The sequence below is a fragment of the Orussus abietinus genome, unplaced genomic scaffold (genome assembly GCF_000612105.2).
Source record: "Orussus abietinus isolate OABI.00-Male unplaced genomic scaffold, Oabi_2.0 scaffold8, whole genome shotgun sequence".
Lineage (NCBI taxonomy): Eukaryota > Metazoa > Arthropoda > Insecta > Hymenoptera > Orussidae > Orussus > Orussus abietinus.
This window is the reverse complement of record NW_019395997.1, coordinates 1-264,396: the sequence shown is the minus strand read 5'-3', so window position 1 is coordinate 264,396 and position 264,396 is coordinate 1. Positions and strand designations below refer to the sequence as shown.

Sequence of the window (264,396 nt, the reverse complement as noted above, 5' to 3'; positions counted from 1 at the left end):
ATCGCGGTGGATAACTACGTTCACGTTTTCGTTCCTGATTTTAAAGTTACGCCTAGGTGCTGCTACGTTCTTTCTGATTTTGTCTCTCCGGGTTTTCGATCTCTCTGTAAATCCTACTTCTAGTCCACCACTTCGAGCAAATTGTCTGTGGTCTTCTTTTGTCGATTCTTTCAGTTTTCGTGACAAAGGGGCGACTTTATGGTTCACGTTGTTTCTTTTTATGTATATACTTTGGCGCCGTGGCTGCACTATTTCAGACTTTTCCTCATTTTCCAGGGAGTGAATTTTTCTTTCACTCGCGTTCAACTTTTTTGAAGGTTCTCCGTCATTTTTTACATTCTTTCTAGCTATCGTCAGCAACAAAGGATCTTTCTCTCTTCTTGCGTAGTTTGCTCTATGGGCGTGATTATGCCTCTTAGATGCTTCCTCGAAAGTTCCTAGTTTACTGTCCAATTTATTCTGGGTCCTTTTATGGGGTTCTCCTGTCGCCAGGTGCACCGATGCTTTACCATGTCTATGTACGCCATTGTGCTTTTTTTGGTAATGTTAAAAAAACCAGAAAACAAAAATAAATCACAGTTACTCCTTTAAATTTTGCTTAGAACGAGAAGTTGAAACTCTACTAAGCTCCTGCCATTGCTATTTTCTGAAAAACACTATTTTACTCAGAAATTGGCTCTAGAAATCAAATTTCAAAATAGAAATGGTATAAATAAAATTAATTTAATTTAATTTCTCGAAAATTGATTTTGAGTCCGATTTTACAGTAAATAGCAAATTGCAAATTGAGCGGAAGTACTTAGAACCATATGTACCTTTTCAGCTTCTTGAGCTTGGGAATATGGACCCGCAATTGCGAGTGATGACCACCAGAATACCTGTGGACATGTTGCAAAATAACAAAACATTTGTCAATAAAATATCACCCTAGTTTCGACTACAGTTACTCTAGTATGTCACAAAAATCCACAGTCCAGGCGTAACAGTTTTTCGAAACTGTCCATCTCGTCTTACCACAATCACGACTGGGAAAATTGATTTCCTTCCGACGAGCATGATGTTTCCCGTCCGGCCAAAAACTAGCGAGGTGCTCGATCGAGCGACAAATTTTCTGCGAACAACTTCTTCCCTTTTGGATCTTTACCCCTTCTCCGGTTCTTTGACGAGGTCGTATTTGCAGAGATCACAGTTTTCATATATAAATGACGAAGATTTGTGTGGGTCCACACGCATGACGGTCAAACATGTATTGTACCCCGAAGAGTGGTGGAAACGATCAACGCTCCTTCGATACGTCAAAATCCGATTATCGATTCGTGTGGGAGTACATTGGGCGGAGCTTGAAGATGTACAAACGTCTGTGCATAAATTCTGGATATACCTTAAAAAACAAATTCTTTTTCCCCTTCAAATTCATCCAAAGAAATGATTCCATAGAATGGAGGTAAGGAAGCTGCGGTACAAGATCAAAAAAATGCCGTCTAAATACTAAAATTCTTGTGCGTTTGCGTATCCGGCACTCTACAAACGCAATAAATGCGCGAATGAACACGCGAGTGAAAATGAGAAATCAGCTCCCTGAAATATTTTTCAACAACCTATCTATTAACCCTGACATTAAATACCATACGCATAAGAATACGATTCTCACACCTAAGCTAGACAGATAATTGAAAAATAGTCTACACCTTCTTTCGAACATTAACCTGGAGATAATTGTTTAAAGATAATAAGCGGAAGAAAAAAACTATTAAACATAAAAATTGAACCGCACATCGTAACAATTACATTCCTGCATAAAATGTATACCGCCGATCATAATCCATTCCGTAATTTCGCCGACATTCGTTCCTTCGTCCGCTTAATTTCCTCATTCTTTTGTTCGCACTGGCGTTCGATAAACTTTTCATTTGTCCATTTGGCCCTCGTTCAGCCATTCGCGAAGAATCTATCGGAAGCTGCGACACGTTTCTCTCACCTATCGGCAATTGTTCTCGTGACACGCTCGATCTGTTCCGCTTTATCGTCGTATCAGTGGTCGCGATTTCGCGCCAGGGCCGCCCGCTCAATTCGCCTAACGTCAAAATCGGCGTCGCCGGCAAAACCTCCGGCCGGTCCTGTAAATTCCCATGCACGCCAATTGCGAGCATGCTCTCCGTAAAACGACTTCGACTCTTCCAAGCGAATCAACGGGAGGGAATTAACTTGGCGAATTTAACTAGCTCGAGAACGAGCATTACTTCCCTCGCAAACAGCCGGCCGTTAATTCTCGCCCCGTGCGAATCTCTTATTGGGAGGCAACCTAACTTGCCAACAAGATTTCAGCGACGTCTAACGCAATTCCTACATAAAAGGAACTTTCCCTCCTGACATTTCAAATTGTCTTTTGTCTTTCGGAAAAATTTCCCCCATCATCCCTGATTTTCTATATATTCTACGAATGTCCCTCAATAATTGCGCGTCGTTTAGATGCGCGATTATTATCACTGCAAGCATTGGTAATAAGACGGAACTCGGTTTAAACCGAGAGAGTAATAAACTGTTGATTGAGTGAATTATTGCCCGATAGCAAAGTGCACACGGGAAAAGCTAATTCTCAAACTATCCGAGATTATTATCTACCTGTACAAATATACCAAAAATCCAATTCTCCTCTAATTCTCTTTTTCGCGTTCCCAACATCGTATTGTTCCTCCAACATTTATTGTTTAGCATTTCGTGCACTTGTGCAGAAGTCAGTTTGATTTCGGTGAAGCCGAAGGTAGCTTAAGACTTCTTCATTTCCGATCGGCGATTAAAATAGGGAGGCATTTATCAATTCGAAAAGTCAATTTCGGATGCATCGTTATATCATCAACGATAAGGCACCGATAAATTACGGGTTATGCATGGTGATACAGCGATATCGTATTATTCTCCAGCAATGTTCCTTCCGAAGAATACGACAAGGTAACAGCCTCTTTACGATCTGTTGCGAACGTCATTCCAGTTTTACAGCTCTCTTCGGCGATACATCGAGTTCTGCACGTTTTATACGATAATCGATCACTGGAATTGTCGTCCTATCAAGGCTGCCAATTATAACATAATATGGAGACAACAGTTTTCTTTTTTATCGGTCACTATAAAATTAGAATAATTACAAAATCTGTTTCACGGTCACGTTAAGAAACTAACGCTCCTTTTTCATACATATCATCGGTTCCTCAAAATAACTCATTATGTTTAGTTCTTTTATATTATATTATTTATAAATAAAATTAATTATATCAATTACAATTGTCGACACAGATAATTTTTAAATATTCTTAGGCTAAGAAAATGGCGGACGATGTATTTTCGGTGTTGAAAAGCCTTGAAACGGTTCATTCAATTTTCGAGGAATTGTTCTAAATGGGTGCTACAGCAAATTCTAGTTTTCTCATACATCCATACAATGGTAGTTTGCCAAGAAATGTCAGTGCAATAAATAAACTTACCTCCCCAATCCAAAGAGATTGTCTTGTTTCTCACCTTTGATGATCCCACAAGTGGTCCGTGATTAAAATCGGTGCCAAAATCATTCCCCCGCTTCTCATCTAATTATATACACTTTTTCTTTTCAACTGTCATTCCACATGTCAGTATACATGCACGAATTTCAACGAGTGCCAACTCCGTATTAAATTACGCCACGAATTGATGTACAGTGATAAAAGGCATAATTAGGTACAACATCATTAGGTCTTAAGTCATTAAAGTAAACACTAGGAAAAGTGCAATTGAATTTCCAATAAATAAAGGCATAAAGCGTTACATATTTTTCCACGTATGAAAGAGAAATAATAATATAAATGTCCGACTTGAGACGTACAAATTGTTCGATAAGTAACTTAACCCACATGGACATTTATTCCGTTTCTATACATTGATTATAATTCCAAATAAACTAAAAATACTGCGTCAGTAGTCGAACATTGAGCTTTTTTATACAATGCACAGGTACGGTGACAAAACACAGTTAAAGATTCGAAGCAACCACTTAAATGTCGCTATTCAAGCTTGGCTACTTAGTGAATTAATGCAGAGACTGGTGTATAATTAATATTACACTGTTAATAAGAAATAGCAAAGTGTAACATTAATTATGCACCGCCAGATTTATGCAGCAAAGTAAAGAATACACATAAATTCATAAACATTGAGTAACGTTTCACCGCAGCTTAGCGATTTATTTCTTCGCGGAAGAGCTTTAGCAAAAGAAAAAGAAAAAACTGAACACCGACTTGGGATAAATATTGAATATTAACGAGAATTCCTCGAGTGAATAATACTTAATGATAATAAATTAATAACGCTACCTAGAAACGCCGAAAGACTGCCCAGATTGTGCATCCTCCATTTCTTGACTTATCTTAAACTAATCTATCTTTATACAATTTCGCCAGCAGGGGAGCTACTAGCACCCATGCTCCAAACAATTGTTGGGAACAAGGGAAGGCACCGATAAGGTTTTTCTTCCACGAGGCAGTGAACTCATCCAAACGGGAATAATTGGAAGATTTGTTCTTTACTTCCATCCTCTGTCTTGTCAAATAAGATCGACGTCAATGTGGGCGCCCATTCGGCGCAATGCCAAAATCGTATTGACAGCTTTGACCCATCTCTTCTTGATAACGTATCTCTTCAGCCGAACTTTTGATATCGGGTTGTCCAGGGCCGCTTCAAGCCATCGATGTTCCAACAATTGATCCGCTCGTGGTCTTTGACTGAAGATGGATTCGACAGCAAGAAAAATGTATTGTATCGTTAAAAAATGTTTTATAGAAAACGAAACGACGGTTTTGTTCCCCCTTAGTCTCTTCAACTTGGAAAAGCACGATCGATTCCTTCAAAGATTCATTTTTGCAAAAAACAAAATTGAGACTTTTCGATATTAAAAAGACCTCCATATAATATGGAAAATTATGGACATAGCTGCGATGCGTTACAATGCATTAGTGATTTTTTTTTAGAGGCATCTAGCAACAATGCAGCAACGCGATTTATGGAAAACGCTTAACTGGACAGGTTCTTAAGGGGATGTGAAAGTGGTATCTGAGAGATTAATATCAAATGACTGTTTAATCTCTAATATTTGGATTCGATATAAAAACTTGAGACATCGTTAATCTTTTATTCTTTTTAATAAATTACTTAATATTAAGCATGGTCCAAGATCTTGAACTTTGATTTCAGCCGCCATTAGCTCAACTTTTACCCAGTTTCTCCTAAAAGCACACACGTAACCACTGTAAATATACTTTAGACCCTTTCCTCATCTCCAATGATTTGAACGACCCTGAACCCAATATGGACCCGTGTAACCACTTCCGTCTAGTGAACATCAAATAGACGTTCGGATCTTCTCCAAATATTCCATGGACTACTTTTCTACTAGACTAATTTGCATTCTCCCCTCGATCTTCTCATTTTATTTCTTTACAATTAAGGAGTATTTCTAGTCCCTGGACCGTTGAAGCTTCCTCCTTCGTTGTTCCGTGCAAAGTAACTCTTTCGAAAGCTTTCTTCGTATCCGAGTTAACCACGATGACTCCTTCCAATTGTTAATCTTTTCGGGGTATTTTTGTAAAATGCAAATGTAACATTCATGATGTTGTTCCACAATCTGGAGCACTTCTAAACGAATCAGCGATGTGCCAGAGGAGACGCAATCGACGTGACACTTTGGGCTGACTTTTGCTGTTCGGATTGAAAATATTCAGCCAAGGAATTCATGGACCTCCTAGCTACCGACTCTTCTCCACCCCAATCCACGCTAACGGATTTCCTGCCGACTCCACTAGGTCTGGTGATATCTCCCCACTCTTCTAAAAGTTGTAGCAACAAATTTTTCGTACTCGTAGGTTCATCCAGGTTCCGGTCCTGATGCAAGTCCCTAAGAGTGGAGATCCTGGGCACATCTCTGCAAGTTTCTCCGAACCGCCTTTTAACTCTTCCTTTCCTCCACGGAGGAGTCAGATCTTCCCAATCGGAAGTATCAAAATCTTCGAGTCTAAGGAAGGTATCAGCCTTCAAGTTGAACTTCTTATCAGCGTTCCGTGAATCAACCAAATCCGAAACCGAAGTGGAAGAGCCGCCACCCTCCACAACGACTTTAGGAGACTTTTTCACGGTATCTCCATCCAACTTGAAATTTTTCTCTGCACTTCCAGATCTGACCTTCCCAGCATCCACGTCAACATCGTTTTCAACAGTCCTGGACCTGTTAAACGTCGTTCCTTTCAGCTGCCGCTGCCTGGTGATCGTGGAAAGCTTCTCCGAGATCTCGTTAGCATGTTCCTCCGACTGTTCCACCAGCTTCGTTTTAGAAGAGGAGACTTGTACCGACTTCTCCCTCTTCCCCTCTTTCCTGTTCTCTTTCGCAGAGCCAGAAGACTCAACATCCATCTTATCATTTAATCGTCGCTCCTTTTTCCCAAGAGTCTTCGCCACGTTGCCAGAAACCTCGTCAACCTGGCGATCGTCCGTCTTCATTCCCGGTACCCTCAGTCGATTGGGCGATATCTGCTTAACTTTATCGCTTTTACCCTTATCAGCGTCCTTTTCGACGCTCGTGGATGGATTTACCTTATCCTGGTCGTTAAGTTTCTGTGGATTCTGGCTTCCAGGGCCAACTTTCGAAGCCGCAGCCAGAGAGCGCAGGTGTTCCGAAAGTCTGATGATCTCTTCTGCGAGAACTATCTGCGCCGATGCATCCCTGGAACATGTTCCATCCGAGGCTCTCCTCTCGAATGGAAATCCCCATGTTGGAGGCAGCAGGAATCTGGTGTTATCTGCCGGAGAATTGGCGATCTCTGACACCGAACTGCAGAGGCTTCCACAGGGCGAGGGACTTCCACAACGGAGCGAAGAGACTTCTATGGTGTTCTCTTGTTCTAAGTCGCTAACCAACCTTCTACCTTGAGGCGCCTCCACCTCGATCATGTAAGGACTGTCGGGATGTTCGCGCCATCGCTCCACGAACAGCCTCAGATTGTCCTTGGTCATGTCCAGCTCCTCCCTTCTGCCGAGATTTACGTCCGGTTGAGACACTTCCGGCTTGACGACCACCTTTGGCGTGGCCGACGTAGATGACGGAAGTTTCTTCTGAACGAGCCAACGATGCTCGCGACACCGCGACGCCGAGAGCCGCTTTCTGAAAGACAAGCCCTTCTTCAGGATCTTCCCGACCTCGGATAATCGTTTTCAGGTTTTTCATGGACAGACTTTTTTCACGGATACCGCAATGGCGACTGACAAACGCACTTAAAATGGACTTTACGTGGTGGTTTACTTCTACGTCGAGCAAGGACGCCACAATCGGGCACTACGGAGGTGGACGTACATGTTGAAAATTGTTATATAAAGTCGTGCGCAAAGGAATCGTTATAATATACCATATCAAATATATTCCTTTACACGGTGTTACGAAATTGTGCTCAAGACATCGACTGCTGGATTTTGAAGATGTTCACCCTGGGGGTTGATTATTTACGAGGATTAATCTGGACATCGTTGTGCAAACGGTTTTTCATTTTCCTTTGTTACGTCGAATGGTTTGAGGAGCTGGATTGTCTTTATCCGTGGCTTTGACTTTTTCGGAGACAAACGAGGCTGTTCGTGTTTAGATCGCTCGGTCAAGGAAAATTTTGATGGGAAAAGAGTTAAGGAGGAATCAAGCGTGCGAAGCTCGTCGAGAAGTGATCGACAGCGGTGGAATAATGTTATGAATATTATTTTTTAATACTTACTCTTTGTCTTTTATCAGGAGACTTCGGATGAAGTCTTTCGCATCTTCGGATATGTCGGTAAAAGCTTCATGGTCAAAGTCGTACTTGGCTATGGTCACGTTAGCCATTGTCTCCACATCGGTGTCTCCCATAAACGGTGACAGTCCTGATAAGCTGAAACATTTTTTAAATAATTTATCTCATCTTATAAGCGATATTCCCTTAAACCTGGGAAATACGCCCAATACGTGAATATGACAAGTCTTACGACATGTTTCACGTATCGGACGAATACATCCATGAATGACAAATAAACATGTGTTCGAGCTACTTATATCCGCTTTTTGACAGCTTTACTCAACTGCGGTTGAAACGAATGACTCAACACTTGGGTATACAGTACGGAGGAATGGTCTACACTCACAGGACATAACATATGACACCGATGCTCCACATGTCCGTGCCAAAACCAATTTGATCGAAGTTCACGACTTCTGGGGCAACGAATTCCGGCGTGCCGAAAAGAACCTGTAACTTCTTCGTGGGATCGTACTGTCTCGCCAATCCGAAATCTATGATTTTTATCCTGTTTCCCTCCTTCGTCAGGCACAATATATTCTCCGGCTACAAGAACAAAAGGAAACAAAGAGAAATATCAAAAGCTCGAATTATTGCACGAGTCGAAATTTCAGCGCTACGGACCCAGAAGTGCGTCCGACGTTTGGTCCAATTTTGCTTGCACGCCCTGATGAATAATTATTAATATTTGTTGTACCTTCATGTCTAGGTGCAGAATGTTCTGGGCGTGGACGAATTCTATTCCCTCGCAGATCTGTCTCATGAAAACCGCGCAGCTTCTTTCGGTCAAGACGAAGTCGTCGTCGATGACTCTTTCGAAAAGTTCTCCGCCCGTGATCCTGAAAGAAACGAAGTCAAGACCAAAGAAGCCAAGATTAGAGTCGCCGAAAGCAAAGGCCGCCGTCGACGGGTCCGAAAGGTCAGGCCACTGTTCGGAGAATCGACTTACAGCTCCAAGACGACATAAATTTGCTTCCCAGTGTCAATGGCATCGTATAGCTGTATAAGTCTTGGATGCTGAAGCTTCCTCATGATCCCAACTTCTCTTTCCACGGATCTTCTGTCTTCTTTCCTCGAAGTGTTCACCACCTTCGCGGCCAAATCCAAGCCGCTCGACTTTTCTTTACACCTGTACACCGTGCCGAACTTTCCTCTACGATAAATAAATGGAACGATCAATTGTCAAGTTATCGCTGTCAGGTGTTGCCTAATGATTTTTGCAATATCCGTAATCAAGGTGCATTTTCATATCACCTTAAGGGAGTCGTCAAATTAACAACGACGCACAATCCGGCGAAGGTGTCAAGTGGGGTTCATAATTTAGCAGCGGCGTCGCGTTACATGGCACGATTCGCCTCGGAAAAAGTGCCAAGCATTCCGAGTTGCATGGATAAATAGGAAGAGGAGGAAGAGGAGGCAGAGTCGTCGTCGCTTCCTCCTGCCGTTGGCAAGAGTTACAGGAGCGACTTGTAATCGAGCCAAACCAGTGATTCAGGGAGTTAGCGAGATCCGCTTTTACGCGCGCGCACGTGCGTCGCGGTCGCACACGCGACGCGGCCTCGCGTTCACACGCGAGACGCACACAGTGCCGCGCGTCAAGAGCGTCGCGGCGCCCGGCGTCGACTAGACCCCCGGACCCCGTTGCAACGTCACTCCTGGACGACGAATGTATTATTTATAGAGCCCAGGACCTTGATTCGATTACTCGCGTGTGTACACGCGTCGATACGCGCGTGTGTAGCCGCGGCCGATCGCGTGAACGGGCGTCGCGACGCCGGGCCCAAACTCGCGTCCTCGATCTTGCAATTCCTTCTTATTTTTAACTCGCATCTGGTTTTTTTTTTCTTTCCCTCCTTATCTGCAAAGACAATGATACGTCACCAGGTGGAACAATAAGTGCGAAAAAGTTGATCTTTTGTGGAATATTTTCGAGGATCGTTGGAATGCATTTCTGTCATTTTTGCATTCTTCTCACATTGAGAACGAACCGTCGAAAATGAAGAAATCTTAATTTCTTTAACTTGTCAAATTGAGACATTTCTAACAATTGTTCCACCGTGTTGCTTTAATTTCCCAACGGCACATCAAGGTTGTCTCGAATCGTAACCTGAATAACGACTGAACTTGGCACGATTTTATTAACCCGTTACAAATCTTTTCCTGCGTAGTCTTGAAATAACAATTGGATTTTAAAATGGTAATAATCGAGCCGTAATGAAAATCGAACCACCGAATCGAAGATAGAAATTCGAGATAAAAGGGGGCTTCGATATTTGTGTCTCAAGGTATTCTCGAAAGCTGTATTGTAGAAAAAAAAGAAAAAGAGTTGTCTCGAGATTGCTTTTGCAAAGTTGTTCCAAGGCACCCAGGCGTGCAATTCGATTCACATGGCGCGTGTTATGAAATTATTCACGCGTGCCAACGTGCAAGAGCACATTACCACCGGTCTCATCCAACTTTCTGCGTCTCGGTTGGATTTCATTCCCGAGTGCATGCCAACCTGATGCTTCCTTGATGTCAATTCGACTAAGATGGAATACCACCTGCAATTTCGGAGCTGGACTCGCCGGCAACGGTGACGTCAAAAACGCGTAGAACCGATAAGCGAGATAACAGTTGCCGGATAAGTTCCACGCGAAAGGACGAACGATACCAGGAGTTAATTAAGAGCAGCCGAATTTTCGCCGGAAGTGTCAGGTGTCAGGTTGGAGATCGGTGGATTGTTGTATGACTCGTTAGCGACTAATCTTGATTGTTAATGCATCCAATTGAAAAATAAATGCCACCCTTACCGTCCGATCTCTGATTGGATGTCATAATGCTCTTTAAAGTCGATTCCCCGGCGAGTGGTGACATCTCTGTATGGAAAGCTCGGTTCGATTTCTGAAAACGAATGAAGATTCGTGCTCAGCGTCCAGACATTTTACGTCACTCGAGAAAATAACGATGTTTACATCCGTTCCTGAATTCCTTCCTCCCCATAGACCCGAAGCTCGAAATTCCGAGCTGAATTACGCATCGATCCATTTATAAACCGTTAGGAAAAACGGGAAATAGTGAAATGCATCCGGTAAGATTTTCCCTCTTATTTCCGTCGAGGCGCGTGCCTAATTTCGAAAGCGTAAGTACTAATTTCATTCCCATCGTTCTTTCATTTTTAGAATGGATGTACTTGCACTATGTGAAACAAATCGTACAATTTGTCAATGACATCATTTGAGTATTTAATAAAACGAAAGTACTAACATATTTGGCAAAAATAGTTGATATTCATTTTTTATGAAAAGAAAACGGTTTGAATTATTTTTGCAATTCAAGAAACTAGAATGTATTTGGCGAAGTTTTTTTACATCTAAGGTATCCGTTTGGATTTCGGCCTCTATTAGGCGGGCCCAGTACCAATAATTTAGGGTGTTTCCGCGTCTTACCGCCCACGGGGTCGGTCTCGTCCACCCGAATCATCCCGACGGATCCCCACGGATCCCAACGGATCCCGAGGTCCCTGAAGGGTCTTCCTGCGCGGTTTTCGCGGCCCTACGCGAACGGCGGGTGCGGCGGCGAACCGGTCCCACTTCGGAGCGATTATTGACTATCGCGCGACTCGGCCCGAGCCGCCGAGCTGCCTCTTCTTCTCGGCTCGGACGGATTTAGATTTTCGGCGGACGGCGCGGATTCTGCCCCGAGTCACGTGGCCTCGCGACGCCCGACGTCGCTGGCTCCGGTGAGGCCGCAACCCAGCGCCGACCCGACTTCACATTTTTCCGTCAAACTTGTCGAGAAATCTGCAAAATGGACCCTGTTAAAGATATTCATTAAGTCGTTACACTCTTCGTACATACGATTGTGGTGAAATTATAAATTACCCTTAACCTGTTGAATCCATTAATTCCGAAGATTTCTTCTGCAATGCCTACAAATATTTTTCGTTGCACCTACAATTTTGTAATACTTTAAATGTACCTGTTTCATCCCTGTTAATATTAACGGACATTTTCAGCTATGGTTGCAGCTGACTTTTGCAGAAATGTTTTCGTTAACTGTACATGTAAGAAAGTTTTTAACCTTATCGTAAACATTAATTTCCTACCCGTACCTTCCTAAGAACTTTAGCTGCTGACTTTATAAAAATTACGTCAATAAAAGATAAATTGAACGTAACAATGCCAAACGTCTGAATACAAAGAAAAATAGTAGATTCCCTAATGAAAGCTAGAATTATAAAACAGCGTTTGTAGATATATTCAATTATCACAGTAAGGTATATCACTGTTGGTTAGTTATCCAGCAGGTCGATACCAGAGGTGGTAGCTTACCTACGCTTACCGACCCTGCTCGCTTTTGATGGTAAGGGAAGAACACTCGTGGAGCCCTCTTTAACTTTACCCTTCACTTACCTTATCTATTTTATCCTATGATCCTGTTAGAAACCGGAAATTTCAACCCCTAAAATTTTTCCCGGGAGTAACTCCGTGCCATCTCCTCGGTTATCCTATGTTCCTGTTAGAAATCGAAAATTTCAACCCCTAAAATTTTTGCTCGGGAGAAACACCGTGCCTGTTAGAAATCTTCAGAGATGTAACAGGATCATAGGACAACCGAGGAGGTGGCACGAGGTCCTCCCGGGCATAAATTTTAGGGGTTGAAATTTCCGATTTGTAACAGGAACATAGGACAACCGAGGAGGTGGCACGGAGGTTCTCCCGGGCAAAAATTTTAGGGGTTGAAAATTCCGATTTCTAACAGGATCATAGGATAACCGAGGAGGTGGCACGGAGTTTCTCCCGAGCAAAAATTTTAGGGGCTGAGATTCCCGATTTCTAACAGGATCACAGGACAACCGAGGAGGTGGCACGCAAAGTTTTCTCCGAACGCAAGGAAATTAATATTAACTTAGGTCTACGAGTGATTTTCAAGGATCAGGAATAGGCAATTAGAGGGTTCGCTAGACATGTTCGTCTGATTAAACATACTCATTGTTATTATTCAATAACTTGCTTTATTACACTTATTATTTCACAATTTATAATACAAGTAGCGCAAGTACATAAGTTCTCGAGCTCGTTTAACCCCTTGGCCTATGATTTAAGTTCCAACATCGTGGGTCCGAAACGTGTAGTACTTCGTCGTGCTGGAAATCATCAGTATGTCGGATCGTCATAGTATGAAGTACCTCTCGATGACTTCTGATCACACCCAGGAAGCGTCGAGAGTATCGAAAGTCCATATCGATATCGCATCCAAGCCATCATGGCCGCGGACCCGCCACAACGCGTCTGTAACTAAGTTCAGATTATTCGTTGGTATCCAGTTAGGCAGAATTTGTGCAGTTCGACGTTGTTTAATTGCATCGAATCCTGAGAATGTCGAAGAAAAGGAAGATACCGAACATCAATGAAAAATGTCGCGTCTGTTTAACGGACGAAGGTTGTATGAGTAACCTCTTCACCGAACTATTGGATCTGAAAATTAAAGACCTAACCAAATGCACTTCCATCGATGTACGTTTGTTTCTTTGCCGTTTTTACATTAACTCTTCGCCAAAGGTACCGTTTCGTGAATTCTTCCCTATTTCTAAACAGATTAAAGATGACTCCAACCTTCCAAGGAATCTTTGCCATGTCTGCCTTTATAAGCTAGACATGTGGAGCGAGTTCAAAGAGCAATTTGTTCGGTCCAATGAAATGCTGATGTCCCATTGGGAACTCTCCGAAGCTTCTGAACATGATGTAAGTTCTCTTTATTATAAAATAACAGTATTCCACCACAATGCACCTGGTAATAAATGAAGGTGAAATAAGTGAAGGTAAGAAATGAAGGAGTTTAAACTCAACTCTGAAATGTCAATAAGCATTTGAATGTCAATTCATAAGCTGGTAGTATTCAATAAATAAATTATGTCATAAACTTTTAACCTTGCACTACCTATTATTTCTGCAATGATGTATCACTAAACATCCAATTCTGCTTAGACATCATGTAATTTAACCTCCATCAAATAAATAATAACATTGTACATTATTAGGCACCAAAATCTAAGAGGAAGCCGGAAGATCATGAAGTCAATTTATACGATAGTCCGTTGGAAGGTATCAGCAAGGTAAATGAAAATGTTAATCTACAAATAGATTTGTTAGGCATAATTATATAAATTAAAATTGTATTTGTTTCAGAAGAAGTCAAAAATGGATATGCCCCCTTTGATACCTTTAGAATTTGCAAGCGTCGATTGTGTTACCGATCAAAATGCTCTTAAGGAAATGTACATTTCTGAAGAAGATGCAGCAGCGAATCAAGACGCAGAGGCAAGTAAACAAGATGACAAAGATATCCAAAAGAGAGAGGAAACCAGGCCACCTGTTAAGCCTACATTAGTACCGATGAAAGTTAAACACATTACTGGACGAAGAGGAAAAACTACAGAGAGACGCAAAGCTTCAACAAAACGCTGGGTGGCACGAAAGAAGGCTCTACAAGCAGCAAGTGGAGAAAATGCTTCGGACACGGATTCAATCGCTTCGGATGACACCCAGTTATCTCCGGTACAAAAAGCCAGAGCAAAAACAAATGCAGACAAAGAAGCCGAAAGACAAAAGCGACTAGTTAAAACCTTAAAAAGTTTAGAAGCTGATATGTCCGGAAAGTACGGGATTAGACATGATAGCGATAGCTTCATTTTTGCAGACACCGACTCTGATGCAAGAAGGACGAGATCTCAGAAAGCTGTAACAGAGGAAAAACTAAACGAACCAATTAAAAAATCGAAAAGTGACAATCAAAGTCTGTTAAAAGACTCCGTAGTAAACAGCATAAAATATGTAAACAACAAAAACACAAAGGAAGCATCTGACAAAATGGACTTATCCAATGCAACAAATACAGCCCCTGCGTCAAAGCAAGACAAATCTTTGGATCTGATAGAAAATTTTACACCACAGTGTGTGTGCTCAGAATTGGAAATTGGGGATGCAACTTATATTGTCACATCGACATTAGTACTTTCTGATGCACATTATTTGAATAGTCTGTCAAAGTCTACCGGCAGCATAAACACCGATGGCAGTCACGAACAGAATACAGATATCATCGATGCTGTACAACTGCGTAGGATAAATCCAAGCCAGGTAGATAATAATAAAGACAAGTATGTTGAGAGATGCCTAAATATAGAGGTTGAAGGTACAGAATTAAAAGCTTTGCAACGTGTTCAGGCGGAATTAGCAGCGTTTGTTGAAAAAGACATGAAAAAGAAATTACTAGGTACTAGTGAAGATGCTTCCGATAAACCTATTATCGATAACAAGCCAAAAGACTCTTTCCAAACCTTGGATCAACAGTTAAAAACCATCGTTGAGAAAGCCATAAAGAAGAACTGGGAGACTTCGAAGACTAGGAAGCCTCCGATGATTAAAGCTCCTTCTCTGCAACATCAGCGGATCAGACTCTCACCTGCAGATATTAAAGCTGCTCTAACTTCTAACGAGTTCCAACCAAAGGTTGTCCTCGTTCGACTGGATTTAGCCGAAGCCTCAAAGCGCTACCGGATTAACAATCTCCATATTCTGGAACGACCGAAACCAAAAAATAGGCTCTTGGGACCCCTCAGTGTTATAGGAAAGAGATTAAGTGTGCCACCGGCTCGCTTCAGTGATTTTACAACATCGGCAATTGACTCAGACGAAACTGATTCTAATCAGCAGATTGTGATGCAAGCTCCGAAGACTCAAAACCGACCACAGAATGTAAGAACATTTGGACCAGCCTCTGCAAAGAGACTAGCCCTTGAGAAGAAAAAAGAAGAGAAGTCGAATTGCGAGACAGCCGAATGTGACACAACGACAAAGTCACTGCCTGCCCCGAGCGCTGTGAAAAAAGTAATCACCATCCAAAAGCCAACCGAAACGTCAACTTTAAGCAGGCTGGAACAAACTCAAAAGAAGAGACATATTTGTGGAGTATGCGGAGCCGTTTTCACAGAACGAAAGGATGTGGAGGTTCATTTAATGTCTCATAAGTCAGAGTCCTCCACTATAACTAAACAGCCTAAGCATAGAATGATGCGCTGTAAGAGGTGTCATGAAATTGTTGAAGCCAGACTCGTCAAAGCCCATGTCTGCCAGCCACTGACAAAACTGCCACACAAATGCTACGTTTGTAATGCAACTTTCAGAACCGAGAAACTACTGGTTCAACATTTGGAAACTCACGACGAAGCAGAATTTAAAATAGAATCCGTCAAAGTTGATTCAGCTAATTTAAAGACGCCTTTCGTTAAACCAGAAACAACGGTAAAGACAGCTAACGTCACCAGTACGCAGGGTGACAATAGCATCAGTACAGGAACAATGACGAAGGAAAAAGATGTTCCAAGAACACAGGAGAAGCCTAAAGAAATATATACTTGTTTCGTTTGTGATAAAACATTCACCGACGAAGAAATTCTCAAAGATCATTTACAGAAACATTGTGACGACATGAGCGAAGATGAGCAGAGCAATGGAAAGGAGCAGTATCAGTGTGCTATTTGCAGCGAAACCTTGGAGTCGGAAGAGGCGTTGGAAAGCCATGTGGAGAAACATTTGTTTGACGATGAAGATGACAACCCTAATCTAATTTCTATAGAAGTCGACAAGGAGAAGCCTCAAGAAACATACAAATGCGAACAATGCTCCGAAGAATTTGAATCGGACATGCTCCTTGCTATGCATTTACAAGCTCATGAAGAAGAGATTGCCATAGCTGAATGGGAGAAACAGGAAATAAAAAGTCAGGACTATGAGTGTACTCTTTGTGATGAAGTGTTCGATACCGAAGAGGGACTCTCCGAACACCTTGATGTTCACAATGGCAACGCTCATGTCTGTTTACTGTGCGACAGACCATTTGCCACTTTGATAGAATTACAAAATCATGTTGCGACTCATTGATGTGAAATACGGCATGCTTGATATCAGAGATGACTAGGATTAGGTAATTGAAAATCATTTCATTACCTAGTGTCTATATACTGTGTAATTAGAAACAGATTTAAGTACTGGATATTGTTATACTAGGTAATTAGGAGGTCTGTCAAATATCTAGTGTTTTTGTACTGTATAATTAAGAGGGATTTAATTATCCAGCGGCTTATCGATGTGTAAATATGAACTTAATTGATTAGCACCTTTGTTGTGCAACTAAAAACCATTTTAATTGTTTAACATTTGTATCAACCATATGCATTAGAGCAATCCAATAATTTTGATTTGTAAATGAAAAAAATCACCGATTTGCTGTAACATAATTTTAATTTTATCAAGGATTGCAAATGAATTAATAATGATATATTGCCAAACTTTGAACTCAATTTTCAATTACACAACACGTATCCGTGAAGCGTTGAAAATTGTATCAACACCATTTAAAATGTTAAACTACAACGGTACCGCGGAAATGATTTATTCTTAATTATGCAGTACAGGAAGCATATACAGCTGATTTGTACTCGAAGTACAATCACGGCTCTTGATTGAATCTATATATTAAAAAAAAAAAGCTACAATTATCTTATAAAAAAGCTACATTGATACGAACTATACTTACCTTGTTAAAGATGGTACATACTTATTGCAACTACTGCAATAGATTTGCTTATAATCTACTGCAATGATCAATAAAAGCTACACGATATAATAATATAAACATCGGGGCCGGTTATTCTTACGTTGTGGAATATAATCTCATTTCTACTGCTACCGAAACTGCTGAGATGCAGAATTAAAAAAGTTTACAACTAGACAAATCTCTCTTAATAATTATTATTAAACTGTATTTCAACATTAATTCATTATTCTTTCAATTCCAATGATTAATTCAGTTCGGAGATATCTTCATGTAGGTCGTTTATTAGATGTACATGATAATAAATTTTGTACAGAAACTAGCTTCTATGTAGTAACGTTTCAAAATCGCGTAGATGTTCGAAACGTTAAACAAAAAAGAAAAACAAAAGACCAAGTATGGTAAAAGGAGACGTATATGATTAGAAAAATCAGTCACGGGTTGATTCTAAATCGTAAGCTCTCTCTATACTTTATACTTTATTTACATAAGTATTCTTGTGTACGAGGACGCGCAATTTGTTAACCATTTTATCCACAAGAAACGGGTCGGGGTTTTCTTTACTGAATCCTTTGCGTATATATATATATCTCTAATATTTGGTTACCATTTGTAACGATTTTATTTCCTTCTCTCCTTTTTTTCTTTTTTCTTCACAAAGGTGAAATGAATTCGTTGCGACGATTTTTAGGCCTTTCGAGGGAAATAAATAAACACGCGAGAGATACGAATTATTGGTCCGTCGCAAAAGTTGCAGATTGGTCGTTTTTAAGTAATCAACGGTGGAAAATAGAACCTAACCGGTCGTTTTGTTTTTTTTCTCTCGAACTCTCCTCTCCTTTTATCGCATCTAATACACACCACTATCTTCGAAGACTTGAAAATCTATCGCAACATTTTTTTTCCAAGGATCTACATCCTTCGCGTGTATACATATTCTCTTCAACAAAATAATGCTCTCCGACAAGTCATAACAAAACTGACGTCAACTTTTTTCATATCGAACAATTGGAATACCATCGGGAAAACTATATCCTAAACGATTTTCGAATGTTTCCTTCTGCAAAACTGATCCAACCTACTTCGACCGATGGGGATTATAATTTAAGTAATCGTTTAATTAAATAATTAGAGTTAAATTTCTTCGACTTTGTACAGTACTAGTCGTACTTTAAGCTCCCCTTTCGGAGGAGATATCGAAGACTCACCCTTTTTTCTCGAAATGACAAATCGAAACGAGCTATTTTTCTCCCTTCGACTCTCTCTATGCGCACTTCCAGCGTTCCTTTTAGCCTTGATGAAAGTGAAAACTATATACATAGGAAAGCTGTGGCACGCTATCGAAATGATATGACGGAGAAATATCTCAGGATTCGATGAACTATCGGGAAGAAAGGAAAGAAACAAAATGGCGCGCGCGATCGGTACATACTATACAAGTATACAGCACACGTGTGGACACTTTACAAGATTCCGGTATACTTCTCGATGAATTGCCGTAAATACGTGATGTATCCTCTTTCTCGTACTTCGATTACCGATAAACAATAGAAATATCTAGGGCTTGGATATCAGAGCTCTCAAAATCTGGCCTGACTTAACGCTACGTTTACGTCGTTATCTCGAGTGACCCTTTCCTGATAAACGCCCGGAAAATCCTCGTTCTTATCTCGTCCGACATGATTCCCCGTTCTTATGGTGTTTATTGAATGGAATCCCTAATCGAAATCGTTCCCTTGCACGCCATTTTGAGTATCTCTCCGGATTATACGTCGTTATCAACGAAGAACTTCGGTCGTCCCAAGAATACAGAGCCCTAACATGCTAGCCTTAGAAGGTGCACGCATTTCTGCGCTTTGTAGGCCCTGACACTTTATTTGTTTTCCCTTCGAATCGCAAGAGATGTGCTTTGACCGCCACTTTTAATAAGCGACGTCGGACGCATCGCGGATCCTGCCGATCCTGCCGATCGATGCACATGCATTTCTATTATCGTTTAACCATGAAGTAGTATAAGGAGAGATAACGCCAATAGTCGGTTCTGCAGAAAGTCAGAATCGGGACCCAGCATCTCAGATTTTCGCTGATCTAACGATGCGAGCGCTACTCACGGAACATAGGGGAACTCCGATCACGTCACCGAAACCTTTTCTACCGATGTAATGACCTAAAATGATTTTAATTTTGCAATTAAGGTATGCAAAGCGAAACGATAATCCGCGAATGATGCACAGAGAATGTGATGTTTTTAATGCGATAGACTATCGGGGGACAATTTCAATACGTGGCGTTGTATCTCATACTACTTCACGCATTGAACGATCATACGTCGAACGAACTTGCAGAGTCGCTCAACTTTTAACGACATATAGTACTATGTACAGTTACACCATTCAAGATATATATAATATATATATAATATATACGTTAGATTCTTTCTTTTCATTTTAATAGTACTTTTAATAACAATAAATTAAATAAATTCTCGTCGGTTCGGCCAAAGAGTGTTAACAATAGTCCGGAGTCACGAGGGCGGCGCGGCCTTCTTTCGAAACTCTACAATCGACGCACGGGTCCATCTTACTCTCTCCTAATACTACGGATGGACCTTTTACCTAATCTAGCCATCTAAAAAAATAATAACGGTCGGGTCGGAACAATCGAGGCAACGGAAATAACGAGTAAATTAATGGGATTTCGTTGATAAGGAGAGGTGTCACCGGACGCAATTCGTAGAATTTCGAAAAATGCCTAATCTCGCCCCTGGGTAGCACATCCAAATCGGATTGTAAATAGTCTCTCTCTCGTCCTTTCTTTATCTCTATCTTTTGACATCCATGCGCTCACTTTTTTTTCTTTTTTTACTCTCACGCACACTCACGCTGTCTCTCGGGTTTCCTTTTTTTTTTCTTTTTTTTCTTCTCTTATTTCTCCGTTCCCTTCTCTCGTAGAAAATAAACCTCCGTACTGTCACAGGGGATCTCGTGTATCTCTGTTCCAGGATATATCTCTTCGGAATATCCGAATCCTGGGTATTATTATTCCACACATAGGTATATATGTACCTCGGTACATACATAAATGTATACGAAAATAGTACCCCAGTCGGTGGTGGAACCGAAAGGGTTACACGAGAGGACAGCTTTTAAGTCGTTCTCGATAACGAACTACGGTTAACCGATTTCTTATTTTTTTTTTTCTTTCATCGACCATCGGCGACGATCGAGATTAGACATAATGCGTTTCTCCAACCTTTTGGCTTTTAGGTCCTTTTTATTACTGTGACACTAGGTCCACGTAATTTGCCGGATAGAGGCCGACCCTTCCGTCCTTCCTGCCCTTGCACCAACCCTGCTCGTCTTCGTCCTCTAGCTTCTCGAAGATGTCACCTGCGAATTAATTAATATGTTTTTATTGAATTTTGCGACGAGAGAATCTAGCAATGATAACCGCCGAGGACTAACGAAGCCATCTTGACGATGGGTCAATTTACCCTTCCAATAATTGAACGCGTTAAACACGGAGTTTATTTTGTTGTACTTCCCATTCATAATTATTTTTTTTCAAACGCAATTCTTGACGACACAGCTAGTTAATTATGCCATCAGAGAGGCAAAATCGGAAGATTCGGTTTTCGCGCAATTGCTTGGAGAGGATAGCTTGCACCCGGCAATTGTTATTAATTAAATACCTTGTTTGAAACTGAGCTCGTCAGCTTCGGCACCTTCGTAATCGTACAATGCTCTGACGGGAACTCCGGGTTCTCCGTCGTCTACCAAAGGTTCTCCACCATCCTCGTCCCATTCTTCCTCTTCGAAGGGATTCGATTCTTGTTTGGCACCAGTTCCATTCCTGAAATGACCAAAAACGCGTTATTACATGCTAGACGCAATTTTCGTTTCTTTTTTTTAATTACAAGAAAAACTTACGTGATCGTGGAAGTCCTGTTGACCGTACTGCTCTCGTGGCTATTCTTTTCGGAATTCTGTTTTCCGGATCCAACAATGGCGTCGGTTTTGTCGTCTCCGTGATCTGTCGATATCACCCGACCGGCGGGCTTTGCCTTTGACTTGTGATTCACAGGGGGGAATTCCTGTAGCGACATAAAACGCCGATAAGCAAAGATAATAACCGTAAAAATATATTACGCGACCGGAAGAATTACAATTCTCTTTTTCTAGATGGCTTTAGTTATCTACCTCTCCACGTGATATATATGCCACTTGCAAAGACGATGCTCACGTGAAAAAACTATTTAATATTCGATGGACGATGCGACAAATAAAGTCAACTTTAAAAATAAGCGTTAAGAGGCGGATCCTCTGAAATAATTATTGACTATCAAGCTGATATAATCGAGGAATGACGGAATATTAAACATGCAGAGTGAACGTGACTTCTAACATCGTTGTCTCTACTGATCCATCGAAAATAAACGGCAAGGTTTTATTAACCGATGAAACAACTAAAACTCTTTTGGGTAAATATGATAATTCAATAATTAAATAAAAAATGATAATAACTCGGAGGCGCGATTTCACTTGCGTTGCATAAAAAGCCTAAAGAATAAGCATCCACGGTCTCGTGTTTTGCATAGATAACTCGAAACGAAAGGAATCTCTTTCGCTGCTATCAAAGCCAGTCACAACAAAGAGTCAATTCTGCGCAACGCAAAAAATTCTTTTAATAATTTCAATAACAGCAAGCGCCACTTGTCTGCGAGATGATTCAAAAAGTCGAGTTACTCGTTTCGATTCACGATCAATTTTGCGGAATCGTTTCGTTCACAAAAATTAGTCACGAGTTATCGGTACATTCTCCATCCAAAAAGGAAAATTGTAAGTTGAAATTAATGATAATTGGAAGTTGAATTTATTCGAAGCTCCGTTTGCAGTGCAGTTGCAAGGAGCAAAATGCGTCACCGTGGGGGGAGGCAAAATGTCGGAAAAAAAGTGCGGAAGAAGGGGTTGTCGAGTAAAATGGAAACAGAAACTTTACATGCAGATCCTCGCCAACCGGTCGCTGGTTGATCAAAGTGATGGACCCAGCAGGCAACGCCTCCTTCGATTTGGAGCCCTTGGTGATGTCACGGAACTCCTCCGTGTAATCCTGCATAATATAGCAACGCTCACACAATCACATGCACGCATTCCGACGTGTATAGCTACGCTGAACAATGTAACGATGCATCTAGTCTCCATAGAAAATAAAATATATAGATGTGTATATATTATGTACGTATGTATAACGAAGCATGATGCATCGCGGATGTATACGAGACGTACAACGTACACGTTGGATCACTGTGTAAGAAGAAGGGGCAGAGAAATGAATCTCCATGTTTTGTACATCTCGTTTAAAATGGGGATATCGGTACCAATGGTGATTGTTAAATATACAAAAGGATCTGGAGTCACGTGGCAACTGATTTTGCCCTTTACACTTTTTCTTACACCGTGCTCGGTACGTCGTGAAGCGCACTGATAAAAATGTACGTAAATTTCCATCGATTTTTATCAGTGCAGCAATACATGGAGTAAGAAGGATTTCTGTATATCTTAATTATGTACTTTTGTCGTAACTCAATCGGTAGATTTTTCAGCAAAAAATAAGATAGCAATTCTCGGCTGTTCAACCAGTCATGAGAGGATTGTTAATGTCTAGCTTTGAGATCTTAGTTTTTTTATACCCTGGTTAAGGTATGCTAGTGCACATATGACAATTTTGTGTCGGTTATGCGATAGGCGAAAGCAAAACAATAAGGATGTTTTATGATTAAAAAAAAATGGAGTAGATAATGGGGCCTCCATCTTACACCATGTAAGGGGTCGGGTTTGAATTTCAAACTGCATCCGACAGCATGGTGCAACTGAAATTGTAGACATTAATGCTCAAATGGTTCACACCACTCTACGTTTGGCTATTTCTCCTCTCTACGACGAAGAAGGGTCCAATCATGAGCAGGGATGATCATGCGAACGACAAGACCTTCCAGTTCCTTCCGAATTACCTCGAATTGGGGCCAATTCATGGCCATATTGACGCCATGGTTGTTGGACCACCATTTCAGATCCTTATCATGGTCTGCATTATTGACCGTGTGGTAGAACTCTTCGTATATTTGTGGAAGCCTGGAAAATAAAATGTACGTAACTTTAAAACATTTAAGTAATGTACTTCAATGGAAAGACATTGAAGGTACGCTTCTTCGAATCGAGCACTCCTTGAATTATCTTATTAATGTACAAGAAATATATAATCAAGGACGAGAATATTGGGATTTTTTTTTCCAATGACCCTTTAATAATTATAGATGAATAAACTCTTACACGGTGTCTTGGGAGATATTCAGGCATTTATGAATCCCGAAGAGCACGTCCTTGAAGAATTGAAGTCTCTGAGCCTCCATTTGTTGGCACTTCTCGAAGACCTGCGTCATGTCCTCCATGTACTTAGGGTTGTACTGGTTGATCTCCTGCAAAGCGGCCTCGTACTTCTCCTTGGCCTTCTGCACCTCCTCCTTGGTCTTCTGCAACCTGTCCTGCATCTTCTTCACCTGTCAAACCCGAGAAGTGTCCTCTATCTTTTCTTCTTCGGGTCGAGGGGAGAGATTCGTTACCGACGATCGAGGGTAAAGGCATTTGGGGGAAATTAGTTAGAATATTCCAACGGAGGATTGTTACGGCGGAAAAAAAAAAAGTAAAATAGAAAATATGCAGAAGAAAGGGAAACCCTCTTTACCCTCGAAATCGTCCTCCACGACGAATCAGCGAGATCGATTCCGAAAGAGCCCAAGTGCGGTATACGATCCGGGTTTAATAATTTCGATCATTGCTGCAGAATTTTGGAAATCTATCTTACGGACATCCGGTCTCTTCAAGACTTTTCATTTCGATTATGTTTTATAATCGTGCCTTCTTTTACGTACCCGTTAATTGTAAATTAAGCAGCTGTTGTATTTCTTGGTACCATCGAGCAACGTAAAAAAAATTGACTTTTCTTCAATCTTTTATGTTAAATAATGTAAATTGAATACTTCGATCGCGTTAAAGGTATTCGGACGGATGTCATGAAAGATTTGTTGATCCGAATTAAAGTTGATACTTCCTGATCAATTAGATATCGCAATTTAAATAAAGCCAACCACCGTACTTGCGTCTTGTGGATAGTCGGGTAATCGATAATTCTTTACAACAAAAATTATTTATTATCTACATAGTTAGACGTTAGTACTGCTGTTCCCATAAAAAGAAATTCCATGTATTAATTTTCCGTGATTGCCCAAAATTCTTCACAATGTTAGTATTGAATACTTTATATATACAGTATTTGTTGCAACCGAAATTATACACAGCGTAGTATAAATTGCGCGAACAAAATATGTATGTACAATTTTAGAATTCGTTGCATGGTCCATGATTATTTTAAAAGCTGTCCCAAAATATTACATTGTACAGGATAGCACAAAATATTCTCCCCCGATGCAATTTATAGTAAGTTTATAACGGGACTAAAACTACAATGACATTGATGTTCATATTATTAATTCAATAGCAAAATTATTTCGGCTCTTTTTAAATGGATTTCTAGCAATGATCATAACTGATCCTAATTATTAAAACCGGTGATCGTCTTTAGCACCACATAGCAATTTTGGAAATATAATCCGTGCAATTCCACCAGAGCATTCAACTGAAGGAGACCGTTATCACTCAGTATCTACTACAGTGATTAGATGCAAAACCCGCTTAAAAAAAATGAGAAAAGTACCTTTAATAAATTTGAGAAACTTGACAAAAAGCGATCATAAAAATTGGGAACTGTCAATAATGTTCGATTTCACTGTTGATTCTTTTTACGACTGCGGACGAAAATGATGCACCTCTTAAACCGGACATAAATGATTTTCGATATTTTTTTGAAATTTCTTTTTAACACGATAGTAGATTTATAACAGTTCCCTCCATCCTAGAGGAAGGTCATGGTCGGCTTCAGCCTTCAGCTTAATGCATCCGGGTACGGTCTATACGTATGCAAGGATGCGTGCCTCATAAAAAAAGAAGCCGCCTTAACAGGTGCCACCAGGTGCAACGAGCACTACGAAATGCAGTCCCAGACCTACTGCTTCCCATCATAGACGTTAAAAAAAAAATTGTCGCAGACGATAAAAAAAGAAATACGTTATACTTGGGACACCTAGACGAGAGAACACAGAGATACGGAACAACCGAGGCGGACGCGAAAGCCATTCTACGGGATAGGCGATGCTGGGAGTGCAAACTCGAGAGACCTTGGGGGTAGGGAAGGATCTTTGGGATCTAGAAATCGCTTACCAGCAGTGCTTTCTGTAACGGAAAAAGAGAGAAAAGACACGTATTAAAAGATCATGCCGTACGCAAACGTTATATACATACAAGCTGAACGTCGCCTATCTTAGAATTCCTAAGGCACTTTTGTATTCTGAGGCCCCATGCACCACATCCGGCCTTCGACATCTACAAAAACGTCGTTAGGCTGCTTTTAGCCACCCTGAGACGACTTAAGGAAACATCCGGATCGACTTTACGCCGAAAATGCGATCCTGGATATCCACCGATTGCAAATCTTCAAAATGGAACGCGTCTAAACGTTGCCATGGTTACGTGAAAACGGCCGTACACACAGGTCCTGATATAAAGATCTTGAGCTCGAAACATTATCGAATTTACCGATTAACGATAGGCTTCCCTTCCCTATAGCAATTTAAATTACCCGTGTGTACAACCGTGAACAACTATATACGATGCTTGCACGACCAAACCAGAATGATTTTAGAACCTACCCTTATCTGCGTCATTTTCGACGATACTTTAATTATGCACACGACAATGTCACCTACCATTACGTGGTTATAACCACTCCTAACAATGAAAAAATGTATAATACACGTCGTGTCGGATAACGTAAAACCGAATCGAGTCGCAACATCCGAATGGTTTATCCAATTTTAGTTTATTACTCTTTCTCTCCCGCGGAAATTATTATTCAGCCTCGGCCGGGATAATTTTATTGCCAGAATTATAATTGAATAGCAGTAACGAATAAACACCTAACGGCTCGATAAATACGGAGTAGGATAAATAAGGGGTATTTCACGTTTACCACAAGCACATAAATGCACTATACAGCAGAATACACCGCCGTTCGTTTAATAGTCCCGCAGTAAACATAATAATATACTAAATTCTGTAAACACGGTATAATAACGGTATACATACGAATGCACGTTATGGTTATGTAACATTCTTCTGTATAAAACATCATCCGTTTATGGTGAACGTTTAATAGCCCTTTCTCTTCCCGTTCTTGGGTTTATTGGGTGCTGATGCATTTTGAGCCGCGATTCCAATAAAGTGTAAGTTATAATATTGCCATTAACACGAACGAAAAGGTGATAATTTTCATATCTCAATTTTCTTCTCGATTCGTCACTTTTCTACGCCGAGAAACAACAAAAACAATTTGGTCGATTTTATATCGGCGACGTAGTTTTAGTCTTTGAATTGACAACATATTTCTTAGATACTGTTCAAAGAAATATTTCTGCGGTTCATTAATTTTTTTTTTTTTTTCGGTGTAGTTTCAGGTTTTTGTAATTTACGAATTGGATAAAATTCGGTCACAACCATCCTGGCTAGGATCACGCCTACAAACATCCGTGAACATCTACGAACATCCATGAACGACGTGCAGTCACACGAGTAAATTCGCATCCAAAGAACACGGATAGACGACGGAATGAAATTCAAAATTGACATGCATAGTCGTCTAATACGAGACAACAGATTTTAACATACGTTTTCGGAGCCTCGGGCCATCTGCAAAGAATCCTTTTGCTAATAAACAACCGTTATCTACCGTGATCGGAGCATCGCGTGGGTGAACGTGACAATTATGCAAATTATGTTACACTTATAGTGAGCAGATATAAATGAGTATGGGCAACAATTACGCGTGCGTTTACGCAAATTCTTACAGTGTAGGATAAGCCGCAATTACTTCCGAATATTTTCTTCGCGACATCTACAGATAGTAGAAGAATTTTTAATACGGTCGAAAAATCGTACTCTGGATGTGTACGGTTTGTTAATGGGCAGTTAAGGCAATGGGGAAGTGGCGTCGAAGAGGATTCCACTTTCACATCCCCTTAAGGCGTCCCGGGAATGTAGAAAATAAATCCCGTAAATGTCGGGGCTTCCTTGAAAATATTTTTCGAAAGCAACGGCGACGACTAGATGCAATCGGGATTACTTCGGTGAAAGTGAACGATGGTCGGCGGGATGAGTCGGGGTGCCGCGATAAGGTATTCTTCATATTCAAATGACAGATGTCAAAAGTACATCGTAGTACCTGATCCGGTGACAGAGAACTGTCAGCTAACGCGTTCCGTTCCATATTAGCCGCGGTCCTTTCGGTTTTACAGCTGTTGTGGTACTCCATCTTGGCTTTCTCGACTTTTTGCAGAAGTTTCGCCCAGGGTTTTTGCGCCTTTTTGAAGGCATCCTCCATTTCCTTCCGTTCCTTCAGAGTCATCATGGACTAAGGGGAAAAAAAGACAGAAGTATGACCATTCACTCTCCTCTTACCAGCCGGATAGAAGCGCAGAGCTTAATCGGTATTTCGATCGATCTCTTTAGCAAGTTAAATGCCCATTTACAAAATTAACCAATTAAGATCACAGATATCCTATTCATCCCTACATTTTCAATGTTGCTCTCCAACGCGCTACATTTCGGTAATAAAATTTCTAATCCGACTAAAATGTAGGATCCGATTACCTTGTGGTACGTGTCTTTTTGCCACGTCTTGACTTGGTGTATAATGTCGTTGCAGAGATTCTCCTTTACCCTGAGATGCAAGTCGCATAATCTGTCGGCCTCCACCAGGACGCCTTTCCACGCAGCCTCCGTCGTCCCGTATTCCGGGCCCTTTTCGATTTTATCGTTCCAATTTTTGGACCATCCTTTCAGAGCTTTCGCGTAATTCTTTTCGATTTCTGCTCTTTCCTGCACGAGGGCGATTAGGCTGTCGCACAGCTTATGGCCGTCCTCGATCCTCTTTGTGGTGCGTTTATAGTTCCCCGGCTCCCAAAAGGAATCCGAGGTTGCTATAAGCATATTGTCGTCGCTGTGGTGTGACATCTTAACCTAGGACGTGAAATCTTCCTTGACTGCAACAAAAAATACGGATTTTACAAATTTTACAGATTTTACGGGATTTTAGTACTTTCTGCGAGAAGAAAACTATAAACTTCACAGATATTAATATATCAAGCGATATAAAAAGAACAGCGGTCCTAGCCTCTCAGAAGCGGGAAAATGAAATTACGGGGCTCGAAGTTAATTTAAGACCGCGGAGGATTTCAATGGACACCTTTTTTATCGGCGGTTCCGCACTTTTCATGAGAACGCAGGCATAAAAAGACGAAGATCGGCTAATAAATCAGTTTTAAACCGGTCTTATGATATCGCAATGCCACGCCCATTGTAAATCAAAGCGCGTGCCTCCCAAGAGGTGCTCCGTGATGAGGGAACTCAACGCAAGATGGCACCCGAGAGGGAATAGCAGCACTCCACCTGCCGACTTTGTACTCCTCGTGCTTGATAACTCGAAGTGCAAACCGAAAGGGAGAAATTTAAAAGTAATCCCGACGACGGAGCGAAGTTAATCCGAGTAGGTTTTGTCGAGTGTGCGAAACGCTTTCCGCGCACACGTACATTCGGTATGTCGGGCAGCGATCATCGATTGGCCCAATTTGCGAAGCCATTACAAATCCAATCGGCAAGCAGACACGAGTATTAGTACTTGTACATACGTAAATGACATTGTACAACCGCATTATACGTCACAAGACGCCTCGGCGCGACGGAAATAAATCTGCGGTGGAGAAGACGGTTACACCGATTTCGATACGGGGGTTACATCGAAGGTTATCAATCGATAGGAATCGCTCGTTGAAACTCGTAATGACAAGTGGGCTCGGTGGTAAATCAATAGAAGAGTGGGCAATGGGCGATTGATCCAAATTTATCATTGGCTACGAGGTGAGACACGGATGCAATCTCCGAGGAGCAACAAAGAGAGATCTGCAACGATTTCAGGTCGCGACCATCGTTTACCAGAAGTGGAATGGAATTACGCGTGTAAACGGAGTGCCATATGTCCCGAAGACAGGAGTACCGCTGCTTCTCTTCTCCAGCTAGAAGCAAATGTCGGTCCTGTGTACGAGAACGAGAATTACACGAGTTACGTGAAGCCTGCCAGGAAGGATTTGCGAGCAAGCATTTCAGCGAGAACCTCGGACGAGCGGAAAAAAAACCGCTTCCCCGAAACAACGACTATTTCAGTTTACTCGATGAAAATAATCATTCTTAGAACCAACAAAAATATTTCTTCCGGATGGATTTTCTCAACGTAGGGATATTAACCAGTTTTTTATTTTTTTTTTCCCCCGAAGGTGACAACAATTTCCTACTCCACCACGACATTACCCTATCCCGAATAACCCCTTGCTCGGATAACGTATCTTCTCCTGCGTGGGAGTGACGTGACGTCACTGAATATATACCGTCTCTATTTATATCGGCTCGCGTAATACTCGGATGGCGATAAACGTATTTATGAAATATACCGGAATCGCGTGCAAACGCGAGAGAGACGAGGATAGGTCGAGGAAAAAGGAGGAGGCTACGCCGAGGGGCATCGCTATTTTGAGAAAGCCCGTAACGTAATGAGGAGAGAGAGAGAGAAGACCGAGGGGGGGGGGGGGAGGAACGGAGCAGAGAGAGAGGGCAGGAGGCGCCATCAATGGGTGGGAGAGAGAGCGGGCAGGTGAAATAAGAAGAAATAAGGGGGAAGAAGAGAAGTCCCCGTTGGTGGAGGAATGCTGCCGGGCCAGATATAGGCACTTCGTGGCAAGAAGGAACGCCGGATCGAGGCTCCCACCGTCACCGATTTTCCCGGCGTTCGTGGAAACGATTTTTCCATTTCCCACGAGGGATGTGGGACCGAGACGCTGAGAATAAGATTCACTTGGAAATCACCGAAACATCGCAATAATTTGTCAGCCCGACCGTCACCTGTTATCGAATCGCATTGTTGTTAATCATATGACATCAATGGAATATTTCTTTGATTCAATGAAATTTTTCATAAAATGCGTGGAGACCCCGAGAAATCGCGATAATTCGTCCGGCGAATTTCTTCCTTCGAGCCGCCTCTTATCACGGATCTTTTTTCTCTTTCGGGTAAAAGTTGGTAAATTTCAGGAGAGACGGTAGAACGAAACTGGTACAGGACTGGGTACGGTCAGTTTGGATCGTGGAATGCCGTTCTTCCAGGTGGATCGGTGGAACGAACGATCCTGGAGCCGCCATGAAGTGTTCCGATTAAAGAGAGGAAGATCAGCCAGCGCCGCCTCGCGTTCGAGACGTCCAATGGCCTTCTGGAAGCCACTTTGCGAGCACGAAGGTTAAGTGCTCGCAAAACCTCCGTCTTTCGTAATCTTCGGATTCCTTCGACTTTCCCCCTCGAAGCGCCTCCACCGCGTCCTCCCTTAAGGTGACGTGAAAGTGGCGCCAAAGAGATCATTTATCCAAATTTTATCCAATTCTGGACCGAATCGTTTCAAACTTCGCAATGTAAATATGGAAGGTCCCGACGCCCATGAAATTTCAATGTTTCAAAAATTTCTTTATAAATGTAATTATTAAAAAAAAAAAAAAAAATTGAAATTTCACGAGGGTCAGGTCCTTCCTTACAGCCTCTATGTTCGCCCTGTAAAGCGTGAAACTAGGTTGAAATTATAGTTTGAACCCTTTGTTCTCGTGTCTACTCGAAAATTCGATAATCGTATACGTGCCTTCCAAAGCTCGGAAGAGCGTTCTTCGATCGGTCCCTACGTCGAGGTATGGTATTTCAAGACGACACCGTAGTCGATGATAAGACACCTGATCGAGATAGCTCGAAGGGAGAGCAGGAAAGTAGCCGATAAGATTATGGGGGTATCGGAAAGGAATCCGATGGGAGTAGCTCAATGGCGCGAAACTCCATCGAGTCGGCTGATAGTACCGAGAAAAGAGATCTTCAAGAAGATTCTCCCAACGTTTAACATAAATTTTACATAAACTTTACATATATCCTAACGTCGAACTTTAATCCACGCAATCTTCAGCGTTCCTCGTATATTAACATTGTCAAGATAGTACGTATCGTTTATTTATCTAATTGTGCCAACAGCTGATTTACTGGCCTTAACATTAATTAAAGAAATAGGTAGTATAGGTACTAAGCCCATCATCCCGTTTATCAGACATGTTACATAATGTATCACCGTTATATCCTTAAAAAAAAGATTGAAACTTAATCTCGGAGTGAGAGATAAGACCTGCACAATACATTGGGCATTTAGTCAAATTATTCGGTATACCCAGTTTGGAGAAAAGTTTTATTTTTAACAAAATCACGGATTCCGAAGAGTGGTTCAAAGACTCGTCAGCGAAGATGCACTCGGACCAGCTTCGTTCAAGACGGAGGATGCTATCAGGGTGCAGCAAAGACCGGATATTCCGGTGCATTGACAGTCCGGGACTGGTTCTCGGGTGGTCTGGTAGTGTCGGAAAGGAATACGGAAAGGTGGCTGGCAAAGAAAAGGAAGTACCCCGAGCCACCTGGAATCGGTCCAAACGAGTCGCGATTCAAGTTCAACGTTGTTCCGTCAGTAAGCTGTCTCCCCGCAAGACGCTACAACTTTTTTTTCTATTACGTTACTTCACATTCTGCCGATGGATATTCTCAATCGAGCCGACTAAACGTACTTGCCCGTCCATCACCTCCGTGTCTTCCGTTCATTCATTTTTCATGAATCTACAAATTCGTAATACCACCGTTAACGGGGAGTGAAAATGCGCCAGACGTCTCGTTTATGATGCTTTCCACCGAATCGAGTAAACCGAATCGTTTCGAACTTTACAACGCGAACGTGCAGGCTGTAAGGAAGGTTTTGACCCTAATAAAATTTCATTTTTTCTAAATATATTTAGAGATATTTACAAAGAAATTATTGAAAAATGAAATCTCATTGCACCCTATTTGGAGAAAAATTTGATAAACGTTTTAACATTTTGGTACGTATATATGACGCTTTCGTATCACCTTAAAGGCACAATTGAACAAGCCCCGTGCGCGATGGGGGGTGCACACCATGGCTCGGAAAGACCGGATATTCCGGTGCGTTAATGACAGTCTAGGACGGGTTCTGGAGTGGTCCGAGAGACGGACGGGATATAAGAAGCGGCCTCTCAAAAGGAAGAGGCCAGACAAGGAGGAATATAGACGAGGTGGACCGGGAGGAAGATGCAAGTAGAGCAAGCAAGCAAGCATTCACCTTCTACGAGCCTCCGCGAAACACCCGGGCGCTCAATGTCCGAGCCGGCATCACCCCCTTTACCCCTTTTTTGCTTTTTTCTTCCCCACTGGGGTAAAAACACGGCCGAGAAACTGCATCAAAAAGAGTGCAACGTTTTTCGTTCGGCCGAATCTTCGAAATTATTCCAAGTGGTGGATTAATGTCACCGCGTCGCATTTCTCGGGAAAATGAACGTCCGTGATTAACGGCACCCTTTGTGCTCGCTTCACCGAACGGTTAATTAATTGTGCGATTACCCTGAAAATTACCCAATAATATTATATCGCTATCAGCCGGCTCATGAATTCTGTCCTCGATTTGTCCCAGCGGAAGTACCGAAGAAAAATTGTCCTGTACAACGGCTAGTTTGTTGTAGCGATGAATAACCATTTCGAGGACGCGTCCAAACGAGGCCACCAGAGCGACGAGGGGATGCGACCCGATGAATCCGTGGAAAAAGGCGGAAAAAAAAGAGAAAAAAAAGGAGACTCGTCCGAGTCGCCTCATCCCCTGGAATTAGCGGGTCCCATTACGAGAAGAAGCGGAGAGTCGGTCGGCTTTCGAGGTTATGCCTCTGTCTATTATGAATCTCGAGCCTCTTAATTAGCGGTAATTGCACGTGCGCCATTGCAGGTGTCCGCGTACCGAGGCAAGTTCTTAGAGAAGGCCGCGTGTGGACTTATATGCGACTCGTTCATGAGTTAGGCGTTTTCAGTCCCGCCATGATGCCTCGAGTTACGACCGCGCGAGACGCTACCAGGAATGTTTATGAATAAATCATTTCCATCCATCTCCGGAGATAAATCACCCGACTTTTTAGTTTTCGCGGATTATCCTAATCCTATCCTGTTATATATTTTCTCTTGCTCGTATACTGAATGACTCATTTATCTAACGCTCTTTATTGCGTTTAATTAAAGTTTACACCAGGCCCAAAGGTACCAGATTGAGAAAGTGAATTCTTACCTTCACGAGTCATAACCCAGAAAATTCGAGGTCTCCTCCCCGCACTACTGTTGACACGGGTACTCACAATGCACATTATCCAACGTGAACTCACATGGTTACGGGGTCGAGAAATACGAAAAAGCGTGTAGAAAAATTTGGATGAATTTTGAAAAACGCGACCCGAGTATCAGTTCTCGCGAAGGGGACCCGACGGCGTCCAGCGAGTGACTGAGCGCTCCCGCCGACCGCCATTCCGATTGGCTCGCGCCACGGGAAGTAGGGAAGGCGCGTCATGCACCGGCGAACCTAACCTCTACCGGCGGGATTCTTACGAGCGATGAATTATGATCTTCGATCCTGTTTCCTCCTCGCTTCCTCGGATCGTTTCCTCGCACGGCCCGACGCCCATTCCCAGGACACTCCGCGTCGCGTCTGCACGTCGGTGCACTAAATCGCACCGCGGATTCTAACCTATAACGGTTCCGGCGACGCGCTCAATAGGGCGGAATCACGAATCGCTGGAGAGGCGCGTCGCTTTTGGAATTAGAGACGGCCGAAGGAGGGGAAAGAGCATTTAAATAATTCATTTATGCCGCATACATCGCGGCACGGTACGTAAAGCTTTACACTGCTTAAATGTGCAATTAACTTATCTCTTTAATGGCACCCGTATATTTCTGACGGCCATTTTGAATATATCCTGCAAGGTGTGTGGGCTATCATTTCTCGTTCGCAAGCCAGTTCCCCTTTTTCGAGGTTTTTATTATTTTAAGGTACCGTAAAATAACCAAATATACGTAGAAATACATTATTATGGACTGTAACGTTTGAATAAAATAAATTAAACAACGCTCTCAAGCTTGCTCGCGTTGGCTAGAATTAATGTAATTTAGCGATTCTGAGCTTTAGATATCTGTTTTGTGTATATAAGACGGCGAAGAGGGACATCGTTGAAGAATTTGTTTTTTATTTTCTCCATAGTGAAAAATGGTGATTTTAGGTACAGGATATAATCGTCGAGAAAAAGAAAGGTTACTCTCCCGTTAGGCTAGGTAATTAATATAGAGGAATTCTGCGCCGGTTCGATACTCGATCTACTATCGTGCATACCTTCGACAATATGCGTGCCACATCTATCCTGACCAGCCACGCATAATTCATCTACATAAAGAGGCGTCTGATATGAGGTTGATTTACCGAGCGTGCCATCTCCGTTGTACGTCATATTTCAAGGGTGCGTTTTAGCGTAACTAGTCTCGCAAATGGATTAAACAAATCGATTAACCACAAATTTGGGTTCAGCCTTCACGTTACAAAAAGGTCGACATAACGTAATCTCCTGTATGTGGGAACGCTTTCGAGTCCGCGGAAGTAACCTGACTGGATTTTCAAGGGAAACCTGGATTACAAGGATTTTAAGGCCCTCGCTCATTAAAGAGTGCGTAACCTGTTTATGACGTAACTTCACGTAGCGTTCCGTTTCATTTACGCTTAACGATATGACGCCGTCATGTGCACGCGTTATCAAGGAATATAAAGATGAAGGGAAACAAGAGATGAGAGGAAGAATAGAGGGTAACGAACTCGACCGATTAAGTGGACGCAGCCGTCATGCCACGGCCAACGGTAATACCGCCTAATTGAATTTTTATTAAAAATTTATGAGACGCGTCCACCCATTGCCGTGGTTTATCCGACAAGCCCAACAACTTCGACAAATGCAACATTGAAAGACGCAGGAATATTTACAGATCCGTTAATGTGTACAAAACGCCAGATTAGAGTTTATCTTTGCGTTTATTGACTCTTCTAAACGTGCGTGCCCGTAAGTAGTTTATAACGTGTACGCATTTGCAGTGGGAAATTTCAATTGCTCTTTTCATATATTTGCGGGGATTAGTACACCGGGGAAAAAATCCTTGATGCCAAAAAAAATGATTTGGATCATGTAACAGCGTTTTGATAGAAAGAACACGTAGGAGGATGAAATGGGACTGTCGTATGTAATTAATAAAAAGAAGCAAGGCCAATTGCGGCTCATACGCCGTAATCGCTTGACTCGTTAAACCTATGACCGATTTATTGATCATTCAATGGATCCTCCTTCCTATCCTGACCTAGATAGAGTGCTCTATTTTTCCACCGTCCTTGATTACCGTGGAAATCGATCGGATGGAGATCGATGATAAATTCGCACCCTGGGAGAAAAATGTCAGGGAGCCAGAGGATAATTATCTCACTAATTATTCTTTGAATTAACGAACTATTGCTTTGGCTCCATGCATTTTTTTTTTTTGCTTAGGGTAGATTTCTCTCGACACGTGTCATGACTGAAATTAAAATAAAAGGAAGGGTGAATACTTAAAGGAATTGCCAGGGAAATGGTGGCTGCGAAATACCTCGAATGTAACCCACGGCTTAAGTCACGATCCCAAACACCGGACTTCGCGATCCTGGAATGCGATTCTCGTACGGTGAGAAAGTAGTTTCATATCGTACACTGTATAGTCAAGACCTCTACCTCTACGTTCGACCCGAACCAAAATCTAGGACTCGACACCTATCCCTTAAACCTCTTCTATGTGAACCTGGAATCCAGTTTGAGGCACGAACAAAATTAACAGGCTTATTGGAATATTTCTGCGATGCAGACGTATGTGCCACTTTCTTTACAAAAACCAGAGCTGTTAAAATAATAAACAAATTTCGAAAATTACCATTTTAACGTTTTTAAGGACTTTAATTTTTTTCACTGCCAAAGACTACTCCTATCGGTTCCAAAAATTCTGAACGGAAGTACTTCGTACAAGCCACTGCGAGAAGCCTAAGCCATGGAAAAAAAAAAATCTTAAAAGTGGTCAAACAGCACGGAGGGCATAAAATCGAATTGCGTATCGGGCTTAACCGGACGTCCCGAGAACAGACCGTGTTGTCAGTTTATCCGAAGCCAGATAACTTCGTTACCATAAGCAGTTACGAGACGTGCACGCGTTCCTTTTCCACCGGCGTCTCCTCTCCGAGGGCGCAGGTTTTCTGTCTGCTGCCACGTGGGAAATTTCTCCCGAGCCTTTAGCCCACGGCTCGAGATAAATCTCCGACACTCAGGAATAATCACGACCGGACCACGAGATCTGACACCTCTATCGCCCCTGATTTGTTCTATATCTAAAAAACAGTCACATCCGTCCATCGGTTGGAAAAACGAGACGTAAGATTATCCGAAAGGGCTCCAGGGTGAGTCGGAAGGAAATCTGCGCTTGTCCCTATCGATTAAACGATTGGCTTAGAGGCCAAAGGGGTTGGCTTCCATGTCGGAAAGGGTTGATGGGTCGAGGGAGGCCTTAGTGGTGTCGAATCCTGTTATAAATCGATCGACGATCATTCGCCCACGCGGGTCGTATCGAATCCTTCATCGTAAGAAAATGTTAATGACGATAAAAATGTAGATTCCCTTTTATCCATCCCCTTAAGGCCACGGGAAAGTACCACCCAAGGGGTTGAAATCCTTTTCTGCAAACCTGTACCGAACCGTTTGATATTTTACTACATGAATATGGAAGCCCTAAGGAAGGTCCCGATACCCGTGAATTCTCCATTTTTATTCACATTCATTCATTCGTATCACCTTAAGATTACGACCGAGTTCGACGGAAGTTGGATATCTGGGCTCGGAGATCCGATTGGCTCTGCCGGTAGTTTCGGAAGCCCGATTGTCCGGCTTGGCTAATGGATATGGACAATACATGCGAGCAGAGTCTGATTGACTTAATGAGGATGTACCCGTCTGAATGGAGTGTGCAAATTACGTGTGCGTGGCTTCGGTCCATGTAAAGGCGAGGATTAATAATGCGTCCGCGCCATGGGTGCGTGCGTTTTATGGCGCATCCCATGCAGCACTTCCATACACCATGTAAATTACATACATCTCGTTCCTTGGCACGAATGCGACAAGGAAGTCACCATAAGGCTCGCACCGATCAAAATTCCCATATAAATTGAAATCCTCGATCATTGGTTATCTCGACGTCACAATGAATTAAAATAAAATCGTCTCCGTAATATCGCGTGGACTTCGTTGCGGTGGGAAAATGTCAAGGAAAGACATTTTTAAAAGAATTCAAATTTTCGGTCTCGATGGATCGTCATTGTTGGAGGCTGCGACAACAAAGCAGGCAAATCCGACTTTAATCTTTGTTCGGTTTGGCTTTCCCGACAGAGTTCCTCGACTCTTCGTCGACTCCTCCCTCCGTCCCTCGTGTTACACAATTAATTACGAGCAGCCTTGCGTTACTCGTTATTACGCTTCTTCGTGGTGGACGCGTACCCCTCGAACTCATCCACCCAGCGAACAACCACTTACAGGACAATGCGACGTTCCCCATGAAATTCTACACCGAGGAAAAGACTTCATTGACCAAAGAAATACCTTGTTAATTTAAGAAATAATTACATTGGCTCAAATGAATTGACGTAATTCAATATTCGACAATATTCTTATGGTAAAAATTCAACGTCTACGTAAAACACCGTGGACCTTTCGGGTTCTTATGTGACTCGTTTTAGAGGCAGATGTAGCTTGGCAGATTACCCTCATTATTAAGTGACCAATCGTTTTCCCACTGTACATGCGAGGCACGGAGACAAAGAATAATAAGAATACGCACGCATAATTCCTTTTCGCATACAATTGCCTTCTTTCTGTTTGCCGGTCGGTGGTCATTCTGGACCGGAAGTGGCCATTTTACCGCACGAAAAAATGTCCATGGAAGACCTCGCTCGCGATTTGTCACCAGAACGTGACTTTCGGTCTGCCCTCGTACACTACCTTGTAAACCCGGATTACATATGTAAACGATTACATACGTTGGGCGTAACGCGAGCAAAATCCAGGAATCGAAATCAGTAAAGACACTTTTTCCCGAATAAAGTGAGGAATCCTTCGGATAAAGTGGAGAGGGAATAAACGGTTTCGTGAAAGAGCGACATTTCCGTTGACTCTAAATCAATTATTCGAAGAACCGAAATCCCTGGGGAACGGAAGCGACCATTTCGCCTCGTCGGGAGACAAGGAAGCCTCGCTCGGGATTTGTCCCAAGTACGTGACTTTTGGCCAGTTCTCGCACATGACCTCGCAAGTACACGTACATCGGGCATGTGCACATGCCGTCCGTTAACGCGAGCTCGGCCCCGTGATGCGGAAATTAAACGGAGATTTAAACAGTCGAGAGCGCCGAGGATTGCATTACTGCGACGAATAGAGCTGCGAAATCGCACGGCTCGTTCCTTTATCTTGGGGAGAAATTCCAATTCTTCCAGAACTAATCCTTAGATACTTCTGTCAACGGACCGCGTCACTAGACATGATTTACTTAACATAACAAAGGAGGGCTCTTGCGTTTATTCGACCCCCAACAGGCCCAGAACCATTCCTCGTGCCGACTCGTCGAAATGGCCCGAAACGTTCATTTTATTGCTCTAAGCTAACGCGATGAAAAACTTGATATCTTATGAAAAATTAATGTACCCTACAACGAAAATTTTAAGACAAAAGTTATTTAATCATCGACGTTTACATCGTGGCCTCTCATCCGAACTTTCGAATGAAGCGCCAATCCAACCTGACATATGTACTTGGAATTTTTTCCCCGAGATTTCCGCGATATTCGTCGTGAGAAGCTAACACGTGGTGAAAACGTCGATTCCCTCGATGTAAATTTCCGGTTCGACCGATCGGAACGATTTCTCGGGCGTCCTGTTATCGGGCCCAAACCGATCGTTGGCGTGAATTACTGCAGGGAGAAAAATGGAGAAGGAGGGACAGGAGAGGAAAAGAGAGAGCCCCGTGAGAACCACGGACTCGGAATACTCCAGATGGGTTTACGAGTGGAACAGATCCGACCGGGAACCGGATTCCTGTAGGTGGTGCTCGTGTCCCTCGGGGACCGGAAGTCCGTCTGCGCCCTCATGCGAATCCCCGGGGAATATCCCCAAGAAGATCCCCAGACGAGATACGCGTCTAAGGTCCGACTAAATCGATGCCTTAATAAGATTTCTCGGAATTTCGTGCCTCCTAGCTACCGTCCCCCGTACGTAGAAAAATGAACGACCAAGCTCAACGAAAATCAATTTTTGAGTCGTTAGAAGTTAACGAAATGAAACGCATAGTTAGGATTTCTCCCTTTAGTATTTTGAGATATAAAATCAAGGCAATGCATCGGGGGTAAACATTCGGCATTTTTGTGGCGAAGACTACAATTTCTTAGATTGTCGGTCCATTTTTATAAAATCACCTTCTTACGAGAGAAGGAAAGGCATTGTCAAACTTCCTTTGTCGAAGGGCTTATGCGAGACAAAGGTGTAATGGTGTCTAGAGGGAAAAGGAGGTCTGACTAAATTGGATTAAATGGTGGCACATGATGGTCGCGTCGTCTGGCGTCTCGATTATGTTTTTTTTTTATGCTTTTTAATGCCATTATAAGCGCTCTCGGCAGAGCGGACGCGTTCATATTCAATGGCAAGGGTGGCTTAAGTCCGACTCCCACCTTTATGCATTTATCCTCTACTTCGGGTTAGGTTCCATGCATCCCTCGTGAATGGTCGGATTTTCGTTGTGAATTTGTGGATAAGCAAAACGACCGGATATTGCCTTTAAAAGGAATGGCCATTCTTTGAGGTTAAGTAGGTTAACTTCGAATAGGTCTCAGAGGGTTTGAAAAGTGTGCAAAGTCGAAAGGGTTCGAGTCATCGTTTCACGTGGACGGTAGACCTAACGTTAAATTCTGCACGAGGTTCACCCCAAGTAATACGAGTAAATCTTTCAATGTTTTCCCCTCTAAAATATACAATACATACTTTAGGCACTTTTATCGCCGAAAAGTACGTTTTTCCTCATGATTTTTCATTTTCCTTTCCTACAGTACTCGATTTATCCGAATGCGCCGTGTTTCGCGGTCAGTGACAAAGAAAATCGTAACATCATCGCGGACGTTTTCACGGTTGACTCCGTCCCAAGGACTTCATGCAATAATGCGCCGAGAAGCGGGTCATCGATTCGAGATATTGCGGAATGGAATCGGGGTCGCGACCGCACTCGAAATCGATCTTCGAGCGCCCACTTGCCGACTCGTTCGATATAGATCACCGCCATTCGGCGACTCGGTCGTATGTCTTACGAAACCATATAATACTGCAAGAGTTCGTCCCGAGAAAATGGCGGCGGAACCTAACGTGCCTAACCTCCTCTAAAAAAAATATTCCCAAATTCCCGAATTTTCTAGGGAGAATCATTCTTTGAATTGGCAAAATATTTCATTGGCACTATTAAGAAAAGATGCCGTTTAAAAAAAGCGCCTTTCTCGAACGGATCGATCCGAGGGAAGGTTTCGCTTCACCTTAACGCTAATTTTCCCGCACGGAAAACGTCGGCAACGGCATGCGGCGAACTCGACGCGGAAATGCCGCGGTATTCGATGCACGCGAACACCGCAAATGCAAAAGGCACGGAAACGGGGCCACGTCGGATCGCGTTATGTCGATCGATGTTATACCGACTTGTCTCTCTCGTTATGAAAGTAATCGACTCATGTCAGACCGGATTGAAACACCGGCCGAGTGGTCGATCGCACGAGTTCAAGTTACAGGACGTCTTCGTAATCGAATAATCGAGTTAATTCAGGTGATAAGAATTTTTTTGTCAGGGGTCAATTTTTAATCTCCGTAACGAAAATTCGCCCCACTTGTTGATCGCGCAATACGTGAGAATAAATTCCGCGGGAGGAAATTGGATGATCGGAAACAATCCCGAATACGAGCAATCCAATTCTGCGGAGTATCCGGAAGCTGGAGATACTTTGGAACTACGCGCGTGTATCATCTCCGTGTACAAAGGACGGTACTCGAGAAATACATGCCTATGTATACACGATATGTATCAAAACTCGCGCATACCCTCCGTGCTTTCGGAACTGCCCAACTCCGAGATTAAGCCCGAAATTTCCACGTACCGCATTCCCCGGCCGGTGACAGGAACGAAGAGAGGAGAAAAGAGAGGAAAGGAGGGAAAGCCATTCTCTTGAAATATATCGCCGAGCTCGATTTCTCAATGAAAGCCGTCCCTGCCTTATAAAGAAAGAGATGTGCCCGGCCAACGTACGATACGCTCGTTATTAATATTTCGTTATTAATGAAAGCTAAAGTGCTTCCACAAATCATAACCCGGCTGGAGAGACTCCAGATAGAATATTCTTTAATTTCATGTAATACAACCTTGAATATAAAAATAAGAACGTCGGTAAGTACAAGATTTTTTTTTTTCCGAGGTCGATTGAATCACTCGCCTTAATAATTCCTTCTTTCGGTAACGAGAGCGTAATAAAATTATCGCGTCCCTTTCCTCCCGCCTTTATGTCGCTCATCACCTAATATTCATATTTAATCCCGAAACGCTTTACATTCGCGTTTCTAAAAATGCGAAAAAGAAACTCCGGGATGAAGAAAAGGGGGAAGAAAAAGCCGGGCCGCGCGTTTCTCTTGGAATATATGTCGGCGGATCGATTTCTCGATGAAAGTCGAAAGAGCTCGGTAGTCCTCCGTTTAAGAGTGGTCGTACGAAGAGTGCCGAGTAAAGAAACCTAATCCAGAGACCGGGATGCTCCCGAGGAATACGAAAATCCCGTCGGACGCGTAGAGGGAGTGCATCCTCGTCGTTCGGGGTGAAAGTCAATTGTCGCGAGTGCTTTAAAAAGGAAAGATAAGCCGAGAAGCGTTTACTTGCCGGCCACGTCGACGCGCCGGGGCGTCGAGACTCGCTTCGGGAATTAGTCGCTTGTCTTGGGATAAACGCACGCACCCACGCACCCAGCCAAGTGTCGCGCATGCCAACGCCGAGATATGCGCAAACAAAAAAAAAAAAGGAGCGCCACGACTGACAACGCAGTCAATTAACCTGGTGGAAGCAAAGGTGAGAGATGGACTGGGATTATTATCCAGAAAACTGTCCAAGTTGCTTCTAATGCAAGCATCGGATCGCCTATCTCTGCCGCTAATGCTCGATTGCGCAGTCGGTACACGCGATTACGGAATTGTTTCCTTTGGTAGCCGAATGATCTAATGGTCTCCGAGGCTCGAAGAAGCCAGGAAGATATCTAAGCGCGCGTCACGCGTTTATTATCATGCAACAAAAGCCGGTATCTCCTGTTCGGTGCCAACGAGTCACCGTGTGACTCATTGTCGTGTATCGCCATTGCTTAAGGACGCGTCGATCATCGACTGGAAACAAACTTGACTTTCCACAATTTTTCCACTATATTTTCTCAATTTTTCATTTCGCCGAATGAAACTTTTCTCCAAGTTGGATGTATCGAGTCGTTTTAAATTTGACAACGTGACTGTGGAGGCTTCGAGAGGAAAGTCCCGACACCCGTGGAATTTAATTTTTTTTTTAATCTCTTCCACAAACAATTTTTATTTCTTTGGTATAATGTGCGTTACCGCGGTCGATGCTTGTATTCTCTATGCAAGTACCAAGGAATCTTTGTACGGCTCAGAGACGAATCTCTTGTTCTAGGGCAGGATTTTTTCGTAATTTCCGGTCACGTAGCCTGGCGCGGCCGAACTAGAGCGGAATGTGGGCGGACGTTTTGACGGAAAGAGGAAGAGAAACGGAACGATCGGGAGAAAAGGGACCCGTGGAAAGGAAAACGATATTTCGGTAAACCTATCGATCTCCGATGTCGAAAAATTCGTTATAAATTTCTAGCATGTGTAATACATTTCTAACGCGCGTTATAAATCACATTCTTTACCCGAGGCTGGCTACCGCAGCGCGTCATTCCCACAACCATTGTCCCTCCCGTAACCATTGTAGGAAATGAATTCATTTCCTCGAGACCAGTGGAACCCAGACGGAAAGGGAGGAGTGCCTCCGTCTCCCTAGACGTAAATTCACAGTGTGGCCAATCGAGGCGAGAACCGAGGTCAGAGGTTAGGAAGACCCGTTACCCTAAGTTCCGCGGCGAAATGTTGGTCGTCGGTCGACTTAGGCTCTAGAAGACTTTAACAAAGCCATGCCAGACACGGGGCCCATTCTTAAATGCATCTTTAGGTCCCTAACCTTCGTCAACAACAGGTGGATTTTCATATTCCGAGTCTTTCCGGGTTTTCTCACATCTTCCAGCGTTCTTAACCCCCGCCTCTCCTCCCGGAAGTGTCGTTAAGTACTCACAAAAATGAAAAAATAAAGGGACTCGCGAGATGAAAATATTCGTTACCGTGCCTTGATATGCGCAAAAATTCCCTCCTGTAACAAAAAGACTGACTCTGATAGAAACGACGATTCGATAATTGTCAGGCCATGTATCCGCGGAACAAAATTTTATTTACTCCACCGGGAACGCTCGGTTCTGAAACCAAAGCTCGGTTCTCCGCGGCACGAATATTCCTCATTATTTAATTATCTTAATTAGATAAACATTAGGGGCACCGTGGGTAGGCTGCGCGGAATACCACCGGGGTTTGCGAGGGCATTTCCCATTATAGAATCCTAATTTACCCAATTTATGACAGGTGCAGCGACACGGTGTTGGATTCTTCTCGGGGGTAATTCCACGTTCCTTCCATCGATACCTCATTTCATCCCAATATGCATTTAAAAAAATCATTTTCACGTATCTCGGGATGAACCGACCGTCCGAGGGAAACGTTAAGAAGCGTTAAACGTAAGATCGAAAATGGCACGACCGATTTCGCCAACAGATCGCCGACCCGTTCACCACGCTCCACATACCTACATAAACTCCCAAGGCGTTTTAACCTGCGCCAACGTTGACACAGGTGGGCGTCTCTCTTTCTCCTTCTCTCTCCCATCTCCGGTAACGTAGGTGTTACCTGCCGAGAGCGCCAAGAAGCACCGATCTCCGAAGGATCGGATGGAATTCGGATCGTGTCCCCCGCCAACGCGTCGCAAGATCGACAAGGCCGATCTCTTGCTACTCGACGATTCCTTCTGTCGATACGATATGAAATATGAATCTTTGCTCCGCTAATCTTCCTTCTCCACTTTTCTCTCACCAGAGAGAGCAGAAATTTTTTTTTTATTTACGAGCGACACTGGGGGGAAAAAAAAAGTGCATTTCCATGAGCACACGCGACGCTGCGCTTCCTTGAAGAGAAAGAGAGAGAGAGAAAGAAAGTGCGTCCAGAGTTAAGGGGCAACTTGGATCCCTGCCAAAATTCGTACCGCGTCCATCTTCCCACTCCTCGGACTTTGCTCCTACGGAGTTCCCTGACTTGTCGGGAATAATCCTGCTCCCTAGCGAAACGATAGATCTGGACTTTGAGACGACTTAAGGTGATATATTTCAATATTTTGACGTTCCGTATATATAGAATGACCCTTTACGTATCACCTTAGGACGCCTTTGGTAGGTCACTGGGATGGAATTCGATGATGCCCTAACCTATCCCATTTCGAAGGTGAATTCCGTCCGACAAACTAACAGGTCGCATTCTCGACCGGCCGTAAAATCCCAAACCCTTACCCCACTCGAGTGACCCTGAAGATAGCGGAAATATTACGTCCGCCCAAAGCTCGAGAGGATGCCTCTTGGTAAGCTGAGACCCAGATTCTCGGATTATCGATTTCCACTTCCAAGAGGACGTCCCTCGAGAGAGAGAGAGAGAGAGAAACGTGGAAGGCGGGATATCGTCGCCGATATACTTAGCGTTATCGCGACTATCAGCCCCGGATCGGTGCACTTTTTATCATTTATAACCCCTCGACCTCCAAAGCTCGGCAGGGTTGATAAAGATCATGATTTTTGAGAAATGAAAAATCGCTCGGTTAGCGATCAGCATTCGATTTTTGATAACTTAGAGAGGCCTCGGATTGCCGAGAGATCTCTACGTTTTACGAAATGACGAAAATCCCGGCAAGGGACGCCAAACCCTGGAGGCGCAATTCTTCGGGTCTCTCGAGCATTAACGTAAGGAACGTCATTTCCTCGCGAAATTGCTTCACGAGATACGAGGGTCCGCATTTATTGCGTACTAAATGAGTCTCCCGACGAAGAGTGGGGGGCAAGTGCAAGCGTAAAACGTCACGGAGGACGACTTCCACTATAGCACGTAGAAAACATTGCTCTGCCGGATTGCCCCCAAGGTACACCTTGACAAATTAACTTCCAGGGCAATTAACCCAAAAGTACCAATTCCCCCTATCGAATTTCAATTATCTTCGAATTCGATTCCGCAACGAATATAAGGCTATAAAAGTTCCCGATACATCTTCAAATTTCAATTTTTCTTAAATTCATTCATAAATAATTTTAATTTCATGGAGGTCAGGACCTTCCTTATAGCCTCCGGACTCGCGTAGTAAAGTTTGAAACTATTTAATACACCCAGTTCGGAGAAAAGTTTCATAAACGAGTCACCACTTTCACATCCCCTTAAAGACGAGTCTAACAGAAAATGAATTTTGCGGCGAAGTCTAAAAATAAATCGATAACGTATAACGTTCTATCGGAATATCGCGTTTACGCCGTGACGAAACATTCCTAAAGCTCTGGCTCATTTGTTTACTCTCTCCTAGACTGTGTCCTCGACATCTTTTTGTTTTGACGAATACCTGGATTCCGTTAGACTCGCCGAGCAGCTAAACGGGTCACGGATAAGATAATTCGCATTGCGTAAACGAATCGCAACTTATTATCGTTACTTGACATTCATGCGCATTTACCTGTAACATACTTTTTCGCGATTGGGGAATGTACTTCGGGTTAACGTAAAGATTCGACCAAACGGAATACAGATCGGATGGGTAAGCGATCTTAGATCGCGATATCGCATCGATTTCCCCCGCTCTTCGGGAGACTTTGACGAAGAAGTCGCGTAGATGCCCTGGTTTAAAAAATAAGAAAGAAGAAACGGAAATGGAACGCGAGGCGAACCGGAATTCCCGTTCCCGGTTCTCTGAGAAACCACGGCCGAGGTTCCGTGCCGTTCTCTGCGCTCGGCGAGCGTTGAGGTTATGTTACGCGAAGTTAGCTACCGAGGACCCTGCGTCGAACGCTACCGAGCTGCGTAAATCCAAAGGGTGTAAACGTTTTCTCGACTAACGCCTATAAGATGGATTTTCGACATCGAGTTCGTTGTTGCACCTCATTTAATCGTTCGTTTCAGTCCCATGAGCCCCCGCGACTCTAAGAAATGATGATACGCAAGTCTAAGAGGTTATGATGCGCGATCGACAGCCACCTGTCCCCAGATTTGTCTTCGTGGCTTGAACTCGATTCTCACCGCGAAATTGACAGTTTCGTAAACGACATTAAAATATTGACACCAATGGACGCGACTTTGCAAGGCGAGATTTTTCATGGGAAAAAAAAATTCCGTACGAGCTACGGAATAGAATCTCTGGTCGCGCATACCGTTCGCGGCGATCGTTCGAGGAAGAGACTCGCGGAGGCCTAAACCGTGTCGATTATTTCGACGTTTACGCCGAACTCGATTAACGCGTCGACGCAGGTCGAAGGATCGCTCGAGCGCCGCCGGTTTTCTCTCACTCACTTACCGAAAATTCCTGCGACGCGAGCGGTGCGACGGATGGTAAATCCTGTTCTCGAGGCGGCGAAGAAAAGGCCCCTCGAGCGGCCGCCAGGCCCGTGAATATCCACGTCACCTGAGAGCCGCAAAGCCGACCCGACACTCGCGACTCGCGCCACCCGGCTGACACTTTCGATGTTCCCCTTCGATGCTTTCTCGCAAATCGGTGCGAGACTTGGCCTAAAACGCGCTGCGAGCACTCATCGTGCTGCTCCACGGCCGATTGCTGACTTCCCTTCCCGGCAGCCGCCGATGGCGCCCATGGCGCCGATGGGCGTGCCCACGGAGAACGAGCGAACGCGGAGCCACCCGGAGGGGGCCGAAGGAAGACGAGCCAATGCGAAAGTAACCGACTGCAGCCGACTGAACTGTGCTCGCATTGCTGCTGTGTTTTGTTGACTCCTGTTTACTCCCATTGGACCGCCTACCCGAATACAGGAAAACATCTCCCATTAATTTATTGTTTAAATCTGCAACATACCTCCCCACTCCCAAATCTCCAGTACACTGGCGGTCATGAATGGCTTCCTCGTGTACATGGTGCAACCTGGTGGTGGAAACGTAAACGTAAGGTAAAAAACGAGCTCGAGGGCATATGTATGTACTTGCGGTACCTGATGTATAATAAACTGTAAAATAATTAATGTAATAAAGCAACTTATTGAACAATAACAATGAGTACGTTTAATTAGACGAGCATGTCTAGCAAACCCTCTAATCGCCTATTCCTGATCCTTGAAAATCATTCGTAGATGTAAGGCACGAAACTCGGTGCCACCTCCTCGGTTGTCCTATGATCCTGTTAAAAATCGGAAATTTCAACCCCTAAAATTATTGCCCGGGAGAAACTCCGTGCCACCTCCTCGGTTGTCCTGTGATCCTGTTAGAAATCGGAAATTTCAACCCCTAAAATTATTGCCCGGGAGAACCTCCGTGCCACCTCCTCGGTTGTCCTGTGATCCTGTTAGAAATCGAAATTTTCAACCCCTAAAATTATTGCCCGGGAGAAGCTCCGTGCCACCTCCTCGGTTGTCCTATGATCCTGCTAGGAATTGGAAATTTCGACCCCTACAATTTTTGTCCGGGAGAATTCCGTGCCACCTCCTCGGTTGTCCTGTGATCCTATTCCATCTCTGGCGATTTGTAACAGGAACATAGGACAACCGAGGAGGTGGCACGGAATTCTCCCGGGCGAAAATTTTAGGGGTTGAAAATTCCGATTTCTAACAGGATCATAGGATAACCGAGGAGGTGGCACGGAGGTTCTCCCGGGCAAAAATTTTAGGGGTTGAAAATTCCGATTTCTAACAGGATCACAGGACAACCGAGGAGATGGCACGCAGTTTTCTCCGAACGCAAGGAAATTAATATTAACTTAGGTCTACGAGTGATTTTGAGGAGGAATAGGCGATTAGAGGGTTTGCTAGACATGCTCGTCTAATTAAACGTACTCATTGTTATTGTTCAGTAAGTTTCTTTATTACATTAATTATTTTACAGTTTATTATACATCAGGTACTGCAAGTACATAAGTTCTCGAGCTCGCTTGTTATCTTGGTGCCATCTTGAATGCACATGCTTTCCGCATTCTCCACCGAGGGCTGCAATGAATTGAATAAATAAAATACCCTAGGTAATTTGCGTAATTTTGTACAGTAAATAACTAGGAATTTTACTTTACAAGTTTCTTCCGTGATGTAAATTCCATGAATATAAGACTTTATGTTTCTGCAGTTGTCACATAGAACGCAGCGGGTTATGAATGAAAAGCTCCGATTGCTTTTTCGAGTATGACACGTTGATGGACCGCACTAGGTGTGACATCGGTCTGCATGATCGTGGCTCAAGATTTTTAAAGCCGCCGAGTCTTCATTTTGTTTAATTTCAACACATTTCTAAAAATGTCAGGATTCATTGTATAAAGTTCATTGACTTGACACACTGACACGTGGCCCTGAAGATATGAACGATAAGTGGTTGATAATTCGTTATCAACCACTCCCATTAACGGCGGCTTTTAACTTTATTGTGATAGACTTTTTCGAAACTTCATTCCAGGAAGTAAAAAATGACGGCAAGCACCGAGACACTAAAGCAATTTCACAACTGTCAAATTCTGCGCCATGGAAAAATTGTTCTGGAAGATCTGTGGGTCAGGAACGGAAGGGTCGTGAATCCAGAGAAATTGTTTTACGACGAGAAGGTCATGTCTAACGTCGAAGTGGACTGCAAAGGAGCTTTGATTTCACCAGGGTACATAGATCTACAAATAAACGGTACATCTTAAGACACGTGATAATTTTAATGGGATCCGAGTATTACCTTTGTAATGCCCGGTTTAAATTATTTGTAAATAGTAATTCTAAACGATTTGTTTATTATTTAAAGGAGGATTCGGAATAGACTTTTCAAATAACGTCGATGACGTAGAGGGAGGAATTAATAAAGTTGCAAAGGGGCTTTTGGAGTACGGGGTGACAGCTTTTTGTCCCACTTTGGTAACTTCACCTACGGAAACGTACAGACAAGTCATACCAAAAATAAAGAAGAGAAACGGTGGCAGCCACGGAGCTACTATCCTGGGAGTGCACGTCGAAGGGCCATTTATAAGCCCTGATAAAAAAGGAGCACACCCAGAAAATTATATAAAACAATTGGATAAGGTACAGAGAGTGTGATTAATTGTTAACAGTAAATGATACAATGATAAATTAATAAATGTCCCACCTTCTTCAGGGCTTCATGTCGGTCACGGATATGTATGGCGATCTCCAGAACATAAGTTATATTACACTGGCACCAGAACTGCCGAACGCTATGTCTGTTATTACAGAATTAGAGACAAGGGGTATAAAAATTTCCCTAGGTAACTCATATTTTAATATCTACTACTAAATTAGTACTTCAGCACTTTTTATTCAACATATTTATTGCTTAGGGCATTCTGTAGCTAATTTACGAGAGGGAGAAGAGGCCGTTCAACATGGTGCTACATTTATTACTCATTTATTCAATGCGATGCTTCCGGTATGCTTATATAAATTTTGACATGGATATTAAATATATTTCGTTGTTTAATTTGCAATAGTTACTGAATTACAGTCGTAACAAAAGCATGGAAGTACATAATAGATACCCTTTTTGCAGTTTCATCATAGAGATCCGGGATTGGTGGGTCTTTTAACGTCAGATCAAATACCTCCCGAGAGAATAGTTCATTTCGGCATAATTGCTGACGGTGTCCACACTCATCCTGCTGCTCTGCGAATTGCTCACCGCACTCACTCTGAAGGTAGTATCGCTATTCCGTGCAGTCTGTAAAGTAAGCGTCAAAATCTCTTTCTTCTACTTTTAAATCAAATTAAATACATATAATTTGTCTGAACAAAGGACTAGTGCTTGTAACAGATGCAATATCTGCTCTCGGTCTTGAAGAAGGTTTACATCGACTGGGACAACTCGATATCGAAGTGAATGCTGGTCGTGCATACATTGCTGGTACTAATACATTGTGCGGCAGTACCGCAGACATGTCTAGAAGTGTTCGATTCTTCAAAGAAGCCACAGGTGTGCATACAATATCAATAAAAGAAATGAGTGAATATTAATAAATGTTATTAAATATCTGTAGGCTGTTCGACGGTTGAAGCTTTAGAAGCTGCCACGTTGCACCCAGCAAGAGCTCTGGGCATCGAGGCTGATAAAGGCAATTTAAATTTTGGAGCTGAAGCCGATTTCGTTTTACTGAATGAGAATCTAGAAGTAATTTCCACGTGGATCGCTGGACAATGCGTTTACACCTCCAAGAATACGAAACCTAGTGACAAGACTAACGAAAGTCACCACTGAATTTTTAGCACACTACAGAAGTAATCATGGCATCACTTGGAATCATCTCGATCCAACACTTAATGGCTGTGAATCTTCTAATATCCAAACTGCAAAAAAGTTTAACCAAAATATCAATATCGAATACGTGTATCTATATTTCTACCGTGATGAACTATTACGTTATGTATATACTATATATAAGCATGCATTTATCCGTGTGATTTTACACTCACTTTTATATGCAAAGTATTTTTGAAAAGAATCCTTAGCATTGAACAAACGTTTAACACCGTGGAATTAAAAAATCCTTTGACACTTTAAGACCGGTGATTCCTTTATTCTTGTAACTAAAAGGCATGTTTTATTATTTTTGATAAGAGTTAATAAATCATTATATTTTTATACACATAATTATCACAAACCTGAATGTCGAATTCCCTGCGATAAAACCATAGTAATGTCTCTACTGATGCAATTTTCATTTCAGCCTCGATTATGTTAATTAAGTAGACAAAATTAGAGAGTTAATAAACATTTGCAGACGTGATGAATTTAAACAAACACTCCAGTTATGCACCGCATGCTCTCGTTCGGAAGACTAAATAACTACTGGTAAATTAATGAGGCGCAATGTAGTTAATAAAATATTACTTTTATTCACAGGGCGAGAGAGCTTCATTGATATTTGCAAGTAGCGTACCTGATCCTACAAGTTTAATACGATGATTAAAGTTCACGAAAGTGTACACCAGAAATTCACGTATCCTACTTATAGGGTAACACCGTAGAAACCTTATCCTAACGTAACAAATTGTCACAACTTGCCGTCTTTCCACGTCAAAGAACTGTCTTCGTGAACTAAAAAGTGCGTCTTTAAAGGTGAACCTTGTTTCCTGCTAAATAGAGCGTTAGGATTCAGCAAAAGTCCTCAAAGCGTTTTTCCAGAGCGATTTCACCTATTCCCCACAAACGGTCTCTTCGCGTTCGTCTACACGTTCGATAGTTTAAAATGAAACGTAGGAGGTATAAGAAAAAAGAATTAACCCGAGATCCCTGGAATTTCCATGTTCCTAATAACCAGTTAAGGTCACGCAAAGGTGGATGATATATTCCGTCATGCGTCGCAGAACGTCTTTGTCTAGGATTTAAATCAATATACCGTGTCTTTTAAGTTGCAGGCGTAAGGGGAGTGCCTGATGCCGAAGGTGTGAGCTGGAGGGATGTCTAACTGGACCTGAAATTAAGAAAGAAAAATTAAATGACATCAAACAAAAAAAATCAAAAAGAGCATGATCGGGATATCTTCTCACAAATGTAAATGCAAAACCCGAAGAGAACGAGGATATACCTTTTCAGGGCAATGTGCCCCAGGTCCAGGGATCTTGGACTGATCACTGGGTAGCTGGAAACGAGCGCTGATGCTGTAAGCAGGACTCTTCGCCCTAACAGCATCCGGTTTCACAGCTTCGTAGGAACCAGGTCCAGGAACCAGAACGCGATCGTCGGTGAAGACCTTCTGTCTTCCGGAAATCGAGTATGCAGGCGCGGTCTTCTTGTCGCTCTCCTTGGTGCCTCCCAGGGCCGAGGGGATGGTGTAGACATTAGGAGCTACCATGAAGAAAGAAACCCCATTAGAGAGAAATCTTAGTACTAAACCACTTTCCATCTCTTCACTAAACAGAATCAGCCTTTGCGACCTTTGTAAGGGACGTGGCAAACTCTAATGACCGACCGGATTACCTGGGGCATCGTTATATCGGTCCATGGGGGGTCTAAACCCGAAAGTAAATTGGAAAGCTTTCTCGAGCAGCATCATGGCTTTCTCCGGGCTGTAATCTCCAGGTCCTTCAACGTGAAAGTATCGCATGAGTTCCCGTTTAGTCGAAATCACGTGTACGCGAGTTAATAAGGTCTCGAGTCGACCTGCCCTCAATATAGATTTTAAATATTTTTTTTATCCAATATACGTATCGCATACATCCCTGCAGTATTTTTTTCTACGATACCTGGGATATCGTTCGGCTTCTCCGCCGGTCCTTTTCCGCTTAAACTAAACTGCGGACCTCTATCTAAATTCACCTTTTCAGGGGAATAGGTGCCAGGAGCTACAACGAACAGCACGAGACGTGTCAATGTACATCAAGCGGAAGCTGTGCGCTCTGAATAAATTTTCTCTCCTTACCTGGGACACCGTTCGGTTTCTCACCAGCTGGTTTTATACCGAAGCTGTACTGAGGTGAATGGTCCAGATTCACCTTTTCCGGGGAATAAGTTCCAGGTGCTGCGGACCAAGGACATAAAAAACATTGTTACAGAGTCCCTTCGACTTTTACAAGAGCTACTTTTCCCAGAAGAACTTTATTTTCCATCTATTAACTTAAAAGTAGCCCTTGCCGACACAGCACGAGCAACACGAAAGTGAAGACACTCGAGGTATTACGTGACAATGGCTTAAAGGCGGTGTACAGTGAGGAATTAATTAAAAAATGGTGAGAGACGCACGAACTGCACTGAGAAAAAAAATAAGTTGGTTGACTCGAAGAAATATCCAAATTAATACTTTACGCGACTCATGACTCAGATAACGATATAGATATTTGTTTCGGCCAACTAATTTTTTCTTCTCAGGGTGGAGGCAAACGACACTTAAAAGATGTCCTAGCGACGTCGAGGCGATGTTATTAACTGTGCGAGAGAAATTGCAGGTGACGAGTGACTCTTTGAAGAGACACTTTCCACAGACACGAGACACGTTAACACGACACGAGATATTAGTCTACACTCTTTACCTGGGGTATCGCTAGCCTTATACAGTGGCGTCCTTTTACCAAAGCTGTAATAAGGTTTATGTCCCAGATCTACTTTCTCGGGATAGTATCGACCCGGGCCTACCGAGATTCGTTTAAGATTGATTACGATTAGGGTACTTCATGATTAATCCTAACAATTGCTCGATTTTCCTGTCGACCAAACTATTACAAACCTGGATTCTCGTTCGGTTTCGAGGCCATTCCTTTCCCGGATAAACTGTACTGAGGTCCTTTATCGGGGTTGAATTTCTCAGGACTGTACGCATCGGGTCCTAAGGAGAAAATAAGAGAAGTAACTTCCATTTGATTGACCGTTTTGCAACGCTTCTGCAAGGCCTACAGTTATTGACAACGATGCCTAATCCTAAAAAGTGATCGATTTTTTTGCCGATAAAATTATTACAAACCTGGATTCTCGTTTGGTTTTGAGACCATCCCTTTCCCGGATAAACTGTACTGAGGTCCTTTATCGGGGTTGAATTTCTCAGGACTGTACGCGTCGGGTCCTGAGGAGAAAATAAGAGGAGCAATTTCCATTAGATGAACCGCTTTGCAACGCTTCTGGAAGGCCTAAAGTTATCGACAACGATGCTTAATCATAAAAAGTGGTCGATTTTCCTACCCATAAAATTATTACAAACCTGGATTCTCGTTCGGTTTTGAGACCATCCCTTTCCCGGATAAACTGTACTGTGGTCCTTTATCGGGGTTGAATTTCTCAGGACTGTACGCATCGGGCCCTAAGGAGAAAATAAAAGGATCAATTTCCATTAGATTGACCGCTTTGCAGCACTTCTGGAAGGCCTGAAGTTATCGATAACGATGCTTAATCCTAAAAAGTGGTCGATTTTCCTGTCGATAAAATTATTACAAACCTGGATTCTCGTTCGGTTTTGAGGCCATCCCTTTCCCGGATAAACTGTACTGAGGTCCTTTATCGGGGTTGAATTTCTCAGGGCTGTACGTGCCTGGCGCTGGGAAGAAAATGAAAAAAAAAAAGGAAATCTTATGAACGATCGCTTCGCAACACTCCTGGAAAGTCTAGTCGTTGGATAGAGATTTCACCTGGGACGTCGTTACATTTTTCAGGATTTCCTTTTCCACTCAGGCTGAATTCTGGACCCTTGTTCAGGTTGAACTTCTCCGGGGCGTAATCGCCAGGAGCTGCAGGAAAGTCGACGCAAAAAGTGACGAATTTCGCATTGAAATCGCTATTTGCATTTGAATAATCAAACGATCCTTACCTGGGGTGTCGATAGGCTTATCGAGTGAAGCTTTCACCCCGAAACTGTACTGCGGCGTTTTGTTCAGATTCACCTTTTCCGGAGAATAGGTGCCTGGCGCTGTAATTATCCCCATGGATCAATTCCAACGAGGTTTAAAATCATCGGAGATAAAGAAGCGCTCGAAAGAAGGGGACGCGTTCATGAAAAAAGGAGGTCTGTCGTACCTGGCACATCGTTCGGTTTTTCTGGAGCTCCTTTACCGCTTAAACTGTACTGAGGACCCTTGTCAAGGTTCGTTTTTTCTGGACAATAGGTCCCAGGTGCTGCGACAACGAATCGAATCCTCAGAAATCACTTCAAGGAATTAAATAAAATAGAAAATGCAAGATAAAAAAAATTTACCTGGCGTCTCGTTGGGCTTGTCGATGGACGTTCTAAGGCCAAAACTAAATTGCGGTGCTTTGTCAAGGGTTACCTTCTCCGGACAGTACGTGCCAGGTGCTGTAAAACGTGGTTTCATATTGCAACGTTATTAGAAATGTCGAAATAAAAGTAAATAAATTAATCGATAAATAAAATGTATATAAAACGATATAGGGAATCTCTTACCGGGCGTGTCGTTCGGCTTTTCCGAAGGTCTTTTCACGCCAAATGAAAATTGCGGAGCCTTGTCCAGATTCACTTTCTCCGGACAGTAACTACCGGGTGCTGGGAATGACAATAGACGGTTAACGTGCTATCAAGCATTTTCACTCATAAAATACCACGCCAATAATTATCAAAGCCGATCAAGCACGAGGACACTCTCCTTGCCGATTCTCAGACCGCAACATCCCACTTGTCAGCTGAGATCGTTAAACGTTAAACAACACCTCGACAAAAGCAGTACTACAAAAAAGTCACATACACGAGAAGCACATTACATACAGATCGTATACGCAAGATGCACTCGACGATTAAATACAATAACGATTACGTACAATACGGTTACACACATGAGACATGCCACGATGATTACATACATGAGAAGCGCATGACGTTTACAGATATATATGCAGATTTAATATTTAATAACGATGGAATTTCTCTTGTCAGAGGAAGATATCATGCAACGAGAGTCGCAGAGGTCGCACGGTTATTGCAGAAATAAAACCGAATACCTAAACCATGATTAATGATGCTCGCCGTGATAACGCCCCATGATTCGACGATAGGCAGTGATATCTCGATGATCCGTGATAACGACGAGGTATGTGCAACTTCGACAGCCTTAGACAACGGGAAATAAGGTCTACGCCGAATAAAAGATCGTCCTTTTCCGCTGGCCTAAAAATCGTGAGATATTGGACCGAAAAGCCAAGAAAATGGCTGATTCGCCGAATTAAAAGTCAGTTGACTTATCATCCGGAAATTAGTACAAATAAGAGCGTGTCTGTGCACTCATTCCAGGAATAAATTACGCCTTGGGTACCTATCGTGATTTTCGGTCTTAAGTGGAGACAGGATAATCAGATATTCCTCGCAATTTCGTTACATTCGAGTTATTTCAACGAATTACCTCGCAAAGTCGCTCGATTTCGCGATTTCACGCAACCCTGGATAACTGATGATTTAAAGAAAAATAATAGATAAATAATGGAATGATAATGTTATTTACAGGTGATTTAGTTATCTAAGGTTACGTGTTATATTCCCTTGTAATTAGTGAATTACTCACTCGGCCCACGGGCATTGTTAACTAAGCCTGGCTGTTAATGGCTCGTTACTCGTAATCGGGAATAATTAATTAACCAGCAACTATATTTTCTGTATTTACCAGGGACTTCGCTCGGCTTATCCAACACCGATTTTATCCCAAAACTGTACTCGGGAGCTTTTCCCAGATTCACGCTTTCGGGGACATAATCTCCAGGAGCTACATGCCGGAACGTAAATTCATGTACAAAATGTCATATGTATATATACACACACGTGGTCTTTTTCTTTTACACCCGCACCAAATCCCCCTGGTACGTGAAACCGCGTATAAACATATCCAGATTGAGGCATCGGTTCGTTCGATTTTTTCATTCAAATTGTACAAAAAATAAAATAAGTCATGCTTTAGCCCGTACAAGTACAAGAGAAAAATATGTCGAACATATTCTCTAAATCGCAAGTGTCGATTTTGACCTACGTTCAATGATTACGTTGGAGAAAAATTGATTAGCGATTTTCCGTTCACATTCGTTAATAAAAAAAAAACCGCACAAATTTATGCCTCCAATCTGAAGGGAAAATTGATCAAAGGTAATTTCGAGGTCGCAAGTGCCGATTCTAACTCAGTGTCTGGAAAGATAATTTTTTTTCTCGTTTTATACTAAAACCCCGATCTACCCAAGTTTGTCTATCCCTGGATATTTCATTGATATATTAATTAGCCTCTTATCCTAACACCTTACCAGGTGTGGTGCTGGTCTTCTCGGTATGGGTCTTGATGCCGAAGGAGTATTTTGGCGAGCTGTCGGCGATGATCTTCACAGCTTTCTCAGGATTATAGTCACCAGGTGCAGGAGTGTACTCTTGTTTCGCGGATTTCGTCCTCCCGTGCAAGGAGGCGGCAGGTGCGACGTCCTTTCCTGAAATCGAGAAGAATATCATACTTTCCACCTTATCGATAATCTCACCATACTCTTTATTACTAGACAAAGGCATTGAATCGAGGCCGAGATACCCAGTTTACCTTCTCTTAGCTAACTCTAATCGCGCCCGACTCGGCAATTTCGTTAATGAACTCGATATTTTTTAACGACTAATTTTACGTTACAGTGCAAAGCGAGTCACGACATCGGTTTCGTGAATTCCCGGCCACGATCGTTGGTTAGATGGAGAAATGCGGAGGAATTTGTAGTCTAAGGCTGTTCCATTATGGGTTACATCAATTCCTGTGCACTGATACCTCCGACGAGTTTGGTCGATAATGCTACTGACCTCCAGACCAGAGCGAACCCGCCTGGCTTTTCACGAGGTACCGTTCATCTTACATATTTTTTTAATATTCCCGATCTTCCTCGAAGATCAACATTTCTTTATTGAAAATCAAAATCCAAAGAATACCAGGAGGATGAAAAGTCATCTGGAAAGGAACTCACCCTTTGCACTGAGACCTGAGACGTTGTACTGTCCAGGACCCGGACCAGGACTCTCGTTCTTGTTGCTGTGCCTAAAACGGGAATTCAGATCATCGAGCATAAATTAACGTTACAAGGGAGGCTTGAATTAAGTACGCCGAGTTGTCCCTGGGTCAAGTAACGATATTAATAATATTACCTGCTACCGAACGAAAACGCCGGCGCCCTGCCTCGCTTAGACTCCGACACGGGCTTGCCTGGGAAGGGGATAACGCGTTATTTAATTAATTGATAAAAATTCATTATAACGCGTTAAAAGGTATCTCGATAATAGGTACCAGTCATCGGTGGTAAAGTGACGCAAGCTGGCCCAGGACTGCCGAATTCGGCGGCGATGGGTCCTCTCCTCTTGGTCGGGGTCCACGGTCTCTGCGTCATGCCGCCCATTGTATCTTTGTGAAACCAGCTTCTTTTAGAACTCCTACCTGAAATCAAGACCGATAATTAGCGAAAACTTATCTTAGGGACTACTTCTACTTTTCGTAGGGAAATAAGTCGATCCTGGATCTCGGTCGCGGATTGCGCGATACGTGGCCTCGAATCTCAAAGACACGTACGAGTCATGGTTCCCATATAAGAGCATGCCCATGGCGGGCTTTCGCCCACGAGAACGAGGCGAATCGTATGCGGAGCAAAAATCGGTTCGGATGTTCTGCCTCGCCCACGTGATAACGCAGAATTTTCGACAATGTCACGCGAGGATGAAAATCTATACAAAGTCTCGTCGCGTGCGTTCGGCCGCACGGAATGCCTCCGAGACTTTAACAAATCGTTACAATGCTTAGTCAACGCGAAACTAATGTTATCGATAAATTCCTAAACTACAGTAAAATCCCGACCTTATCGAGACCATTGACAGTTACGATTCCCACGATTTGTTAATTTGCTTGCGTTTATCTGGCAAATCTCGCCTCTACCAGGAAACTTCCCTCGCCGCGCCTTTTATGACATCTTGCGATCGACCTGAGTCACGTTCCGATTTGCATTCCCCTGACTTTTGTGTCAGTGATCTTTAAAAAGATATTGATGTCATTGCGAAAGGGAATCTCTCTGAATTGGCGTTCGGGTCGTAATTTACGAGCGCCCGATACGGTGTACGGGCATTTGTAAATGCGATGATGTACTTCAAATACTCTAGATACTCTAGATACTCTACATACTTTACATACTCTGCATTCTCGTTTCAACCCCCAATCGATACCGACGAGGAAGTATTTATGCAGACAAAAGTAGTTAAATGAGGTGTGTCCCAGATGCTGTTACACCGAGATGCATAAATCAGTCGACGACCTTGTGGGCATGTAATCCGAAGTGGAAGCGACTCTTAATCTCCAGAAAATTCTTGCCAGAGGACTTCCAGAGTTCCTAATTGTTGCCTCACAAATAATAGGGGGATATGACATAAGCGAAGTTAAAAAGAGATTACGCCGATATTTCTCTTCTCTGCGAGTGAAGTCATCGAGAGCGTCATGCAGGTATCTATAGAAAACCTTTTCGCTAACCGTGATTTTTTTTTATACAGGTGCCAATTTTCGAGATCTTTGAAGAAAATAAATCGCTTCATCCCCCTGTTATGTATAAATACGTTACATGCAGCGCCGACTGACGAGTATATATAATAAGTTACAGTAAAACCGACCAATGCAATGTGATTATTTTTTTCTTCGTACAGACGCCGATCCTCGATTCCTCGAGGGAAAGAAATCGCAGGGAGACCGGCCATTTCCAGAAATGCGACCTCAAAGTGTACGTCACGTAACGCGTTCTACCAGTGCCTGGGGCATGATTTACAGAATCTTACCAGATAAGGTAAAGACAGCTTTATGTCGCAATCGCAGCGCCCCGTGCGAAATTTCTCATATCGGCGACCACTTATGGTGGTCGAAGAGCATATCGATAAACACCGGCAATTTATAGGGACCATTTTTTACCCCCAACATATTAAATCATCGTATATAATAATTTGTTACTTATTCTTTATTTATTTATGATTTTATAAAACCGAATAAGCTGGACACATATCACACCGCAAGAAAATGAAATAATCCTGAGGAATAATCGAGGATCGTGAAAGAGTATCGGCCAAATACGTTTTTGAACTGGAAATTTAACGGGTATTGCGGTACACTTATCCTGAGAAAGCACGTGCTCGCATGAGCCGACCATTCCGCGCTCCTTTTGCTCCATTTATTGGAACTAATCGAAGGATCCTGCGAAGCAGGAAGTAACCCGATCGTGTAATCCATACTCACTTTGGATAAGGCCAGTGGGGGGGCTCCTTGGAGAAACGTGAAACTTGTGGCCGGACGAGAACCGATCCTTCGAGATACAAATACACAACACACGTCCGTTCGCCGCGAAGTCGCTCGGCAGACTGAGCGCGCTCTTACACCTTCGCGCCGTACCAAGGCCCGCTCCTGCGCGCGCCGCTCTCAGAGTCCTCTAAAGGATGAATTCCCAAATTTGATTCTTTTTTTAATTCATTAATAATAATAATGGCATCTTCGAACTGCAGATAGGAACCTTTCTTTCTCTTCTTCGTCTCCCTTCCCTTTGCGGGATGTTTCTCTTTTCTTTCGTTCCCCTGAAAGTAAAAAAAAATTATTTTCCAGGTTTGTCAAGAGGGACGACGCTTCGAAGGATTCTGAGTGGAAGAGCTATTTAAATCTGCATGTAATCGAAAGTTGCACACTTGTGTCGCACACTGTACGTAAACGATCGGCGGATTATTCTTCTTATCCCAGGGAAAAGTCGCAAGGCCGAAATGCTCGAGGAAGGAGTCCAGAAACGAGGGATTCGCGTGGGTTGCGAAATCAAGCACGTCCAATAAAGGATACGAGATGTCGTAACGAACACACCCATTGGGGTCTGACAATGTTTGCGAGAATCCATTCCGAGATTTTTTCTCCTTTTTTCTCCTTTTTTCATCGACTTACACGGCCGAAGGGTACCGAACAATAAGGAGCGTTCGATTTCGAGGAGGAACGTAGGCAGAACTGTCCTCGCCAAATTTCTCTTGTCCTTTTATCGAAATTTCATGCAAAAATAATTCCCCCTATTACATTCGTCCGAATTTTGTTAAATAACGATTCTAAATTTGACATGAGATGCGTTAAATATAATGAGAAATATAATTGTACAGTGGTAAAATTGTCCAACTTTTTAAAGTCTCAAGTCGAGGTGCTTGAACCTTGAAGACGTGTATCGAAGTATCTCCTCCACCAACAAATCGGCAGAAATAGACGCTCGACTGGCTGAAGAGTTACAATTTTATGACTTAATTGACTCTATAAATTTCTGAGGATCTTCTCGAGTCATTATCTCGAGCACGAGTGCACTATATTCGACACGAGTACGTACTAAAAGAGGGAGTACTCGAATAAAATATCAGGAGTGTAGGATTAAATTTTCGATACACTGTAAATGTCTTTTACGGTGTATAGAGCATGTACACGGTACACGTACGTACGTACACGTACACAGGGTGCCTCCTTCCCTATCAATCAATCTCCGACAGCTTTACAATTAATCCGCTATACACCTCCACCAGATATTCTTCCATACACTATTCTAGGGCAAGTATTTCCTTTTTTTTTTTTAATCCCTCAGAAATTTTGAGAGTCGGAGACATTGCAGCCGCTTTAACCGAGTGCAGGTCTTAACCGCGGATTAAGATGTAGCCAGCTTGTACAATACGACGAAGACTTAATTTCAGCTCGCATATAGTCGGCAGCATAATCCCGACATGGTGTCAGAAGCATACACTATAGAAGCGAGAGTCATTCGATCAGCCTTCCCCTCTCTTCTTCAGCGCTTACTCTATGAAAACGTGCCCGACTGCAAAGTGGCTCAGTCTGGTCAGCGTGATAGCGACAGCCTGTGGAATGTCCTGTTTTTCTCCTTATTAAAAACCAAGTGGTGGGGTCGCAGGTGCATCTGCTTCTGCAGTAAGTTCCCCAGGAGTCCCTTCAAGGGTGCTGATAAGAGAAAACCTGGTATCAGGCCCTCTCCTCAATTTTTTCTCATCTCGAGAGGTGCTCTTCGCGAGAAGGGCCTGGAAGAGAAACCCACCTTCACCTCGGAAACAATCTCTGGTTTTAAATATTAAGTTTAAATTCAGGTTCGACCTAAAATCACTAGTGAAGTGGCGAATGCAGTGTCGGTGAAAACGAGCTGGAATAAAATCTCCGAATCCGCGGTTAAAAAGTTGATCAAAAAAATATATAAGTCCTCAAATCCAGATTTCCTGTTTTATAGAAATTCACGTTTCTCAAGGCGTGAGGGAAAAGTCCTACCCTAATTGGACGTCCGTTAAAAAATTAAGACATTAAAATCCAGGGAATTACGTCCTCATCTTCGAGCTCTCTTACAGCCCAAATTTACTCCAATTTACAATTTTCCAAAAATTACTCTTAATTTTCACGTCTCATCTTCTCGAGCGCTTTGCCTATTTTTTTTTTACACGTCCAGGATTAATTTCATAAATCGTCTTTTCCTATCCTCGTTGCTTGAAACGTTTCTCTGGGTGAGATAATTTAATACGTTGAAATATTAATTAATTGATATGAATGTCTGGTCGAGTCGAGGTGGAAAGTGCAGGTTTTTAGGATTTCTTTGGGCGTGTCTTTCGTCAGTTTCGGACAAGGGAAATAGGATTTACAATGTCTGGTTTTCAGGGCGTGAAATGAAAAAGCGTGGTCGATCGCTAGGCGAAGATTTGCGCGGAAGAGCGACCGGAAGTGTCCATCCGGAAAGGGAATTGTTGCCGTCCCCGATTTTCCGATAGTCATCGAGTCCGGCCATCGCGCCGGGCGTTCCTCGGTCCGCGGAAATGAGAATTTACGTGAATAGGCACATAAATTGTGTCCGCAAAGAGTCGAGGCTGTTTTGAAGCGCATAATCAGTAAAGGCAGCCGGCATCGGTTAAATGATACTTGTGCTCTGACGTGTCGAGGTGACGTCACGAGAGGAGCCTGCACGCCCACGCTCTGTCTTTTGTGCTAAAACTCTACGCTGGGACTCTGCTGCGAACAAAAAGTTCCTTCATCTAGTCGAAAGTCACTTCCTAAGATACCCTGCGGGCCGAAAATCGAGCCGTCGAGGAAGAAATACCGACAAAATCCGAGAAATCCGAAAAATATTGATAACGATCATGGTCTATCGTTATAAAAAAGGACTATTCTTTGAAATAATGGCAGGACTTGCGTTAGGCATTGTACAAATGAGGTTTATATCGCAGCGTATCGGTCATTTTTATGTCAATTTTACAATCGGCGACATAGTCAACCTTCTCAATAAAGAAACACAGAAGGGTCGTCTGTGTAATGAATTGTTAATAAACCTAGATCGATACGCCAGCACGATAAAAAAACATGACGTTTGTCAGCTCGCGTGTCTATCATCTTATAAAGATAGAGATCGCTTAATGTGCTATACTCGTGCAAGTACTATTACTTCGGCTTTCCAAGACGACTCGACCTTTTCCTGCACTTGTCACCATGGATGACACTTGACCCGACTTCCTCTTGCACCTCCTGAAATCAGATTCAATTTCAGACACAGCTACAAAAAGATCAGACCCCTGGTGCTGCTCCTTATCTGTACCTATCAAAAAATGAAAACCAGTGATTTACAGGAAATGTCGTTTTGAATAATTAAATCTCCTGGCATTTCTAGGGTCTCTCCGAAGGCACGATGGAGGCGGAAGAGGAGCTGTTCCAGATGCAGCTGATTCGAGAGGAAAACCCGAGTTTGTACAAGGTGCTCCTGGAAAACCTGCGAGCAAGGCGATTCGCGGTTTTCAAAAGCCTGGCCACCCGGGCTTTGAACAAATACCCGCCGAGTATCGACATCAACTACGTGTTCCCCGGGTTCGAGGGGAAAACCTTCCTCGACATCGCTTGTTGCGAGGGCTACGAGGAGTTCGTCAGACTTCTGTTGGAACTGGGAGCAGATCCGAACCGGGTGAACAAGGCGCACAATCGAGCACCTTTGCACTTCGCCACCGAAGCAGGATTCCCTGAAGTGGTGGGGGTTCTCCTGAAGGACCCGGGGATCAACCCAAACCTGGAGGTAGCTCGCAGGTAATACCATGCATTCATGTTGGTATAATATACATTCGTACGGTTATTCGAAAGAACTCTTACCTACAGGACGCCCCTTCACATAGCGGTAAGGAGGAACGACCTGAGATGCGCCGAGCTGCTGCTGGACCGCAACGCCAGCCCCAACATCCCCAACAGCAAAGGAGCCTCCGCCCTGCACCTTGCGGCGACCAGCGGCCACGAGGAAATGGTCCGACTAATTCTTTGCAAATCCAGGCTAGCCCCAGACCTGGACAGCTTCAAGGATGCGCGAAAGCAGACCACCAGGCACGTCCTGGAGAGACAGTTCCCTGACCTCGTGCTGCCTCCTCGACTCCAAGGCAAGGTCGATTCGAACCTCCTGCGGTACTTCCTCGACGCAAACGACCAGGCCAACTTTACGGAAAGCCTGGCAAAACTGGAGGAGGACGTAGCCATTGACACCGACGAATTGCTCAAGATCGCCGCCGAGCACGATCTCTGCGACGCCGTCCGGGAGTTGCTGAAGAGGGAAGACTCCTCCTCGAACCGCATCGACGCTGCCGTCTGCGCCGTCAAAAAGGGCCATTATAAAGTCCTGAAGGAGCTGCTGGACTTCGGAGTCGACCTCTCCAGCGGCAGGTTGGTCATCCTCGCATGCCAGGAACTCGCCATGCCCTGCAGGAGTGGTCCTGACCACAACTTCGACCGGATAAACTGCCTGAAGCTCATCCTCGCGCAGCCCGATGTCAGCGTCAGGTGCGAGGACGGTAGGTTCGGACTTTTGCGCGTAGAGAATTGTTATTTGAGAATTAGCAACGGGATGTCTAAAAGTGGACGGAATTTTTCACACGGTATTTGGATAGTTGACGAAGTCGCGACCATGAGACCCGCCATCGTATCTCGTTACTCGGATTAAAGTAGCCTTAATGACTTTAGTAAAATCGTGTCAACGAGGAGCTCATCCGCTTAGTCTCCAAGTGATGCAAATCCACCTCCTCGTAATCTCGAGAGCTCTGGGAAAGTTCGCCGCGTGTAAAATGAACCGCATTGTGCAATGAACAAAGAACAAGAAAGAAGTTTCCAAACATGCCTTGAAACATTTTAAGGCTTCTAGCCAATGAACCAAAAATCTCAATTAAACGTAAATCTAAAATAGTTCCTACGCTCAACCAAACTCGATCTCATTACATTACATTAACCAAAGAATTTCGTCACATCGGCGAATAAACCTAATCGATGACAATCAATTTCAGATAAGGGAAACAGTCCCCTTCACTACGCAGCAAGAGCGGAATCGAGCGAAGCAGTACGTCTCCTCTTAAAGGCTGGAAGCTACATCGGTCACGGGAACATCCTGGGAATTCCCCCACTGGCGCACCTGTCTCCAGAGATTTTATCCGAATACCTGGACGAGTGTCTTCAGGCTAGCAAAGAGCGGACCGACGACTACGAGGTGGGGTTCAATTACCAATGCTTGATGCCGCACACGGTTTCCTTAGAGGGCGAGAAGGACCTCCTCTTGACCCGGGAACCCGAAGTGACGGTGCCACGCACGACGGAGATGGACCCTCTGCGTTACATAGCCACCCACGGTGCCCTGAAACACCTGTTGAAGCACCCATTGCTCTCATCCTTCCTCTACCTGAAGTGGCACAGGATCCGCCACGCCTTGTACGCGAATTTCGTGATATACGTGATATTTTACCTCCTACTGAATACTTACATTCTTTGCTCCGCGTGCAGTGTATCAGAGTTTAACGCAACTCGAACAAACGACACGGTTCTCGTCGACGTCCGCCCGGGTGGCGGACTCTGGAGTCTGACGCTATCGGCGTTGATCATCCTATCGATCCGGGAAATTGTCCAAGTAATCTCTTCCCCGTGCCACTACGTCTACAGCCTAGAAAACTGGCTCGAGGTGACGCTCCTGGGTATCGGATTCGTGCTTCTGCGCATCTCCAGCGCACAGCTGGCAGCGGTCGCGATTTTGCTCTCCGCCTGGGAGCTGGTGATCCTGATGGGTCAGCACCCACGGATGTCCACCGGCATCGAGATGTTCAAGACGGTCTCGCTGAACTTTGCTCGTTTCCTCCTGCCCTACGCCTTTCTGATCCTGGCCTTTGCCCTGGCCTTCTTCACGCTCTTCAAGGACGCCGACGACCCCAACTTCCCCAATCTCGGGCGCTCGCTCTTCAAGACCGTCATCATGCTCACCGGCGAGTTCGAAGCCGGGGAAATCCCCTTCCCGGCGCACCCTGTACTCAGCCACCTCGTCTTCGTGCTCTTCGTCTTCCTCATTGCCATCGTCCTGTTTAACTTGCTGAACGGTCTGGCCGTCAGCGACACAGCTGAGATCCTGGGGAAGGCGGAGTTGGTCGGCCTCATCTGCAGGGCCAAGCTCATCGGCTACGCCGAGAGCGTTGCCGTAGGTTCCCCATTCTTTGGGGAACCTAAGTGTTGCTGCGCCTTCGTCAACGCCACCAGGTCCTTCAGGATGAACCCCTTGATCTTCCTCGCCAAGAGGATGCTCTTCTTCCCGAAGTACATACCCCTGGGAAAAATCACCGTCCTACCGTACCGAGGGAACGAGATCCGCATCCAGGGGAGGACCTTGAAGAGCCGCAAGTGCAACGTTCTCAGGATGGACCGCGACATCGTGACTCGTGCCAGAGAGGTCCTGGCTCGCAGGGGCCGCGTCTCCGAGAACGACAAGATCCTGGCTGAGCTGGACCTGGTGAAGGGGAGACTGGACAAGCTGGAGTCTCTCCTGGAGAGCATCAAGGCTGCCCTGGATAATAACAACGTCGGCAATAAGGAACAGGGCTGAGTCGCCTTGAAGATGCCTCTTGTGTTCAAACTTTCGCCTGCCTGGTCGCGGGTGCTCGACTTTTGCATCGCTTCAACCTCTTCGTGTCTCTCCGCAATATTGAGAAATAATGGAAATCCAGTCGGGAGACTCGGATATGGAGGTATTCGCTCTTGTGTGCTCGTTGTGTTGACAGTTGGCGTAAAGAAACTCGGTTGCGACCAAGCGACTGTGTCTGTATTTGCTGTGGAACGCAGCCGAGTTTCCCGCTCACCTGAGCGTGTCTCTTGAGACTTTCTGCTCGAGTATTACGAATTCTTGCGTTATCTCTTGCTAGCTCAAACTGTTATCCGATTCTGTAAAATGGTTTCTGTAAACGTTGTGCTGGGATTATTGGAAAATTCTGATCGACTTGCGCCTCCTCCATGTAACGTGCAATCCACCTGACACTGTGGATACAAAAGCACGTGTTAAAAGTCTATCTGAAAGTATTATATACAGCCTGGAACAATTATATTTATATACCTGTAATGTCATTTATGACGTCTGTGACATGGTTCCTTGTCAAGCCTGTCCATTGACTCAAAATGTCAACGTAAGCAATACTACACGACCGATGTTCGTATCTGCCATTTTATCGAAGATTACCCTGTTAACATATAAAGATATATTTCTTACAGTAATTACGATTATTCTCTAAGGTTTAACTTAGAAACGCACATGACTGCCAAACGAATCGCAAGTAAAATTTCTAAATCATTGCCTTACCCGTACCTTGACATTTCTAATGACTGTAAAAGTATTCATCGATTTGTTTTTTATACTTATACGCTAGATCCAAGCTTTGGACGTTTTTTTTTTACAAACCAATGTCGTTTAAGTATTTATATAACAATTAATTTAGTCGTTTGTACATCGAGTAACAGGGAGTCGTCACCTCCGGAGGTGGTGCATTGCTGTTGTATTTTTAATTAATAATTACAATTATTATGTTGTTGATGAAAGAGCTACATCGTTACTCTCCAAGCAGTAGTTAGAATACCTATGGGTGGTTTGTAAAGTCTGTATATGCGTCGAACGAATTTATTACTGTTTAATCGAGTTACTTCCCTATTCCATTGTTGCGTATAAATATATTACAATTAAGGTTTTATTGTACACTCGTACAAAAATTTCCCTATTTATATGAAGTGTTCCTCTGATTCTTTTAACTGCCTGATTTTATTAACGCGCAGGGCGCGTTTCTCGCAACACTCAACGCTACGAATTTCTCACTCAAAAATGTATTTGGCTCGAAACTCTACCAAATTTCTTGATTCGTTTCATAAACCTCTCGAATGAGTTGTCTTCGTGGATATAGGGGACCTGGCATAAAGTGGTATCAGTAGTCGTAAAACTATGTCCGAACGTGGCGCCAGATTTGTATAGGTTTTCCTACTTTTTACATTCAGACTAAAATGAAAAAGGAAGCCTAAGATCAAAATTCCACACAGAATACATCTTCGAATTATTTTGTGGGTCAAAATTAAAAATGTTTAATTTGTCATAACCTCTGATGATAAAGCAGAGTTTCATTACCGTTTGAAAACTCAACGGTCAAAATCTTATCGTTGGAATTTTCTTTTAACCGTTTCACTGACTATGATAATCATTACATTTGCTAGTATCTCAGCCATTTTTTAGACTTATCCCTGTTTGATATCAGTATAATTTAAAATTTTACTTTTTAGATAACAGCGCCACTCACAGTGAACTATTCTAGGGAATTCGGTTGTTTTATGAGGAGTTTCATTCCTGAATGGTGATTTCACTGCTACATCGCCTCCGCCTCTCGAATTTCGGAACAGCAGACCAATTTGACACGTACTTGATTCGTGCCGTTCGTGTTTCATGTGCCGAAACTGTTGAAAATAGTCTTATAGTATATTTCCCACATTTTTAATAGTCAGGTATGGAAACGTTAGTCAGTGCATCGGAAATTAGGAATTAGCGATTTAAGTGGGTTTCTGTGTGGTGTGAATATAATCTACCTTTAATGCCTGACATTCATATGCCAATGTAAACTGTCTATATAATTGCAACACGTTATTTTTTCCAGGTTCAATTTTGGTGATGCCACTCGAACACGCTTACCTGTAACATTAGACAGACCTCGAGGAACGAATTTTGAACAAATAAGAAAAATGAGTACCGTGGCCGAACAGCCGTGTTACACCATTATCAATATAGCATCGGATACCGAACCGTTGAATGAACTGCAATTGAAGCATGATCTAGAAAAAGGAGATGTTCAGACAAAAGTCGATGCACTGAAGAAGACGATACATATGATTCTCAGTGGTGAAAGGCTCCCCGGACTTCTAATGACTATTATCAGATTCGTCCTGCCTTTGCAGGATCATACGATTAAGAAACTTCTGCTGATATTTTGGGAAATTGTTCCTAAGACATCACCGGATGGCAAGCTGCTCCAAGAAATGATTTTGGTATGTGACGCTTATAGGAAAGATCTACAACATCCAAATGAGTTCGTTAGGGGATCTACTCTTAGGTATGCATAAACTTTTGCATGAAAAAGTTTCAATTTTTATAGCGAAAGATACTTTATTCGTTCACGTGACTAGTATACTCATTGAAAATAAGTATTTCCTTGTGACGAATGCATCCATTGAACGCCATTATGGGGTTAAAGATAGAAATGTCGTAAGTGAAACGAACCCGAACTGTTTTAATTTTTACGTAAGAAATTGTTTCCCAGGTTTTTGTGTAAGTTGAAAGAACCGGAGCTTCTCGAACCCCTAATGCCACCAATAACTACATGTCTTGAGCATCGACATTCGTATGTTCGCCGTAATGCAATCTTGGCCATTTTCACAATTTATCGGAATTTTGAGTTCTTGATACCCGATGCTCCAGAGCTGATCGCCAAATATCTAGAAGGAGAACAAGATATGTCCTGTAGGAGAAATGCATTTTTAATGTTACTGCATGCCGATCAAAGCAGAGCATTGGCTTACTTAGCTGCGTGTTTGGATCAAGTGCCCAGTTTTGGAGATATACTGCAACTGGTTATAGTCGAATTGATCTATAAGGTGAACTAATGAGACTAAATCAAACTACAAAAATATTATCTTTTAACGCATCAAGTACTGTATCGATTCTATGAGAATTGAATAGAATTATCCATAATCCGCGTTTAATGTATTAAGAACGGTGACAACGAAATAATATTATCCATTGAAAACTAGGAGAATGTTATTTTTTATTTCAACAGGTGTGTCTTGCCAATTCATCCGAAAGAGCAAGATTTATCCGTTGCATTTACAGTCTATTAAATTCACCCAGTGCAGCAGTTCGTTACGAAGCAGCTGGCACTTTAGTGACTTTATCCAGTGCTCCGACAGCGATAAAAGCTGCTGCATCGTGTTACATTGAGTTAGTTGTCAAGGAAAGTGACAACAATGTCAAATTGATAGTCCTTGATCGTCTCATAGCCATGAAGGATAGCCCTGCCCATGAAAGAGTCCTTCAGGACCTTGTCATGGATATCCTTCGAGTATTAGGTACGTTAACAGTTAAATAGAATAACATATATTTTATCTTCGCAAATGTGAACAGTGTACAAAATGTATTTTATCCTACAGGTTCTCCAGCTCTGGAAGTCAGGACGAAGGCGTTAGCTCTTGCGATGGATTTGGTAACAACGCGTACCATAGAAGAAATGGTACAGTTGTTGAAGAAAGAAGTATTGAGAACTGCCGGTGGCGAACACGAAGATGCTGGCAGATACAGACAACTCCTTGTGAGAACTCTTCATGCATGCTCTATCAAATTCCCTGATGTCGCAGCAACTGTCATTCCTGTCTTAACCGACTTCCTTTCTGAGAATAACGAGGCTGCTGCCACAGATGTATTAGTATTCGTTCGCGAAGCCATTCAACGATTCGAACCCCTAAGACCGCTAATCGTAGAAAAATTACTGGAGGTAAATAATCCATTGTTGATACATAAATATAAAATAAATCATACAATCTTCCAGTGACACTACAAAAAATTGTTTTAACTTCTAGGTGTTTCCTCAAATTCGCTCCGTCAAGGTCCACAGGGCGGCTCTGTGGATTCTAGGTGAATATGCAACTTCGAAGGACGACATCGAAGCAGTAATGAGTCGTATAAGAGCTGCTTTAGGAGAATTGCCACTTATCGATGCTGAAAATAAACGACAAGCTGGTGAAAAGCAGCCTGAAGATGGGACCGCCCAAATTGCACCGGCACAGCTAGTTACCTCCGATGGAACGTATGCGACTCAGAGTGCCTTCAGCACAGCAACTGCGGGTTTGTTCATTTTGTTTCGATTAATTTTATAGTAGTCCGTGCGTATATAATTGACCTGTGACGAGTGAAATAATTTGAAAAATTCAATTATTCAGGGAAGAAAGATGAGAAACGTCCTCTGTTGGTGCAGTACATGATGGATGGAGATTTCTTCATCGGCGCATCATTAGCCACTACTCTGGCGAAACTTGCTCTCCGTTACAAAACTCTTGAGAAGGATGCTAAGAAGAGCAACAGACTGCAAGCTGAAACTATGCTTGTCATGTCTAGCGTTCTTCAACTGGGTCGATCTGGACTGCCTTCAAAGGCAATGACTCATGATGATGCCGAAAGGGTATCTCTATGTTTGAGAGCTTTGGCATGTCCTACACCGCTTGTGCAAAGCGTCTTCACCGAAGGTTGTCGCGAGGCCCTTGGCAGGATGCTGACTGCGAAAGCTGAGGAAGATTCGCAGAAACAAAAGGTACCACGATTACGTGTCCTTTTTTTATTTCTGATTATAAACTCATGATTAAATTACTAGAAAACCACATTATCGAGAACTGTCGAAAGAACGTCTAATCAACGGCTACATTTAATTCCTAGGCTAAGGAAAAGCCTGGCAGTATCGTGCAAGTGGACGACGCGATACAATTTTTGCAACTGAACCGCAGTTCCGATTTAACCGGAGGTGCTGGAGACGTCTTCGAGCAAAGTCTCAGTGCTGCCGTGGTTGGCAGACCTGGAGCCGGAGGAGACGTTCCAGCTCCAAACGCTCTGAGCAAAGTTACCCAATTGACCGGATTCTCGGACCCTGTTTACGCCGAAGCCTTGGTTCACGTCAATCAGTACGACATTGTTCTTGACGTCTTGATTGTCAATCAAACGGAAGATACCTTGCAAAACTGCACCTTGGAACTCGCCACCATGGGTGATCTAAAACTGGTGGAAAGACCCCAGCCGATTGTTCTTGCTCCTAGGGACTTTGCTAGTATCAAGGCCAACGTGAAGGTTGCCTCCACCGAAAATGGCATTATTTTTGGGAATATTGGTAAGCGTCGATTGCACAACCGACGACCTGTACAAGAAACTGCAATACATGCTCATTGATCGTTCATCGGGTTATGTCGTTTCAGTGTACGACATTTCTGGAGCAGGCTCTGACAGAAGCGTTGTCGTTTTGAATGACATTCACATCGATATCATGGATTACATCGTACCGGCGACATGCACCGATGCTGAGTTTCGACAAATGTGGGCCGAGTTCGAGTGGGAGAACAAAGTGTCCGTTAATACCACGCTTTCGGATTTGAGAGAATATCTTGCCCACTTGTTGAAGTCTACCAACATGCGCTGTCTCACGCCAGAAAAAGTAAATATCCGCAAAGCGACGTTTTAGGAGAAGTCGGAATATCGTGCACAGACTACGTTGACGTTAATTATCATTTTCTACTCATCCATAGGCTCTGTCTGGACAATGCGGATTTATGGCGGCGAACATGTACGCGAAGTCCATTTTCGGCGAGGATGCTTTGGCCAACTTGTCTATAGAAAAACCGATGAACAAGTCGGACGCTCCCGTGGTCGGGCACATCAGAATCAGAGCCAAAAGCCAAGGAATGGCTCTGTCTCTCGGAGATAAAATCAACTCCACGCAAAAAGGGCCTCAGAGCAAAGTTGTTCAAGCTGCTTAATATACGTTCTTCGCTAACAAGGACCACCCTGTATTTTAGATCACTCGAGACTCGGATTGAGTCGACCGCGATTAGGGCGATAATTTTTTTATAAGTGTCGTCCGGAAACGATAACGAGACTCTTTGGTCTTCACGTCCATTCATGTTATTCACGAGAGAGTTGGATCAAGATCCAACACATTCTACCGCGTTAAGACGCGATATTTTTACGGACTCGTATGAGTATGTACACAACGGGCGCATATATGCGGAATGACCTATGTACCGCTAGATGAAGGAATAAAAATATATATGTACCATTCCTTCGACTAATTGTTTCACCGTGATTTCGTGCGCTAATTAAAACCTTAGCAAATACAAATTACGTCAATTTCTAGTTCTTATGTACGCCATAATTTTTTGAAGCAACTTTTGCCGATGGCGAGTAGGAACAGCCCTGAAGAGTCGCTTCGCGGTTCTTATACTAGACCTGCGTAAATTCAATTACGAAGCTTAACCGAGACCCGGTTTACTCGGCCGTGCATTTCCGAGCTGAGGATCCGCACATCGGCTAACTCGAGCTTGGCTGTGTGAACGCCGATACTAATTTGCTTACCGATATCTCGTTAGCCACTCGTGGTCCCGCCGTGTCACGCTCGTCCTTCTTTACCTTCAAGGCGGAACAACCACCTTTCCCAACCGCAGCAAGGACGAAGAAGGTTGAGATTGCAGGAAAGCGATTTATCGAACGTTCGGCTAGAATCGTGCGAATTCTTCTTGGGGATGAAAAGCAATATTTCCGAATCGGTAAAAAGACGTTGTTTGGTAGCTTTTTGCACCCTAGCCCGATATGGCCGACTGATATTTTCTTTGAAGGTACATCACAAGCTATTTTCAAGCATCATTTTAGGGTCTCTTAAAAACGCCTTTATTTCAAACAAACGGTCTTCCGAACTTTGAAAATAAAAGCAAGACTCCATTAAACGCAGTCTCTCGGATTCTTTTCAAGGACCGCTTTCTGTTAAAAAATACGTATGTCTCCCTCGCTTTCAAAGTGGATCGATCCTTAAATCTTAAACATTTACCCTAAATACGGTCTGTTTATGAAAATCAGATAAAAGCAAAAAACAGTGAATAAATTACGTACGTCCTTCGCCAATTTTAGCTTTAATGGAATATACAAGAATGTCGTCGTTTTAAAACGGGGTAAAGACGTGGAAAAAATCTTAAAAGGAGAACCAAAATCATATTAAATAAACATAAGATCGCGAATCTTCCTTGATATTATTAATGAATAACCCTATTAGTAATACTTTACAGGAAACGCCTAATTACCGCAGCAATCGATACCATTACAAGTAAATGGCGGTTGTATAGAAATTGTAAAAAAATCAAGACATCTGAATTTGAGTTTTGAATAAATTACTCTTATAAAAAATCCGTTTTAACGACAGTACGTAGCGAATGGAGGGAATCGATAGGCTCGAATCGTTCATCCCTCCCGAAATGTCTCGAATCCCAAGAGAGAAGACTCTTTAAAGGATTTCAACAGGACTTTCGAAACCTTATCACTTCTGGGTCAAACCATCTGGAGATGTTTAGAACGGCTTTCGTGGATATTTCCAAAAGAGTGGCAAGAGGACATTTTTTGTCTCGACAGCGTCGTGTCGTCCGTCCCGGAACGCAATACGTCCCGTCGACGCAGCTCCTCGTCTACGTCGACGGGGGATGTTTGCTGTGCGGCTTCGGCTCTGTGTCCGATGTTTGCTCGTAGCTTCCACCAGCTTCTCTCCTATTTCCTCCGCCATCCTCTACCTCCACTGACTTTTCCGCCTTTCCCGGGCTTTCCCGGGCCTTCCCACTTTCTCGCTCTTAGTCGTGGTGTTAGTTTTAATTAAATACGATTAATAAGATCTTATAAGTTTTTTAAGGTAACTGAGGTGATTAACGAATAGACGTTTATCGGTGATCCGAATGTTCACGGGAGGTCGATATTCCCACGCGAGATGTTCTTCTGGAGGTTCAAGACAAAAGGCAACTTTCAAAACTACTTTTTACCGGCAATCACCATATAACGTTAAGGCGCTCCGTTGAAAGGCCACTTTTAGTAACCCTCACTGGAACGTTTTTCAACCACCTGTTTTGTCTTTGCCGGGATATTATAATGGAAACAATCAAATCGTGCTCTCGATTTTCTCTTCTAACGATTGAATTTTCTCTCCATTATTAAGCGAAAGTCAGTCGCACTCGAGCGGGAAATTCGTTTCGCATTCGTGCCAGAATGGTCAATTATAACAATTTGATTCAGAGGCTCTTAGTGTTCTTTCCTAACTGTTTAAAATAAGATTCAGGATCTAAAATGTGAAGGACTCGGCTCATTAAAAATAAGCCCAATCTCTTAAAATCCCGAATAAATTCCGAATTAATCCCACGGCAACTTTGCAACAATTACAGCAACTTCGAGAATTATTTTCATAAACTCTGACGATGAACTCGTACATTTTGACAATTTTGAAATTGTTAGTGATTTTAATAGGAGTTTAGGATATCGTTGGGTATATTACCGTTTAATTGAATTACCAGTAAAATTGATCTAATCTAAGTATCGAATTGCTCGGAGCTCGGCTAATGACTTTTCGGATGAAGATGTACGTCGAGAGTGAAAGTTGCCAATTATTCCGTGAATTCCGCAATTAGAATCCTTTAGACATGAGTCGATAAGAACGGAAACGTCGGTCTTGTAAAAAATGCCGGCATGACGAATTTCCGATTATAACGGGACTATATCAGATCGAGATCGATCTCGGAAATCGCCAGTGAGGATTGATTTGTTCATCAGAGTCTGTCGATATTACCCTGGAGAAGGACAGGGGAGATTTCGAAGGTTGACGAAAATGGCTCCGAACCATATCAAATGGACCGTTTTGGTGATAACGGCGATCACCCTGATAGGAAGGAGTTTGGGGGTGACCAAAGTTACCAGAAAACCGATGGGCTTCCGATATGTCACCGATCAGGAAACTGCAGCTTCGGAAGACGATCGTAAAGGTTCGCTTTTTCAATTTCACCTTTATTCTACACCGTTGAAAACAATAATAAATTCATGAAACGTGTATTAGAGATTGTTGTCGGACATCTCTTGTATCGATAATACACTCCTAGCTACATTTAATGTGCAGGCTTTTGAATTTTGCAAGAATCGAAAAAAGGAGTGAAATTCGGAAGTATACGGTTATCAGGTGCAAATTACTTTAAAGTATCCGTTACGTTTAAGCGACTTTTAAACGCGACATTAATTTCTTAGTGAGAAAGAGAAATAGCTCGACTCAACAGGTTCATCTCGAAACGTGATCCGAAGCGCTAAAGTACTTCTCTAAGCCCTTTATCCCTCCATAATTGCCGCACTTGAAATCCTGAAAATTGTGAGGGAGGAAGTGAGCGAAATAATGACGGAGTAAAATCCCAAGTGACTATTTCTCATAAAGACGAAGTGGTTCTCGAGCAAACCGAGGGAAGGAAACGAGTTCGATTCGTGCAGCAAAATTGCCCTTTCGAACTGGTCCAAGTGGATAAGGGAAACGATTTTATCGCTATTAAATTCAAACTAAATGTCTCACCTTCCTCGTTGAAGAAAAAAATTACTGAGCCACTAAAAAGGTGTCTTCTCCCCACCTGAGCACTGACCACGGACAACGGTGCTTAATCTCGAAAATCGCTTCAACTCGTACACCCAACTAAAAGCTGTCCCAGATCGAAATTGAACGCTTCATTTGCATTTGATTCCATAGACGAGAGCAAGCATCACGAAACGGACACGAACGCGCAACACGAAGAGCACGATCACAAGGGCGAAGAGGAGGAGTCGAAAAAGGTGGGACGAGTGTCCTCCATTTTGGCTCCAAATTAATGTTTCGAGTGCAAAAAAGTCGTCATTTCTGGATACCATGAATTTCTTGATTACAGAGACTCGAACACGGACACAAGGAAGAAAAGGCAGGACAGGGCCACGAAGAGGACGAAAAGGACGAACACCACCATGATTCGAAGTCCGGCCACGAAAAGGACGAAGAAGACGAGTCGGATCATTACAGCGATCATCATCGTGGCAAAGATACGGAAAAATCTGGCAAATTCGACGACAAGGGCGATCATCATGAAGGACACAGTACGAAGGGAGAGCATAACATTTTCAAGAAGGTATAGAAACGGGAGATGCCGATGTTCCGTGCCAACAACATACAGGGTGATCGGGGTGACGACTACTAAAAAATTCAAATTTTCATGAAAAGGATTGCAAAAAATAGTGGTATGTAATTTATTTTCCAAAACTTGTGTAGGCGAACATGGATCACCCTGTATAGTGGAATGCACCTTATGCAAGGAGGGTATACTTTTACCGCACCCGTCCTTTCCATCAAATGAAAGAACCATTTTCCTGGTGTATATATCTACATCCGAAGCGATATTCGATCCCGTGTCAAAAATTTCATCTCTAGAAAAAGATATATAATATAATAATCCATATTTCCAGGACGAGTACGAAAAGAAGCACGACTTCTTTGACGAGTACCACGAGGACGACGACAACGAGGAACACGAAGACTATGAACACGGCCATAAGAAGGAACAAGGCGAACATCACGACGAAGGACATCACGAAAAAGATCATCACGAGGTGATGTTGCCCCTTCCAAGGATTATTAAAATTTTGAATGACGTTATATGACATTTTTTTTGTTTAGAAACATATTTCGTTATTAAGACCGGGCTTTATAGTTGTTTGGAAATATTTCCAGGGTCATCATGGCGAGGAGAAAGAGCACGAAGGCGGCCATCACGAGAAAAAGGAGAAAAGCCATAAAGGCGACGAAGGTCACGATCATCACCATCACGAGGGGGAAAAGCATGACGAGGAAGTCCATCACGAATCCGGGAAAAAATGGGCTCACAAGAAGGGCAAACGTTGAAGAAGGCCTCCTCGAGGTCTCGTCAGCCAACCGAGGATTCGACTTTGCAGTATTTGCAGTGTACTTGCACGACCTGAATACGAGCAGTGAAAGTAATCGGTGCATTTGCAATGCGATTTTTGCGATAACTTATTCCCTGGCGACGAGAAATTTGCGATTCAAGTCCTAAAAAAATTTGGCTACCCCAAGAAAAATTAAATACCCGAAAAAAAATCGTCAAAATGGCATCGTATTGTTTCTTGATACAATAAAAATATGTATTGGCTCAAATGGTATTGCATTCACTTCACGAGCGTATAGAAACCTTGTTGTGTTATATATCTATAAAATCCTGATTGAACAAGAATATTAGGTTACTTTGTATTAACCGATTACACATAATTCGATCATGAGTAGAAACGACATTTAATACGGTTTAGTTGTAAACGATATCAACGATCGTGTCATGTCGTTCAGGTCTATTCTCCGTAACCGAGAGAAAACAAGGAAAAGTGAAATTTGTCACACTTCGATACGCGTTCTCGGTGTCTTCGATTGGGAGCAATTGCTCGCAATCGAATTGCAGAGAGAGGTTAGTTTCCAATTTCCTCATCGATCGGATCGACCCGAAATCGAAGCCCAGGTGCATACATTCCGATGGAAAACATTAAATGCGAAAGTTTCGACGATTGCACCTAACAGAAGATTGATTGACGTAATAAAAATGTTTAATTAACTAAAGGTGCTGGATCTTCATCCTACTTAGAGTCAAAGTATGTCGTGAAACCTTAAGGGGTCCATAAAACCGCGGACATGCAGTTCGGGCTATAAATGAGCTCTCGAGAGACATTTAACAATGTACTTAAAAATGCGTTTCCACCTAGATTTTAACAATATACATAACTCGATCAAAATAAATGTATCCGTTCAGGTCATCATTTATTTAATAGCTATTCGATAAAGGCTTGAAATCTCGTTACAAATGCATTTAATTCGAATCTCTGTATAGGAACTCGACTGCGCTTCATGCCAAATGCATTTTGGAAACAAATTTTTTTATTCAATGTGGATAATTATAATCTACGTTTGAGTTTAATATTTCTCTTTTATTTATCCCATAAACATGTTTAAACAAATATTTGTGATCTACCTCCTCGTAACCCAGTTTCCGAAGAACTCGGCTACGAACGTAAAGAACAAAGTCAGCAAAGCAGATAACGATTTCTCGAGTGTATACGATCTATAAACCTGCGAAGACACTTTATTAACAGACCGTATTGTATCCAACGCTCCAGGAAAACAATTATCGTTTACAAGAATCGTTGATCAAACGATCTGAAAGTCGATAAACGGTTAATGGATAAAAAAAAGAGCTTTCGTTATAACGAAAAGAATAGCTATGGAAATATTTTTCAAACAGTTTCCCAGGTGAAGCAACAAAATGGCGGATTTGAAAGGGACCAAAAGAGGAAGCGCTTCTTCAGGGTGGGGAAAACTTTGTAGGCCTTCCTTCCGAGTTTTCTAGGGAAACGGAGTGGCATTACTTTAGGACTCTCCGGTCAGTTCGAATTTACGACTGGAATAAGAGGGGAAAAAGGGAGTTACCGATGGAAATGGCGATTCAATCTGTAACGAGTCTCATAGGCCAACACGAGGGGCAGTAAACCGCGCTAAAACGTCCGCACGAGATTACTCCACGACGGAGTAAAGACTTGTTTGCAAAGAGGAAAAATATAGTCGAGACCACTTCAAATCGAAAAGAAATGCGCGTGAAACCACGAAGACTCCTCCTAATCTATAGGATTAACGTGGATAATTTTGACGATATGAAAGTAACGTTTACAGGTCAATCATTTATGAACCGTTGCGCCACCTCATAAGTGTAGGTCAAACTATATAGTTTAAATCGGCGACGCAATCGATCGGCGGTGGTTCTCTCTTCCTGTTTCGGCGTCATTTAGCCGGTGGACGCGGTGAAAACTTGAAGAGCTCCTCTTTTTTCGGTCTACGCGTTTCTCGTTGTGCTCACGAAGCGCGCAATAATTCCGGATAGCTCTGCGGTTGTATAACGGCGTTCTCGTTGCGGTTGCAGCGAAACGCTCGGATTGAATTTTCTGTCAACGGAAATCGATCGAGGGTAGCGGATGCGTGTCCGCGAAGCTCGACGGATCGACAAACGCCGATCTAGACCGATTTCTGGATCAGCGTCGGTTCATAGACCGACACAGGTCTATGGATCGATGTCGGCTGCGATTCGAGTCGTGAAAATACTCGGTGCTAGGAGGTAATCGAAGGAATTTGGAAACCGAAAGAAACAATGCGACGATTAGATCCCCGAAAGACCCGGAATGTTGAGAAAGCGGATGGCGGAATTCTTCTGGTTTTGGCGCAATTAGCTCTGACGATCGATTTCAAAGAAGAAGAGATTCCTTAATTTCAATCAATTAGATTTAAACAACATGATTTAATTTGAATACATTATTAACGAATAATACGTATTATTAATGAAACACATATATTTCATTTAAGACATTACAAGTCATCGACTCAGATCCTTGATGAATGGAATCAAATGCTGAACAAGTAGAACTTGCAAACCAAAGCTGTACGAGTCGGTAACAATTCATTGCACCGTTTCCTTTTTTTCCGGTATAACCGATTCTTCGACCGGTTAAGGAAATATTTCCGAAAGTGGCGGTTGATTTCGATAAATTGCGCAAATCTCGTTCCGGTCTCATCCATCCTCCTTCGGATTGGTGAGTCCTCGGATCCAATCGTCCAACGCGATTTGCGCAATCGGCAGGGAAAGGAGGAAGCCGGGCGATTGATCGATCGATCGATCGATCGCCACTATAATTCTCGTGAAATCGTCATATCATCGGTCTCCGTGGTTTCTAATTGAACCGGGATGATATAATTGACTCCGCATCGGCCGATCGCGGCTCAGTCTTCGATCGGCGTCGATCATGGAAACGAGCCGAAGGTTGGCAGCTTTGCTGCTTTTGGTGAACCTGGTAATTATTTGCCAACTATAGTGACCATGGTTACCAACATGTCGACGGCCAATCTGGTTGCCAATCTTCGACCTCAGCCGTATATGTGAAGTTGTGATATCGCATCAAAAAGCAGACATTAAGTGCCAATCGAGTGAACTTTCGCGCCATTAGAGAGTTTCGATATCGAGAGATTCGTGTATCGATACTATCTCTAAGAGAAAATGCGGGAAAATTTAGACCGTACAGCTCGAGGGAAATTTGAAATTCCGTAAAAATACGGTGCCGTTTCACGTTCAATCGTTTCGCAGGATCATCGGTTTGTTAATTAACATCCAAACCGAAACTCAAACACAGACCTCTGCAGCTGTGTATGAGTTTAATTTTATATTAGACCTGTTTCAATTGATCCTGGTTAATTTGAATTAGTCCATTAACAACAATTAATTTTATTCACCCGTTTCTTCAAAAACTTCGTTAGATATACCTTACTGGGATAGAGAAAATGAAATAATTAAAAGGAGATGATTTCTTCTGAAAATAACGAGTGAGCGTTCGAACTTGAAAAAGAATATTTTTCTAGGTTATCGAGTCCAAATCGAAAGGGATTCAGTCAGCAACTTTGATCCTTTTAAAGGATCTAGACGTCCCCATAAACGAGGTAAAGGATAAGATCATTAATGCCGCGGAAAAGGAAGCTCTCCGAGCCCTGAGGACTTCGGGACAGGTGATCATGCTGCAAACTGGAGGAAACGCGCGCTCCAAGAAATCCCCTGTAATCTCGAAGGAGAACACCTTATCACGGCAAGATAAAAAAGCGAAATCTCTGTCGAATGTGCAAACCCGGAAGAAACGGGAAAGAGGATCGACGGCTGCCGAGCACGATCCAAAAGAGCATCCGGAAACGGTCCAAAATCAGGATCAGGACCAGAAGTTCGATCCATCCCAAGTTCAGCGAAGAACGATTCCTATGAAGCCGACGGAGGCTCCAAATGTTCCCCAAGAATTTGAGCCTAAAAAGACTAGAAGAAAAGTCCCTAGAAGGAATAGCGGTCGAGGCCAAGGAAGTAAGGATAATTATCATTTAAACGATAGGAACTCAAAGTTAGCCAGAATTCTGTTAAAAATGACTCGAATGCTATAAAAAGTGGAAGTTAAATCACTTACGAAATTATTCTCTAAACCATTGGGTTAATTTTTAATCGTAATTTTCAGCCACGGCGATAACAGCGACGAATGTGGAGTCAACGCCAGGTGTAATAAACTTGGAGACTTCGACAACGATTCCACAAAATAATAGTCGTAGGAGGAGAAGGAAGAAACCAAGAGGTGAGGCTATACCACCAACAAACGCCACATCCCCGGAAACGCAAAAGATATCGGCAACAAGAGCAAGCGAAACGATTCAACCATCCACAACGACTATAAATTCGGCATTCAGATGGAGACATTCCAAGATCAGGGATCCTAGAACCGAAGGAAATGTTCAACAAGACCCTACCACGTCTCCACAGCCTCGACAGATCTGGACCACTCAAACGTGGGCAGCCCCCCAGCGAACGTCCACCACGGAGGAGTCCATAAATTCGGAAAATTCGATACATCTCCAAGAAGAGACTCCAAAACCGTACGAGGAGATCTTAGAGAAGAAGAAAAGCAGAGAAGGCTTCGCCCCTTTCGATCCAACATCCTCGCCAGAGCCGTTCAGGCCGGCCAAGGGACCGGGAAGAACAAGACACCCCAAGAATTTGATACCCCAACAAGATAAGACCTCGAAACCCATCGAGGATGTCCTGGAGAAGAAGAAGAGCATAGAAGACTTCATGCCCTTCGGCTCCGCATCCTCCCCGGAGCCGTTCAGATCCTCCAAAGATCCAACAGGAACAAAAGAGGAGATGAGACCTGACGAGGAGGAGGAACCACATCAGCTGGACCACACCACACCTCGCGAGTTCCAAACAAAAAGGAAGAAATTACTGAAGCAAAAAATAAGCGACATACCATCGCCCATACACCCTGACTACGAAGTGCCAACCCAATCGATCGGTTATCCTACTTCTTCGAATCCACCTTCTAGATACAAGAAGGTGAAGATCCCCAGGAAGGTGCCCACAACAATCCCGGATTACGGTCCAGAAAACGAAGACTCGCCTACGGATGCAATCCCCGAACAAAGTGGAGAGTTCATCACCAGCAACGATCCACCACTGTCCATTAATCGACGCCATTTTGGAGACTCTTCATCCGAAGAAGAGGACGATGGCTTGAAGAAGTTTTCCCCGGTGTCACGTCCCAGACCGTTCAGGGTGACCGCTGATAACCCCAAGGATCCGCAGAGTCTAGACTCCAGGGAGGTCCAACAGGAAGAACAAGAGTCGCCTGCCAAGTTGGATGAGCAAAATTCGGACTTGGAGGTAAATTCGGGACCCCACGACGTGGCGACGTCTGCGACTGCTTTCCAGCACGTAGATAATGGGAGGCGCCGTGATAAGAACTCGAAGGGACCTGATGATTACGACCACGATGACGTGGTGGGAGCCCTGGAGACTGTGGAAAACGCGAAGGTTCAGGAAGTTGAAGCCGAAGCGCAGGGGACTGTCCAGGATCTCAAACACGAGGAGAGCAACAAGGAGGACAAGCATGACGATGATGAGGATCATCACCATGCCGTCGAAAAAGGAGTCGAACAGGAACACGATGAGGAGCATCACGAAGCTAGCGGAGAAAACGGAGACAAGGTGAAGATCTCTTCTTTTGGAGACCAGTTCTTGATTTTGTGAACGTTGACGTGGAGTGGTCTTACAATTTTTTGACAGGGCTACGAAACCTGGCACGAGCACGATAAGGCGGAAAAGGGGCATCACGATAAGGACGATCATGTTCGTCATTACTCGGAGGATCACGGGGAGGAGAAAAAGCACGATGACGAGGGTGGGTATCACGCGGAACATCACTTCGGGGAGGAGGCTGAAAAGGATGCCGAGTATGGCGAAAAGGGTGAACATCAGAAGGGCCACAGCACGAAAGGAAAACACACGATTCATAAGAAGGTAGTGGATTTAATTAAATAATTTAAGATAAACTATTAGAAATACGTAACGGTTTAATTTTTATCCGCTTCAGGATGAGTATGAGAAGAAGACGGAATTCTTTGACGAGTTCAACGAAGACGGAGGGATGGCAAAGGACGGGGAATTCCATCATGAACACGAAGAGCAGAAAGGAGGGCACAAGAAAACCGGTCACCACGACTCCGGACACCACGAAGAAGACCATGGCAAGGGGGAGAAACACGAAGAAGGCCACCATCGAGACGAACACGTGGGTCACAAAAAAGCCGTTGGACAACAAAAGCATCACAAACATGGGGAGAAACACGGAGAAAAGGGCGACCACCAGGAAGGCCACAAATGGGCCTACAAGAAGTCCGAAGGTGGAGATGACCAGAAGAAAGGAAAAGGACGCAAGTGAGATTCCCTGTCCAGAAATTAGTACCATAAACTCATGCCCGACTTCGCGTTCCGGGGGGACCAGAAAGGAAGTCTTCGACCCTGAAGAACATCCCGAGGGATTTCGGTTGTTGGACTTTCTCAACGACAAACGACGCTTCCGACATCAGGGATCGATTCTTTTCGATTTATTGGCCAATGCCTACCAGACCCGAAGAAACAAACGGAACGATCGGCAATTACTTCAGCGAGGAGAAACGATTAATCGGACGAAATTCGACGCTCAGGGAAGCTCTATACAAAAATGCGAATATTGATGTATACATTGGTTTTGTAATAAAACGATCGAAGTTAGATGGCGCGATGTTGGGAAGACGGTGGACGATTTGTGATTTTTTCGAGATTTCAGCCATTTTGGATGCCGGCTTTTTCTCGACTTGGCGCTTCGACGTTTCTTTATTAATTTCTTCGCTCGCAATTTTCTCCGCCATTCCGGGAAGCATAAATTTTCGGAAGAGAGCTTGGAGAGATAATCGAGTGGGAGATCTCGTTTCCGACAGAGTGACTTGAGAAATTTGAATTCCACGGAGCAATCGCGTCATAACGGAGACGCTTCGATTAATCGCTAGCGAGTTTGCCTCTCGCTCGGCCGACTATCGATCACGTCTCAACACGCGTCGGTGCCGTCGCGACGCCCCTTAAGCTGAATTTCCCATCCCGTTGAAGTCGAAACGATCGAGATGTATCGACTGTTCTTCTTTCGGGCTCCGAATTTGTCCATTTGTCATCATGGAAGGTTTATGCTAGTTAAATAATTAACTTGAGCGGAAAGGTTGAAATTTCTTTCCGTTCCTCCCCACGATTCAGAAAATCGACAACTATACCTGCTCGATTTAACGCGACTCCTCTTGCAGCGCCATCTTTGATTCTGCTCCGATTACTACAGGCGAACGTTTAAGCTCCGTGAGAGTTCGCCAAGCTGCCGATCAGCGGTTGATCGACTCATCATCACGTATTTCAGCCTAACCCGTTTTAACGCGTCACCGTTGGTAACACAGTGGTGCCAGGGAAAGGCCGGCCAATCTAGTGCGATGTCCCTACGCGATTCTCATCGCCGATTCACTAGGAGGTCACGTATCCGAAGCCCTGGATTACAAATGGCGCCACCATCGGCGGTATCCTGCACTTTCTGCTTAGTCTACTCAGATCGGATAGACTTGATCCGTCCACGAACGACAGGAAATACCTGCACCGAGATAGGCGATTGATCGTACTAAAAGCTTAAGACTGACAAATATTGGTATAACGAGCTAGTTTCGTTGTACTAACCGGGGTATACAGGTAAACATTAGGTTAAGGTGAAGCGGAGACCTTAGAACAATGTGGTCAACTTATATATTATTAATGCTTTGTTAAAAATACTCAGATTTGAACTGCCCATTTATCAGACTTGGTAGCAACAAACGTTGGTAGACGTTTATCAGAATAGTACCCAGATATTACACTCGTGATTTTTCCTTTTAATATTTCTCTTCGGTTTTATTTATTAACGAGGTAATTTTTATTAGCCGCGAGTGAGTTCACTCAATAAATACGCATCAGAGGGAGCTATAAAATCTCCATTGAATTCGAGCAATTCAACATTGTTCGCAATGGAGCGTAAATGTATGGCGTGATGAACTCGATGACCGAATAATTGAACCGTGTGTTAATCGATGATTACCTAATCGTTCAGAAGTTTTCCGGGCAGAGACACCCCTGCTTTTTATGGAGAATGTCCTGCTCTAACAATAAACACTCGTACAACAATGTGAAAAAAATAGTTTACCTGCACGTAATACCGAGTCGACAGGTGGAGCTCTATTGATAATGAAATTATTCTTTAATTAATGGGTCGATCGAAGATTCTCCGTCGGCGCGATTATCTCGCTTTGACGTAACTGAATTATTTTCTATGGATCGCTTTGAAAGATATACCTTATCGCGAACCGCCATTAACGGTGGAAGATATAAAAGAACAAATTGTTGCGACGTGTGCCGCATGTACATATTCTTATTACATTTTCCATGTTAAATGGAGGGCGATCTTATTTTGCTAGGAAAGTAATCGCCTCGACAGAAGAGACCGAGCGAGACCAATACGAGAAAATTGGGAAACGATAAACGGACACAAAAAACCGATCCACCAGCAAGCCCGACATTTTTATGTATTTTCCGTTTCTGGAGGTTCAATTTCGCGTTTCCTGTCCATATTTACCGATCCTTCCTTGCCCCGATCATCGGACATGTTCGAAGGCGACTTATTTCTCCGTTTCTCGCGTCGCCTTAGGTTAGCTCGATAAAATTCAAAAATGGCACCCCCTCGAGATAAGGGAAGAATAAGTGAGGATAAACGATTAAACGCATACCGTTGTCAAGAAATGCAAAAACATTTAACAGAGTACGATAAACGTAATAAAGAAATCAGTTTTTTTATTTTTAAAGTAATGGATGTGAAGAACCAGTTGTTCAATTTGCGTTCTTATGCTTCTAGATTCTTGGAAATACGAACACGTTGGAGATATCGCGGATGCCATCCTAGAGCACCGTTTCCCATGGTGATAAATCTAGGGCTTATCGTCGATATTAAAAACGCTGGGTAAATGCCACCTGACGGAACAAGGATCTTCTCCACGCTTTATCGATCATCTGTTAAATTGGAAAAAATTTATTATCGAGTATTACAAGTATTTGTTAAGTAGGACGACATGAAATTGCGGAATCTACCGTGTGCATAACGTGTGTGATCGACAATTGCATAATTAGTCCAGTCGAACTCCCCGTTACTGCTCCACGTGTACACGTGGACAGGAAGATTTTTTTCGTTCTCGCTCCCTCATTCGCGACCTGCTGAGGACACGCGACAATTTCAAGTCGCCTTTACGACGGAGAGGGAGGAAGATGGGAGGCCAGGTTCGACGTTTACGATCCTTTGCCGGGGGATGTAACACCAGTCTCGCGGAAAGCCCGTACTTCTGCAGACTCAGTCATCGTCGACCCCATAAACGCTTAGGCGTATTCCAGGCTTAAGGCGTCCTAACCTCGAACCCGGACCGCCATGGCCGCGATCCGAATCCGTGGCGAGGATTACCGGCTACCCGCAATCTCGTGCTAACCTCTTCTAATGGTGTCCCCGTCATCACGGGGTTAGGGTACTTGTCACAAGAGCAAGGGAGACGCTCCTTGCGGCTTTTCCGCACGTTTTTCGTCCGGTCACGATTTACGTTCCATTTGCTGCCCCTTTGCGAATCTTCGCAAGGAGAACGAAGATCGAGGGTGGAGGGTGGATTTATAAGAAACAAATTTGAAGGGAAGAAAAAAAAATGGCAGCACTATTTACTTTGCTAGATGTCAACGATAGATTTTGACTTCGGTGTAATTTTATTTCTTGGGTTGTTGCGTTAAGATTTCTAAGGTCAGCTTCTTTGGTATGGTCATTCGGGAAGATAAGTGACACTTTAAAATGTTATATCATAGTTTCCTATTGGAGGCACAGACAAGTGTTTGCACGCGTGAACTTTCGAGTCCAGAGAAAGTTCTTGGCCGCTTCAAAGGTTTATGACTTCCCTTTTAGTCCTCGAGTAGATGGTCCTTTTTATTGGCGTTACCCTTAGGCGACCAGTTCGAAAGCGATTTGATAAGAGAATACTGCCGTTCCAAACCATACGCGAGATCTTTTAATAAGGACGTTACATGGAACGATTCCACAGACTCGACCCCATAAACGACGATTCCGAGATGAATTCTCGGTCTTAAATTCCTATGCCAACTTCTGAAACCTCGTATGATTACGGCTGAACTTTAAGTTCAGAAAAATCACCAATCTATGTACATATATAAGGAAACTCGGTAGAGTTCAACGCCAATTTGGCGTGAAACGCTATCACCACGTGAAAACAAGATGAGAAATATGTAATACATTCAAACACAATCGATAGCCGAAAATTGTAAAACGTCAATCAAAGGATGGGGTATGTCCGACCTCAAAACGCAGAAAATGTGGAAAATGAAATATGTAATAAAAAAAATAAACTACGCATGAGCCATGTACTCTTGCGTTCTGTAAAATCTAGCGGAATAGAAAATGTTTAAAAATCGACGTTGATAAATTTCGAGGCATTACTTTTGTACACTTTCGCGTTTTGAAAATCTCTATCTGCTAGTCAAAATTCATTTCAGAACGCGAAATCTCGTTAATTAATCCGTCTCCTTGATTTCGTCTAATTAGGCTCACCGTCCAAAATTCAGTTCCATTCATTCCGCGCGGAATACCCGTAATTGCAACCCTAAAGGCCGTTTAAGCCCGAATTACACGTACGAAGGGCGCGTCGAATCCAGCAGACACAACCAAAGGTCTCTGAACAGCGACTTAATTCCCCAAATCTGACTTTCCATCCCCAAAAAGTACCTCGAAAAGGAGCTCGAATTTAATTAAGGTTCATAAGGTGCCGCCGAAATCACTTAAGAAGCCTACGCATAATTCTGCGCCCATTATGATGTACTTTTAATAGACCCCATTTATCATTATCCAAAAAATATATCGATTGTCAGTATTGTGCCGTAGAATCCGCAAAAAAATTCCGAATATAAAAATTCAGTAGACATCCGTTCCGCTTTCTCCACATTAATAACACCTTAGTGCCAAAAAGGTGAAAAAATATGAGAAAATTGTTAACATTGGACCGATAAAAAAATGCAATTTCGTGGATAAACAAAATTCTCCCCCCGAGTCAGTAATCCCATAAGAATTCCCCCTCCTTCTCTGTCCTACCCCCTCTCTTGAGTTTTCTATCAATCTTTCTCCGTCCTTCTCTCTTTCCCGCGTTGGCCTCCCATGCTACCCCTCTTTCTCCCTCTCACCCCAATCGCCCCTTTCTCGGCGGCGAACGCGGATTTCGCAATTGGTCCAGAGAACGCGCGAACGTCATGCGTCGCGGCGCCGGCGAATGCGGGGTTCAACTTGTTATATATAGGAGGGCGTCGCGACGCCCTCGCCGTCACTTCCACGCGGGCTGCAAACTCGCGCCGCCGAAGAGGATTCGAGCCCTTTCTCGCTCGCCCTCGAACCCGCCGACTATTCCTCGTCAGCTCTCAGCTCTCAGCTCTCAGCTCTCTCCAGCTCGCTCGAGCTCCTCGATAGTCACTCGCGCGAACCTCAGACCGACGTAAACCACTCATTCCGGAAGAGGATCTCCACTTCCGGGCAAACAGGTGCCCTTCCGCCATCCAGCAACAGGTGAGTCCCCGAAGACACCGCCGAGGGCTTCGCCACTTCTGGCTGGGAAAGGGTCCCTTTATTACGGACAATTTACAAATCCGGTATTTTTCCTCGAGGACAGGGATGAAATACCGGAAAGTTACCGCGGTTTCCTCGAGCCGTGATTCAACGTAATATTTTAAAGCGAGAATAATTTCCAAAAAGTAAAACCCCGCGGGAGAATTACATTTTTTGCTGTGAGACAAATCGATCCCATTTTTTCTGTGTCAATTTATCCTTTTACAGGGGGAGGGTTTGCGAACCCGCAATAATAGGAATCGTCAGCCCTTCCCAAACCGCTTTTACTTTTTTACCGAAAAAAGAACCCGCTTTCCCGCTGGATATCGAATTTCGGTCGGTCTTCCCTAAAAATCGAATCTTTGTCAAGAACTTACAAAAACACACCTCGATTTTTCCAATCTATTTGTTCATCTCTACTTCCTACGCGACAACGATCATCCGAGAAAGCCGAATACGCGAAAATCAGTTAAACAAAAGCAGTGAACTGGAAATTAATTTACTGTGTACTTATTACAGTAGAGAAATATTTAATCAACACTCCATATACCTAGAAGTCAATCTATTATAGCGAAGGACTTACACTTTAGGCAAACGGGGAAAAGCGATTGACATTTGATGATAAGGAACTTATCAACTAGAGGGGGATAAACAGACATATATTAACGACTTTAATTTTCATTTACTAAAAGTCCTGGGGATTCTACTGTCGACATTAATTCTCTCTAATGACGTTTCCTTCCAATTTTATTTATCACGTGGGAATCTAAAGGACTACCTTCAGTTATTTCGGCAAGCTTGAGAATCTAAAAAAAATTGTTAACGCGATTCGCGTAAATTAATTACAAAGCTAGAGTTAAGATTAAATAATAATCTGCCCGTGATTGAAAATCGCTGGAGGAGCAAAAATCGCCGAGATATTTCCTCCGCCTAGATTCCGTTAACAAGCGGCAATGTCTTAAAATAAAAATCTCGTTTATGGGGAAGCTTCCCCTGAGTGAAAGCTTCGTTTAAAGCTTGAAAGACCGTCTCAACGAGAAGCGCTCGCCGGATGTAGACGGACTTCTCTTGATTAATGAAACTCATTAACACCTTTCAACGTTGAATGTAAAGCCCCTTGATATACTCGATGCCGTATGTCGTTACTTAAACGCCGGCATATTCGAAGAGAATATACCGTACGACATCGTGGTGCGATTTTCCACCTCTTGAAGAGCCCATGAATTATTTATTGGGTATTATCGGCGCCATTTTAGATTTGATTGATGGGAACGGGGATAGCCGTGTTCGGGAGAAAAGTCTGATAAAGCTACAAAATGCGCAATATGAAAATCAAGCACTCATACATTCCCTGCAGAATATCTTTCGTCATTGTTACGTCCAAATTAAATGCACTTATCGACGATTAGTTTGTTATATTTTATATCTTCATTTCAAGATTACGGAGTACCTCAATTCGGAGATTTTGCAAATAGAAAGGAGGGAAATAGGATGTCGACCTTTTCGTATTTCCCGAAGGATGTAACCTTAACATGACAGAAATGTCGCGTGGGTTTGAGGCGTATCTCCTTTTTCTATATAGAAAACATTTTCTAATGAAAATTTTTGTCACCTTTTTTTTATTAAATTCTTATCCCGATCCAAGTCCGTCCTTCCCGATCTTTATCAGAACTTTTTGTCCTACGATATCATAAAAAAGCCTGACTAACGTTTTGCTATTTCTTGTAGACATTGAAAGAGGACAGACTTATCGCAATATCGCAATATCGCTTGGAGCAACAAGGACGAAGTTATTAGGGGAGCCTTATATTACGGATTTAACGTCAACTTACGAGCACTTAACTTTTAACGGGAACGACTTTACAGCATTGATTATCCCCATTCTTCCTCTAGGGAATCTTCTAGCACATTCCCTAGATGAATAGAAATTCCTCCAAAGCATCCCTCGAACTCGCCTGAAATTGTACCCTTTTTGAGGGCGGATATGGCATCAAAGTTGCTCGTAAAACGACGCCAAACGTGAAAACCGATAAGGACTTCGTTATTTCGAGTAGCCGCCTATCTTTCGAGTCGCCTTTTTGGCTCTTTTTCTTTCCATCGTTCTTCGTTTCCCACATTTTTCCCAACTTCGGTCTCCCCTTTCGGCTCCGTCTCGACCGGTGAATCTATTATTTATTCTTTAATTTTTCATGCAACCACTTGGGATCCCGCGAGCTCGATTTATTCCTCTTTAGAGAATTTCTCATTCCAAAGGATAATAAATTTTGCCCGTTCGTCCATTCTTTGTTTTCCTACCGGCTAAATGTGAAATTCATCAACCGACAGGGAATTTGTATCTAAAACGAAACATTTAATTCATTCGAAAAGCTGGAATTTGTTGATGGAACATTTTCTCTTCCCCTTTCTTCCCATTTCTTCATTTTATCGCTAAGTAATTTAATCTATACAGACAAATTAGAATCATATTAAGGAAAAGGATTAGCAGGTATTATAGAAATTCAGTGATTTTCGTAAAAGCATTTTTGCGATGGCATCGTAAAGAAAATTATCCTCTGAAATGTTAACATTGTCAGTTCTTTATTGATTAGCATCTGGAAGAGGCGACGTAAGAACGGAAGCCTTTGTTAATCTTTCATGGAAGCAGCTTCAATTTCTGAAAGAATGTCAGGAAAAATCGCGGAAAGGGCTCGGAAAATCTTCCGGAAAGTACAAACGTAAATCCAGGCGTCCCGATTCGCGACGGTTTTTATTTTTATTCCGCATAAAGGATTCTCTTTTGAAGGAATTTCTGCGGATAAGCCGGTGTGAATGTAGGCGTCCGCCATGACGGCGGAAAACGCCATTACAGCGCAATTCACGGCAAATATCACGCCACGCAATTTTTTCTGCATCTAGTTAAAATGATTTTTTAAATTTCCAGTACATACTCCAATTTTGGTACTTTAACTTTAGAATTTAACCACGGACTGTAAAAAATGATTTTCAAAACAGTTTATCTGTATTACCCTTAATTTCATTCTGTAAATTTAACTAATTTCTTGATTAAACGCTTTTCATGCTTTGACCATAAAATTCATAACATTACTCGTCTGCTAATTTAACAACTTTGGTACATGGAGAATTCATACCAAACAGCGTAGTTAATTAAAACAAAACGTTTGCGGGCTATTGTTTTAATTTCAGAGTGGTATTAATTTTATTCCCACGTACGTGGGCGCGTTTACGCGAGGTGTACTATAATTGTTAATTAGTGAATGGTGCAAGTGCAAAATGCAGAAAAGTGGTAGAGAGAGAGAAAATGTAAGGTACCGAGTTTGTGGATAATTACTAAATCCCGCAAGTGGGGAAATAACCGAGATACAAATTTGCGATGGAATGTTCGGACCGCGATTAATATGTGTTAAAATCAATTAGCATTAATTAATATGTATTACTACAGAGATACGCGAATTTCGGCACGGGGTGTATGCTCGATATAGAATGCTTCATGTACACTCGATATCACTCGTGCTAATCACTCGTAACGCGAGAGGGATTATTTTGAAAACTATTATCAGAATTAAGTCTCGCCGCAAAACGCGGACAATATGGATCGGTGAATTTGTTTTATAAAAAAAAAAATTCATAATTCTTCATCCGATGCCACACTGTCGGTACAATATTAATTAAACAAATCTCTAAGTAGTATGAGTCACCGCCCCTAAAATAAATTGTAAATACCGTTAAATCCAAATTTTTTGTCGGTTAAAATGTCACGGCAGTTATTTACAAAAAATGGAAAGAATCGTTGCTGCGCGACTTTTATCTGAATAGTGGGAGTGCTTAATTGTTCCCGAGATATGCAAATTAAATTGTTGAATCCTCGCATAAGTTAAAGTTAACTGCGGATGCGCGGGGCGAATTAAGGCTGTGTTCCCGAATCAGGAGTGAAAAGGTAACTAACCCCAATTTCATTTCGGAATTTCGTTTGAAAAGTTACGGCAGTAGTCTTCCTCGCTTTCAGCTTTTTCTCGGAGTTCGCGCTTCCAGTGACCCCAACAACTTCGGGCAGCTGCTTCCCCTTGGTATACGTGGTCAGATTTCACCCCGGAGTTCCGTGACGAGAGCATTGAATTTTTCTTAGGGGGCGTAAACGAAAGAAAGGTCGTGCCAAACATTCCGTCAGGAAATTTCGACGAGGAGGAGTCCCTTCGACACCAACAAGTTTCCCTTTCACCTCTTCTTTCACGTCTTCGTCGTATCGACGTCCCTCGGGATGATCTATCGAGAGACCCTCGAAGCTTTCATTCCTGGCTACGAATACCTTACTTGTCCTTTGCAACTTTATTTCATACACTTGTAAGCACTTGTCCCCAATAATAAATGTATTACCGAGCGGATATTAAATCTAGAACTTAAGGTGATATGAAAGTGACGTCCGAGGAGGCAATCATTTATAAAACCTTTCTTCAAACCGAATGTACTAAATTGCTTTGAATTTTACCACGTGAATAAGGAGGTTCATTAACCGCGCTCACTTCGTTCCGTAATTACGTCGAAGATACGGTTATTCTGAAATTTACAGAAACGGGGATGAATTTCACGGTAAATTGAAGAGCGACGCTTTTCTCTAAGAATAAAGAAGGGAGAAACGAGGGATTGAATTTCGCAGAAGGCGGGAGATATTTCTCGCCTGGAAAGATCGACAACGTGTTATCGGAATATCGAAGTGACGTTAATCTCATTTCCGGTGGCGAGCGATCTCGTTCGGATCGAATGTATCCAACTGGGAGAAGACAAGAGGTTCGCCGAGGACGTAATCGGCCGTGAACTTCCGCTTTTCTCTGCGTGACCATTGAGCCAAACATCGCATTTCCTCTTCTCTTCACCTATCGGGAAAAGAGAACTTCTCCATGGGATTGGTTGACCCGGTGGGACGCGACTAATTGGTTCTAATTTTCCCCGTTGTTTGCCTTTTTACGTGTACGCGTTTTAATCAACGAGATTCGAACGAACGAAGGGATCGGAGGTACCATTGATTCGAAACTTCTTCCTTTCGACTGCTTCCTTTGCCATTGTTTATTTCGACCTGGTCAAATCATACCGAATATACAAAAGAGAGTCCTTGGAGATATTTTCCATTTTCTATTCTACTCCCAATATTGCAACTGTATCGAACCCATGAAGTGGAAGGTGATCGTTTCATCGATTTCGTTGAAATTAATTTTTCCCTTCTGGATAGTCCCTTCCCAATATCGTATGGACCCGCGATCCCTCCCGCTGACGGAATTACTACCAACGCCTCCATCGAGGATCCCGAGAGGGTTTACACACATTTTTCTTCAATCCCTTCCAACCTCCCTTAATCTCGATTTCGGCATCGACATCTACGTAGGAACCGTGGCGTGAACATTATGGAGTCCCTGCTCGGTCTCTTCCACATCCTGCATCGAAACCCTCGCCAACAGGCTCTGGTTTTCTCTTTTATTGCCTTATCACGGACGCGTGCCATTGTGCTCGCAACGTCTTTTGTCGACAATCGTCCGACCTGCAGGTACGCCTTTGTGTTGGCGCCATGCGGTTCCTGGCGGTTCTTAGCGTTCCGTTGAGGTTACGTCGAGGCGCCACGTCGACTTCGCAAGGGTGGCCCACCGTCGCGGAATTATTAGCGTTTATACCGCCACCTCATACTAACATGTTCGTAACGTTCATAAATTTAGATAGTTATAAGTGGTAATTGGATACCGACCATTATACCGAGGAAGTAAAATCCCGATGATGCCGTGCGATATTGCAGAGTTTAATTGGAATATTTATTATGTAGGGATACTCTAGATTTCGTTTAATTGCGGGGTTTATTTTTAGTTAAGGGAGGTACCGATCATTATACTACCCAGAAAATGCGAGATATTTAACGCTAACGCTGTATTAGCGGTAAATTAAAATTAAATTAATGCAAAGGGGGGAGAAGGTTGATATGTCGTGGGAGGTAAAACATGGTATATTAAAGCACCTGTTAATCCGAATATTTATTTAAATATTCGGGAAGACTAACCGATACAAATTGTGTCACTACACAATGAAGGAATTAGTATTTTCATGTACAGAGTGCTTTGGTAATACACCAAGAACAATTTTTCAAAGCTTCTGCATATCTCCTAAGCAGTAAAGGCCTGGTAATTTTTACGATCTATTTCTTACCACGAAGCGCCCATTCTGAAAGTGCGCTTTTATAAAGGCACAACGAGATTCCATTAAAGCTCCGATCGCGGCGACACCTCAATGACGGATAACTTATGCCTAAGGAATATTAACGACAGGGATCCTTATTATTATTAATACCTTTCTGGGTCGTTTCTCATCGATTCTGGAATTAACAACTGAAAACCAGTATCCCTTATGAAGGCTCTTTGTTGAAATAAATTCTGTATAAAGTTACAGAATTCATCCATAAATGATGATTAGACTTCAGAAGCCTAATCGATACATATTGAACGTTACAAAAGCAAACGTTAGAATAAATGTGAAAAGTGCTTCCCAGCTGGATGGTACTCGATGACTACACGGGGGAATTAAATTGTGTCGAGTATGGCGATAATTGAAAGGGTTCTTTTGCTCATATGAGTATACCGCGTTTATGACACGTTTTACCATAAATATTACGCCGAGTGCCGTGGTGGCTGTACGAAGCAGAATACTCATGATTACGGACAAAGCCACGAGCTATACCAGATTTTACGATTTACAGGATGATTAAAAAGTAAGGTGATGAACGCATTCATTCTTTGTTACTCTACTTTCACAGTGATCCCTTTCAAAACCATAAAACGCGTAACCAATGTTGACCAATCTTATGCATGAAATTATTTTCGCGAAATCACGTCCACTCGATACCAACTTACCACGATTTGGAAGTCACGTACAATGAATACCTTTCCCCAGAAAGTTTGGGACCCTGAGCAAGGATCCAACGGAAACCCCCTGAAAGAGGAATTAAGCGCGCTCGATCTCGGTGACTGGCAGCTGAGGAGTTCCATCGGAAAGTGGAAATCTGGGCGGCCTCGACGAAAGGGTGGGTCGTGGCTCGTGAATGGGCTTAAGCCTCGCACTCTCGGCGGAGGAAATCCCGATGCTAGGCCGGAAGTATTGCCGGCGGGATTTCCCGCAAAGGAGAAGAGGGTCAAAAGGCTCGATCCGCGGTTTGGAAGGGATGGCCGAAGAATAAGACGTTCAATTATGCATGCGAGACCGCCAAGGCGATGCGGCGGCCGCTCGTTGTGAGGGCACCCTAATGTCCCGAGTCCACCCCCTCGGCCTCGTCTCCGGAAAACCGCGGATCAGCCCCGAACTACCGGATAACCTCGTAAAGGAGAGAAATCTCCGAGTCCGACCCCACATAACGAGACCGAAATGGAGCCGTATCCCGGCTCCGATTGCTCCCGAGACCGAAGGAGGTTTACTTTTGACAGGCAATCCTTTCCATTCGGAATGTCCTGCGGCCCCTCGGGCGTCAAAGTTTACCTACTCGAAGCGTATGCAAATCCGCGTGGCGGTGGCGCAACAAAGTTGCTGCGATTTCAGATTATGTGGCATTTTCAAACTTTATGCTCGGAGCATTTCAGACACGAAGGGAGGTATAAAAAGTTAGAAGTACGTTACCTTCAACACCGATGACCGTGAGAGTATCCCCAAAACTTGCGGGACATCCCAAAGGAACTCTAATAAAAAATAGCCGCCATGGTTGATAATAGATATTAATAGCCATTATCGCCCTTTGACAGCCGCCGTTAATTGTTTGCCCCTTGCGATCAAGGATAGCCACGAGGATATAAATATCTCCGATGCTCCACGAGGGGTCCAATTAGCGATAAATTCCCGTAACCTTCTGGAAAATTCCGACGCCATTATTGGCCATTTTCAACCTTGGCGTTAACCACTGACATTCGGTATCCTTGACTTTCCACTCGCCGTCGACAGTGGAAAACATTATACTCCACGTGGGGGTGGTTTTACTCGATTGGCTTCAAATAAACTGCAATGAGGTCGACCGGACCTGGTCTTAAAGCAAAGCTCTTTGCCCTTTCGGCAGAACCTAACCTTTCAACTAAGATTCAATCGTTCCCCTATGAATACCGTTCGCTTATAAACAAATTATAACGTTCCGACATGATAAATTAAATATCATACAATAAAAGATAAATCGAGGGCTCTTTTTACTAACCCTAACTCTTTGTACTATACGAACACGATGATCAAGGAATCTTGTGCGGAAAAATGTCAATAGCAGTAAATCCCAGATAAGGAATCAGCAAAGAAGGAGGGAGATAATCGGAGAATTCGAGACCTGTCCTGCGGGATGAGACCATGAGATCAGAAGACGTCGCGTTATCGGTGTTGGGTGTTGGATACTGCGAGATGGATACCGAGTGCTGAGTGCTGAGTGTTGGGTTGTGGGTGGTGGGTGTTGGATACTAAGTGTTTAATACCGAGCGTTGGGTGTCTGTAGGAATTACGGGCACTGCCTCGGTTAAGGAGGTGGATGGACGTAAGGAAAAAGGCGCAATCTTCCGGAATCAACTCCTGCCCCAGGGCGATAAGTTGAAACAGTAAAGACGAGATGTCTCAAGCAGCGTAGCGCAATTGCGGCTTTTGCGGATTGAGACCGGGCGAGGTCGTTTACGGGACGTCAACTGCATTTCAGCAGACGCGGTGATAAACTGATAAAAACGTAGACGATTCGAAGGCACCGTGGGATTGCTCGTAAAGGATGTTACTCGTAAAAAGTTGAAGCTGGGAAAAGCATTTATAATTGCTCATCCGACACTTCGGAGTTCTCCTTAAGGTGAAATTCGATATCTCGTCAATTATCCAAATCTAGAGGATCCTAACTCAGACCTTCATTCGAGAACTAAATCAAATCACATTGTTATCAATACGGAAACACAAAAAAAAATACAAACAATACTTAATTGTCTAAAATGCGTTTCACTTCCCAAAAGAGTCCTTTTCGTAACATGCGAATTTACATGTACCACCTATATAAAGTTTTACTTCAGAATTTGCTCCAACGGGAAATTTTGAGAAATTTCCCCTCTTTGGAAGCGAAGAATCCGCTGATACGATATCAAACTCCTTCGGGATTCGGTGGCATATGAGGGTGGATTCGAAACCGAGAGCCCGAGAGGGGCGAAAAGGGGATGAATGTCAAGAGGAGCACCTGTTGCAAGTCTCGAACAGATTTTCCCTTGTAACCGACTCATCGGAAAGTTGCCTCCCGTTTCGCAACCCTCTCTTAAAGTGGGTGGGTCGAGATGCCGTTTCCCTTTACTCCCTCGCCCCGAGCTGCATTTCTGGTAAATAAACTCTGCTCGCAATTACGGACTCGGTGACGAAAGCTGCACCGAGTCGCGGGGTTGTTATTAGTCTTTCTAATCAAATCTACATTTTGATCTTCATTCCCGGACGGCGCATTTCATTTGCGAGTCCAAATAGCCGCAACGGGTGAAATAAACATCGCGAGCCTACAACATACCTTAAAAAAAAAAAATAAGTTGAAAGGTAGACCGAACGAAGTTAAGACAAACCTCGACGGGAATATGAAAGATTGATATATTTTTCGAACATTGACCTGGGGGATGAGCAGATTCCAATATCTCCCGCAAATTTGCCAAGGGATCCCATAACCGCGTTGACATAAACGTAACTCCACGTCTTAATCGAGGTCAAGCGGCGCCTCGAGGGTGGCCATCCCTTTGCGGGTGCACTTTTTCCTCCCCGGGAACCTGACGAAACCTACAGGGGAGGGATCACATCCGACGTCATCTCGGAAAGATCTGGCCGGAATATTAAGGCTCACCCACACAGAAGAAGCGGTTCGGTGGTCCATTAATCTTCCTCGTTCCGCGACACCCACTCAAACCCCTTAACAGTCGTCTCTTAACCTAGGTCCTTCACCATTTACCGGGGTAGAAATTACCCTCGCCTGGTTAAATGGGCTGTCGCCGAAGCTTCATTACCTCGCCGGCTTCCATTAGGACACCCGGTACCTTGGAAGCGATGTTGCCCAAGTCCTGTCATCGTCCGCGTAACACAATTTATTTCCTCTCAAAATGTCATTGCTTAAAGAGCGATGTTAGCGATGTGAAAAAAATATATCGGAGGTCGGGATTTCAACACGGGCCGTGACAAGTACATATACTTGTAATTAAATCAACGAGATTAATTTCTCGATGTTGATCAACGCCATGGCGGAGGATGAAGCCCGACTGGCCTGATTTCCCATAGATTGTGTAACTTCGGTTTATTCCACGGTGAAAAAAAAAGAGAAATACAGAGATAAGGATGAAGGACCCTTCCTGGATATCGCTATAAATAGGAATAAAATTTTCATACAATTTCCCGACGACGAGTGGACTTCTAAATCGAGTTTTGGGCGCCCCAAAATGGCAGACGCTGGAAAAGCAGTGGATAGGCACCCTTCAAATACGAGCCGAAGGATAAACCCCCCTGTATATATGAAGATCTATGATTCCTCTTCCATAAATAATAAATGACTTCATATCGGATCTGAATTTCGGAAAGAAATCGGAAAATGTAAATCTTAAGAATGTTGCTGAAACTTTGGAGTCGGAGGTCGCAAGTGCGATACGAAAAATCGAAAATGACGGCTCATCTCCCGCTACACTCCTTACCTAGCGTTAACGGGGTTGAGTTATCTCGCCAAAGCGTGGATTGCGTATCCCAGAAGAGGGAGAGTCGTTCCGAAGGGGAAGAGGTGGTAAGAAAACGAGGGGGCGACTCGGCTAATTAAATTGCCGCGAAGGATTCAATTAACGAGCTGGATTCTCGGGGGGCACAAGATGGCGGCCGCGGCAGCCACCTGCTGCGTCCCGCAACGGCGGCCGTTGCGGGGCACGAGATCCCGGAATCCGGAATCTTAGAAACTCGGTTAGATTATTAAAAGCCAGGATATTTTACTTACTTTTGCCCGAGCATAACTCACTAAAAACTAATTCATACTATTTTGTAATTCCGTAGTTAGACGTATTACCAAGTTACTTAATCCGAACCTTTTCCCCTCCCAGCGCCTCCTTTCGACGAGCCGAGATCGTTAAGATGACGATCGCGAGGGCGACGGGCAAAAGCCTGGTGGCTTGCTGTGCCCTGGTGCTTCTTGGTGGCTCCTCATTAGCCAGCGAGAACGACCACGCCTCGACGCACCCTCTGCTGGACGGCGCGACACGCGGAGCCCCTGAGAAACGGGCCTACACCTACGTCTCCGAGTACAAAAGGCTGCCCGTTTACAACTTCGGGCTCGGCAAAAGGTGGGGCGCCCCCGCCACCGTCGACGGAACCGACGACAAGGTCAGCATTTGCATTTTCTCCCGAACTTCGGTTAAATAACAGTTAGACTAAGTTTGGAAGATTTCGGAGCGCGCGCCATCTTGCGGGAACTAACGATGCCTAATGGAGGGAGTCGTTGCGACCAGCCGGTTCCATTTTTTAGCAGAGACGAGTTGAGAAGATTAAGAATCGCGAATCGAATGCAATTTCAGTAATTCCAAGTAATTTCGACTTTTCCAGAGAATGAGGACATTTTCGTTCGGCCTAGGGAAACGAGCGCAGCCCTACAGCTTCGGCCTGGGAAAACGAGGCAACCTGGGGTACAACCCGATGCGGATGAACCTGGACTATCCTCTGGACTACGGCTACGAGAACTTCGTCGAAGACGAGGCTTTGGAAGACCTGCTGCCCGATAAACGCAGCGGTCGTTTGTACAGTTTCGGCCTAGGAAAGCGAGTTTCCGGTCTAGGTCCCAGGGAAGTCCTGGGCACGGGGAAGCAGTCCGGCAGCGATTTCGCTCAGAGATACTTGATGGGGTCAGGGAAAAGAATCGCCGAGGAGGAGGAAGTGGTCGCATAGGTTTTTCGCCCCGTCGCGAGCGTCCAGGTCGACCTCCGGATCCCGAAAGGGACGCTCCAGGATTGGGATGGGACTTCCCTTGGAAGTGGAACCTTAGTTCGATAGGATTGCTCGGTTATTTTGCAATTCGTATTAACCCTCCTCGACGAACCGTCATCTCCGTTTTCTCCAATCTGGACGTTCTCAACTGCACGTGCACTCGACGTCCTCTCGTAGATGATAGTGACGTCAGCGTAGTCTATTAAGGTCGAGACCGCGGAGCCCGCCATTTTGGAAAATTCTTTAAGAGGATATGAAAGTGACATCCGAGCTGTCCGAGTCACTAAATCTTTTGCAATGTAAAACAGATTGTTATTAGTTATTAAACTCGGAATTAATATATATTAGAAGCAGGATAAATAGCGCAGGTTTTGTCCAGGTCAGTCCGAATTGTCTAGTCGGCCGTGTTTGAAAATTCCTAGTCCGTATCGTCGATTTCTGATACTTGATTGATTGCTCTTAATGGCTAGTCGTCAAATTGTAACGTGCTATCCGAAGAATACCAATATTTCGTTCATGTCGCAAAAAGCCAATATTTACAGAACATGTGCGGACCGAAATCGCTATTTCCATTCGTTCATCCCGATGGTCGAAACGCGAAACGTAAAGCTGTCTAATTTTACGGTTCTTCCTGAAAAATCGTCCCATATATTTTCCGAAATTGCGTTATTAAAAATGAATTTGCGTGTCCAAATGACCGGCGACTTGGTCGTTCCCAGTGAAACGAGTCTCATCTTCTTCGTAGTTATGTAGGGACCGTTGCGTCCAGTATGGCGGATTCTGCGGCTTCGTCGCGGGACTCCCACCTCGTGAGTTCGTAGGGGCATTTGCGGTTGGCGAACTCGATTTTCGAAAATGAAGGAAGAAGCGCGACTGGTCGAGACGATCGATCCCAAAGCACCGCTTCAATTCGAGGTTGAGTGCATGTACATCTAATGTTATAGGTTAAAGTTTAGGTGTAGTTGAAGACTTCGCTCGTCGCAGAGTCCTCGAATATCCCGCACGGAACGCGCGTCGGTCGACCCGTCTCGTTCTGGCCGAGGATATCTTTTCTGGAATCCATAAACGTTCCAAAGACGTTCTAATCTCGTTTCAAATGCGTTAGAGGTCGACCGACGACATCTTGCAAGACATTGCATTTCCTTTCAAATATCTCCATTCGATCGTGTGTATCCTCTCTGTCGAAATAAAGAGGCTGTCTGTAACTCACCGTGCATGTTTTATTAAATGCACTCATCCATATTTTCAGAACCAAAAACGGAACCAATAAACTTATCACTGTTTCACTCTCAATACTAACTCGCAAAGATAAATATCAATAGCAGTAAATTGAAAAATTAAATTTATGCAAATTAAGTCAACACCGAAGCACGAAAATGAATGTTTGTAGGAATTAAAAGTAAAGAATAGTATTTCATTTCCCTCTATAGTAAATAAAAAATTTGAGATAACCCGAGTCTCGACAGCGACCTAACCAGAGATATACCTCGGGTCATAAATCAGAGCAAAGTATTCCCCAGGGAATCGTGTCGTACGTACGCCCCTTAAAGCATTCATTCCATTGTGGTTCCAACTGTCAGCTGCTGTTCGTTCGTTTCCACCGTTAATACTGCAAAAATCAATTTCCAAACTTAAACACTCGTTGAAAAATGTCGGAAAGGACCCACGGCTGCGGAATTTTCTTGTTCTCGCTGGCGGCCATTTTTTGGAAACTGGAACTCGCAGGTGCGATCGAAAAATTCTGGCTTCCGGACCTGGAATGGCAAACCCGGGAAAACTGGGAGAATGGTCTTCTACCGGAAGTGGACAGTCGAGTGGTATTTCCGGAGGAAATGAGGCTCGCTGTTGGCCTTCCGAAGTGGAGCTCCGTGAATTTTGCGGAGGTGGACTTGCCAAGAGATGGATCCTTGGCTCTGTCTATGAATGGCAAATTACAGGTAATGAATCCCCTAAAATGAGTATTGCTTATAAAACTAAAATTAAAGATATCAATTATTTTATCATGAATTGAGAAATTAAAAAATTATTGGAGAGGACAGTCAACGACAAAGTGCGTGAAATAGACTCTTCGTCGGATAATCACCAAAGTAATGGTACAAATGAAATTAATTCTTGTAAATTGGTCTTGTGGAGGAATATTACATCAAATCAGTGAACGAACCGTTTAGAACAAAATTCGTCGAAACGTTCCCTCTTAATAGTACCCGTAATACTTTAAAACGTTATTTTAGAGGAACCTTACAAGACAACGTAAACAAAATGCAAAAATCATTTCGGTTTCTGAGATTCTTCCCGTTCTATATTTCAGTAGGATCGAACCGTCGTCGACCATCTCTGATTGATTCAGCAATTCTTCGGTTTTAATCATTTATACGCTTGAATCATTAATTAAAGTAGCCGGTAAATGATTAATGAAACCGCCTTCGGGGTTTCTCCTCTTTCATAGATCAGCGGGTCGGAGGGATCCAAAAAGAGGGTCGCAAAATGGGCGAGGAAAGGTCCTTTATTCTGGGCAGATCCTGAAAACTGGAGCACCTCCTCCGAGGCGGTCCCCCATTTGGAGAGAATCCCGTGTGTCTCGGATGTCGCAGTTTTAGCGAATTCGACGGACAAGATTTTGAGCATTCGACAGCCCGACAACGTCATCAAAGTTCGGGCCGTCAAAATAGAAAATAGATCTCTTCTCTTATGGCAATGGACGGAGCTAAGGTCCAACAGAGAGTTCTCCACGGGTCCCTTCAAAGTCGAGTAGATATAAATTACGTATAATTAGGCGATTGATTATAACTTAATTTGTAACGTGTTTATATATATTTTTTTTTAGCTATAGTCTCCGTTTGGCCTGCGACAATTGTCCTTGTCAAGGTGATAATTTTGATGCGTACTTGGAGGAGGTTTGCAACATTCAACGACCAAGGTGCGGATCGACAATCTGCGCATATCCTTTAGAGGTAATATCCCATTTCGATATCATTAATATCATTTCTTTATACATTTTATCATAGTTGAATGCAAATCTGTCGTTTCTTTTGGCAGGGAAAAGGGAAACAATTAATTGAAACGGTGTTCCATTAAATCATCCCAATCTTATTAATTCTGTCGTTCGAAAATGTTTCATAATTCGAAATTGTTAATTCCGAATAATGGGATGGTATTTCTGTGATAAGTGAATATATTTGAAATATACAACGTTTTAGGTGGAAGGCCATTGTTGCGATTTCTGTGGAGGGCGCGTCAGGCTGTCAAGGACCACGCCATTATCGACAATTGAAAGCAAAGTGTCAGATATCTTAAAGACATACGACAACGTCTTGTCATGGCACATCCGGAACACCAAGGATGGCAACCCTGAAGTGTTGATAGCCGAGAAAGATGGCTACTCCGGAATGGCCAGCTACGAAGCCGTGGAGGCTCTGAAGAAGGCTCTCACAGGTGGGACTTCCAATTCCCAATGGGTCCTCTCGTCCTGATAGAAATCCGTCACGGAAACAATTTTTCCTCTCCCAAGAAAGTCAGTTCCATCCTTCAGGAATTCTTCCACCCTGAAGATTCCTCGTACCCAAAAATGGTCCACAAATGAATGCGCCCTTTCCACGATCCTCTTCGTTTAACTTGGGAGGAATTTCATCTTTTAAATATACCATTTTTTCAACATTTTGATAATGGCAAAATTTTAATAGCCGCCAAGATACACCTCTAAGACCTAAATCTCAATTTATCGGCTTTATTTTCCAAATATTGTGGATTAATATTCCCGATTGTTAATTCTTCCGATTTATTCCAACGGGAATTCGTTTCTCTCGAAACCGTGCCAACGGTTCGAGGGGTGGCGGGCGAACGATTCCACCCCCAGAGGTACCGAAATGGTTTATGGGGTCCTTACGTAATAGGCCGTTCTTTTCCCGTAATACGGTCATTTTTTCCGGGCATAACGGCATCTAATATCGGTAGTTACAGATGTAGACATCCGGGATGGTTCTCAATCCCCACCCGAAGGGGCGGCGAATTTATCCTCTCCCCTGTAATATTCGATCGCGGCCATAAAAGTCCTCGGTAGAAAGTTTTCCGAAAGTATGCCCCACGGGGAAAGAGAATCCCGATGAGACGGATGTCCGACCCTGCCCGATTTTCCCTGTTCTAGGGAATTACATCGAAGTGCTGAGCACGGAAACTGCAGGAGCGGCTCTGAATGACTCAAACGTTGGACTCGTCTTGGCCTCCGTTTTGGGAACACCTTTTCTCATTTTTCTGCTCTTCGTCGTAGTTCTTCCATATTTCGGATACAACCCCACGAGGTAAGTGTTTCGACAATATTTTTCCATATTTATTCAATCTCTCCTCAACCTACCGAAATATGGACAAATGATCTCGTAGTTATGTAATATTAATATAACACATTACATGGTACCGGCATGTTATGTGTTTGTTATAACTTGTACGAATATTAGTTACGGTATATCGTTGGTATGTAAATGCGATTGGTGGGTATATATATTCCACGTACGGAAATATATATATATATATGCAAGGCGAAACGGAGTCGTTTAGCCTTTGAAAACTTTTTTCATCTTTCCATATTTCTTCTCCCACCCTCCGGAATCGACTTTCGGAAGATAGAAAAAGTATCACGGACATTTTTCCTCGCACGTTTCCTTTCATGACTTCATATTTGGGCTTCCTGTTAAGAAAATTGCGATTGGCCCTCGAATATCAAGAGCACCATCTGTGTTATTAGCATAGTTTGACTTGAGAAAGCAATACTTGTTGAGATATCTCATGACGAGGCATTATAAACGTAATTTTTAAAAGTGGCTTTAAAAAGCTTTTATGCTTATAGAAAGATGATATGTAATCTGTATATATGCATTTTTTTTCACTACCTGTCTGGAAAATAAGTATTTTCAGCCTGCCAGTAGACATGAGGTTTTTTAACCGATATATTTTCAATAATAAAGTAAATGCCATTTCCATGTTCAACTATAGGAGTTAAACGATTATTCCGACGGGAAGTCATAAACCTTCCTTTACGATTTCGATGCTCATGCGCGGCAACGTATGACCGCCCTAAAGCATTTAAAACGTTTCCGAGGACTCTGGGGAAAGTAATTACACGGAATATGAAGCATGGCGCCCTCTCGCATACTTGCCCGATGTGCTGATGCTTTCATGACCATGCATTGCGTTATATTTCTCGAGGTACAGAGAAGCCATGAAATTAGTCCCAGGCCGAGAAGTACAGGGAGTAAAGAGAGGAAATACAAATAGTTAAATTTAAAATAAATATTAGGTACCCTGGCAGTCATGAATGACTTACAAATGTACATGGCGACATATTCCATCTCTGGCGATTTGTAACAGGAACATAGAACAACCGAGGAGGTGGCACGGAATTTTCCCGGGCAAAAATTTTAGGTGTTGAAAATTCCAATTTCTAACAGGAACATAGAACAACCGAGGAGGTGGCACGGAGGTTCTCCCGGGCAAAAATTGTAGGGGTTGAAAATTCCAATTTCTAACAGGAACATAGAACAACCGAGGAGGTGGCACGGAGGTTCTCCCGGGCAAAAATTTAAGGGGTTGAAAATTCCGATTTCTAACAGGATCACAGGATAACCGAGGAGGTGGCACGGAGGTTCTCCCGGGCAAAAATTTTAGGGGTTGAGATTCCCGATTTCTAACAGGATCACAAGACAACCGAGGAGGTGGCACGCAAACTTTTCTCCGAACGCAAGGATATTAATATTAACTTAGGTCTACGAGTGATTTTCAAGGATCAGGAATAGGCAATTAGAGGGTTCGCTAGACATGTTCGTCTAATTAAACATACTCATTGTGATTATTCAATAAGTTCCTTTATTACATTAATTATTTTACAGTTTATTATACATCAGGTACCGCAAGTACATAAGTTCTCGAGCTCGCTTTTTACCTTACGTTTACGTTACCACCACCAAGCTGCGCCATGTACACGAGAAAGCCATTCATGGCAGTGTACATTAAGTTTTCATAGTTCATATTTCTAAGTTAGTTTCCGGATTCTAACGTGAACTCGAAAATTGATGAAGTCTTCGGAAGGACGTAACCTCTCCTCGCTGTCGTAAAACTCGCAAAACGAAGGGCCATATCGAGTGGTCGAGAAAGAGGGCTTTTAATTATCGGAAGCAGCTTGCGCGGTCTCGTTTACCAATTAGCATTTACGGTCTCTTTCTCGCTAATTCCTTCCGGCCTAACCTGAACGACCGTCGTAGCCAGCCGGCGGTTGTAGCGTTTAATTAGTTCACTTCCCCAACGGCCAAAGTTTATTATTTCGGTCGAACGGCGCCGCCAGGGAGTAGGCGACATTTCCTGAAAACGTTGAAAAACTCCCTGAGAAACGAACCCGGGACCGTAAGAAACCAATTCAGTGCCAGTCTGACCATTGCCTCTTATTTCTACTTCGATTAATTTGAAATATTAACATAGAATGTTAAAATATATGCGTTTCAGTTTAACGGCTGACTTGAGAAGAGGATGGACCACTTTTCGAACAGGCGTTCGTCAAGAAAACGGGGGAACCAGGAGATATCTTGGATTTGCACGTTTCGAAAATGTTTCCGAAGCCACCGTGCAACTGGCAGAACCTGCCGAACCTCGAGAAACCCCGCCTGCAACTTATCCAGCATCCGGAAGTGGAGGAAGATTCGAAAATCCTTTGTACCGGTCGAAAAAACGCGGCCAAAATGAGGAAAACATTTTGGACATTGAAAAGCCGGTCCGTTTGACGACTTTAAAAAATGCAATCGGCGACGAAGACGTCGAAGAAGTCGATCTGGAGATCGAACAGTGAGAATGAATTTTTACGAAAAGAATGAAAAAATAATTCGCGAGACCGTTCCCATCTCACTTTCCGATCGCAAATTTTCATTATTTTTAAGAATGCATTCTAATTGCATCACGACTAAATTATGTTATCCCGACGTTCCGAATAGTCATTTGGTTCCGAGCTCCGTGTGAGGAAATTTCTCGACATCGGGAAACTCAGCTGGCGGGGGTCTCGAAGAGCTACGGGAAGTGCCAGATACGATCCGAACGTAATTAAGACCGACTCGTGGATGCGAGTGTTCCCTCGATTCGATTTAGCAGGATCCCTTTATCGGGTCCCTGGGACGCCGAGAAAATTTGATAAGGCTGCAGATATCTGCCTCCGAATCGGTATACAATTAGAAGTTGCAAACAGCAGACTTGGGGAAACGGCACGTGATTATTTGTGTTTACCAGGAAGCCCTTCCTGGTAAATACGCCGGTTAGAGAGTATCCATTGAAATGCTTGCATACAATTCAACATGGCGGCTGCCGTTCTCTTCCGCTTTATTATATAAATTAATAGAAGCGAGTATCGATGGAATAGTTTCAAGAATTGCTAAGAACGTTCTACGAATATTCACGTCGAATATTTCACTCTTATGGTTTTAATGTTTTACAATCTATTAGGTAATAATGTACGTGTTGACAAAAATACAGAAAAACACATCACAGGGAAAGGACGGACCAACAACGTTAACATTCTTATTTTTCAACCCGAATCAGTCATTACCAAGCAGATTTCCATCACCTACGATAAAAACGGAAATGATTTTTTATCAGACTAAACAACCGATTAAGGAAAAAGAGGAGGATTGGACGAAAGGAACGACCAAACTAGGTCACACATGTTTATTCGTTATTGTCAGACAACACCCATTCGAACAAGACTCGAATCGAATTAAATTTGCACGCGCTCGCGATCGAGCCCACGTGGCATTACACCGTATGTACCGCATATATCTTGCACCTAATGGGTTCAATGATCGCCATATATACCCAGCCACGTCCATGCACATATATACTTGGCCCATAGTTGCAAATTACTCGACAAGCGCAACGGCGCGATGCTATGTGCCAAGATGTCCACACGCCCCACCGCATGCGGCACATCACGGAATGTACCGTCTCAAATAAAATATATAATACACACGAGTGTCCGTAATCATTTATAAAAGTTCCTCACAGAATATATGTATCTATGTGTATATATATTAAATGTCTCTCTCGCGGATGTCGCGTGCAATGTTCGAGCGCAACGACAGAAAATGTACAAGACGGCGGCGTAACTCCTGAAAAATATCCGCACACGCGCGATTACTTATCAATGTATATCGTAGCGTTACTCTATGTGACGGTATACTCCTGTATATGCCTAGTCGGGATGTACTTTCTCAGCTTAGGACAGAGATATTTATCAAAAGATTTACAGAGCCCGCGGACGCTCCGTGAAAATATATTAATTAAACCGCGGTCGTAATTAACGTTACATGCAAGCACTTCACGCACACGCGTGCTTGTACTTTATGTAGTCTCCTTTTTTATGCCTTTTTTATTTATATTTCCGCGCAATTGACGCCGTTTCTTAAAATCTGAACGATTAGGACGTAGCTCGTTAGAAGATATTATTTCTAAGGGACGCTCTTGCGAGAAAGAACATGCTGAAAGCATATTTTTTTTTAATCTTGTGAATTATCGCGTCTGTAAACCGCAAATAACAAATGCGATAATTAACATGGAGAACGTCTTCTAGCGAGTTCCTTCGGCGTCGAGTTGGAAAAAGCGCGAAACTTAATTAAAATTGTAAATTAATGCTTAAATTTTACCGCGAGCCAGAACGATCTTTTGCAACGAATGACTATTGTACAATTAAAACGATTTTTCTTACTTCAAATTGAGCTGTGAATTCGATATCTCGGTGGTTTCACTGATTACACGCGTGCAATCGTATCCTATTACGGTTGATAATTTCAAGAATACATCGTTAAACAATTTGTATAATCCGCGAAATGTAAGAATTGAAAGATGATCATTTAAGTATTATTGTCTTGTTTGTAAAATAATCGTCTAATCATCAAAGATCAAATGATCGTACATTTAAAAATGTTACAATTGTTATCACATTGTTTCTCTGTGAAGAAATACGTTGTAGAAACGTTTGTATAATGTTGATTATTGGACCCTTCGAAAGCTCGATAATGATTGATAAGAGATGAAGAGCAAATGTATTTATATACTTTCGGTAAAGATAATTGCAGCCGGTATCCAGGCCCGCGCCAATACATATTTACAAATTATTTATAACAACTGCTGTCCACTTTCGGGACATCAAGACTTGTCTCTTTACTAAAAGAAAAAAGAATGCACACGGTCCCGTAGCCTTGAAGAAGCGCCACCATTTTGTGGCTCCTACATAGACGAAGATTTATAATTTGATATTTATATCGAATGATAGCGATAATCGAACGACCCTGACGTGTCCGTATTTTTGACTGGCATTCCCGACCTCGAAATTACCACGTAACCAACGAATCAATAACAAGGCTAAACATATAGTAATTATAATTAAATAATTAACTAACACCTTACGCGTGCACCTACAAAGCGACCAAAAATTCTCGGAATTATTCGTTTCTCCGTGATATAAAGATTCTGAAAATATTGAACATACAAAATACGATTAGCTTTAATACGTAGTTTATTATTTTAATTCCGAGAATTTCCTCGTCACCCTATAAATAAATCTAGTGGTTAAAAAATGTCCCCAAACTCGCGCATCCTTATACCAGGTAAAACCAGTGGAATGGGTCTTGTTTTGTGAAATATTCGTCGGAAATTAATGAAGTAATATTGGAATACAACACTTAACAATTCCCTCCAATTTTCTAGTGACGGGTGTAATATGGAAATAAATATATACTAGAATCACGCGATTAGAATGTATGGAAATTCATGTTTCTTTTTCTCTCTAGATCTAGTCGTTCGTGTGATAATACGGAAACGTTACGATAATAATTACTACACTTTATAAGAAATATGGCGAGCACTTGCGAATCCCGTAATGCCCAATAAAATATCTAGTAAAACCATATATTGAATTATTAAACGAAATTATCCGAACTTTCCATGAAACAACCTCGACACTAATAACTACTGTTTCGTCTCGTAATGTTTTATAAACACTTTCCGCGCTTCGTATAACGTATAGTAATTATTACGAAAATAAAATTCGCTCCGTGCAGAATGAAATAACAACTCTAATAAAAGTGAAAATACGAAAGCGAGCACTCTTCTCATCTCATGGCAAGGCACACTGCTCTAATTAATTCTTTGAGTCCAGAATTATGACCCCGATTGAAAAAACGGCTTTCTAGATCAATTGTAATCGAGTCAAACCAACCGGCATGATTTGTGCATACAATTCTGCTCCTCCGTTGAATTATTTATTCCTCTAAGCGAATAATATAGAGCTGATTTAAAGTTAACGACACTTAATACTCTCCAAAAAACACGTCATATAATTTTACAAACAGTAGTGTCGAATGAAGCACGATTGTGACAAGTCGAAAGCCGAAACATTTTTCAAAAATAAGATAAAAGAGTAAATTCGACGTCAGATACTTGTAAGTACCGCCAAGATTGAAAAAGTCAAAACTTCGCATGAATAAATTAAACCCCTTGGACTATCCTCGTCATGAGGCCGACATCTTTGTCTATCTTATATTCCTAGACGTATGAAGTAGTACAAGGAGAGTTAAAGCCATGGCGTTATATATCCTTATACTACTTCGTGCCTACCTACTTACGAACGAATAAATGTCCTTAATGGAACTAGGAAGACTGAATTTAACCTTGTAGTAGCGCTTGCAAACGTTGCAGCTCTTTCAGTAATTCTCTGTTGGTGCCCTCTAAAGCTGTCAGTCTGTCACGGTAAGAAGAATTCTCATTGGCTAATAATGTCACCCTCCTCTCCAATCCATCCATGTACTCTTTCTTCTTCCTCCGAGATTCCTGTGCTGATATCTAGAAATAATGAGACACCTTGTCAGCCGTAATCTTCGGATCCTACAAATATTTGTGACGATCATCGCGTGACACAAATCGTTTAATAATCTCGTACCTTATTTTTTATTTTCCTCCGAACTTTCTTCAAGGACTTCTCTTCCTGTTTCGTCAAGGGAAGTTTGGTGGGCACAGGATATCCCTCGGCGATCAGGGTCCTCTTCTCCTCTTCCGTCAACGTCAGGACTCCGGTGGAGCCCTTCTGCAAATATAAATTTTCTATAAACCATTGTGCTTCTACGGGTCCACAGTAATTAACACACGAATGGCCAGTTACACCGTAATCGATTAAATCATTGATTATCTACCGGTATATTAAAGAAAACGTACTAATCATAAATACTTTTTCAATTATTCCCTAAGAAATGAAAATTGTTAGAATATATTGCTTAGCATTTTAATTACAGTTCTCACCGGTTGGCAGGATATTAATGGCGTGTGAATAGGCTGCCTTGTGGCGTGTGTGTGTGTCCCATTCGTGACCCAAAGCCTGGGAGTCAAAAGTCCTCTCAAATTCTGCACGTGACCTTGCGAATCTCTTCGTTCCGGAGAACAGGAAGCCGAAACGGTTCCCTCGCTGTCGGAACTTGCAGAACTTGGGGGCGTCGGTGGCAAACCTCTTCCAGTGACGTCATTTCCGGGACTAACCGCGTTTTCTAGCTCCATGCCCTGAAATTTTTCAAATTCATCAGTTCCCGCACTTACCGAACACTCGAGAAATATACATAAAACCTTTCGCCGGTAATATTCTAAACGATTGAATCGTTAAACATGACTTAACGGTAAAAAGGTATGGTTTCGTAAAGTATCGCTTACCGGGTAATACTCGTCATCGTCTTCCTCGCTTTCGCTGGGGTGGGAGAGATGATTTCTGGTGAAATGGAGGCTGTTTGGTGCAACCATGGTTATGGTGGTTTTGTCGTCCACCAATGTACAGGAGGGGGAGGGCACTCTAGGGCTTCCAGGTTGACTTTCGGGTTCTCCTTTGATCTCCCGACAGGTGTCTTCGTATGATAAGGAGTCCCTCTGGGTCAAGGTCAACCCCCCAGAGGATGATGCTGGACACGGTGAAGGAGACGCTGCACCTCTTCCTGACGCTGTGTTCAGAGAAATTGCGGGAAAGCATTCCTCTTCCATGTCTGCAAGTTCAACGTTTCATTAATAAATAAATATAGTAAGCAATAAAAATTAATAACGATGACATATTAGCGGGAAATCATCGAGTTCGTCGACAAGTCGCAACTTCTGAGTAACGAGTCTGTCAATAAGGAAAACGTGAGAAATCATGAGAGAGGATTCACTTCGGGGTGTCCCCGTGTTCCTCGCACTCTCCGATTATGTAACATTAAATTATGCTCCAAAGTTCGCACTTTCGTATCTCATTCGTAAAGTGATTAATTCAAGAGACGAAGTTCCATATAAAATTTCTCAAGTTGCAAGAATCAAATCTGAATTCACTAATTTCTAGGTACACTCTCTTCTTCTTACACGGTAAACTATATTTTTGATTAAAATCTACGAGGTATTACCATCGATTCGACTCCGAAGGTCGAGTGTCCTGTGTTGGCTGATCCTATCTTCGATCGGCTCGGCACTTCCGGTGCAGGTGCCACCGGAAGTGGAATTTGGTGTGGGTGGGTTGGCGCCAGGAGTAGCCGGACTCGGTGGAGGACTGGATGTTAAAAGACTGTAACTGTGTTCGGATTTGATAGGCCTGGGACCTCCTAATGCGGCGTCGGTCATCAATCTATCCCTCAAAACAACGCCTAATGTCGTTTTGTCCCTCAGACACAGGACATTTCCCCATTCCTCCTCCCTCGTCGCCATCAGGACATCCTGCCCCAAGGCCTGGAACGAAATCGGATTTTAACAAAATTCCCATGTACGCGCTATAAGAAATTTATTATTCGACACGATGTACGAAAACTCGCGTTATATGAAAACAGTAGTTGTTATAGGAATTCGCGTTGCGAGAACTCGTGTTATACGGGAGTCCACTGTAATTTCTTTTACCTAATTCAATCAACAAGCGAACGTCAACGAAATCAGCCTAAAGTAAATCTGAAATTTCAATTTGAAATTCCCTCATCCACCAGTTTGAAGAGTTACTACGAATGTTGGAACCTCCTGTACGGTTACGAATCATCGACATCGAAAGGAGTCATCGGTACCAAACTCGGAGGGTACGATGAACCTGCGAAGCTCCCTGCTAAAATTACCCGTGCTCCGTAAACGTAGGTAGCGTTACCCCGGCTTTATACGGACGGTCCCCCTCCTCCGGTGGCCGTCCGGGGCCCATGGGGCCCATGGGGCCCACATGGGAGAACGGGGACTCGACTCGCTTCGCGCTCCAGCAATGCGGAACTCAATGCCAAGGTCGCGCCGCCTCTTCTTCGACACGCTTCGGGCCCGAAGGGCGAGCCATTCAACCGGCGGCCTCAGGAAGGACTCGCCATCGAATCGATTACGTCGATCAAATCTCGCGGAAATAAGACTCACTTCGAGACCACTCGAAATGGACGCCGTGGATACACAAAGTGAACGGAAGAAGCGAGCGAGTCCCAAATTGAAAATTTCAATTTTATTTTTTCTATCGTTACCATAAATGTGTACTATCGTGCGAGTCTTCCAGTTAATCAAATTGCTCCAGTAGGGCACTGTCGTGCCAAATACTATCCAAAAAGTCTGGAATTCGAATGTTCAGCCACCCAAGCAAATTTCAGAGTGGACTTCGAGACCGGTCCGAATTTTTTCGACCGCTCTCCACCGAAATCAACGGGCCAGGCGAGAGGTTTGCAAGCCAATTGCTCAGCGATTTCGCGGGGCAATTCAGCGAGGTCGGCACTTTCTGCGAGTCCTCGAGCTCGGTTACCGACCCTGCGAAACCGCATCGAGGTGATCCGAATCGGGTTGGCGACCCGATAAGGAAGGGGAATCAAAAATGCCCCCGAAAATCCGGCATCTCACGGTGCACTGGCTTGCACTTTCCGATAACGACCGTGTCGGAGTGGGGAAAGCGCAACGTCGAAAGTGCTCAAGAAATTTAATCATTCGGTTAATCGTTTTCTAGTAATCAATTTTCTGCGTCAACGTTGGCCGATATGATAAAATGCTTCGTATAAAAGTTGAAGGGACCGATACGCCGAATGGAGTCCGTAAATGTGATTTTCCTCTGCCTAGCATCGAAAGACCGGAAATATTCGATAAGGTACCGGAAGAAATACGGTAACGAATTTTCGTCCGGCATTTTTCACGCAACTCGCATCGTCTGGTTTCCTTTTTCTCGTTTCATTGACGTATAAAAAATCTAAGTCGACTTTGGGATTCGGATTGGGGATTATCACGGTATCGGGCAATCAAACGATTGGGACATGTAACGTGACACATGGAAACGCTTCGACCTTCCTCGAGAATCGATCGATCCTTCATTGTCCTACTAACGTACTCGCGTAATAACAACGCACGTGAGCTGCACGGTTATGCCTCGCATTCCACGTAATCTACCGATATGGAAAAAGTTAGAGAACAGCCAATTATAAACAATTAACCGTCTCCACTAACAAAAGACATTTCCAAACGTCGCATCAAGTCTTTCCCTACCGGAAGCCATTTATTTAATTTTTCTTTAAAGATGAACTCCACGTGAAAAAGATTTATGCAATTATTACAAACTCCGGGATGTTAAAAGACGAAGGCAAAACAGCCGTTAGATACTTCCAGGATCTTTTTCGTCCGAAGTCCTTTCTCTTTTCTCTTCTAGCCTTTGATCGCCATTCTCGAGGCTCGTCCAATACCTTGGAATGCTCTTCTTCTTGTTACATAATTTGACAATACCGTTCAATGCATGCAAGAAAATCTTCCTACTACCAATAAATATTAAGAACCCTTTGAATATTTCTGCCGAAAATTTGGTTAAAGTGGAAACGGCAAAGTCGAGGGAAATGGAAAACAAATGGAGAAAAATATTGCGTGCCGTGGAAAAAATGTAAAAAAAGGATCCACGGCACCATCGATCCGTGCCGGTTAGAGGCTCCGAGGATCCTTTCACCTTTCTCCCCTCGTAATCGATCATGGTCCTGAAGGCATCGGAGACTCGTCGAAAACCTCGGGGTGCTTTCTAGCCGAGTCGAGTCAAGGAGAGGAGAGGAGAGGAGAGGAGAGGAGAGGAGAAAAGAGGAGAGTGAATCCGGTACCCGGCGATGCTCAGGTGAGCTCAGGTGTGCTCAGGCGTGCACCTTGGTCTATGGCTCCGCGTCTAAAGAAGATGGAAGGTGGTCATGGGTACCGGTACCGGTCTCGCCGAAGTCACGAAAAAAGGTGAACGTCCTCGAGTTCCATCCGAACCCGTCCGATCCAAAGACCGGATTACGGCTCTGCCGATACCCGAGCTAACCGGCCGATACGAAACCACCGGATTCCCACTCTATTTACGGAAAAAAGAATGCGCAAGGACACCCTTTCCTCTCAATAATTTACCTGCTCGAGTATGATGCGCTTTGGTCGAATTCAATTTTTTAATCAAACTTGATCTCTCCCAATCGGTATATCTAAAGAAAGATAATTAATATTTCGATCGATTCGATGAATTTTTTCAAAAGTCGATGAAAATCAAAATAGTTTATGTTTCTTGCAACTACGAATGCTATATACGCTTCTCGGTCCCATTTTATTCCACCGATAGGGAAAAATATATGACGTCTCCACCAATGGCATCCTCTAAGTCGAAAGAATTGCACGGCAGATATCGGCGCGTAAAACGAAAAGCACCTTGGTTTTTATTTATTTCCATTTACGACGAGACAGGGGCACGAATGATAATGATCCAATTTATGTTTGATAAGGTCGGGTCTCGTTACACGAAATTTAATGGCAGGGAACGCTGCCGAGAAACCATTAAGTCGCCTACGCGAAAAAATCGGCGCGATAACGAAGCGCACTGGGAACGCACGTCCTTGGCCTGGCTAAGAATGATCGCCGATCGCGACTAATCGACCTGTATTGAATCCCAGATTCGATGGATCGATACCTGCGATTAGATCTAGACGTCCAAGGGATACGAGATTTTTCTTAAAGGCGTATTCAAATAATTACTCGATTAAAACTCTTTAAGAAAGACTGTACAAGTAGTAGGCGACCGGTTCGGGAATAAAATTCGGAGCCATGGAAGGTTGGTCCGAATCCTTCGTCGGGAACCCGATCGACGTTTCCAAAAAGAGTGCTTGACAAAATGTAGAAAATTGAAGAAAATAACGAAGGACCTCTTGCATTGAATCCTTGCAAGCGCGATATAAAAATTTCTGCGATTGAAAAATGCACCTAATAAATTTCCAGTTGGGTCATAAAGTCCGGAGGCATGGAAGGTTTCTTGATAAGGTTATCACCAGGGTAGTTACACGCGTATCTTCTGTTCCGGCAGTAGCGCGCAACAATGCTGGTAGAGTTAGCGGCAAAAACGTAGCTTCTTAACCGGCCTTGTATTCACTGCTGGGGTTTATATCATGAAACTCGTAGGGTCGAATGATGAGCGAAACGCGCCTTTATCATTTGCGGCATCGCGATTTGACCCTGCACGGGCAAGTGTGTGGGCAAATTGATAAGAATGTGTGGTAGAGTCGCCAACAAGAACGTAGCTTCTTAGCCGGCCTGGTATCCGCTGCCGGGGTTTATATATCATTTACGGTGTCACGATTTGACCCTGCACGAGCAAATGCGCGGGCAAATGCGCGGGCAAATGCGCGGGCAAATTGGCGACACGATCGCAAAATTAAGAAGCCAAGCTATCTCCGGCACGAAACGAGCCCGAAGTGTCGAGTCCACGAGTATCGATAGCAGAAAAACCGATACCGCGACAAGTACGACCGGTCCGTTCCGTTTTCTCTTTTCCCGGAGAATGTCCTGTTTCCTGCCCAGAGATGCGCGCGCACTCGTCGGGAACGACAGAAAGCATACAAATAGTTCATTACCTGAAATGGGATTCCATTGTTGAGGTTATCATGCTCAAAACGCTGCCTTCGCGCACGTATCCCCGATATCGAGGGTTTCGACGCACTGACAACTGACGAAAAACTCCGCTTCCTTAGATAACGATCCGACAAGTGATAAGCGGAAAACGGCGACCGAATGTGTTTGAGGCTCGTTGGAAGTTGGGGTTGTTTAAATTTCTTCAAGCGAGTTCATTGTAAACAATTTGAAGTTTTATCGACGAAGGAAATCTGAGATCCAAAAAGGGCACTTTAAAATCGATTAGGCAGAAATTAGGGTCCCTAACGTAGTTCGGGCATTTTTCGAGTTCCATTTCGCCAAATCCCGCAATTAGGCGGTGCAATTAGTCCGCTAATCTAGGTTAGGCGAAAGGCAGGAGAATTCGATGTTTTCGGTGAAGTTTGTCTCGAGTTACGCCGCAACGCGCGGACCAATTATAGCGCAAGTAGAGTATAGGTCATGATACTGTAGTACCGCGAACCATATTACTATTCCGGTACCTCGAACAATTAAATTTCTTTTTCCGTCCTTAATCGCGCGTTTCGGCCACGATTTCGATCTTGCCGAACAGGTATACAGAACAGAGAAATCATTTCGCAACGGTGGACATTTCGGTACACGCCTTTGCAATAACCAAGAACAAAAAAGTAAATCGTAACATTCCAATGTCTTCTACTTTCACATCAATCCATGTATTAAATATTCACTTAGATTGCAATCAAAGATTCAACGGAATTTATCAAGATTTAATTAGTAGCAACAGAGTCCGTAATGCATGTCGATTTATTACAATTCAAGGATGTGCACGGAATGCGGTGACTTAGAGATTCCTCGCGAGTTGTGCAATTTTTGTAAGTGATGAATAAGTTTGGAGTAATGAAACGTTCAAATTCATTTCGAAGTAAAATATTGAAAATTTTTGCTAAACGCAACGAAGTCGGAAAAATGCGTTCCCCTTCGTTGATAGCGCAGTAATGGGAGTGAACTCGCTCCATTTATCTCCTGGACGATAACTTAGTTCCTGATAACACTAAAGATTTCGGAACTGGGTTACATTATGGCTACGTGGGTGTTGGGTTAAAGCAATGCCGGACGGGAATTCGTCGTTTATTGCTGACCCGTCAGGAATATTAGCCAGATTGCAAATGAGGGCAGCTTCTAAGAATTTCTGATGAATTCCTAAGAAAGGATTTTCCCCCATTAGCACCCGCAATTAACTCGACGAGTAATTGCCGCAATTAGTCCAAAATGAAACCTCGATATAGCCCTGCGAAATTACTTAAATGGTTGTTTAAACGATCTCATGGCACGATTCTCAATTTCAAACGATTCCATATTAACGCTCATTTTTAACGATTCCGATATTATCCTCCTGGAACGGGACTTTTTCGCTTCCTCTCTTTCTTATCCTCCCTTCGACAGGGCTCTCTCGGTCTTTCCGAGGCCACTTCCGGCGTGCACCGATGTTCCGTCACTTCCGGTTTTGCGCCAGGAATCGCCCAACCGTGACAACGCCCCGACCTGTGTCGACCGTTCCTTATGCCGCTTCGACAACGAGCAACCAACGAATCGCTTTTTTTATCAATACATACCGTCGCGAGATTACAAATGAATGCAACCTTTGACGAGTCAAAGATTTGATGCTAAAAAAAGCAACGATAAGAGACGCCGATAACAAGAGCGGGCGGAAATGGACGCTGTTCCGAAAATCTTAAAAAATCACTTTTAAATTAGAGAATTGAAAAATAGAAAAATGTATCTACATCACCCCTGACTCAACGTTGTCTCATTAATCATAATAAATGTTGCACTTTTAAACCAAATGCGAGCATAAATGTTGGATTTTTCCGTTTATGCCGAGGCGATTGACGGGTCTTCGCCTCGGATTCCCAACTGGCACATTAATCAGGAAGAATCGATCGCGTCGCCGCCGGAGAAGTAGTTCGAGTAACCGCGTTATTAATAATATGCAGGCGGACGTCGTTACCACCTGCGCAAGCAGAGGATGTTACGTACTCTGTATTCAAGATAAGTCCCGGAAGGACATCGCCGATCGTCACGCAGATGCCCTCTTTTTTCCTCTTTTTTCCTCTTTTTTCCATACTTCGTGACAGCTCCCACGTCGTGACGAAGTGTCGACTTTTGAACGAGTCCAGGACAGGTTTTGAATTTACTCCACAAGTTTTGCGAATTATTTCTCAAATCTACATCCCTTTCGTTTACCACCGAGACAAGTTCTACAAGGTGTACATAATGATATGCTATATAACTTACCGCTCTTTCTTTAATAACTGATATCGCGTCATAAACTGAATTCCTTTTATCACTGATACGTGTCGATAACGCGTCACCTTCCAATCGAGGCGCTTAAGGGGGATAATTTCCAAATTTTCGAAAAATAAACCTCGATACTGGACATGTAAACGTGTCTGTAATTTTGCAGTCGCGCAATCTCAGCCGGACAATTTTGAAATTGTAAAAAGCTTATCTACACCGAAATTAAATATTTCTGTACGTGTCCTTTGACATGTTCCCTGTCGTGTCCCGTGTATACCCAGATAACACATTGTAACAGGACTTACGAGCGAATATATCGCGACAGTCACCATGTAAAGCTATAACAGCAATTTTACGTAATTCGACGCTCGTTATCTTCCCGCATTTTTTTTTTTTTTTTTTTCAACCGCGTTATCAGTCTGGTTTTCCTGACAGCTGGTATATATCCGTGACTGTCATCGTTACAAACGTCAACTATCGAGCACACAATCTGTACCGAATTGTTTATAAATAATTAAAAATTGATTCTGAAACGCACTAGAAAGACATACCCTGCAATTCATGGGAAGATGATTTAAAAAAATGTCGATTTAACAATAATTCTTGTTCACTTTCAGGTTATAATGCAACTAATCATTACGACCGTGATCACTAATGGGGAGAATTTTTGCCCTCGATAACTTAGAAAATCTACAAAGTTGGGGATATAAATGATTTAATACGTCGCTTAAACAACCCGACGAGAATTTAACTCGTGATTTAATATATTTTCGCATTTGTCCGTTTTCTTCTTGGATTTTACGACGAGTCGCATGTGGCAATGAGGCGTCCTGTTTAAAACTCGACGCCTGCAAAGAGTACTTTGCATAAGCAGTATGAATAATCAAGGTACAAAACAAAATAGAACCTTCCTTCGAGTATCTCAAAATACGCCATTCAATCGAGTTCCGAGGAAGATCTGCCGTCAAGTTTAATTTGAATCCGTCGTGCTTTATTTAGAGCGTTATTCAAGATGGACGGATTTAACGCAGTCTAAAAAAAAAAACACACGATTCGAAGCGAAAAGGAAGAACCGTCGCAAGCAATAAGCCCAAGTGCTTGCCGGCCAATAAACAACAATTAGTAATTACCGATTGGCTCGGTGATCGCAGTTCGTTTACGCAATTGGTAGTAACAGCCTCGAACATTACGTGTACAGTGGAACCGAATGAAAGTAATTACAAATGTACAATGCAAATCGAGCTTGAACAATTCATAATGATAGATTTAACGTTCTTCAAGGTATAGAATTTATATAAACGAAACATGCCGAAGGCCTTGAATAAATATCTGTATTCAAATTATATCCGACTCCGGATCCTAATTATATTTGTCTCTCCCTTTAATGTGCAAATATTCAAATTTATATGTATTTCATACCGAGTTATCAAGAATCGAATTAAAATTCTGGTACACCGCGATAACTAGGGGAAAAGGTGTCAATTTTCCAACAGGTATTAATAATTGGTGCCAACTTTGCAAAGAAATGATTCTACATAGAGCTGCTTGTTCAGTTGTATAAACAAAACGACATGCGAGTCCCCTTTCGTAGAATTATGTCACCGTGCACATACATTTCTTTACGTGTGAACTTTTTTCTTATTAAGAACACGGTAAGCGACTACCATGCATAACATGAAAAATTAGATCAAACATGCAACATGCCATCCCCTGTTCAAGAATCGAAACTCTTCAACTATTCGACGAACCTCCGAGTTCCCCGGAATGTAATGGAATAAATCTTATTACCGCCATCACCTCCCGTAATCTGTCCTCTTTTTCGCGTCCGAGGAGACGCTCCCTCTCTCGCCTTCGCTTTCTTCCGTTCCTTTTTCTTCTCGCATCCTGGATTCCGCAATTCTCAAAGACAAATAGATTCGCCCCGGCGAGTCGGGCTTCGAATGCGAGAGAGGCGGCATCCCGTTGGACCGGGACCAATCGATTCGCGGGATCCAATCGATCGATCCCGAATGCCATAGTACATCCTAGATCAAAAGGAAACTGGACTCACCGACTCGGTGAGGTAGGACTCCCAAAGTTCCCTAAGGTCTCCGCTGTTCGCGTCGTAGAACTCCATTTTTTTCCCCCTTTCCGAGCCGATTCTTCCCTACAAGAGACTCTTGTCCATCTCCCGATTTAACGGCACTCCAGGAAGCGGCTGAAAAGCAAACCATTTTTATCATAACGGCACTCCATAAAGCCACTGAAAGTCAACAAATAATATTGTTATAAATATAATTTTCAATGACACAGATAACGACGCGAAACTAAAAGACAATAAAAGGAGTGACTAAAATTCAAAAGACCGTCGGAGATCGTACCGAAATTTCGACTCTTGTCTCCTCGTCGGACTCGTTTGTGAGATTACTCATCTTTACCGTTAATTCTATGCGAACCTGGGAGGCGATTCACACGACCTCGACGAAATCAACCTTCCAAGTTTCTTCCGTCCTACCGAAGTGAAATTTGTCAAATTTATTGCAGGGAGCAGAAGAGATACTACAGGGCCTGTCACCGAAAATTCATTATCTAAAGGCAAAAAGGATATCCCTCGTTATCCCTTACGAAACTGCAAATCGCAACGAATCGGTCGGGAGATTTCCTCAAATTCCTGAAAACTATTCCAGCGGCGTAAAAAAACGTCGGCCATGCGGAAGCCGCTATAGGGGCTTCGTAATCAAAGGGTTAAAATCCATGATTTCCCGAGTGAATACCCCCTCGAAAGTTCGACATAACGGCGAGAATTCGCGCACTCGACATCGGTATGCGCGGTTGACAACCAACCTAGGCATACGAGGCGCAAGTGACAACGACCACTTAACGGGTCGACTCTTCTTCTTCTTCTTCCTCTTCTTTTTCGTCCTTTTCGACGCGCTAAGTATGGGCAGTTAAGGGCGCGCCGATGTGCAATTTATCGTTTGCGCAACCACGATTCACAGATTCGCTGCAAACTATGCGAGAATGAAATTTGCTTTCAAGGTTATCGTACTCCCTTAAATGAAACGTTGACGCGGTTAAGGGCATTCGAATACGCAACCATAAATTGACGAGGAAGCGAGAAGAAACATCGCGGCAACGACCTGCATTTCAAAGGAATGCCGGATTCCCACGTGCAGAAATACCTCCCCGAGATCGCTCGACTTCGTTCTCATGGAAAAGTTAAGAAAATCCGCAAACGAGTCTCGCATACTTACGGATACATTATTCAGAAATTCGATCACGATCTACGCGCTCAACATCTAACGAGTAATCTAGAAATGAATAATCTCCACGTAACGATCCTCCTTACGATTCGTCCTAACTAAACGATCCGTAAAAGTAAATTCACCGATCGTCGAGAACTTATTTGCCTAGCAAACAGCAGCAAACTGGCAAGAGCAATTGGGAGAAAAATGTATAAATTGCATATCGTCGAACGCGCCCTCTTTTCAAATGAAACGTAAAATGAGTGTTAAATTCGACCGGAGGTGTGTCGTGAAACATGGCGACCGGGCGTTCGCCGGTATAACGGAAACAACGGCCAGCACTTTACGGGATCATGTTTTTGTCTCTTTGGAGGAGGTTTGCCCAGTTAAGGGCATATCAGAATACAATGTACCCTTAGCGGGAGTATAAGTCACGGGCGCCATTACAGCGAAAGTGAGAAGAAACCGAGAAGAAACCAGGACGCTTTACCAGCATGTGGGAAATATCTCATGAGAGTGGCTACGAAGTGCCGGCATTTTCTCCTTTTCTTTTTATTTACACTAAATTGTTTGCCAACTCCCTTCGAATCATTCGCGGTAAACGTAACCTGAATCGGTGTCCGAGATAACCACCACAATAATCCCAGTGAGATAAACTTGAATGACTTTCGAGGTGACTTCATCGCACATTACCGAGACCATCGTTTCTCGGTATCGTCCCAAATTATTAAGTAAAGTTATCAAACACCGTAATGTATTACGCCCACGTGTATTAATCAGAGAGATTTGTGTCGAGATTTTATGAAAAGTTACATCATTTAATCAAAGTACGAGATATCGAAACAATTTAAACGCACGTCATTTCACGCGTCACGTTATCTTCGTATCGCTGGCACGAAGGATAACACATTTTTTGTAAGAATTTGATGAAATAATTATAAATCGAAGCAAAGATAAATTCACCTCGAGAGGCACTTTCGGATATCCTTAAATGGAATTATTATCGACACCTCTTGGCACTCATGGATACAAGGATGTGAGGTTCCTACTTGAGAATCACTGCGTCTAGACATCGCTCGAATACGTGAACTAACATTGACCACGAGACGTTCCCGGCGAGTAAAAGTCCGTTCTTCGAATCGAAGGGTCGATAGACATTTTACTCGATATCTTGATCGATACTAACCTCCGGAACGTTGATCCGATAACTCGCAGCAGATCCTGGCGATCTCGGTCGTTCACTGATCTCCAACTCTTTTTATCCTTTTATCTTATTGAATCTCTTATTACGACCACCGAAGTCGTCTCAAGGACGTTAACGCTCAATTCGTAAAAATTATCTTCTTATCTTTTCCGCGTTTTCCAATTTCGTCCCTCCAGTTTTCCTTTCGGACAACAACGGTCATTTCGGAGACATATCGACGTAGATCTCGCAATTCTTGTTTTTCCTTCGGCTTGAAACGGTCCTCTCCTGGATCCGGCTTCCCTGACTCGAGTGTTTGTCTATACACCTCGGCCAAAGAAACCAAGATCCACTAATTGCCGTTAATTCCTGTTATTCTTCTCTTCTCATCCAAACCTCCCTCGGCAACGGCATTCATCAAAATGCAATCCGCAATCCCGGATCTTCCGATACCGCAACGATTCTGCCTCGTAACCGGTCTTCCCGATGTTCCGTTTCCCCTAAAGTGACGATCTTTCCTTCTCCTCTCCCCTCGTTAAGTCTTCGCTCATCGGCATCGCGTCGATCCTGCCCCTCCGAACCTATCTCTCGACATTTCCGACTCCCGTTCGGTCGGATCGCACCTCCCGGCAAACTTTTTTAACGAGAACCGTCGATCCGCATTCTTCTCGTTTTCATCGAGGCAATCGTTGATTCGCGCCAGCCGCCTGCCGGATAGCTCGAAGCACTTTGCGAGCACTCTGCCGGCAACGGTCCGGCGAATCACGTTGCTTCGTAGCACTTCACCGCTTTAAACACGTTGACCACGCTCCGGGTTATCGAGCTGAATTATGCGCTTCACCAGCGCGATCACGTCCAGCTCTGGATCGACGACCCTCGCGCGCGGTAAGCGCGTACACCGGAGCCAGTCGAAGGCGCACTGGCGGCCACTGGCGGCGGCGCCGAGTGCGCTCGCCCAGGAGGCGGTAGAAGGAGCGCACACCCTCCGATAGAATTCCCGAGCGTCGCTCTCTCTCCGCCGCGCTCGGTCCCGCTCGGTCCCGCTCGGTCCCGCTCGGTCCCGCTCGGTCCCGCTCGGGAATTCCGGGCCCCGGGAGAGGGGGCCTCGATCCGAATGCACGGCTGCGTTCGTCAACCCGACTCGCTTCACGGAAATCTGGAATCCCCGTTTCCAAACCGGGAACGCCGTCTTTTACTTTTGAGAGGGCAAGAAAAAAGAGAAAAAGACCCTGCCGGTTTCCTTTCTCGAGTCCCTGTACAGGGTGAGGCACTCGATCGGAGATATCTCCGTTCCTCGAAGCGATACGAGGAAAAGTCAAAGGAACGATTCGTCCGTCTCGAAAGGGGCCGTGAACGTATCGGAAGGTTACATCCGTCAAGGTTAGGTTCCCCGAGATTTCGAGGGCGCCGATACGATTCCTCTGGACTTATAGCGGATATCGAGACGAGTTCGACGACCGGCAATGACATAACCGTCATTTGCGGCGTCACGAGTTACGGAAATCTGGAATCTCGGTATTAAGGCGCGACGGCGACGCCTTGTCGCCGTTCTTTAACTTCTTGCGACCGGTGTCCAATTTTTTATAGGCATCTAGATATACAGGGTGAGACTCTTGACTTTCCCCACCGGAAATATCTCTCCGACAACGGCAGGGAAAAAATCAAAGGAAAGACAAATTTCCCTCGAATCACGAAAAGCATCAAAAGCTCTCGAGTCCCTTTTCCTAACATAAAACCGTTAAAATCTCGATCTTATACCCAACGTTTAGACCAATGCGGCAACGAGCAGGAAAACCGTAAGCACATCTTGCGAAATAACATCGAACCATCTCTTCGAAAGCATAAGCATTTCGCGTTAAGCGCTATTATTGACATACACCCATATACAGATTCTTCTCTTTCCGTAAACCTCATACGCAAACGGAGGCTAGCAAGAACGACGCCGATTCCGGAAAACAAACGTAATATCAAGAAACGTGGGGAAACGCAATATAAGCATTCCACGAAAGCATGTTATCGCGTATACCTATTTTTGCAGGTCGAGGAGGATTCCCACGTGGGAGCTAGCTAGAATTCGATCGAAAGTTGTATGTCGTAACGGGACTTTTCGTTGGAATCCTCCAGTGGAAGCGTGGAGCGTGGAGCGTGGAGCGCGGTGCCTTCGCGGTCGTCGCGTACACGTGCGCTGCGCCGGGTAGCGGCGCGCACTGCGCGCCGGCTGGAGCCGGCCAATCGCGTCGAACCACCTGTTACCGGTCGACTCATCGGCGCGCGCAACCTCGCGGTCGGCGAAACGTGGGGAGTCGCCGCCGGGGAAAGTCACCGGCATGCGGGCAGGAAAAATCATTCATGCGGGCAATCGATGGGGATGACGCGCGCCCACGCTGCGGTGTCGCGGAGATGCGACCTCCTTTATTGGCGCCGGCGTGGGAATATTCGAAAATACGGGGTGGACTGACCCTCGGAAGTCTCAAGATAAGTATCGGGGAACGAGGCGCGATCACCGAGGAAAGGAATCGAACCAAAGAAATATTTCATTAAGAAACTAGGTAGAGCTTCGCGCCAAACGCATTAAAGGCCTGCGCGAACGGCACCGAATACTTAACGCCAATATTCGCGGTACGACCGTCACTTCGTTATGGACTTATTTGCATCCATACTATTTTTAGTGCCTCAATTTTTTACTTACTACCGGGTGCCATCAATTATTATTCAATACTGCTTATCCTTCTTTTAGCGCGATAAAAAAAAGAGGTGTAATTACACTAGCACGCCTACGCCGATGCCAGCAGGATGTTATTTGAAGCAACAGGCTTCGTAGATAACGTATTGACGCCGCCATGGGAATTTTGGGGGATAGGGGATAAAGTAAATATGTACCGTTATGTACCATTAATAAATAAGAATATCCGCAATACTGCGGAAATAGGCGAGTGACGACTATCATATACCAACAGACGATGTTAATGATGTTAATGAGGCTTATGAATAATAATCCAAACCGGGATGCCACGATAAAGTGGTGGGAAAATCATTGTAGGGGGAAAAATATGTATGGCGTAGTAAGTAACGTTTACGCACTTTCTTGTGCTTTTCAGCATTATATACTCAAGAGTAGAGGGAGAAGGAAGGTTACTTTCGGCGAATGACGCACTTGCAGAAGCGTGGGATGAAAGGGCATCCTGAATACACGGACGTGAGTACGGTGGATGAAAAAGTAATCAAAGAGACAATTGTATAGCGACATCGCGTCATAAAACAATAAGTTAAAAATATGCAATCACCGAACTCGTTGATGCCACCTGTTTATTAATCAAGGAAACGGATTTATCTTTACTTTGCTAGATTTTTAAGGAACCACGTATGTTCCGAGAAAACAAAAAATATGTGCTTGTACGTTAGTAGATAGAAACAATAAGAATTATTCCGCATCACTTAGTTGGATAGGTACTCATAAACTAACAGTTGTTATTCGCATTTTATTATTTTTAAATTCTCTCTATTACGGTGCGTTGCCACTAGGTGGCAGGGGCTGCAAGTTGTTCAGAAAATGTCCATGTGTATTGCCTTCCCATTTCCTCTACTCGATAATAAAATTTAAACTGATTGTAGGGTTATGTTTCAATTGAAATCAATTTATATGAATTTTGTAAATATTTTGAAATAGAAGTGCTCGATGAGACATTTAATGAGCTACTTACAATGATTACTTATAAGATATTATGCCGTTCACTGAATCTACGCGCAAGACATGTAATGTCAAAAATTGACATTCAGAAACACAGAAGGTTGGTACAATAAATAATAAATAAAAATATCCACATACCCTTAATAAGTTTTGAAAATGAATCTATAACCGTAGTGAAATTAAAGTAATAATTATTTCTTATATGAAGTTTGCTATCACAGGTCCTGGCAGGTTTTAGTAAGTAAATATTCAACAGAATCGCAAACTCTCAAAGAGTATCAAATACGGGTTGAGTACATTCGCAACTTTAGTATCATCGCTCATGTCGATCATGGGAAAAGTACCCTTGCAGATCGACTATTGGAAATGACGGGAGCGATCAAGGCAAACTCTGGAGCACAAGTATTGGATAAGCTGCAGGTTGAGAAAGAACGAGGAATTACCGTGAAAGCACAGACGGCTTCGTTAAAATATACATACGAGGGTACGGAGTACCTTCTGAATCTTATCGACACTCCTGGTCACGTTGATTTTTCTAACGAAGTGTATCGTTCCTTAATTGCCTGTCAAGGTGTGATACTTTTAGTCGATGCAAACGATGGAGTACAGGCTCAAACGGTTGCAAACTTTTATTTGGCATTTGGACAAGATCTCGTAATAGTGCCTGTGATAAACAAGATAGATTTGAAGAATGCTAACCCAGAAAGAGTTGCCAAGCAATTAAAGACTCTTTTTGATGTCGAGGCAGATGATATTCTTAAGATATCAGCAAAATTAGGTATAGGTGTTGACAAACTCTTAGAGGCTATTGTCAAAAGAATTCCACCACCACCTGCCATTAGAGATGCACCATTCAGAGCTTTAATTTTTGACAGTTGGTTCAGTAAATACAAAGGTGCAATTAGTTTAATTTATGTGGCCGAAGGATCTCTGTCTGTTGGACAGTTTATCACTTCTGTTCACACAGGCAAATCATATGAGGTCAAGACAATCTCTATTCTGAGGCCAGATGAAGAATTTGTGAAAACCTTGTAAGTTTTATAAAAGTATCTTGTTGTTTATAATGAAGATGAACTACAAATGTTGGTGCATGTTCACGACATGCGTTGGACGCCTTTCTACGGCGTTTCACCTTTTCGTTTCGTTCGCACTACTGTGGCAAAACAAGGCTTATTTAAATAAAAACATTGTCCTCTCTTACAGAATTATATTTTACATATTATAGATTTGCGGGACAAGTAGGATGCATCGCCTGTAATATGCGAACTTCCGAAGAGGCTCATATAGGGGACACTTTGCATTTGAAAGATAAACCTGTGGAAGCTTTGCCCGGATTTAAGGCTGCAAAGCCGATGGTATTTGCAGGGATTTATCCAATGGATCAGTCCCAAAACATAGAATTGAAGAATGCTCTAGAGAAACTCATACTTAATGACAATGCGGTCACTATTGAGCTAGACTCCAGGTAACGAAATAAACACTCAGTCATTTGAGGTCACTTGAGTTGTACCATTTCTATATTAATTTATTACAGTCCGGCACTCGGTCAGGGCTGGCGTTTAGGTTTCTTAGGCCTGCTGCATATGGAAGTCTTTACGCAACGTCTTGAACAGGAATATGGAGCCCAGCCAATAGTAACCGCACCTGGAGTGACTTATAAAGCCAAAATTATTGGGCAAAAAAATATATCAAAATACAGAACTGATGAAATTCTATTCAACAATCCGGCTGCGTTTCCCCAAGTACAAATTGTATCTCAGTTCTACGAGCCAATGGTATTAGGAACTGTTATTACTCCAGGTAAATACTTTCCTTGTTACTGTTCTTATGGTCATATCGCATAACTAATGTTGGCTAAACTTTCAAATGCGATGAGCAATATTCCTTCTATTGTTTGCACAATTTTTTCACAATCTATATCTAATTAAATTTTGTAAAACGTCTAGTGAAATATCTCGGGGACGTAATGTCCTTATGCATGGATAGGAGAGGTGTTGAAAAATCAACAACCAGCATTGACGATGAGAGAATACTGCTGCAATTTACATTGCCATTGAATGAGATTATCGTTGATTTCCACGATTCCCTGAAGTCCATAACTTCGGGATATGCCAGCTTTGATTACGAAGACATTGGGTACGAACCTTCAAATATCGTCAAAGTTAGTAAATATTACTTAACAACATTTTGACACAATTTATTAAGAAGAATAAACTTTACGTAATACAAGTATTTCACTGCATTGTGGAATACCATTTTTAGTTGAGTATTCTATTAAACGGAGTGGCGATTGAAGAATTAAGCAGAATTATTCATGCAACTAAAGCCAAAGAGGAAGGCAAACGATTATGTACAAAGTTATTGGATATTATTCCTAGACAGCAGTTTTTAATCGCTATTCAAGCAGCAGTTGGCGGAACAATCTTAGCAAGAGAGAATTTGAAACCATTTAGGAAAGATGTCACGTCAAAATTGGTAATTGAATCTTTTAAATTATGAATACTTAATACAAGCATGTCATGTGGGTTTTCCTTTTAGTACGGCGGAGATATTACGAGAAGGAAAAAGCTTTTAGCACAACAAGCGGAAGGAAAGAAGAAAATGAAAGTAATAGGTAATATTCCTTTACCAAGAGAAACTTTCATTAAAGCGCTAAAACGTTAACATCACGGTTCAAGGTTCTTTTAACTATTGTTAACGAACCAAGACGTGAACGTTGATACGAACTTGATTTCCAGTCAATTTTAGTTGAACACATAGTTGTTCATTTTCCAATGTATTTGTTGCCCTTGTATATTTATAAACAAAAATGCCAACGAAACAATGTTCTCTAATTTTCCGCAGAATTTTGTTATTATCCACAAATAAAATGCGTTAATACATGGTTTCAAATGATTCATCTTTTATTTTTGAACTGTCTAAATTGATAAACAAAATGATGGTTCATTACGTAGTTGAAATACCGGTTCTACCCAATTTTATTTCCCTTTAGAAGGCCGACAGGAAGGTGGTTTTTAACATTTTTCTTTAGAGGATTATATTTAATTTTGAAACTTTTTGGACGTTTTAAATGTCCCGCTGTCTTTTCGACATATTGGATTTGGAGTTTTACTTCGAGACTTTCCGTGGAAGGCTTCGAGATCAGTTAGTTCCTCCCTATGAATATTTCTGGTGTTGGCAATTAATCAAAATAGATATTTTTTGCCCACCACATGAGACTGACCAATGGAGTGCGGCCTTGGCCATCTTTTCTTTTATTCCAACCATTCCAACCATTAGTTACTTTTCATTATTTCCATCGGACTCAACACTGTGATCGTTTGATCGTCATTTCCGGTATACTAGGGTTATTTTATTTTCATTATTCAAGAGTTGGCACTTTGTTAAACATCGCGTACACGTTTGAAAACATCTTTTGAATTGTAAAGTTGGGGTTACAATAGATTGTACTTTATAACTTTCAATTTTTGTATATTTCCCGTTAATTTATTATTCTTGCAGTTCAGTTTTAAGAAAAGTCAAATGCGTTGTTCGTCGTATTTGTTAAGTGCAGAACCAGTTATTCAAGTTTCATTGACACTCATTATTAATCTCCTTCGCTATGGAAGAGGCAGAAGAAAATATCAGGGATATATCATTAAAAAATAAGAGGAACAGAAATATTACGGAAAATAGTGCAGGTTGGCACAATGATACTTTATTCAATGAAGCTATAATGGAATTTGATCTCTTCGATAACGAGGATTGTAAACTGGAGGGTAATACAGAGGTCAAGGGACACGATTATTGTTTTAAAAAACCCATTGAAGGGGCAACTGCTACATTGACCCACGTTGATTTTGTTAACAATGATGTTAAGAATACTTATGATTTGAATTTACAAGTTTCTTTAAATCATTCCTCTCTGAAAGTATGTACAAATACTTTAAAAGAAAGTACCAAAAAGGAAGTATTATCAAACCTATCAGAAAATGAAATTCCAATAATCGAGGACCTTGCAGTTTATAAATTATCTCACTCCACTCCGAAAATATATGAAACAAATTCTGTCAACAGTGTTCATGCCACTTTGCCTAATACTCTAAAGCATAAATCGTTAACTGAAGAAGGTAATCATTCCCTGAAAAGAAAATTTCTGACTGATAGTTTTAATTTAAGTATACCGAACTTTCTTGAAAGAAGCTTCGATATTCCTACGCCTTGCTCTTTGAATAACAGCACAGATGAACAGAAAACTTTTTATGGTTTGCCTTCGAGGATCAAAACATTAATTCAAAAGGTGAAAGGAATTAGTGAATTATACCGTAAGTACATTCCTGTTAAAGAAAATCATTAAATATTTATATAACATTCAACGTAAGAATTTTTATTTCTTGTTTAAATGTGTGATTTCTTGTTTTCAATTTCCAGAATGGCAAGACGAGTGCTTAAATTTGCAAGCTGTTAAAAGTCGGAAGAACTTAATATATGCACTTCCCACAAGCGGAGGTAAAACGTTAGTTGCAGAAATGTTAATGCTTAGAGAAATTGTGTGTAATAGAAAGAATGTGCTATTTGTGTTGCCGTTTGTTGCGCTTGTACAAGAAAAAGTATGTTGATTTTTGGATGCATTATCAGATCTTTTATATTTTTCTTGTTATAGTTTACTACTTGTAATAATTATTACACATACTTGCAGGTTCGATCGATGTCACCCTTCGCTCTTGAATTAGGTTTTTTAGTAGAAGAATATGCTGCTGGCAAAGGAATCTATCCACCTAGGAAGAGGCGTAGAAAAAATAGTATATACATATGTACAATTGAAAAGGCTCTAGGCCTTGTAAATAGTCTCATTGAGCAAAACCGGTTGAAGGAGGTAAAAATAATTACACGAAAGAAATAAAGTAGTTAGAACAATATTGCTCTTATTTTGTTATAGATTGGCATTGTAGTTGTCGATGAGTTACACTTATTGGGTGAAGATGGTGGCCGCGGTGCCAAATTAGAAACTTTATTAACAAAAGTTATATTTACTGATGGTAAGAGTGAATTTAAATTAGTAACAACAAATGTGTAAGATTTATTCCATTTGCAGAGAATGTACATGTAATCGGAATGAGTGCAACGATAGGAAATCTGCAAGACTTGGCAAAGTTCTTGAATGCCGAGATTTACACACAAAATTTCAGACCTATTGAAATCAAGGAATACGTCAAATGTGAGAGTGACATATGGCTATTAAATTTAAAAGAGGAAGAAATATTCACTGACAGGAAGACAGTAAATTATCAGGTATTTCGACCAAATCAGTATCGTTAATATGTATTATAAATTAAGTGCGTATACAGAGATTATTCACTTTTTTCTTTACCTCTCAGTATTCAAAAGCTGCAACTAAAATAGATCCAGACATGATTGGCGGTCTAGTAAAAGATGTAATACCCGCAGACTCGTGTCTAATATTTTGTTCAAATAGAAAAAATTGTGAAAACGTATCATTGTTATTAACAAGAATCTTGCCTAAGTAAGTGGTTTAAAAGGACTGCCTTCTAACATACTTTTTAGTATAAATATGATAAAAGCAATGTATACTCTGAATATTTTGAAATGTACATCATATAATTTTAGGTTCATCGAAGAGCATAAAAAGGAAGAAAAAATAAAACTGTTAAATTCTCTTCGATTGCTAACAGAAAATACAATATGTCCTGTATTAAACAAATCCATTAGATTTGGTATAGCTTACCACCATTCGGGCCTAATGGCAGAAGAAAGAATATTATTAGAAGATGCATTTAGAGGAGGAACCATATGTGTCATTTGTTGCACTTCTACATTGGCTGCCGGTGTCAATTTACCAGCGAGAAGGGTAATTCTTAAGCATATATTTAATTATAATTTGAATACATTGTACAGGATAAACATTTTCTAGGTAATACTACGTACTCCATACGTTGGAAATCAGTTCTTAACTTTGAGCCGATACAAACAGATGATAGGTAGAGCTGGAAGAGCTGGATTGGGAGAGATTGGCGAAAGTATACTTATATGTAAACCCCAAGAAATCTCAAAGGTAAAGTCTCTATAACAAAAATTATTTGCAGCATATGAGCAATTAAAATTTTTTTTTCTTTTTTATATATATAGGTCAGGGCACTCCTTACGTCGAAGATGGATGATTCTCTGAGTACATTACACAAGGAAGAAGATCGCGGTATTTACAACTTAATTTTAAGTTCTGTTTTACTTTCATTGGCTACAACACGGTCAGAGTTACACAAACTGATGTCAAAGACCCTGTTAAGTGTGCAAGAAGGAACATTGGGTGTTAATACTAAAAAGGTTACCGACAAAGCTATAGCTGAGTTGGTCAAAACAGGAGTACTTTGTGTGAATCAACAACAAGGGAAGGGAACTCTCGTTGATTCCAATGTAACTGTTGTCTTTCCTACTCAAGTTCCTACCGATTCACCACAAGCAGTCTCTCCACAAAATAGCAAGTCTATTATATTAAAAAGCTCGACTGTATTAGACGTCAGCTATTTGGGGAAAGCTGCTATGAAAGGTATTGTATAAATCAAAACATTTGCGTATGTCGACTGAATTAATAAGTGCCAGAATATAATTTCTATTTTATTTACTTTAATCAAGGATCGATAGACTTAAGTACTGCCTACGTGCTGTACGAAGACTTGAAAACAGCCCAGAAACATTTAGTACTTCTTGACTCGTTACACCTTTTGTACCTAATCACGCCTTATGAGTTGGCTAGTCAGATAACCCCTGTAGGCTCTGTATATTACGACGTGGTAAGGCAATATTAAATAACTTCTAATATTTAATTAATAAAAATACAAAATTAACACTGCATTCTTCACTTTTAAGGTCACCAATTTGTCACAAATTCAAATGGAAACTTCAAGATTATTAGGTCTTGATGAGGCTGTTATAACGAAGATACGTGATGGAATATTATCAAAGGTATAAATTTAAGGAGACTTTGTTTTATGAAGTGAAATATGTAATAATGACTATCATGTATCAATGTAGGGTATCGATCCCAGAGTTGTACAGAGATTCTATTTGACTCTTATGTTACACGAATTATGGAATCAAGAGTCAGTCTACGTTGTTGCTGACAAATATCAAGTACATCGAGGAACTATCCAAAATTTGTTAAATGCAACTTCTTCGTTTGCTTACTCCGTAGTTCGATTTTGCGAAGTAGGTTCACTCCAGCACTTTATTCAATCAGGACTTTTGTAGCATGTTCCTTGTGGTATTGACAGTATGTTTAACCCGTTTCATTTTGTAACAGGAGTTAGAAGAATTTTGGGCATTTAGGGATCTGTTAACAACATTCAGTAAGAAATTGTCATGCTGTTGTTCCAGTGAGTTGGAGTCGTTGATGGAACTTCCTTCTGTCAAAGTGGTAAGCATTGCTAATGCCATTGTGTATGGAATAAATTATATGGCATACATTACGTAATTATGTTCTTATTATATAGGGCAGAGCACGTCAACTATATAATGCAGGATATAAGACTTTAAAATCGATAGCACAAGCCGATGGGAAAGAATTATATACGAAAATAGAACATTTGCCTAAGAAAACAGCTGCGCAAATTATTGCAGCTGCTAACGTGAGTACTCTTATAACTTATGTTTTTGCATTATCAATTTGGATTTTAGATTTCATACTTCAAAAGTAAATTGAAAACTCAATGTTTCAGTTATTACTGTTGGAGAAAGTGGAAAGCCTTAGAGATGAAGCTGAAGAAGTTCTGGAAGGTTTGGATATTTTTCATGCGTAGCAGTTTTATTGCTAAGCATCCGTGTTTTGTAAAAAAGTAAGTTAAATTACTCTGTTGACAATTTTGCAATTGCAAACGCGCACCGAAAATGTTCAATTTAATCTTTCAAATAATTTAATTATCTCTTCCGTTTGTTGATAAGAAAATCGTTACAATGTTGGTCATTTCTTTGTCTTTTTTCTTCTGTATTAAATGTTGTGCTTTTCAGAACAACGTGTTTAAAGAATGAATACGTTGTTTAAGCGAGCACATATATTAAACAGGCAAACAATGATTAGGTATCTACTGCTCATTGCGATTCACGCAGTAGTGAAGATTGTTTGCTACAACTTCAACTAATTTTTAAGTTACTATGTCTAGCACAGTAACCCCGCTGCCAATTCTACGTTACTTACCGATAAGGTGAAAGGTACAGTGGGTCTTCTCGCGACGTTCCATCTCGGATTCCTCTCCTCTCTCTTCTTCGACTCTTCGATCTTCGTTATTCTTCTTCTGGTACCACTTCCACCAAAGACATCCACGCAATGGCTCCGACGACATCGACGCCTCGCACATCAGTTTTTGCCTCGAGTCTCGTGGTTTAACAGGAAACCCAGGAATTAGAGGATAGTGTCCATCGCGTCGGCAATAATTATTATTATCGAATGGTAAAAAATATTGACTGTTATGATCATTTATGTAAAAGAAATATACAAGTGGATATAACTTAGAAATTTCATCTCTTTTTATATAAACACGGTTTTAGAGTAATGGAAGGAAGTTTGTTCTTCCTGTTGACATCTTTTACCTTCTTAAAATCCATGAAGTAGAACAGATCATGAGATAAATCCTGCCACGTATCGATGAACCCATAATTTGATAGCTCTTTCGTGAAATGTTCCACGTTATCGAATCTGCTTTCGACTTCTGCTATCTTCAAAATTCCACTGCAAACAAATATGTAGTTATAACAAAAAGATTTCTTAATATAATTTCGTTATGAGTACTTACTCTTTCTTAAGAACTCTATTGGCCTCTAATAAATAGTCACTTAGATTAGTTCCCATAAGTGATAAACAAAAAACCACAACGTTAACTCCATTAGTCAACAATGGTGTGTGAGCCATATCACAGGCTTTGACTTTATCGTTCACTGACACTAGATCTAAGGAGTGTACTTTATGAGGCACCGAATCTGCAAGTTTTGCTTCCCCACATCCAAAGTCTGCTATCACGTGGTCACTGGGCCTGCAAATGAATAATAAAATCATTCGTCATGAAAACCTGCATAATTTAAGCATATTAAAAGCTACTGTACATTTTCTTTATTGCAGATATAATTATATCCAGGGGATTTATGGGCCATTGTTCAACTTGATGCCTGTAACCTTCATGATAAGCCAGAAACTCCTCAGGATTACTTTTAAAGTACTCCTTAGATTGTTTACTCTCATTGTTGTATAACTTTTCATTTAAAAATCTGAATCTAGACGCTTTCAGCTGGGCCATCATACGATCTCTCAAGGATAACGGTTTCATAATCGCTTTCTTGACCTTTACTTCACTCTGTTCTTTTTCTTCAAGTAATTTTCGTAATTTCTCTATATTTAGATTAGTTTTATAACCATCTACTTTTCCTTTTTTCACAAAATTGCTTCGACTTGGGATTTCTTTCTCATAGACAGTTTCAGTCTTTTTTACCTTCTTCTTATTCAGACTTTTTTCTTTTACCATACTTGCAGTAGGGTTGCATTCCTGGATATTTTCACACTGCATATCGGAATGCTTTTTCTTCTTCTCCTTTTTTTTAATTATTTTATCATTTACTACATCCGATAGCTCATTCTTGTGTACATAATTTTTACTTTCCTGATCAACTTGACTCACAGCATTACTTTTTATAATTTTAGAAGGGACCTCTTCTGCATTAGACTTTGATAATTTACGTTTCTTCTTTTTCCCTTGATCATTTATTTTGACACTTTCGATAGTTTGCACAGAATTGAAGGTACTCCTGTCTCCGTTACGATCTTTTTTCCTCTTCTTTTTCTTCTTCTGCTTATTAACGTCAACGTGCTCAATACTTTGCATCGAATCGCAGGTAATGTCATGTTCTTTAACCTGTAAATTCTGTGAACCCTTTGAAATCTTCGATTTTCTCAATTTCTTATTTTTTATCTTTATTTTCTACAACAAATAAAAAATAGTTAACTAATAATTCGAGCAGAACTAAGCATTTCATTGACTGGACGGTGTCAACAATTATGGGTCATGTATTTTACGATTCTAACCTTGCGAAACAGCTCTTTATTCAATGAATCACCAATTTCATTGGGTTCCCACGTAGCCTCAGAAAAAATGCTCATCGCTTTCGGTCAATATTGTCAAAATAAAGAATCTTGAATCAAAGCGTACTTGCCTGCACTTGACACGAACACTTTCTTAGCCAACAAATGTCGCTGTCAATCTCCACGTGCGACTACCTCCGAGCAAGGGCGCGACACGACTCAACACGACTGGATGCGTTCGGGAATCTGCTTTGTTTCGGAGAGTGCCCGTACCGTGGCACCCTCTCCGCTTGGAGAAGCGAATCAAATTACTTCGCGCGCTATTCAAACTCGTTCAACGCGTTCGTCCAAAAGAGTCGAAACGTACTTTTGACCCAATTGGCGTTGTTGGTAATAGAAAATAAAAATTCCCATCGTTCCGCAAAAGAAAGACAACCTCGAGGATAGTAGCTGCACCTTTATTTTCCATTTCGTGCCTACTACGGTATACAACCGCGTCTCGCTTCGCCCCAGAAAGTCACCATCGAATCTTCGGTGTCCTCGTCATCCGCCGATCGATCCTAGAAATATATAAATTAGAAAGCCCGGTCCCCTCCGTGGTAAGATAAACGGAAACCGTCGTAGCAGCCGATCCCCGTCTAGATCCACCCTCCCATGATCTGTCCGGTCGCCTTGGACTTGCCCCTGAGTTTGGTGGTAGCGATCGGGCCCTGTTCCTCCTCCTGTTTCGCCGGCGGGGCCTTCTTCTTCTTTTCCTCGTCGTCGGGTGCTTCTTCCGGCTTCTCGTTCGACTTCCCCTCGGGGGAGCGCGGAGCCTCCTTGAGAGGAGTGGACTTGGCGGCCTCGTCTTCCCTGGGGTCCTCGGGGATCGGCGTGGGCGCGCGGAACTCGGTCGACCTCTGCTCCACCGGCGGCGTCTTCTCGGTCGCCTTCTCGGTCGCCTTCTCGGTCGCCTTCTCGGTCGCCTTCTCGGTCGCCTTCTCGGCCGCCTTCTCGAGGCTGGCGGCGCTGAGGGCCTTGAGCAGGCTCTTCTTGACGCCCGTGCCCGCGCCGTTAGCGGCGACCAGCGAGCCCGTCGAGGGCTGCCGAGCCGTGTCGGCTATCCTCACCCTGACGCTCGAACGCTGCGACGTGCTCGGGCTCTTCCCCTCTCCCTCCGGCTTGTCTGGAAAGTCATCGTACCTCAGAACTCGTCCTACCCTCCCGTCCCTACCGCTACTAGGCTACGCCGAAAGGGCAACTCGAGAGGAAGAAGGAAGAGAGAGTCACCCTCGCTCTCCTCGTCGGCGGCGCCCAGTCTCCTGCCGAGCATGAACTTGGCGTAGGCGATCCTGGTGGTCGGAGAGACGACCGAGAGGTTGGGGTTGTAGTCGAGGATGCGCTCCGGGTCCATGGAGGCGAGATTCGAGTCCGGATTCTGCTGCAGGTGTCGGCGAAGACTGCGCCTGGTCTGCCGCTGGACCGCCTCGGTCGTGCTCCCGATCGGGTCGCGGGCTATCGTGTTCTGCCTCACCACGGCGTTCCAGTCCTTCTTCTTGGTGGTGCTGCTGCTCCGTCGACCTATGGCCCGGGCTATCTGGCTGAACACGTCCTTCGGCTCCTTCTCGCTCTGGATCACGGCGTTCACGATGCCCTCCACGATGCCGATCTGGAAGTCCTTCTGTAGGCGGCGCTCCATCACGCGGCCCTTCTTCCCGGACACTGCAACGCCAACGTCCGCGCGATTAGATTTCGATTCCCCCGTCTATCTCGGAATTACGAATGCATCGAAGCCACGAGTCCCCGTGTCCCTTTCCCGGCTCCGTCGCGATCCGTCCGAATAGGGACGCGCGCCGGCGGGGCCGTGCAATTGGCCATTTACGCGAGGTTGATGGAATCGCGAAAAAGGACTCGTCGGATCTACCAAATGGCCCGGAATCGCCGGAATCGCCGGAAACGCGCTTCGCCTTGCTTATTCCATTACTATGTAATTACACGCGGAACAAGGGTTGGGCCGTTCCCGCTCGACGTAATCTCGCGATTAATTCGGGCTCGCCGAGGGGATTTCTCGGCGATTAAAACTTGGCGGATTCGCGAAATATTCTCAATTACGTCCAGCTCGTTCGTCCACTCCCGAGGAAGAGGGAAGGGGCAAGGGGAACGCGACTTACGCGCCGCCTCCGTTTTGTCGAGTTGGGGAGTCCTCATGCCGTTTTGCCGCAAAATGTCTATTAACTCGTAACGCAAGGTGGAGATGTCTTGACGTATTTCCATGACGTCGTCCTCGGTGATTCCAAACTCGTCCCGCTTGCGTTGCTCCGCCGTCACGTAGCGACGAATCAGGAGTCGCATCACCGTGTCGTGCCTCGCCATCGCCTTTTCCCGGTTCTTTTTCTACAACCGAGGAAAGATCGCTCGATCTCCGAGTCTTAATAATCCGAAAGGTCCTCCTTGGGTCGCACTTACTATAAACGACTTCGTGGGCTTTCCACCCTTTCCGCATTTTAAAATCTTGTCGAAGGTCTTGGCGGTGGGAATCATGTTGAAGGGGGGTGGAACCGTGTCGCCGTCCTCGAAATAGCTCATCCACAGGTGACTTCGAGCAAATTTCCACTCGGTGTCGGCCCTTTCCTTTAAACGAAAAAGAAGGGAAGACGCCACGCGTGTCGCGTTTCATCACTCGAGTCGTCCGATCGCCGCGGCTTACCGAGATGATCTGATAAGAGTTCGACATCATGGCAATGAGCATGTTGAGCAGCACGATAACGTTGATCACGGAGTACGAGCCGAACATGAGGAGTGCCCAGAATCTCGTGAAGCTCTTTATGCCCGTCAGATCGAAGGACATCAGATCCACCATTCCGAAACTCGCCCAGAACAAGGACTGCGAGGTCTCGAAGAGGCTGGAACGAAACGACGATTAGCGCTCGAGCGGGCAACGTGTCCGCTCCGGCGGATCGTCTCTCCGTACTTGGCAAATCTTCGCCATATCGAGCAAGCCTTCTCCTGATTATCGAAATCCGGCAATCCGCTCGGCATGTGATAGCACTTCATCTTCTCGAGGTCCGCGTAGTACCACATCAGCTGGTTCATCCCTTGGTTGGAAATGAAAAATGGTTGAAACGTTCCGCAGGTGGAGCGATGACACTTACCGCAGCCGAAGGCGAAGAGCACGAGTGTGTAGATGAAAAAGAACTTGATGATGTCGATGATCATTCTGCCCAGAGATATTTGAAGCGGTCCCAGGTGAGGATTCACGCTGAATATGTGCACGAGTTTCAAGAAGCTGCACGGAAAAAGGATCGATGCGACTCAACGACGTCGTTGTCGAGAAAGAAGAAAAAAAAAATGAGGAATCGGCAACGGACTACCTGAATATCATTCCGGCGGCGAATGCGCCTTCGGACAGGAGCATGGGGTCGTAGGCATCCCACTGGTCTCTCGGATACCAGGGATCTTCTCCGCTCCAATATTCCCTCTGGGGAATCGAAATCGCATTCGAAATCGCATTCGAAATCGCATTCGAAATCGCGCGAATGAATGAAATGCATAGAATCGAGCGAGAGTCGGTCGATCGCCGGGCCGGTTCTCACCTGAACGATGAGCCACGCGGTAACCCTCAGGCCGATCCATATGACGTAAAAGGTGTTCTGGATGAAATCCACGATGTTCCACAGATCCGATATGTACTCGAGCAGCCCGTCGGACCAAAGAGACCGGATTTCCCCGATGACCAAGCCTGAAAATAGAAAAACTCGGATCGAGCATTCCGGGACGGTTCCGTCAAGCTCCTCTCCAAACCGAGCCTTACTGATCACGTATAGAATAACGCCGGACTCGACGAACCCGGGAATGCACCCTCGTTCCCTCCTCTTCCAGCCCGCGAGAATTTCCCTCATCCAGGCGTTGCCGAAGAGCTCGATGACCAAGTACTCGATTCGCTGGGAAGCCATTCCCAGGAGCACTGAAGAGAAAACGGAGGGGCGATATCGGAAAAGAAGACACGGAGGAATCGCGACGGATCGCTTACTCAGAAAGAAGGCATAGGAGGACGAGTGGCAGATGAACTTGACGAAAGGCTTCTTCATGAAGAGGCCCATCTTCGAGGTGGGGGACATCATGTAGATCGAGCTGTAGACCGGAAACATGGCCCCCAATTTTCCGACCTCGATCAGCTGACCGATCATGCTCTTCCTGCGGAAACCGGGCAGTCCGTCGTACCAAATGGCCGCCAAGAGCTGCTGGACGTTCGGATGCGCGACGAACTGCGGGGCGGAAATTGAACTCGGTCAGTCGAGTTCGGCCGTCCCGTCTTTTCCGAACGAGATCGATCGATCACCTGCTTCTGCTTGTACTTGATCGCCAGCTTGAGTCGCTCCAAGGTCTGTCGCTCCCCTGGCTCCCAGTTGTCTCCGGAGGGATTGTAGTTGAGCATCACTTCCAGCTCGTGGGAGGTCCTGGCGTGGTCCAGCAGGGATTCCGAGAAGGTCTGGGTCTGCTCGCGCATTTCCTGAAAATTCGAGTTCCCTTCGATCGGCGGATCTCTCGCTCCGAAAAAGCAAAATCTACTTCTCGATCGACTCGACCGTCCTCACGTTGTACTCGAAGCGGAACTCCTGCTCCATGCGACTGAGTCGCCTCAGCTCCCAGGACAACTCGAAGGCCGTCAACAGAGGATCCCTCGACGACAAGGCGATCAGGGAGGGCGAGGTCAGGGCTCGGTAGGCGTTGATGCGAGCTTGGGAGTGGCGAAGGGAGTCCTGTTCGCTCGAGGTGACGCACTCGTCGCATCCGCACCTGCAACGGAAGGAATGATTCGTCCGTCCTCGACGGAGATGGAAACGGCGGGGTTTACCGAGCATCGTGGGGCGTCGGCAGGGTGGCCCCTCGGTCCAGCAGGATCTTGAGGATCTCGTAATTGTTCTTGTGCGCCGCCAAGATCAGCGGCGTGATGTCGGGGGTGAAGTTGGAGGAGGACCGGTCGACGGCTTCCCAGCTCTGGAGCGAAAAGAGAAGAGGTGGCGAGGTGCCGAGCGAGGGTCGACGGTAGTCTCTACTCACGTAGGGCTGCCCCGGGACGTGGATCCTTTCCTCCCACTCGAGCAGGATCTCCACGGCCTCCACGTACTCCTCCTTGATCGCGTGCAGCAGGGCGTCCTGAAAAGGAGCCGATCCCGGATTAGCGCCGAGGCCACCTCTCCTCGGGCCGAAGGTACGAACCTTGACCTGGATCCCGAGCTCCAGGAGCAGCTTGATGAGCTCGATGTTCTCGTTCTCGATCGCGGCGATCAGGGCGGATCGGTTGAGGGGGTCGACGCAGTTGATGTTGAGAATCTCCGGGTGGTCGCGGTTCTCCTCGAGCAACCTGCGACCCGGAGAGGGTTTAGAAGCCGCCGGAAGGACTCCCCCGCGGATGGGCGATTACCTTTTGACGGTGGCACAATCGCCTCGCTCCGCGCTCAGCAGGAAGTGCTTCTCAACTGGGCCAAGTGAGTATTCGATGGGCGGCTGGAGAGACACCTCCGAGGGAGCCCTCGCCTCGTTGCCGAGGAGGTTCTGCCGAGACTCGGACGGATTCATGATCCCTCGGCGAGCCGACTGGCATCGAGGGCTCTCGGGTCGAGGCTCCTGGGTCGCGCTGCTCCGCGGATTATCGTTATAAATTCCCGGATTACGCGCGTTTACGAGGCGATCGCGGAACGCAAAGCTCGAGGTCGGACTCCGATGGACCCGGAGCTTGCCAGCGGCATACCCCGAAGAGGGTCGTCGCAGGTGCAGCCGCACACTGAGCGGTCACGGCAGCATATTTTCCGGAAGCCCCGCCGAGGCCCGGCGACAGGGGCTGAACCGGATTAAGCACAAAACGTATATAGGGTGTATTAAAAGGAACGATCTGGATCCGGACGGTGGCGTAACTCGGATTTCTCGGATTTCTCGGATTTCTCGCCCTCCTCCCCCTGGAGGGACCCCGACGACGGATCGTCCGGGGAAGTCTTGGAGTCGGACCGCGTATGGGCGGGGATATAAGTCTCCGGATTAGACGAGGCACACGACTGGGCTGTAACTCGGAGCTCGACGCGCGGCCATTTCTCATCGTTTCCGCCGGTTTCGGTATTTATGACAAAGGCGACGAGGCCGACCGGAGTCGAGCTTCCGAGCGGCTCGGGGGGTCGCGAAAGACGGGACCTGGAGTCGAATGCGACAGCGTTTATTCGTTAAGCAGGTAATTGCATTATAGTCGAGAGCGGGAACGGGAAAGAGGGGTCGAGACTCCTTTATTTTCTCGGCAGGGACGACGGAATTATGACGGAATTATGACGGAATTATGACGGAAAATTAGGAAGGAGGGCTCGTTTGGGTCCGTTCGCGGGGGAGGACGATTCCGCGCTTCCGCCATTTCGGAATCGCGATCCCTTCGTTCTCGTCCAAAGGGGTCGGAGGGAAGAACGAAGAAAAGAGCTCGTCCCTTCTAGCGGGGCTGCCCCGAGCGATCAACGGAAACGGGTCTGTTCGGCCAACGTGGTTTAATCCTACACTTATACCGGTATTAAATTTACATCGAATTCACCGTCACGAGGGATATTAATTCTAAGCCTCGCATCCTTATCGCTAAAAGATTGACGATTTCTTCTCTCGGAACGGAAAAGGGGACGAGACTCGAAGCGAGGGCCAGGGGAAGCGGGCCAAGAGGCGACTCCGACTCCTTCGCGACTCGAGCGAGATCCGAAAGACATCTTGGGCGCGGGAGCGAAGGTTGCCCGGGTCACCCCTCCTATCCACCGACGGCGGTCCCCGGCTCTCCGGAACTCCCGGGGACCCGCCAGAGAGAGAGCGAGAGAGGAAGGCCCCGTCCTTAGACGACCCAGTCCTCGACGACGTCGAGGGACCCGTCGGCGTCCTCCTCCCCGAGGTCGACGAAGTCGCACGGGCGCGAGAGTCGGGAGGAGAACCTCGTGGGGCCGAAGAGGACGCCCGGGCACGGGAAGGGGAGATCGCGCGCGTTCCTGCCGAAGCGGATGAACTTGAGGTCGCCCCTGGCCGCGCGCTCGAAGAGGCGGCCGTCCAGGTCCCGAGGGCGCAGCGGGCTCCGGAAGCCCTCCGGGTGGCCGCCGCGGCCGAACCGGATGAACGAGGACCCCTTGGTGCTGCGCCGCTCCTTCGAGTCCTGCTCCTCCTGCCGGTCCTCCGACTTCTTGTCCGCGTAGGTCAGCTCGTTGGGCCGCTCGTGGTAGAGGCGCAGCGGCGCGTCCTCCTTCAGGGGGGCGAGGACCATCGCCGAGGAGGGCGCGAGACAGTCCAGGGCCAGCACGGTGCCGTAGATGACGGTCAGGGCGATCTGAAAGTCCGAGATCGGTAGACTCCGAGCGCCGCGACGCGACCGTCTCCTCGACCGGAGAACCCCGCCCGACTTTGCCGCGCGAGTTTCCGAGTTTCCGAGTTTCCGAGCGCCGCGTTCTCGCCCGAGCCCCGGTGCCGAGGCATTAACGCGTCGTTTGTCGGTTTAACGGTAAACGGAGTAAGATCGATCGGCCCGCGTCTTGCCTTACCGCAATTAACCCTTTGCGCGTCCTTCCCGCGCGGAGATGCGACGCCTCCGGACCCGCCCCTGGTATCGCAATTTCCTCCCTATTTATGGCCCGAGAAAGAGAGGCCGACCTCCGGCATGCGCCGCGACGCCGAACGACCTCTTTCGGCAAAGGTGGCCCGGGAGACGGCGAAAGGGAAGGACGCGCCCTCGGGGAAAATTAAGGCCGGCCGCGGGAGCGGATGAAACGTTCAAAAGGCCACTTTTGCTCGCTAATAAACTTGCGCGATAAAAAGGTACGTGACGAGCGGACTTGAAAGTCGAGACCTCGGCCGCGTGGGCGAGAAGCTCTCAATCTCCTCCCAAACAAACTTCCATAAAACGAACCATGAAGCAACTTTTGTCTACCGAAAGAAGAAAAGAAAAAGGGACGAAAAGGGAGAGGACGGTCCGCCCCGAAACACGACGCGCTCGGGGTGCTCCGAGTTCACTCGTCGCGAGGAAAGACGCCGTTTTCATAAAATGCCCCGCTTTATATGTACATTAATTTCGTCCTCCCACCCCCGGGAGGGCGGAAAGGATCCCACCGGATTTTCTCCCCGTCGCGTTAACGAATGTAAAATAAAGGGTCGCGCGGCTTACGAGGCCGTAAACTCGGCGAGAGGGTTCCGGTTATCGGGTTGCCGGGGTAAATCGCGCCAAGAAACGACAGCGGAACGCGCACCGTGAAACCACCCTAATGGGGATTTTCTGGGAATTTTCTGGGAATTTTCTGGGAATTTTCTGGGAATTTTCTGGACGGCGTCCGAGGAGGAGGCGTCGATCGGCTTACCATGTCGGAAACGTCGAGGGTCCGGATGCGGAGGCGCACGTGGCCGATAAGAGCGTGATACCAGCCGGCGGAGGGTCGGTGGAGTGAGCGGCCGGGGTTGCGGATGTCTCCCTTATATAGAGCGCCGCGCAGCCCCCGCCCCGCCCCCGTGGGGGGCGGTCGCGTCTGAGTTATGATTGGCCAGGCGTATAACGCGATACCTCAACATTATTTTCATTCAATTATACCTCGGCTACCGGCCTACGTAATCTGCCTTATTATTTATCACCGTCGGCGGACAAAGCTCGTCGGGGGGACGACGGACCCTGGCGGCGATCGATATCGATCGGATTCCGGTCCGTCGTCCCGTCCGTCGTCTCGTCGACGACCCGAACCGACCCGAAACCGACCGCCGAGTCCGAAACGGAGGCCGACCTGTTGAATGCGGCCTGTTGAACTCCGCCGCCCCGGCCGGCCACCTCCCCCGGCCGTTCGATCGGTCGATTCGACCCGTTCGATGAGCGTTTCCGGCTCCTCCGTCCTATCCGTCGATACCTTCTCGCATTCGGTTGTTCCGCCGGATCCGGCAAAATATTGTGTCCCATATTAATCGGTCGAATTGCTTCCATAAAATTTTTTATGAGCGATCAGGTGCACCAGCGGCGCTATTACGCCGAGGCTCGCCGACTCCTTGAAAGGTTGAATTACGAGTCTTTCTCGCTTCGGAGAAAATTGCGCAACCTCCGGGGGCAACGGAGACAAAAAAAGAGGAGCAATCGACGGTACTAATTAAAAGGTGAAGGTTTTCGACGTCGCGAGTCCTGTCCGAGGGCGAGCGGGAGGCTCGCCTTTTCGGAAATTCGGGGGTGGAAGCGAGTGCCCGGTTCCCGGAGGGTTCCGACGTCCTACTTCCGGGTTATATTTCGAGCTCCGTATACATTTTTGCCCTTGCCGTCCCTCGTCTCGACGAGGTGTCGACTCTTGCGCGGTCCGGACGGAACAATGCGGCTGCTTATCTTGAAAAATGTCCGGTTCCTCGTCCACCTACGACCATTGTACGCGGCTGCTTTATAGGAGGAATCGTCGTCGAGAGAGCCGAGGTATAATCCGAAGTTAAGCCGAGGAACTCGCGCTTAGAGTACCGTTCCGAAAACTTGAGTATTTCCGAGGGTTCTCCTCCCTTTACTTATTCGTTCTCTATCCGAAATTCGCGCATCCTCCCGCGTTCGTTCCGGAGCGGGCTAAAACAGGTATATACGATTCGTCGTCCATTCTGAAGTCCGGGCCGAAAAGTGGCGCGCACCTAGAGCCGGACCAATCGACGAATAAAGCGGGAGGTTCGCGCAGGAGGACGGAACGTACTTCGATGGCTCGGTCCGTTCAATTTCTGCCTTCGTAGAAAGCGCGTCGATAGATCCCACGAGTAGGTGTGCAACGTTAATAAATAATTACGCGCGAAGCCCGAAGGAACGAGTTCCTCCACGTGGCCCAAGTGTCCTCTGCCTCGCGCTAAGATCCAGAGCTACGAGACACTTTATTCGTAAACGCGACACGAAACGACGACGACTACGACGACGAACAAAGGTACTCCGAGGTAACCTAACCACCCTCGAAATCATCTCGCGACCTTCACGAATTTCTTCGTCCGTTCCTTGAGATCAACGTCGAGCTAGCGAATCGTTAAATTTCCTCTACCCTAGTAAACGCCGAAAAGTATCTCTAAGTTAAATATCTCTAATTTAGTCGGTCGAGCAAACGGTCCGACCTCGATTCCTCCCTTTCGTGGGTCCAGGAGGAGAAATAAATAAGAGCAAATCGGGGAAAAGACTCGGACTCAGACTATCCTACACGCGCCATTGGGGTTACGAGTTTTCCCGGTCTTTGGTATGGAGAATCCCGGGCAGCAGTGTTCCCGATGGAGCATCAGCTGAGAGTTGCTGTCGTCTCGCTCGGCGCCCAGATAGAAGACGTTTCCGAGGTCCTTGGAGGAGGAGGCCGCGTCGACGGTGGAGGCCCTCTCCTCCCTCGAGCCGTCCTCCTCCGAGCTGCTCATGTCGACGGTCACCTCCGACCTGGCCTGGGCGTTCGAGCTCGCGGTCGCGCTCGCCGAGTGCCGCCCTCTGGACGACGAGGTGCTGTCTCGATGCAACCGGAAGTGCTCCTCGGTCTCGTTCACCAATTCCCCGAACACGTCCGCGGGATTTTGCGTCAGGGTCGCTACGGCCCCCATTGAGTTCGATCTCGCCTCTGCGAAACATCGGATTCTACAATCGCCGCTCTTAAACCTTTTGCGGATCCTGGCTCGACTCGGTTCCGCGCGCGTCCGCGAATGTCGGTTCCTCTACTCGGGAGTCTAGGTGCGTCCATCTTCTACGTCCCTATCTGTCGGTTAAATTAATCGGTTTCGGGTACCTCTGGTATCGACGGACTTGATCGGCGAGTTGGCGACGGACCTCCTGACGACGTCCTGAAAGGTGATGGGAGAATATATCCTCCTCTCCTCGGAGAGGAACCCCGAGGACCCAAGGGGCGTCGGAGAGGACAGCCTGGAGTCCTTTTTGGTCGAAACGTCCACCCGGTTCCTCCACTCGCACCTGGAGGAGGATATGGATCCTCGGGTGCTGCCCAAGGAGATCCTCTTCTCGTTCGCGCGATTGTGCCACTGCGGAGGCTTGTGGGCCGCGAACCCCCGGCCCAAGGGACACCTGCCCTCCCTCTTCTCCAGCCAATACGTTTTCATCGGTCCTGGAAGGAGTCGATTTATCCTAAAGGAACTCCTCGAAAATACCTCGAGCGATCCCACGATGGACCCTTCTCCTCTGTCTCGTTTACCTTTCCCTTTAATTTGAATCTCCCCGCGTTCCGTCAGTTTGTACGAAGGTGACAAAAGGACTCTCGTCGAATGAGAGACGTGGATTTGCATCGCCTCACTGGTCGCCTCCATCCTGGATGCCGTATTCACGGAATCTCCGAACAGACAGTAACGGGGCATCTTCAACCCGACTATCCCGGCCACTACGGCGCCGCTGTGGATGCCCACGCGTATCTGAAGATGTTGACCTGCAAGGATCGTTCCTCTTATTAATCCGAATTAATTCGTTCCAGTCGTGCGCGGGGCAAAGGTTACCGGTGGATCTATCCTTGAGGTCGGTGATGGCCTCGATCATGTCGAGCGCCATGTCGCAAACGCGATCCGCGTGGTCGCTCTCCTTCACGGGTGCTCCGGACACCACCATGTAAGCATCGCCAATCGTTTCCACCTGTAAACGAGTCGTTTGTTGAAGAAATAAATAAGCTTACGAAGAAGAAAATTAAACGCCTTCTTTAGAATTTTTCTTCGACACTCCGACCTTGTATACGCGATTTCTCTCCGTCAGGGTGTCGAAGAGGGAGTACATGCCGTTTAACATGGACACGACCTCCATCGGGGTGATGCGGCTGCAGATCTCCGTGAAAGTGACCACGTCGGAAAAAAGAATGGACACGCTGTCGAACATCTACGAAAGAACGTAACCGACATTTCCGACCATCGGGGAAAATTCCTTTTCCGAGTTCTCAAAAGTCCTCCCTCACCTCGCAAGTGTCTATAGGATTCTCGCCGTTCCTCAACCTGTCGGCCACTTGTTTCGGTATCATTTGATAGAGAAGCTCGTCGGTCCTTCTCATCTCCTCGTCGAGCTTCCTCATGGACTCTTCCAATTTCTTGCTCTTGAGCTGCTCCTGGTCCAAGGCCAGCTTCAACTCCACCGATTGCTGCGTGCCCGCCAGCATCAAGTCTCTAACGGCGAGAGCAAAACGGAGAGATTCGGTTTTCGATGCAGCCTGGAACCTAATTTCATCCCGATGTCGCTCACCTGCTAAAGTCGTGCATGGACAGGTCATTGATGTAGAGTCCGGTCGCTATCAGGGCGTTCAAGTCGGGCATCACGGGAGTGCCGAGGTACATCATCATCCTCCAATTATCCATGTACACCATTTGACCTAAAAAGAGCACGACGCGATTACGATTGATCGAGAACAAATGCGACTCGAAAGTCGGCCTTCTCGACCTCAGTACCTTTCAATCTCAGCGTTTTATCATCGTGTCCTTCTAGCCGATTGCAGAAGTAAAACGATTCTTTTATTTCGGCCCATTATTAAGTACGTAAAGAAAAATGAAATGCTCGGTACCTATTGCCGCGTCGCCGCGATCGGTTTAACGCGTTGTTAAAAAAATTGTACCTTTCAATCTTAAGGTCTTATCATCGGGTCCCTCCAACTCGTCGCTCAACATCTCCTCGTTTCTCCGGCGATCCGCAGGACGTTCCGTAAGGACGGGCTCCACCGTCACGAGCTCAAAAATATTGTTCGTCCGGTTCAGGATCTGGAAAACGCGTTCGTAGGGGTTGCCGTCCGATCGAGAAGTTCCTTCGCGAGATTCTGAATTTTTCTGGTGGTCCCCGGGAAACTTACCGACTGAAATTTGAAAGCGATCATCGGCCTGACGAGGTCGAACCAGTGGGTGATCTTCTTCCCAACGAGGTCCGGCAGGATGACCATGAGCGAGTTTCCGATGCTCCTCATCACCATGTCCGAGCTGTAAAATGCGAGCGTCATCAAATGCGGTCGCATCCCGAGCGCTCCCGATTTACCCGAGACCTACCCGAACACGATGCAGAAGGGGAATATCTCGAAGAGGACCGAGGCACCGATCGGCAGGTGCTTCTCCTCCCGTGTCATGGCAAGGGAGGCCAGGGTGAAGGCTCGGTTGTCGAAAGTCAGCTGGAAGGTTACGTGGACGGTGTCGAAGAGGATTTCCTCCCTGATGAGCTCGATCTGCAGCTCCTTGTGGTAAAAGTACCTGGCCACCTCCCTGATCTGCCCCATCGTGTAGTAAACGAATCCCCGACGTTTACTCCTGTAATGGAGAGTCAGACCTGAAAATAGATGCCAAAAACTTGTACGATCTATCGGGAAACGGAAGCCGCGACTCTCGTCCGCGCGTTACCTTGTCGGGTCTCGTTCTCGCAGATGAAGGAAGGAGCTCGCATCCTGGGGTAGGAGAACTTGAGGTACTCGTGCAGATTGTCCAGGCCGTTGAGGAAATCGCGAACGTGTCGGCCCAGCACCGAGAGGACCCTGTCGTAGCCGTACTGGCCGACGAAACCCACGAAGTGAACTCCCATCTGGTCGAAGAACTCCTTCTCCGTGACCCCCAGGACCTGAAGCCGCCCCGGTCGATTATTCCGGCTCCGTTTTCGCGACTCGTCCCAACGGTACCTGTATCGCCTTCTTGGCAAGCCGAGGAATCAGGTTCTCGGGATACACCTGGTGGACGCTGAAACTCGGCTGATCGACCGCGGCTTGCCGGCGAATCTCCTCCCAGCGGTCCTCTCCGTAGACCTGCCGAATGTACTCGGACATGTTCTCCAGGATTAGGCCGTACATGGTGGCTTACCGAGGTGATGCACCTGAAACGAGCGTTCGCTCGGTTACGCGGCCGACCATTCGGCTACTTTATCCCCTCGGGGTCGGACCCGCGTGCCGTCGGAACGGGTGCCGTCGGAACGGGTGCCGGAACCGTGACTAACTTTTCCGAAGAGGATCCCGAGCTCGCCCCCAAGAGTCGCCCGCGGAAAATGATCCGAGCGGACGCGCAGCGCGGAGAAATACCGAAAAGGTACGGCAATTTGGAAGGAAAGTCCGGAGAGTGGACTAAGCTCCTAAAACTAGCGACCTTCGTTAACTCTCGACCGCCATAAATCCTGGCGGCGCGGCGTCCCGCCGAGAATTCTCTCCGATATTTCGCGGAGCGCTAGGTTGGCGCTCGGGACGGACCCGGGTCGGACCCGGGTCGGACCCGGGTCGAGCGTCCCTCGACCTGGGGCGATCGCTACCTTCCGGGCATGGCGGGAAACTCGGTCGGTCCCCGGTCCCGCTTTTCCCCGATTCGAAGGTATGATCACTAACCTCTTGACTTCGAAAAAGAAGTCGAGCGAGTGAGCATTCGCTTGAATGAAAATAAGAGGATCGTATAGGCAAAAGTCGAGCTATTATTAGACCGACTTTGGATTTCGGTCACGTCCCCGTGTCCGGCCCTGAATACGCGATTCTTCGTCGACGAGCGTTGATACGGCACTGCCGCGAAAAGGAAAGTCTACGTTTCCAAAACGACCACCGCCGATCGCCATCGCGATCCCGCCAATTTCCCGATCCGATCCGCCCCGGGCGCGAACGTTTGAGGCGCATCGAGGGTCGACGCCAAAAAGGACGCTCGCGACGGCTCGCTCGACTTTATCGAGAATTTATAGAGAGGACATCTCGCGGCTTCCTCTGCACTTCTATTAATACGAAAGTAAACCCAGGAGGAGTCACTAGAAAAATATCCTGAAATAAGCGCACCGCGATCGCCTCCCCTGTACGGCGCGATTCCGTACCTGCACCTGCGGAGAACGCGAACGAATCGGAACGCGATCCTTCCTTCGTTCTCGCGCGGTTTCCCCGGGATCGTTAAGGAGGTTGCGACACTTTTCGGCCACCTTGACCTCCGCCTTAGGAGTCTCGGCGAGCCGGTCCCGGAAGCGGGGACGTTAAAAAACGTCGCGTACCGCGGAAGCCTCCCGGAAGAACCCGGAAGAACCCGGAAGAACCCGGAAGAACCCGGAAGAACGTCGGAAAATAAGTAATCTCGTACGTGCCGAGATTCGGTTTAACCTTTTAGGGCCCGAACCGCGTCCTCGCGGTTAGGAATAAATCGACCTTAATATCGCGCCTCCTTCGCCTCGTCCCCGACCGGGGCGGATACGCGTCCCTCCGGCGATGCTCCTTCCTCGGACGCGCGCGGAAACTTGCAACGAAAGACGGGGTTGAACGGAAAAAAAGAAAGAGAAACGGGAATCAGCGCGAGGACGCCACTCGGCGATCTCTCGGCCCGATTCCCTCCGGCTGCACCCCGGAAATAGACGGCCGCTTTGCTTTCGAACCGAAACGAGCCTCGCTTCAAAGAGGTTTACCTCTTTATGAACGCGTGGACGCGCCTCTCTCGAGCCGTCGAGAGAGTAAGCGTCCTGGCCGCCCTTTGCTTCCGAGAATCTAGGGGAACCGGGGTGAGACCCTCGGAGGATTCGTCCAACCGACGTTACCTCGAAGGCCGAGTCGAGGCGAGGTCGAGGCGAAGTCGAGGCGTCCCTTCGTCGCCTTTGGGCGAAAGATCGAATCGAAGGATCTCGGAGGGCTCTTGCTCACGAGCCCTCTTCCTCCCTCATCGTCGAACGGTCGTGCAAAGGCGAAAAAGGGCCGCAAAGGAAACGGCGAAGGCGGAAGTCCGCGGAATGACTGGCGGCCCTTCCCGGTGGTCCTCGACTTTTATCAGCTTTCTCGGCGATTAACTTTTGCCTCTCGCGGAGGCGCGGGACGCGTTTTCTCTAATTGCTTTCCTTTAATCGCCGGCCCGGTCGCGAGGGTCGATTCGAGGTGGAAGTCGGCGGCGAATGGTCAAAACTTATTAGTCTAACAGCGTCGCGCGGGCCTGGGTCCTCTAATATACGACACGTACAGGTGTATACCTTTTCAATTAAGATATCCGCCACACGCGAAGCCCGCATTAGGCTGGGCCTGACTTAAGGAAGCGTTCCTGCCAAATGGTCCCCCACGTACACCGAACGCCTCCTGGCAGAAATTAACAAAGTGGCTCTTAAAGTGCACTCGCGACTCCTCCTCTCTCTCCCTCCGTGGCGAGTCCGACGACTCCGGCAGGAGAAGCTTCGCCGACGGCAGAGAATTCCTCACTACCGGAATCGCAAGGCCTTCCGCAGCTTTTATCCGGGCCAAGAACGTCCCTCCCGAGAGCGTCCGCTCTTCGAGCTCGGTCCGGGCCGAAACCGCTTCGCTGGCCTAGGAGGGCCAAAAATGAAGTAAGGTCTCCTTTTTTCCCGACGATCGCTCGTCGATCCGCCTCCGCGTTACCTTGCTTGGGTCATCGTGCGAAGTAGTTCGACCGGTCAATCGGTCCGACGTCGCTCCGGAACGCGCGTAAGCGTTTTCGGACACCGGCTGGCTCCGTGGAATACGAAATCACCACTTGCCTCGCCGTCCATCCTCCGTCGATCTGCAAAGCGAGTCGATCGGTTAGGAAACGGTAACCCCTTCAAAATTCGACGGCGTCCCCGCCCGCGGTCGTCGATCGATCCCCCCGGATCCCTGCAAACGTCATCGAGGCTAATGAGGCCCCTTCGACGTCATTTCCTGAGGTCGGTACCGGGAGAATCATAAGCGCGAGCCGTTTCCGAATAGGAATCCGATTCTCTCCTTTCCAGGTGGCAACGGAAGGGCGGGGAGGAAAACTCGCCCAGAGTCGCTCGAGACGAACGTTGGACGTCCTTAGGGGCATCTCGGGGGAGCGCGAGGAGGGTTCGCGCGTCGTTGAAGCGAGAAGCAGCGAGAAGCAGCGAGAAGCGTGGCCGGGGATGGGAGGAAGAATCTATAGCTCACCTAGCCGCGTCGGAACACGTGGTTCCGTGGCCGAGACGTCACTCCGCCGGGCCGAAGCGCACCGAAGACGGCCGAGCGTTCTCCCACGCGCCTCCTCGAGAGAAACACTACTGACCGCGAATCGAAGCTCCGGGTCGCGCAAGGCCATCTTCGTTTCCTGCCATTAGTCGCCGGACTCGAGTGGAAAGCCAATCGAGCTCGCGCAAGGCTTACGGCGCCAGTTGCGAAATACGGAAAGAGGCAGGAGCCGATCCTCTGACGCGACGTCGCAACCCCGAAACCCACCTGTGCGCGCCCTCGAGCGACCTCGAGTACGCACGCGTGTATTCCGCGACACGTGCCTTTTCCGAATTAGCCACCCCTGCGCAGGACGACCGTGGAAACGTGGTCGTTCGCCCGAGAACGCATATCCGTTTCCGAAGGTCCAAGGGACCGACGTTCGTCGATTTCCCTTTACCGCGAATATCGGGATATCGGCAGAAAACGTGCAGGTTTGAAATCGGATTTTACACGTTTCCCGAATTCAATGCCCCGAAATCGGCGGCATTGTCGAACCAATGAAAGATGGCCAATCTCCTTCCGTGGGAATACCACGGAGGAATACGTACATACCTTTCCCCTGCGACCACCTGCGACCGCTTTCCGAATTGCAAAAAGCGAAACGACGTTACGACTTTGCCGGGACGACGACGGGAAAGTAAAGGAGCACCGATTAAAGTGCAGTAGACGTTCCGTGATCGGTAGATCGCCCGAAATAGCCCGAAAGTGTTCAAAAGTGCCCAAAAGTGTCCGGAAGTGTCCGGAAGTTAAAGAGGGCGCCAGTAGCGGCCCCCTGCCGAGCAGGTCCGAGCGGGTTTACGAACGCATCCACGGCGTCCAAGGCGCGTCTCGTAGGATTACGGAAATGTACTCGATGCACCGATATGACAACAAGTAATTGTTTTTATTGACAGACGGATAATGTAAACCGAGTGGCCAACGATTTTTCGCCAAGAGGAGTCCGCGCTTCTCCGGTGAGTGCCGAAAAGTCGGTTCGACGAACCGACGGTAAATCTCGATGAACAGCGATTTTTTTTTTCAACCGAGTCCCTGTCGAAGGTTCGTAGGTTATGTGAACTCGCAGCGCTTCCACGACTCCTCCGGCGACCGACAATGGGGCAGGGCACGGAGACGTGCACCGACCGGCCCACCGAGGTCAGTGTCATCAGATTCGTGTCCAGGAACCGCACCATAGAGGAGATCGCCCCGAAAAAGGTACGCCTCGCACCTTCGCCTGCGAACTCGGGTTCAATGACCTCCAAGCCAAAACAATCACTCCCGATCCTTTCCTGCCACCCTTTCGGCTTCTTTCTGTGGATAATTGTTTCTTATTGTCGTTACCATCATAGATCGATGGATCATTGGAAGTTATATTTGAAGACGAATTGAAGATCTCTTGAATTTTACCTTGCATTCGTTAACCTTCGAATCCGGACACGTATTTTATTCAGGGGCATCGTTACCGAAACGACGGACTAATTTGATAGAAAAATATTGGGCCCTGATTTAATACTACTAAACCACTTATCGCCTATTTACAGGAAATTTACACCTGCAAGCAACGCGGTTGTGGAAAAATATTCACCAATCAAGATGAGTACAAGACGCACGAGACTCTGGAAGCATTAAAAATCAGATTCATGTGAGTAACTGCGTTATCGCTTAAATATTTAAACACAAAAATTACCCCGGGAAACAAAGAAGCTTTATGCTTTATCGTACGATTGATGCAATGGTATATGTAAACAGTTGTCGCGAACCCGGTTGCGGAGAAGAACTCTCCGATCCAGGGAGTATGTGGCGACATTATCAAGAATGGCATAATAACGAAACCAGCGTTTTCTCCTGTCCGTACACGAGTTGCAATTCGGTACACGCGACAAGCGACAGTCTCGAAGAACACATCGAAAGTTGTCACAGGCAACCGACTTTGCTGCCTATGGAACCAGAAATTATCTGTTTCGAAGGATCCGAGAACGTCATCGATGAAGATGGTAATCAAAGCAGCGAAGCGGGATACTTTGATGGCAAGGGAGAGTCTCGTGGACAGAAAATGGAAGACTCGGATAGAAACCCTGATGACGGGTCTAATCGAAGCGATTCCAAAGTCTGCCACGACGAAGACTTCTCTCTCGATCGTAAAAATGTTGGTGCTAATTCTAAAGTAAAAGACTATTCCCAAAATATTGACACTTCCAACCGGATAAACGATAAGTTTCCAAAGAACGAGGATCTGTTGATAACAAAAGAGAACTTCTTAATTAAATACGAGGCAAGACCGTCGCAGTGCAACGACACGTTGCAGATCGACGATTCTCAGGAAAAGAACAACATCGTATTTGTCAGCGGAGACGTCACGATTACTAAGAATATTAAGAACGAAGCGTCCAATCTCGAGCAACGGAATCAGGAACACAGGCTCGACCTGGGGAATCTAGGAAAAATCTTTAGAAGCGGCTTCGATGGCGCCCCTCCCAAAACCGAAGAAGGTAACGGTGAAACGAACAGTAATTGTTCGGAGGATGAAGAGTACACGCCAAAGAAGCAAAGAATGTCCAGGTACAAGCAGGAGCCATACAAATGTGAGATTAATGGTTGTGGGAAGATGTACAAATACATATCGCATTATCGACATCATCAAGAGAGTCACAAGATAACCGCAAACGTTGCCAGTGTCAATCTCCTCAAGACTGCCAGGCCAAAGCAAGGAAAGGCATCCACCGTCAGTTTTTTCTTGTAAGTACAGGTCGACACGTGGCGTGACTCGTAATCGGTGAAGTCCAGTACCGATTGGTTTTATGATCAACGGAAAAATTCGAATTTCCGCGAAAACAAAAATCCAATGGCCCTTCGATAAACTTAGTCATCCGTCGACGGCTGGACTTCGCCAGTAATAATGTAACAAAGGTAACAGCGAGACATTCATTGACCAGATGCAAGATGCCAGGTTGTGGCGCTCAGGTAACCAACGTGACGAGCCTGTGGAAACATTATCAGGACAATCACGCCAATTCTAAAGCCCCGCTAGCTCGAACTACTAAGATCGGTGAAGTATTTCGGTGAGATTAACGTGTGAATTAGAGAACTGACACTTTCCAAATCGAATCCCTTGGGTGCATCTAATCGACGGCACATGTCTCGTGTGTGTTGACCGTTGCCCAGTTACCGGTTATACAAGGCAACCACTTCTGTTGCAGATGCAAAGTTCCCGGCTGCGAGATGGAGTTTGGCACGAGCTTGACACTGTACAAGCACTTCAATGAGGTTCATACTAACGGGACGGCAGCAAACGTTAGCACAAACGCAAAGACTGGTAATGGGAGTAGTTTTCGCTTCGTCGATCAAATGTTCCAGGATGACGCTACTTCCCAGCGAGGAAACTTTAAGACTGATTGCAAAGCCAAATGCAATGCGTACGACTATGCGGAAAACGAAGAGGACGAAACACCTTTACAGACTGTAAAGAAGGAATCCCGTGATTGATCCTTCGCCCCTTAGACCGCAAATTCAGACTAATTAATATTAACGCGTTATGTCTGAAAGTGTCAAGCAGAGGACCTCGGTACCGAAAGTTGAAACCCACATCAGTAAGTATCTTATCGCTCTTTCAAGATTTCATTTCACTGTAATCCGACTACCCATTACCGGTGGACAATCTCTGTCGATTCGACGGTTGATCCAATTCATTGTCGATCGAATGATACAGTCCTCTGCGGAATACTTCGAATTTAATAATTCTAGAGAGCTCGTATTTCGGTCAATTTTTGATTGAGCTGCTTCGCGGTTATTACGAGGCGGATTAACTTCCGCATTACTATTTAGGAAACGTTCGGGATATAAACGCTCGACGGCTAGATGAGCAATCCGCCATTGTATTCAGAACTAATATACAAGACTTCTCGACTTTCCGTACTGATTTTTACTGTTTTATATTGTTGTCGGTTTGATGTAACTTATCTATATAATGTCATGGTACTCGCGACAGGTATTCCCGCGCGCGCTTGTGTGCACGCGAGGCATGAGTATTGTATAGGATTTTTATTTATATGACTGTATGTTCAAAATAAAGTGCAATAGTAGAACGATCGTTCGTCGATTCTTGTCTCGCATCATGACCAAAGTGCCGGTGATCCCGACAACGTTTAAATAGCCCGCCGAGCCGTGTAGTTCACGGAAAAAGTGACTCCAACTGCGGGTGGCGCTTCGTAACAAAGCACACCAGAGGTGTGAGTAGGTTCAGACCAGTTCAGACGCGTCTGGACGCGTTGTTACCCGCTTAATCTATGAATGATCGGCGTCGTCGAGTTGTAATTTATTGAATACTTCTCTCTTAGAATTAGCAGTTGGCCTTTCATTTTGACTTTGAAACGGCTGTTGAGTGTGACGTGCAAAAATGTCGATCGGTGTACCCATAAAAGTGCTTCATGAAGCCGAAGGTCACATCATAACCTGCGAGACGAATACCGGTGAGGTTTACCGCGGTAAGCTGATAGAAGCCGAGGACAACATGAACTGTCAGATGCAAAACATTACGGTAACCTATCGGGACGGTAGGGTCGCTCAACTGGAAAATGTCTACATCAGAGGATCCAAAATTCGATTTCTGATACTGCCGGACATGCTGAAGAACGCACCAATGTTTAAGAGACCGGGCGGGAAGGGTTCGGGCACAGCGGGCAGAGGGAAGTCTGCCATACTACGAGCTCAAGGTTTGTCTCGTACACGGTATCCACTTCTGTACCATTTCTATAGATTTTCTGTCATAAAAACGGAAAAATGATTTTGTTTCGATCCTTTAGCACGAGGCCGAGGACGAGGTCAGAATCAAAGAGGACGAGGTACAGGGTCGGCACCTTGGCTCAACCAACAAAATCAACCAGGAGGTTCGCAATCGAACAGGGGAAGAGGATAGCCTTTGCCAAATTAAAATCAACTTATCCACCATCTTTGAACATTTTCTAAGGTTTTTTTTTTTTTCAATTCCTTATGATAAATGACCATGTGCGAATGGATGGATCTTTATCACCGCATGGGTCACGGTAATAAGTATTTTCGAATAAAACCAACAATGAAATTTTATATAGTAACAAGAAGTAAAGTTTAATCATATAGTATTAAAGTGACAAGAAATGTAAATTTCATCTTTGCTACGGACCATAGAATATTAAACTATAATTGACGATAATCCTCTTACAACCTATATTTAGAATCGATTGAAGAGAACATAAAAATCAAGTAGGTATCATAGATAAATTAGTTCGTTTCTTCTTAAGAATAACAGGACCAAGTCCAGATAAAATTTTTCAACATCCTTCCTCTGTAGATTTCTCATTTGTACTCAAGATGGATATTAGTAAAAAAAAAAAAAAAATCATTAACCAGGATTTAGTGGGGTGGAACATTAGTATAGTCATTTTTGTTATATTTATTACTTTATATAGAAAAAAGTCATTTATTGAGGTATACCACGCCCAAAACCACCACGGAATTCCGGAACCCCCGTTCCTGCCCCAACATCAGCTTTTTTGTCTCCTGGACCCGACGGTCCTCCTGGGCCACGCCGATAACCGGAACGATCTTCGGTTGGTCGGGAGGACTCCCCTCTTGGGCCTGCTGCTGGTCTGGGTCTCGCCGTTCCAGATGGAACTTGTCTCTTCAAAGTGGACGGTACGATCTCAGGTGGTAAGTGTAGATATCCACGTAGATATTCGATACCCTCATTTGTCAAATACCAATAAAAATGCCTCCATGCAAATTGTTCCTTGACGTATCCTCTCGACTTCAGAGACTGAAATTACATAAAATAATAGTAAAAATATAATTTGCTTACAGCTGTTGAAATAATTAAGAGGATAATAATTTTAAGAAACGTACTTGCATGGCTTTAATGACTTGAAGGTTGGGAATTGCCTCCAACTCTGGGTGCTTTGGTGCATGATAGTCCTTTTTTGCTACCATTACGCCCTCCTTAAAGAGGTACTCGTAAATAGCAACACGATTCTTCTTAGGCATCAACATCCTGCTAATAACACATAATTGTCAGGGTAATCGATATAACTACCAAATTTGTTATGTAGTTGTTTTGAGGTTATACGACATTCGATAACACAACAGAAAATTGAAATTAAATTTCGGTCACGTTATGCATGTCCGTTAACATTGATACAAAATATGTATTAACAAAATTTGGATATAATTATTCCACTGAAGGGAAAACTAAGAAACGGTAATCAGTCAGTGGAATGCTCCGCATCATGTTGATATTTACAAAAATTACAAACTTTATGATTGTCGATTCGTTCGTTGACTAGTTAAGGCTCCGAGAAACTTTATCCTTCGTGAAATTAACAGATGCACAAGAAATACGCGGATTACGCACTTACTTAATTTATAGGTTAAGCGGTCAGGCGGACCCTTCTATCGGAAAGAAGTCCGCGCTGTCATAGAGTAGAACAGAGGGTCTATGTCTCATATTCGTACTTAGTAATGAATCTGTCACCTGGTGGCGCTTCATCGAAACCGTGTTCATATTTCTTATGGTCTGATTCGGACCAGGAGCGACATAGCGCAAGTAGCAGAGATGAGTTGGGAGATTGCCCGCAAAGACATGGACAGTCATGGATCCTTTAAAAAAGCTTCAAACCCTATATCTGCTATCGCGATTGCTCGAGCCCTCACCAGATATGTGTTGCACCGTCACCGAGCGGTAACAGGTGACAAGTGCGTTAGCCGTCGTCATCCTCCACCGGGAGGCAGCACAGGATCGAAAGAGCTACCTTGCCCGTGAGTAATCTCCGAACTCATCTATGCAAATAGCGCTGCTACCGTCGGTCGGTACGATCAACCGTCCACATCAAAGTAGTTTAAAAATGAAAAAATAATTATTCCCATCTACGCTTCTTTCGCAACATAAACAAAAATTCCCGATATTCAAAACTGCAGTTTAATAGCACGGTATTTGATGCTTGTTTCGAACTCAAGGGGAGTAGATTATTACCGATTATTTATTATTTGGCAGTGTCATGTTGTAGAATTTCGTTGAAAAACTTGTCAGCTAACCGGGGTATTGACACAACCCGCCATCGTTATCGCATGAAGAACTTCGGATGGAAGATGAATACCGAGATAACGTCACTTCGTCACGTTGCATTTTGTTTTTTTTTTTTTTTTCGTGAAAATTTTGACATTTGACAAGCTCGAAGAGGGAAGACCGGTATGAAGTAACACGTGCGCTTGCGCGAAGCAAGCACGCGATTCGAGATATTCGGGCTGACTCCTGGGCAGCCGCTGTCTTATCGCTACAATTCGGCCTGATTCGGCCCAATTCGGCCCGTGCCGGGCCGGCGCGAAACTTGTTTCTTTTTAGCCGCGATTTAAATCACGCAACGGCTGCGAGACAATACCTCCGCGAATTGCGCATACCATGTGCTTTATTCTTCGATTAAAGGAATCACCCTCGACTAGAACTTCGGAAAAATGTGCGAGAGACCCGAGGAAGAAGATGCGCAAGACGGTAAGAGACCTTAAGAATCAATGACGCCTCTACGGTTCTAGATTTTATGTAAATATTTATATGAATAAATCGAAAAAGAAATGGAAGCGAGATCGATGACAGGAGGCGCAGAGAGATAAACGGGAAGGCCCAAGCATGTGTATCCTCGGGAAACGTGTCGTTTCTTATCCGGAATTTCAGAATAAACGAAAAACCCATGGTACGTCAGCGATAGAGTTGGACTTCTTTGCGGGGTTGCTTTTACAGTTTTGCTGCGGAAAATCTTCCTGGAATGCGAGTCCTTGATATCACCAAGCACGTCGTTGTCCACAGTCTCTGGAAATAGTTTGGAAAGAATTGGTCAAGTGCCCGTTACCGATCTGATGGATTACATACGAGAGGCTGTGAACACCCAAGATCGGTAAGGAATAACGATAACGGTGTGGCTTGTTCTAGATTATTTTAATCGCTTAATTTTGTTTTAGTAGCTGCGACATCCTGGATGATTTAAGGAATGCTTTAATGGAAGTTTCTCTTAATGGACACGTCATGTGGCCACAATTTCGAGAGGCTGCGCTACATTGGGTCGCTCGTATTACGCAATCGCATCATCAGGATGGTAATAACAATATCGAATTTGACAAGGAAGCGTGAGTAATTTGAAAAAAATAATCTCTATCATAATTTCGTCTTAGCATAAAAATTTCGGTAACTTTTGTTGTAAATATTGTAGATACAAAGAATCGGATTCCGTGATAGATACGGTGCACGGTATCGACAGGGAGAGCGAAGGTGGACACGAAATGGCACAAGTGGAGTTGAAGTTGCGTGTCCGACAGTTTGATGAAGAGAATACGATGTTGCGGCAAGAAGTGTTGTATACCGAAGAATCCAACAACAAGTTGCGGAATCAGATTGAAATTCTCAGACACAAATTGTACGTATTTTTTTTTCACTGTATTAGTCATTTGTTTTAAAATATATAATTAATGCGTGCATGTTTGCAAAATTACAAATGATCCATTAAATAGTGACATTCATTTTTATCTATTTTTGATAAAAGCGATCAAGCGATGGAAAAGTGTAAGCAATTGGAGAAGGAGAACGACGAACAGAAGGATCAATTGTCAGAGTTGGTTAAAAAAGAAAAACTTTGTAAGCTAGAACTGCGGAAGACAGAAAAAGAGAAGTTAATGTTAGCCAACAAATTGGAAGCCATGGAGGTTGAAGTAAGTATGGATTATCTGTACTGTCGCAAAGCAGTAGTAAAGTAAGGACATTTTAGAAACAAAAGACTTCGAACCTGGTTTCTCGACTGGAGAGCGTAACTAAGGAGAAATCTGACATTACTAAGCGGATCATCGAATATCGAACAAGACTTCAGTTGCAGCAGAGTGAGTGCGAATTACTCGCAGAACGGGTTGAGTCCCTTCAGAAGATTAATGCTGAGTTGCATCAATTAAACGAGAGTAATACCCGCGTAAGTATATTTGTCTTTTCGCCCAATATGTTAAGATTCGTAAGACTTTATTTGTTTTTCTTTTTTTTACTTCGATTGAACGAAACATGGAATTCTATCATCGTAGCGCCTCGAAGATGAAAAGCGAGACTTGAAGACTCATTTAGAGCTAAAAACAAAATGTTGCAGTGACTGCATTTCAGATCAGGTAAAACTCAATTTTCCTAAGCCGTCTTAAGTCTGGATATGTGTTCATAGTACTGGAATATTTTTCAAGTTTTCACCAAGCTCTCTTAAGGGATTCCCTTTTACGTCTCCCGAGACACCCGATAGAACCTGCGACATCTTACCTAATGATTCCCTGTGGGCAGAATTGCAAGCTTCCGTGAGTGCACCGTCTCATTTTTTAAGAATTGCGTTAATGCTTCCTCCTCGTAAGAAAAAAAAAGAATTATTTCATTGAATTAAATTAATATTTATCGTACATTCTAGGGGTTCAACAGCAGTGAGAAATCCTCACGAGTTCACGAGCTCGAGGAGGAAGTATTATGGTACTGCGAAGAGATCAGAGAAGCTGTAAAAGACCTCGAAAAGTCAGTTGCAAATGCTCTACGCTAATAAATTAATTTCTATCGTCAAATCTATGCAAAAAAATGTTGTTTTTTTTCTGGCTCTTGCTACTTCAGCGTTGCCGGAAAGCTGGTTAATTTCCTGCCAAAGAGCAAGTCTCGGGTGCCACCACTTGAATTGGAAGCACTCGGAAACCCGAAAGCAGCAAAATCGCTGACAGAGACGTTAAGGCAGAAGATCCAGACGCTCCTACAAATGGTCTGCCTAATCGACCTTTAATCTTTGTTACTAATTAATCTACGATGTTTCCGCGAACTATTTAAGCGACAAATCGGTCAGTATTTATTGATTTTACGTCTAAGAAGGAAATCTCCGCTCTTCAAAGTGTCAAGGTTCTCCTGAACCTTGGTTAGCGACGGTCGCCACCGATAAGCGAAAAGAGAGGATCCCTTGCTGTGTAAATAGGTGTTCATATTTTCATGACAATGGCTGTAAAATCCACCGCGAGAGTTTTTGTTTACGAATCGTATGGTATCATCTATGGCGTGGACACCTATACGTTCGTTCCTCGATCGGATTTTACGATTATCTAAGCTCTGCGTCTTTCAGGTAACGAAAATGTCCTGCAAACCCGAGACCGAAGACTTCAGTTGCCAAGCGAAGGCGGAACCGGCAACAACGAGAGACACTCTCCGTGAATTTAACGTCGTCAGCTTCGAAGATCACTTGGCGCTCTTGTAAGTCACATATACGTTCCTTTCGTTTGAAAGTAAAATGAAATGTGAAAAGGAAGAAGAAAGGGAAAAAATATAATTGAATGCATTCGCTCGGTACCAAACGGAACAACCTCGACGGAGACAGTCATAGAATCGTGGAGATAATTAAAACATTCGACCCCAGCGAACTTGAAATTCCAACATGTTATGTTCTGGCAATGAGGAGACCACGAGAAACAACGGCGACAAGAGTGCGTCACTTGTCGCAATTGTTCCTCGTGCGCCCGCTTTAATTCAATCGCAGTAGTGATTTACAGCAGCGGCCGAGCGTAATTAACGAAGATACGGGTGCACCTATGCGCCTATACAAACTCATCGTGCCATTGCGAAATTTGATAACTCGGGGTAAAATCTGGTCTAGGTACCTCTGTAATCGGACATGCCGGGAGCATTAACATTTGGAAACCAAGATTTGGAGGTAGCGACTTTAATGATCGTTCGGCACTCATTGATGTTGCTTTAAATTTGGCAATCCGTTGGGGGCGATGGTGTTCGAATAGTAATTGATTTCCTTCCTTAAAATTTTATTCGCGCCTTGTCTTGCGCGATTCAGCTTTCCTTGTGATCTCAATGGTCGTAGAATATGTAGCATCCCTTCTTGTATTGCAGTTTATGCTGACGCACGCACGTATGCTAGTTATGTAGTGATCTAAGCATCTAAACCAGCTCAGAGTAATCTCATCCGTCGAACCGAGCACGTACGCGTCCGTGAAAAGGAGTTTTGCAAAATTTATTTCTTAAATTGTCGCCAAAAAGTACACATGTTGAGTTCTGTGAGTTTACTCTTTTGAATATTCCCATATTTATCGAGAACGACAACAGAAAGAGTACAGGTATTTCTACTTAATTAATCTCGAATAACCGAACCGATCGATTTCGGCCAGGGCCAGGGATTCGATAGACGGCGTTAAATTTACGATTCGCGAATAATATTAAATTTGGCTCGAAGCCAGAATCTCGATTTATGATCGGGTGCGAAGGCATAAAGCAGTCGTCCGCATCCATCGTTGCGGTTTCGCTCCGGTTGACTTTTCCTCTGGATATTCTCCGATTAGCATCCGCGAAATCCTCTACCGATCCAATTAGAATTCATTTACAATTAATAACGTTAATAACGTTAATAACGTTGTAACACTTGTAGCAGGAACTGGGAAAAAAAATTGTAACGTTGAATTGACTCTTCTGCACAGAGAAGGGAAGAAGAGAAAAGGGGACACAAATGAAATTCCCATCGACTCGTTGAGCGTTTTTTCGCTGACATCGAGTTTCTCGAAGAGAGACGTTGAGAGCCAGAGCCCCTTTTTGTCAGTGACTTGGGAGCAGGGGATAGAGGAACGATCGATCATCGAGCCCATCGTGGCTGCTATCGATGATATCATCGACGATGCCAACACCAGAGAAACATGGACTCAGAAACCGAACCTAGGGTAATGACTGAACGGTTACTCAACGATTGTTACTCTCGGTGACGGATGAGCGCGATCAACAAAAGTCGGTCGAATTTAGAGTCAATTTTATTGGGAATTAGAGAAGTGCGCACTGCTTTTTTTTTTTTTTTTTTTAATACAAAGAAAAATCCCTTACTTAAACTAGCAGCAGTACCTGCAGGAGCAGATACTCGCACACCTTGCCAAGAAGCGAGAGCCCAACGGAAGGACGTTCCGTTAAGGACTTGGGTACATCCTCCACCGGAGACGGACCGATTACTCCGGAAAAAATGAACGGAGCTCCCATCAAAAACGAGCTTTGCGAGGCGGAAAGAAATACGCCCACGGGGAACGGAGAAGAGGACCTCGTTGAGTCGCTTACCGAGAACGAAGGCGAGACTCCTTCGGGGAATGAAAAAATCGAACGCCATCGTCAAGATGTAAACATCTCTGGCGATTGGCCTTCGCCTCCGCCTCTGGTAGGTACTTCGCACTCGGACACTCCCGCCGGTATTCGCAAATCCTGCGAATGTAGTCCGAGAAGTTTTCCTCGGAGGAAATTCTCGGTTTTCCGACGGGCCTTCGACGAAGAGACTTCGAACGGATCCATTTTATCCGCCAAAGACCTCGAAGACGATATCGTTGACGCAAAGAACGAATTAAGGACGACTTATCGCTCTCTTCTCGACGACAGCGAGTCCTCGGGCGGTCGCTCGGACCCGTCGGTTTCGGAAGAAGAGAGTCAACAGAATTTCGAGCCGATCGCCACCTCTACGGCCACTTGCCACCCGTTCGTTCTAGCCCCTGGTAAACTGAGCAACTGTTTGGCACAAAATTGCTCGAGCACTCCAAAGACGGGAAATTTTCGTCATTCCGTTTCCCTTGCCCGAATGGCCGATGGCAACGAAAAGGAAAACAATGGTTCCTTCCCGGAGATTTGCAGCGACGAAGACAGTTTCAACGGAGAAGCTTCTTTGGAAACTTTCACCCCTGTTACATCCTGGCCTAGGAATCAGAAAAATGTGAAAAAGTTAAATATGAACGAGGTACGAGCAAGAACGAACTAATATTATTCGTATATTAAGTAGGGAAATTTAGGGAAATATGTAATGCGTTAATTAGACATTTTTCTAAACTTTCTTTTTTTCAGACTTCCTCCGGGGCGAATGTAGCTCTCGAAGAGCAAAATGCGCGAAGGGTCGGAGATGAGGAACGGCCTACTGCGTTTCCAAGTTTGATCGACGACCGTTTAGAATCGGAACCCAGTGTTACCGATCATTGCGACTACAGCGATTTTGAGTAATGATCTGTGAAATGTAGAAAAGTAAAAAATAGCAAAAAGCAGAAGAAACAATTAATCATGGATAACTTGACGTTGCAGGGACAGCCTGACCGTGGAAGAGCTCGAGGTAAGACCCATGGATCGTCGGAGCATTCGTGATTTTCTAAAAAGAAAAAAACATTTGTTCGGAGTTCTCTGTAATTTGGTAATAAGTTGAATTAATGCGCATTCCTTTGATCTTCAGAGAAAGTACTTGGCCCTTTCGATGAGTCTGAGCGCGGACCGCGCGACCCTTCCGAAACGCCTGATGCTCGCTCGTCGACAACGGGACCAGGCCGAAGAGAACCTGACCTCGGAACTCGAGAAGGCGCGGAAAGACCTGCAGGTAAGGAAGCTCGTCGGATCGGGACGAGGAAGGCCCCGAAAAGGATCTCGACTGAGATGAGTGTGGCTCGTCAGGAACTGGGGCCGCGGTGCGTCGAGGGTCGCCTCGTCGAGGGTCGCCTCGTCGAGGCCCTCGACCGAGCGAGGCGCCAGCTCGGCAGGATCGCCCGGTGCTCTCACGGCGTCTCCAGGACCGCCGAGACCCTCGGGGCCGTCCACCAGGAGGACCGGGTCTCGAGGGCATCCTCGATCGCTGATAAATACCTGAGAATTATCAGAGCAAGGTGCGAGAGGCTCGCCGAGGAACTCAAGGAGAGCAAGTGAGGACTGGCCGCGATCCTCGTTAGTCTTTGGTCTCGAGCGCGGGAGAGGAATTGAAATTTCGTATCCATTCCAGGCGAGTCCTCCGGGAGAACGATATCCTGGGCGTCGGAGAAAACTCGCGAGGGCCGATCGCAGCCGACGCTCTCGGAGGGCGATATCGTACCTGGACATCCGATAATCGTGGAATGGTGCGAGAGAGTATCCAGATCGGAGCCCTCTCTCCCTACTCTTGGTTTATCATTTTATTCCTTGTTTAGATCGTCCGGAGGAGGGCCAGCGTGGCTACGGTTTCGCGTTCGCCGGGAACTCTCCAGGATATCGTCAAGGCAATTTCTATTTTCGACTCTTGTTCCATTCTAGTCCCATTCTAGTCCCTGACTAGAGAGAAATCTCTCGGCTTTGCCAGTGGAATCCATGCGTTTTAACCGTATTGTTTATCCTAGCGCATCCCGTAACCAATATTGCCCCTAGCAAAATAATCGCATTCGTCCCCTGGTCGAGGTTTCGCTGGCCCAGGTGTCATTTAGACATCCGAATCGCTTTTACGCGCTTAATTGACGATCCGCTTAAAAGGATTAAAAAGGAGCCTTTGTCTCTCTCCTAATCGTTATCTCTCTGTACAGGAAGGCGCGATGCAACGAAAGTCCGTTTGCGGAAGAATAATTACGAGACAACCTTCGTTCACGTTTGAGATCCAAAAATGGGAGACCTTTGCTCTGGACGGAACAAAGTGAGTTGGAATCTACGTAAACGAAAGCGGTAATCGTACATAATAACATTTACTTTTGTTGCCTAAGTATCGTGCGCGAACCGCTCGGGACCGAAACTGCGTCCGAGTTATTATCTCGTAATCCGGAAGACGGTCCCGATTCTCTTCGAGAACGGTCCAACGACGCGGATTCCGGAGAAGAAGTCGACGAGACCCGTGCCGTGTCCACCGACGCCCTCGCCCTCGCCCTCGCTCTGCCCTCGATGGATCTCACGGCGTCCCGTAAATCGGGATCCAAAAACTGGCACGTCTCTTTTCCCACCTTAACGGAGAATTCTGCCAACTTTTAATTATTATTGCCCTCTGCATTTATTTGTTTCAGCCTCGAGAATTCAATGCCACCTCGGATGCAAACCGTTTGCGCAAAGTGGTGTCCGATTTTCTGGTGCATCCTGATCTTCCTTATCGGTTTCTACGCCAAGAACATAGTATCGCTCTCGAGCGTCTGCTCGGAGTCTCCATGGAACTTTCGGTCCATCGAAGAGATCTTAGAAAAATACGTTTACGTAAGAAACGCGGGATCCCGTCCCATTTAGTGAACCGAAAGCAGGCAAGTTTCGCGCTCCGTTTTTAAGATTGTCCGATAACGTAGCTATTTTCAGTAAAAGTGTTATTTGGAGCGACACTCTGCCAAGTGTCTTTTTATTCACCGTGGACTTTATTTAGTTTCTCAGCGTTATCCAATCGAAGGGATTTTTAATTTTTGGGGTACTTCCGTGCCCTCGATCCGTTTTACTTCTACGGCAGGAATTTACAATCGCGAATACGTGTCCGGGATTCACGTTGATTGGTTCATTGGAAATTTCTAGAAAAATGTTTTCGCATCATAAATGTGACATCGGGAACGATTTTATGACTGACGTGATGAGCTTGATTACGTACGTGTACATTTCATTTGCTTACTCCTCGTATAAACACATTGCGCATTCATCTACATCATAAACTGACAACCTAATTTTTGTCGTACCGATTGAATACAGGTCTTGCGTATTAAAACTTGCGTTACAAGTTAAGAGTTATCATTGGATTCGAATTATCAACGGTACTAATAACAAACAAAAATTACAAAAACCATTTCTTTTTATTCCTTTGTCAGTTATTACCGTTTAATATTGTTTTTTTTTTTTTGCATATTAATTGAGTTATGAGAGAAGGACTAATAAAAAATGCACTTGAAAGTATTATTTTTTATACACGAGTGTAATACTATCTTTGATTTATCGTTTACATCTAAATTCATACAAAAGAAGTGTCTTGACTTATTTTTGTCATTCGTGAAATTTATTTGTTGTAACGTCTGTGACGCAGATTAGAAATATAAAAAATAAAACAGACATTCGTATAAATCCTTGGGTAGTAACCTGAATACACAAGATAATGGAATTCAATTTATTCTAATCAAAGAGAAGTTTTCGGCAAAATAATAGGGTACATAAAGGATGGTAGGACTCTTTTAAAAATGTCCCAAAGTTAAAAGTACAAAGACATTTATTGTAAAGAGACTTTCAGCGAAAATAACGGCGACAATTTGTCAGATAAAACATAATTACTTGCGGTTACTCAATTTCGACGGAGTGTCACGCGGGCAAAAGAAAAGTGATGGACAAAAGATTAAAAAAAACTCGCAGCTGAAGATCGACAAAAGTTTGTCAAGGCAGTAACGAAGAACCATTTCAACATAAAATAAAGTAAATTCTTTCTGCGCAGTGTCAGTACGGACTCTGACCTCTTGTAACTCTAACCTTCCCATCTACGCTGTCGATTAAGTGAAAAATGCATGATGCGGTTCGTTTAACTCCTTACAATTAAAAATGCAAATTTATACAGGTGCGGGGCAATTCCCTTTACTTTTCAGCAGTAGCATCCTCAGACCCATCGATTTAGTTCATGGCAAGTTACTCTAAAATCTTCTTTGTTATATCCCTTGACACGTTCATTGTCTGATCATCCACCAGAACGATGTCAAATGCTTCCATATATGCAGGCAAACTTGCCTCCGCCTGTGAAAAAACGATGATAGTATCCGTTTGACAGTTTAGCATTTCAATTAATGTTTGCCAAATTATACTTTACATGATCATAAAGGAAGCCGATCCTTAAAATGGCTTCAAGATCTTTAACTCCATCTGCCATGTTGGCATCGCCTATGGAATCTCCCATCAGTAATACGTTTCCTCTTCCTTCGAGGATTTGAAAATACTCGCCATTTATTGCGTGTTCGTTTTTGTTGAAGACATGTATGAATCTGTCCTGTTGGAAGCCATTCAACTTCCTACCATCGTATTTAAGGAAGTTTGATATAACCTTGACGTTTTTAAATAAGACATCTTGGTCTTTGAGTACCGCTTCGACTACATCTCCCAGTCCCGCACTAAATACCAAGATAGGTACTTTAGCTTCGAACAGCTTCTCGAACAAATCCTTTGTACCATCTCTTAAAGCCGTTCCATACTTTTTAGCAACTTCGGCTAGTTCTTTTGAATCAAATTCGAATCCACATAATAACTTTTCAGCCGCTACCATCCATTCGTTCATTGCTTCGGTTTTATTGTTTACCGACAATTCTGGATCGATTTCAATGGGTCGATACTTCTTGTACAGTTTTTTTGACTCAACTGCATATGTTACCGGGAGCTGTGTACATTTTCCAAATATCCCTGTACAAATAATAACGGCATATTCTAATTTAATGCATCACCATTCAAAGTTCTATGAAAAATTTTCATTCGAGCCTTTAATCGCATTATACTCGTGCCCTTCCCATGACAAATTACTAACTTTTACTGCGTACCCTAACTAAACTTTCCAAAGTACTCACCAAATGAAGTCAAAACTGGTTTGCCATTTACGTGCTGTTTTGTACAAGTCAGATCGAAATCTGTAATAACCTTTTAAATGATAGATGAAAATACCACTTTCAAAATTAACGATCATTAAAAAGTTAAACCACGATTAATAAGTAACATTTGAACGTACTTGTAACTTGTCGGAGCCGGCTTCGATCATCCTGTTAATGGTACGAAGTACCTGGGCCTCATCTTTCATGTACACGTGGGGTAACTTCAAAACAGGAAACTAAAAAGTCACAATAATATAAGGCTTCCTCTCTTTAAATGTCCAAGCGTATGTAATACTAATGTGGCAAGATTGGGTAAATATAATACGTCATGTAATATACATGGTTTTCTACGCGTACCTTACAACGTATATACGTCCCTAATTTTTTACACGTGCGTGAAGTATATTACGCCCTTCTATTTTTAAATAGAAAATAATATATCCAGTTAAAAATTTGATATTAAACGGTGTTAAGTCAAAAGAATTTTGAACATAGGCGCCAAATTAACGTATTATTCAATAAAAATATTTACGTTTTTACGTATGTGCTAACATGTTTATAACCTTGCAGATGCCACATTGGAAACGTAATTTACTAGTTTCCTATGATTTTCTACGGTAAACTACGTGAATTATGTAATATACCACGAAAAGCTCGAGAAGCTCGAGAAGCTCGAAAAACTCGAAAGGCTCGGAAAACGTGAAATTATCCAACCCTGCTTATGCGGGAGAAAATTGACTTACGTCTTCGATGGATGCAGCACATTTCATGTTTCTTTACGGGGTGGTTTAAATTTCTTTTTCCAAAAAATCCGGTAACTGGACGCGACGTGCGCAAGAGACCGCGGCCCTTGAGCAAAAAAAAAAGAAAAAAAGATTTACTCCTTTTCCGCTTTTCCCTGTTGAATCTGGTTGAATCTGCCGCGGTCGCCCCGTTCGCTCGTCGTTGCTCGAATGACGTTGGTGACGGACGGCGTTGGGTGGCGTTGGGCAGAGTGGCAGGGGTGGTAGGGAAATCATGAATGGTGTACGCGTTTGGCCGCCAGTCATTTGCTCGATCAGCTCGAGTTACCGTATACACGCGGTGAGTCGCAGTGAGTCGAGAACAGTTGACAATAGATCGGTTACGTGCCTCGTTAGGAAGTATGCTCGCTGGGTCGGCGTCAGTACGGGGAACCGCGCATACGCCCCAAGTCAAAGCATATTTCGTTCTATGTAACATGAGCGCGCATCGCTGACCCTGTTTAAACTTAATGTTTGGTCTTCTTAGGATAAGAATTTTATCTGTGCCCACAGGAAGTTAGGCTAAATAATTTATAGATCATATAGCCAGAGATAAGTACCCAGCAATTAAAGTAAATTAAGATCCATTTTGCTTTATACAAATAATTTATTGAAATATGTAATCACTTAATTTAGATTTATTGAAATAATTAAATAACGGCACGAAGCTTCTCTACGATCGTCTTTGAAGACTTGGGATTACGTTCAATGATTTGTACCAGGGACTTCACCGCCTCGTTTGAACATAATTTTAAACATTTTGTAAGCATATCCTTGTTATATGTACCAACGGTGTCTACCCAATAGTTTTCCAGGTATTGCAAAAGTTCCTTAGAGAATTCTCTGTTGAGCAGTTCTTCGGGTTCTTCAAAATGTTCTTCGTGATTTAAGTGAAATCGTCTAAGACTTTCCGTATCGGTTGCCACGGCTATAAAATGTTTCAGAATTATAAATGAATGGAATTGAAGAAATATAGAAAATGCAAGCGTGCAAAAGTATAGAGACATAAAATGGAAATGGAAGATACCTGATTTAAGGATTAGTAATATCGATAGAATTACATGAACCAATAGAGGGGATACGATGGCACCCTTTTTCTGAAACCATAGACATATTTCGACGCAATCCGAAATGCAGAGAGCAGTCTCTTCTTCCATTGGAAACAGATTTTCAGAGTGTACGTAAGGTTCTAATATTTTTAGTAAGAGATTTAATCCATATTGTGAACTTTCATCCGGCTCATCTTTCTTAATAGCAAATTGATGGTCTTGCACTATACTGCGTAAAACGGCAAGCCAATTTCTTATCTTCCTCTGCTGACTTTGCAAGTAAAATCCTTGCTCCGAGATCACTTGAGCCGCCGATTCAAATAAAGCAGGTATTATTCCTTCGATGTTAACTAAGTTAAATAACAAGTTCGAGCCATTTGGCAATTTGATCGAGGAAATTGATTTCAGTAAATCTATAGCGGTGGTCAATAAGTTCTCTGAAAGAATTACAATCATTTACAAAATATCGTTAACGATGTAATTTTTTTATGTATCGAAGTACCGTTGGTAGAGCTTTGCAGGAGGAAAAGAAGTGCTTCCCCAAAGAATTGACATGCTCTTATATTCTCCAGCCATGCCGATTCGTCATTTCTCTGCACGTCCCAGGTAGCTGCTCTGACAATTCTAAGAACTTGAATCAAAGTCTCGGTATCGTCGGATGTCAACAGATCTAATATTGCCACGACAAGATTTTTCCGATTACCAACATCCCTCAATACCACCGGTTGGCAGCACATATTGCCAATGATCCCTAGAATGATTTCCTAATAACCGTAACTAATGTTTTGATGTCATTTTAAAACTGTAAAATATTCTTAAAGCATTAGCACTACAAACCGTTAATCTATTATTTTTGGATGACCGCAATACGTGTTCTGCTATATCCAGAAAGTTATTGTCTAATAAGAATGTAACGACATCCTCCTGAGCGGTCATATCCCATAAAGAACATAGCTCAATTTCTAGAGTATCCGTAAATTTTACGTCCTCTGCCTGGAAGAACGTATACGCTGTTATTAGATCACAACAGGCCTTGTTCTAATGAGATAGCTTACTTCAACGTCTAAAAAAATATTCCCCCCTGTAAATAAACCACCTTTGTTAACGATATGATGGTACGAAGTATCCAGGATGCACTATACATTGTATCTCCCACTGCGTCACCCTTCATAATTTTGCGCTCATTATCTTCTAAGTTTTCGGAACATAATACCACATTGCCATCCAAGCCATTGTTCTCCGCCTCGTCCTTTGGTTTTATCGTTTCTTCATCCATTGGACTACCGCGTTCCTCTTTTCTTAGTTCACGCCCAAATTTGATTACTTCTCTCTCTGCCGAGCCGCCCAGCTCGTCCATCTTGGTCCATCTTGCGTGATCTTGCGCAATCTTGCGCATATCTCGCATACGAGCGCAAGAGACTGAGAACGTCGAGGCTTTTGACGATGTACATATTTATGTATATATGTATCTCTGCCTTTGGATTGTGCTTACTCCATGGTAGCGACTTCGGTGCGCCAAAATGGCTTGAAAGTCGCGATAAAAGACCAATGCGAATTGCCCATATTTCGTTTCGTTCGGTCTCGTTTTCGAAGACGGCGCCACGCGTGAGGAACACGCCGTCTCCCTTCTCTTCCGAAACTGTCCGAAACAACCAATGGTCGTGACGTAATATCATGCGATGTTTACTCGTCTCTCCGATTGGTCGACGAAGGGATCTTTCGATCACTCGTAATTTTTGGTTACTGCATTTGACACATCTCCGCGAAGTGTTTACAGGAAAAGATTAATTTCATCAAGAAAGTGTTCGGAAAATAATGGCAGACTCGGCGAGCTGGAACGGTCCGGCTCAAGACGCCGCTTTCCCGAATTTCCCTGCCAATGACGGATTTAATTTAAGTGAGATGAGCGGCTTTGACGGTACGTACTATGCAGACGGCCTCTCGTTCCTTTCAATTTAACGTATTATATATAATTAGGACTGGTCGTATCGATGCGATGTTAGGCATTGATTAACAAGTAATATCGTTACGAGTCGTGAGAAGTGTATTCCGTCACCATGTTGTCACGAAACCCGTTAATCATATGTCAAATAGAAACTATGCCCAGGGGGGCACGTTTATTTTTTGTTTTAATTATAATTACTCATTGACCGCTATAAATTCCCCACATTACGTACGTCGTTTTGGTTCCCAAGTCTCTCGATTATAATATACATTTATATCGGCTCTGTTTAATCTAATATTAATAATAATTATTATTATTCATTGCTATATACAATTAAAATTAATATTTCTTTGAAATGCCATTAAAGAAATATCTAATAAAAGTAATAGTTGTAAAAGTTTCCTCAAATATTTTTGTTAAATACATGGCTTTGGAGATTACAGATTTACTGACAAGTTGCGAGACGGAACTCCTGAAGAATGAGAGTCTTTTTAGCGACGAAACGCTACTCTCCGAGCTGGAAAAGCCAATACCTATGGATGGTGACACTTTTGACTTTCTTAACATGGATGGAATCGAAGGACCCGATTACAAGGATCCTGGAATTTTGGAGCAACCAAGGACCGAAACTGAAATCTTGCCTCCGACGGATACGCAACAGCCGGCGGTAGTTGCTCTTAATCCGGTGTCGCCACAAAATAGGCCACAAAAGACAACCACGGCAGCTACGCCTATGGTCTTTAGTTCACAGTACACTTTGCATCAAAATATGAACTTTAACGTTCAGCCTCCGGTTGTAACTTTGGCACCGGTCACCCCCCAACATAGACAGCTCTTCCTACCTGCAAAACTTATTACGTCGGAGTCGGTGCCTTATTCGAGAAGCTCTCAAGCGACGACTTCTAATTCGAGTTCACCCCGGATACATACTCTCGTAAATGCAGGCAACGGAACTCTCTATGCTACAGGTGAATCCATGATTCCGCTACGTCATTCTTACTCTAGATTAATTCCACGTTCACAGGTTTAAACCATATGCTGCTACTAATGGACTAGCATTCCTTGCATCATGCGTTTGATCCGTTTCAGGAATTCCTGTAGTTTTGGATACAGAAAAAGTACAAATTAATCGTATCAATACGGGTACACACGTTTGCGTGCCGAAAGTACGAGAAGTTAAGCGCAGTGCTCACAATGCCATCGAAAGACGTTACAGGACCTCCATCAACGATAAAATCGTTGAATTAAAAAACATTATAGTAGGCGTGGATGCAAAACTTAACAAATCGGCAATCTTGCGCAAGACCATAGATTACATCAGGTAAAGCATACCTCATAATTTCTTCGGTCTTTAGAAATATTTTTCTTAATCGCAACGTTACGAAAATTGCCAAAGATTGGCAAATATTCTCTGGGAAGGTTCTCTCGATGAAACGAAATCAAATTGCGTGAACGATCGTTTCTCAGGTTTTTGCAGAACTCGAACGCGAAGTTAAAGGCAGAAAATATGTCGTTGAAAATGACTGCGCAAAGACACAATTTGCGAGAGCTTTTGGTGTGCGGGGAATTAACGCCACCTCGTTCCGACACCAGCGAGCCTTCGCTGTCACCAGCTCCGGCTCCACCGTCTCCACCGTCCCCGGCAGATTCCCTGCAGATCAAGGACGATCCGGACACTATGCACAACCTGCACTGCTCCTCCGTCACGGCGAACAGAGGGATGGGAGATCACACTCGTCTTACTCTGTGCGCCATTCTCTTCGTATGCTTGGCCTTCAATCCTCTCGGAGTACTCGTCAATAGCGTTGGCAGGTCCAGCTTCGATTACTCTGGCACGAGGTTGGACGGCAGAACGATCCTGACTTATCAAGGTAATCGAACGAGCTTCGCTCGAAGCCACCCCGATATAATTAAACCGCGCTCGAATTCCTCAGATCAAGCCGAGTCGGAGACCGGAGTCGGGGGGACGATTCTGCTCTGGGTCGCGAACATCGTTTTACTCTTCGGAGGTCTCTACAAGCTCCTGTCCCACGGAGAACCCGTGCTTTCGTCCAACGGCAAGGAGTTCCTGGAAGTGCGTCGCTGGAGGCGTCAGGCCGAGTTCAACATCTCGAGGCGGAATTACGAGCAAGCCCACGGCGACCTGAACCGCTGCCTGCGTTACTTCGGTCGAGCGATCCCTACCTCCAGGAGCGAGATCTACCTGGCCACTCTGTGGCAGGTGACGCGCCAGCTGCTCCACAAGCTCTGGCTGGGGAAGCTCGTGTTCTTCGCGAAGAGGCGCCTCGGGGAGCAGGCGGAGACCGTCGCCCTGGAGATGGCCATGGTCTATCGACACCTGCTCTGTCTTCGCCTGCCGCAAGGCTCGGACAGCGGCTCGCTCTTCCTCGCGCTCACCTCCGTCAACTGCGGGGAACTCGCCCGAGATTGCACCCCGAAGCCGATGCTGGCGGAATTCTACATAAACGCGGCCCTCTGCTTGAAGCGGTCCTTCCTCCCGTTCGTCCACAAGTACTACCTGGGAAAGGCGAGGAGCCTGTTGGCGTCCTGCTTCGTGCCGCCCAAGTTAAAGTGGATCACCACCGAGGAGGGAGGCAAGTTCCTCGTCTCCCAGAAGTGGCGATACGACGATCGAGTCGGCAGCAGCGAGTTCACCTCGCAGAGTAACAGGGCCGACTTGGTCTCGTACGCCGCCAGGGCGTACCGGGAGCACCTGATCGGACAGTGTTTGAGGCTACTCACGGGGACCGCCGGGGATTCGCCCGCCTCCATAGTTCTGGAACTGGCAAAGGGCGTCGTTACCTCCGCCACCGTGGACAGATGCTTTTCCAAGAACGACGACGCGACCGCCGATGGTAAGAATTCGAGCCACCGTCTGACCGCGTCGACTCACGGTCTTCCGTTGTCCCCTTTAGGATGCGAGGACGAGTTCGGTCTCTGGTGGGGCGCGGTTCTGGTAACGACGGCCAGCTGGAGGCTGGGAGAGATGGACGACTCCCTGTGGGACGTCGTGGAGAACAGGTTTCCCTACGACAAGGACGTCCAGCAGTGCCTCGGCACCGGCGACGGGAACCCCCTGCCGAAAGCCGTGCTCTGCGTATTGCAGGCTGCCCGGTGTCCCGCCAGGCACGCGTCCATGCGTCTCATCGACCAAGCGGGAACTCTCCTCGAGCAGTCCTTGGTTTATTATCACTGCAAGGAGCAATCGTCGCAAAATATTCTGGTATGGACGACCGTTCCGTAACATAGTTGCACGATCGACTCGACAACGATCCAGGGTCGAGTCTCCCGAGGGCCTAGGACTCGAGTTCCGGGTCCGTTACGAGGGTGCATTGTAGTTGCATTGCACGTAACGTGAACGGTGCAATTCTTCTACAGTGCAATTTTCGTGGCAGGACGTGGCAGCGTCGTTCGATTAAGTTTCAGGACTTCGTAAACAATACGTTTAATTTAATCCTTTGTGCACGAGCTCGTTCGCGTTAATCGGGGATCGATCGTTCGACTCCGGAATGTTGCGCTTAACCGGACGTTCCTCTCTTCAGTTAACGCAATTGTGGCTGTGCGATTGGATGCTCGAGATCCGCACGATGATGTGGGAAGATACGGACGCGGAGACGGGATGTCCAGCCTCCGGTGCCTCTCTGGCCGGCTTCCAGAGAGATTTGGCCTGTCTGAGACAATTGTGTCAACGAATTCCGGTAAGCGTCCGTTGCGGCACGGATCCATAGCCCCGATTAAAAAAAAAAAGAAAAGAAAAAAAAGCTCGACCTGTGAAATTCAACGTTTTCAGTCAGTACTGACGAGGGTGTTCCTGTACGAAGCGACGGCGCGCATGATGGCGGGAGCAACACCCGTCAAAACCCAGATTCTTTTGGATCGCAGCCTGCGTCACAGGAATTCGCGTTCGTCCATCATCTGCGGAAAGGATCGCTCGCAGGAACACTGCAACGGGGATCGAGAACACGCGGTCGCTTTGTGCCTGGCGTGCCGTCATTTGCCGACGCTTTTGCTGTCTTCGCCCGGCGAAAGGGCCGGCATGCTCGCCGAGGCCGCCAAGACCCTCGAAAGGATCGGAGACCGGAAACGCCTTCAGGAATGCTACGAGCTGATGCGAAAACTAGGGCCTACCATATCCGCTAATTAAACTTAACCGACCACGCTCCATCTCGAGACTTTCTTCTCGATTTCTCACCCTTCCCCATTGCCCATTCGCCAACGATTTTATCAAGTGAAGGTAACACCACGAATTTCGTATTGTTTTTCTTGAACGAAAAGAGGTTAATGCCGTATTACGAAACAATTGTATTTCCAGTAGATCAATGGTAACATAGATGTCTTGCTCACGATTTCACGCTAGAAGTCTCACCTTTCTGGGGTTAATGGGGTTCGCGACCGTTTACCGGCATTCCTGGCATTACCGTAATACCGTAATCCTGTACATTTTCATGAAACCCCGTTTAATAGCTAAACGAGCATTAAAGAAATATTGCATTCGCTCGTTGTATTCCTTACGTACGGCGTAAAAAAGAAAAAAAAAAAAAAAAAAAAAGACGAGGATTAACTTACGGGTTCGGATAATTTTTAACGCCGCTCGCGTTGAAACTGTCGGCATTATTTGACGAGGTTAATGGTTTTTATAACTTTTTGCCATCCGCTCGGTGATCGGGCCGTGAAAAGTGACTCGAGTTGCCGTAGGGTTGTCGGGTATAATTTCCTCGAGGGTTTCCATTTCAGGACCGAGCCGATGGCTTTCTCGAATCGATGCCTCGAGAGACACAGCAACGCCGAAGCGATTCCCTCCTGCTCGTCACTCGACCCTGTAGAAGAAAGAGATCCTACGTTATCCCCGCTCTTTCCGCCCCCCAAGTGGAAAGAAATAATCGTTATCGGTTTACCCTGGCCGGACTCGAGGAGGTCGCACAGTTGTTCGATAATATCGGCCACGCGTTTTTCGGCATCTTTCACGGGAAACGATCGCAAGATGTAACCTGGATGGAAAAGCGAGCGCCAAGTAGCTGGTAGAAGTAGCACCAAGAGAATCGCGATAATAGAGCGGGAATAGAAATATTGGCAGAAAATAAATATCTCGAGACTACGAAAAGGATACGATCGTTTAAAAATCTACACGAAAATGGATTTTGAACTCGCCAAACGGATGATCGCTTATCGTATACCATGCCGATACTTACCCAACAAACAAAAAGCGTCGTACATCGAAGGATGTTCCCTTGTGACTATCATTTGCAATAGACCTCCTCGAACGACGTTTTTATACGTCCAGTCGGTGCCTTCGTGTTTCGCGAGAAGGATCAACGCGGTATTCAACCCGTTACGGTACTCCTCTGTAAAAAGAAACGATCGCGGCGTTAAAAATACTCGGTACAAGAAAGTGGACCAATTCGTAACGTACCCTTAAGAGAACTCATCAATTCGACCAACATGTCGCTGGCCCGGTGTTTACTCGGCTCATATTTGTAATAGACCGAGATCATTCTCTTAAGCGGGGCGAGTTTTATCAGCTGCGATCCTTCTTGCGAGGTCATGATACTATAGACTATGCACTTTGGCAGTATTTCTGGAAATAGGTAAAACTCTTAGAGTTCCATTAACCGCATCTGGAGCAATTCGGGTATATATTTTACCTTTGCTAGTATCCGCCATAGGAAAAACTTCTGGCCAGGAAGTAAAAACCACGTACATGAGAGGAAGAGCCTTAACTCCGAGGCAGTACAGCGCATCGCAGCAGAGCATTCGTACTTTTTCTCGGTCCTTTTGTATCCGGCATAACACCGCGTACATTCGAGTTAACGACTCGACGACGACGAACTGTCCAACGAAAGAAACCAATTGAGAAAAGTACGTATCGACCGGTCGATATATGAGAAAAAGGAGAGTTACCATAGGAGTACAGTTAAGCCGAAAGATTTTGTACTCGATACCCATTTGTACCAGCTCGATTATCGGAAAGCGGGTGTTCTCAAGGGTGACCAGGAAAGCCACGATTCTCTGCTCGGTTTTTGTCATTAGCGGGGCCGGAGGTGTGTGCGTTCTGTCCAAAGGTTCCTCTTTCGGGCCTTCTTTGCACAGCACCTCTATGACGCTTCTGTAAGGAAGGAAAAGGGCACCGAATAGATGGGGGTCTCTAAATACTTTGAACGGTTGATACCGACTTTCCGATCACGCGTGGTTTGCAGGACCGGGACAGTTGGTGCACCACGTCCAGGAGGATCGCACTGGACCATTCGCTGTCCTCGAGGAGCCGGTTTAGCTGGAAGTTCGCGAACGTCTCTGAAATGAGAAGTAGGTAGGTAAGACGCGCGGTGTCTCCGCGGTTACGGTGTACTCTCGTTCCTCCTCACCTTTCGAAGTCAGCTTTTCGAGTTTAGCCTTCCTAGCCTGTTTAGCCTTTTTAGACTTGGTTTTCGTCCTTAAGGGGTCTAAGCGCTTTTGTATATTTTGCCGAAGTAATTCGATCGGTTCGTGCCGATCGTAATCCACTTTCAACGGCGAATTACTATTTCCTTTAGGCGTTTCGCCCTCGCGATCGATCCCTGCCTTCTCCTCTCTGGACGCGTTTATTTCGTGGCCGCTAGCTCGCGGGTCGCCTTTGTCGCGCGAGAAATCCTCTTCGAACGATTCCTCCTTACTCCCGACGTCCCTTTTCGATGTCGCGATGCTCGCGGAACTTCTCTCGAGTTTTACGTTAGTAAAATTCTTCTTCGCGATCGGTCGTGGAACGTCGTCTACCTCGAACGATCGAGATAATTTCGTGTTTTCCCGTGCCGTGCGTTTCCACTTACGTTCTTCGGATTTTTCTACAAATCCTACGGTGGAGCCGTTCGGAAGGGAATTCCGCGAGCGTTGGATCTCGCTTAGATCTTTAGATTTTTCATCCGCGCTTACGCCGCATCGATCCCGATTCCGATCCCGATTCCGATCCCGATTCCGATCCCGATTCCGATCCCGATTCCGATCCCAATCCTCGGGTAAGGAGGAACTCGTAGACTCGTCCTCGGAATTTTCGTTTTGGCCATCCTTGCCGTTCTTACCGTCAATATTCGTTTCCAAAGCCGAATAGTCATCGAACAAAGTGAAGAATTTCTTCCGTTTCGTTTCTAATTTCGTAACGTGATCAGTTTTTCCGCTTGCCTTAGAATTTCGTAAAGATTCCGTCGCTGCCACGGAAGAATTTTTTTCCGTGCCAACGACAAGTTGCACCTCGTCCGGAGTATAATCCGGTTGAAAGAGTTCTTCGGGTACGAGTTCTACATTTTTCGCCCAGCCACCGGAATGTACCTCCGTAATCGAAATCCCTTCATCGTCCGACGATAATCGAGAAACCTTTGAAGCCCGCCCCGCGTTCGTGAATTTCCCTCTATCTTTGCAACCCGTTGGTCCAATTTTCCCCGAACGATTCAGGGACTCCGGACTCCCGGTGGATCTTACGAAACGAATTCCTTTCACGGATTTCGCCGTTTCCTCGCTAATGAATCGTTCTTTAGCGAGGACGACATTGCCCTCGAAGCGCTCAGAATTCGTATCTATATCCATTATCAATTCGGAATCATCGGCGCTAATGTCGGTATCGCCGTCGCTGTTCGATGAATCGTCCGAATTTCCCTCGTCCCCGAGGCGCGAAACGAATAGAGAATTCTCGTCATCCTCTTCCCTGCGTTTTCTCTTCCTTCCGGACGTATCTTCGGAGATTTCCCTTGCACGGTCCCCATAGTCCCTCAAATTCTCGGGACTAAGGGGGTAATCGGCATTTAAGGACAATTCGCATTCACGCAAAGAGACCCCCTTCCCTGCATTCCCTTTTGCACCGTCGTCATTTCCCTGGCCAATTTCTTCGTTTTTCGATGCCCTCGGTCGTAATATTCGCTCCAAAGAGGGCAGTTTGTGAGCAAAATTGGAGAAACCTGGCCGCGACGTCACTTTCGGGGGTGAGATGGGACTACCCGCTTCGGGTTCCATCCGGACCGATGTCGTCGAAACCGAATCCACCGTTAATCCTTCCTTTTCCAACTCTTTCTCGTCATTTTGTAGATTATCTGAAAATCGGTTTCCCGGGTTCTCTTTATCATCCTCTCCGACCGGAGAACCAGGGCTACTACCTGAATTATCTATCTCTGTTTCGATAATTTCGTTTCCTTCCAATCTTGAATTATTCGTGGATTCAGAGGGTAGATCGACCGAGTGAATTCTCTCTGTCGGATGTTCCAACGGGTTAGCAGTTTCCGGTTTATCTCGCGTGTAATCCGTTTCTTTATAAATAGACTCATGGATTACGACGTTACATGTTCCTTCCAACTCGGAATCAAGGTTTTCCTTTAGACGAGGCCCTTCGCTTAAATCAGGAGATAAAGGACTCTGATTTGAAAAATCCTCAGCTATTCTAGGTTCGAAAGAAGCATCGTCTTCCCTCTTACACGCAGGGGCATCGTTTAAAAAGCCCGATGCTCCGTTATCGGTGCACGATGACGTTTGCACGTTGTCTTTTATGTCACATCGCGTCGGATCGTCGCAACATTTTTTTACGTCATCGTTTGTAAAAGGTAACTCTTGTTCATTGCACGTTGTTTCATCGATGAAACCATTTTCGTTCTCGGATGTCAAGTCTTCTTTGCTGGGCACTTCCATAATTTCAGGGTTCTCTTGGTGGAAGGAGGCGCAAGCCTTTGAAATATCTCTCCGTTCTTTCTGTTGTTTCACCAAGGTCCTACATTCCCTTTGTAATTTTACGTGACTGAAAGAATCGACGGATTGTTCGAGCGTGCACGAAGACTTCACAGGTTCCACGAACCAATTGTTCGATGCACAAACATTTGGAAAAGCTCTTAACTTTTTTTTCCGTTTCAGAGAAATACTTTTCAGATTACATTTCGAATTCCCTTTTCGTCTCCTTTTGCAGACTTTCAAAGCGCTTTGACGCCGCGTTCCAGTATCTAAGCCAGTTGCCTTCTTGAGCAAGTTGATCATTAAATCGGTCTGCAGTGATTCAAGTCCGTTCGAGTGACGCGTGGACGAAGTTGCATGATTACAGTGATTCTCAAAACCTTGATCATGGTTAAATTGTTTCTTCTTCATTTTGCGCTCTAAACTTTTGATTCGCTGTTGCAAGGCGTCGATAACGGAGGAATCTCTATTTTCTGAATTCCCCGATGAAGTGTCTGAACTATTTTTAATACTCTCCTCGGATTTAATTGTTCCATCATCTTTCGGCTTATTATCTAAATATTTTTCGAGTAAATTCTTCATTTCTTCTTGCAATACAGTTCTTACTTCTGTAGAAAGCATATCTTTCAAACGACTTTCTAAGTTAGAAGTCAAACCCTCCTTGAAATCTTTTACCGAATCCTTCATTGAATTAGGGGCTATGTCATCTTCCATCTTATTCGTTACATCTTCCGATTGTTCATTTTCAACTCTAGAAGTGAAAAGACTACCGATCGTAGTAATATCGTTTGAAGTACTACTTTGTCGTTTCTGTTGCTCTGCAAAAAAAATATATCATCGCTAATTCATGTTAATACCATATACGATAAAATAAGAAATGTTAGGTTTCCCTGTGTTATATAGAAAAATTTTCAACTTACTAGGTCGTGGAGGTGATAGAATTTGTTCGACAGGCAAAGGGCACATTGTCATAACCTTGTGGATTTTCTCAACTGCCGAAGATCCCAAATTATCTTCGCATTTAGCACAGAAAAGCGGATAAGGGTCATCCTTTATGGAATAAAATTCATCCGTTAGTACAGATTTGTTCACCTTCAAAGATTGATACATTTCGGTCAATGTACCTTTATCCACTAAACTCTTTGACTCTGCCACTGGTTTCACGGGCTCGTGCCCTAAAAATAAACAAGAAACACCATTAGAGGTATTGGGAATTTGTCTCACAAAGAAAAAAAACTAGATTTTATTACCATTGTTTACAGAATCTTTTTCACTTCCTTTAATAGTTTTATCATTATTCATTTTGTCCAGTTTCTTCTTTTCTGCACCATGACTCTTTCTTATGGACTTTATCTCTTTCTCCAAATCCTGAACTTTTGCTAGAAGGAAGTTATGAACATTTAATATTATTTTTGCCTTCTAATTAAATAGAATAAATGCTTTAATTTAAACATGTCAATTTTGTTTAGCACCCTAAGTTTGTCAATCTTCACCTACTTAAAAGGAGCGATTTTTCTAAGTCAGACTCCATACGTTGCTCGGAATGTTTCTCCTCGATATCTTCCAACTTGCATAATAATTGTTGCATGTGTCGTTGATCTCCAGCAATTTTTGACTCATGCTGAGATATCGTCTTCTTCATAGCCTCCAATTCTTTCTTATAATCTTCATTTTGCTAAATGAAATACAATAACTTAGAGTTAAATCAAACTAATTATCCTGATTTGTTTAACGATACGATACGATACGTACTATTTGAAGACCAATGACTTTTTTCAATACAAGATTATATTCTCGTTTAACTTTTGCATGCTCGTTCTTCAGTAACGTTAAATCCGCATTTAGGACTGCACATTCCTTTAACTTGTCATTGTATAGTTGTATTAAATCGCTGCAATTAATAAGAAAGTTATGTACTTTGTAAAAAAAATTAGGAAGGTGATAAGACTTACTGAGAACGACTCAATTTTTTCTTCAGAAGTAGAAAAATTTCTTTTAGCTTTTCTACTTTACGATTCTCATCCTGAAAATATAAAATGATCCGATTCGTTTATGCCAAGTGTTGACGATAACCTAAAGGTTGCATTAGACCGGTACTCGAGTAAAGATTACAAGCTTCGTTGTAGTCAACTTACATCGCAACTGGCTTCTCCGGGTAAAATATGAATATCGGTGTTTTCCATAGCACACAAGTGTGGTGATTGTTTTTCGTGGAGAATAATCCCAAATGAGACACGGACGAAACACAAGAATCAAAATAATTTTAATTTCCAATTAATCCATGCGAGCGCGTACATGTTAGAATAAACTGCCGAGTGCTGTACACTAAATAAAATATTGCACCTGTGTGCATGCAAGGACGATAAGCAGCAGCAACCACGTGATTGCGTTTACATGAGCGGTTTTCGTTTCAACGCAACTCGTTTGCAGGGTTAAGAAAGTACTCTGGGTAATTTACGTATGTAGCTTATTACCGTAGATTACTAGGTATTTTACGTCACGAGTTTTATACGACATATAATTTAACTGAAAACAAAACTGCATAGCTTAGTTCAGCCAGATTCACTGTTAGCTATGGTAAATTATTTATTTTAGGTAATGTATGTACATTCGATTGCGCGGGCACCCACCAGAAATGTGTTAGCCGCCCACATTCTCCACCGGGGGCAGCACAGGACGCGATCGCGCGACGCTGCCCGTGAGCAATCTCCCAACTCATCTCTGGTGTTTAACGTGGTTTAACGGGATCGATTGTTCGTTTCGGTTCGTTTTTCCAATTTTTCCGGTTTTTCCGAAACGGCAAGGTAAACGATCGTACGCGATTAGCTTCCGAAAGTTATGAAGGTCGTATCCGTTGTATTTCGCTCATGTGGCGCTTTCACGCGGTCAAAGGTGCAGAGGTGAAAGGGGCGTCCCGTTTGGATCGTGTGAGAGGCTAGAGGACGTCGGACCTAAGTTGGTGCGTTTTCACCCATTTCTTCCACCTGGCGATCGTATAAGGTCAAACCCGATTTGCCTGTGAACTGCTTTTTGTTTGACCCCCGTGGTACGTATCTTCCTGTTAATTATTGTAGCTCGTCGCACCTCTGATAGGACCCGCTGCATTCGCGTGACTAACTTTTCTCGGTACTTGGGTAAAAATTAGAATGACTTAAAGATTCGATATTTGGTTACAGGGTGAAGGAATATAATTAAAAAATCGTTGAATGTGCGTGCTATCGCTTAAGAGCATCGCAGGATGCTTAACGGAGACATTGGAAAAGTTTGCTTTTTCAGAATATATGTAACGCCGTTACAACATGCGTAATTTATGCAGAATATCTATGCAAATGGTAGAAACGTGACTGGAGGGGTGAGCACTCGTAAGGGAAGCAATCATGACGAGAAGAACTTATTGGACACGTAATTAAACTCTTCTTACTCAAAGGTGACGGATACCTGTAACAAAGTTTTCAAGGGCATCGTTCGATACGTTGCATCTTCCCTCGGTCTAATGCCTTTTGCGTCGAAGCGATATTTAAATAAGTCTTAATGCCGATGTAATAATTGTAGCTGCTTTTTGCAGGAAATTACTTATGGATATAAAAGGCAAAAATGGCTCGAAGCAGAAAGTTTGGTAACGATACATTGGACGTGATAAATAAAGGCTGTTTGGATTTATACAATGGAATAGCCTGTGGTCGTGTTACCATTTTAATTTTACTCGGTACGATAACGTTTGTTCTCGTTGCAACAAAGATCATTAAATACCATGGGCATAAACACTCGCAGATGCACCACTATACCATCTTTTATGTCTCAGCCGTACAATGCATCATTTGGTAAGTCATGTCATGCCCGTACGGAGCAAAAATTCTTTATCGAAGGAACTAACGTTACATATTTTTTTCATTTACACAGTGCCGCAGGCTTTGTACTAGGAACTAAGTACCCCCAAATAAATTTTGGTGCCAATTTCTTTAAGCTTCTTCAGTTTATTCTTATTTGCCACTTACACTGGTCGGTAGCTGCCAGGTCACGGCACAGAGACGACATCGTCCAACATGTCGTCAACCCGATACTCTGTCTCTATACTTTGTACTGTACAACCGTTGTGCTCATGGGAATGGTCGACGTTACCGGAACTTGGACGGAGTGCTTGCGTAAATTAATTACCGTTTTCCAAGTTATTTTACGTTTAACGATAAATATAAAACACCAGGAAACGATAACTTATAACATTTACAGGTCCGTATTGGTTAATGCTGTCGGGTGCAGATTTTATCTCCGTACAACTGTTTGCCATAGTTGCTCTCTTCCTGACGCACGGTAACAATCACCCAGCCATTTCGGCTCTAATGTTACCCGCGACTTCTTCTCAGGCGAGAGACCTCTGGCTCGTGACGGCAGTGTACGAGGTGTCGGCTGCCATATCGATTGTTTTCGATGCAGTAATGTCTCTTGGTAAGTAATACCATTGACGAGTTATCTAGAGCAAACGTTTGTCAAAATTACTTCTTCGCGAATGGACCTATCCATCGAAAGTAATTATTTTAGTGGGTAAAGAAGAAACAGGATGCAGCGCGATATACAACCATGACCAATTATACTATAGCTCGATGATAATAGTGGTCACGACGCTTAAGTACTTCTTGCCAACGTGGACGCTACTTGGCGTTTTTCAGCCCACGAGAGTTAAGTCTCGGCCATCCGAAGTCACTCTTACCTCTCATTACAACACGGTAAGCAGGCTCGACAGAATTTCCTTTTCATTAAAAACGACAGTACGAAAACTTTGCGTTGTCTTCTCAGGATGGGACGTGTCAAAATCACTACCGAAGAATGTTTTTCTCCCAAAACACCGGATTGTCGGCTGCGGCTCCATATCCAACAATGGCTTATGCAACGGACTCGCCTATTTATGGAAGTTACGGGGAATACTTTTACCCGGACAGTTCCCCGGACGCTTCGCCAACCATAGCTCAGTGCTGGAACGGCATGGAGGACAACGCGTACCATGGCTTTGAGAAGCACTTTATTAATATCGATCAGAAGAGGGATATTTTGGAAAACCAGTACAGAATAGAGCGTAATCGACAGAACCTGGAGCGAAGTCTGCGAATGGACCCAGGGCCCACGTTGGAGCGGGACGACGACGAGGAGGAGGAGGGAGTCGATGGCAAGACGGCATCAAAGAACGGCAACTTGACTACCATCAACGAGGAAGGTGGAATCACTCCGGAGAGTCCTCAGGAATAACAGCGCACAGCTTAACTAGTCTAAGTTATCCCGAACCTAGTCGAAGAAGTGCCTACTTGCGAATAATTGGTTAGACGCTCGATCGCGTTTCTCACATTTGTTCGCGTACTACGATGTACTTACGGGTACGATCTGTCGGGCACTATGGGTTGCAGAACCTACACGGAGGATGGCGAATCTCGATTGACGCGTCATGAGTTTGCGATAGTAATTGATTTTGAATTCGAATCCGGGGTTCGACGGTAAGGTGACCGACTCGTATGAAATATGAGATCATCGAAACACTGATACCGCGAAGCGTGATATTGACTATTTATTTAAGACTTAATGAAATTGGAAAGAAATGGATATATTTAATTTGACGAAAGGCTACCGGTAGTACGGTAGTACCAAGATCGTACTTTGGTAGAATACAGAGGCATCGCGTATCGTTCGTTAAGACTGCTTGTCTTTGAAAGAACGATCTCGACCTCCGATCCGATTGGTATCGTAAGATCGATATCCGAAAGTGGACCTCCTTCGGAGATCGAAGCATTTAATCGAGGAATGCGCGATAACGTATTTTGTACATGAATTATTAGAGCGCGATGGTAACCATCCTTCCAATGACTGTGATGCAAAGATACTTGCAAGGTCGTCTAACCATTAGGTGACTAATTACCGAAACCCAGGGTAGGTCGAGGGGCCCTAACTAACCGTGGGATCGAATAAAGTTAGGATTATCGTCGACACGCGAACAGCTGATCCAGGCTATTCCGCCGGTACTCCTTTCTAGATCCTTCTTCCATTCTCCCTCCTTACCTCCTTGGCAAGGTACTAAGCTATCATCGATTCCCTTCCTCGCCTCGATCCGAGGAATCGAAGGCAAACGCATCGTCCAGAGATGCTTAACGTAAATAACGAGTTTGGTATCGATACTCGCCGCGATCGCGCAGGGCTGCATTTTTCTGTGGAATGCCCGGGAAAAGAAAATTATTCTCCGTCTAGGTACCGTTTGTACGCAAGAACGAGTTTTAATAAACGTTTCTGCCATTGCCTATCGTCGACCGTTATCGCGCATCGGAACCTCCAGAGATAATGGTCTCTTTATCGCCATCGGACGAGGGAAACGTTGAAAACGTAAACGCAACGGAAGAATGCGCAAATTCTGCCGGCGACAAAACGATATGCCATCGATTTCCCCCCACAAGCGTTGCGAGACTTTGTTTTTCTCTCGCGGAACGGCGTAGTTCTCGTCGAAATTCGTCCACCCGATCGAAAACCGATCAAGAAACGGGTGAGATTTTTCCGACTTTTCCGTTTTCGGGTCGTACGAGTTCCCTCCACGACTTATAAACCGTAATCTTTCCACGAGGAATTCCCTCGCCGAAATAAAGAATTCGTTCCGATCGATGGCCGATGCGTCGGGGAATGTCTCGCCTCTTTACGAATAAAATAGATAAAATTTGTAGCGATCGTTAAAAACGGAAACAAATTTCCCCGAAGGTCGAATCCGTTGTCGCGATAAGCGCGATTAGAACGGGCAAGTCGGGGACGGCGGCATTAAATAAAAAAAGAATAGCCTTCGCTGCGACGAACGAAAATGGAAAAGGAAACGAGGCACGAAAGGCCAAAAGAAATGGCATTAATCGAGCCGACGACGCGATAAAGGAAATTACACTTTAAGATGAGCCGGTATCTTGTTTCTTAGGCAGGCCCGGACGGCCGGGTTGACCCATTATCGGGCCTAGAAACCATATTATCTACGTATTCTTCCCTCCCCTCCTTACCCTTTCGCAATTTTTCCTCCCCCTTTCCCGATATGGCGATAACTCCTCGGCTCCTTTGTACGTCAACCTTCCGTTCCCACGTGGGGTGGGGGCGGGACTTTCGGTTTCGTTTCCTTCTCATGGCGGCCGGCGCGATTATCTCTCTCTCTCTCTATCTCTCTCTTCGTCCGCTCGTGCCACGGCAACGCGCTGATAAATAAAATATTAGTCCGTAGTTCGTAACGAATCGATCATTCGAAAAGGCGGGGAAATGAAGCAGAAGCTTACCGGGCGCTCGAGTCGAAGCAAGTCGAAGGTCGGTCAGTCGATCGGCTCCGTTTCCACCGGAGGGTAGACTCTTGGCTCGTTTCCGCCGTTTGGAAGAATGCGGGAAATCGACGCGAATATTTTCACCGTTTGATCACGTTTGATCGCCAAGCTCAAAAGAGGAGTGAGAACGGGTCCAGTCGGGTCGGAGGATGAGAAAAGGATCGCGAGTTCGGGGCTAAAAAGCCGGGAGGGCTTTCCATTGATTCGAATCGCGTTTCTAACGACCCAAGGGAAGCATGGTGCACTTACGCCGGAAGGTGGGTAACTGCCGCTCGCTTTTGCGTCTCTTCCCCATCTTTTTCCCAACTTTTTCCCAACTTTTTCCTCGGCACTTGATTTCTCTCTTCGGAACGAAACCTCTCCAGTTTCGTCCACCGTTCCATTTTTTCGCGTTAATCGATGCCTTTCGAACGTCTTCGAGAAGGTCGAAACGACCCGCGCGAATCGAAAACGTATCGAAAAGGTATCGAAAACACGATTGATTTCGTTTTTCGGTGATCGATATCGATCATCTTCCTTGACTCGTAATGGATCATGCCTTGGAACGATACATAACCTAATCTCGGATCAAATGAATAAATATATGCCGATGGACGTTCATGGCTCGGTTGGTGTTTCTTCGACCGGTAAGCGGTTATCTTATCGTTACTTTGCTCGATACGCATACCGTGTTGTCATAATTCGAATAAAAGTTTGTCAATTACGACGTTAACGACCCTTTTCGTCCACTCGGGTGGATAAGGGATTTTCATCTCGCTTTCTCGACACCGACGTGACGAGCGATTCCAGGCTTGTTTTAAACCTTGAACTTGCCAATAAATTATCGGGCAACGATGTCTAGAATACCCTCTGAATATTCCACCTAACGCGGGCACAAGGCACGTGGTTTCGTAATTTCGTTCAAAGCTTGTCACGTATTTTATGCCGAAGCATTAAACGTCCGCATGTGCCATCGCTACGTCACAAACGTCTTTTTTACTCTTTACGTGCAAACCATTGTAATCGCCATGTGTTTATATTGTATTTATGTAGAGGGTTTAAGCATTCCATCCAAGAGGGTACGATTTGTTTTACATTCGAGATGGGACCAAAGAATATTTAACCATCCTTGTCCTGCATCTATATAATCATCGATACATCGTTTAATCGTCTCGTTATTATTACAGCTACTGTCCCGTAGCGGACTGTTAAATAAATTACAGTCAAATATTAGATGGAACTCTTCGTTGAAAATCAGGGATAAGGAAGCTCCTCAACCTGAACGTTCGTTCAAGGTATCGTGTTTCATTTTAGTGTTTTCTTATTGAACCTGGTTTAATCGTAAATACCGTCGTTTCTCTATCTTGCTTTATCCGTGTTGCCAGTATGCCGATCTCGCGGTACGACTTGCCGGGCCCCAGCAGCTCCAACCAAAGCCAGATGTGAGCGACCTTGCGTTTGGAAAATATTTCACGGACCATATGTTAAAGATATTTTACCACGAAGCACTGGGAGGATGGCAAGTGCCGGAAATCACTCCTTTAGAGAATCTTGTAATTCATCCAGCGTCCAAGGTGTTGCATTATGCGATCGAGGTAAGAACCTTTTGGGATGTTCTAAAAATAATTTTAATTACATCACTAGATAATTTACCATGGTTTAAATTACAATTAAGCAGCGAGTGAATGCACGCGCGATATTCTTTTAGCTATTCGAAGGATTGAAAGCTTACCGAGGTGTCGATGGTAAAATCAGAATATTTAGACCGGAATTAAACATGGAGAGGATGAATGCCTCGGCGTCAAGGTGTGGCCTACCCACTTTTAGCGGACAGGACTTGATTAAATGTATTAATCGGTTGATCGGCATAGATCAAGAATGGGTTCCGCATTCCGAAGCCTCCAGTCTTTACATCCGGCCTACGCTTATAGGAATCGACGTGAGTACATTCTATTTGGTAATGTGAAAAAATATATGAGAGAAACGATCGTTCCTTGACAGAGGGAATAAAGACTATTCGGTCATGCTAAGTTTGTTAGTTACCTTACAATCGACAAGGTGATCGCTAGGTTATGTCTTTGAGTCGGTGACATTGTGACATTTGAAGAATTTCTTAATGCCGTTTATCTAAGATAAGTTATAGCACGATGTTGCGATGTCGTTCTATCGACGTGTCATAGCAGCGAGATAAAACTGGACTCAGAGTTTGGTAACAACATGGTCACGTCTTATCTCCGACGAAAATATGCAATCAATCGGTTTCAGAATTTCAGGATTCAGAAGATTCCGAATGGTTCCAACCATTATGCGTGCATTTGATTACGAGGACCATAATTCATCCTCTATAAATCTACGACCTCTCTGTTATTCTTGTTGCAATTAGATAAAGGAACCTAGTATTGTTTGAGAATCTGGTACTAGCGGATGGTAACCTTTGACAATTCTTTGATACACTTTGTCTCTCGTTGTATCTTGCTTGCTGATACCATGGTATAATGAAATGCAAGGATTTATTCTATCGGCACGATTTTTGTCGAAGTCACGGTTCACATGCGAGTTATCATCTGTCAAGGGGTCTGCAATGATCGAATCCACAGAGCGGTTAACAAAACAACATCTGACTCGCTAGATATTTTCTGTAAACGGAGTATCATTGGATGACAAGAAATTGAAATAAACGTCACCTGATCGCGATGACATATCAAGATTATATTCGTTGATTTGGATTGCTCACTGGAGCAAACTCACAAGCGTAACACACATCTCTCGAAAGAGATATAAAATATTAGCTCGTTGGGATTATCTCGGGGAAACTTCGAGACCGGTTTGGTTATCTCTCTGTTTACGAATATCGAGGCAGTTTTGCCTCTCCATTGATAAGACCACGATGAACCTCCCTGGGTTTGGGGCGAGGATATTTCACGATCGGTAAAAACTAATTTTATATTGCTATCGACGTGGCAGGGGCGGTTCGATACCGATATAATACGACTTATAAGAATTGGAATCGGAGACGAATGCATTTCACCCAGTCGAGGGTGACAAACCAGATACGCGGACATCGGTTGCGCAAACTTCCTAATTCTCGAATTTTTCCCCGATTTCTTATCTATCGGCGGAATAGCGATTCCGATAGCTGCTCGAATGTAATGTCAATGTCGAGTGATAATTAACCGACACTTTGGTCGGAACTGATGCAATATTCATGTTCAAAGTGTCATTCGTCACTCGTGCATTGGCGCGTCAAATCTTAAATTATGCCAAGATAGTATTATAATACGTAGAGGTCTTACGCATTTTAAAGACTTTGAACCGTTGAGAAACCCCAGAGGAAATTAGAAATGGAACACAAGGTCGGGTTTCCGTATCACGCGTGGATGCAACGCGTTCGACGTACCTTTTCGATCCGAGGCGTCCGAGACGACCAGCTGGGTTGCGATAATTACGTTTGTAACAATTTGTTTCGTTACGTAGCCTACGTTGGGAGTCGCCACGTCGAGTTCGGCCCTGCTCTATGTCATTCTGTGTCCGGTGGGCAGCTACTTCAAGGACACCAACGAGTCCGGAGTATCGCTTCTTGCCGATCCACGCTACACGAGGGCCTGGCCAGGAGGTTGCGGAGATCGTAAAATGGGCAGCAACTATGCCCCGACGATTCAAATACAAAGAGAAGCCGTCGAGAAGGGCTTGCAGCAAGTGTTGTGGCTTTACGGGGTGGATCACGAGGTGACGGAAGTGGGTACCATGAACGTCTTCATGACTTACGTCAATGAGAACGGAGGTACGAACTAATGAGAATTATTTCAATTATGATTTCCCCTCGGTTTGGATTCTTATTAGAAACTCGGAATACCGTGGAATACCGTGGAATACCGTGGAATACCGTGATCCGTGTATCATCGCGTTTCCCGTTTGCAGAGAGGGAATTGGTCACGCCTCCACTGAATGGATTGATTTTACCAGGAGTCACGAGGAACTCCATTCTAGCATTTTGCAGGGAATGGAACCGGTTCAAAGTTACGGAGAGGATCATTACCATGAGAGAAGTTTGCCAGTTGCTCAACGAGAACAGAGTAAGCGCAGACGTTGAAAAATCTCTCGCCAGAAGTGCTCTAACGAGACGCCCTTTTACTTTCAGCTGTTGGAAATATTCGGAGCCGGCACCGCCTGCGTGGTCAGTCCGGTGTCTTTCATCGATTTTGCAGGACAACCTCTCTCCATTCCCACGCTTAAGCAGCCCGATCCGATTTATAAAATGTGCCATAAATATCTTACCGATATACAGTATGGCTACGTACCGGACCATCCTTGGGCACTGTCCATCGACTAGGACATTTTGATCGAAGAACCGCGGTGCTTCGATTACCTTTTTGCTTCATCGAGGGAAAAGATCGAACGTCGGACTGTGCCAAGATGACTGCAAACATTTTATCCTCGCTCGATGCACAGGGAGGTTCCTATAAGAAAGCAGGGCCAGTGACAAGTGTGCCTTAGAAAAGATTGACTCTTGTTACTTACGTTCCGTTCTCGTTATTTATTGTATTTTACATCTCGACAATAATTGTACCGGAATTCGGAGAGTTCGAACCGCTGCCAATACTATTGACGAAACGGACTTTCTCGATCGTTTAGGTCATTTTATTCCGGGTGTTCTACGGTCTTAGATTAGCAGCTCATCAAGTCTGACGTGTGTACATATTTCCTTTATCTAGGAGCTAAGTTAATTTCACTCTAGAGCAAAGTTTGTACAAAACGTTTGTCTACTTTCTTATTTCTATTTTCCGGATACATCGTTACATCTTATATCGTTCGGAGTGACGGTTGCTCGGCAATTGCGGTTGAATTTTTCTTTTACGAGACAAGCCAAAAAGACTTTTAGGGTATTAATCGGAGCTCAGGGTGTCGAGCGCTGGATGCTCCTTTGCGAACAGACAGGGTACAGCAGCATAGGGTGTAATATTTAATTCGTTGGTTCGTAATTTATTCTCGCGGTCGCTCGGGATGATTAACAAACCTACCTTTCCTATGACATATCGTAAGAAGGAACCGTGTTATACTACATTCGTGATGATATAACCTACAGATGACACGACTGATATTAAAATAGTGCCATACGGAACTTTTACAAGTAGACGTTTTTCATGTATATCTATGGAGCGTTCTGCGCAACGGTTACACAAAATTCGTGGACAACTGTCGTACCGCGTTCCACCATAAATATATTGTTTTTGTTAATACTAATTACCAATACTATACGGAATACCGTCCTTAATGCAAAAGGTGCAGCGACGTCGTTGACGTGTTAATTCGTGAGAACTCGTACTAAGAATTTTATTATCAACGGAAATTCCTTTAAGTGTACTCGACCCCCCAATTTAATTTGAAATATTTCCCAGGAGTCGGACCATTCGACACGGAGGTTACGCGGGAAGGATCTCTTGCCAACCTGGAGTGGGCAATCGATCGTAAGGTCGTTCGAATGTCACAGAGAATATTTAGGACAATTGATTCTGGGGGGATTACTGTGCGAATCGGAATATCCCACTGGATTAAAAAGCACGCGTCTACTTTTGAAGATCACGAGCGCGACGCATGGTGTTTCGGCGGTTGAGGTGATCGAGGAATTTGAGAGAATACAGGGGAATACGAATGGCGTCGGATAGGTGACCTCGAGGCAGAGGACACGATAGGTCAGTCGTCAATGGCTGCGCGGGGCTCGAACATCACTGAGCATCACCGAAAATGGCGCAAATGGTGAGGTGTAGCATTTCGTTGTTTTCGTTAAAACACGCGTGTCGACTTGAGCCACGATTTTTCGCGATTAAAAGGCACCAGAGGCGATGGTTTCACAAAAGTTGGGTACTCGATGGTGAGTCAACGAACGGTATTTGGTCGAAAAGCGATCTTTCGACCCGCTTTGAGGTTAGAACTCGGAATGCGGTGAAATTTTCTCGGTATCTTCTTGTTGTCTGTCGTTGTCCTGTCATCTGGATTTTCTGGATTTAATGATTTTGTGTCGACTCTGTACACTCGGTGAGTCGAGTCTTTCCAGAGTGGGATCTCTAAGTACCGTTCTTCTCTTTTATGCAGTGGCAGGCAAGGAGTTGTCGATGCCCTCGCTCTCGCCGACCATGGAAGTGGGCACCATCGTTAAATGGCTGAAGAAGGAAGGTGACCCCATCGAACCGGGGGATGCGATAGCTGAGATTCAAACCGACAAAGCAGTGGTTACCATGGAGTTTGACGACGAAAGCATCTTGGCCAAAATCCTTGTAAGTGGCTTAACGTTTGGTCTTTTGGGGGTAAAAAATAAAAATAGAATTCCGAGATACAACCATGCAATGGCTGAGGTGATTTTTCTTATCAGGTTCCAGAGGGTACGAAGGATATCAAAGTCGGCGAGCTAATAGCTCTTACGGTAGAGCGTGGAGAGGATTGGAAATCTGTGGAAGTACCGCAAAAAGCAAAGGCATCTTCGCAAGAAGAATCCGTACCTTCTATGAGAACATCCGCTGCCAGTGAAGCAGTGGCAGTAAAAAAACAATCGGAGCCACCACCACCTGGACAGTGAGTAACGTGCGTAATTGCCTTTAAGAATTGTAAAAAAAAACGGTCACGCGAATAACTATTCTTTTAGACAGAATATCTTGATGCCTGCTCTTTCGCCAACTATGACGGATGGTGTCATCGTTAAGTGGTTGAAGAAGGAAGGCGAAACGATCGAACCTGGAGATGCTCTGGCCGACATTCAGACGGACAAGGCTGTGATGACATTTGAGATAGACGACGAAGGAATTCTCGCCAAGATTCTCGTGAGTAAAGCATTTACCCTGTAGCACGTCTTTCAAAAGTATAGCGTCTCATTCTAACTACAGGTATCGGAAGGATCCAAGGTGAAAGTTGGGCAATTGATTGCTATAACCATGGAAAAAGGGTCGGATCTCTCAAAGGTTGCGGTCCCTACCACGGTGGAATCTTCCACGGAAGCAAGTTCTACTCTGCCTGCAGCACCAAAGACGGCATACGATGCATCATCGCCGAGCACTAGGTCTCCTATGAGCGAACAGTGAGTATTCCTTTATATTTTGAAAATGGTCGTAAAGTTGATATCAATTAATATTTATCCATGCAGAGTGTACGGTTTAGCGGTGAAGAGATTATTGGAAGAATATGAGCTAAGTTCAGGTTCCATTAAAGGAACGGGTCGTCATAGTCGCCTTCTTAAGAGCGACGTACTAGGTTATATACAAGCAAATAATGTACAAAAGGTTGACTTAAGTTCTGGTGAGTTCCCAATTCTGCGTGAAGGGTCTTACGTTATTACTTGTTTTAAAATATACGTGGACTAACCGCTGAAAGTGACACGCGATCATCTATGGTTTTCGTAACGTTCCAGGAGCCAGTGCTAAAAAAATTGCACAGTCCCCTGGTGCACAGAAAAAAGTACAAGACGAAGCCTCATCCTATGTAGATATCGAAGTGTCGAATATTAGAGCCGTGATCGCAAAACGTCTTACGGAGTCCAAGGTAAATGGAAGAGATCGATTGAGCGTCTTTTAAACTATTTTTCAAGCGTAGCCCGAAAACCTTTCACACGTACATTGACAAAATTACACCTTGACAGAGAGAAATTCCTCATGCCTATGCAACGATCGACATACGGATAGACCGGATCAACGAAATACGTAATAAACTGAAGAAAGAGAACACAAAGGTATCGGTAAATGATTTCATTGTAAAGGCCGTCGCTCAAGCACTCCTGGAATGCCCCGACGTGAACACGCTGTATCAAAATGGCCAGGTAAACGTCGGTGCTTCAGTTTTCCTTTCATCTTTGTACTCGTTTAAATCATTCCACAGATAATACGCGCGCCGAAAGTCGACGTCTCCGTGGCAGTGTCCACTCCGTCGGGCCTTATTACCCCTATAGTGTTCGATGCCTCGAGTAAAAGCCTCTCCGAGATCTCCCGAATCGTCAGGGACCTAGCGGAGAGGGCCAGAGATGGAAAACTGAAGCCACAAGAGTTCCAGGGCGGTACTTTCACGTAAGAGACGTAAAACATTTATGCTTAAACGACGATATTCTATTTCATAGCTGTCATTCATCGTAACCTTCATTTCGTTGACGCAGAATCTCAAATCTCGGCATGTTTGCTATAAGGGAGTTCTCCGCTATCATCAATCCTCCTCAAACTGCTATTCTTGCGATTGGAAGCGGTCGTTCGATTCTAGGTAAGACGTAAACATTATAGAAAATTTAATTACTCGCCTTAAAATATTCCCCGATTATAGGTAATCGTACTTTTCATCGTTTTAATTGCACGTTTTAGATGATTCTCTGAAAAAGACGACGACCATGTCCACGACTCTCTCGTATGACAGGCGAGCAATCGACGAGGACCAAGCTGCGGACTTTCTCGCAGTTTTACGTGCCGTTTTAGAGAATCCGTCGACCCTGGCTGTCAAGAGAGCCCAAACACTTCGACGTTTAGAGGATTGACGTGCTACGAGATAGTAATTTCTCTTTCATTTCGTTCGGTCGATAATGCTCAGGGCACTGTTTTGTTTTTTCTTTTTTTTGTTCCTTTCAGAAATGTGACGATTAATGACATCGATTACCGGGTCATACGTCAGGACCACGTGCAATTGCCAACTCAATGACAGTTATCGGTGGAGCCGATGATTGCACGCGAGATAATTAGGGAGAAAAAGAGAATAAAATAGGAACTGATAAGAGGTGGCCGTTGAAAGGTAAACATCTAAATTGAAATGACGATATGGTTCAAAGAATCCTAGCGTGATAGGACGGTTAGGACTTGAACTTGTACAGGGTGAATTGTGCCAATACTTGATAATTGATTATACTTAGAGGTGCAACGTCGTTATCAAACAGACTATCGTCCAGGATCAAGGCAGCGTAGATCAATTTATGGGATTACCTTGTAAATAAAGTATTTATTTCCCGTGGTTCTGGTTTTGAATTGAAAAATATTTCCGAGCAAATACCCTCAGGAAGTATCGTTATCGTGGCGCTGCAGAGAGGTAGTTGCGTAACGGACGTCGCGTCACTTCGATAGCGAAAGCCGTGAATGACGTTAGAGCTATTTCGAAAGCAAACTGTTGCACTTGTTTAAACCAACGGAAAGATTCCCGATTGTTCACGGAATTGTATGTTTTGGGGGACGATTAAGTCGTTTACATCGTCGATCTCACTTGACTCTTGATTATCTTTGGATTAGATAATTATTTTCAAGAGGCCAAGCGTCAATACCAATCATGTTACGAGTTCTGTAATACGAGATGAGTCTCGTCTTACATTTTTGGATTTTCAGCGGCGTTCAAGCCACTAGTAATTGATTATGTTGAAACGACTTATTGTTTTGTAAAATTGAATATAAGTAGGATATAATTAAAATGGCGATTATAATTATATGTACATACATGAAACTTAGACCCTAATTCGGTTCAGTGTTCGATAGGACAACGCCGCGTTCTCGGGAAAAAAGAAAAAAAAAAGGGCTGATTATTTCCAAGTCAGATCGATGCGCTTTGCATAAAATCTGATGAAGGCTAATATAAAGAAAGGTCTGCTTTGATTAGTTGCTATAAAAGTTACAAAATATGGAATATTGTCGCGATTGGTCCTACTTTTCCTTTTTTACAGTAATACTCTTATTTAATACAGATTTAATCTAACGCAATGTGTTATGCGTTAACACCTCGAATCACAAGGAAACTTATTGGCTTTCGGAAGACAACGATCTCTTAGAAATTCTGTTCTTTAAGCATGACACTTTACCACGATTCTAATCGTCGTCTACTGCGATGAATAATATGGTAACAAGGTGCAATTAACATTGGCACGAAATATGAAGAATACCTTAAGTTGTACCGATCGTAAAGCACAAGTATCAGTAAATAGGTCTTAATTACCATTGACACTCCTAAAATAAGTACAAAAGACTCGACACCCGCATGTGCACAAGGATTCATGTAAATCTCATTTGTACGTATCACTTCTTGTAGCCAGTCTTTGTAAAGGAGATTATTTATTCAAATGTTGCGACACGGAACCATTATATTAGCACTTTCGTTGCCACCGATTCTATTTTTTTTTGGAAGCCACGGCAATTATTTGATCAAGATGTTTAATCGCTCGAGTACACCCTGACCCTGATTCACGATAATAATTTTAACCCTCCTCCAAAGGTATTAGAATCATTATGTCATCTTGGCCAGGAGTAACTTTGAAAATATTTAAATGTTTTGGTTGAATCGTCCAGAGAGTTTAATTGTAAAAAAGTAGTTACTATGCACCTAAATAATGACTAAAACTTTCTTGTATCAAAATTATCGACATTGGGCACTACACAGGGCCGTTTAGCGACAATGCACCAAATGTTCTTGGAAAACTTAATCACAACCTAAGCGTATCGACCACTGTTCGTCATTTCTTATTTCCTTTGATGTTCGTACAAAGATTGAAGTCGATAATTTCAATAGGTCTATTTGTACCAAGAAGCATTATCGGATTCAACGTCGCTATTATTAATTCCCTTCGAATGCAGGAAACTTATGACTGTGAAAGCATTAATCCAACATCACCGCCATTGGATAGGTCACAAAAATTCTTTATGAAGAATTTGCTGTGCTGCCTTAATGAGGGGCGTCAAGGTAGACAGATCGGCACAATTTTTGAGAAACGGATGAGCGAGCAGTTCATCGGCAGTGGCCCTGTCGTCGACTTCGACGGTTAAACACCTCTCAAGAAAATTTTGGAACACCGGACTCAGCGTGTCCCATCTAGGAACGGAAGGTTTTCCAATGGCAGCGATCAAGTACAAAGCTCTCAGTGGAGGTTCCTTCAGGTAAGGTGGTTCCCCCTCTATCATTTCAATGGCCATGATCCCCAGGGACCAAATATCCACTTTCTTACCGTATTGTTTCCTCGTTACTACCTCGGGAGCCATCCAGTATGGAGTGCCTACCATCGTTTGTCTCTTCTCGTCTCCCACGATGTTTGCACAGAACCCAAAATCGGTGACTTTGACAGCTCCGTTCATACCGAGAAGCACGTTATCCGATTTAATATCTCTATGAATAATGCCCCTCGAGTGCAGGAAGCTAATGGCCTTGAGAACTTCCCGGCAGACCGCAGCAATTTGGGCCTCCTTCATAACCGTCTCGACGACCACGTCGGTCAAGGGCCCTCCTTCGAGTAATTCCATTACAACCCACAAGTGCTCGTCCACTAAATACCCATCCAAGAAGTTGACTAAATTTGGATGCCGAAACTCTTTCAGTACTTTGATTTCAGTTAAAATGAGCTCCTTTTTGGGTTGCTTGGACAGGTCGATGTCCTTTATCGCAACTTTTTGGTCATCGAACAGGTCGGTGGCAACGAACACCGTTCCGGAAACACCGGCACCGACCTCTTTGGTCCTTTGAAACCTTTTATTAGGATCGCCGACCTGACAGATGCTACGCAGTTCTTGGTATACTTCGACGTCGCTCAGCTTTCCTACCCTACATTCGGTTCTTCTCCTCAGAACGGGGCTTTCTTCGTCGACCGGTCGAATCTCTTCCGTGACGACGACGTCGTCTGTTCGGTAAGTATTCAGATCCTCGAGAATCTCCGTCAAGGTCTTCTCTATCCTTTCGACGTACTTCCTCGGGGCAGGTTTTGGTGGCTTCCCTACCTTTGGAGGTAAGTCGGGTAGCCTCTGCTGCGGTCCTTCCGTCGAACTCGCAGACGTGGATCCATCGGAATCGCCGGAACGATACTTCTTCTTGGAGAGAATTTTATCTATCTCTTGGGACTCCTCCTCGATCAGATCCTCCGTGACGAACGGTTTGAACACTTCTTCCTGGGGCTTCTTCTTGATGGAGTAATTGTAAAACTTAATGGCCTGTAGAGCCGCTGCCGGGTGTTCGTTTTGCTCGGATTTGGAGATTTGCGCGTTCAGCTCCCTGATCCAAGGATCGGGGAGGCCCTCCAACTGGCCGGTCTCCGCATTTTTGCTGACGTGAAACTGATGCGAAACGTTGGTCGGGAGACCGATCTCCGAGACGCTGTTGGTAACGATCTTCTTCTTGGAGAAGAGCTTCGATATGCCGAGGCTCATCTTTGCCCAAAGTCTGACGAGAGGGATCCGTGAAATTCCCCGCGGCGCGATACTCTCCACCGATGCTCGGATCCAAGCAGATCCAAGTGGATCTTCCGGCTCACCTGTGATTCATGCTCATCCCTCGGTCGGATCGGATCTCGAAATTTGCCCTCGCGAGCCCTAAATTGCGTGTTCGTTAATTGCAGCCTCCACCTTTTATCGAACGATTCGTTCTTCGGGTTACGGTCCAAGTAAAGGGAAATGGCAAAAATCCTCTGTAAGCAATTTATCGGGAAATTAAGTGAAATTAAGCGAGAATGGTTTAACGATAACTTCTGGTTTATTCGTTCCACCGCTAGGCGGCGACGATATCGTCAATCCGTTATCTCCGGAAAACGTAATAGCTGGTAAGAGCATTTGACTGCATTCGACTGCATTCGACTGCATTCGACGAACGAACCGCAGGCACCGCCGGACGTGACTCGGTCCCCGCGAATACCGAATCGAATGCCAAAAAAGTACCTGCGCGTGCCCAATCGGTCCAAATATAATATTTCCCGTGTCCGCGATTCACTTGGGCTTTCCGGTCAACGCGTACACTAAATTATTTCTTTTAACGTTTGATTCGTCGGCAACGGTTACCGTAAATACGAAGAATTACCGTTTTTCTTTCATGCCCGATGTTACGTGAAAAAAAGTGAAGCAGGCCCCGAGTCCCCGGGAATTGCCGGGAATGCCCGGGAATAGGAAGCGAGAATTGAAATCGTTTCTTAGTTCCCTCTCTCCATCGCTCGAGTCGCTCGAGTCGCTCGAGTCGCGAGCCATCGGCTCCGCGTTGACCGCATCCTCGGCGGATCGGGGCGAGGGAGGCGGGTGCCTCGAGAGACCGCTCGACCTTCTTCCTCTCTCTCTCGTGTTCGTTCCGTCGGGGGGGAGAGAGAGACGGACTGGTCTCGGGTCGGAGCTAGAACGCGCGAGTCGCGACCGTTCCCTCTCGCCTGCTCTCGCCTGCTCTCGCCGTTCGCGTCCTCTGCTTCGAATCAGCTGATTATTGTTTTCGTCGTTGCGCGAGAGAACGCGATTCCTTGAAAGGGCCATGTCGACGGCGACCTCGAGGAGGTAGCGAGACGTATCCGGGAGTCGTCGAAGGCGGAGTCGGGCGGAAAGGAGAATTCAGAGAATCGACGTTTCGCATGCCGAGTGACATCACCGTCGCTCGCGGAATTGCGCGGAATTGCGCGGAATGACGCAGTAGGCTGCTCGAGGAGACCCAGCTGGCCGAGATGGTGGCGCGACTCGCACGATGAATATACGGATTCCGGAAGAAGTAAGTGTTCCATAGCAAGGTTTTCAGTTTCCTCCGTGGGGTGCGACTCCGAGGACGATGACGGTCGCCCAAGCCGAACGCGTTGCGCGAAGAATTCGCCATCGAAGTAACGTCCGTCGTCTTTGTCGTGCGGGGACCCGTCGATCTATTTTTTGCGTCTCGTGTGTTGGACGACGCGGAAGTCGGACAGCTCCGCGGCCCTAACAAAGCGAGGAATAAAGGACGATGAGACCCGATCGAGCAGGCATCGGGCGAGACGCGTATGCGACAGGAGATACCTTTCGACGTTTGACCAAGAAATTCTTTGGTCTCTCTAAGCCACCGAGATTCTTTTACCAGGCGTTCCAAGAGCACAGCTGACCTGGCTCGCCTCGATTGTGTAAGCTCTCGGGAAGGAAAATAGACCTCTCCCTCCGATTGGCCTAGCGTGTAGCAGCGTTCAAAAATCCAAAGAATTTCGAGTCAGCTGTTTTGCCGATTAATCGTTCCCTCGTTGTATCGGGTTGCAGACAGTGGCGTCGAGACGCATCGATGATAAATCTGGTAAACATCTCATGGAAGCGCGTTGCCGTATTTCTTATGAAATATTTTCTTCTAACGTTTTTACTTAATTAGACAAATTTTATTTTTCTCTACCATTTCCTCGTAGAGCTCGATCTTATCTTACGATCTTAATTGTAGCCATTGTCGCGACAGTATTATTGAAATCGATTGAAAAAGAACGACGTAATATAAATAGATTGTATTTTAGGAGGAACGCGTAGTCGTGGACAAGAAACATGTCGGCGGATTCTCCAAGGCGGGGTGTTCATAAAGGGGCACGAGTTGTTTCGCCTCAGCCGATTAGCGATCGGTCTATCATCGATAGCGTCGCTGGAATAATAAACGACATAGTTCCACAGGTTTTACTTTTTTTTTTTACTACTTATTAAATTAGCGGTCAATCTTAGGGCATTAATGTAAAAAATTCTTGCGTTTCAGGTATACACTGGGACTCAAAATTCAGAAAATAAGGAGTCGATATCCTGGGCAAGGTTCGAGTACGCGGACGTAAACGACCCTATTCTACATCCAGATTATAACGAAGGATCCGGTACCCCACCACTGCTTTTAGTCCTCGGTTATGGAACCGGAGTACAGGTGACCCCATTTGAGATTTTAATAATTTATTTCATAGGGAACACTTTCCGTACGGAAGTAATTTTACATGATTCTTTAAAACTATTTTTTAAGGTGTGGGTGGTGGCAGCGTCGGGAGAGGCAACGGAAGTTTTGTCATGGCGTCAAGGAGTCGTTCGGACTCTCAGAGTACTACCGAATCCAAAGACGGGAGACGATTACGTGGATTCGTATGGTTCGAAACGACCCATGGTTGCTATATGCGATTCGGCCAGTCCGGGTCCACAATTCTGCAACGTCAGTTTTATTTCTCTGAGGACCGGCGAGCAAGCAAAGAGCATAAAATTTAAAAATCCTGTTTGCGACGTCTTGGCTAACAGAAGATCGGTCGTGGTTACGTTTCTGGAGAAGATCGCCGTGTTCGATGCCAGAACTTTAGAGGATGTCCTGACGGTAACTACTTGTTACCTAAGTCCTGGGCCGAGTCCAAATCCGGTGGCTCTAGGAACGAGATGGCTAGCATACAGGTTAGTCCCCGTTGTTCGTTGGTTAAATATCTTCTTCGTCTCGTTTATTTCGTGCCGTCTCTCGTATGCCTCAGCGAAAAGAAGTTGTTGCCCGTAAGAAGGAGCAGCGGTGGAAGCGAAGGGGAGGGCGTTCAGAGTTACACGACGACCGTCCTGTACGCCGCCAAATCTCTGGGAAAGGGCCTTCGAGGTTTGGGCGAATCGGTTGCCTCCAGTTTGACAGGGAACGCGGTGTCGCCGATGACGATCAACAATGCCGGCGCCGACGCGACTCAACCCGGAGTAGTGACGATACTCGACCTGCAGGCCGCCAAGGACGAGAGGGAACAAGACGAAGGAGCGATCGAGGCCGTGATCGCGCACTTTACCGCCCACGGTGACGCCATAGTGGCCATGACTTTCGATTTAACCGGAGCATTGTTAATGACGGCTGACAAGAGGGGACACGATTTTCACGTCTTCAGAATACAGCCTCACCCGGGGGGCCCCACCCTGGCCGCGGTGCACCATCTGTACGTTCTACATCGAGGCGATACCACCGCCAAAGTACAAGTCGGTATCGCTCGTAAACCTACTCTAGCGCTGGGGACCCAAAATGGCGAATAACTATAAATAGCGAATAATCTTGTAACAGGACATGACGTTTTCGAGCGATGCGCGGTGGGCGGCCGTCTCGACGGTCCGTGGAACCACCCACGTCTTTCCCGTGGCGCCCTACGGCGGTTCGGTCGGCGTCAGGACGCATTCGACTCCGCACGTGGTCAATCGATTGTCGCGGTTCCACCGGAGCGCGGGTCTCACCGACGACGGTACCAGGTCTCATTCTCCGGTGTCTCACGCGGAATTGCCGCTGTCCGTCTACCCGTACTCTAATCCGAGATTACCGCCGTATCCCCATCCGACGATTTTGCACCCACTGGCGCAAATCCGTCAGCCCTCGTCGCTGAGCCACAACACCGCTCAAATCCAACCCAGGTAAAATTTCCAACTCCCCCCGGATAGACTCGAGTCGATCGTCTTTATCGTTTTTACCGTTCTCGTCCTTTTTCCAAATAGCAGACCCCAGCAACGGCAACGCCTGCATTCCGACGACGGGGGAAGTTTGCCTTTGAAAATTTGTGCTTGCTTTGCCCCGCCGAGAGCCTGGATCTATTCGCAACGAGATTCCGCGAGCAAAATCGCAAAGAGGGCGGTCGATTCCTTGTTCGTCATGGCTTGTCACGGAAACATGATTCAATACGATTTGGAGCCGAAACCAGCCGCGGGTAGGTAGCGACGATTCGTCGTATCGTTACGGAGGAAATAATTGGTGCGATATCCGTATATAACATATATAATAACAGGGGTGCCGAAAGAAAAAGTGTGCGACGACACGAGCATCGAGCTGGACGTCGAGGCGAAAGGCCAGTGGCCGCTCTTGAGGACTCCCGCCTCCTCGGAGATCGTCCCGCCGTTGCCATCGAACAGTCCATTGTTTTGCAATCATTTCTCGCTCAAAGACCCGCAGCCCTTGAACACCGCCGAAGACCGTTGGCTCAGTCAGGTGGAAATTGTAACTCACGCCGGACCGCACAGAAGACTGTGGATGGGGCCGCAGTTCGTTTTTAAAACCTACAACGCTCCCAGCGGGTAAGGGTTCTACCATTCGGCGGACGTTTCTTGCCGACATCGGGGTGTTCCGCTGCGTCGAGGTAGCCGATTGATCTTTTCTTTAAATCTACGATCACGTTGCAGGGTTGCCGTGAACCTGGTCGAAGCCGAGGCTATAGAAGTCGGGGTAACCGGTGGGTCCCGACCCGCGAGGTCGAATCCGGTGAACATGCCCCATGCGACTTCGAGGCCGTTGGTTCCCGTTGTCACCGACGGTTCCGGAAGTGAGTAGAAGAAACTGGGAAGCGAGTATCTCGGACACCCTTTTCCTCGTTATTTCGTATTCGTAGGCAGTTACGAGCAGTCGCCAAGATTCTTGGAAGCATATGGAGATTCACTCGACAACGATAGCGTGGGCATCGGTGGCGGTGAGAATCAGTTGCGAGAAGATCTCGCGGAAGCTATGCTGGAAACGTCCACGGTTTCTCATCGGGTTCCAGGTAAGGGCGCAAAATATATCATTTACGTGGTAACCGTTTCATTTAAGTAACGGTTAAGTCCGATCGGTCGCGTTCGCGTTCAGTCCCGGTTCGCTTCCGATCCAGTCCAGACCAGACTCGGTCCAGAAATATCGATCTCAGCGACTATAACTAGAGGCATAGAAACGGTAAGACCGCGGAGTCATCGAGTAGCGTCGATGCGATCGAATATTTCTTTCTACGGCGAGAGTTAGCGGCTGCCTCGCAATCGTAGTCTACCACGCGAACGAGCTTGAGCGTTTTAAACGGACCGCTCGAATTGGATGCAATTGCGTTGTTTTGTCATTTACTACCAGTAACACCCAGTACACCCAGTACACCCAGTACACCCGGTACACCGATTTCAATTGCAATCGAATGTCTCCTGCATGTGGTGAAGAATGTTCGCTAGCATTGTAAGTTTGCAAGGACACAGAACTGGCCAGAGGCAGGTATCTCCACAGTAATCCCTCTAAACTGTATCGCTCGGTACACCACTAACGAGTGAACCACCGCATTAACGTGTGAAAAAGTGCGATAACTTTGGAACGGTCATTGGTCTTTTTACTTTACCGTACCCGTGCAGACTGTAACCCGTAGTAGACGATAGGGATCTCTTTCTGTCTCGATATCGAGCTCGTTGCGCGACGTATCCGGCGAGTCTCGTTCCCTCGATGTTGCCCACTCCCGACAAACGATCCCCTTCTCCGCAAGGAAGTTCCCGCGGCTCGTGCGTGCACCCCGTCGACGTGGCGCCCCGGCGGATAGCATCGTCATTGATACCTGCCTACGGCTTTTTCTGTTACTAGGGCGGCGAGTGGTAGTCGAAAGGGTGGGCCAGCCGATAGCGAAGGTGGTGAACCCTCTGGGCACCGTGATTACGGTGTCGGCCGACGAGGAGGAGGCCACCTCGAGCCAGGAGCTCGAGCCCGAAGAGGGCAACCCGGAGCCGCCGAAGAGCGTCTGCGCCGAGGAGGGGCCGGCGTCGCTGGCCGACTTCGAGTCGGAGAGCCACACCCTGAAGAACCTGACGGAGGTCTGCGCGGAGATGAGATCGGCCAGCGAGCCGGCCATAGACTCCGTCCCGGACGAGAGCATCAGGGAGCTCAGCGAGAGGAAGACGCTCTGCGTCGAGGCGGCCACGATGCTCCTCGGGGGCGGGAAGGGCTCGATCGACTTCGGCCGGGAGGACAACTTCAGGGACGTCCCCGCGAGCCTCAGCCTCTGCGCCGAGCCGGGCGAGATCCCCAAGAGCCCGATGACCAGCGCCAGGGAGAACTCGTCTCGGGCCGGTAGGGCCGAGTCGAGGGAGAGGACTCTGGCCCGAGCCAAGTACGTCGTCAGCTACGACCTCGAGGACGGCGTCGTCTTGACGGAGGCGACCTCGCCTCCTCTCCTTCGCGGTCTCTCCGACGAGGACGTCGAACCGTTCATCGTTCAGCGCGAGGGGAATGAAGGGAATCGCTCGAGGAGAAAGCCCGGCAAGAGCACGATTTCCGATGGCGGCGGCGACGACTCGGATCGCGTACACCCCTCCGAGTCGGTGGCGGAGGCTCAGCCCGGGTCGCGACCCGAGGGTCTCCGGATGACGAGACGCTCCCGCAAAGGCGTCGCGTCCTCGGACGACGACTTGGAGCACGTTTCGCCGTCGGAGGTCGAGCCCGGCCGGGGCACAGGGCACGAGTCGCTTCTCCCGGAGCTCGAGGTCCGCGAGGTGGCTCCGCCGAGACGTCGCAACGGAGCCAAGGCGAACGGCCCGGTCCAGGAGATCGTCGACGTCGACGCTCCGCAAACGGCCGACCCGGAGACCGCGTCCGCGCCAGAGAGCAAGGCTCCGGAGAGCAAGGCTCCGGAGCCCCCCGCGAAGCCAAGGAAGTCTCGCCGGGCCAGAAAGACCGTCGTCGACGGGACCATCGAGGACGCGGTCGAAGGCGCCCGCTCGTCGAAGCGCAAGTCGTCTCCCCCGACGACCGGTTCTTCCTGGAGTTCCGTGGTGAAGGCGAGCGTCAAGAGCGAGGAGGAGCCCCCTCGGATCGGGACAGGCGACGAGGCCGAGGACGAGGACGCGGCGTGCCGCCTTCCTCCGAGGTCGTCCAAGGCGTCGACTCCCGTGGAGAAACACGAGGGGCGGGAGTCGGCGCCCAAGTCGGAGGAAGGGGCAGGCGAGAAGAAGGACCCCTCCTCGGAGCCCGAGACGGAGAAGCGGAGCGACTCCGAGCAGGACGTCGTGCCCGAGAGGTCCAGCTCCTCGGACGACCTGAACGCCAACGCCGTTCCGATGGACACCGAGGAGGACAACCCCAAGGAGGTGGAGAAGAACGGCTCCGGCGGGAGTGGGAGCGGGAACGGCAATTCCAAGGAGGGCTCCAAGAAGGGCCGCTCGAAGAAGAAGAAGCGCAGATGAGTGGAGGACTGCGTGGACGTTCCGAGGGCCAGCCTCGCGCTCTATATTCTGCTGATGCAAGTCTCGGGGGCGGATTGAACTCGATCCCGGGAGACCCGGGGCACCCGGGGCACCCGGGGCCCCCCGAGGCCGAGGCAACTTTGATTCTCTCCCTCGATCCTTCGATCGGCCCTTAGGTGTTCGTTAGTCTCGCGCGGTTGTTCGCGCTCGCGATAAATAATTACCACATGAGATTTTCGAGCGTTCGTTCGTTTAACGAATTCGCGAGAAAACTCGTTGCAAACCATTTCTTTCGCATTGAAAGAGTCGACGCCTTTTATTTATTTGATCCTCCTTTTAATCAGGAGTACATCTTTTATACGCGCTTCTTTTACCCGAATCTCGACGGAGCCGGTTTTCCTCGGGTTTCTCCTTTGGAATCGGGATTCGATCCCGATTCGCTTAGTTTTTTTCCCCTCCTCCCCTTTGCTTCGTCGCTGTCCGTCGCGTTATCGTTAACGCTACGTCTTGGGGGACGGCTTGTACATTTTAGAATAACGAGGACGACGTTAACCGAAAGCAACCTCGCCGCAAATGCAAAGAAAGGGGAAGAAACGGGAAGAAACGGGATTTCGTTTCCTTACCCGTCCGCGCTCGGCGGCGGAAACGGTCTCCGGGCGCGTATCGTAAGAAACTAGAATAAGTAAGTGCGTTGAAAATACTCAGGGTAGAGTAGTACCGTGTACGTATCCGCTCCGTTTCCTCGTCCCCCCGAGTCGTCGAAGCGTTTCGCGACAGCTGCTTAGAGTAACCGAGAGTAACCGAGGAGTCGGCTCGGAAAGAGGACGGAGACTTCGGGGGCGTCTCGCGTCTCTCCGGTCCGATCTCGACGAAGCGACCGGACGGAAGGCGAGAAGAGACGAGGAAAGGACGTAAATAAAAGGTTAAAGCTGCAACCGTTGACTCCCCTCTTATTCTCCGGTTCGGTGGTGCTTCCAGGTGGCAGCCAGTCCGTGGCCAGCTACGAGGACCTGAGCTCCAGCAGCTTCAGTTCGGCGAGCCGAGCGTCCCTGGACGCCAGGGGGTCGCCGACGCCCTCCTACGGCGCGGAAAACATGATGGTCTTTCCCGGGGACAGTAGCGGCTCCATTTGAGATTACCTCAGGTGCGCGGCCCTCTTGCCTGGCTGGCTGCGCTGCTCGAGGTAAGGGCCCGCCCCGGACCGACCCCGGACCGACCCCGGACCGACCCCGGACCGACCCCGGACCGACCCCATATCAAAATGGCACTTCGGACTCGACGAAGAATTCGGTGAAAAATCATTTCCAAGTTGACGAGATACGCCGTCGACGTTTCGCTTAAACGTCGATTAAGGCTGACCACGAGGGAGGTTTCACGCAAGTTTCGCTTATTTTTTACTCGAAATAGACCCTTTGATACGAGCCAGTCGCGGATTACGGGGATCCTTTGCTAACCCTATCGTCCGCGGAAAAAACGTAGGGAAAAGAGCGAAGTGGGAGGGAATATTATACATTTATACCCAACATTTATATTATATATATATATATATTAGGTGTACGCGGAAAGGATCGAGCGCGTCCACGTATCTACCCTTTATCGGGGATCTCTTTTTTAACCTTCTTTTTTTACTCAAACGGAGCTCCTCGAGGAGAAGCGACGACCGAGTCCGATGCAACGGCGTCGAAGGCGTTCCCGCGCATTTCCTCTTCAGCATTCCGAGATTCGTAGTCTTTCGCGAAACCGGCAAACCGGCAAACCGGCAAACCGACTGGACGTCGAGCGTCGGAGCCAAACGAGCGCGAGAGAGCACGTAACCGCGATATTAGGAAAACGATGAAACGTTCCTTCGAATGAAATTTCACGTAGAGTGGGAGTTGCGGAACTTGTCAGGGGTTTCTTTCCAAAGCTTCGCCTGCTCGAAGCTCTAGTTTATACGTCGACCCCGATTTACACCAATTTTTGAAAAAAATTTCACGGTTAGAGTTCAAGCAGCTAGTCGTTTTCCTAATTTGCAGCAATTAGAGCAGAGTTTCGATCACTGGCTGCAACCCGGAGAGCGTAATCGCGATCGGGATCACTTACGGACGTCTCGGCGTTTGATTCGGTTGAACGGTACGCTTTATTCTTACTGTTAAAATATGCAGGAGAAGTTATCGGTTGCCGAATCACCGACGTCTGCACTTGGTAAAAAAACTATAAGAAAATATACATCTTTCGCAGACGTTGCTTTGCGCTACTTATTTTATGAGAGGAGAAACTGGTCGAATCACGGCCTTGATCTCTGGACCCTTTCCGGAGTTTGTAGCAGCCTCCTTCGGATGGACTTGACGCATGCATCGGACCTGGAATACATTTCGATTGACGTTTCGTCGTCGCGATATGTATCTTAAATGGTTTAAAACGATTTACTTTCTAGTCTAATTACCCGAGTCCGTGGCGACGAACGAAGAGCTGCACGTCGTGTCGCCAACGATAAATGCTGGGATAGGTTATCGGGAATAGGGGATCGAGGGCCGCGGGAAGGGCGTTGAACACGGCGTGGTCCACCTTTGACGGTACCTTCCTACGAGACGGAACGTAATCTTTTCGTTAATCGACTGCGATTACCCTGCAAACCCCTGGTTCGGGTAACCACGAGAACCTACTCACCCCTCGATGAACAACGGCACTCCTTCGTCGGGCACGAACATGTCCTCGTTGTTCGTCGCAACTGGTGAAGGCGGGGGTGTCAGAAATTCGTCGCCGTCCGACCAACCTTTTCGAATCAAAACCTTTGTGAGTCGCGAAGGACAAGGTACCTCTAAAGAAGCTCTAAAGAAAAAGACGTCGAATCTAGCGGTAAGTTACCTTGATCTTCTTCGCCGTTCTTAAGATGTAGCGCGTCTAACCTGGAACACAAAACTTTCAGATCGTTCAAAGTACCGATCTCGGACACTTTCTTTGGCGTAGACTCGACGTACTTTGTCCCCTGCAAACAGAAGGGAGAAGTTAAATTAACGCGCCTACCGCGATTTGCCAATTTTTCACTTATTTTCAGGATATGATACGATAATCGACAGCGGTCGAGTACCTCCTTGTTTGAAGCTAACTGGTCGTTGAACCTCTCGTTTAGAAATCGTTCGAGTTTGGCGAGTCCTTCCGGGTGGCGCATGTCGGCGAAGTCATCCAAGAAAGGCCAGTATTCCTTCCAGGGTACGTGGTACTCTTTGGCAAGTTCACTGAAAGTCATTAAGGACCAATTTAATCGGTGCTCGATTTCTATCGACTAAAGTCGCGTAAAGTCGACTCGACATCGAGGCAGAAAACGTTTGAACTAGGAAAATCTTGTCAATCTGTAGGATCGCGCTCGAATGCTCATTTAACGCGGACACTGACCGACCGACCCTTTCGAGTCCCTTCTCCGAGTCGTGAAGTCTCATGGAGGTGCTCGCCATGGGACTGCTCGGAACCTCCAAGCTGTCGTTCAGGGAAACGTCTCGCTTGTTGTACGAGTTGGCTATGCGCGGCGGAGTTTTCCATTTTCGCCGAAATTCCGTTGCCTCGTCCTTCGACATGGGCCCCGCGAATGCGCGAACCTCCACTCGTGGGCTCATAGGATCGGCATTGAAATTCTGGACAAGCGTAAGACGATGCAATGGCGCGTGTCATCGAACGAATAATTCTCCATAAACCCCGAGGCTTCCTAATTGTATAATCTAACGTTTCTTACAGCTTTCGAACCGTCGAGCTCTGGCAAATAAAGCGAGTCATAGTTATGATTTATTTCCGATAAAAACATCCGCGTTGATATCGCAGGCTTTGTTTTCGACCGATGAGCTAGCCCAATAATAGGAAAAATAAGAGATTTAAAAATGTGCGGTAACATGCGTAATTCGCTGGATGAGGTCATGTCGTAACAAGCAAAACAAGGAAGGCCTTGGGTTTATCGAGTCGTTAACGGTCGTCCTACCGGAGGACTCATCGGGGAGAACGGCTCTCCTATGGATGGCTGTAGAGTGTTGTCGTCGGATCTGAGTACCGGTACATAAAATTGCTCATCCAATAATCTCTTTATATCCTTTGTGAGACTCTCATCCGCTTGCTGACATCTGCTACAGATTATCTGAAACAATTTCACAGCGATGGAGAAAACCGTGCCAAAAAATTCTCATCTCGTCCCACCGGGGAGATAAGTCGACCTAGATAGCGCGTATGCAAACCGAAAACGGGAGAGGCCATTCTAGAAGCTTTACGGTGCAACGACCGTCGAAACTTACATCCATAGGAGTCTTTTTATCCTTGTTCCGTACGTTCTTCATACACTGGGCATAAGAAATCAAGACCTTGACTACATCCCTGTAACCGAATTTTGCTGCAAAGTGAAGCGGTGTTTCGTTTTGTCTCTTTTCGGGCATATTTAAATATAAGTCTTGCAATATCTGAGCACGATTCAGGTAACATCTGTCCTTTTGGTCGCCGTCTAATAGCTTCAGGAAATCGACATTTCCCACCGTATTTAAAATAGTTTCGCACATTTCCGCCTTATTCATCCGAGTCTCCATAACCGTTATGTGCAAGGCATTATACCGCCAGCCTTCCTGTACGAATATATCGTTATTTTAATACATATTACTTTGCTTTTCTTATTTTACCATTTTTTCATAAGAAACTGTATAAATTTCGTTGGACTATGCACCTTCAAGATTACTGGCGTGTCTCCGCCGCTTACTAAATATCGTGGGTTCTCCCACACTGTATTTTTAACTCCTTCGACGTCTCCTAAAGTAATGACTTTCTTAAAATTTGTCAGATCGCTCTTAGATGGCGCTTCGAAGACTCTCATCGGGGCTTCTTCGGGTTCCTTTGCACGAATCTTTGGGACCGCCGGAGACTTCTTGACCGTACAGTTTGAATCCTCTAAACCATGAAGAGCATATTTCTCCGCTTCGACATAACTCTTGAATGTTTTCAGACGACCAAACTTATGTTCCTTTATAACCGCGAGAGCTTCGCTCTTCTTTTGATAAACATGAATTCGATCTGTAAGACACAATCTTGAGAAATATCGATCACGTAATGCGTAAATTAACTCGTGGTATTTATCGAATTCTTACTAGATTTACCTTTAACTTTGACATACTCCGACGGAATAAAGACCGCGTGAAATTCGCCGCTGCTTTTCAGGTTAAGGCATTTAAGACCCAGTGGGCCGGTTCGCGAGCTCTCGTCCATTTGGCCAGAAGAGGATTTCTAAAATTCTTTAAAGTAACCGTATGTCCCCCAATTGTTCATGGAACGAGTAAATCTCTTTACCGTCACATAACAGCTAGACGGTAGAGCACTGTTGGGCAAGTGTCAGCAGTATTCGGACGTTCTTTCGCCTGTTTTGCGCGTCAACGTGGTTGAGCGAAAACAAGTGAAAACCACGGTGATTGGACCGATCGTTCACCGTTGACAGGGAGGCGCGACATCGATTCGCCTGCGCGAAACGCTGTAAAAGGCGCGCTTTCTCCGCCGAGACGGCCTTCCACGGGAGAAGCAGGTCGCCGATTCGCTCTCGGTCGCGTTCACGCGGGCAAAGTTGATCCACTTGTTGAATACAACTCGATCGAAGAGAGTTTAAGGGCAGGATCGCGCGCCAAGACTTTTTTCCGACATCCAAACTTCGTATCCTTTCGTGACCATTCGCTGCCATTCGCAACCATTCGTAACCCGCCACAACTGGCCACAACTCGCCACCTGAGACGTGGACGGCTTCGCATGTAACCGTGAGAGTAGTGCGAGCTAAAGGCGCGTTTGGCGCAAACGGAAAGGGACGCGTTCGCGAAGACGAAAAGTCCGTTCGAATAATTACAAGTTTCTAACATTTCGAAATGGCGATGTCAACGACGGCAGATTCGATATCTCGTGAATCTCGTGAATCTCGTGAATCTCGAATTTCGAGATGTTTCGAGAAGACGAAAGGCGAACGTACATACCCTCCGGTCCAACGGAAAGGACCAATCCGAAGGGGCGGGGTTTCCAAAATGGTGGATGACGGTGGAAACGACAGAAAACGAGGAGGAGGACGGTTGGAGGTACGTTCGTGGACCCTCTCGCGGTTCGTCGCCGTACGTCGCCGTTCCTCGCGGTTCCGACGACGGAACGGTGTCCTCGGGTGGGTGTGGCCTGCGGCGGGGTCCGCGGGCGCACCATTGGTGGAGAGCCAATGGCGCGTCAAGTCGTAATCTACGGTTCGAGCAAACATCACAGGGCCGTTATCTCCCCGTTGTTTTCCTCGTGTTTTTAATTTTCATCGCGGACGGGCAGTCGTCGCTACCTCGAGGCGAGGTAAGTACTCGTCCGACCCGTGGCGCGATCGGACGTGCCGATCCTCGGGACGAGAGACCGAGAAGGCGCGACCTAACCTCGATTCGCTTGACCGTAGGCATAGAGCTTAGGCCCCGAAGGAACGGAACGGACAAAGGAACACCGTCTTCGGGTCGGTCCGAGGGCTGCGAAGGTCCTCAGGATGAATCTGTCGTTCGCCGGATGTGGTTTCCTCGGCATCTACCACGTAGGCGTAGCCGTCTGTTTCAAGAAGTACGCTCCGCACTTGCTGCTCGATAAGATCAGCGGTGCCTCGGCTGGAGCTATCGCCGCCTGTTGCCTCCTTTGCGACTTACCCCTCGGTGAGTGAACTCCTCTTTGTTTATATTCAAGCTCGGAGATGATAACTCCGTATCGATCGGTCCCTTCTTTGTTTCCCGGCGCCGCGGCATGCTCGTGGGGGATATTCCTCTAAGGATGCTTCTAGTGCGTCACGTATTCGATCGCGCCACGGGGCAGGGAAGAATAACTAGCGCGGGACAAATAAAATGCTACTTTTCTGTTCGGCTGGACGGGGGGCTCGTCTCCGAAATTGGCTACTTTCTCGTTCTAGCGAAAAGTAGAAAGAAAGAGATCGTTTCGTCCTTTACCGTCGTTTTCGGCATTGCATAACGCGTCCTTCGTATTCCCGTTGGAGCGTTATCGAAGACTCGCGAGCAAAGAATCGTCTTCTTTCCGTTTCTCGCGTCATCGCATCGCCATCCGCGTCGGAGCGTCGGTGGACGCGCACACGAGTTTGGCCTATTTACTAAGTTTTCCTTAACTTTGGCCTTTCGTTGACTCGGGCGGTACTCGACTCGCGTCCGTCCGTCTACCGAGGCTAGAGCGTTACCGGATTCTCTTATTCCGCTAGAAGAAATGTTTCCCGTTCGCCCATATTAATAGCTCGCGGCAAGGACGCCGATTCGTCGGTCTGTCGCGTTAGCGCGTAAAATGCGGAACCCCATTGGAATCGGCCGGCTTAACGCGAGTTCCATTTTAATTCTCCCGGTCGAGAGACGCGGACGATAACGAACGATCGTACTTTAGAGTATTTGGACGGGTCTCGAGGTACATCCGAGATAAGATGGATCACCGTTGTTCCCGTTGTAAACGTACGCGGACTCGCTCGCCGATCGACCAAAGGAAAACTACGATCGTTATCCGAGAGCCCGTGTGCCGCCCGAATGACTCGAACCATTCAAACTATTCGAGTTGGGTTGATTTTTTCTAATTGGACTCGACACAGGCACATTCTCTGCCGATCGGCCAATAAAGCAACCCAACAAAGGCACTTATCTCTCGTGGAGATTAACGGCCAAAGTCCAGAGGCAGGCCAGGGGCAGGCCAGGGGCAAGCCAGGGGCAATCCGAGGCGGCGATATAGGAAATGATTCGCGCATCGATTAGGCGGTCGATTGCGCGCGATGCAGGTGCACTTATCGAGGTTCGAAAGTCCTTCCGAGTGAACGTTGATCGATCAATTGGACGATACCCTAATCGCTTTATTTTCGCGAAACGAACCCCGGAGATTTCGCCACCGATTAGATTCGGTCGATCCGCCGAAAGTTCGCGCGATCCGAAGACAGAATTGACGAGACGTTGGAAAGCACTCGGTACGCGACGATAACGAGGAACGGAATCGGTTTTGCCGGTGACATTGACCGTTTCGCGAGACTGGAAATGTCGCGCGTAATCTTTCTCTCTTACCGGCGGCATCGGGCGCTCCCACGCTTTCTCCGTCTCGGGCGGTATTCCAGAGCACGGAGAGACCCTAAGTCAGGACGTAAACACGAGGGGAAGGAAGTTCGTATTATCGCGTCCTTCGCGTTACACCACGCGGTCTTATCGAACGGACGGAAAACAGAGAGATAAACGCAGGAATGCGGGCTTATTAGGCAGATTGCAAAATTGCATTCCGTATTCTATACGCTATATCGTATGTGCTCCGCGCTATCTAATTCCTTCTCCGAAGGCAAAGTACCGTGGAATTTCCCTGGACCACCTACGATCGTTGAGTCCGATTTTCTCTCGTGTCGCAGGAGAGATCACCAGCAACGTCCTGCACCTGGCCCGAGAGGCTCGCCAGAGAGCTTTGGGCCCCTTCAGTCCGTCCTTCAACGTCCAAGACATCCTCCTACAGAATTTGCAACACGTACGTACGCGCCCTTGCGCCCCGCGTCCTTGCGCCCCGCGTCCTCCTCGCCATCGGTTCGCTTTACGGCTTTTCCCTTCGATCGCAGTTCTTACCGGCCGACGCCCATCTTCGGGTCAACGGGAAGCTGCACATCTCTTTGACTCGGGTTTACGATGGAAAGAACGTGATCGTCTCGCGGTTCACCTCCAAGGAGGACCTGCTGCAGGTGAGGGAAGCGGAGCGAGCGGTGGAAACGGTGGAAACGCAAACGCTCCGTCCGATTTCTCGTTGCAGGCCCTGTTGGCCAGTTCGTTTATTCCGCTCTTCTCGGGCCTACTGCCGCCAAAGTATCACGGAGTGAGATACATGGATGGCGGGTTCAGCGACAATCTCCCGATCCTGGACGAGAACACCATCACGATCAATCCGTTTTGCGGAGAAAGCGACATATGCCCCAGAGACACGTCGTCGCAACTCTTTCACGTGAGTCACGACCTCGTACTTTACCTTCGAAGCGTCGTTTCCGCCACGATCCCTTCCGCGTCGATCGCTTCCTTCCAGGTGAACGTGTCCAATACGAGCATAGAACTCTCCCGGCAGAACATCTACAGGTTCGCGAGGATACTTTTCCCACCGAATCCAGAGGTAGGATTTATTTCCCCGGTCTGGAGTAAAGGATTTCGGATAGTCGTGTCGTGATCGCTCGTTTTCTCTTCAGATGCTCTCGAACATGTGCAAGCAAGGCTTCGACGATGCCTTGAGGTTTCTCAATCGTAACAACCTCATTAACTGCACCCGATGTCTGGCCGTTCAGTCCACGTTCGTCGTCTCGGAGACTCTCGACGACACGATGGAATACGATCCCGAGTGTTTGGAGTGTAAATTGCACAGACAGGTGCGTCGACCTCCCGGGTTTCTCTCCCCGTTCGGGGCGACTTGACGCGACTTGACCCCTTCCTTTCAGGAGGCAATGGTGGCCAATCTGCCGGAGACCGTGATGACGATATTCCAGGATGCCATCGATTCGGCTAACAAGGGCATCGTCAACTGGCTGTTCAAGCACAAAAGTGTCAAGTTGCTGTCGTTGCTGAGCCTTCCTTACATCTTGCCGGCAGACGTGGTGTACGCGACCTTTACAAAGTGAGTCTCAAATGCCGGTTCGTGCTTTCGACTGCTTCCGTTACAGTTCACTGGCTCTCATCGCCATACCTTAAATACCTGGGCTGTGTTATAAGCGATGTCAAACGGTAGATTAGTCTCGGTAATCGACGTCGCAAGACACCTCGGAGTAACGTTCGAAGGTGCGCCGAAAGGACTCAGGTTTTCTCATTCGTTCTCATTCGTTCTCATTCGACCCTGCGACTTCAGGTTACGGGAGTATCGTACACCTCGGAGTGCGTTTGCATGACTTCCGTTACGAGTGGTGTTTCACTGAATTCTATGCGTTGAAGGATACGCACCCATTTTTCTTTTCTTTTTTTTCTCTTGAAAACTTGACTCGCCACGTTTTACCGAAACTATTGATTAACCCTTAATTAAGCTTTGGCTAACCTACAAATGATTTACCGTGGAATCGATGATTTATCACGCTGCCTTATGTTACTTTTGCCGCGAACGTGTTTAGTGCCGTATCGGTTGTTCTTAGACGTGGTAAATCTTTCTCGTTCCAGGCTCAACGGTAACATTGACAAGTACAGACTGCTCAAACCATTATTGTTGATTCAACATTATCGCTACTTACTAACAACGGATGAGATCGATACAGGTTACGAATCGAAGACCGGTCTGTTATATCGTATGCAGTTTAACTTGTTTGAGTTTTGTGCCATTTGAGGGGATTCCACCGATTTATCTATTAATCGACCCCCCCCCCCCCATCCTTTTTCTCAAACTGGTCTCGACCCTTTCCTATATGTACTCAATTTCGCCTTGTTACTTCTTAATTATCAACAATTTAAGTATTGCATGTTTTTGCCGGTGTTTTATATTATTTACTATACGTAGACTCTTTTATTATTTATAGATGCTATTTTCCAGTGAATTTAGCTCCACCGTGAAATGTGATTTAGTGAATTTCGAGGACCGTACGCCTCGCGTCCCAACTGGGTACATCGTAATAAATATTGTTTGATTCTCCCGTTGCCGAGTCGTCGATGACGACGACCTAGTTTTAATGACATTTTTCACGTTGCCTGGAATCTTTGAAATTCTCGTCGGTATCGTTAAAATATTATGTTTTGCTCGAGCTGTCTCTCGCCAACGTTCCATTTTCTATGATTTCCTATCGATTCGTTAACCGCCACTTCCTTCCCGTACGAACCCGTAGGAGGGTCACAACCCAAAGTCGGGCACGTCCCCTCGGGTCTCTCGAACGAAGCTTGAACTCGTAGTCTTTGACGAAGATAGTGCATCGTTTGAGCAGTCTGTAACTGTACACACCACCGGAGCATGAGACCAGAGAAGGACATCGGGCCAAGGATAACCGATACAACACTGGCTTCGTTCCTACGGATACTCCGCTTTAACCGATCGTTTAACAATGAGCACGTTGTTCGTAGCGTGATCGGTAGCCAGATAGAGACGTACACCTTGTCGTACAAAGTATTTGGAAAGGTTCGAACTCCCTGGCAAGCGTTCGCTCGTGCCAGGCACGTCGCTCCCCGTTCACGGTAAGAATCCCTCCAATTATCGGTCCATTTGTGCTTCGGTTGGTCGCGAGGTTGCTTTTTGTCCGACGAAGTAAGAGCGATCCCCCTTGCCGCCGACGCGGTACGTTGACGGGTACGTTGACGGGTACGTCGACGGGTACGTCGACGGGAGTCCTCGAAAGGAACCCTCTCGCTCGTCGATTCGCGTTCTCCGGTGCTCTCGTGCAGTCTCTGACCTGTCGGGGAAGGAACATTCGATGTGGTAACTCGTTCTTTCCGTTTCTGTCGTCCCAGGTTTGTCTTCAACGCTCCGAAACTTGGAAACGGCATCCTGGAAATGACCAGGTACTTCTTGAAACGAGTGTCGACTGTCTTCCCTGGCGTCAACGTGTATTATCAGCCGGTGCCGCAGACCATTAAATGCCAAGTAGCCATTACCGAATACGATTCAGGTTTGCGCGGTATCCGATTAAGCGATCGCGAGAAAATATTCAGCCGGTCTTTAATCGACCTCCTCCTCGCAGAGTCCGGAGATGTAAACGGCAGGAAGCAGCAGACGAATCTTAACCTGACGTTGCAGTACAACGACTCGTGAGTATTCCTAGAGCGTCGCCATCGAGTTCTTCGTTCCGTTGTACGAATGTACACCGTGTATACGTGCGGACGAATGATATATTTACAGGCGACAGTCGAACTGCATAATCAACATGTCGGACATGGGTCCGGTCGACGACACGTTCGAGAACATCCTCCAGGTGAGTTTGATTCCCGGTCCGTTCTCTCTTGGAAGCTGTCGTACGAAGGTTCGGGGAACGCGGCATGCTTTTCGATGGAATTGCAGATTACGGCCGACCAAGAGGCGCTCATGGCTTATTACTACATGGACGAGAACAACAAGGTGCAGGTTACGGAAATATTTGACGTCACCGACGCGGACAAACACGCGGTGCTTTCTCCGGCGGAAGTCGAGACGAACGGGAGACTCGAGTTCGACGAGTGGGACGAGCCTTCCTGGTTGTCGCAGCATACTCTAACCGATGGTAAGCATCCGTTTCCCCGCTCCTCGGCATCGACCATCCACCGATCGACGGAAAACAGAGGAAAAAGTGTTTGCAGTTCCGGAGCACGCGAGCTCGAGCCAGATAGGTATCGAGGAGATGTCGGATGCGTCTCTGGAGGACGACGTCGGGGACGGTTCCAACATCTTTTCGGACCCGGAGAGCGAGTGGGGCATGGAGAAGACCGAGCTGGACGAGAGGGAGTCGGAAACGTCGCCCCTCGGGGATCCGTCCGACAGCCGGCCAGAAGTGGACCAGCCTTCGGACTCGAACGAGTCGCCAAGAGACTGCTGAGATCCGCGATCTTCCTTGCCACTCGGACTCGGAGGGGACTCTCCCTCGCCGACTACGGTCAAGGGCGGTCCGACTTAATATCCTTTGGGTATCCAAAAAAAGGAAGAGGCGTAATCGCCCTCGCGTCGCAAATCGATAGGGGTAACCGATTAACCTTGACGGTACAACCAAGGTTTCTTTCCTTCTTTCCTTCTTTCCTTTTTTTCCTTTTAACGAACGAAAGTTTCTTTATGCGAAGCGATCGCGGCGGTATCGCAAACGCGACATCGTTTTGAGTGATCGTCTCTGTCGATTCGCCCCCTCGTCAGGGACAATTGCGTACGAAGACGCGTCGAATATTTATTTCAATTCCGTTACGACGGGGGAGCCTTTCTTCCCCGGGCTGTTTTCTTTCGTCTTTTCTTTCTATACGAACGCGATCGCGTAACTAGTCATTTTAAGCATCGCACCGTTTCTAAACAATGACGGGCAGAATTGCATGCAGCTGGTTCTGAGTGCCACCTGCCGAATTACCTCGAGCGGGTGTAAAAGAAAAGATGGACGGGACCGCGAAGGAAGTGTTCGCGTAGTTGGTTATTCCTCCGTTCCTCTCCAATGGACCGCCCGTTCCGACGTTCGCGAAATAACGGACAAACTAGGGCGGATCGAGTTACGACGTTTCGTTACTAGTCTAGAGATTTTAAATAATTAACGAGTTTACGAGACAATGTACATACCGTTGAAGGCGGGCCGCGTATCCCCGCGTATCCCCGCGTATCCCCGAAAAGCCCGAGCTTATCGCGTTCGATAAGACGGACCTCTCGACTCGCTCGAATCCTTTGCCGTGCCTCGTCGGACCGACCGATAGCGCGCCTGCCTTCCTTTGTAAGCTACGCGCCGAATCGTCTTCGTTTAGAGATTCCTAGAGAAAATTGATTCCAAGGTTCGAAGGAGTCCGCCGAGTCGGCGAATGTCTCGAGTCCTCCGCGGAAACTCGGCGCGTTTTGGTTATTTATTCCGAGGACGTGGGACATTCTCTGGCCCTCTCCATAATTTATACGCATCGTTGCACGTTCCGTTATAAGCGTTGCCTTACGAGAAATACAAAGGAGCTCTTAACTTTTTCAACCGCGATTTCTCGGCGTCATTTTCCTTCTCCCGGGGATTCTGGACGGTAACGAGTGAACAAAAAATCGGCAGGATTCGCCGAAGGCCAAGGGTGTCCGGTTCGTTCGAGTATTTTTTTTTTCCTTTTTAATATAAAACAAATCATATATCGTATGTATATGTAATATGTACAAGAATCGGGACCGTTCCTCGCGATATACGACATTGCGAGACGGCCCTCGTGAAATTCCGAAGTCTTTCGTTTCTTTATTGCACGCACTTAACGCACGGCGAGACGCGGGTCCGACTTACGTACACGTATCTAGATGTATTTAATTATTTCATTCCTCTTGCCCCTCGCGGTCGGCGGAGAGGCGGAGGGTTCAAAGGGACTCCTCGCCGGGACCCGAGGTGGAGGCCCTCTGGGGCTGGATCTGCGCCCGGTTGGGCGAGCTCCCGGCCGCGACCGCCGCCTTGTGCTGGGCCGCCAGGCACTGCTGCAGCTGCTGGAGCTGCACCGGCTTCATCAGCGTCCTTTGCAGCTGAAAGCCCGGCCAAGCGTTAGCCCACCGTCCGATCCCCTCGAGAGAGAGAGGGAGCGCGTCTCGGTACCTGTTGCTGGGATATCCCGGCCACGTTGAGAGCCTGCGCCTGCGGGCTGCACTGCACCGTGGAGGCGGCTCTGGCGTGCAGGGACTTTGTCAGCAGAGTTTGCTTGTTCACGGGTACCGCCTGGGAGGAGGGCGTCGCTTGGGTCGTCACGAGCACGGGCTTGTTCGCTGAAAACGCGAAACCGTGGACACCGGAAGCTCCGGTCCGAGTTCGAGATCGGGAGGGCTCGCTTACCCATGATCGACGTCAGGACCTGCTTGTTGCCGGAGAGAATCAGCTGGTTCGCGGTGACGGTCTTGGCCACGGTGACCAGCTGGTTCGGCAGGTGGGCCGACTTGACCTGAGTGGGCTGCACTTGGCGAGTCGTCTGGCCGAGTCGCGGCCTGTGAGATCCGACGAGCTGTATCGCCTGCCCTCCCTGAAACCGATCGGATTCGAGGCTGGAGACGAGTCGGAGCGAGGGGTGGATCCGAGTCGAAATCTCGCGCCTACCTGGGACAGAGTCACCGCGTTGCCGCTGCGTATACTCTGTTGCGACAAACCCTTCACCCCGGATGGTATGATTTGAGCTGAAAACCGACGACGATTAAGGCCCGGGAAAGCGGTCGCGCGGTCGCGCGGTCGCGCGGTTACCCGACAACGGAAGCGAAATCGACCACGAGGAGTCTTCGATCGAGCCTCAGAATTTGCAATTTATTGGACACTTAGCATTTGCGTTTACAGTCGCCTCCGTCGAGCTTCTCGCCGCTCGTGGCCGGTCGTGGCCGGTCGTGGCCGGTCGTGGCCGGTCGTGGCCGGTCGTGGCCGGTCGTGGCCGGTCGGGGTCGGGCATCGCGCGATTCGGAAGGGGCGAAGGGGAAGGGAACGGAATTGAGAAAAGGGGGCCCCCTTTTTTTTTAGGAACTCGCTGCGACTACTTTTGCCGACCCTTCGCCTTAAAGACCATTAACAGCTTCTTACCAATTGGCAATGATAAATGAGTATTGGCAGGATTAGCGATTACTACTGTCGGGGTACTTCCGGCGACGGCGGTGGTGACCACCGTTGCTGCGACCATCTGAAAAGGGAGAAGAGGAGGTTACGGTCGATCGTAGGGGATTTCCCGCGCGAGGTAGAGCTAAGAGAGTCAACGGAACTAACGCTGGAGACCGTGGTGCAGGTGTTGGTGGCCGACGATACAGGGAGCGACACGATGACTCCGGTTGGCGTTACCGAGCCCGTCACCGAGCCCGTCGCCGCGGACACGTTGAGCGACATCGTGATCGGCTGCGACAGCCCGGGAAACGATACCTGCTCGGGGAAAAACGCGCACCCACGCGCACGCGGCCGTCTTCAGTATTCGCTCGGTAGGCCGGCTTCCGGGTGTTTTTAACGGGGTCTTTAACGAAAGTCGAAACCTGAACGTTCTGTAGACCGTTGATGGAGTTCGGCAGACTGGCCAAGTTGACGCCCTGAAGGTTGACGTTCGCCGGCGGGGGACTGGTCATCGGGCTGGTCGGCTGGCTGCTCCGACTCGAGGACCCGGTCAGCCTCTCCAGCAGCGAGGACGTCGCGTTGATCCCCGGCATGGGATTGTCGGCGGACGGGGAACCTGAAAGCGCGACCCTCGGTTTGGACCCGCTCGAGAGTCGGTTTGGACCCGCACGCGACCGCTCGACTTACCCGCCAGCAGAGCCGAGAGGCCCGGCATCGACAAGCCGAGAGTGGAGGCGTTGTCCTGGACTCGGGCCAGCCTGACGGCCGCGGCCTTGACGGGCTGCTGCTTCCCGGCCAGCTGACTCGTCAGGGCCGAGCCGAAGCTCAGCCGGACCTGCGACAAGCGTTACCTTTACTTCTCTCTCGTCCGGCGGAGAGGAGCAGGAGAAGGAGGAGTTACCGTACCTGGCCCGTTGTGCTGGGGACCGTTATCACGTTACCGTGCCCGATGACCCTGGGCGGCACGGAGGCGTTCAACGAGTTCCTCCGAGGCTGCGCCTTTTGCTGCGCCAAGTTGGCGGGGCTGCTGTTGAGCAGGCTGAGAATCGCCGCGTTGTTCGGCTTGTTCACTGGCGGTCCGTTGTTGTTCATGGCAGCTGCGGCTACACGGGCGCCGAGCGCAAAGGAGATCGTTACTAGGACGGCCCGCGAGGGTCAATCGGAGGGAGTGGAAACGTACCCGCGGCCTGCTCCTGGAACTGTTCGGCCGAATTCATCAGAGACGTCGCGAGGGCGCTGATCTCGGGATTGGTCGAGTGCTTCTTGAACGGAGCTTCGCTCGATGCGGCGTTTCCCGCCTCGCCGACGACGGCCTGCGTCCCGGCCTGCGTCCCGGCCTGTAGCTGGGCTTGCTGCAAGGGTCGCGAGTCGGTTAGGGAAGAGAGGCGGAAGAGAGGCGGAGAGAGTCGACTAACCAAGACCGGCACGCTGGTCGCCACGGGTTTCTGTTGGAAGACCAGGATTCCGGAGCCGTTGCACGAGCTGCCGGTCGCGTCCAGCTGGACGGCCGCCGCGGCGGGGGGACCGCCGTTGGTCAGCGGCTGGCTCTGGTTGCTCGCCGGATCCCCGTGGTTCGCGACCTGGCCGATTCCGGCCGAGTCCAGACACGTCAGGCCGACCTGGGCCGAGGTAGTCGCGTCCGTCATGGCCTTCATCGAGGCGACCTGGCCCGCCAAAGTGTTCAGCTGGCCTTGCGCCCGCGACAGAATCTGAAAACGATCTCGGTGCATCCTTCGTCCTCGAGTGCTCGAGGAATGAAACGGGATGGAACGAGAAAAGGGGACGAACCTGGTGAGCGCCGTGTTGCGACTGAGTTTGCTGGAGCTGTTGAGCCACCAACTGTGCCGCCTGCGCTTGCTGCTGTGCCTGAAATCGGTCTCTCGTTTAGTAGCGATCAACGGCGAGTATCGACGACGAGTGTCATTACCTGTTGATGTGCTCTCTGCATGCCTAGGGTGCATGTAACGCGAGGTGCCTGCCCCGGTACCACATGCTTTATCCTTACATTTTTCCTACCCTCTTCCGTAAAAATCTCTGTGAACTGCTGAATATAATGATTGGCTTGAGCTCGAGTGCCCAAGCTGAATCTGGAAAAGTCGAGATCGGCCCCGTGAGTAACGGGGCGAATAACGGGGCGAATAACGGGCGACGGGGAAAAGGACGCGAGGGACGTCTCCGAGTTACCTGCAAGCAGATCCGTTCTTTTCTCCCTCTCGGTGATCCCTATCGACATAAAGCTCTCCCAGGTACTCGGAATTGGAAGGTCTCTGTAGGATGGAGAGCTTTATATGATACACGCGGCCTTGGCCCCTTTCAGTCTCTAATATATACTCTTCTATAAGCTGCGGCAGGCAGTCCCTCGTCTCCCGCGGCCGCTCGTACGCCTTGGCGTATCTGCGCAAAACGACGAGGACGTTTCATCGGCCCTTGCGGAAGAGCGCGCGAGGAGCGCGCGAAGAGAGGAAGGTACGAGAGGACCCACCTTAGAACGTCGATCGGAGTACTCGGCGGAGGCAGAGGCGGATTGACGAGCGAAGGTGGAGGACAGGCAGTGGTTACGGCGACGCCTCTCTTGGTCCTCAACTTCTGCATCAAGTCCTGTATCGTCAGGCCCTCCGGCTGCGCCAACTGTTCCAGTTTCCTCTTCCGATTCACGGTCACCTGGACGAAGAAGAGTGAAATCGTCGTTCGAACCGTCGGACGGCATTTACGTTTTGCCTGGGACCGGCCGAGGATTACCTGAGAGAATTTTTTGGCTTGTCGCATCAACTGGTGGTCCGTCAGCAGTGACTTGGACTGGCGGAGCCGAGTAGTCGCCAAACTGGGAACGGGATTCGGGTCCAAACAGAGCGGTCCTTGGGTAGCTGCCACCAGATAAGACTCCAACGTCAATCGCTCCTCGTGGCTCCAATCCCCGTCGCTGGTCAACGTCGATACGTCCGAGAGAACGCTCTGAAACGTTTCACCGATTAACTTCTCCTTCTTCGGGAGTTATCTCGTCCGGGCTCTCTTACTTGCGTGGTAGGCTTCAGGAGAACGTGGTGTACTTCGGCTTTATTGTGGGGAAACGCTTTGCGATAATCTCGGACCTCGGCGATGATGCAGCCGTCGTAGAAGAGATGCGAATGATTGGTTTCCAGCTGCTCCGCTAGCATCGCCGGCAGTTGGCCGTTGTCGATGCACGAGAGCAGCTCGCCCTGTTCGTAACCCATCAGCTGCGTCTCCGCCAGCAGGGCGGTTTTCTCGTACTGACTCACTTTATCGCTTGAAGGAAACGAAAACTAGTTGAGATCGGTTGGACTGGCACTCGTTAAAGAGCCACGCGCGCCCGTACCGCCTAGTCGTCGTTAGCCGAGAAGGAGAAAAATGTATTCGAGGAAGATGCCTACCTATTTCTTACACCTAATGAGTATCCTTTGTTGCCGGCATAGAGGTTGACGATCAGAGTATGAAATCCCTCCCTTTGCACCAGTCGTCCCAGAAGGTCGCACTCGTTCTCCAGATTATTCTGCAAATTAACGAGACCGCATCGGTCGAAAGAGGAATGCTTCCTCCTTTGGGGACGTGCCGTCCGTAGCTATTCTAAACGTTTTTCATAGTGCCTCCTTTTGTCCCCGTTTGTTCTTTCATTTCTACTCGACTCGGAGGGCCTTCACTTTTTTTTTCCTCCTATCCATCTTTTGCCATAGAGACAACCTGAACCTACCAGAACGGAGTCGGGCGTTGCGTGAGGAACTTTGGACAGTTCTTCGAAATATAATCCCGTCAGTTTGGACTGGATGCTGTGCTTGGACCGAGAGTGTTCCTTCTTGAGGCCTACGGGCCTCTCGTTTGGAAAACTCATGGAACACTGGCTCTGTCCATCCCTCCAGCACCGAGATGCATGGTTGATCATATCCTGTTAACGGCACGAGACAAGGAGAGATCGTCGTTGGTTAATTATTATCAAAAGTCCGCTGACGCTTTCGAAAGAAAGTCGGATAGGGAAAGTTACCTGAGCCTGTCTACAAGCATCTTCCAATCCACCGGCTGTACCGATCATTGTCGCTCTTGTTTATGGATTCCACTTAATGTCATAGCTCGGGCAATGATAACGTTTCACATTCTAAGGACAAAAGTAACAAATTTATGTATATTTCATTCTATTAAGAATTGACTTTACATTTAGCACTTAGCATGCAAGAAAAAGTGATTAATCTCTCAAATGTGTAAAATTCTTTCCTATCGCAAAAATGGACAAACGTTATATGTGTTTACTCAAAATAAAGAAGCAACCTGAAAGCGGTTTAAGTAAAAGTAACCAAGGCTTAGATACGACGGAGTCAGCATCCAATATAATTATTGCATTCGAAATTACAATTTATCCTTGATGAAGTAACATATAGATCGATATGGAATAACGAGCATTCTCTGGGACAAGCACGGGCAAAATAGAACTCCCGGAGAGCGTTGTGCATCAAGAAGAAGAGACGAGAGCGATACGCACGTTTTCTCATCGATGGTAATCCGATGAATGGGAAGAGATGTAAAACGATTTTGGCGACGTAATCGAGGGTTAATTGTAGTCGGAACATGCAGATTACGGAAAGGAGAGACCGCAAACTTCGTGAACCGTCTGGATGGCGGTAGCTAGAGGTAGTAGTAGAGCGTCTACTGAAACGTCAAAACAAGAGAACACATTGAAACTAGGTTATGTGAAATATAACGAAAAGTGAGGTTAAGAGGGTCGGGACTCTTTGGGAACATAAGTTGAACACGTCGAAGGGCTATTTACCTTTGAAGAATCTGAAAAAAGGCGAAACAGTAAACATTGGGTGTAGGACATAAGTCAAGTCAATTCTCCGATCATAACCTCACAGCAATCGATAAACGGCCGGAAACTTGGCGAGTGGTAAGGGCATTTTTTAACGGCCGCGATTACTTAGCGAAACTATTTGGTTCGAAATAAATAAAAACTACAAGCTACAAGTGTCATTTCGGAGCTTAGTGTAACCTATTATACAAACACCACACAGGCACAGACTGGAAAATTAATTGTACCCTACTAGACCACGTATCACCTCCGCAACTCAGGAAGTTCTAGGGCGCCCTCCGTGGCCATTTCCTCAACTCTTGCAATCACCGAAACGGAGAGAAGACGAGACCAACCACGGCTTGGAGAGCAAAGCTATGGAACCGTTTAAGACACGAGCGCCATTATTCCTGCGGATATTTGAGGTATCCGATGCGTCGTTTTTACACCGGGAAGAAGGACGAAGCACCAAGTTCGTGTTCTTACCTTCAAATAGAGTTGCTGCGAATCTTTTCAAGGAAGATACAACGCAATTTTGTATGAAGTTGGCAGTGTCGCGCCTCATGATGCATCAGCTACCGTGATTGGTCGATCCTTTATCGGGCCGGTGACGTCGTCCAATCACGGAGTCGGTCACGGCCGGCGGATCGTCAGTTGCTCCTGAAAATTTGCCGCGGTAGGACACCGACAAAAATTAAGAATATGGCGGGGGGCGCGAGGAACCTATGGCATTTTATTAGCTCTTGTATCACCGTCTCTTTCTCGCTTTTCCTATGGTTTCGTTTGTACCTTTGTGTTCCCTTTCAGCTTTAGGTAAGCCACTTCAGAGTGTTTCTGCAATGTTCTGTTTTACCTGTATTTTTGTGCCCCTTTGCAGGTTTAGGTGGATCACCTGGAAGCAACCATTTTTGGTAAAATCATCATGGGCAGTTTATTCGAAATCGAGCTTGCTGCACTTGTTGGTAGAAGATGTTAAAATATGTTGCAGGATGTTTGTGAATTTTTTTCGCGATGCGAATCGCGTCCACGGTAGCTTGATGGGGAAGGTTCGGTTTAAATTGATCTCTCGAGCTAGTGGCTGCGATTTTTTTCGGAGGAGATGCATGGTTTTGGAATTTTTGTGAGTTCTTCATTTTTTCAGCCGGTTCTCCGGCTGCCCAGAGTTGTAACAGGTGGCAAGTGCATTAGCCGTCTGCATCCTCCACCGGAGGTCGCACAGGACGCGGTCGCTCGATCCTTCCCGTGAATCTCTCAACTCATCTCTGTAAATAGTCATGGAAACGCCCTGTGATAAATCGCGCAAAATCGCGTACTTTCACGATCCGTGGGTGAGTTGCCCGTTCTTTCGTTTGGTCAGACTAGTGCACATTTTCTAACCTCTTTTCTTTGTACCGGCAACCAAGTATCGTTGGTTACTCCGATATTACATTATTCACTCTTTTCTGACCGAGCAAAATGATATCGTTACTCAGTGTAAGATATCCTGGCAGCATTTAATATAAAGAATGCTTTTGACATAACCTTCGGACCATAAATAACTAAAATGATCGCGTAGCAATGACGAATGTTTGTCGCGGTATGCTCAAAAGTTACGCATACAAGTTGATGAATTTTTGGGGAACTCTCATAAAGTATGGATGCGTGGCACATTGCATCAGCGAGTATATTGGAGACTTTGTTGTGGTGAGATTTGTCAACTTTCTTTTAATCAGAATTCTAATAAATAGCGAAAGGTTAAGTGGAATTACAAAAGTTCTCTTCATTTGAAGAAGTATTTAAACTTTGCTTATGGGTTTTTAAATCTTATTTTGAATTTCATGCTTTTCTACTATCCAACTGTACTGCAATATGTGTATATATATATATATATATATATTTGAATGGTACAAGACAATCAGTGTACAGGTCCATCGATGGAGCCAACGATACGCAGTAATGATATCTTGCTAACGGAGCATATATCCACGCAATTTCAAACCATTAATAAGGGCGATATAATTATTACAAAGTGTCCTACAAATCCACGAGAGCACATCTGTAAACGAGTTATCGCTCTGCCAGGAGATAAAGTGCGATATGACATTGTTACTCATATTGTAAGTCTCGGGTTGATTTTAAATTGACATGTTTTATATAATGATTAAATAACGTTTAATGTTCTCTATAACAGGTTCCATTGGGTCATGTATGGGTAGAGGGCGACAACAAAGATAATTCGTCCGATTCTCGTAGTTATGGCCCAATACCTCAAGGATTAATACGAGGTCGCGCCGTTTGTAGAGTATGGCCATTTACAAACATTGCTTTTCCCGCAAAATGACGTTAAATATATGTATAGAAAAGTAGCTTCGATTAAATAACCCGCATAGCCTTGTGTCTTATATGTATGACTTGTATAATCTCTTGATTGAAATGTCGATACCAATTGACGCGATGGTCATACCATGTCCTAGTTGACATAGGAAGCCACAGGAAGAGGTAGACACGACTACAACCGTCCAAAAACCGTTTAATATCGACTAAAACTGTCCAAAACTGTTTAAGACCATCTAAAAACGACCAAAAACGTCTAAAAACGCGTATCTCCTCTGTAAAAAATTACAGCCACTCGCTCGAGGAATCAATTTGAGTAGAACAACCTTCCTCGTCGAGTTAGTGTGGTCGCAGTTGCGAAAAAAAATTCAACGGGGCCTGGGCAGCCCGAAAGCCGGTTGAAACCGTTATGGACCCCCCACAAGAGCTTCAAACCTTGTGTCTGTCAGCGATTGCGCGAGCTCCTGTCAGAAATGTGTTGCGGCGCCACTGACGGGTAATAGGTGGCAAGTGCGTTAGCCGCCCGCATCCTCCACCGGGGGCAGCACGCCATCGCGACCCTATCTATAAGCAATCTCCCAGTTCATCTCTGTTGACTACCCTTTACTCAATGGATGAACTTGTTTTCTGCCGTCTTCCCGCGTTTGGAGCAGTTTGGAAGGATGATGCATAGTGTACTTTTTTTTCAGTTTGAACAGATGTGCTTAATTTAATCGCATGGTTTTTGCGTTGCCATTTATCGTTTCTGATAACGTGAAATGAATAAAAAGATCTCTGGCCACGTTGCTAAGAAATTCAAATATAGGTAAGTCAAGTGTTTCGTTTATTTGATTTCAATTTTAAATAACTGCAATATTCAAATATTTTATAAGGTAGCGTAATTTTGGCGATTTCATATATATTTTATGATTTAAGGTACTGTTCTTTAACGTATGTAAATTGGAAGAAAAGTATTCTTCACTTAACCTATAATTTTGGTTGGATATGATTTAATTTATCTACTGGAGTCCTAGAATGTTACATGTTAATATTACCTTTTTTTTTTTGCTATCTAGCGTAATTGCCAATGTTCCCTTGGCTGATACCAGTTTGGATTCATTAATTTAATTATAAATAGTTTTCTAAATTGACAATGGTATCGATGTCTTTAATGTAGTGATATTAATTCTAGCAAAAATAACGACGATGAGGACGATTATCGAGGATCGTTTGAAGCTGAACTGGCTACAATGGATGAAATGGAAGATGAAATTGGCAATATGTCACAGATTATCGGAGAAGTATATTCCTTGCTCTTATCTATTTTATGTCTTTATAATTATCTGTATTATATACTACCGAATGATACCTGTAAGCATTTAATTTCAGGGACCTGAACAAGAGAACACATCCGTGAAATGGAATAGACCGAATCCTCCTGATTTAAATCCAGCAGAAGATTCTTTAATATTTCAACAAATAGATGTTGATCATTATACAGGTGTACTAAGATTAAATTAAGATATTCAGTTCTCTAGGAATAGAACTTGGCAATCATACAATGTTGTATTAATAAGCGACCATGTTGTTAGATGTTTAATAAGGATTTTTATTTTAGGTACTGCCATGCCTGGTATGCCAGGAAGTAAATTGGGACCGGTACCAATAATGAGGATGTATGGAGTGACAGTAGAAGGCAATTCGGTCTGTTGCCACATTCACGGATTTTGTCCATACTTTTTTGTATCTGCTCCATCAACGTTTACTAATGCCCATTGCAAGCCATTCAAAGTATGTATTATTGAACGACAATTTCTCTCCTTGCTCTTCCTATCTCTATAATTTAAAAACTTCGGCGCCGTATTAAGCGATTAAAGCTCATTCACTTTTCCTTGTAACGTGGAATTTATTTATCCTGGAGAGTAATGGAGTAGAAAGAAGTTAAATTTTAACATGAATCAGATATGTTACATTTGTCTTTGTGATCTTACAGGATGCTTTGGAACAGGTTGTTAAAAAAGACATGAGATCGAATCCGGAAAATGTTCAGGAAGCAATTTTGGCAGTCGAATTAGTTTATAAACAGAACTTGTACGGATACTTGGGTGATGATAAATCGTTATTTCTAAAAATTACCGTAGCCCTACCAAGACTGATAGCCCCGTGCAAAAGATTGCTCGAAAAGGAAGTGATTTATGAAGCAATCAATCATAATTACAAGGCTTTCGAAAGTAACATCGACTTTGATATAAGGTACCGTCTGTAATCAAGTCTGCGTAGAATCAGAATGCAGGTAGTTGGTAAAAATTGAATGTCTTTTATTAATTGAAATTCAGATTTATGGTAGATACATCAGTAGTAGGATGTTCTTGGATTGAATTGCCGCCTAATCAGTGGAAGTTACGAGGCCATTATGGTCATATGGAACCTCTGACGAGCAGATGCCAGTTAGAAGTCGACGTAGCATGGGACGCGTTTATTCCTCATGCTCCCAGTGGAGAATGGTCAAAGGTTGCTCCTTTCAGAATTCTCAGCTTTGACATCGAATGTGCTGGGAGGAAAGGTGAGTTGAACATAAACGAAAGGTGAGGTATTCCTTCCTCCCTCCTCTATAAATATAATGATCAATGTATCAGGCATCTTTCCCGAGCCGAACCACGATCCGGTTATCCAAATTGCAAGTATGGTAATAAGACAAGGTGACAGGGAACCTTTTCTACGGAATATCTTCACCTTGGACGTGTGCGCACCGATCATTGGCTGTCAGGTGCTAAGCTTCGAAAAGGAAAGCTCCATGTTAGAGGTAAGCGTTCCAAATCTCTCCAATGCGGGGACTCGACGTTTTAAAAGACGGTTTAATTTCAACGGTGTCCTTCCTCAGAAATGGGCAGACTTCGTTCGACAATTGGATCCCGACATCTTCACGGGATACAACATCAATAACTTCGATTTCCCCTATTTGATTAATCGAGCGCAGCATCTCAACGTGAAGAGTTTCAATTACCTCGGCAGGATAAAAAATCTAAAGTCCGTAGTCAAGGATCAGATATTGCAGAGCAAGCAGATGGGAAGGCGCGAAAATAAGTCGATAAACTTCGAGGGAAGAGTTCCGTTCGATCTGTTATTGGTACGTCGCGAACGTGGATCTTGTCCAGAGCCGGAGAAGAATCGGAGCTTCCTTTATATCGTTCCGTAATCGTTTAACAGGTGTTGGTGCGAGATTATAAATTGCGTTCGTACTCTCTGAACGCGGTAAGCTACCACTTCCTCCAAGAGCAAAAGGAGGACGTCCACCACAGTATCATTACGGATCTGCAAAACGGAACCCCTCAAACTCGCAGGCGCCTGGCGGTCTACTGTTTAAAGGACGCCTACTTGCCTCTGCGGCTGTTGGACAAGTTAATGTGCGTCATCATTTACATGGAAATGGCGAGGGTGACCGGAGTCACGCTGACGAGTTTGTTAACGAGAGGCCAGCAGATCAAAGTCGTCTCGCAGCTGCTGCGAAAGGTGAAGGGTCTCTCCGCGTCGCTTTCCGTCGACGGTCGTACCGTTCTTCCGGAAGAAGTAACCGCGAACCGTGATCGAAATTCTAGGCCCAGGAAAAGGATTACTTGATGCCAGTGAGTCGGGGCCACGCCACCGAGGAGCAGTACGAAGGTGGAACGGTCATCGAGCCGATGCGGGGTTACTACAACGACCCCATCGCGACGCTTGACTTCAGTTCGCTGTACCCCAGCATCATTATGGCGCACAATATATGCTACACGACGTTGCTCGGTACCGAAAGGCAACAGAGGTTCGACATCAGGGACGAGGACGTTACCAGGACGCCGAGCAACTCGTCTTTCGTCAAGAGCAACGTAAGGAAAGGACTTCTCCCCGAGATCCTGGAGAACCTGTTGTCGGCCAGGAAGGCCGCGAAAGCAGAACTGAAGAACGAGACGGACCCCTTGAAACAAAAAGTTCTCGACGGTAGACAGTACGCCCTGAAAGTCTCCGCCAACTCCGTTTACGGATTCACCGGCGCGCAAATGGGGAAACTACCCTGTTTGGAAATCTCCGCGGTATGTAGAACTTCCGCGGTATATTCGAGGTATAGCGAGCGGAACCACCTCTACCGGATTTTCCGACATCCTCGACTTCCTTTCTCCTTTCAGAGCGTCACCGCGTACGGTCGAACGATGATCGAGCGCACCAAGCACGAAGTAGAGCAGCGGTTTTGCAGAGGAAACGGCTACGAAAACGACGCGGTGGTGATCTACGGCGACACGGACTCGGTCATGGTCAAGTTCGGCGTCAAGACCATCGAGGAGGCAATGGAGCTCGGCAAGGAAGCCGCGCGATACGTCTCGTCCAAGTTCATCGAACCGATCAAACTCGAGTTCGAGAAGGTCTATTTTCCGTACTTGCTGATTAACAAGAAGCGATACGCCGGGCTGTACTTCACGAGGCCCGACAGGTACGACAAGATGGACTGCAAGGGGCTGGAAACGGTCAGACGGGACAACTGTCCCCTGGTCGCCAACGTGATGAACACCTGCCTGCAGAAGCTGCTGATCGAAAGGTAACGGGATCCCCGGGGAACCTCCGTGGGATGTGAACGGAGAACGTTTTTCGCCTTTTCCAGGAACCCGAAGGACGCCATGGACTACGCGAAGCAGATCATCAGCGACCTGCTCTGCAACCGCGTGGACATCTCCCAGCTGGTGATAACGAAGGAGCTGGCGAAGACCGATTACGCCGCGAAGCAGGCTCACGTGGAGCTCGCCGCCAAGATGAAGAAACGCGATGCCGGCACCGCCCCGAAACTAGGCGATCGGGTCCCTTACGTCTTCGTGAACGCTGCCAAAGGTAATCCCTCGCTAGAGTTCGAGCCGCCCCTCCCTCGGGGTCGATCGTCCGAGTTAACCTTCCGACGTTCGTTCGCGCTCCGCAAGGTACCCCGGCTTATCTGAAGGCCGAGGACCCGATTTACGTCCTGGAGAACAGCATCCCCATCGACTCGAATTACTACCTGGAGAACCAACTGGCGAAGCCGCTCGTCCGAATCTTCGAGCCGATCCTGGGCGACAAGGCGGAATCGCTTCTGCTCAAGGGGGACCACACCAGGACCAAGTCCATGGCCACCTCGAAGGTCGGCGCTCTGGCCGCCTTCACCAAGAAGAAGGAGACCTGTTTGGGGTGCAAGACGGTCTTGCCTGCTGACCGGGACACGGCGGCCCTCTGTCGGTTTTGCGAGGGAAAGAAGCCCGAATTCTTCCAGCTGGAGTTGTATGCCGGTCGGAAGCTCGAGGAAAAGTTCTGCAGACTCTGGACGGAGTGTCAGAGGTGCCAGGGAAGCCTCCATCAGGAAGTACTGTGCACGAGGTGCGGATAATCCCCGTTATGTTTTCGAAAACGCAATTTCTGGTCGGCGCTCTCACTCTTTTTTTTTCCCCCCCTTTCCAGTCGAGATTGCCCGATATTTTACATGAGGAAAAAGGTGCAGCTGGAGCTCAACGATCAAATTAAACGAATCGAGAGATTCGGAATTCCTCATTGGTAAGGTAAGAGAATTTTTTTCAGTCTTCGCTGTCGACGTGTGAAACCTTAGGAACGAAAATTCTCATACGGAGAAAGCTTTCGCATTGAGGGCGTCTCTTCTTTCTTTCATTGGGTCAATTCATTATTTATTCAATTCTAGAGCTACGTCCATAATACGTTTTATCGCGATACAAAAACTGGCCTACATCTTTTCTTCCATAAGTACCTTTTGGTTTTTCATAGGATGAAAGGTAGCGGGAAAAAATAGTATCTGGCGTAGTAGGAATCTTCGAGGTTAAAAATATTTGTCTTAAAATGCTTTCGTCAAAGTATGAAATAATGCAATAACTGCAGGCAACGATCCATTGTGTTCAATTACTTAGAAATAACATTAATTACCTCCACCGTTGACGTTGCCGAATTACAATTGACTCTAGTGCAAATTATTTGAGAAAAAAAATGAAGAGAACTTATACATTTATATGTGCTATTTTTCATTTACATAATAATGGCAATTACAAGTTATACAACAGTTACAAAGAAATCATAACGATGCAACGTCGTACATGCGTAAAACCTACCGAGACGAAATGAATTGTACATGATCGAATTATTATTATGATTTTATGTAAGATCTAAATGATGTAAAAATCTCCAAGGTGTTCTCAATTAACCCATATGTTACTGAATTTATTAGAAAAAAGGAAAGAAAAAAATCGAGGTTATGTCGCGTCTCCATTGTTGTCATCTCTCTCGAGCAACCGTTGTGCCAACAAGCGACAGTGCAAAGCTTCGTTTCACTAATATTTGGTATTCCAGCTGGAAAAGAGGATTGATTTTTTGGAAAGGCAGCTTCACGAAATTACGAAAGACCCTAGAAGGGTCAAATCTCCAAGGTTTTGAAATACCTCCTTGGCTCGCCGAGGGTAATCGTGTACCAGAAAATTATTCGTTGATCTTGGGTCCTTCTTCGCGATTTAGTGTCACAAAATGCAAAGCGCCTTTCGAAAATACCTAAACAGCGTAGAAAAAGATTTCGATTGACGATTCGATCTTGTAAGAATGTCAGAAAGTAACGCGATCTACGGTCGACACGTCAACGAATCATTTTCAAAGAGATTCCGAGAGATTGGCGGAAGGGACGCGAGAAACGACGAGTTCGACCAAAGCATACTCCTATATTCCCATATACTTATTTTCCGCCAGCTCCTCACAGAGTAGAAAACGGTACGAACGGATTCTAGAGACGCTTAATTGGAAAGAAAGCCCAAAACTAGAGTAACGCTTCGCGGAGCCATCGACTCGTCCAGACAAACGACAATCCTATGTACAATTTCCACGGTGGAAAGACGGGACCGCGTTTCGCGCAACGAGAAGGCCTCTCCTCGGTTCCGGTCCCGGAACGTCGTGGCGCCGATCTCCGAGCGATGGAACCGCAGGAACCGCAGGAACCGCAGGAACCGCGCGACGATTCGTCGAGAAGCCACCGCGTTAATGGCAGAGAGTAAGGCTTGGCCGACGCGGACCTCCGGAAAGAAGGCCCTGATCATTTCCTGCTCTGCAGCGCGTTCGAGAGCCAGTCCATCGCCTGTTCGAGGCCCTCGCCCTTCGTCGCGGATGTCTTGAAGATCTGGAAGGTCCGGTTCTTTAGGGCATCCAAACCCAGGGCCTGATGAACCTCCGCTACGCTCAGACACCCTGCCATGTCCTGCTTGTTTGCCAATACTACCAGGACCACGCCCTGCAGTTCGTCCTCCTAACAACGTTAAGGTTAGGAGTTTCTTTACGTGCCCTTCTCGAGTTAATCTACTGGACAGATTTATGGCCTAACCGGTGGTCTTTGAGGATGATGACTTACCCTTAGCATGAAGAGCAGTTCATCTTTTGAAATGCCTATCCTATCTCTATCGGCCGAGTCCACCACATAAATAATTGCATCTGTGTTCGAATAATAGCACCTCCAGTATGGTCTAAAGAAAAAATCGAGTTTACTCCATAGAGAAATTGGTTAAATGGAAAGGTCTTGGATCTCGAGTGACTTACCGTATACTTGTTTGTCCACCAAGATCCCAGACTTGGAACTTTAAATTCTTATAAGTTACTTGTTCTACGTTAAACCCTATGGTGGGTATCGTAGTGACCACTTCGCCTACCTGTAACCTGTGGACCAAATTGAGAACTATCACTATGAAACAAACTATTGCATAGGTTGTCGTAAGAAGTGTGGTAAAAAATGGACAAACTAAAATGACTAGTACCTGTACAAGATCGTAGTCTTCCCTGCACCATCTAAGCCTAAGATTAAAATTCGACGCTCTCGACTTCCAAGTAAATTTTGAAAATAACTAAGCAGGCCACCTGAAAATAATGAAAATGTTTCAAACGTCGTTCTATGGACGGTCTCAAGAAAGTAGCAAATAATGAAATGGAACTGGAAATCAAATCGCACAATAGCACAGCATATGCACTGTACTGTAAACATCCGATGAAAGTTAAGAAATACTTCATAATAAAAAAAAAAATTGGTAAGAAGGCGCATAGGTGGCAGCATCGCACAACCAAAGATTAGAAAATTATCTAGTAACCAAGAAAAAAAAAAGGGGAATCTTCGCGAGAACCTTAAATTCAATACATAATACTTGGCATTCTGTGATCGATCAAAGGATAAAAGTTAAATAGAGGCAGCAATTGAGAGTCTGCACGCCGCGAGTTTCACGTTGACGAAGCAAGCTACGAGAAAAGAATGCTTGCAAATAGAAACAGAATCCTCACCCATATCGACGATTTTCTAGCTTCAACTCATGAATTAGCAAATGCCCGTCAACTGTCGGTATCAGGCAATGCCAGATCAGAGGACTAAACGGCACGACGATTCCCGGGATATTCGACGAAAGATAAACACCCGAACTAAATACCGCTAACTTGTACATACATACATACGAGTATGTACATGCTATGTAAGGCTCGAGTTGCGTGTTTATAATCTTGTCTCCATCTTCCCTTAAACTCAGAATTCAAGATGCGGCACCGCCATATTACGTTTACACGGACAACTCGATCGCCATGTTTAAAATCCTGTCGAACAATAATTTGTTACCATTTAGGCAGATGGACGAGAAGAAAATACGTGCCTCGACGCGGTTAAATTTTAATTAAAAAAAAAAAAAAAAGACGCATGTATCTATCGTGATACGGGTACAATGTTGCGCCATGTCAAAATAAATAGTAGGGTAACAGCAATCACTCTAGCTTCCCCGTCTTCGCTTTGTAATGTCACTAACGGCGAGAATGCTCACTTCTCGCACTGTCATCTCACGTGGGTTTATTCGCCCGAATTTCCAAATGAAAATGTGAAATCTCGAAACGGAAGGAATTCGATCCGAGATCGCGGGGTTTCTGATCGAGTAGCCTCACGCGAAGTATCTCATATTTTAGCATAGTGAAAAGTACGAAACGTGGAAGATGTTCATTTTTAGAATTTTCACCAGATTCGAGTTATAAAATCGACCACCTGCGCAAGTCAACTTTCCAAAGAACGGTCCACCAACGGTATATTGACACCACCGAGCGTTCGCAAATCAAGGTCCATATCTTGCAATCCGTTTGACGAATGGTATTTTCAGGAATTTTCATTCTTCTCGTTGGTCAGGTAGAGAATCGTTGGGAAGTTTCTGGTGATTATTGGTGGACTGGCAGACTGGCACATGGGTTTAGGGCGGTGTAGCAGACATCGTTCGGGCAACTGTCACTTTTCCAAGTGGCGAACGGTGGTGGGTGCGAGTCCGAGTGCGAGTACGAATCCGAATCCGAGTCCAAGTCCGAGTACAAGTCCGGGTACAACTTTCGAGACGACATTTGCCAAAGTTACGTCAAACTAACCGGACAATTCGGCGTATCGAAGGAGGTTAAATGCCGAACGATCGCCGCTCTTTCTTACTACTCGCATTCTGAACGGTTACCGAACGATCGATTTGACCAGGTAACTGCACTATGTGCGAATCCTTCCTCATCGCCGGCTCCTACTCACTCATCAGTTCCCAGGGTTTCTGTTTCTTTTATTTTAATCCACTCCTTTGCCTTTACAACGCTCGAAGGGCTTAGCAATCAGTCTGACAGGTTTTGACCCATTGGGGAGTTATGCGACGACACCCGGTGTACTCCAAGTCAAGACACGGAGAGTCATTGTGGGCTAGACCACCGTATCTCAGTCGAGTCATTGTTCTCGATTAGGATTCTCTTTGATGACCTGCTAACGATACTTTGCCACAGTTTTTAGACGATACATGCAGAGAGGGTAATCGAGTAGAGGCATTACCTCGAGTACTAGGGGTTGACGATCACGGTTTGCATTTAGACGAGCTTTGGTAATAGGGTGGAATGACTGCCGTGTTGCCAAATGTCTTTATGCTGAAATCACGAGTATCGGTTAATGTATGGCACAAGGAAAATACCTGTTTGACCTTCTCGGACATGTTTGGTTCTTAGTAATCACAACTTGGTAGATTCTAATTGATTACAATGTCCTACCAAGAACGGTTACTTTATTGTTTCTCGCCTTAGCTTGAGTATAGTGTCTTTAGGAATAATCAACAGTAACTTATTCTTTATACGCTATTATCCTTGTGCATGGATGTTTAATAAAATCGCTCAAATTTTAATCCGATGTCAAAGACTGTAGTGACATTTGATTTTTCCGTTTCCAACTAGTATTAACGGTGCCTTAATTTCTACTAGGATGGCGCATGGTTCGCAGAGCTATGGATCCACCGATCAACGAACCGACGTACCTGATGTGGGCTTCAGTCCCACAGAACTTTATAGCCTCAGTGAGAACATCACTACAAATATTTATACCATTAATGGAAGTTGGAGAATTTTGGAACGAGCTTACAACAATGTTGGAACCATTAAAGACAACCAGGACCTCAGGGACAACGTGTAAGGCAAATTGCAGTAGATAAAAAAAATTTACATTCTTTTTCATAAGTAATCATGTAAACCCTTTGAGCCTCGGCCGTAGCGATGCTTCACCGATGTTCAAATATTTGTTATTATTCACCGATACCGCGTACGTTGTCTGAAATATTGTGAAATCAAGTTTTAATCGTAATGTATTTACTTCAGACACGTTACACAGTTAAGCACAAATCAAGTAGTAACTCAAACGAGTAAGGACATAGCCAGATTGACGGTCCTGATGAGAAGAGGCGATAAGCAACAGAAGTTACAAATTGAGAAGCTCACAACAGACTTCAAAGATGCTCTGCAACAATACTCGGACATGCAGAAGGTAGAGTATAAGAAGTGGGCAAACGTAACTTTCAATGGTGGTTCGGATGGCAACGACTATCCGTCGCATCTCGTGTCACTAATCGGGAAGAGTGATCGGAATGCAAAAATGAGTAGCAACGAATCTTTTAGAATATCGCCGAAAAGATGAAGAGGCACATTCTTCCGGTCACGAGAACCTCTGAGAATACATCAGAGGACAAGGAAGAGGAAAAGCAGAGCTTGTTGCAAGCTCTGGAAGACGACGAAAGAAGAGCCGAGCAAAGGTTCGTATATAACTTTGATGCGTCAGACGGATGAATCGTTTCTTGTTATTTATCTACGTTAATGGTTTGCCACAATCAATCCTTAGAGCGCTGGAGTTTGAAGAAGGATTGATTTTGGAACGAGAAGACAGGATAAAGAGGACCGAGGAAGACATTCTAGATGTAAACCAAATTATGCGTGAACTTGGAGCTTTAGTCAGCCAGCAGGGTGATGCGATCAGTGAGTATTGGATATTTATCATATATGTTTATTTGTATATTAGTTACATTAGAAAGTCTTTGCCAAGTGTTAGTTGAATCTCCATCTTGTAGATACCATTGAAAACAGTATAGAGAACGTGCACGGAAATGTCGAGCTGGGGGCCCAGGAGTTGGTCAAAGCCAGCAACTATCAGAGCAAGTTTCGCCGGAAAATCTGCCTGATACTCTTACTGGTGATAGTCAGTGTCGTCGTTTTAACCATCGTTATCGTACTGAGGTAGATTAATGACTTTCGAGTCTTTGTACGTATCGTCAGAGGCCCGAAGAGGAAGGTGCTCTGTTGGAGAGGTTGTCCCGATAAGCCCGAACCGAGCTCGCGCCGTTGCTTCACCGAACTTCATTTTGACTCGCTTCCTAGTTCTTTCTTTTTGGCCTTTCTTCTGTTCCTTTTGTTCGTGAAATGTAATAAGTGAGGTACGGACGATGCAGATCAGATTATTTCATGTGCAGGTCGCGACATTAGTAACGGAATGGTTTTTTTTTTTTTTTTTAATAATAATTTCTGTCGTTCAGTGCAAGGGACTCCGAGTAAAGAGATCCGTTCCGTAATTTGTGGATTTTAAGAGGAAAAGAGAACACTACCGTGCGTTTTGAAAATTGGCGCGGTCGCGTTGAGGACGGATGTAAATAATTCAATCTGTTTTTTAAGCGAATAATCAATTCGAATAACTCGTCTCCCAGTTACGACTATTTATATTACTATTTCTCATTAGATCGTTCGTAAATTGTAAGTACATATTTATTTACTACTTGGTTGCCAAGAAATAAAAAAACTAACGTTCCTACGTTGTTAGACTAACTTTTAAGTAACGGATGCATTCTGGTTTGAGGCTCGGAGTGTTGAAAGTGAAATATTACTCGTCGTTTGGAGGGGAGAAAAAAAAACCGGACAGAAGCAAGCGAAAATACTTGAATTGGGGTATATATACATACGTTTTAAATATTTATTGCAAGTCATATTTCCACAAAGCCTACCCTGGATAATTACTCTTTGAATAATGTTCCAAAGTAATCGCAACAACAGGTATAATGAGGTATAGCAAAAGGGAACGTAATGGAAAAAGTCGTTTATTAATGTCGTGATCTGTAATGCCTACACTTGTATAAATTCACATTTTTGTAGCATCACATTTGGTTATTTCAGTTCAAAAGTGACCAACCGATTTTTAGCGTTAACTGTTATAACTGAAATGACATTTAATCCAGGAAGTACTTACCGAACTTGGGTCAAAGAACTTGGAAAGTTGACAAGTGATAGACACATAAACCTGTATACCTGTGTTTATATGAAACATTATCTGAAGCTGTTGACATAGCAGGTCGAAAAGTTCAATGGTAATTTTTCATCAAACAGAATTTTAGATCTCGAGGGCTAGCTAATTTTGATATTCCACGTGGTTTCTTCTTTACGGCGTTACCTTTGTGTGTACAAAGTACCTCTATGCGCCATACAAAAACCATATTTTCCCTGTTTCTTTTCTCTGCTTTTTATACACACCGACATACGCTCATACATACATATATACACAAAAAATTTTGCGACACGTGAGATTATGAATATTGTACCGTATAATAGGAATATATTATTATTATTATTATTTTATTCATAGGCGGTAATACAGAACTCGCGAAGACTCACGTTTTTGATCACTCGTTTAGCCATTGAACAATCGATGAGACTTGCGATCAAAAGTGACACGCGTGATACGGACGTAAACAGTGAAAGAATAGTCTGTTTTCGTAGTCAAGAAACAGGGGTGCGAAAATTGTAAATTACTAATAATTATAATAATAAACGAATTACTCATTGGACTTTTACGGAGCTATCGGGCGTTCTTCCCGCTGAGTCGCTACAAGAAGGCAAAGAGATAACGGTGAACGACGGAACGGGCTGAAAAGGGGGCCACGTGCAGCGGAGCAAGGTTTTTGAAACGCACGAGGCTCTCTCCTTTCCCGACCGCTGAAGCGCGGGAAGAGGGAAGCTTCGAGACCGTGGCTTTCTTTCGCGTAATCAACGAAACGGGTGTCCTTTGTTCTACTCGTTGTCGCGATTCGGGGAAGACGAAGAGGTCTCTCGATTCTCTGGGTGGGGAGAGCGAGCGGAGCTACCTCGCCCGCTAGATTTCGAAGGAAACGGGACGAAGGTTGCGAAAAATTTCGACGAGATCGATTCTTCGAAAGCTAACCTCGAACGATCGGGCGTCGTCTCCCCTTTTCCTCCGCGGTATTCATAGGGACGGTAGGATAGAGAGGAGACGATTCCGTCGAACGGGCCACTACAAAGGAAAGTCCCGGAACGCAACTCCAGAGGCGTTAAAGTCGGTTTCCGCCGAGTCACGTTGACACGTGGCATCGGTCTCTTTGATCACGGGTCGAGAAGTTGCTCGAGAGACCGCCTCAATTTTTCGGCACATCCGCGCTTGGTCCTGCGTACCGTCGAAACGGTCTCTCGGCAGCTCGTCTGCGGAGAGATCCGTGAAAATCGGTATTCCAGCGGGCCCGAATCGGACCGAATTCTGCCAACTCACTGGAGGGCGGGTGGCAGAAGTTTAGGTTCGGTCCGTCGCCGCGGGTGGCGCCACCACCGAAGGATACGCTAGTCAAGTTGGTGCTCGCTCGGCCCGCTGGCCGGGGTCTCGTCGGTTCGAGGACCTCGGCATCCCTCGGACCGGGGGGGGGGGGGCAGAATCGCCCACGGTTCCCTTCGATCCCAGGGGAAATTTGTCCGGAGCGTCGCGCGATAGGTGGTCGGCCGTCCACCGGTTTCCGGAGGTCGCGTCGCCCCCACCCCGAGATCCGAGTCGCTCGGCTGACTCGCGCAGTATCCCTCGACGGAGATAGTCGAGCCCGGCCGAGGACCGCCGAAGCACGCGAGAGCTGGCCGAGAGCTCGCGAGAGCCTTCGCAAACGGGATCGTCGCGCGCCTCCTCAGAGTTTTGAGGTGCTTCTTCCGCGCGAGTCTACGTGCACCCCAGAGAAAACCCCGTGCGCGGTCGCGCGGCCTTCCAGGCCGTTCCTCGTGGAGAAGATCAGCGGCACTCGCGGCACCCAGCACCTCTCGGACGTCCAGGAAGATCCACGCCCCGCAAGCCTGCCGAGCGCCGTCCGAACGCCCGACAGGCGCCCCGAGCGGCGCTCCGAAACCGAGGTGAGGGACGCCGAGCGACGCCACGCGACGCCGAGCGACGCGGCCTCGTGCCGAATTTTCCAGAATCCTCCGCGTCCTTGGAATATCAGTTTCCGCTTTTCGCATTTTCCGTCTCGGTCCTGCGAAATCATCGGGTCTCGCGTCGGACGCTCCGTGGGCGTAGGTTACCTCGAGAGGGCCGTTCCCGCGAGCGGACGCCGAGGGTTCTTCCCGGGAGCGAACGGCCGCCCTGCCCCACCCCGCCTCCTCTCTCCTTCCGTCCTCGGTCCGGCCCGGCTCGGCTCGGTTCGGCTCGGCTCGAGTTGATTCGATTCGGTTCGGCTCGGCTCGGCTCGGCTCGAATCACCGTGGCTTTCCCTTGACGTTTGTCCGACGACGCGCGACGACCGAAGGGTCGGCGGCCGCGACGCCATCGGTGAGTGGCGTTTTCTCTCGGAATTTCTAGCAGCTTCGAGGGCGGTCGGTCGAAGTTCCCATAATGGGATTTAGACGAAATCCCCTTTGCCGAATATCTCGAAGACGAGAGCTTCGGGTAAACTAGCCGCGTTTACGTATGCGCATCCGTGTGTACATTACGTTGACCAGAAACGGAGTTCGGTACATTGGACGAGGGACGCTGCATACCACTCCCCTTCGTCGGCCGTCCTCGCGAGGCTCGCACTGCTCGGAGTTTCCAGTTTGACGCGACCGCGTGCATACCGGTGGAAGCACTATATCCAAGAGAGTCTTCGGGGTCCAGAGTCGAATCGCGGTCGGTAAAGCGGAGAGAGGAGTCTCGGGTCGGTAAGGCGGTCAGTCGACCTTGGCGCCACCCCGCGTGACTCACGGGCGACGCCGACGAGGCCCGAGCCAGAGTCGCGGCGCTCCGGCGATCGAAGGGACGCTCGGCGAGCGCTCGACGCCCTGACCCGACCGCGCGCAGTCGCCGAAGAGGTGACGGAGGCGCCGGTCGTTGGCCGTCCGACCGCGAGCGGGGAGACGGCCGGAGTCTAACGGACGTTTTATGTTTCAGCTTCCTAGACGGAGATCCGTGCGCCGAGATTTGTCATCCGGGGGGTCAAAACACACGCAACAACGGACAACCCCACAGGATCGGGGGGTGCTTCTCGTGTCTCGGGAGGAAGGTCAGGAACGATCGATTAGCGCCGATTAGCGTCGATTAGCGCCGATTAGCGCCGATTAGCGCCTTGTTAGCTCGTCGCGAAGAGGGGGGCAGCTCCTCTTCTCTCCCCCGCCTCTCGAGCAAAGGCCGAAGTCGTGGCGAGGTTTGGAAATTAAAAGATTCGATGCCTTCCAGGGACGATATTCGCTCCCTATCCACTGAGCAGCGTTGGATCCCTCCTTCGACTATTAGACGTGATGCGCTCACCCCAGAAAGCCGAAATGATTTCATCTTCAGAAAGGTGCGGGGCATTCTTAACAAGCTCACCCCGGAAAAATTCGCAAAGCTGAGCAACGACCTGCTCAACGTCGAGCTCAACTCGTATGTGATTCTGAAAGGTGTCATTTTCCTGGTGAGTATCTCCTGACCTCCCGGAAGGCCGACGGGCTAGTCGACTGACCGGTCGGTTCCGTTTGCAGATCTTCGACAAGGCACTCGATGAGCCCAAGTACAGTTCTATGTACGCACAGCTGTGCAAGCGGCTGTCCGACGAAGCACCCAATTTTGAGTCCCAGAAGCCGACGATCGACGGCCAGATCATCGACAGTACCTTCAAGCTCCTGCTGCTCAACAAGTGCAGGGACGAGTTCGAGAACAGGTCCAAGGCCAACCGGGCCTACGAGAATCGGAATGAGCTCAGCCCGGAGGACGAGGAGCGCCGGCAGTTTGCCAAGCGCAAGATGCTGGGCAACATCAAGTTCATCGGCGAGCTCGGCAAACTGGAGATCATGTCGGAGGGGATCCTGCACAGGTGCATTCAGCAGCTCCTCCCGGACACCAAGCGAGGACGATCCAGGTGGGACCTGGCCGAGGACATCGAGTGCCTGTGCCAGATCATCCGCACCTGCGGGCGCACCCTCGACACGGACAAGGGCTGCCTGCTCATGGATCAGTACTTTAAGCGTATGAGGTCGCTCGCCGAGAGCCCCGATCTACCCCTACGTATCAGGTGAGTCCTGGCCCCCTACCCCCCGACCCTGACCCCCGACCCCCGACCCTTGCCCTCCCGACTGACAGCCGCCCGACGCAGGTTCATGCTGCGCAACACCATCGAGCTGCGCGAAAACCGCTGGATTCCGAGGAAAGCAACCAGCACCGAGGGGCCCATGCCGATGAATCAAATCCGGAACGACGTGGACGAGCAGCCGCCCCCTCGGGGCAGGGAGAACGCCTACCACAGGCCGCCGAGAGAGGATCGGCTGGGACCCGACTTCCTCCGGAAGATGACCCGCGGCGGCCTCGACATCGACCTGGTCGGCAGCATTCCCCTGACGGCTCCCTCGTTCGGCATGCCCTCGCCCTACAGCCCGAATGGGTTCTCGCCCTCCGGGGCCCGCGACTCGGGCCCCGGCTACGGCCGCCACCATCAGCGTGGCCAGCCGGGATTCTACCAGAACCAGAACCGGCACCAAAACAACTACCAAGGCAAGCACGGCCACGGTCAGCAACAGCAGCAGCCGCCGGCGGCGCAGCAGCAGCAACAGCAACAGCAGCAGCAGCACAACTCGCCGCAGGGTTACAACAGTGAGTGTGTCTCTCCCCGTCGTCCCCTGACGCCCCCTGACGCCCCCTAACTCGTTATCTTTCCCTGCAGACGGCAACAAGGAACAGCTTCGCTTCAACAAGACCAAGATGCTCATCGGCCACGCCGAGGAGGTGTCCCTGAGGCCTTCGGCCAACTCGATGATGTTCAAGCAGACCAACATTAGCCCCAGCCTACCTCTGAACAACGGTAATTGTCCTTTCCCACCCCGCCCGCTCGCCTGAACGGACGTTAACGGACGTTAACGGACGATCGTCCGGTCGACAGACTTGTTTCCAGGGCGCAACGCGGAGTCGCCGCTCCTGAGGGCTGCCACCCTCAAGGTGACGCCGCCGCTACTGCACAAGGAGCCGTCCTCCTCGATCCTGATCAAGCAGGGAACCCTCGACAAGCGCGACAAGGCTAGGGAGAAGAAGGATAAGGGTCCGACCAAGGAGGAGATCCTGAAGAAGGTGGCGGCCCTGATGGACGACCTGCAAGGACACGGCAACGTGCCGGACGCGGCAACGGCCTTTAAGGAGCTTAAGATCCCGGAGCGGTTCCTGCGCCACGCCCTCTTCACCGTCTACTCGCACACCTTGGACCTCGGGGACCCCGAGCGGGAGTTGGCCGCGAAGCTGGTGGCCGAGCTGAAGAAGCAGAGCACCGTAACCGGTAAGTCGAGAGAGAGAGAGAGAGAAAGCGAGTCGGACTCGTTGGGAGCGGCTTACTCACGAGTTTCGTCCGATCGGTTCGCAGGCCAGCAGTTCAGCGAGGGCTGGAAGGAGCTGCTGGAGAGCATGTCGGAGAAGGAGAGCGCTGTGCCGTGCATCGCTTCGCACGTGGCCTTCCTCACGGCGCGGGCCATCGTCGACAACCTGATGCAGCTGACGGACCTGGCGGCGGTCACGGAGAACGGGCAGCACCATCCGCTCTTCCTCCTGACCCTGCAGCAGCTTCACAAGAACCAGGGCAAGGCCAGGGTCACGCAGATCTTCAACGAGAGCAAGGTCAACCTGATGAGCCAGCTGCCGGAGGCCGAGAAGACCAAGGAGCGGCTCGGCGAGATCCTCGAGGACCGAGAGCTGACCTTCCTCTACCCGCTTCTCAGGATCCAGGGTGAGATGTGGAGGCAGCTCGAGGCCGACCCGAGCCCCGCCGCCTTCTACAAGTGGATCAAGGAGAAACTCGAACCCTCGCATCACTCCGACACCGGTTTCATCAACGCCCTCACCACGGTCCTCCTCAAGTACATCACGCAGGTGCGAATCGACCGGCCGAGGGCGTCTCGCGACCGCTAACGCGAATCGCCTTTTCCAGGAGTCGACGCTGGCGCCCGACGTGGACCCGACTCAGATTCCGGACAAGGCCTTGCAGGACAAGGAACGCGCGCTCCTCGAGAAGTACATGCGCGTCCTCCAGTCGTTCCTGCCCACCATCGATGCCCAGGTTACTGCCATTCACACTCTCCAAGCGTTCTGCTTCTCGCACAACTTTCCGAAGGGCATGCTGCTGCGCTGGTTCATGAAGCTCTACGAGCTCGAGGTCGTCGACGAGGAAGCCTACGTCAAGTGGAAGGAAGACATTACCGACGCGTACCCCGGCAAGGGCAAGGCCCTCTTCCAGGTGGGCCCCTTGACCTCGGCGCCTCCGCGCCTCCGCGCCTCCACCCTGCCCTCTGACCGACTAACGCTCGATTCTCCCCTCAGGTTCACAACTGGCTGACGTGGCTGCAGAACGCCTCCTCGGAGGAGGAAGACGACGAGGGCGATAATTAAAGGCGGGAGGGAAAGATGCGAGGGGCGCCTTCCCCGAAAGCGGTACACACACCCACAGCCACACACTACCCACACACACCCTAGATCCGCGCGCGCGTACACCATCGATCGGTTTGATCGTTCGTTCCGTGGAACCGAGAAGAAGGATTCCGGCCCGGCCGGCGGGGAAGCCACCTCGACCGTCCTTCGGGACTCCCTCGGGAACGAGCGGAGTGGACCTTCCTCGAGACCAGGAACAAGAACGTGGAGCGAACGAAGAGGGATGGTGGGGACCTCGTACGTACAGCCTCCGAAGTAACGACAATTATCGATAGTAGCAGATTAGCCCTCGATCGGTAGGCCGCGGAAAGCGAAGCAAGCGTTCGGGGATGATTAACCACGATCCAAAAAGGAGGGGGAGGGGGCCTTTTTCTTTGTAGGAAGAATTAAAGGGGCCGTTTGGAGACGGGAAGGGAGTTTCGAAGTGTAATTACTTTCCGGAATTTGTTGCTCGAGAGAAGGGAAGACAAAGAAGCGACAACGACGAATTTCTGGAGCGCGATAGTTAATCGGGTTAGCGTTAGTTGGTATAACTATGGAGGAGATTGCGGAGCGATCGTGGAAACCTGCGACTGAACGAGCGGTACCTTCGGATTTTCGTTCGAACGTATACGTCATTTTCTTTTCGAGATCTCGCGCCACCTGTGTTGCTCCTAAAATCAGATGCTTTCGGAAGGTAAGACGCTCGTTCTCCGTTAACGTGGGAACATCCGAGCGCGGGTTTCCGTTGGTCGCCCGGAAGGCCGTCTTCGCGTCGTCCCGGAGGCGCAGGGGGAGAATTCCCACGCATACGTTTCCGCCAAACGACACGATCGGCTGCTAGAAGAAGGAAAACGTTCACACGCCGAAATCAGGAAAGCGACCAACGTGTCCAGGTTGGAGGGGGAGAGAAACTGAAACGAAGCATAAACAGGCGTCATACAAAACTCAAGCAAATAGCCCACTTCTGACGACAGGTGCAGCCGAAGTGCAACCGGGATGCAACGGGTGAGGAGCCCGGCGAGTTTCAAGAATTTTAGATAACTGAAATTACATTACATAGATTTCTAAGGATAAGAGACGAGACGAGACGAGACGAGACGGGATACGGAAGAGAAGTGGAGGGAAGAGGCTCGCCACGCGGGGCGGGGAAGAGGAATCGCGCGCGTCTCGAAAGCAACCACCGGCGACCAACCGACCGAAAGATCGAGCCGGAAAGAAAGGAGAAAGCGGGGGAAGAGTGGATGACGCGGACGCGAAAGGGGGAGAGAGCGAGCGAGATTCGTGTCGTCCAATTTTTTGGTCTAGTATTGTGCATGTGCCACGTTTTGTAAGTCTTTTTTCCCGCGGCCGCGAGAGCGAAACGCTCGTTGTATCTCTGTGTATCAGCTTTTACATTTATTACGAGGAATCACTATTAATTAATATTAATATCATTATTATTGTTATTACTACTACTACTACTACTGCTGCTGCTGCTGCTGCTGCTGCTGCTGCTGCTGCTGCTGCTGCTGCTACTGCTGCTACTACTACTACTACACTACTACTGCTGCTACTACACCTTTACTATTACTATTACCATTACCATTGATTATCATTATCGTTATCATCACCGTCGTCTAGAGGATTTTATATATATATATATATGTGTGTGTGTTATGTATGTATATGTACGTTTAACATTTTTTTTTTCTTACGTGGAGGAAAAAAAGAAGGGAAAACGGTCGAGGACGATCGAATCGCCATTTTCTCGAATCCAATTGCTGTCCCTATTGAGCGTGCTCTCGGTTTAATCGATTCTAACGTTATTTATATATATATATATCACAACCAGCAACCGACGTCACCATCCACTATAAACCGTAAAGAACGTAGCGAGGTCTTTTAGCTGACGCAACTAGAACCGCAGAACGTTATGGATAAATATATGCCTTGGTGTGATTTATTACAGGCCGACCATCCTGGGTGTATACTCTCGATCATTGATATACACACACATATATATATATATATATATATATATATCTTTCTGCGTGTACATACTTCCCTCCGTCGAATGGTTCAGCCCTCTCCAGGCTTTCCCTGCGCCTTTCCTTCGGTTCGACTGGTCTCGCGCCCTCGACAGTCCTCGATCCTCCGTTGAGCCAAACCGTTTCTCTCGAGTTTCGCCTTACCCGGGAACGTTTTTTCCAGACACTGGGCCGAGCGTCCGTAAGAAACCGTTTCGACCGAGAACTAGATAGAAATCCGGCAAAAGTTCAAAGCGAGTATCCGAGGCTTCTCTTTGGCTTCCCCTACGATGGAATCCTCCCACCACGCCGACGTTTGCATCTTTTGCCCCGCGATCGATTAACGAAGAGTTAACGAAGAGTTAACGTCCGCGCGCGGACCGGATCGACCGGATCGACCGAATCTCCCCGTCATAGAAATAAGTAAGTCTCGAGTTTCCTCCGGCTTGCTTTACTTCCGTTTCCCTCTGGCTCGCGAGGCAAGGACGGGATCGATCGATCGACCTCTTACCGCAGAATATAGGCTAGAGATCCGGGACGAGAAGGCGACGGGAGGAATTTTGTTATCTCTTCGCAAAGGACTCTCCGTAGGCACGGAATTATGTAATAAAAACGCAAGGACACGCCTGTGCTGAATCATTCCCCCGCAATAGTCGGAGCTCGGAATCGGGACGGGGGATTGGGTTCTTCCCGTCGTTGAGACCGAATCCTCGCTTTTAAGAAGAAGCGAGCGGAACCGATCTCGTTGCCCCTTGGCCCGTTTTTTAACGCGAGGCGACGTTATCTCTCGTCGGTAAACGCTTCTCCCCGGGCATCCCCGGGCGAGAGGAAAATCGCCTGGTTGCGCGCGGTCACGCGCAGTCACGCGCTCGTTGGAAAGTCGGAAGGGTCACGCGGTTGGGCGCGCCTCGGAGCCAACGAGAGTGCGCGACAGGGGCGACGGCGCGGGCTCGGATAGGCCGAGCGCGGGCCAATGGGCGTCGGAGGCACCGCGCCGCACCGCGCCGCACCGCGCCGGTCCACCCCCTCTCGGCCGCCACGGTCCTGGCCCGTGCTCGGGCGCTCGCCTCCGCTCACTCCAGCTCACTCGTCACATGACCGCGGGCACCGCACGGCAGGCTCGGCGCTACCTCTCCCACTTGACAGGGCTCGCTAGTTTAGTGAAGTGAGTGCTCCAGCCGAGGGTCGCCCCTGGTCGCGCGACGACCGACGCCGACGGACCGAGAGAGCTCGCAGTCGCTGCCATCCCCGAGCCGCCCGCTCGTCTCCCGCCCCGCGCTGTAACAGCCGCTGTAAATAGCCGCGAGCCAGCAGCCCTCGACCCACCTCGAGCCGCCAGCCGCGAGATGCCTTCCACGCTGTCGGAGGAAAACCCCGTCTACGGACCGTTCTTCGGCGTCATGGGCGCCGCCTCGGCCATCATATTCTCCGGTGAGTTCCCTTCCTCGATCCGGAAGCGGAAGCCGGCGGAAGTCAGCGACGCCCGAGCGACGCCCGAACGACGCCCGAGCGCGCGACCTCGGGCCGCCATCTTGTCTCGTAGGCCCGTTGTCGCGCCGCCATGTTGGCACCGATCGGCCCTCCTCGGGGCCGCCCTCGAGGCCGCCCTCGAGGCCGCTCTCGAGGCCGCTCTCGAGGCCGCCCTCGAGGCCGCCCTCGAAGCTACCCTCGAGGACCGGACCCCGGAGGGGGCGGTCGGGTCCCTCTCCCCGTCCCCCGGGCGATCGATCGGCCGAGCGGACGACTCCGATGCGACCCTCGACGGGGCCCTGCGCCGGGTCGGAGCGAATAAGGAGGAAATGGTTCTTTCCCGCAGCGCTGGGCGCGGCCTACGGCACCGCCAAGTCCGGCACCGGCATCGCCGCCATGTCGGTCATGAGGCCGGAGCTCATCATGAAGTCGATCATCCCCGTCGTGATGGCGGGCATCATCGCCATCTACGGCCTGGTGGTGGCCGTCCTCATCGCGGGCGCCCTCGAGGAGCCGTCCAAGTACAGCCTGTTCAAGTGAGTATCCTCGGTCGGAGGAGATATGCGCGGGTTTTACCGGCTCCGGTTCCCGTTCCAGGGGCTTCATCCACCTCGGAGCCGGCTTGGCGGTCGGATTCTCCGGACTGGCGGCGGGCTTCGCCATCGGCATCGTCGGGGATGCCGGCGTCCGGGGAACTGCCCAGCAGCCACGCCTCTTCGTCGGCATGATCCTCATCCTGATCTTCGCCGAGGTGCTCGGCCTCTACGGGCTCATCGTGGCCATCTACCTTTACACGAAGTAAAGCCCCGGCCGCGCCCCGCGACCCTCGCCGCAGGGACGCCCGGGAGGATGCCCAGGAGCGGACGACGCCGAGACGCTCCCCCGACCATCCGCGAGACGGACGTCCGGGATTCGGCGGTCACCGGGTAGAGGAAGCCGCGGGAGCGGACGCGTCGTCCTCGACGGACTCCGGGCCGGCCTCCGCGAGGAGAGAGACGCGGTGCCACCGATCTATATACACCATAATAGCGCGTAACGATCGCAGAAGGCGAGAGAGAGAGAATCGGAGAACGAGAGATTTAGCGATGTGTACGAATATATATCAAAGTATATATATATATATATATGTAAACATAAGGGGACCGCGTCGCGATCTTCCGGGGAGAAGCGGGTCTCGCGCTTCTCCGCGGGAGGAAAGAGGCGAGACGGCCGGCCGGGTTTTGGCATTCGTTGCGAGTCGTCGGTTCGAGGTGGACCGCGAGGTTGCCGCCGACAAGTCCTTTTTTTTTTCCACTTTCTTTCGGAGAACACGGTGACGGGCCTACACCGGCTTCTTCGAGATGGACGCTCTCTCTCTCTCCGGTGGTTGGAGGGGCTTTCTGCATTTTTCGCGGGCGGGAATGGCGGGGCGAAGGGGAGGACACCCTCGCGGAATGATTTCCGGGAAATTGCGACGACGACGACGACGACGACGACGAAGACGACGAAGACAACGACGATGACGACGATGACGACGATGACAAGGTGAACACAATATATATACATGCACATGTATATATATATATATATAGAATTTGTACATTCCATACAACGTTCGTCTCGGCACCGAGCGAGCAGGAGCGCCTCTCTCGGCCGGACGACGAACGAGAGAGCCACCCGAACGAACGGGCAGTCTCGCTTTTCTTTTCGCGCCCTAGTAGGCGGGAAACGAAGATCGGGGCAAAACGGCGCCAACGATAATCATTTTGCCGGGAGTTCGACTCGTCCCGAAGAACCGCCGACCGACCGATCGCCCGTGGGAGCTGGTGGTCGGTCCCGTCCGGCCTCGCTCGGCCGTTTTACCCCGATCGGAATCCGAAGACGCGAGGACTCGAGCTTCTCTCCTTCTTTCTCTCTGCCTCTCCGTTCGTCCGTCCGTCCGTCTGCCGAGCGAGGGCGCGCCACCCGAGAGGAGATCGATCGGGATACTTCCATCGTGTCCGATAAAGTTGCGCAAAGGAAACGATTCCTATCGTTCCTCGATCCCGGTCCCGATCCCCCCTCGAGGGGGGCTCCGGTCGAACGGCTTGGCCCGAACCACGCACCGACAAACCGAATCGCTTGGCACGCCAGAGAAGACGCGACTCCGGACCAGATTCTAAGCTAGCCGTTATCGAGTACGATAATCTCGCGCGGGTAATACGGAAGAGTGAGAAAGGTGCGAGCGCGCTAGAGGACGGGCGGGAGGGAGGGAGGGAGGGAGGGAGGGAGGGAGGAAGGAAAGAAGGTAAGAAAGAAGAAAGCACACCGGTTGGCAGATCTTCCTGGGCCTCGACACACCACACCCACCAACCCCTCCCCTCCGCGACTCTTCCAGTGTTACCAGTAGGATTCGTTGTTGAGCGCTGAAAGTGATAACGGTCGATAATTATTTATGTAACGATTCGTCCTCGATGTTACGGAGAAGAACCACAACACAGTGTTTAATAAAAATTTAATTTGGAGTCGTGCGTCCTGCTTCCGCGTCTTCGGTCGATACGTCCGAATGGCATCGGTCGGAGTCCATTTCCACGTCTCCCTCGTTCTCGTCGTCCGTGGATTCGGCGATCCCCTCCTCGTCCTCGGTAGGAACTTTTGCGATTAATACCTTTCCGACGTCGTTCAGAAACCTCAAGGTGTATCGGTTGAAGTCGCATCTGCAACGCAAGGAATACCTTTGGTACCGCGGCGATGGCTAGGAGGGCGGAGCGTTCCGTTCCCCGGGGGACACGGGCAAAGGTAAGAGAAAAGTAGATCTACACTAACATTTTGTTGAGATCGTCGTACTTGCGCTGCACGTTCTTCCGAATCGCCAGCAGAGTCGGCAGCTGGAGCGCCGAGTTGAATCTGTGTCCGTGGCTGGTTAAAATTGCTTCGATCCAAATCAAGTAAAAGTGTACGTGCCGCGTCGACTCCAGAACGAAGGCGACGTGTTTCAGTACCCTCTCGATGTATACTTCCGGTAAATTCCTAACCGTCAACGCAACTGAAAGATAACGCGTACACGGTATATCGGGCGATAGTACGTATTTTGGAAAGGTTGCGCGGTCGCGTTCGACAGTCGCGGTATCCGTTCCCATTACTTAGCGTTACTTTGCGTTACTTACCGGAGTCATGGGGGACGCTTTCTACGACTCGTTGGATCAGCTCGGTCTCGTTGAGTTTCAGAGCCATCATCAAGGCTACAAAAGAACGGAAGATCGGTATCGGGAAGTCGGGGAGAAGGACGTGGACGCGATTACCTTGAGTCAAGTCGCCTTTGCGGAGAGTTTCCCTCACGGCGTCCGTAGTGACGTCGAGTCCAAGGAGAAACGGGTCAAAGACCAAATTCGCGTCCAAGGAGTAAATCATCAGGCCTTCCGTCGTCGCGGCCGCCCAAGCTTGCCCTGGAGAAAACGGTTTCCCAGTCGACCCTCATTTAGCCTACCTCCGATTCCGGACCAAGGTGAAAGAACTAACCCGTAGGGGAGAACTGCAGGCTGAAGACTCTAACTTCCGGCTTGGCGCTCCTGCTAGCCATATCGCCGCGTCTAACCCCAGGGAGTCTCAGGGTGACGGTTCCGCCTTCGGTCTCCTCGCGTCCCTCCACCAGATTCAGGTTTCCAAACTCCGTCATGTTCCTCCTGTTGACGAAATCCTACGGAACGGAGAGAGGATGTAGCGGGCTCGAGGATAGACGACATCGAACGGGGGAAACTAACGTCGACGGCGGCGAAGGACCTGTTCCGCGTGATCTCGAACCTCTTGAGAAGGATGCTCGTCCGGACGTCGTAGATGCAGACGTTCTTGGAGCTTCCGGCCGCCAGCACGCAGGCCCCGTCCGCGGTGTAACACAGGGTGGTGAAGGCCCTGGAAGAGGAGCGTCAGCGAGGAGCGTCGCGAATCGTTCCGGAGGGTTTCCCGGCGTAACGAGAGGTACGTACTTGCCCTCCGAGCTCTGCCGAGCCGTGACGAGGTCGGCGTCGGCCCTGCCGCCGCCCAGGTCCTGCCGACCCTCGATGGCGCCGGTCTGGTCCGAGGTCCTGCGGTCGAAGAAGGAGATCTGCCCGTCGAGAGTGGCGACCGCGAGCTCCTGGCCGTCCGGCCGGAAGGCGACGCACAGGCCGTCCGCGGTCAGTCGAACGGTCTCGTGGACCAGGCCGCTCTCGATGGCGCTCCACAGCTTGAGGGTCCCGTCCCAGGAGACGGAGGCCAGCGTCGCGCTGGCCGAGCTCGGGCTGAACGCCAGAGACGAGACCGGCCCCTCGTGGCCGCTGAGGACCTGCCGACAGTCGACGAGGCGTCAGCGCGGTCAGTCGGGTCGCGCGCATCGGACCGGTCGGACGCGTTACCTCCAAGAGCGAGCCCACTTTGACGCTCCACAAGTAGACGTCGAAGACGTCCTGGCCGCCGGCCGCGAGGAACTCGTCGCTGGCGTCGAGCGCCACGCAGGAGAACTGGACCGGTCGAGGCGACGTCAGGGTCCGGAAGTTTCGGTACCGGGCCAGATCGTAAGCCCTGACGGTGCCGTCCAACGACGCGGACGCGACGAATTTCCGGTTCCTGCTAAAGAGGACCCCGGAAACGGTGGCGGAGTGCTCGTCGAAGGTGACCGTGCAAAACCCGCTCGCCGTGTTCCACAGCTTGACCTTCCCGTCGTCCCCGCCGGTGACGACGTACCGGCCGTCGGGGCTGTACGCCAGACAGTGGATGGCCCCGCCGTGGCCCTGCTGCTTCATCACGTAAGTCTCGCTCTGCCATTCCCATACCAGGAGTTGGCCCAACTTGGAACAGCCCAGCGCTATCCAGTCGCCGCTCGAATTGATCGCGATAGACGAGATCCGCTGGTTCGCGATGCTGTCGGGCAGGCTGACGTTACCGCTGGTTACCGCTGGTCACCGCGGCCGGTTCGATCCAACCGGAACGGGACCGTCGTCTTACCTCAGGGAATGGATCGCGTTGACTTCGGGCATTTCGTATAAAGAGAACGCCCCGTTGCTAAATCCCGCCACGAAGATGCGAGTCGCCGCGTGATACGTCGCCGCCGTGAGAACGGCATCCTTGGCGTCTTTGCGGACCTCGTCGGCCAGATAATGCCTTGCCAATCGTTTGTAGTGAAACCGTTCTCTTCTCCCTAATTTTCCTCTGAAGATCACGGCTTTTTCTACAAAAATCGAGATCGCAATCGTTATAGATATATTCGAGGCGTAAAGGCTAGTCTAATAATTCGACCAAGTATCGCGAGCGAGAATACGAGCTAAAGGCGATTACGCGCTGAGCTGGACCGAACGTTCGGTCTCGTCTTGTTATTCGGTTGTTCGATCGCCCTGTCGAGGTCCACGTTGTCTTCGGCGTCACTCTCCGTATTCCTTTTGCTTTTCTTAACCGGTGGTTGAAACGACACTAGCTCGTTCGGATCCATGTTACATTCCCACACGCAAAGATGTCCGTTCCTGGAGGAAAAAGCATTGTAGTTGTAGCTAATCGAGCTTATGGACCAACACGATGGAAGAAATGTAACAAAGTACAAATGACGTACCTACTCGTAGTAAAAATATCGTAACTATTCGCTTCAAAGAAACATCCCACGACGGAGTCGGAGTGACTGCCAAGAGTATACATTTTAAAATTTTTAAATCTCTCGAGGCTGTACAACTGTATCAAAGAATCTTTCGACCCAACTGCTAACAATTTTGAATCGAAAGACCAACTGATACAAGTTACGTCGTTGCTGGATCTACGTAAAACTTTCTCCATGACGAACGAATAGAATTCACCGGTCTCTATCCCCGGTGCCTTAAAAACGAATACTGAAATAGGAAAATGTATTTAACGTTCAAGTTAAAAGTTTGTTATAGCACAAATATCATAATCCAGTGAAAGTTAATGAAAATTATGATCGACCAACCGTTGCTCCCTTTGCCCACTGCAAAATGTTTCCCATTTGGAGAAAATTTTACAAACGCGACTCTTTTATCAAATTCGTACTTGTGTATGGTCAATAGACTTAACATATTAATTACTTGTGCAACACCCTCTGAAACATTGGACAAAGAAATGTGTTGTTTTAATTAAAACCAAAAATAGAATGTACACATCTTATGCCGTTACTTTAGCAGCATTACCCTCGTTAATCGCGATCAGAGTATATCCATTAGGAGAAAGATCTATCGCTGTGTAATCGTATCTGCTTTCCACGGGAAGCGTCATTGACTTATTCCTAGAAAAATGCGGACATGTACAGATGAAAAATCATATCAAACATTTTATACAGAGGCGATATGTCCAATAAAATTTACCTCTTAAGATCGCATATCGTGATGCGGTTACCAACAGGGCTGATGACCGAGTCTCCATCGGATGAGAAAATTAGATTCCCTTCGTGATACACGGTACTTAGTAAATTACTGAACTGTAACAAAGTACACAACGTTAAAGTTATACACGCCTGTAACAAAGATAGCGTGCCACAAGTTCTCACCTGGTAAGCAAACCTCATTTTGATTAACGTTGCCTTTCAAAGTACCTAAATGAAAATAATTGATAATGTTACGTTACATTAAAGGGAATTGACGAACTTTGATACAGTTACAATCGTACGTGTTCCCACTCGGCGTACCGTTCCATACCATTCCATACGGTGCCACACAAATCAAGAAAAACCGATCGGGCTCTTGCTCACAAAAAGAGAGGCGCAGTGAACCTGTGCTGCCCTCAGTGACGAATGTGGCCGGCTTATTCACTCGCAACGGTAACACTTTTTCAAACATGATATCATGGAAGATACGCGTTTCAACATCATAGGTCATTGTTTTATTAGCGCTACCTCGACAATCGACGGAGCGATGAGGCGCTAATGAAATTTTGACTTTATATCAAGTGTTCCACATTTTCGTCACATTTACTAAATCTCCACCGTCTGTATTTATCAGAGATGAGTTGGGAGATTGCTCACGGGCAGGATCGTGCGAT

The 264,396-nt window shown here is 46.0% G+C and overlaps 41 protein-coding genes, 1 long non-coding RNA gene and 1 other non-coding gene across 99 annotated transcripts in view; 25 read left to right on the top strand and 18 right to left on the bottom strand.

The window, feature by feature from the left end:
• LOC105699501 (titin) overlaps positions 1–1,174 on the bottom strand; it is a 5,044-nt gene extending 3,870 nt beyond the window's left edge. Inside the window, exons 1-3 of the mRNA XM_023434144.1 lie at positions 1,015–1,174; positions 816–878; positions 1–531 (exon numbers count right to left, since the gene is read on the bottom strand). The exon at positions 1–531 is cut by the window's left edge and continues 1,277 nt beyond it. Of these exons, the coding sequence (XP_023289912.1) occupies positions 1–531; positions 816–878; positions 1,015–1,056 (636 nt within the window). The 5' untranslated portion in view covers positions 1,057–1,174. The remainder of the gene's footprint in view (positions 532–815; positions 879–1,014) is intronic.
• A 3,967-nt stretch (positions 1,175–5,141) lies between these two features.
• LOC105699542 (carbon catabolite-derepressing protein kinase) lies at positions 5,142–11,449 on the bottom strand. 2 transcript variants are annotated; one of them, XM_012424637.1, is made up of 7 exons: positions 11,258–11,449; positions 10,622–10,712; positions 8,779–8,982; positions 8,527–8,668; positions 8,176–8,375; positions 7,773–7,925; positions 5,142–7,177 (listed from the first exon to the last, which is right to left on the bottom strand). In XM_012424637.1, exons 1-7 carry the CDS (start codon positions 11,289–11,291, stop codon positions 5,668–5,670), a joined length of 2,334 nt encoding a protein of 777 aa, XP_012280060.1. In that variant the 5' UTR covers positions 11,292–11,449; the 3' UTR covers positions 5,142–5,667. The 2 variants fall into 2 exon arrangements, with proteins under 2 accessions (XP_012280060.1, XP_023289927.1); XM_023434159.1 differs by lacking the exons at positions 10,622–10,712; positions 11,258–11,449 and adding an exon at positions 9,084–9,731.
• Positions 11,450–12,872: 1,423 nt separating this feature from the next.
• LOC105699417 lies at positions 12,873–17,648 on the top strand. 2 transcript variants are annotated; one of them, XM_012424372.2, is made up of 4 exons: positions 12,873–13,327; positions 13,409–13,555; positions 13,852–13,926; positions 14,003–17,648. In XM_012424372.2, the coding sequence occupies exons 1-4, from the start codon at positions 13,190–13,192 to the stop codon at positions 16,751–16,753; spliced, it is 3,111 nt and encodes a 1,036-aa protein (XP_012279795.1). In that variant the 5' UTR covers positions 12,873–13,189; the 3' UTR covers positions 16,754–17,648. The 2 variants fall into 2 exon arrangements, with proteins under 2 accessions (XP_012279795.1, XP_012279794.1); XM_012424371.2 differs by having other exon boundaries at positions 12,874–13,327; positions 14,000–17,648.
• A 46-nt stretch (positions 17,649–17,694) lies between these two features.
• On the bottom strand, positions 17,695–47,683 carry LOC105699418 (protein kinase C and casein kinase substrate in neurons protein 1). Of its 5 annotated transcripts, none has more exons than XM_012424373.2 (11): positions 47,390–47,681; positions 28,244–28,635; positions 27,816–28,004; positions 27,263–27,283; positions 25,760–25,771; positions 23,756–23,982; positions 23,437–23,557; positions 22,425–22,535; positions 21,356–21,519; positions 21,118–21,278; positions 17,695–20,815 (listed from the first exon to the last, which is right to left on the bottom strand). In XM_012424373.2, exons 2-11 carry the CDS (start codon positions 28,604–28,606, stop codon positions 20,703–20,705), a joined length of 1,482 nt encoding a protein of 493 aa, XP_012279796.1. In that variant the 5' UTR covers positions 28,607–28,635; positions 47,390–47,681; the 3' UTR covers positions 17,695–20,702. The 5 variants fall into 5 exon arrangements, with proteins under 5 accessions (XP_012279796.1, XP_012279797.1, XP_012279801.1 ...); XM_012424374.2 differs by lacking the exon at positions 47,390–47,681 and adding an exon at positions 33,838–34,056; XM_012424378.2 differs by lacking the exon at positions 22,425–22,535 and having other exon boundaries at positions 47,390–47,683.
• Positions 47,684–48,975: 1,292 nt separating this feature from the next.
• LOC105699534 (N-acetylglucosamine-6-phosphate deacetylase) lies at positions 48,976–51,656 on the top strand. Of its 5 annotated transcripts, none has more exons than XM_012424619.2 (8): positions 48,976–49,209; positions 49,480–49,697; positions 49,810–50,084; positions 50,158–50,287; positions 50,360–50,448; positions 50,569–50,713; positions 50,812–50,988; positions 51,053–51,656. In XM_012424619.2, the coding sequence occupies exons 2-8, from the start codon at positions 49,490–49,492 to the stop codon at positions 51,268–51,270; spliced, it is 1,242 nt and encodes a 413-aa protein (XP_012280042.1). In that variant the 5' UTR covers positions 48,976–49,209; positions 49,480–49,489; the 3' UTR covers positions 51,271–51,656. The 5 variants fall into 5 exon arrangements, with proteins under 5 accessions (XP_012280042.1, XP_012280041.1, XP_012280040.1 ...); XM_012424618.2 differs by having other exon boundaries at positions 48,976–49,247; XM_012424617.2 differs by having other exon boundaries at positions 48,977–49,236.
• Positions 51,657–51,949: 293 nt separating this feature from the next.
• Positions 51,950–60,845, bottom strand: LOC105699533 (mucin-1). The gene is made up of 21 exons (XM_012424614.1): positions 60,711–60,845; positions 58,737–58,883; positions 58,598–58,655; positions 58,420–58,490; positions 57,730–57,906; positions 57,105–57,203; positions 55,898–55,996; positions 55,691–55,789; positions 55,513–55,611; positions 55,307–55,405; positions 55,128–55,226; positions 54,938–55,036; positions 54,704–54,802; positions 54,470–54,568; positions 54,236–54,334; positions 54,042–54,140; positions 53,435–53,533; positions 53,259–53,357; positions 52,993–53,097; positions 52,601–52,860; positions 51,950–52,486 (listed from the first exon to the last, which is right to left on the bottom strand). Exons 2-21 carry the CDS (start codon positions 58,843–58,845, stop codon positions 52,403–52,405), a joined length of 2,151 nt encoding a protein of 716 aa, XP_012280037.1. The 5' UTR covers positions 58,846–58,883; positions 60,711–60,845; the 3' UTR covers positions 51,950–52,402.
• Positions 60,846–62,323: 1,478 nt separating this feature from the next.
• On the top strand, positions 62,324–68,452 carry LOC105699532 (transient receptor potential cation channel protein painless). Its single transcript, XM_012424612.2, has 4 exons — positions 62,324–62,405; positions 64,135–64,541; positions 64,611–65,290; positions 65,777–68,452. The coding sequence occupies exons 2-4, from the start codon at positions 64,153–64,155 to the stop codon at positions 67,348–67,350; spliced, it is 2,643 nt and encodes an 880-aa protein (XP_012280035.1). The 5' UTR covers positions 62,324–62,405; positions 64,135–64,152; the 3' UTR covers positions 67,351–68,452.
• Positions 68,453–69,165: 713 nt separating this feature from the next.
• LOC105699531 (coatomer subunit beta) lies at positions 69,166–73,636 on the top strand. Of its 2 annotated transcripts, none has more exons than XM_012424610.2 (10): positions 69,166–69,278; positions 69,428–69,880; positions 70,088–70,421; positions 70,604–70,892; positions 70,974–71,314; positions 71,400–71,664; positions 71,760–72,127; positions 72,250–72,694; positions 72,780–73,015; positions 73,107–73,636. In XM_012424610.2, exons 2-10 carry the CDS (start codon positions 69,513–69,515, stop codon positions 73,335–73,337), a joined length of 2,877 nt encoding a protein of 958 aa, XP_012280033.1. In that variant the 5' UTR covers positions 69,166–69,278; positions 69,428–69,512; the 3' UTR covers positions 73,338–73,636. The 2 variants fall into 2 exon arrangements, with proteins under 2 accessions (XP_012280033.1, XP_012280034.1); XM_012424611.2 differs by having other exon boundaries at positions 69,166–69,327.
• Positions 73,637–76,210: 2,574 nt separating this feature from the next.
• Positions 76,211–78,283, top strand: LOC105699278 (histidine-rich glycoprotein-like). The gene is made up of 5 exons (XM_012424148.1): positions 76,211–76,364; positions 77,105–77,187; positions 77,280–77,513; positions 77,848–77,991; positions 78,059–78,283. The coding sequence occupies exons 1-5, from the start codon at positions 76,211–76,213 to the stop codon at positions 78,281–78,283; spliced, it is 840 nt and encodes a 279-aa protein (XP_012279571.1).
• A 2,939-nt stretch (positions 78,284–81,222) lies between these two features.
• Positions 81,223–84,852, top strand: LOC105699277 (proteoglycan 4). The gene is made up of 5 exons (XM_012424147.1): positions 81,223–81,276; positions 81,839–82,322; positions 82,471–83,993; positions 84,072–84,305; positions 84,379–84,852. The coding sequence occupies exons 1-5, from the start codon at positions 81,229–81,231 to the stop codon at positions 84,724–84,726; spliced, it is 2,637 nt and encodes an 878-aa protein (XP_012279570.1). The 5' UTR covers positions 81,223–81,228; the 3' UTR covers positions 84,727–84,852.
• Positions 84,853–89,773: 4,921 nt separating this feature from the next.
• On the top strand, positions 89,774–103,168 carry LOC105699319 (allatostatins). Its single transcript, XM_012424192.1, has 3 exons — positions 89,774–89,979; positions 101,082–101,361; positions 101,581–103,168. The coding sequence occupies exons 2-3, from the start codon at positions 101,113–101,115 to the stop codon at positions 101,917–101,919; spliced, it is 588 nt and encodes a 195-aa protein (XP_012279615.1). The 5' UTR covers positions 89,774–89,979; positions 101,082–101,112; the 3' UTR covers positions 101,920–103,168.
• Positions 103,169–103,531: 363 nt separating this feature from the next.
• Positions 103,532–109,305, top strand: LOC105699408 (protein amnionless). Its single transcript, XM_012424357.2, has 6 exons — positions 103,532–103,895; positions 104,405–104,706; positions 104,783–104,909; positions 105,156–105,390; positions 106,100–106,253; positions 108,445–109,305. The coding sequence occupies exons 1-6, from the start codon at positions 103,608–103,610 to the stop codon at positions 108,782–108,784; spliced, it is 1,446 nt and encodes a 481-aa protein (XP_012279780.1). The 5' UTR covers positions 103,532–103,607; the 3' UTR covers positions 108,785–109,305.
• A 330-nt stretch (positions 109,306–109,635) lies between these two features.
• On the bottom strand, positions 109,636–127,642 carry LOC105699409 (cyclic AMP response element-binding protein A). 2 transcript variants are annotated; one of them, XM_012424359.2, is made up of 7 exons: positions 127,553–127,642; positions 123,170–123,316; positions 114,390–114,708; positions 113,677–113,999; positions 113,275–113,529; positions 112,919–113,062; positions 109,636–112,821 (listed from the first exon to the last, which is right to left on the bottom strand). In XM_012424359.2, exons 2-7 carry the CDS (start codon positions 123,233–123,235, stop codon positions 112,645–112,647), a joined length of 1,284 nt encoding a protein of 427 aa, XP_012279782.1. In that variant the 5' UTR covers positions 123,236–123,316; positions 127,553–127,642; the 3' UTR covers positions 109,636–112,644. The 2 variants fall into 2 exon arrangements, with proteins under 2 accessions (XP_012279782.1, XP_012279781.1); XM_012424358.2 differs by lacking the exon at positions 127,553–127,642 and adding an exon at positions 125,530–126,483.
• A 150-nt stretch (positions 127,643–127,792) lies between these two features.
• Positions 127,793–132,084, top strand: LOC105699407 (translation factor GUF1 homolog, mitochondrial). Of its 5 annotated transcripts, none has more exons than XM_012424353.1 (8): positions 127,793–128,145; positions 128,264–129,314; positions 129,436–130,245; positions 130,440–130,679; positions 130,749–131,014; positions 131,161–131,375; positions 131,477–131,689; positions 131,753–131,878. In XM_012424353.1, exons 2-8 carry the CDS (start codon positions 129,229–129,231, stop codon positions 131,876–131,878), a joined length of 1,956 nt encoding a protein of 651 aa, XP_012279776.1. In that variant the 5' UTR covers positions 127,793–128,145; positions 128,264–129,228. The 5 variants fall into 5 exon arrangements, with proteins under 5 accessions (XP_012279776.1, XP_012279777.1, XP_012279775.1 ...); XM_012424354.1 differs by having other exon boundaries at positions 127,793–128,394; positions 128,625–129,314; XM_012424352.1 differs by having other exon boundaries at positions 127,793–129,314; positions 131,753–132,084.
• Positions 132,085–132,465: 381 nt separating this feature from the next.
• Positions 132,466–137,453, top strand: LOC105699558 (helicase POLQ-like). 3 transcript variants are annotated; one of them, XM_012424670.2, is made up of 16 exons: positions 132,466–132,550; positions 132,716–133,518; positions 133,625–133,803; positions 133,893–134,069; positions 134,133–134,232; positions 134,289–134,485; positions 134,572–134,717; positions 134,822–135,062; positions 135,126–135,266; positions 135,341–135,758; positions 135,845–136,002; positions 136,079–136,174; positions 136,244–136,417; positions 136,512–136,625; positions 136,702–136,836; positions 136,927–137,020. In XM_012424670.2, the coding sequence occupies exons 2-16, from the start codon at positions 132,816–132,818 to the stop codon at positions 137,005–137,007; spliced, it is 3,060 nt and encodes a 1,019-aa protein (XP_012280093.1). In that variant the 5' UTR covers positions 132,466–132,550; positions 132,716–132,815; the 3' UTR covers positions 137,008–137,020. The 3 variants fall into 3 exon arrangements, with proteins under 3 accessions (XP_012280093.1, XP_012280091.1, XP_012280090.1); XM_012424668.1 differs by lacking the exon at positions 132,466–132,550 and adding an exon at positions 137,355–137,453 and having other exon boundaries at positions 132,594–133,518; positions 136,927–137,043; XM_012424667.1 differs by lacking the exon at positions 132,466–132,550 and adding an exon at positions 137,368–137,452 and having other exon boundaries at positions 132,594–133,518; positions 136,927–137,043.
• LOC111674328 lies at positions 137,203–137,338 on the top strand. Its single transcript, XR_002762367.1, has one exon. It is a non-coding gene; the product is annotated as a small nucleolar RNA SNORA11 (small nucleolar RNA).
• Positions 137,441–139,477, bottom strand: LOC105699559 (ribosomal RNA-processing protein 8). 2 transcript variants are annotated; one of them, XM_012424672.1, is made up of 5 exons: positions 139,278–139,477; positions 138,305–139,173; positions 137,998–138,234; positions 137,795–137,933; positions 137,441–137,579 (listed from the first exon to the last, which is right to left on the bottom strand). In XM_012424672.1, exons 1-5 carry the CDS (start codon positions 139,350–139,352, stop codon positions 137,562–137,564), a joined length of 1,338 nt encoding a protein of 445 aa, XP_012280095.1. In that variant the 5' UTR covers positions 139,353–139,477; the 3' UTR covers positions 137,441–137,561. The 2 variants fall into 2 exon arrangements, with proteins under 2 accessions (XP_012280095.1, XP_012280094.1); XM_012424671.1 differs by lacking the exon at positions 137,441–137,579 and having other exon boundaries at positions 137,665–137,933.
• Positions 139,478–139,778: 301 nt separating this feature from the next.
• Positions 139,779–144,612, bottom strand: LOC105699276 (transient receptor potential protein). Its single transcript, XM_023434138.1, has 16 exons — positions 144,474–144,612; positions 144,315–144,410; positions 144,109–144,251; positions 143,849–144,050; positions 143,593–143,763; positions 143,284–143,518; positions 143,065–143,217; positions 142,847–142,992; positions 142,625–142,731; positions 142,406–142,539; positions 142,225–142,348; positions 141,961–142,156; positions 141,720–141,884; positions 141,425–141,647; positions 140,544–140,975; positions 139,779–140,439 (listed from the first exon to the last, which is right to left on the bottom strand). Exons 4-16 carry the CDS (start codon positions 143,876–143,878, stop codon positions 139,913–139,915), a joined length of 2,643 nt encoding a protein of 880 aa, XP_023289906.1. The 5' UTR covers positions 143,879–144,050; positions 144,109–144,251; positions 144,315–144,410; positions 144,474–144,612; the 3' UTR covers positions 139,779–139,912.
• Positions 144,613–149,423: 4,811 nt separating this feature from the next.
• On the bottom strand, positions 149,424–153,016 carry LOC105699275 (soluble guanylate cyclase 88E). The gene is made up of 12 exons (XM_023434137.1): positions 152,849–153,016; positions 152,577–152,790; positions 152,232–152,505; positions 152,042–152,165; positions 151,811–151,952; positions 151,444–151,570; positions 151,163–151,367; positions 150,940–151,086; positions 150,717–150,849; positions 150,422–150,664; positions 150,002–150,334; positions 149,424–149,836 (listed from the first exon to the last, which is right to left on the bottom strand). Exons 1-12 carry the CDS (start codon positions 153,014–153,016, stop codon positions 149,424–149,426), a joined length of 2,523 nt encoding a protein of 840 aa, XP_023289905.1.
• Positions 153,017–156,951: 3,935 nt separating this feature from the next.
• Positions 156,952–160,158, top strand: LOC105699310. 3 transcript variants are annotated; one of them, XM_012424182.1, is made up of 6 exons: positions 156,952–157,071; positions 157,165–157,312; positions 157,639–157,739; positions 157,847–158,833; positions 159,031–159,156; positions 159,295–160,158. In XM_012424182.1, exons 2-6 carry the CDS (start codon positions 157,211–157,213, stop codon positions 159,578–159,580), a joined length of 1,602 nt encoding a protein of 533 aa, XP_012279605.1. In that variant the 5' UTR covers positions 156,952–157,071; positions 157,165–157,210; the 3' UTR covers positions 159,581–160,158. The 3 variants fall into 3 exon arrangements, with proteins under 3 accessions (XP_012279605.1, XP_012279604.1, XP_012279606.1); XM_012424181.1 differs by having other exon boundaries at positions 157,157–157,312; XM_012424183.2 differs by lacking the exon at positions 159,031–159,156 and having other exon boundaries at positions 157,157–157,312.
• A 179-nt stretch (positions 160,159–160,337) lies between these two features.
• On the top strand, positions 160,338–161,346 carry LOC105699565 (small nuclear ribonucleoprotein Sm D3). Its single transcript, XM_012424687.2, has 2 exons — positions 160,338–160,806; positions 160,897–161,346. Exons 1-2 carry the CDS (start codon positions 160,491–160,493, stop codon positions 161,007–161,009), a joined length of 429 nt encoding a protein of 142 aa, XP_012280110.1. The 5' UTR covers positions 160,338–160,490; the 3' UTR covers positions 161,010–161,346.
• Positions 161,347–161,502: 156 nt separating this feature from the next.
• Positions 161,503–162,551, bottom strand: LOC105699564 (40S ribosomal protein S10). 4 transcript variants are annotated; one of them, XM_023434177.1, is made up of 3 exons: positions 162,481–162,551; positions 161,972–162,116; positions 161,503–161,885 (listed from the first exon to the last, which is right to left on the bottom strand). In XM_023434177.1, exons 2-3 carry the CDS (start codon positions 162,113–162,115, stop codon positions 161,550–161,552), a joined length of 480 nt encoding a protein of 159 aa, XP_023289945.1. In that variant the 5' UTR covers position 162,116; positions 162,481–162,551; the 3' UTR covers positions 161,503–161,549. The 4 variants fall into 4 exon arrangements, with proteins under 4 accessions (XP_023289945.1, XP_012280107.1, XP_012280108.1 ...); XM_012424684.1 differs by having other exon boundaries at positions 161,972–162,119; positions 162,481–162,548; XM_012424685.1 differs by having other exon boundaries at positions 161,972–162,119; positions 162,379–162,517.
• A 793-nt stretch (positions 162,552–163,344) lies between these two features.
• LOC105699388 (lymphoid-restricted membrane protein) lies at positions 163,345–171,914 on the top strand. 5 transcript variants are annotated; one of them, XM_023434179.1, is made up of 22 exons: positions 163,345–163,610; positions 163,857–164,010; positions 164,078–164,239; positions 164,323–164,526; positions 164,653–164,818; positions 164,875–165,069; positions 165,176–165,256; positions 165,326–165,433; positions 165,541–165,641; positions 165,735–165,876; positions 166,228–166,355; positions 167,585–167,821; positions 167,988–168,867; positions 168,972–169,120; positions 169,203–169,230; positions 169,348–169,488; positions 169,563–169,807; positions 169,885–169,999; positions 170,069–170,137; positions 170,435–170,541; positions 170,609–170,824; positions 170,903–171,914. In XM_023434179.1, the coding sequence occupies exons 1-22, from the start codon at positions 163,574–163,576 to the stop codon at positions 171,114–171,116; spliced, it is 3,879 nt and encodes a 1,292-aa protein (XP_023289947.1). In that variant the 5' UTR covers positions 163,345–163,573; the 3' UTR covers positions 171,117–171,914. The 5 variants fall into 5 exon arrangements, with proteins under 5 accessions (XP_023289947.1, XP_012279746.1, XP_023289948.1 ...); XM_012424323.2 differs by having other exon boundaries at positions 164,075–164,239; positions 167,991–168,867; XM_023434180.1 differs by having other exon boundaries at positions 164,075–164,239; positions 169,563–169,771.
• Positions 171,915–171,955: 41 nt separating this feature from the next.
• LOC105699391 (7-methylguanosine phosphate-specific 5'-nucleotidase) lies at positions 171,956–174,686 on the bottom strand. The gene is made up of 5 exons (XM_012424329.2): positions 174,163–174,686; positions 173,557–173,655; positions 173,399–173,468; positions 172,654–173,237; positions 171,956–172,580 (listed from the first exon to the last, which is right to left on the bottom strand). The coding sequence occupies exons 1-5, from the start codon at positions 174,187–174,189 to the stop codon at positions 172,476–172,478; spliced, it is 885 nt and encodes a 294-aa protein (XP_012279752.1). The 5' UTR covers positions 174,190–174,686; the 3' UTR covers positions 171,956–172,475.
• A 102-nt stretch (positions 174,687–174,788) lies between these two features.
• On the bottom strand, positions 174,789–176,837 carry LOC105699390 (protein saal1). The gene is made up of 5 exons (XM_012424327.2): positions 176,347–176,837; positions 176,088–176,243; positions 175,753–176,014; positions 175,229–175,687; positions 174,789–175,129 (listed from the first exon to the last, which is right to left on the bottom strand). Exons 1-5 carry the CDS (start codon positions 176,653–176,655, stop codon positions 174,852–174,854), a joined length of 1,464 nt encoding a protein of 487 aa, XP_012279750.1. The 5' UTR covers positions 176,656–176,837; the 3' UTR covers positions 174,789–174,851.
• Positions 176,838–176,929: 92 nt separating this feature from the next.
• On the top strand, positions 176,930–181,541 carry LOC105699389 (sterol regulatory element-binding protein 2). The gene is made up of 8 exons (XM_012424326.2): positions 176,930–177,168; positions 177,639–178,163; positions 178,285–178,516; positions 178,663–179,066; positions 179,130–180,050; positions 180,111–180,418; positions 180,738–180,893; positions 180,986–181,541. Exons 1-8 carry the CDS (start codon positions 177,066–177,068, stop codon positions 181,337–181,339), a joined length of 3,003 nt encoding a protein of 1,000 aa, XP_012279749.1. The 5' UTR covers positions 176,930–177,065; the 3' UTR covers positions 181,340–181,541.
• Positions 181,542–181,679: 138 nt separating this feature from the next.
• LOC105699387 lies at positions 181,680–188,265 on the bottom strand. Of its 4 annotated transcripts, XM_012424321.2 has the most exons (15): positions 188,007–188,265; positions 187,824–187,894; positions 187,624–187,762; positions 187,369–187,546; positions 187,122–187,250; positions 186,792–187,046; positions 184,173–186,689; positions 183,555–184,136; positions 183,366–183,483; positions 183,094–183,298; positions 182,838–183,021; positions 182,606–182,770; positions 182,385–182,537; positions 182,091–182,183; positions 181,680–182,012 (listed from the first exon to the last, which is right to left on the bottom strand). In XM_012424321.2, exons 1-15 carry the CDS (start codon positions 188,052–188,054, stop codon positions 181,807–181,809), a joined length of 5,043 nt encoding a protein of 1,680 aa, XP_012279744.1. In that variant the 5' UTR covers positions 188,055–188,265; the 3' UTR covers positions 181,680–181,806. The 4 variants fall into 4 exon arrangements, with proteins under 4 accessions (XP_012279744.1, XP_012279743.1, XP_012279742.1 ...); XM_012424320.2 differs by having other exon boundaries at positions 182,838–183,298; XM_012424319.2 differs by having other exon boundaries at positions 181,680–182,183.
• Positions 188,266–188,593: 328 nt separating this feature from the next.
• LOC105699332 lies at positions 188,594–192,145 on the top strand. 3 transcript variants are annotated; one of them, XM_012424224.1, is made up of 7 exons: positions 188,594–188,917; positions 189,148–189,273; positions 189,437–189,692; positions 189,772–190,013; positions 190,099–190,314; positions 190,408–190,592; positions 190,663–192,145. In XM_012424224.1, the coding sequence occupies exons 3-7, from the start codon at positions 189,466–189,468 to the stop codon at positions 191,107–191,109; spliced, it is 1,317 nt and encodes a 438-aa protein (XP_012279647.1). In that variant the 5' UTR covers positions 188,594–188,917; positions 189,148–189,273; positions 189,437–189,465; the 3' UTR covers positions 191,110–192,145. The 3 variants fall into 3 exon arrangements, with proteins under 3 accessions (XP_012279647.1, XP_012279644.1, XP_012279645.1); XM_012424221.1 differs by having other exon boundaries at positions 189,048–189,273; XM_012424222.1 differs by having other exon boundaries at positions 189,048–189,298.
• Positions 192,146–193,167: 1,022 nt separating this feature from the next.
• On the top strand, positions 193,168–198,401 carry LOC105699333 (branched-chain-amino-acid aminotransferase, cytosolic). Of its 3 annotated transcripts, none has more exons than XM_012424228.2 (7): positions 193,168–193,444; positions 194,354–194,461; positions 194,552–194,761; positions 194,875–195,105; positions 196,641–196,947; positions 197,085–197,239; positions 197,305–198,401. In XM_012424228.2, exons 1-7 carry the CDS (start codon positions 193,424–193,426, stop codon positions 197,494–197,496), a joined length of 1,224 nt encoding a protein of 407 aa, XP_012279651.1. In that variant the 5' UTR covers positions 193,168–193,423; the 3' UTR covers positions 197,497–198,401. The 3 variants fall into 3 exon arrangements, with proteins under 3 accessions (XP_012279651.1, XP_012279650.1, XP_023289937.1); XM_012424227.2 differs by lacking the exon at positions 193,168–193,444 and adding an exon at positions 193,483–193,813; XM_023434169.1 differs by lacking the exon at positions 193,168–193,444 and adding an exon at positions 193,891–194,245.
• On the bottom strand, positions 194,641–195,840 carry LOC105699337. Its single transcript, XR_001104009.1, has 3 exons — positions 195,210–195,840; positions 194,899–195,116; positions 194,641–194,782 (listed from the first exon to the last, which is right to left on the bottom strand). It is a non-coding gene; the product is annotated as an uncharacterized LOC105699337 (long non-coding RNA).
• A 131-nt stretch (positions 198,402–198,532) lies between the features above and the next one.
• Positions 198,533–202,133, top strand: LOC105699330 (dihydrolipoyllysine-residue acetyltransferase component of pyruvate dehydrogenase complex-like). Of its 4 annotated transcripts, XM_012424216.1 has the most exons (12): positions 198,533–199,035; positions 199,257–199,438; positions 199,534–199,733; positions 199,804–199,978; positions 200,042–200,232; positions 200,299–200,450; positions 200,563–200,693; positions 200,791–200,967; positions 201,027–201,211; positions 201,298–201,398; positions 201,497–201,680; positions 201,758–202,133. In XM_012424216.1, the coding sequence occupies exons 1-11, from the start codon at positions 198,909–198,911 to the stop codon at positions 201,664–201,666; spliced, it is 1,791 nt and encodes a 596-aa protein (XP_012279639.1). In that variant the 5' UTR covers positions 198,533–198,908; the 3' UTR covers positions 201,667–201,680; positions 201,758–202,133. The 4 variants fall into 4 exon arrangements, with proteins under 4 accessions (XP_012279639.1, XP_012279642.1, XP_012279638.1 ...); XM_012424219.1 differs by having other exon boundaries at positions 198,533–198,920; positions 201,497–202,133; XM_012424215.1 differs by having other exon boundaries at positions 201,497–202,133.
• A 1,464-nt stretch (positions 202,134–203,597) lies between these two features.
• On the bottom strand, positions 203,598–206,056 carry LOC105699331 (serine/threonine-protein kinase PAK 1). Its single transcript, XM_012424220.2, has one exon. The coding sequence runs from the start codon at positions 205,289–205,291 to the stop codon at positions 203,786–203,788; it is 1,506 nt and encodes a 501-aa protein (XP_012279643.1). The 5' UTR covers positions 205,292–206,056; the 3' UTR covers positions 203,598–203,785.
• A 275-nt stretch (positions 206,057–206,331) lies between these two features.
• LOC105699325 (breast carcinoma-amplified sequence 3 homolog) lies at positions 206,332–213,693 on the top strand. Of its 6 annotated transcripts, none has more exons than XM_012424200.1 (12): positions 206,332–206,600; positions 207,110–207,143; positions 207,352–207,502; positions 207,582–207,740; positions 207,834–208,246; positions 208,321–208,798; positions 208,881–209,221; positions 209,303–209,511; positions 209,590–209,875; positions 209,981–210,120; positions 210,187–210,336; positions 211,164–213,693. In XM_012424200.1, the coding sequence occupies exons 3-12, from the start codon at positions 207,380–207,382 to the stop codon at positions 212,756–212,758; spliced, it is 3,894 nt and encodes a 1,297-aa protein (XP_012279623.1). In that variant the 5' UTR covers positions 206,332–206,600; positions 207,110–207,143; positions 207,352–207,379; the 3' UTR covers positions 212,759–213,693. The 6 variants fall into 6 exon arrangements, with proteins under 6 accessions (XP_012279623.1, XP_023289934.1, XP_023289935.1 ...); XM_012424199.2 differs by lacking the exon at positions 206,332–206,600 and adding an exon at positions 206,615–206,979; XM_023434166.1 differs by lacking the exon at positions 207,110–207,143.
• Positions 213,694–214,858: 1,165 nt separating this feature from the next.
• On the bottom strand, positions 214,859–218,804 carry LOC105699328 (ankyrin repeat and LEM domain-containing protein 2). 4 transcript variants are annotated; one of them, XM_012424210.1, is made up of 11 exons: positions 217,861–218,708; positions 217,434–217,777; positions 217,015–217,335; positions 216,708–216,860; positions 216,134–216,369; positions 215,829–215,976; positions 215,719–215,726; positions 215,606–215,646; positions 215,408–215,513; positions 215,184–215,321; positions 214,859–215,100 (listed from the first exon to the last, which is right to left on the bottom strand). In XM_012424210.1, exons 1-11 carry the CDS (start codon positions 217,967–217,969, stop codon positions 215,025–215,027), a joined length of 1,680 nt encoding a protein of 559 aa, XP_012279633.1. In that variant the 5' UTR covers positions 217,970–218,708; the 3' UTR covers positions 214,859–215,024. The 4 variants fall into 4 exon arrangements, with proteins under 4 accessions (XP_012279633.1, XP_012279631.1, XP_012279632.1 ...); XM_012424208.2 differs by adding an exon at positions 218,716–218,804 and having other exon boundaries at positions 215,606–215,976; positions 217,861–217,995; XM_012424209.1 differs by having other exon boundaries at positions 215,606–215,726.
• A 121-nt stretch (positions 218,805–218,925) lies between these two features.
• On the top strand, positions 218,926–225,774 carry LOC105699329 (patatin-like phospholipase domain-containing protein 2). Of its 4 annotated transcripts, none has more exons than XM_012424212.1 (12): positions 218,926–219,067; positions 219,165–219,408; positions 221,127–221,239; positions 221,328–221,447; positions 221,516–221,866; positions 221,940–222,116; positions 222,186–222,361; positions 224,164–224,321; positions 224,394–224,460; positions 224,552–224,624; positions 224,711–224,909; positions 224,977–225,774. In XM_012424212.1, the coding sequence occupies exons 2-12, from the start codon at positions 219,249–219,251 to the stop codon at positions 225,219–225,221; spliced, it is 1,839 nt and encodes a 612-aa protein (XP_012279635.1). In that variant the 5' UTR covers positions 218,926–219,067; positions 219,165–219,248; the 3' UTR covers positions 225,222–225,774. The 4 variants fall into 4 exon arrangements, with proteins under 4 accessions (XP_012279635.1, XP_012279637.1, XP_012279636.1 ...); XM_012424214.1 differs by lacking the exon at positions 218,926–219,067 and having other exon boundaries at positions 219,088–219,408; positions 221,516–221,704; positions 221,783–221,866; XM_012424213.1 differs by lacking the exon at positions 218,926–219,067 and having other exon boundaries at positions 219,088–219,408; positions 224,986–225,774.
• Positions 225,775–226,153: 379 nt separating this feature from the next.
• Positions 226,154–233,165, bottom strand: LOC105699326 (transcription factor SPT20 homolog). 3 transcript variants are annotated; one of them, XM_012424203.2, is made up of 22 exons: positions 232,669–233,165; positions 232,381–232,547; positions 231,889–231,999; positions 231,601–231,792; positions 231,284–231,402; positions 230,909–231,158; positions 230,634–230,846; positions 230,377–230,555; positions 230,079–230,288; positions 229,822–229,981; positions 229,683–229,760; positions 229,310–229,603; positions 229,075–229,246; positions 228,801–228,997; positions 228,582–228,729; positions 228,317–228,510; positions 228,060–228,209; positions 227,880–227,976; positions 227,412–227,488; positions 227,154–227,337; positions 226,920–227,086; positions 226,154–226,849 (listed from the first exon to the last, which is right to left on the bottom strand). In XM_012424203.2, the coding sequence occupies exons 3-22, from the start codon at positions 231,934–231,936 to the stop codon at positions 226,691–226,693; spliced, it is 3,288 nt and encodes a 1,095-aa protein (XP_012279626.1). In that variant the 5' UTR covers positions 231,937–231,999; positions 232,381–232,547; positions 232,669–233,165; the 3' UTR covers positions 226,154–226,690. The 3 variants fall into 3 exon arrangements, with proteins under 3 accessions (XP_012279626.1, XP_023289936.1, XP_012279627.1); XM_023434168.1 differs by having other exon boundaries at positions 232,381–232,544; XM_012424204.2 differs by lacking the exon at positions 232,381–232,547.
• Positions 233,166–233,941: 776 nt separating this feature from the next.
• Positions 233,942–235,073, top strand: LOC105699336 (mitochondrial inner membrane protease subunit 1). Of its 3 annotated transcripts, none has more exons than XM_012424232.2 (3): positions 233,942–234,369; positions 234,585–234,782; positions 234,857–235,073. In XM_012424232.2, the coding sequence occupies exons 1-3, from the start codon at positions 234,244–234,246 to the stop codon at positions 235,004–235,006; spliced, it is 474 nt and encodes a 157-aa protein (XP_012279655.1). In that variant the 5' UTR covers positions 233,942–234,243; the 3' UTR covers positions 235,007–235,073. The 3 variants fall into 3 exon arrangements, with proteins under 3 accessions (XP_012279655.1, XP_012279657.1, XP_012279656.1); XM_012424234.2 differs by having other exon boundaries at positions 233,943–234,369; positions 234,592–234,782; XM_012424233.2 differs by having other exon boundaries at positions 234,242–234,369; positions 234,577–234,782.
• Positions 235,074–235,636: 563 nt separating this feature from the next.
• Positions 235,637–240,860, top strand: LOC105699327 (DNA polymerase delta catalytic subunit). Its single transcript, XM_012424205.1, has 15 exons — positions 235,637–235,804; positions 236,171–236,279; positions 236,368–236,479; positions 236,597–236,769; positions 236,972–237,231; positions 237,315–237,541; positions 237,615–237,781; positions 237,860–238,105; positions 238,186–238,488; positions 238,575–239,045; positions 239,139–239,545; positions 239,609–239,832; positions 239,919–240,348; positions 240,430–240,527; positions 240,748–240,860. Exons 1-14 carry the CDS (start codon positions 235,758–235,760, stop codon positions 240,524–240,526), a joined length of 3,273 nt encoding a protein of 1,090 aa, XP_012279628.1. The 5' UTR covers positions 235,637–235,757; the 3' UTR covers position 240,527; positions 240,748–240,860.
• Positions 240,861–240,977: 117 nt separating this feature from the next.
• Positions 240,978–244,045, bottom strand: LOC105699335 (ADP-ribosylation factor-like protein 1). Its single transcript, XM_012424231.1, has 5 exons — positions 243,277–244,045; positions 242,763–242,862; positions 242,548–242,664; positions 242,363–242,474; positions 240,978–242,260 (listed from the first exon to the last, which is right to left on the bottom strand). Exons 1-5 carry the CDS (start codon positions 243,278–243,280, stop codon positions 242,051–242,053), a joined length of 543 nt encoding a protein of 180 aa, XP_012279654.1. The 5' UTR covers positions 243,281–244,045; the 3' UTR covers positions 240,978–242,050.
• Positions 244,046–244,143: 98 nt separating this feature from the next.
• On the top strand, positions 244,144–248,132 carry LOC105699334 (syntaxin-12). Of its 2 annotated transcripts, none has more exons than XM_012424229.2 (6): positions 244,144–244,483; positions 245,239–245,442; positions 245,629–245,794; positions 245,926–246,059; positions 246,146–246,279; positions 246,372–248,132. In XM_012424229.2, exons 2-6 carry the CDS (start codon positions 245,240–245,242, stop codon positions 246,539–246,541), a joined length of 807 nt encoding a protein of 268 aa, XP_012279652.1. In that variant the 5' UTR covers positions 244,144–244,483; position 245,239; the 3' UTR covers positions 246,542–248,132. The 2 variants fall into 2 exon arrangements, with proteins under 2 accessions (XP_012279652.1, XP_012279653.1); XM_012424230.2 differs by lacking the exon at positions 244,144–244,483 and adding an exon at positions 244,996–245,096.
• Positions 248,133–250,498: 2,366 nt separating this feature from the next.
• LOC105699439 (eukaryotic translation initiation factor 4 gamma 2) lies at positions 250,499–256,578 on the top strand. 2 transcript variants are annotated; one of them, XM_012424424.2, is made up of 9 exons: positions 250,499–250,592; positions 250,766–250,982; positions 251,050–251,579; positions 251,661–252,154; positions 252,225–252,362; positions 252,441–252,827; positions 252,912–253,414; positions 253,473–253,778; positions 253,862–256,578. In XM_012424424.2, the coding sequence occupies exons 3-9, from the start codon at positions 251,089–251,091 to the stop codon at positions 253,928–253,930; spliced, it is 2,388 nt and encodes a 795-aa protein (XP_012279847.1). In that variant the 5' UTR covers positions 250,499–250,592; positions 250,766–250,982; positions 251,050–251,088; the 3' UTR covers positions 253,931–256,578. The 2 variants fall into 2 exon arrangements, with proteins under 2 accessions (XP_012279847.1, XP_012279846.1); XM_012424423.1 differs by lacking the exon at positions 250,499–250,592 and having other exon boundaries at positions 250,599–250,982.
• A 251-nt stretch (positions 256,579–256,829) lies between these two features.
• On the top strand, positions 256,830–259,910 carry LOC105699441 (V-type proton ATPase 16 kDa proteolipid subunit). Its single transcript, XM_012424425.2, has 3 exons — positions 256,830–257,388; positions 257,774–257,963; positions 258,025–259,910. The coding sequence occupies exons 1-3, from the start codon at positions 257,304–257,306 to the stop codon at positions 258,227–258,229; spliced, it is 480 nt and encodes a 159-aa protein (XP_012279848.1). The 5' UTR covers positions 256,830–257,303; the 3' UTR covers positions 258,230–259,910.
• LOC105699438 (periodic tryptophan protein 2 homolog) lies at positions 259,884–264,079 on the bottom strand. 2 transcript variants are annotated; one of them, XM_023434204.1, is made up of 16 exons: positions 264,054–264,079; positions 263,906–263,950; positions 263,724–263,836; positions 263,550–263,644; positions 263,333–263,461; positions 262,964–263,234; positions 262,696–262,877; positions 262,366–262,588; positions 261,777–262,281; positions 261,369–261,706; positions 261,147–261,294; positions 260,905–261,082; positions 260,688–260,831; positions 260,553–260,627; positions 260,212–260,431; positions 259,884–260,102 (listed from the first exon to the last, which is right to left on the bottom strand). In XM_023434204.1, exons 2-16 carry the CDS (start codon positions 263,921–263,923, stop codon positions 259,901–259,903), a joined length of 2,841 nt encoding a protein of 946 aa, XP_023289972.1. In that variant the 5' UTR covers positions 263,924–263,950; positions 264,054–264,079; the 3' UTR covers positions 259,884–259,900. The 2 variants fall into 2 exon arrangements, with proteins under 2 accessions (XP_023289972.1, XP_012279845.1); XM_012424422.2 differs by having other exon boundaries at positions 264,025–264,054.
• Between the last annotated feature and the right edge of the window lie 317 nt (positions 264,080–264,396).

Bases quoted from the DNA above. Each gene is read 5' to 3' on its own strand.
- LOC105699542 (XM_012424637.1), bottom strand. From the start codon at position 11,291: ATGATTCGGGTGGACGAGACCGACCCCGTGGGCG. The intron at 8,669-8,778 runs GTAAGTCGATTC...CGTTTCTTTCAG, and splicing joins ATTTATGTCGTCTTGGAGCT to GATCACGGGCGGAGAACTTT. The intron at 8,376-8,526 runs GTACAACAAATA...TTGTTCTTGTAG, and splicing joins TTCTGCACCTAGACATGAAG to CCGGAGAATATATTGTGCCT.
- LOC105699417 (XM_012424371.2), top strand. From the start codon at position 13,190: ATGTCGAAGAAAAGGAAGATACCGAACATCAATGAAAAATGTCGCGTC. The intron at 13,328-13,408 runs GTACGTTTGTTT...ATTTCTAAACAG, and splicing joins CCAAATGCACTTCCATCGAT to ATTAAAGATGACTCCAACCT. The intron at 13,927-13,999 runs GTAAATGAAAAT...TATTTGTTTCAG, and splicing joins CGTTGGAAGGTATCAGCAAG to AAGAAGTCAAAAATGGATAT.
- LOC105699418 (XM_012424373.2), bottom strand. From the start codon at position 28,606: ATGTCACACCACAGCGACGACAATATGCTTATAGCAACCTCGGATTCC. The intron at 28,005-28,243 runs GTAATCGGATCC...TTTTCCCCTTAG, and splicing joins AAAAAGACACGTACCACAAG to TCCATGATGACTCTGAAGGA. The intron at 21,520-22,424 runs GTAAAGTTTCTG...ATGTCGCTACAG, and splicing joins CGGTTGGCGAGGATCTGCAT to GAATTCCCCCCTGTGAATCA.
- LOC105699534 (XM_012424619.2), top strand. From the start codon at position 49,490: ATGACGGCAAGCACCGAGACACTAAAGCAATTTCACAACTGTCAAATT. The intron at 50,085-50,157 runs GTACAGAGAGTG...CACCTTCTTCAG, and splicing joins ATATAAAACAATTGGATAAG to GGCTTCATGTCGGTCACGGA. The intron at 50,449-50,568 runs GTATGCTTATAT...CCCTTTTTGCAG, and splicing joins TATTCAATGCGATGCTTCCG to TTTCATCATAGAGATCCGGG.
- LOC105699533 (XM_012424614.1), bottom strand. From the start codon at position 58,845: ATGGGCGGCATGACGCAGAGACCGTGGACCCCGACCAAGAGGAGAGGA. The intron at 57,204-57,729 runs GTAAGGTGTTAG...TCCGGCATGTAG, and splicing joins GAAGACCAGCACCACACCTG to CTCCTGGAGATTATGTCCCC. The intron at 54,335-54,469 runs GTTTGTAATAAT...TTTTCTCCTTAG, and splicing joins AAAACCAAACGAGAATCCAG to GACCCGATGCGTACAGTCCT.
- LOC105699532 (XM_012424612.2), top strand. From the start codon at position 64,153: ATGGAGGCGGAAGAGGAGCTGTTCCAGATGCAGCTGATTCGAGAGGAA. The intron at 64,542-64,610 runs GTAATACCATGC...TCTTACCTACAG, and splicing joins AACCTGGAGGTAGCTCGCAG to GACGCCCCTTCACATAGCGG. The intron at 65,291-65,776 runs GTAGGTTCGGAC...AATCAATTTCAG, and splicing joins CAGCGTCAGGTGCGAGGACG to ATAAGGGAAACAGTCCCCTT.
- LOC105699531 (XM_012424610.2), top strand. From the start codon at position 69,513: ATGAGTACCGTGGCCGAACAGCCGTGTTACACCATTATCAATATAGCA. The intron at 70,422-70,603 runs GTGAACTAATGA...TTATTTCAACAG, and splicing joins TAGTCGAATTGATCTATAAG to GTGTGTCTTGCCAATTCATC. The intron at 72,128-72,249 runs GTACCACGATTA...TTTAATTCCTAG, and splicing joins AAGATTCGCAGAAACAAAAG to GCTAAGGAAAAGCCTGGCAG.
- LOC105699278 (XM_012424148.1), top strand. From the start codon at position 76,211: ATGGCTCCGAACCATATCAAATGGACCGTTTTGGTGATAACGGCGATC. The intron at 76,365-77,104 runs GTTCGCTTTTTC...TTGATTCCATAG, and splicing joins TTCGGAAGACGATCGTAAAG to ACGAGAGCAAGCATCACGAA. The intron at 77,188-77,279 runs GTGGGACGAGTG...TCTTGATTACAG, and splicing joins AAGAGGAGGAGTCGAAAAAG to AGACTCGAACACGGACACAA.
- LOC105699277 (XM_012424147.1), top strand. From the start codon at position 81,229: ATGGAAACGAGCCGAAGGTTGGCAGCTTTGCTGCTTTTGGTGAACCTG. The intron at 81,277-81,838 runs GTAATTATTTGC...ATATTTTTCTAG, and splicing joins TGCTGCTTTTGGTGAACCTG to GTTATCGAGTCCAAATCGAA. The intron at 83,994-84,071 runs GTGAAGATCTCT...ATTTTTTGACAG, and splicing joins GCGGAGAAAACGGAGACAAG to GGCTACGAAACCTGGCACGA.
- LOC105699319 (XM_012424192.1), top strand. From the start codon at position 101,113: ATGACGATCGCGAGGGCGACGGGCAAAAGCCTGGTGGCTTGCTGTGCC. The intron at 101,362-101,580 runs GTCAGCATTTGC...CGACTTTTCCAG, and splicing joins TCGACGGAACCGACGACAAG to AGAATGAGGACATTTTCGTT.
- LOC105699408 (XM_012424357.2), top strand. From the start codon at position 103,608: ATGTCGGAAAGGACCCACGGCTGCGGAATTTTCTTGTTCTCGCTGGCG. The intron at 104,910-105,155 runs GTAATATCCCAT...ACAACGTTTTAG, and splicing joins TCTGCGCATATCCTTTAGAG to GTGGAAGGCCATTGTTGCGA. The intron at 106,254-108,444 runs GTAAGTGTTTCG...TATGCGTTTCAG, and splicing joins TTCGGATACAACCCCACGAG to TTTAACGGCTGACTTGAGAA.
- LOC105699409 (XM_012424359.2), bottom strand. From the start codon at position 123,235: ATGGAGTTCTACGACGCGAACAGCGGAGACCTTAGGGAACTTTGGGAG. The intron at 113,530-113,676 runs GTAAGCGATACT...GAAAAATTTCAG, and splicing joins ACGATGACGAGTATTACCCG to GGCATGGAGCTAGAAAACGC. The intron at 112,822-112,918 runs GTACGAGATTAT...CATTATTTCTAG, and splicing joins GGAGGAAAATAAAAAATAAG to ATATCAGCACAGGAATCTCG.
- LOC105699407 (XM_012424352.1), top strand. From the start codon at position 129,229: ATGATTACTTATAAGATATTATGCCGTTCACTGAATCTACGCGCAAGA. The intron at 130,680-130,748 runs GTAACGAAATAA...AATTTATTACAG, and splicing joins ACTATTGAGCTAGACTCCAG to TCCGGCACTCGGTCAGGGCT. The intron at 131,690-131,752 runs GTAATTGAATCT...TTTTCCTTTTAG, and splicing joins AAGATGTCACGTCAAAATTG to TACGGCGGAGATATTACGAG.
- LOC105699558 (XM_012424668.1), top strand. From the start codon at position 132,816: ATGGAAGAGGCAGAAGAAAATATCAGGGATATATCATTAAAAAATAAG. The intron at 136,418-136,511 runs GTAGGTTCACTC...ATTTTGTAACAG, and splicing joins CCGTAGTTCGATTTTGCGAA to GAGTTAGAAGAATTTTGGGC. The intron at 136,626-136,701 runs GTAAGCATTGCT...CTTATTATATAG, and splicing joins AACTTCCTTCTGTCAAAGTG to GGCAGAGCACGTCAACTATA.
- LOC105699559 (XM_012424671.1), bottom strand. From the start codon at position 139,352: ATGAGCATTTTTTCTGAGGCTACGTGGGAACCCAATGAAATTGGTGAT. The intron at 139,174-139,277 runs GTTAGAATCGTA...TATTTGTTGTAG, and splicing joins ATAAAGAGCTGTTTCGCAAG to AAAATAAAGATAAAAAATAA. The intron at 137,934-137,997 runs GTAAGTACTCAT...ATTTGTTTGCAG, and splicing joins AATAGAGTTCTTAAGAAAGA to TGGAATTTTGAAGATAGCAG.
- LOC105699276 (XM_023434138.1), bottom strand. From the start codon at position 143,878: ATGGAGCAGGAGTTCCGCTTCGAGTACAAC. The intron at 141,885-141,960 runs GTAAGCCGCGGC...TTTCGTTTAAAG, and splicing joins ACTCTTATCAGATCATCTCG to GAAAGGGCCGACACCGAGTG. The intron at 140,976-141,424 runs GTAAGTCGCGTT...TTGGCGTTGCAG, and splicing joins CGACAAAACGGAGGCGGCGC to TGTCCGGGAAGAAGGGCCGC.
- LOC105699275 (XM_023434137.1), bottom strand. From the start codon at position 153,016: ATGTACGGCCTAATCCTGGAGAACATGTCCGAGTACATTCGGCAGGTC. The intron at 151,571-151,810 runs GTACAATTTTTT...TGCTCTTTTTAG, and splicing joins TAAGACCTTAAGATTGAAAG to GTCAAATGGTGTACATGGAT. The intron at 149,837-150,001 runs GTACCCGAAACC...GATGTTTCGCAG, and splicing joins CAAGTCCGTCGATACCAGAG to AGGCGAGATCGAACTCAATG.
- LOC105699310 (XM_012424182.1), top strand. From the start codon at position 157,211: ATGGGGCAGGGCACGGAGACGTGCACCGACCGGCCCACCGAGGTCAGT. The intron at 157,740-157,846 runs GTGAGTAACTGC...ATATGTAAACAG, and splicing joins GCATTAAAAATCAGATTCAT to TTGTCGCGAACCCGGTTGCG. The intron at 158,834-159,030 runs GTAAGTACAGGT...TTCATTGACCAG, and splicing joins TCCACCGTCAGTTTTTTCTT to ATGCAAGATGCCAGGTTGTG.
- LOC105699565 (XM_012424687.2), top strand. From the start codon at position 160,491: ATGTCGATCGGTGTACCCATAAAAGTGCTTCATGAAGCCGAAGGTCAC. The intron at 160,807-160,896 runs GTTTGTCTCGTA...TCGATCCTTTAG, and splicing joins TGCCATACTACGAGCTCAAG to CACGAGGCCGAGGACGAGGT.
- LOC105699564 (XM_023434177.1), bottom strand. From the start codon at position 162,115: ATGTTGATGCCTAAGAAGAATCGTGTTGCTATTTACGAGTACCTCTTT. The intron at 161,886-161,971 runs GTACGTTTCTTA...ATGTAATTTCAG, and splicing joins AAGTCATTAAAGCCATGCAA to TCTCTGAAGTCGAGAGGATA.
- LOC105699388 (XM_012424322.2), top strand. From the start codon at position 163,574: ATGTGCGAGAGACCCGAGGAAGAAGATGCGCAAGACG. The intron at 164,240-164,322 runs GTGAGTAATTTG...TAAATATTGTAG, and splicing joins ATCGAATTTGACAAGGAAGC to ATACAAAGAATCGGATTCCG. The intron at 164,819-164,874 runs GTAAGTATGGAT...AGGACATTTTAG, and splicing joins TGGAAGCCATGGAGGTTGAA to AAACAAAAGACTTCGAACCT.
- LOC105699391 (XM_012424329.2), bottom strand. From the start codon at position 174,189: ATGAAATGTGCTGCATCCATCGAAGAC. The intron at 173,469-173,556 runs GTACGTTCAAAT...ATCATTTAAAAG, and splicing joins CCGGCTCCGACAAGTTACAA to GTTATTACAGATTTCGATCT. The intron at 172,581-172,653 runs GTAAAGTATAAT...GTTTTTTCACAG, and splicing joins TCGGCTTCCTTTATGATCAT to GCGGAGGCAAGTTTGCCTGC.
- LOC105699390 (XM_012424327.2), bottom strand. From the start codon at position 176,655: ATGCGAGATATGCGCAAGATTGCGCAAGATCACGCAAGATGGACCAAG. The intron at 176,244-176,346 runs GTGGTTTATTTA...ACGTTCTTCCAG, and splicing joins CCATCATATCGTTAACAAAG to GCAGAGGACGTAAAATTTAC. The intron at 175,688-175,752 runs GTACTTCGATAC...TAATTCTTTCAG, and splicing joins CCTGCAAAGCTCTACCAACG to AGAACTTATTGACCACCGCT.
- LOC105699389 (XM_012424326.2), top strand. From the start codon at position 177,066: ATGGCAGACTCGGCGAGCTGGAACGGTCCGGCTCAAGACGCCGCTTTC. The intron at 177,169-177,638 runs GTACGTACTATG...TGGAGATTACAG, and splicing joins TGAGATGAGCGGCTTTGACG to ATTTACTGACAAGTTGCGAG. The intron at 178,164-178,284 runs GTGAATCCATGA...GATCCGTTTCAG, and splicing joins CGGAACTCTCTATGCTACAG to GAATTCCTGTAGTTTTGGAT.
- LOC105699387 (XM_012424318.2), bottom strand. From the start codon at position 188,054: ATGGAAAACACCGATATTCATATTTTACCCGGAGAAGCCAGTTGCGAT. The intron at 187,251-187,368 runs GTAGGTGAAGAT...ACTTCCTTCTAG, and splicing joins AGAAAAATCGCTCCTTTTAA to CAAAAGTTCAGGATTTGGAG. The intron at 187,047-187,121 runs GTAATAAAATCT...GTTTATTTTTAG, and splicing joins AAAAGATTCTGTAAACAATG to GGCACGAGCCCGTGAAACCA.
- LOC105699332 (XM_012424224.1), top strand. From the start codon at position 189,466: ATGGCTCGAAGCAGAAAGTTTGGTAACGATACATTGGACGTGATAAAT. The intron at 190,014-190,098 runs GTAAATTAATTA...TAACATTTACAG, and splicing joins AACTTGGACGGAGTGCTTGC to GTCCGTATTGGTTAATGCTG. The intron at 190,315-190,407 runs GTAAGTAATACC...TAATTATTTTAG, and splicing joins CGATGCAGTAATGTCTCTTG to TGGGTAAAGAAGAAACAGGA.
- LOC105699333 (XM_023434169.1), top strand. From the start codon at position 194,132: ATGTGCCATCGCTACGTCACAAACGTCTTTTTTACTCTTTACGTGCAA. The intron at 194,246-194,353 runs GTACGATTTGTT...TTATTATTACAG, and splicing joins TAAGCATTCCATCCAAGAGG to CTACTGTCCCGTAGCGGACT. The intron at 197,240-197,304 runs GTAAGCGCAGAC...TTTTACTTTCAG, and splicing joins AGTTGCTCAACGAGAACAGA to CTGTTGGAAATATTCGGAGC.
- LOC105699330 (XM_012424216.1), top strand. From the start codon at position 198,909: ATGGCGCAAATGGTGAGGTGTAGCATTTCGTTGTTTTCGTTAAAACAC. The intron at 199,979-200,041 runs GTGAGTAAAGCA...TTCTAACTACAG, and splicing joins GAATTCTCGCCAAGATTCTC to GTATCGGAAGGATCCAAGGT. The intron at 200,451-200,562 runs GTGAGTTCCCAA...GTAACGTTCCAG, and splicing joins AAAGGTTGACTTAAGTTCTG to GAGCCAGTGCTAAAAAAATT.
- LOC105699331 (XM_012424220.2), bottom strand. From the start codon at position 205,291: ATGAGCCTCGGCATATCGAAGCTCTTCTCCAAGAAGAAGATCGTTACC.
- LOC105699325 (XM_023434166.1), top strand. From the start codon at position 207,380: ATGTCGGCGGATTCTCCAAGGCGGGGTGTTCATAAAGGGGCACGAGTT. The intron at 207,741-207,833 runs GTGACCCCATTT...CTATTTTTTAAG, and splicing joins GTTATGGAACCGGAGTACAG to GTGTGGGTGGTGGCAGCGTC. The intron at 208,247-208,320 runs GTTAGTCCCCGT...CGTATGCCTCAG, and splicing joins ACGAGATGGCTAGCATACAG to CGAAAAGAAGTTGTTGCCCG.
- LOC105699328 (XM_012424208.2), bottom strand. From the start codon at position 217,969: ATGGACGAGAGCTCGCGAACCGGCCCACTGGGTCTTAAATGCCTTAAC. The intron at 216,861-217,014 runs GTAAGTTTCGAC...AAATTGTTTCAG, and splicing joins ATAAAAAGACTCCTATGGAT to ATAATCTGTAGCAGATGTCA. The intron at 215,977-216,133 runs GTCAGTGTCCGC...AATGACTTTCAG, and splicing joins GGACTCGAAAGGGTCGGTCG to TGAACTTGCCAAAGAGTACC.
- LOC105699329 (XM_012424212.1), top strand. From the start codon at position 219,249: ATGAATCTGTCGTTCGCCGGATGTGGTTTCCTCGGCATCTACCACGTA. The intron at 222,117-222,185 runs GTGCGTCGACCT...CCTTCCTTTCAG, and splicing joins AGTGTAAATTGCACAGACAG to GAGGCAATGGTGGCCAATCT. The intron at 224,910-224,976 runs GTAAGCATCCGT...CAGAGGAAAAAG, and splicing joins GCAGCATACTCTAACCGATG to TGTTTGCAGTTCCGGAGCAC.
- LOC105699326 (XM_012424203.2), bottom strand. From the start codon at position 231,936: ATGATCGGTACAGCCGGTGGATTGGAAGATGCTTGTAGACAGGCTCAG. The intron at 230,847-230,908 runs GTAAGAGAGCCC...GAAACGTTTCAG, and splicing joins TCCTGAAGCCTACCACGCAA to AGCGTTCTCTCGGACGTATC. The intron at 227,087-227,153 runs GTAAGCGAGCCC...TCGCGTTTTCAG, and splicing joins GGTCCTGACGTCGATCATGG to CGAACAAGCCCGTGCTCGTG.
- LOC105699336 (XM_012424232.2), top strand. From the start codon at position 234,244: ATGACGAATGTTTGTCGCGGTATGCTCAAAAGTTACGCATACAAGTTG. The intron at 234,370-234,584 runs GTGAGATTTGTC...CAAGACAATCAG, and splicing joins ATATTGGAGACTTTGTTGTG to TGTACAGGTCCATCGATGGA. The intron at 234,783-234,856 runs GTAAGTCTCGGG...TCTCTATAACAG, and splicing joins ATGACATTGTTACTCATATT to GTTCCATTGGGTCATGTATG.
- LOC105699327 (XM_012424205.1), top strand. From the start codon at position 235,758: ATGAATAAAAAGATCTCTGGCCACGTTGCTAAGAAATTCAAATATAG. The intron at 239,546-239,608 runs GTAACGGGATCC...CGCCTTTTCCAG, and splicing joins CAGAAGCTGCTGATCGAAAG to GAACCCGAAGGACGCCATGG. The intron at 239,833-239,918 runs GTAATCCCTCGC...GCGCTCCGCAAG, and splicing joins CTTCGTGAACGCTGCCAAAG to GTACCCCGGCTTATCTGAAG.
- LOC105699335 (XM_012424231.1), bottom strand. The intron at 242,475-242,547 runs GTAAGTCACTCG...TTTTTTCTTTAG, and splicing joins GGTGGACAAACAAGTATACG to ACCATACTGGAGGTGCTATT. The intron at 242,261-242,362 runs GTAAGTCATCAT...TAACGTTGTTAG, and splicing joins AACTGCTCTTCATGCTAAGG to GAGGACGAACTGCAGGGCGT.
- LOC105699334 (XM_012424229.2), top strand. From the start codon at position 245,240: ATGGCGCATGGTTCGCAGAGCTATGGATCCACCGATCAACGAACCGAC. The intron at 246,060-246,145 runs GTTCGTATATAA...ATCAATCCTTAG, and splicing joins GAAAGAAGAGCCGAGCAAAG to AGCGCTGGAGTTTGAAGAAG. The intron at 246,280-246,371 runs GTGAGTATTGGA...TCCATCTTGTAG, and splicing joins CCAGCAGGGTGATGCGATCA to ATACCATTGAAAACAGTATA.
- LOC105699439 (XM_012424423.1), top strand. From the start codon at position 250,755: ATGCCTTCCAGGGACGATATTCGCTCCCTATCCACTGAGCAGCGTTGG. The intron at 252,363-252,440 runs GTAATTGTCCTT...TCCGGTCGACAG, and splicing joins CAGCCTACCTCTGAACAACG to ACTTGTTTCCAGGGCGCAAC. The intron at 253,415-253,472 runs GTGCGAATCGAC...CGCCTTTTCCAG, and splicing joins TCCTCAAGTACATCACGCAG to GAGTCGACGCTGGCGCCCGA.
- LOC105699441 (XM_012424425.2), top strand. From the start codon at position 257,304: ATGCCTTCCACGCTGTCGGAGGAAAACCCCGTCTACGGACCGTTCTTC. The intron at 257,389-257,773 runs GTGAGTTCCCTT...TCTTTCCCGCAG, and splicing joins CTCGGCCATCATATTCTCCG to CGCTGGGCGCGGCCTACGGC. The intron at 257,964-258,024 runs GTGAGTATCCTC...TTCCCGTTCCAG, and splicing joins TCCAAGTACAGCCTGTTCAA to GGGCTTCATCCACCTCGGAG.
- LOC105699438 (XM_023434204.1), bottom strand. The intron at 261,295-261,368 runs GTACGTACCTCT...CTCCTCTTCCAG, and splicing joins CGGCAGAGCTCGGAGGGCAA to GGCCTTCACCACCCTGTGTT. The intron at 260,432-260,552 runs GTAAGTAACGCA...GTTATCTTTCAG, and splicing joins AAGCGTCCCCCATGACTCCG to TTGCGTTGACGGTTAGGAAT.